Source organism: Zalophus californianus, chromosome 16 (genome assembly GCF_009762305.2).
Source record: "Zalophus californianus isolate mZalCal1 chromosome 16, mZalCal1.pri.v2, whole genome shotgun sequence".
NCBI lineage: Eukaryota > Metazoa > Chordata > Mammalia > Carnivora > Otariidae > Zalophus > Zalophus californianus.
In genome coordinates this window covers 44,981,488-45,259,077 of record NC_045610.1, presented here as the reverse complement: position 1 = coordinate 45,259,077, position 277,590 = coordinate 44,981,488, and the positions used below count along the sequence as shown (strand labels likewise).

The window sequence follows — 277,590 nt, the reverse complement described above, 5'->3', positions numbered from 1 at the left end:
CAACATTCTCTAAGCTACTGTATGTTGAAGGCTCTTTATTACAGTAGCTCAGCTTCACTTACATTCTGTATCCAGGCTCTAGCACTTCCTGGCTGTTCTGGAACCTCTCTGAGCCTCAGTTTACACCCTCTGCAAAATATGAATAATAATATCAACCTTATGAGTTATTGAAAGGATTAAATAAAATATAAAGACCTGGCTCCGAGTAGGGGTTCAACAGATCTTAGTTCCTTGACCTGCTACCCTCTTTGGTGCCCATGGTTTGAAGGTGAACTTCATTTCTGCCCCCTAAGAATTCTGTCTGTTCGGGGAAAGCAGGTCACAATCTGACATGCCAGTGAAAGTTGCCAAAAGCTCTAGATACTTGTTTTGCTCTTAAACCAAAGCACGCTCCATTTCCCCATCCCCACCTCCTACTGCAAATGAATACAGTTTTCTTTTATTTGGAGACTGGTACAGCTGTTAGTGTCCTTCTCAACTCCAATGAGCCAATCTTGGAGGTACTTTAAAATAACAGTCACTCCAGGTGGGGAACCCTCCAGCTGGGCTGGAGTTTGAGGAAACCGGCTTAAGTGGCCGCCCACAGCTCAAGGGGTTGCACACAAGCACTTCATACCAAGGTCAGTAATTACAGTTTCTACTTGGTTCCACTTAGTGCCAGCTGTGGAGTCGGGCTGCCTCTCCCCCCTGCTGGTGGAGGGTAGGTCGGTTAGTTCAAAAGCATGTCTTGATCATCTGCTGAATGTCGACTACTGTGTCAAGGAGCTGGGGAGGAAAGAAGAGGAGGAGGCACAATAAGAAACAGACCAAGAAATGCCACCATCAGCAACACTTTGTAGAACCCAGCTGGAAGCCAAGAAATAACCATGTTTAAAGGCTCAGGGATGCCAAGGGCCCTGCATCAAACCCATTTGACACCTAGCAGATCACCCACAAAGGAAATTGTTAAATATACAGATTTCCAGGTCAACCTGGGACCACAGAAGCAGATTCCCCAGGGTGAGGACCCAGAATACTGATCTTTAGCAAGCTCCTTGGGGTGATTCTGGAGGTGCCCACCTGACATTGGTCTGAGGATAGATGTTGAGAAAACACTACACTAAGTGGATATGTGGAAGGACTTTGAGGCCCACAGATCTCAGTTCAAATTCTGGGTCCAGGGCACAAAAAAGACCAAACATAAAAGAAAAAATTGATTAAGTCGAACCCTATCAAAATAAAAATCTTCTGCTATTCAAGAGATACTACTGTGTGGGGCGCCTGGGTGGCTCAGTCAGTTAAGCGTCCGACTCTTGATTTTGGCTCAGGTCATGATCTCAGTGTGGTGAGATCAAGTCTTGCATTGGCTCTGTGGTGGGCGTGAAGCCTCCTTGGGATTCTCCGTCTTCCTCTCCCTCTGCCCCTCCCTCCACTCGAGGTCTCTCTCTCTCAAATAAATCTTTAAAAAGAGAGAGATACTACTGTGAAAATGAAGAGACAAGCAACTGACTGAGAGAAAATATCAGCAAAGCATACATTGTATCTAATAAAGGACTGGTATCCAGAATATAAAAAGAACTCTCGAAACTCAATAACAAGCCAATAAAAAACAAACCCAATAAACAACCCATTTTTTTTTAACTGGATAAAAAAAATTGAACAAACATTCACCAAATAAGAAATACAAACAGCAAATCAGCACATGAGAAGTTACTTGACATTAGGAAAAGCAAATTAAAACCACAAGATACCACCAGATGTTGATTAGGATGGCTTCAATCAAACCCTAGGTGTAATGATTACTGTTTGTAAAAGCTCTGGCAAAGTGCTTGACCACCCCATGCCCTAGTTTACACAGTTTTAAGATGGGCATAATACCCACCCTGTGGGGTTATTGTCAAAATTTTATGAAATAATGTAAAAAAAATTTTATGAAATAATGTATCTAGTAGGGCTTGTAGTAAATACTAAGTACATTTAGTTCCCTTCCATTGCCCCTTTTTTCCTTATACCAGAGATCTGAATCATCTATTCAATTTTTTATTCTTAATTTCTGCACAATCTAAAGCCTAATTATCTTGTTCCATTTTATAGGAAAACAGGCTGATAGGCCCACTGACAGCTGGGGGAAAGAACCGCAAAGGCGCACGTGATGGGGTACTCACATCCATTCATTCACCTGTTCAGCCCCGTTTCCTGAGCACCTGATGCCTTCAGGCACTGTCCTAGAATCTAAGGGAAAGTGGAGACTCCAGGAGCTCAAGGAGCTCTCGTTCCCATGGGGGACAAAGAAGGATTCTACTGACCAAGGCTCACCCAGTTGCAAGTAACAGAACCCCAGTTCACACCAGCTTTGTGACATTGACTACCTCTTTTGATGGGAAAGCTCCAGGCTCCCAGCGCTGGGGAAAAACAGAAACCGGAGCTTCTGGAGCTCACACTAGGGACTCAAAACGCCAAGACTCTCCCCAGACCTTTCTTGTCCCTGCTTGTCTCTCTTCCTTTCATGGCAGCCTCGCTCTCCCCACAGCCACAGCCTTCTCCACGGCCCAAGCACTTGAACCTGGCAACCTTAGCAGCTCCTGCAAAAGAGAGCTTCCCTTTCTCCCACGGAAGGATTTTGATTGGCCTGCTTGGGTGACACGCCTGTCTTTTGGACCAATTACCTTTGCCAAGTTAGGTAGTCACGTGCTATCTTGCGCTTGTCTTCCGCAGAAAGCAGAGTCAGCGACAACTTCCATGCAGGTAATTCTCATTCAGGAGATGATTGCAGGAAGCAGGCATGAGGAGAGTAAAATGGGGTGCTGAGAAAGCCAGTGAAGGGTGAGTTATTGAGCTGGTTAGCGCCAGAGGCCGTGTGGAGTACACCGCAGGATTGACCCCTGGACTGGAGGCTGAAGCACTTCTCACCCTACCCCTTGTCCCCCAGTGGTTAAGGATTGCCCCTCCCCTCCCCTTCCAGGCTGTCCCAGTACAAGGGCTGAGCCAGCTTCCAGGACTTCACGGCCAGGTGCTGCTTGCAGTGGATGGAGCTGTCCAACGCTACTGTGTGTGAATTGGAAGTGGTCCAAGGGGATGAGATGGGAGACACAAGGGCATCTGCTTCTGTGCCAGGAGAGCAAAGTCTGATCAGTAAAGAAGGGTGTGAGAAGGTTTTGGGGCTAAACCCAATCAGCAGCCCCCACAATCTGGCATACCTCTCCATCCATAGTTATAATACAGCAAATAGGATGGTAATGCAAGGTACCCAGGAGGGGAGCTCTGTGGGGGTGCACGAAGACTCACAGATTGCTCCCCCAGAGCTGCTGCCGAAGCCAGGATCAGCAGGGCCCAGAACTGGCTCAAAGCACCCCATCCCCACGTGCCTCTTCTCTCACCTCCCCTGTTTATTATATTCTCAACTTCAGCAACCAGGCTGGGCAGGGATGCCACACTGCTCCAGCTCCCGGACCCTGAGCAGTGATGACAGAAAATCCATTCTGGACCTGCTCTTCCCATTCCTGCACAAGGGAATTGGGGGAAAAAACATATCCCAGCCAAATATTGAACCTTTCTTCTTTCTACTTTGCCAGTGCCTCCCAGGAGGGGAGATAAAGTTCTCCACTATTGCTAAGAGAAGCAGACACACAGAACATGAAGCAAGAATCCAGAGCTGCCTTCAGCCTGGTCCAAAAGGCCAGGGTGAGCTGTTTCTGGGTGACTTGAACCCATGCACACAGGGATGGACCTTAAAAGGATGGGATCTAGGAAGGAGGGGGTGCTGCTTACCTGGCCCACCTTACTGGGCTCCAGACTCTTGGCTTTTAAGTCAGGTAAGGCCCATCTGGCTCAGGTACCCATAATATCTAGAAATGTTCTTGAATTGGACTTCATGAAAAGGACAAAGAATTGATGTTTTTTGTTTTTTGCTTTTTTTAAAAAAGATTTTATTTATTTATTTGACAGAGAGAGATACAGCGAGAGAGGGAACACATGCAGAGGGAGTGGGAGAGGGAGAAGCAGGCTTCCCGCTGAGTGGGGAGCCCGATGCGGGGCTTAATCCCAGGACCCTGGGATCATGACCTGAGCCGAAGGCAGATGCTTAATGACTGAGCCACCCAGGAACCCCAAGAATTGATGTTTTAAATGATGGAACTCTTCCAGGCTTAGAAAGAGAGGTCAATACAATTAATTACGCAGAAAATATTTTGATTTTCATTATTGGCCAATACTTACATAGCATCAACTCTGTGCCAGGCCCTCTTCTAAGGGCTTATTTAATCATTACAATTTTATGAGGTAGAAACGATTATTATCTCCATTTTATAAATGAGGAAACTAAGTTCCAGCAAGGTTAAGAAACTTGCCTGAGGGTGCACAGCTAGAATATGGCAGAGCTCATTGACAGTACCCTACACTGCCTCTCAAGTGTAATTAACAACCATAGCAGCTGGTAAGAAACGTATGGTCAGGATTGGCTGAGAAGATACTCTGGTTGACATAAAATCTGTTCTGTATTTTGCAGACTTTGGACCTTGAGCAGCCGATACTCTGGTTGACATACAATCTGTTCTGTATTTTGCAGACTTTGGACCTTCTCTGGGGGCCCCATGCTGTTGCCACTGTACAAGAGATTTGGCATTGTCTCCAGTTCTTTGTTGTTATTTGCATATTGTCCCATCCTCTATAGCTGCTCAAAGTTCACCTGAGCACCAGTTCTTTCTCAAGAGTGTTCCTGAGAGGTTGGTGCACTCTGGGATATATTCTGCAGAATGCCAGATCTGATGGATGAGGGGCAGTGGCCCCCTTCTGGGTACACTGGTGCAACTCTCCCACCTGGGAGCTCTGTGATTGCACGGCCCACACGATGCTGCGTGACCATCCTCCCTCCAGCAGTAAGTGAGTGTGGGAGGGGACAATTCTGCTTCTTTGGGCAGCAGGAGCAACTTCCTGATTGAAACAGATCCTCCACTGGACAGAAATGTGAATGTCTTGACCCTTCCTGAGTAGCATCATTAATCACCCCCAGCTTCCACATCCCAGCAGTGTTCATGTTTAACCTCATTTCTTAGCCAAGAGCCAATGGTTTCCACACCTGGTGAGGAGTGCCATCAGTCAGAAAAGCAGGGAGGTGGGGGTGTCTCAGAAGACCTCTGGAGCCTTCGTAACTACATAGCAGCAGCCAGGTGGTTGTGGTCCAAACGGGCTAAGGAAAGGAAGCAGGCTGGGTAAGGGGGTAGTACTATGAAGGAGCAGTTTGCAGACACCCCCTCCAGAACCTTTTCTGAGCCTTGGCCCCATAAAGAGTAGGGAAGAAGAGGGGAAGGAGGGAGACCCCAAAGAGCTGTGCAGCAGCAGTGGTCCTGACTGGTCCTTCCCATCCAAGAGGCCAGGATATTCTAGAACTACTGAGCCTGCCCAGGGAGGGTTCTGAGATTTGATTATGCCTCCAGTGTAAGCACCTACTGTCTACATCTGTCTCCAAACCAGAACAACACAGTCTGGTTGGGAGATGGGATATGCATACAACATAAGAGCTGAGGACTTAGGGGAGGGTTATCTGGAGGGGCTGCAGGGAAGAAGTAAGCCTGAAAAGAAATAACACACCTTGGGGCACCTGGGTAGCTCAGTCGGTTAAGCATCTGCCTTCAGCTCCGGTCATAATCCCAAGCTCCTGGGATCAAGTCCCACATCGGGCTCCTAGCTCATCGGGGAGTCTGCTTCTCCCTCTGCCTCTGCCCCTCCTCCACTCATGCATTCTCGCTCTCTCGCTCTCTCTCAAATAAATAAATAAAATCTTAAAAAAAAGAAAAAAGGAAATGACACATCTTGACTGGCCATGAGGATGGCAAACACATTCCAGACAGGAAAAAAAAAACCCCACTCATTCATTCATTCATTCATTCATTCCACAAGCAATTATTGGTCTGCTACTATGGTCAAGCACTGTTTTAGGCCCTCAGAATACAAAAGCTAACAAAATGTGACCTCTCTCCTGAGCAGGGCTGGGTCTAGGGTGAGGCAAGGAAGGCACCTAGAGGTCACAAAGGACCAAACTCACTCACTCTCAGGGGGCCAGCCCTGCACTGGCACGATTCTGAGAGTGAGTGCCTCCTTACATGTTGCCCCTTTGGCACCTCACCCCAGTCCTTGCTTCTGAGGGGCTCGTAGTCTCTGAGGAGCAAAGTACTGAAGGTGAAAAGCCATGACCTCCTTGGTGTGGCATCAAAGCCCTCAGGATTTGGCCCCACCTACCATTTGAGGATCACCTCTTGCTCTTTCTCCCTTAAACCCTTGCCCAACCAAACCATGTTCATTCTTCTGGAGATAGTGTGTACCTTCACAGCTCCATCCCTCACCTGGAACTCCTTCCCCCTCCCCAGGCCCTCTGCCTGGCAAAGTCCTGCCCATCCATCAAGACTCAGATCAAGCAGCACCTGCTCCTGGGTTCACTCTTAGTCACCAGGACTGTCACTGGCAACCCTGTTGCCCTGGGCAAGGACAAAGATTGACTGGGTTGTGTCCGATATGGCTAGGCTATTGTTAAATAGGTACTTGGAAGCTTCCTATTTTAAATAATCGTTCTTCCTACCAGGTGTCTTGTTGCGTAGGAGGAATGTCCTATCATCAGGTAAATGTAGCAACATGTTTTGTTACAAAATCTAAAATCATTTTCCCCCAAATGTTATACTCTCTGTATTTGGCTGGTCTGGAACAAAACCCTGGCGGTCCGAGGTCCCACTCTGCCAATCACTTCCCTCCAGAAGATGAGAGTTTCCCTCTGTGAGCTCCAAGGCCCCCCTGCACATTCTGCCTTAGGACAAGCCCCTCCGACCCGCACAGCCAGCTTCCCAAGGGCAGGGGCTGTCCCTGTTCATCTCTAGATCTCCGGCACGTAGCACAGGGCCTGGAACACAGTCAGAGTGGTGACTGAGCTGACCGGATGTGCTGGGGGTCAGGGGTGGCATCAAGGGGAGCATTGACTCAGACAGAGCACAAAATAAGAGGTAATCGAGGCGTGGGCAGGTGCCACTCCAGGCAAAGAGAGCTAGGCCATGTGTGTGAGTCAGCTGGAGTGAGGGGAGGAAAGGATGACAGGCCCCTAAACTCTCCCCTCCTTCAGAGCAAAGTCAAGTGCCTCTGGCAGGCAGAAGGGTCCACGAGGAGTCCTGGGCACACCCATGGGGCTGGATCCAGATCCAGGTCCTGTGCTCAGATGAGAATCTCCTCACCGCATGCCAACAGATGCCTCATCGAAGAGAGAAATTGCAGAGAAATTACAACCCCTTGTTGTGACTTCTCCCACAGAACTAAAAACAGCACATCAGTCCCACGCTCTCTATCCAGATGGATTCTGCAGCCTCTCTACCCCGAGGGAGATGGAGGATGGAGCGGACACCAGCCTGGGAGGGGGCTCATGGGGGAGGACAAACCTCGAAGCTCAGAGAGTGAGAGGCACCCCGGGCCGGGTTTGTAGCCCCGGAGGCGAATCACACGGTGTGCTCCCCATACCACTCCCACGACACCCCGACCCCAGGGGGAGCCACAGAAGCACCAGGGGACAGGGGTCCTTCTGCCCCTTCATCATGCTGGAGAAGGTCAGGCATGAGCAGCTTAGGGTACATCACTACCAGCTGAAGAGCCAGCACCTGGGAAAAGATCTCTGAGCCCCGAGAAAGAATCATCCTAATCATTCCTCCACCTCAGAGCAAATGGAAGCACAGCCCAGAAGGCTGAGTTGAAGGGATACTGCCTCCCTCCTTTGGAGAAGCCCAGGACGGAGAAAGCACTTCAGCCTCCAAGCTCCCCTCCAGGCCCCGGTAGCCCTCACCTCCAGCAGCCCTTCCTGCAAAAGCATGAAAATGTGAGCAATTCTCTCAGCAGGGCGATTTCCCTTGGCCCCTTTGCTATCTTTGGAACTGTACTGCGGGGTTTTTCTTCACTGAATGTGCTTCCCGAGTCCCAGCTCAGTGGACATAAGGGGGTTTGGAGAGGAGGCTGTGCCCATGGGTTGTCCCTTCCCTCAACAGGATCAGTTGATGATGGGGGAAGGGGACCAACCGAGTTTTTTCCACCCCCACTGGGGACAGTGAGAAGCATGTGGCCAGGCTAAAGGGTGAAGGGCTCCCTTGGGATCACCCCCCCAACATATATATATATTCATGGGCTTTTCCATTTATTTTTTTAAAGATTTTATTTATTTATTTGTCAGAGAGAGAGCGCACATGCGCACACAAGCTGGGGGAGCACAAGCAGGGGGAGCAGCAGGCAGAGGGAGAAGCAGGCTCCCCGCTGAGCAAGGAGCCCAATGCGGGGCTCCATCCCAAGACCTGGGATCCTGACCTGAGCTGAAGGCAGACACTTCACTGACTGAGCCACCCAGGCATCCTGGGTTTTTCTACTTTAAAAAACTCACCATGAAAAGTATCTATTTGGTCCCTGTATAATTATGCCCCTTCCCCTTAGCACTTAGGATCAGTGGTTAAAAATGGGTGTTCTAGGGCGCCTGGGTGGCTCAGTCGGTGAAGCGTCTGCCTTCGGCTCAGGTCATGATCCCAGGGTCCTGGGATGGAGCCCTGCATCGGGCTCCTTGCTCAGTGGGGAGTCTGCTTCTCCATCTGCCTCACCCCCTCCTCCCCCTACCCCCATTCACGCTCCTGCATGCGCGCGCGCGCTCTCTCTCTCTCTCTCCAAAATAAATAAATAAAATATTTTTTTCAAAAAAGCGGGTGTTTGGGGCGCCTGGGTGGCTCAGTCGTTAAGTGTCTGCCTTCGGCTTGGGTCATGATCCCAGGGTCCTGGGATCGGGCCCCGCGTCGGGCTCCCTGCTCAGCGGGAAGCCTGCTTCTCCTTCTCCCACACCCCCTGCTTGTGTTCCCTCTCTCGTGTTCTCTTTCTCTGTCAACTAAATAAAATAAAATCTTTAAAAATAATAAAAAAATAAAAAATAAAAAGCGGGTGTTCTAGTGTCAGCCTGTCTAGTTGTCTAGCTCCCCTACTTCCTGATCCAGCTGTATGACCTTGAGCAAGTTACTTTACCTCTCAGAGCCTCAAGTTTCCTCACTTGTAAAAGATGCTAATTGTACATCTTGGTGTAAGTGTTCAATAACTTGTAGCTTCAGTGACTGTCAATCTATGGTGGGCACAGAGACGTGCTGCCCAGATCCCCCTTCAAGAAAGGACTCACTGTCCAGCTGTGAGGGGTGGGGAGTGTGGGGAAGGCTCAGCACACAGTCTCCGGTCTTCAGCTCCTTTAGGGTCTCTCAGCTGCAGAGAGCCTCTTGGCCCCAGGGCAGCCTTCCCCAGATGACTGAGCAAGGAGGGGCCACAAAGGTCCCACCGCCTTGCCCGGATACAGAGCTGACAGGCCCTTCTTGCTCCAGCAACCCCTGGGAGTTGGCTGAGCCTTTGTTGGGCCTCCCAGTTCCACTTTCCCCTCTTCCCAATCCTGTTTTTTCTCCCTTCCTTTCACATGTGTTGATCCCCAGTAAACTGTCTCAGCCTCCACTTCCAGGGAATCCAGCCTATGGAACATGATTCATTATTTTGGACCCATGCAACCAGTGCAACAAGCCCTGGGTCCAGACTTGGCCACTGTTTCCAGTTTCCCTGAGTCACTCCAGGAGGCCCAGGATGTCTGCAGACCACAGTGGTGGAGCAGTGGGGACCAAGGCAATGCCAATGCTTGGTCAGAACTCAGGAAGGTCATGACCTGCCCCAGTAATGGCCATCCTATGCCAGACCTACCAGCTGCTCACTACGGTTCAATGGGACCCTCCCTCCCTCCCTTCCTCCCCCTCTTCCTTCTTTCCCTCCTTCCTTGCCCAGCTTACAGTTAGTTAGCTTACAGTCTAACCTGAAAACAACTCAATTTGGCATGATAAGCATTCATCTAGAGAATAGCATTGATCACAAAGGGGCACCCAGAGGATCACGAGAGGCTTTCTGGAGAAGAAGAGGTCTTTGTTGAGTCCTATAGGACAAGGTAGAAGTTGGGCAGCCAAAGGGGGTGGAAGGAGAAGTTCTAGGGAAAGGGGAAGCTCCTATCAGCCTGGACCAGGTATCCATGCACTTGCTGGGATGCTGGGGGCAATTGCCAGTTTCCTTGAAAGAAATTTTGCTTCCTGAGGACTCAAGTTCAAAGAGTCAGCAGAAGAGCCTGTAGACATGGCCCCCTCTCAGTTAACAACCAATCTGGTTCCCAAAGATGGTTGTTACATTGACCTTTGAGCTCGTCTTCTCCAGCTCATAACCCACCTCTTTCCCTCATTCCCCGTAGGTCCCACGCACCAGCCCCGTCATCGCTCTCACCCTCTAACCTTTCCCTTTCCACATGCCCGCCTCAGCAAATGCCCCTTCCAGCTCAGAAGCAGGTGACAGGGGTCAGGACATGCCACCCCTAAATTATGGCATCTTGACATAGTGAATATTTTAAGCTGAAGGAGTTTGAGAAAGTCTGAAAAAACAGCGTGAACAGGAGGCTCTCTCTGAACCCTTCTCCCCTGAAGCAGGTCATAAGACCCTCTCATGACTGGTGTCCTCCCTATACCCAGAAGAAAGGAGCATTCTATCTTCCAAGAAGGAGGAAGACTGAGAAGGAACTGAACCAAGAGACCTTGCTAAGTTTCTCCCAGTTTACTACCCTTGTTCATGCTCTTTGACATATTCTGTTTCCACACACTGTCCACTCTTCATGAAACCTCACGTGAAAACACTCAGGTGGAACGTTCCCCCATGTCTTTATTTCCTGATGGCTCCACTGTCGTGTAAAATGTAGGTTAAATTAATTTGTAAGGTTTTCTGTTATCCTGTCAGTTTCATTGGCAGAGCTAGCCAGGGACCCCAAGAGGGTCAAGGAAGATGTTTCCTCCCCTGCATAGGCCAGTGGGGTCCAACGGGGGCCAATGTTCTGGAGCCTCTGAAAAGCTTCCCCTCCCCGCATGCACTGAGGTCCCAGCTCCTCTCCTGGCTTGTGGGGGCTTGCTCTCCTGCAAAGTTGGCCATGCAGCAAATGGCTATAAACACAGTGTGATTTTCCCCCCACAGAATCCATGATAAAATCAGACTGTTTGGGCGCCTGGGTGGCTCAGTTGTTTAAGCGGCTGCCTTCGGCTCAGTTCATGATCCTGGAGTCCCAGGATCGAGTCCCACATCAGGCTCCCTGCTCAGCAGGGAGTCTGTCTCCCTCTGACCCTCTTCCCTCTCGTGCTCTCTATCTCTCATTCTCTCTCTCAAATAAATAAATAAAATCTTAAAAAAAAAGAATCCTTTAAAAAAAATCAAGACTTTTTTCCAAGGGTGGCAGAGAAAACCTTACCAAGTTGGCTTTTTAATGGTCACATATGGTGGTATCCTGGCAGCTTTCTGGGAAACGGGGAATATGGCCACCACCTGGTGATTCACCTCTCCCCTCCTTAATCCAGATTCATTCCTCCCTTTCCACCTTTTTGAACACAGCTTTATTACAGTATAATTTACATACCATACGACTCACCTATTTAAATGATATAATTCAAGGGCTTTTAGTATATTCACAGAGTTGTGTACCCATCACCACAATCGATTTTAGAACATTTTTATTACCCCCAAAAGAAACCCTACACCTCTTAGTTGTCAACCTCCCAAACTCCCCAACCCCATCAGCCTTGGGCTACTACTAATCTACTTTCTGCCTTTACAGATTTGCCTATTCTGGACTTTGTATGTAACCTTCCTCCTTCATGGGCCATTATCTACATCATCACTATTATTTCTAGAATGTTTACAGATTATAAAGTCCTTTCCTATATATTATCATGATAGATGGGTTGTAAAAAAAATAAAAATAAAGAGATAAAAATACTGGCCCAATTCTTCCTTACTCCCTTTGTTATGCAACTTGGTGGTGCCCGCCCATGTGAGCATGGCGTCTCGTCTCACCATACCCCTTGATGCTGGCCTCGGCCACACTGCTGGCTTCAACCAATGCGATGCCAGCCAACAGGAAGGAAGCAGAGTCGGGAACAAATTCTGTGTGTTTCTGCTTCCTCTCCTGCTCCCGAGAACACACCCATCACCCCATCGCCCGCCACCAGCCCTGTAGAGTAGCCAGCCTACGCCACAGAGAACCAAATTTGTGAGCTGAAGAAATGTTTATTGTGATATAACTACTGAGGTTTTGTGGTTGTTACGAGAGCATTATGGTGGCAATAAATAACAATTATCTCATTTGCTTTTTTACCACAATCCTGTGAGATTGGTAGAGCAGGAAAGATCTAAAATTAAGAGACAAAAATAGGGAAGAGGGAGGAAACTAGTGTGTATTGAACACCTACTCTGAGCCAAGTCCTGGGCTTGGAATTTCCCATATACTAACATCTGGCTGACCCTTACAACAACCCTGTGAGACTGTTGTGTTATAGGGAGGAATATTTCAGCTGCAGGTAACAGCGTACTTGCTAATGTCTTAGGGATTAAGATCTGTCAGTATCTCAGATAAGAAGTCCGGAGGGATAGGCAATCCAGGGTTGATGAAGCAGCTCAGTAAAGTCATCTAGGATCCAGTCTTTTTTCTATTTTTCTCCTCCAACATCCTTGATATGTTAGCTTTGCTTTCTCAGTCTTCACACCTTATGGTTTTAGGATGGCTGCCACAGCTCCAAGCATCACATCCTCACCCAACCTCATCTATGGCAGGAAGATGACAGCAGGACTTCTTGGCATATGAGGGGGAAAAAATTCTTCCCAGAAGTCATTGGTTAAAATTGGGCCGTAAGTCCACTCCTAAACCAAGCAATAACAAAAAGAAAATGACATGACCATGCTTAGATTAGACCAACTGTAATTTATCCACTGAGATTGCTAGAAGGGCCCTTCTCTGAGAATGTGTTATCCAAACAAAATCTAAGGAGAAAGGAGAGATGAGCTTTTAGACAGGCAACAAACAACGACATCCACAGTTGTTATTCCTACTTTACAGATCATGAAACTGAGGCTTGGGAATTCAAATAAGTTGCCAAGGTCATCCAACTAAAAATTGGTAGAGTTGAGATTCGACCCCAGCTCTGGAAGGTTGAGAGCCTTTCTAGTACACTGTAAGGGCCCTTGAGCAAATTTATGCAACTAAGAAGTGCCAGAGCAGGGCTAGAACTTGAGTCTCCTGGGTGGGAGCTTTTTCCTCACTGCAGGCCGCCTGTTCCCCGCCCCGCCCCCCCCCCCACCTGGGCACTCTCTTCGCACACACAATCCTGCCACACCACTCCCTTCCTCCTTCCCTTTGAGTGTTTCCGGTGCCTCTGGAGTAGCCGTGGTTCCACAATTTATGGCATATCACAGGAGGTGCTCCCACCCCGTAATATATTACAGCCTGAGACCCAGGCATGGCTTCAGGGTCTATAAAATGACTTAGAGACCTGCCTCCCTCTCACTGTAAATCTAAGCCTGTGCATCACATTTCCTGGAACGAGGATATGTGTCCCTGAGCCTGGTAACAGACAGCGCCCATCTACCCACCTGAACCCCCTGCCTCCTTCTCCCCAAGAGAAATGGCCTCAGCTCCTCCAGTTCAACAAATTTTACTCTCTTAACTACCTCCCTTCTGGCTCTCACAGAAGCATGTCCCTTTTCTGCTCAGATGTTCCAGTATGCCAAGCTGATTATGCCCACTGGTTGCCCCATACCAACTCAGTCATGGGAGATCAACTTGATATCCAGAAAAGACCCTCACAGGGGGGTCCCACTTGATCCCTGCTCTCATGCCTCCCCTGGGCCTGCAAGTTTGCTGGCGTTTCCCAAAGACCTATCACAGGGACTGTGAAATGGGTTCCTTCTCCTTCACAGATGACCTTCCCTTAGTGGAAAACACACATACACATACCTGAAAGGCTCTTGGTATCCCCTCAAACCTCCTTCTTCCACGCCAGGGAGCCCCATCTGCTTGGCCCAGAGACACCCTCCAGGACAGGTCAGTGACTGGAACAGTGGCCAACATGCCTGGCCTGCCATCCCCCACCCCTGTCCTGAAAGAAACACATGTTCCTGAGCACTGAGTTTCAGAAACTCGAGGAAAAACTCAAGGCTGAGGTCACACGTGGGCTGGGACTTAAAAAAGATGTAGAGGTCAAAGAACCACAGAATCCAAACCATAAAACCAGGGCAGAAAAAATCTTCAAGATCCTCGAGGCTAGTGATTTTTAGCAGCAGGACTTTTGTCTTCCAAATGAGTTGTTGACATCAAATCTCAAGATATAAAGTAAATACAGCTGAAGCCACTCCAATGAAGCAGAGGTGGTAGACTTGGAGTATCCCTTGACCCTCAGCAGAACCCTGTGGAACTCAGGTTGAAAACCATTGCTATAGTCAAGTCTTTAGTTTTACCAATGGGGAATCGAGGCCTCCAAAAAGCAAGTGATTTGTCATGCAAAATGGGCAGCCAAGCTGGAGCTGAGATGCCAGAAACTGTTCGCCAAATCCTGAGGCCAAGGGTTGGCCATGATCTCCATGCTAGAGCCTGGGGAGAGGACAGCAGGGGAGGGGAGGAGGAGCTGATGGGAGCTGGGAGGACTGTGCAAGTGGCTGGTTACCTTGGACAGAGCTTCGGTGGAAGATTCTGGGGTCTGGTTGAGAAGCCCTCCACCCCAGGCTTGCGTTCTTTCTCCCCCACACCAGGCCTTGGGGAAGTATTCCCATGGCAATCCTTCACCACACTCAAATCTTGTCAGGCATTTAATGCACTGAATAAAATATCAATCCCTCACCGAGAACAGCTTCAAAGTGGAAAGTTGATTGAAGCTGACCAAAGGCTACCCTGGGACCCAGCAAAAGGCCATCTTGTTTCCAGAGTCAGAACAGGGGACATTCATGCTCCAGATGGGGCTGGACGGCGGGGCCAGAACTGAGGAAGCAGGGCAATCATTTCCCTTCCACCCTTGCCCATCCCACAGCCCAGTCTAAGAAGATCTGGGGGAAGCGAAGTTTGAAGCATAAGTGAGGTGAGGGGAGCTATTGTTTTATGCAAATGAGGAAGGGAAGGAACACAGCAGGGACCGCGGAAGGCAAAATGTAGGAAGTGGTACCTTCAAGCTATGGTCCTCACAGTGGTTCCAAGAAGGTAGCATCAGCACCAGCTAGGAATTTACTAGAAATGCAAATTCTAGAGCCTCACCCCAGACCCAGTGAATCAGAAGCTCTGGGGGATGGGGCCCAGTGATCCATGTTTTACCTGCCTGCTGGGCGGGGAGTGGCGGGGGGGGCTCTTGGCCTGCGCTTGGGTTGGAGAACCGCTGTCTGAGCACCTGTTCCTGTGGCTGCACTTGGGCTGAGGAGAGGGGAGAGGGGAGAGGGGAGGAGGGAAGAGGGGAGGGTGAGCTAGAGGTGTTTGAGAGCAGAGTCTAAAGAGAACAGCTGGGGGCGGCCCCCAGGGGGGACTGCTATCAGAGAGGAAAAAGAATCCGGTTTCCAAAAGAACAAATGTTGGCCAGGAGGTGGAGAAAATGGAACCCTTGTGCTTTGCAGGTAAGGATGTAAAATGGCGCGGCCTCTGTGGAAAACAGTTTGGCAACTACTCAGGAAGCTGAACATAGAGCTACCCTTTGACTTAGCAGTCCCACCCCCAGGGGGTCCTCCCAAAGGAAGCGAGGGGGGCTGCAGGTCGGTGAGAGCTTGGCTCCTCACCGTGCTGCAGTGACACTTCTAAGTCGACACGACACCCTGACCGGGTCTCCCGCACCCCGCAAGGCCTGAACTAGAGCCCTGGAGAGGCCTGGGCCTCCCACCTCAGGGGCTTGACCTGACGGGAAACCAGGCAGCCTGGGTCACTGAGAAAAATGACCGCCCAGAGGAGAATGGCCTGGATGTGAATCCTGGGGAGCACATGGACACACCCAGCTTATCACCGGTCTGACCCTGACCCAGAGGACCCCCACCCAAGATCATGAGGGCAATAAATGGCGGCTAAGCCTGGCCTCCTGACTGGATTCATCCGACACCTCTGAGGGTGTACCGGAGCCTTTTCTATGGTCTAGAAAAGCAAGTCCCTTGTTTGAAGGGCTTCTTTCCTCCTCTGCAAAATGAGGAGCTGAACTGGGGGGTTCTCCAAGGTCCCTCCTGGCTCTGACCTAGGATGTTGAGTACAGCTGTGCCTTATGGGGGTTAAGGGTGGGAAGGCTTGAGTGAGAAGGGGGGGTAGGGCAGGAATGAACTGGGACGGAGGGTGGCAGCAGCCCCATGGTGAGGGGGTTGTGAGATCTCCTCCACTAGCCTGGTCAAGTGATCCAGTGAGTTAATGCACAAACATCAGGTGGGGCCCGGCGCGTAGGAAGCTCTCGGTCATTGGTGACAACGATTGTTACTGTGATCGTCGGCAGCCCCGATTTATAAACAGTCCTCTCACTTTGTACCATCGAATCCAAAATTGCTGAGTCATTGAATCTGCACACTGCTGGACCATCAAATGTGAGTCTCCCAAGCCTTAGCACAGAAGCATTGCTGAGTCGGCACAAAGTACCTTCCTGAGCCACGCCTCTACCCCCGATGCTCTTGCTGCCCCTAGATCTTTCCAAAAGCCAAATCCCACTTTAAGGTCCAATCCATGGACATGCTATGTGAACATGATTTCCTTGGACTCTCAACAATTCTCTGAATGATTCTTAATGTATTTTAAAAGGGAAACGAGGTTCTCAGAGGTCGCACGGCCTGGACACACACCCTCATGTCTCTGACCCTCTGGCCCATGCCACACACCTTCTGGGTGGCTTTCCAGCTTCCGGACTGAGCAAACCTTTCCTCCCGCAGTGCGGCCCAGCCCTTTCTTTTACATTTCCTATAGCACAGACCGCATGGTATTGTCATTTCTTTCTTTCTTTTTATTTTTAAGATTTTATTTTTAAGTAATCTCTATACCCAATGTGGGGCTCAAACTTACAACCCCGAGATCAAGAGTCGCACATTCCACTGACTGAGCCAGGCGGGGTCATTTCTCTGGGCACCTCGTCTCCTGGACTGGGAATCTGACAGGGGCAGACAAGAACTATGTCCAGGGGGCGCCTAGGGGGCTCAGTCGGTTAAGCGTCCGACTCTTGATTTCGGCTCAGGTCGTCATCTCAGGGTCCTGGGATCAAGCCCAGCACAGGGCTCACTGCTCAGCAGGGAGTCTGCTTGAGCATTCTCTCCCCCTCTGCCCCTACCCCTGCTCTCTCACTCTCTCAAATAAATAAATCTTAAAAAAAAAAAAAAAAAAAGAACCATGTCTAATCTTCCTCAAGTCCCCAGCAGCCAGCACTCACCTCGGGCGCCAAACAGGGCTTTTGAATGAGTCCATCTGAAGAAAACTCTGGCTACTTGCCAGGGAGCATGACTTCCACAGGGACAGACCTCCTCAAGGAAAATGCATTCCAAGGTTCCAGGCGTCCCCGTCCTGTAGGTAGCTAGCTCTAAACGCTAAAGCTGGCAGTGGCCTGCATTCCCCACTCTGCCAGTGATCCTTCCTTCACCTTCTCCTGCCGCCAGCAGAGTCTAGAGTGAAGATTATCCAGTTCGCCTCTTAAGCAGAACCCACTGGACATTGGAGGAGAGCTCAGGCCCCTCTTCCCAGAAGAAATTCCAAGCCCAGCCACATGAAATTTTTCCACCCACATGAAATTTTGCGGATCAGTGGGTTTGGCATCTCCTGAAGTCCACCGAAGAAGCCCCTGTGGGCTTTTAGACCCCACTAGAAGACCGGCTAGGTTTGGGAAGGAACTAGTGTCAACAGCAGAATGCAGGGCCCCGGAGTTTCCGGGTACAAACCGGGATCCCAGGGAGCCCTGGCGGGGGAGCCCCAACCAGTCCTCCCAGACCTTCTCTTCCCTGATGCTTCCCCGACCTCTTCTTCAGCCCAGGTTCTCTGGCTGAGAAACCCTGCATTCTCCCAACAGCGCGCTGGGACGGAGCTTTCTCTAACGTGAGTTGTTTTGCATCTGCTTCATTAGAAAGCTTTTTAAAATGCTGTTTTCGGTACAGTGCGTCTTGATGCAAAAATTTTCAGACAAATCACTTTAAGCACTTTAAGCAGGTTGGTTGTCTTTATTCCTTCCCCCTAGGCTCGCCAGGTCTCCATGCAAACCGTGCAAGAACATCATAAACCATAAAGCAGATTTGGGACTTCCAAGGGCCTGGACCCGCTAGATTATCTCCGTGCCACCTGACTGGCTGGGACCCCTGTCCAGCCCCTGTGCAGCTGGACCAGAGGACAGACTCTGAGACGTCAGTGTCCCTTCCCCAAGCCTCGCCCCAGATCCTTGCTGACCTTGACCATGGTGACAAAATTTGTCCTGCCCAGGGGTTATTTTCCCAGTTTACAGAAGAGGAAAAAGAGGCCCAGGGAGATGAAGGTGACCTGCAAGGGTCACCCAGCGAACCTGTGGCCTGGTCTCCTGAGAGGGCTTCAGAATTCACTCTTAGTTTGACTTTCTGCTGTTTGCAAATTCTAAGAGAAGACAAGCTGTTGCAGGGACCTAGTAGTGTTGGTCTGGAGTTTTCCAGACACTGCAGTTTGATCAGCTCGAAAAGGCCCAGACAGTGCCAGGGACAATCGTGGGGACAGGGCTGACAGCTGGGCTCCAGACCAAGTGTCGTAGCCCAGACTGCTGACTCTTCACAGTGACACTGGACTCCAGGCTCCAGCCCCTCCAGAGGAGTGATGTGTCTGCCGGAGGGGCTGTGGGACACAGCTGAGGACACAGCTGAGCCTTCTGTTCCACAGCAGGTCGGAGGTCTCTGCAGTTTCTGCAGGAACATTTCCTTTTCAAAGAAAGAGAGCAGCAAGGATTTCTCCCCTGCAAACAGGGGCCTGACGTCCACAGACGACTCCCTGTGTCCTCAGGTCACACGTAGCCCTGTTCTGTGCCCATTCTCCTCCTCCTCCTTTGCCCTGAGGCTGCCGGCATGGACTTAGGAGCTCCTGGGGACAGGACCGATGTCTCTGGGGCTGGTCTCCAGCTCAGCCCTGCAACCTAGGTGGGTGATGAAGGGCCCAGCCCAGTGCCTGGCATGTGGTGGGCATTCAACAATTTTTGCTGAGTGAAAAAGTAGGAGAAAATCGTGAGGGTGAACCAGAATTTGGAAGAGCGAGTCTGTTGGGGAATATACTTTGGGATCTATTAGCTCCAAAGGAGCAATGGGTTTGTCCCGGCTGGAGGAGGGTTTATTGGGAAACTAGTAAGTTTACGCTTGAGGCTTTCCACCTGCAAGGGCCCCTTCCAAGCTCTGTACCTAATTTTGAATTATAGAAGGTACCTATTTTTCTTATAGAAGGCACCCAAAGTAGTGTAAGCTTCAGGCTTCACAAAACCTGGACCCACCCCTGGTCCTGGTGGTCCTGCTTTATAAACCCTAAGGCCTGCATATTTGAGAATAGAATCCCAGAATTAGGTAGGATCTCAAAAGATTATCCAGTTCACCTCTTAAGCAGATAGATCCATCAATTTCCAGAAACATTTTTCCTAAGGATCTGTAAGGATAGATGCCACCTCTCACTTGCCCATTCTGATGTTAGACTCCCTTAAAGTGAAGAAATTTCTCTTTATGTCTGACGGCGGTCTCCTACTTTAATTGAACGCTATTACCTCTTGGTCAGGCATTATGGACACACAGACCATATCTCCCCTCCCTCTAAGAATATTGGCAACCCCCCTCAGAAAGCCTGGTAGACAGATGGCGGAGACAATGCAACACCATTACTTAAGAGCGCACAAGAAGACCACATTTCCCATCCTCCCTTGCAGGTAACCTGGAACCACGGGACAGATTTCTGGCCAATGGATATGGGTAGAAGATATAAATCACTTCCAGTCTGGGCCCTCAAAAGCATGATCTTCCAATTCTCTGTCCCCTTCTGCAGAACCTTGGAAGGCCATGCGTCCCACACAGTATAGCAAACAGATAGATGTAGCATGGGTCCCGAGGCCACCTCTTGGGTGGGTGGGGGGGCTACCAAGCAGCGAGAAGATGGTGAAGTGAGAGAGGAATGAACCTTTACTGTGTTAAGACATATCAGTATTTATCCATTACAGTAGTATTGCCTCACCTACCCTGATTAATACAGGCTTAGTCTCTCACACTCCTCCTCCCTCTCAAGTTTTAGGATGACTGTTCTACGGCAACATGGTAGTTCATACAAATGCAAAATAGGACAGAGCAGCATGACGTATCAGGACAAAAATCACTTTTAAGGAAAATGAATTCCACTGAATAACTAAACCATCCCTGAGCCTCTCTGCCCAGTTAAACAGCACCAACACCTTCAAACTTACCCTGGATCCAAGGTCCATCCCTTTGATCATCATTTCTCAAGATTTCCTTCAGTTTTCCACCTTTTCTTTCAAAGAACCAGTGACCCAGATTAGAAAGATCACTCTGATAAGAAGAGAATCTATAACATATTTAGTATAGAATACAGGAGACCTCCTCTTGTTTCTCCTTATGTCTACGGTTGCAAAAACATCTAAAAAAACAAAGCTTGAAAGGCCTTTAATCCCACATCTCAGGTAAAGCCTGACAAATTGAGCACATGGATTTATCACTGTTTCTTTCCGAAATGCCACTGAAATGTGAGTTAAGGAATTAAAAAGATGTCTGAGCCCACAAGAATGAAAAGAATGAGAGAGAGAAAAAAAAAAAACCTAGCAGAAGACAAAAGATGTCAACAGATTTTTGGAAGATGGAAAGCAGGTGGAAGAATTATCAGAGCTGAGAAATCTGAATACCATGTGCCTACACAGGGGGATGCTAACGAAAACAGAGCCAATTCAAGCTGCAGATTCTTGGCAAGACACAGGTATGGCAGGAGCCAGGGACTGCTAAAGAAAAGGATGAGTCGTAGAACTGGAAACCTGGCAGGTTCTGCCCAACTGGAAACCAAGGGGTCGGTAAAAAGACACCCCGAATTCCCTCCCCCATTCAGTACAGCCAAGTGACCGCCTTTCCGCTCCCCCAGCAGGAGGAAAAATTGAGGGTCTAAACCGCCATCAGCAGGAACGGTAGAAGAGGGAGGCTCCAGAGGGAAAACAGGAGGCTGACATGAAAGTTGATCTGCAAATGGTTGTACCCCCGGTCCCCCGCACCATGCATCTCCAAGGATATTGGCAACCAGGTCAACACTATCCCACTCCACTCATCCACCTCAATCCCAGAAAGGTTGGTAGATTCTTTTCTAGAGAAATTGAACGGCCCCTAAAAAAGACTCACTGCTACTGGCTTTTGAGGAAGCTCAAAGAGAGGGTCCTAATATAACTCCTAGGGTGAAGTTCATCGATTGACAAATGACGCCCATGCACACACAGTATCCAGATGGCTTTTTAATGTCTTACTCTTAAATATTAGTGAACTGCAAAGGATAACCAAGAACTTGAGGAAAGTCTCCAACATGAAAGGCAGAAACTGAGACCAGCTGACCAACAACCAAAGGGAGGAGCTTGAAAACATCAAAGAAACAGGCATTAATACCTTCAGAGAGATGAGAGAAGATATTTCGCCTATGAAACTAGAATAAAAGAATATACAAAAAGGAATAATCCAAATTGGATTGTGGTAATGGTTGCACATCTCCGTAGATTTACTAAAAATCATTGAATCACACTTAAAATGTTATGATATATAAATTGTACCCCCTCAAAATCCTGTTTTTAAAAGGGAATAATCAGGGGGTAAAAAGGAGCAAACCCTTGGATACTGAAAATCTGATAGCAGAAGGGTGCCTCTCTGGCTCAGTCAGTAGAGCATGCCACTCTTGATCTCAGGGTCCTGAGTTCAAGCCCCTGGTTGGGTATAGATCTTACTTTTTTAAAAAGAAGAAAGAAAATATGATAGCAGAAATAAAGTAGCCAATAGGAGTTTTTGAAAGATAGGGTCAAGGAAATCTTTGAGAAAGTAGAAAAAAAAATAAAGGTATGGAAAAGAGGAGAGAGAAAAAATAAGGAGCATAAAAGATCCACCTAGGAGGCCCAACAGAAGAAATACAGGATAGAGACCTTAAGTATCCGCTCAGAACCTCCCAGGCCCCCGTGACGCTCCATTACTCCTTTGACTCTGGAAGGGAGTCCAGAGTCAAAGGAGTAATACAAAAATACTTTCCAGACCTGAAGGACCTACATGTCCAGATTTTTTTTTTTAAGATTTTATTTATTTATTTGAGAGAGAGAGAATGAGAGAGAGAGAGCACGAGAGGGAAGAGGGTCAGAGGGAGAAGCACACTCCCCGCCGAGCAGGGAGCCCGATGCGGGACTCGATCCCGGGACTCCAGGATCATGACCTGAGCCGAAGGCAGTCGCTTAACCAACTGAGCCACCCAGGCGCCCTACATTTCCAGATTTTAAAAACCCATTGAGGAGCTCCTAGGTGGCTCAGTTGGTTAAGAAACTGACTCCTGCTCAGGTCTTGACCTCAGGGTCGTGAGATCAAGCCCCACGTTGGGCTCTGCGCTCAGTGGGGAGTCTGCTAGAGATGCTCTCTCTCCCTCTGCCCCTCCCCTTGTTCATGCTCTAAATAAGTAGATAGATAGATAGATAAAATATTTTTAAAAATTAAAAGCCCATTGAAAATAAATAAAAATAAAAGCCCACCGAGTACCCACATCAATGAATGAATGAATAAATGAATAAAGGTCCACACTGATTTTGTGGTAGTGTGTATGAAGATAAAAGAAGATCTTAGAGGGGCGCCTGGGTGGCTCAGTCGTTAAGCGTCTGCCTTCGGCTCAGGTCATGATCCCAAGGTCCTGGGATCGAGCCCCACATCGGGCTCCCTGCTCAGCGGGAAGCCTGCTTCTCCCTCTCCCACTCCCCCTGCTTGTGTTCCCTCTCTGGCTGTGTCTCTCTCTGCCAAATAAATAAAAATAAAATCTTTAAAAAAAAAAGAAGACTTAGACGTTTTCAGAAGGAGAAAAACATATTTAAAAAAAAGATCAATACTAAGAATGGCACGAGACATCTCATTAGGAGCTTCTCATTCTAGAAGTCAGAAAACAAGAGAAATGTGTTCAAAATTGCCCCCTTTAACTGGTAAAAACAATAACAAAACACAAACACAAATCATTAAAAAGCAACTCTTGGAGGAGCGTGTGTGCGTACGTGTGTGCGTGTGTGTGTGTGTGTGTGTTTCCACCATCTCTTCGGGCTCGCTCTCTCTAGCTCCCTCTCTCTCGGCCCTTCACTCCCATGTCACCAGTTCTGCATCCTCCCATCTTCTTTTCTGTTCCCCTTCCCCTTCTTCTTCTCTCTGCCCTGCTGTCTCTCTTCCTCAACTGCCCATCACACAGGGTGGAAGAAACTTGTTTTTTCTTTTTTTTTTTTAAAGATTTTATTTATTTGACAGAGAGAGACACAGCGAGAGAGGGAACACAAGCAGGGGGAGTGGGAGAGGGAGAAGCAGGCTTCCGGCCAAGCAGGGAGCCCAGTGCAGGGGCTCGATCCCATCATGACCTGAGCCGAAGGCAGACGCTTAATGACTGAGCCCCCCAGGTGCCCCGAAACTTGTTTTTTCTAATTACTTCCTTCATTTGTTAAAGTCATTTTACCTTCTCTCTTCTCTGTTTCAAAAGCAGACATGCGGAACACTCAATGTTTCTGCATTACAAAACTGAAATGAAACTGCTCTTTTTGTTGTTTCCCCCTGTGGTCCGTGAGGCATCTGCCTGGATGTCTTCCCCGGGGGGGGTCCTGCCTCACTTCTGCCTCCAGTGGGTGCCGTTCACCATTTGTGGGTCATCTCAGACGGGACCAAGAGGCTCAACTGGTTCTGAGCTCAAACTCCTCACGTACATTTAAAGACAATTCCAAACTGATGTCTCCTAGTTCGTTAGGCTTAGATTTGGTCCTCAACAGGAAAAGGCCGCCTCGTTCTAGATCTGTCTATCCAGCTGGCTTTCTAAACCTCTCCCTAAGGCAGGATGTTGCTGCAGGCCAGACACCAAGGAGGGATTGGATCCTGCTCAGCATCAAGACCCGTGTGTAGAGGTGGATGGTGACAGCAACCACAATCCCCTCCTCAGCACATATTCGTTAGGCGCCAACTACGTGCTCAGCCCTAGGATGCAGAGAAAGCTGAGGCCTGGCCTTCCGCCTCAAGAACTCACTGTCTGTGACAGGGGGACAGCACCCAAACAAATACCGTGACCACTGTGGTAGGAAAAGGAGGTGCAAAGCATCAGAGCAGCTCAGAGAACAACGGGATTCCTTTGGGCCTGGTGTCCTGAAGGAGGCTTCCCAGAGGACATGCCCCAGGAACTGAGCCTTGGAGGATATGTGAGACATTGTCAGATGGAGGAGGCCTGAGGTAGGGGAGGGCAGGTCGGGCAAAGAGAATGTCCTGTGCAAAGGCACTGAGGCGCGTAAGAACATTTCTGCGTGACTCTGGGAGATGTGACATGACTGGCGGGGGGGAGGGGAGACCCTAACTATCCCCTCAGAACCTCCCAGGCCCCCATGACACTGTCTGGGGAGAGACAGCAGTGTCTGGTCCTGCACAATGCCGTGGTGTCCTTTGAGTGACAGGTCTGTCATTAGCAGGGCAGAAGCACACTGTCCGCAGATGAGGAGCTCTGGGATTTGACAGCCGGGCTGTCACCCAGCAGCCCGACTCTTAGCTCTGCTGTCCGCCCCCCATCTCAGGAAGGAAGGTCCCCTCCCCCAGGGTCACCAGCTCTCCCTGGAGGCTGAGGGCAATGGCAGCCCTGTCAAGTCTGTGGGGGCCTGAGAGACCGGATGGACATCACAGTGTGGGCCAGTGGCGGCCGTGACAAGGTGGGGCCTGGGAGAGTCCTGTCGGGGCTCACTCTGTATTCCATCACTATGCGCCCCTCATCTCTCCTCCCCACAGCCTGCCATGTCTGCTCAGTGGATGAGCAAGGGAAGAGCGAAGGGAGAGAGAGAGAGGCAGAGAGGCGGGGAGACAGAGATGGATGGAGTGTAAAAGGAGAGAGAAGGTTGAGGTGTCAGGGCGCCTAGGGCACCAGGCACAGCTGTGCAGCTCATGCCTGCGGGGCGCACGTTACATACCCAGGCCCAGCTGCGACCTGACACACATTAACTCGATGGACGCTCCGGACTCATTTCGCAGTTGAGGAAACTGAGGCACAGCGGGGTTTAGCAACTTGCCAAGGTCACACAGCTCACGCGTGCGTTCTGGCCTCAGAGCCCGCCCTTCTAACTGTGCAGTGTAACAAATACCGTAATCATGGTAGGGAGGCGTCTTCATGGGACACAGAGGAGGTTGTGCCCCAGGGGGACGGGATCACTGACAAGAAGAGAGGGACCGTTTCACTCCTCTCATGATTTGTGACTGGCTCAGTGCACGCTCTGGCCCTCTGGACTCTCTGCTGGCTTCCAGGAGGCTAGATCCCACGCTCACTGGCCGCTGCAGTATGCGGGCCTCAACGTTGCTGATCAGGGCTGGGCGCTCTCCAGGAGGTCTTGGCCTCCACTGGCAGTTGTAGTCAAAGGAGTCTGGCTCTCCAAGCCCCAGCCATCACCTCTTTTTGTTGCGAAAACAGCTGGCCAGATGGTTGTCTCGCTTTGCCTGGCTCCCTGACGGCATGGCTGCCCCAGGGGTCAGCAGAACGAGGGTGGGTCCCCACTGTAGCTCTCCAGGGTCACCAAGAAACCTTCCTCACCACTCTCACTTTGCTCCCATAGTCGGGCCTCCTCACTTGCTGTCTGTGTCCTCTCTCTGGTCGGATACCCCCCCACCTCATCACCTCTGCTCCTCACTGAATACTAATCACCATAATTTGAATCTCACCGTGTGCCAGGCGCCCTGCCAAGCCTGTGGCATGACTCATCTCACTTAGTCTTTGCTATTGCGTCCTAAACGAGAGGTATCATCCTCTGCACTGTGCAGGCAGGGAAGGAGGCTCTAGGCATTCCCCCATAACGAGCCCCTGGTCACAGAAACGCTGGGTGGTGAGAGGAGAATCCCACCAGGCTGGAGCCAAGCCCACCCTTTGGCCCAGGCCTTTGTCTTCTGAGCACCACTAGGGGGTCCTGGCACCTTCTCGCTTTCACTGGCTTAGATCCTTTCTCAGATTGCCTCGCTTCATCTCCAATGGGAAACAAAGTCAGAACAAGGCCGTTTCCAAAAGCAGAGCTGGTGGCCCCCATCAGAAGATAGATGGAGCCGGCGGTGGGGCAGGCATCTTAAGTGTTAAGATGCCCCAAAGGGATTGAAGGGGCTACAGACATACCACCTGCTGCAGTGGTTCGCAGGAGTCAAAGGGCACGACCAAGCAGGCAAGACGCGCCACTCCATCCACTGGGGCGGGCAGAAAAGGAACAGAGGATCACTGGTTAAACAGGGAACTGACCCTAGGAGAAGCCAAATGTGACACTGGGGCACCTGTTGTTGGGGCACACACCCAGGACTTACATGAAGTAGAAACCCAGGCTGGGCCCCCCTCCCCCATGGCCCCAGCCTCTCAGGTGTAGTCCCACCTTCCAGGGTCCTCTCAGGAGCATTCTCCGGGCCCCAGTGCTATCCGCAGGACAGCCCTGTGTCAATGCGGAGGCCGCTGGGGCTGGTCCTGAGAGCTCTTGTCATCTGTTTGCTGTCATCCACCTTCCAGTGATGATTGCGGGTGACAAAACCAGCACTTGTACATACAGTTCTTCAAAGCTAAGGGAAGCCAAGGAGGCGCCACCCCCTTCCAGCAACCTTCCGAATGATTCTGGTGAATACTATCATACCCATTTTATAGATGGAGAAGCTGAGCTTCGGAAAGCTAGCATCACCTAACCTGTTGGCAGGGGAGCCAGGCGGGATTCCAGCTCAGGCCCTTTGACAAAAATCTCTGTCATCTACAGCTGTCTCTTCCATCTGAGAAGAGAAGCAGCATGGGGGGTGGAAGATAAAGCAAACTCTACTGGCTGAAGGGGTCAGAGAAGCCGGATTTGTGACTTGGTTCTGTCTCACCAGCCCTCAGAAAGGAACCTCTGCCAGCCAAACCCCACCCAGCCCAGCCGAGGGGAGCAAGCACCCCCAGACAGACAGCTCATCCTCCCAGGCCCGTCAACAGATTAATACACAGAGAATTGAGCTGTTTCATCAAAAGGGATTGTCGAGGGGGTGAAGTAGATTTATTTCACGTCTCAATAACGGGCAAGATAACGGAGAACGTTATATTTTACTCCGTTCAGTGCCCAACTCAGCAGCAAGCCTTGTCAGCCAGGGCTTGGAGGCTGAGGCTATCTGCCCTAATGAGAAGATACTCAAGTTGTTTAAATTCAGCAATTTTTCTGAGATTGGAAACCTATGGTTTCCTGAGCCATGTCTTGTTAATTAGCCACCCAAATTCTTTTTTAAAAAATCTGAATAGCTTTATTAAATGACTTGTGAATTGGGCAACACCCCACCTAGCAAGTAGAGACGCTCTTGGCCATCTAAATTCTTGAGCTTGTGTTTAAGTATCATTGCTGCAAAACACAGCAACCCAATCAGGTTTTCATTGATGGTGAACGTTTCATTAGCCGTGTGTGGAGGATTCACTCAGGAGTAGTTCACAGTGTGTTTATTTATTCCTGGGACAGCCTTCTTCTGCCGCCCAACTTAAATCCCCCATGGGTTTGTTCCAAGAGTAGCAGATAAGTGCAACCATATCCCGAGCTACTTGCAATATTATCCCGATGGAAGCCTGATTAGAAGGGAGATCTCTCTAGCGGGTGGAGGCTTCCTCTCCCTACACGCAGAGCACAGTCGATTCAGCTGTTCTAGATAAATTGTTACTTGATTATCTGTAACACAGTTCTTTTTAATTGACCAATTTTGCATATTGATGGTCCCTAATTAGTAACCAAGTATTTATTAACTGCATGCTTATCCCTGAGATGTTTGCTTTGGGTTGGGGAGCCTTAAAAGAGAAATATTTGTTCCTTTGGGGTGTTAATCTCTTCTGGGGTCTTTAGTCACATGAACAAGTAATATATATTTTACAATCTTTGTGTGCAAAACGCTTGCATGGAAACCCACGCATCTGAGCATGGATACGTGATGGAGAATTTCTAGGGTCAGTTAAGGAAGAAATGCAAATGATGGTGTTCTGGGATTCTTCCGTACGCTACCCAGCCAGAAAAGCGTAAGACAGCACTTTGATGTCATTCATTAACTCACCAAATATTTGTGGAACACCTACCCAGTGCTAGGCCCTAGGAAGATTCTGCAAAAATTCAGTCCTTTATCTCAAAATTGACAGCACGGTGGGAAGGCTTTATCTTTTTTCTTTTTTCTTTTTTAATGCAAATCACAGAACGGAACAGAGGCAAAATCCAGGAGTGGTGAGGAAATGTGGCTCTCCAGGGAATTAGGTAGAAAGGCTCATTCCACTTGAAAGTAGAGCGTCTTGTTACGTCTTGCTTGTTGCCAGTCTTCCTCCTCAGCAGGCTGAGGAAGTAGGGGAGACAGCCACTCCTTTGGACTCATTTCTGACCCTTATGGTTAAAAAGAGAAATGAGGGGCGTCTGGGTGGCTCGGTCGGTTAAGCAGCTGCCTTCGGGTCAGGTCATGATCCCAGGGTCCTGAGATCGAGCCCCACGTCGGGGGTCCCTGCTCCACGCGGAGTCTGCTTCTCCCTCTCCTTTTGCCTCTCCCCCTTCTTGTGCTCTCTCTTGCTATCTCTGCCACTGTCTCTGTCAAATAAATAAGTAAAATCTTAAAAAGAATAAAAAATAAAAAGAGAAAAAGAGAAATGATAGGGGCACCTGGGTAGCTCAGTTGGTTAAGTGTTCGACTCTTGGTTTTGGCTCAGGTCATTGATCTCAGGATCATGGGATTGAGCCCTGCGTCAGGCTCCGCACTCAGCACAGAGTCTGCTTCTTCCTCTCCCTCTGCTCCTCCCCCTGCTCACGCACACACTCTCTCTCTCTCAAAAATAAAATCTTCAAGAGAAAAATGATGGTGTATTGGGTTTCTTCAGAGAAACAGAAACAGGACATAGAGTGATGCATAAGGGGAGATTTATTATGGGGATTAGCTTACATAGAAGCTGAGATATGCTATTATATGCTGTTGTAAGATGGAGAAGAGGAAAGCTGATGACATAATTCAGTCTGAGGCCAAAGGAGATCAGCCCTGTGTAAGTCCCAGTGTCCAAGGACCAAGAACCAGGAGCTCTGATTCTGGTGTCCAAGGACAGGAGAGATGGATGTTGAAGCTCAATAAGGAAAAGAGAGGAGATGACTGGGTGGCTCAGTTGGTTAAGCATCTGCCTTCAGCTCAGGTTGTGGTCCTGGGGTCCTGGGGTCAAGTCACGCATTGGGCTCCTTGCTCAGCAAGGAGCCTGCTTCTCCCTCTCCCTCTGCCTGCCCCTCCCCCTGCTTGTGCGTGCTCTCTAATAAATAAATGAACTCTTAAAAAAAAAGAAAAAGAATAATTAGGAAAAAAAAAAAAACAAGGAAACGAGAGAATTTGCCCTTCTCCACTTTTTTGTTCTATTCTGGCCCTCAGTGGATTGGATGATGCCAGCCCAACATTGGTGAGGATGAACTTTTACTCAGTCTACTGAGTCAAATGCTAACTTCTTCTGGAAACACCCTCACAGATAGACTCAGAAATACTGTTTTTGCGGCTATCTGGGTATCCCTTAGCCCAGGTTAGTGAACACATACAATGAACCCTCGCAAATGGGGTCACACTGTTACAGCCTCCCTCTGGAATGACTTTCTTCTCTTCACTTCCTGCCATGCCAAGCTTCCTAGACTTTAACCTCTGGACTCCTTCCCACTGCACTTCTAGGGCCAGCCCACCTCTCCATCTTCTGCATCTTTCCCTAGTTAAATGTAAGCAGCCATCAGTTAGGCTGAGTCAGGACCTTGCGTCAGCCATCCAGCCCCAGGGACCGCACCCCTCCTTCAGGTCTTGGAAGGCAAGACTCCTCAGAGGCAGGGCCCACCCAATCAGGAGGAAGGGACGAGCAGCAGCTTTTAAAGAAATCCAAGTGGCTGCGCTGGGAGCCCAGGGCTAAACTCAGATTTTAAGAGGACATGAATGAGAAACACTGAAGGACAGATTATAAGAATGGATGGTTTTGGAAATGTCTACTAATTAAACAAATATGTGTAAGACAGTGTGGCGACTGGAACATGGTAAGTATCTAAGAAACATTAGGTGGTGTTATTATTATTGAATACCAGAATGAGGGCTTGTGATAAAAGTGACATGTAACGAAGGCAGCCTTTAAAAGCTAAATTTTTCCAAGCAAGAACAACAGGGAAGAGATGTTCAAGGCCCATGACATGATATTAATAAAAGATATTAATAAAAGACTGGGGAAAAGCTAAAGGCTCCTTTCTCCCTATTTCCTTCCATTTCCTGCATTAAAGAGAATAATCTTCAAGCTGGAAAGGTGAACAAACATGATTATGGGGTAATTGGGACCCAAGATAGATGAGGCTCAAGGAGAGCCCTGCTGCTGTACATGGGCTCAGCTCTCCTGATCCCAACTAAATATATCTGAGAACTTTCTGGTGTGACTGCAGAACCCCTACTGGTAAATACTGAGAAATCAGGAAGCTACAAGGAGTGGGGGGAAATTGGAGATAGGGAAATATTGCCCACATAGGAGAAAGTGGATTCCAGAAATTACAGATTGGCATGTCTGATGCTGACCTGTAGACAGCTAGGTTTTGAGTCCTTATAGAAGATGGCAGGTGTTACTAATGGCCAAAATACTCACTGGTCAAATTCACCTCATTTCCCATGTTGATAGACTAGTACATGGAGACACTGCTATGCATCCTGTATACTTACTTTTGGCAAAGCACCTGACAGAATCTTTGAGGATTCCTGGTGAGCAAGATGAAGAAATAAGGCTAGATTTAAAATATAAGGCTGAGAGGTTGGTATTTTTATCCAGCGGGTTACGTGTCTGTCTTTGGCTCAGGTCCTGATCCCAGGGTCGTGGGATCAAGCCCTGGGCTCCCTGATCAGCGGGGAGCCTGTTTCTCCCTCTTCCTCTGCCCCTCCCACTCCCCTGCTTGTGCTCTCTCTCGAATAAATAAAATCTTTAAAAAAGAAAAAGAAAAAAAAGGATAAGGGCAAGTGATAGATTTCAACTTTCTGAAGATTTGAGAGTTATCCCAAACTAGAATGGGCTGCTTTATGAGGTACTGAGCTCCCTGGCACTGAAAGCATTCAAGCAGAGGCTGGACAGCCATCAGCCAGGCTTTCTACTCGAACATGATACTCTCCCCTCTTCTCAAAGTGCCTACAGCACTGCTGAGACCTACTAATTCGGCACCCTCATTGCTATTGGTTTCATGATTATAAATTTCACATCGCTTTCTTGAGGTGTAATTTACCTACCATACAATTCACCTATTTTGAAAGCAATCTGAAGGTTCTTAGTATAATGCGTACAGCTGTGCAGCCATCAACACAATCCAGTTTTAGAACATTGTAGTTTTTGCTTCCCAAAGAACATTGTAAGCGTCCAAGGTAGGTCCAGGTCTCCCTGGCTGCTGTCTCCGCTGACCTAACACTGCATCTCACATCCCCACGCCCTGGCTCTTCCCCTCGTCCAGCACTCATTCCCTTTCCTGTCAGCTGACACGGTTCTGCACCTGCTGCTGCGACCCTGGGCTCTGGGCCCTCCCCAGTTGTCCCCACGGTGCACTTTTGCTTCCTTCTCTCCCCATGTGCCAAGCTCTGGAGGCCAGTGTGTGGTCTTCTGCAGAGTCTGAGGTGGCGGTGTGTTCTGGAAGTACATGGGTCCCAGTGCCCCAGATCGACATTTGCATCATGGCCACGTGGCCTCCAGAAAGTCATTATATCTTCTGGAACCCTGGTTTCTCCCTTTGCAAAGCAGATGCAATACATGTGCCTTGGAGCGGGGGGGGGGGGGGGGGGGGGGGGATGACGTAAGTAAAGTGCCTAGAACGTCTCCAGGATGCTCGGTAGATAGCAGTGACCACTGCTTCACAGTTACCATCAGCCTGCTGCCACCTTTATTATCGGCACTCACGAGTCCCCTGCTCTGGGTGCCCATTTGCCTTTCTCTTCCAGGCATATCCCTGGCTGCGTCCGTTTTTTTTTTTTTAGGATTTCACTCACCCATCGGTCAGAGACAGAGAGAGAGCACGAGAAGGGGGAGCAGCAAGCAGAGCGAGAGGGAGAAGCAGGCTCCCCACTGAGCAGGGAGCCCGATGCAGGACTTGATCCCAGGACCCTGGGACCATGACCCGAGCTGAAGGCAGACGCCCAACTGACCGAGCCACCCAGGCGTCCCTGCAGTCCTTGTTTTCTGGGTTACTCCCGGTGTCCAGGCAAGATGGATTCCGCTGCACCCCCAAGGCCCACCCCTGCCAGGGCTGCGGGTAGCTCAGTGGGACGAAGCAGCAGCACCACCTAGTGATGATGAGCCACAGCAAGTTATTTATTGGCCAAGTTAGTAGCTGGTCTGACTGCACACTTGAAGTTCAGCGGTCCATCCAATGCTCGTGTGTGAGGCTTGTGCATGCACGGCGCCATCCTTCCCATGCCATGCGTTAGAATAAAAGATGAAAAAATGAAAATCAAAACATTAGTTCTTCGCATGATGCTCCTAGAGACCACAGGGTGTGACAAAGCAATTTAAAAAGCATCTCTGACAAGTCTAGAGACAGAAAGACCAGTGATTAGTGGTTGCCTAGAACGGGGGGCGTCTGAGAGGGATGAGGGGTGAATACTAAATGGTACGGGGTTTCTTTTCAGGATAAGAAAGATGTTCTAAGGGCGCCTGGGTGGCTCAGTTGGTTAAGCAACTGCCTTCGGCTCAGGTCATGATCCTGGAGTCCCGGGATCGAGTCCCACATCGGGCTCCCCGCTCGGCGGGGAGTCTGCTTCTCCCTCTAACCCTCCTCCCGCTCATGCTCCCTGTCTCTCATTCTCTCTCTCGCAAATAAAATCTTAAAAAAAAATAAAAAATTAAGGGCGCCTGGGTGGCTCAGATGGTTGGGCGTCTGCCTTCGGCTCGGGTCGTGATCCTGGGGTCCTGGGATCGAGCCCCACATCGGGCTCCCTGCTAGGTGGGGAGCCTGCTTCTCCCTCTGCCTCTGCCTCTCTCTCTCGCTCTCTGACTCTCATGAATAAATAAATAAAACATTTAAAAAAAATAAAAAAATTAAAAATTAAAAAAATTAAAAAAGATGTTTTAAAATTGTGGTAATGGTCGCACAGATCTGCGTATACTAAAAACCACTGATTGTAACCTTTTAAATGGGTGAACTGTAGAGTATGTGAATTGTATCTCTACAAAGCTGCTACCTTTTTTGGTGAGGTGAATATCAAAATTTTCAAAGGGAAAAAAATTTCATCTCCACAGTGCATCAGATTTTGTGTGTACCGTTTGACAACCTCCATCAGATCTGTGGGCAAAGGTCTCCAGTCACTTCTAAGTGTCCTACCTCACTTCACTGGAAACTTCAACCCTCCTGTGCTAAGCAACTCACATGGAAATATTCCCAGCTCTGCTAAGACATTATTTAAAATAGATCTAACTACAGGACCCACAGTCTATAGAACTGACTCACAGAACCCCTACATTACCCCATATTGTTGGTATTCACACAGAGCTGTTGTATCCCAGGTCAGCCTGGGAACTTCCATTTCCAGGAGGAAATGGAGGGTCAGAGGTTGAGTAGCCCAACCGAATCCAACTAGTGAATGGGCAGAGCTTTAATTTCAGCTTCGGACTTTGATTCCAGGTTCAGAGCTCTTACCATTCTATAGGGTGACCACACAACCCACTTTCTGCCATGTCCCACGTAAGTATTGGTGGCACCCCATTCCCTCTCAAGATAATAAACGCCATGGTCCCTAAGGGGCAGTCTTTCCCTGGGGTTCTGCCTCATCTGTACCTCAGACTGATGCCTCTGGCCGGAGCGTGGTCAGGCCAACAGCACCTCAGCACTTCCTAAAGCTCCCCCTAGCTCCCCAGACCCCTCACCAGCCCAGAACAGGCAAATCCAAAGAAACAGAATGTAGATTAGTGGTTGCCAGGGGGCTGGGGGAAGGGAAGAATGGGGAATGGATGCTAATGGATCCAGGGTTTCTTTTGGGATTGTTGAAAATTAGTGGTTGTGGTTGCATATACTAGAAACCACAGAACTTTAACATACATAAATATTTAAAAAAGGAAGAGGAACAGGTGAGGGTAGGATACAGCAATGTGCTTGTTGAACAAGCGTCCTGGCTGGTCTCATTAGCATTCTCCAGGGTTAGAAAAGGACAGAGCACTCAGCAGGATTAGGAAGTAAATAGAGCAAGAGAGAGATTAAATGTAGCCCCCTACCCCCACCATCCCACTTCCCTTCTCCTATAAATAATGTTCATCAGTTTGCGGCCGGCACTGCTGTTCACACTTAGACATCAAGATATTCCCAGGGAAACCCCAGAGCAAGGTGTGCAAAGGTCGAGACACTGAATCTGTACAACCCTATTAGGCAGGTATTACTATCCCCATTTAACATTAAGCAGACTGAGGCTCAGAGATACAGAAGCTAAGAGTAAATGGCCTGAGGCCAGCAGCTAGTAAGGGACACGGCTGGGGTGTCAACATGGCATTCAGGGACCTAAGTCCAAAGTTACTACACTGAGGTGGCCCCACTTACCCCCAATCAGCAGCCCTAAATCCTAGAAGACCACAGCTGAATGCGCCAGGAAAACTGTCAGTGAGAAGTATTGGTAAAGGCATAAAGTAAGTCTGCCAAGATGGAGGGGAGGGGCGCCTGGGGGGCTCAGTCGTTAGGCGTCTGCCTTCGGCTCAGGTCATGGTCCCAGGGTCCTGGGATCGAGCCCCGCATTGGGCTCCCTGCCCCGTGGGAAGCCTGCTTCTCCCTCTCCCACTCCCCCTGCTTGTGTTCCTGCTGTCGCTCTCTGTCAAATAAATAAAATCCTTTAAAAAAAAAAAAGATGGAGGGGAAAAGGAATTCTAAAATCATTCAAGACATTGAGAAGCACATGGCTGTCCTCTCCTCCTTCCAAAGCAAGTTCTTTATTGTCCAACCAATCAACAATTGTTTAATGAGGCCTAGCACTGTACTAGGTACACTGTACTAACCATAAATACAAAAGTGTAAGACACAGTCCCTGCCAATTTGAGGCATACAACCTAAATATTTCTCAGGAATTACTCCATGGTTAAAAACTAAATCTGGACTTGGATGCCAGTATTGCAATGAACATTCTTTCAAGTCAATATTTTAAAGAAAAACATTACACCCCACATGTATCATGGTATGAAACTTTTTCCTAGTAATATCAACTTCATTATCAATAAACAAGGTTTACTTTTGTTAAAATTCACCTTACATTCCCCTCCTCTGTAATTTGAATAAACATTTTTCTTGAAAAAGGAATTTTCAAAGGTGAAGTAGGGGAAGCACGTAGGTACACATTTGGCCAACAGCTGTTTGCGCAAACGAGCTCTAGGCTACCGTGTGAAACCGAGCTCATCCCCAGGCCTTTCTGTGAATATTTTGAAGACAACATAAAGCACGTCTCCACATAGGACATTATTGCCACCCAGAAAAGGGAGTCAGCACCGTGGAGAGCAGTCAGGATTAGACATTTTTCATAGCAAAATTTAGCACCAACTCAGGGGCAATAACAGGGGTTGCCGGGAATTTCATCTCCAAAATGAACCTCTCGATCCTCTCTCACTCTCAGAACTCAGTGTGTGGTTCTGGGAACAGAAACTAACCAAAACCGTAAGTCAAATGGAGACAACTGAACTTGGTGACGATTCCATCCCAGGAGTGAACCTCCTGCTTCGAGCATAGAACATTCAGCACAGAGCAGAGAAGTGGGAGCAGCAGTCTCAGGAGCCTGAAACCCGAGGTGGTGATACAAGGACACAAACACGACCTTCACCTCCCTTCCGACCCTCAGCTCGCTTCCGTAACCCGGCCCTTCACTTGACTGTGTGGCCCCAGTGAAGAGCCTTGGCCTCACACTGGGTTACTTACCCCAAATGGTCTCCATTTAGCTTATAAGAGGCAAACAGGGGAAGGAACTAGCATGAGGGAAGGCCTGGATGATTTTCTAGTGTCAACGGAGTCTTGATACTCTAATGAAAAAGATCTCGAGTTCCTTTAAATAAAGCACATTAAACCAGGAAGAACATAACTTAAGGGAAAAGTTCAAAGCTGAACTTCAACCCTGCGGCAAGCAGGTGCCTTTTTTTCTTGAGGATCGTTTGCTTTAAAGCACTGAAAAGTGAGTTGCTAGCTCCGGCAGTGATGGGGAAGAATGACAGGCCCTTCCTCTTTTACAAAAGGCCACCAAAGTCCAACAGGACCCCAGGCAGGCAGCCACCAGACCCAGGACGGCACAGCTCCACTCGGGCCCCATGCCAGCTCTCCTCCTCCCGCCCACCCCCAGAGCCTCTAGGAAGGTCGTGCGCTAGGAAAGCCCTATGGACCCCTCCATCACCTCCTAAGCTGACCCTTAATCCTGAAATGGAAGGTAGCATTTTAAAATGTAACACTGGTTTTTCTTCAAATGTAAGCCTGGTTTTCTTCTAGCACGTCTAAGGCACGGTGTGAGAACGCTGCTCCCACTCCCAGCCACACACCCATCCTCGGCTCCTCACACGCACACACGCACACAGAAGAGGCCAGCTGACTTTGCCACAATGCACAGGGAATGGAGCGCTTCCGATCACTTCTGCGTTTTGAGCTGGTTGGAGAGCCAGTCCAGGCCTTCGTAAAGCCCATCTCCACTGGTGGCACAAGTGGCCTGAATGTACCAGTTTCTCTGGCGGAGGGAATGTAAGCCGAGCTTGTCTGTTATTTCTGCTGCGTTCATGGCATTGGGAAGATCCTTGAAAAAGCAAATTCAAAAAAAAAAAAAGTCAGTTTATAATGATGCATTTGTGTAATGAAATATGCTCTTCTCCCAAAACTTTAGTCACAGTCTTAGCTCAGCTGATCCTCAATTTCTCTCTCTCCCTCTGACCTCCCAATTCCACATCGGGAAAACCCACTGGCTCTGCCATCAAAACAGACGCAGGATCTGACCACTTCTTGCCACCTCCACAGCTACCCACCCGATCCCACCACCATTTCTAACTTGGGGTACTGACAAAACTTCTGAACTGGTCTCCTTGCTCCTGTGCTTGTTCCCCTCAGGTCTATGCTCAAGCCAGTGAAAGTCAGAGCAAGTCATTCTTTCAAAACCCTGTAGCGGATCCATCTCTCTCAGGGGAAGAACTGGAGTCCTCCCAGTGGTCTGCAAGGCCTTCAGGACCCGAGCTCCCAGGACCCCTCCCTAATTGTCCTGCTTCATCTTTTCAAATGCAGCACTCACCACACGTTACTGTATTATAAAACTGACTTATTTGCTATGTTGATGACTTATTATTTGTCTCCAACTAGAACGCAAGCTTTACAAGAGCAGGAATTTCTATCTTGTCCTCTGATAAATTCCAAGTTCCTAGAACCGTGCCTGGCACACACTAAGGTAGATCTAGAGATATTGATATGGAATGACATCAAAATATGCTAAGTGAAAAAGCAGGTGGATCTCCAGAACGTAAATATGAATACAATCATATAACTGCTTACACAGAGAAAGTTGTCTCTCTGAAAAAAGAAGAAATTTAACATTATTTTACCCTGAAGAGCGAGGCAAGAATATTTCACTTGGTATTCTAAACTGCCGCCAGATTTACACCATGAGCATGTTCTGCTTTTATAATTAAAAAGAACAAGTGTCATTATCTTTTTGAAAGTCCATTATGTTCACGAGTGAAATTCAGGACTGGCATCGAACCTAACAGTAGGGTAAAGACTGAGCGAATGACGGTCCAGCCACCCATTTAAAATCATGTTTACAGGGGCGCCTGGGTAGCTCATTCGGTCCCGATCAGCTTAGGTCTTGATCTCAAAACAGGGTCATGAGTTCAAGCCCTGCATTTGGCTCATGCTGGGTGTGGAGCCTATTTAAAATATAATTAAAATAAAATAAAATAAAATAAAATAAAATAAAATAAAATAAAATAAAATAAAAAATAAATAAAATAAAATAAAATAAAATAAAATAATAAAATAATAAAATAAAATAAAATATAAAATAAAACAAAACAAAATAAAATAAAATAAAATAAAATAAAATAAAATAAAATAAAATAAAATATAAAACAAAATCATGTTTACAAAGAGCTGGAGGGCAAGAGAAAATGCCTTCGATAAATCTGAAGTGACAAAACAGGATGCAGCCCTGTCAGAAGAGCATGAGCTCAATCGCATAACGAATGTATTCATGAAGGAAAACACATCACTACCTGATTGAAATCATCTCAGGCCTGGTACATTCCACGATGCTACCTTCTTTTCCAAGCTTCATTCCTCTTTGAATCCCAAGACGGGACAGCTCTACACTTGGCCTTCCTCCCACTCTTCCTTTACTGCTTTACACTACATTTATGTAAAAGCCCCTTCTCTTCCTTGACAATAGACCCTATATGATGCAACCATCTCTGCCCTCGCTGTCCCCCCACCCCCCCGGCCCTCTGTTCCAGCTGTGCTGGCTGCCGTGCTTTTCCTAGCCCCACTCGGCTCCCTTCCTGCTGGCCTTCAGGTCTGCTCCGATGTCATCTTATCATGGAGGCATTCTGGCCCTTTCCCACATCCAGCCTGCCCCCTTCCTCTGCTTACCTTCTTCTACCACACTTCCAGCAGACACATTACATATTACTTACTTGACTGACTCTCCTGCCACTAGAATGGAAACTCCATGAACACAGGGATTTTTGTCTGTCTTGCTGCTCACTGCTATGTCACCAATACCTAAAACAATGCCTGGATCTTAGCAGATGCTCAATTCATATTTGTTGAGTGAATGAACAGAAGACATAAGCTAAAAAGGAGGTGGAGGGGGGTGCTTGGCTGGCTTAGTCGGTAGGACATGCTACTCTTGATCTCGGGGTTGTGAGTTCAAGCCCCACGTTGGGCCTAGAACTTACTTAAAAAAAAAAAAAAAAAAGGAGGTGGAGGGAAAGGTTATGGTAGGGGCTAGAGAGAGGGAGGCAGACATCTAATTTAAATATCTGTATTTTTAAGTGAACGTCTGGCAGCAATTTCGGTCCCAGTACTCAGAAAGCCAATAATATACCTGTTTATTTACAAACACCAATAAGACTGCATCTCTGAGCTCATCTTCTGCTAACATTCTCGTTAATTCTTCTCGGGCTTCATTGACTCGCTCTCTATCATTACTGTCGACCACAAAAATCAGACCTGGAAAGAAATCACAAGCATGTTGGTGATCCGAATCTGGAAAGGGCAAGAGGTTTCTGCATCCTTACAGCTTCTCCCGACTTACGCGTATGGTTTCACTGAAAGCAATCAGCTGAGGAAGGACATGTACTCTCCAGAGTTAAGAGAGCCTGCCGCGCACACAGTGCACCAGCTTATCTTCAGAAGCATCCAGGCCTTCCCCAGGTTCATGCTTAATCACTTCACTTCTACATCCTGTTTACATAACGAAGTCCCAATAAAAACCAGGGACATCAAAGTTCAGATAAGCATCCCTGGTTGGCAACACCCTGCAGAAGTCATGCATCAGGGTGCTGGAGGTGGTGCGTCCTGATGCCACAGGGAAAGGACAATGTTCTGGGAACCCCCCCACATTTTCAGCAGGTGTCTGAAGGGAGGGAGTCTTGTGCCCCTAACCTGTGAAGTCTGGCCCAACTCCAGGAAGCTGGTGTCAGGAAAGCTTTGCAGAACCCCATACTAGACAGCATCGGAGAAATCCCCAGGAAGCAAGAGTCTAAGCCAAGCCAGCTGCCCCCCTGCACAGAAATGGCTGCTATCACACTGGCTGGAGGGAGCGGTGGGGCAAGACGATCTCCAGAGCATTCCACAGGGGGAAATCCAACATACACACAAATACAGAACAAGGAAGACCCTCTCAGCAGTAGTCCCTGAGGCAATAATGATAGTAAGAATCTGGTGGTTAGCTGACAATAAGCCCTCTGTGCGACAAAAATGTGAAGCAGCTGCCAGAACTAATGTGCTCCTAGGCTGTATCAAGAGCAGTGATGGCAGCTCAGTTTCTAGGACATGAGCAAGAAAAGGCCTTTTCTCCATCATCCGACAATCAGAACACCCTGTGACTATTCCGTGGTCGCTGCTAGACCCCACACTCTAAAACACAGGCGAACTGGTAGGATTCAAAGAATGACTAGGATGGCCAAGGAACGAGATACCATGTCAGACGAAAAAGAACTGATATACTGGGGATATGTTATCGAGAGAAAAGACCCATTGGAAGGACTGACAGCTGTCTTTACATATCTAAAGAGCTATGCCATAAAGAGAGGTTCAACTTGTTTTATGTAGCTCTAATTGTACATTTACGCATTTCCCTAGCATTTCCCTACCTGCCGTCTGCCCCAGGGCTGACTGGTCACCCTCCCACTTCCTGGTGGGTTCAGCCAATAGGAAGAGCCCTGGCTGTACATTCGTATACTTTTCTATCTTTTGGAATTTTGAACCATATATATGTATGGCCATTTAACGAATTAAAATAACTGAACCTACAATCAAGGAGAAAAATCCTTCCATGTGAGAACTGGAAATGGACCATTTTATGCACTCTATATATCAACTAAGAAATCATATAAGCAGTTCAAATTTCAATCTATACAAGTGAGCCTAAGTGAACACACAGTTAAGTGTCTTAATGGAGAGCTAAAAGCTACCATTAAGTCTGTCATACTCAATACTGATGAAAAAATTTTAAATTAAGAAAGACCGCTTGACCTTTGAGAAGCTGGCAGGAGAAACAGGGGCAGCATCCAAGGCTACTTCTGGCTGAGATGTCTGAACCCACCACAGACAGCAAATCCATTCTTCAAACAGTCCCCATTTGCTAGTTTCAAAAAGAGTCTAACTGGCCCACCCCAGGGCCCTAAATCATAGCCAGGTGGCCGCCATCACAGCAAGTTACTGAAGTTCCATAAAATTGGGCTTGGTACGAATAGAAGACTGAAAACAAAAAGGCATTTCAACTTGGTGACTGAATGTGACTCTACATCGAGCAGGCAAAAGGACTCCTACCAGAGAATGAGGAAGTAAAACCTCTCAGAATTTGGGTTTGGTGATGGTTAATTCTCTGTGTCAACTTGACTGGGGCCACGGGGTGCCCAGACGTTTGGTCTAACGTTATTCTGGATGTGTCTGTGAGGGTGTTTCTAGCTGAAGTTAATAACATTTAAATCAGTAGACTGAGTAAAGCAGACTGTCTCTCCCAGCGTGGCGGGGGGGTGCTCTCCCATCCACTGAATGCCTGAAAAGAGCATAAGAGGAGTGAAGTCTCTGCCTGACCATCCTGGAGCTGGTCTTCTGCCCTTGGACTGGATCTTCCACCTTTGGCTCTCCCGGTTCCCCTGCTTGCCAAATGTAGATCCTGGGACTGCTCAGGCTCTGTAACCATGTGAGCCAATTCCTCATAATTAATCTGATAAACATATATATGTCTGTATATATATCTATCTATCTCTATCTCCATCCATCCTATTGGTTCTGTTTCCTCTGGAGAACCCAGACTAATGAAGGCTTCTGAGTGTCTACCTTCCAACCACAGAACTAAGCATTTTACAAAATCAGTCTCATTTAAGCCAAATGATCCAACACAGCAGGTACTACCTCCATTTTATAGATAAGGAAACAGAGAGAAAAGACAAACTTTCCCAAGGTTTCATAGCAGAGCTGTGGTTCAAACCCACGCTTTCTCATTTTATTAAGTAATAAGTAACTGCAACAGTCTGGCCAAAATGGCAAGTGCCAAGCCAAAATAAACAAACCCTCCGGGTATCTAAAGTACTATCTGCAGTGGACTGAAACACAAAGATAGAAAAATCTAAGAGTCATTATGGAAGTTGCTAGGGTATCAAGCTGTTCGTCTGAAGATCAATAAAAGGAAAGAATTAAGCACTTTTTCAGCCTTTGTTATATACACTGTATTTCAGAGAAACCAAGAATTTGAAGGAATTCTTTGTTTAGAAGAATTTCAGCTAACAAATACAGATGAAATGACAAGATCTAGAAAAATCACCGTTCTGTACCTCTGATGAAATAACAGATCTAGGTAATAGTGTTCCATGAATGCTAAAATCAGTACGTGAAAGGGAACTTTGTTTTGGGAGAATTAGGCTGATACCATCTGAACCCACTCAGCATCCCTAAAAGTGTGACGGCCAAACTTCTGTGTTAGGATGTGATACAAAAGGAATCCTTAGCACCACTTGTGAGGTATTCTTGCCGCCAAAATGAACCATAATCAAGCCTCTAGAACTACCATTTTACAAGATATCCCAAGACAAACAAGTAATACCACAGTAATCAGCGAAATCCAGAATGTGGGACAAACACCTAACAAAAACAATGGCACAGAAACAAAGTGTTGGGAGAGGATCTGTTGTAGACTGAGAGACTAAAGGGACAACAAAGAAATGCAATGTGTGAACTTTGGTTCCCGATGCAGACAAATCCAATGTGGAAAAGACATATTTGATACAACTGGAGAAACTCAATTAAGGACTGGGTACTTGGCATGAAAGAATTAATATTAATTTGGGGGGTGTGATAATGGCATGGAGATTATGTGCAGAAAAAAAGGCTTTATCAGTTTGAAATGAAAACTGAAGGATATAGATGTATGAGCAAAAGGCCTCATTTATCATGTCTGGGATTTGTTAGAACATACTCTGGGCAAAACGGTGGTAACTGTGGAAGCTGGGCTACGGGCACAAGGGGGTTCGTTATGTATCCTCTCTCTTTTTATTTGTTTTGAATTTTCTAACAAAAGTTTAAAAAAAAAGATAAATGCACTATTTTGAGGAAAAATCATCAAATCCAGAGACAAGAACCACAAACCGAACAAAGCGCTGAAACAATGATCTAAAATGTAAAGGGCCAGCTGGCGTGGGCACTGGGTCTGACGAGACAACCGAACACAAGTCTTCACTAGGAAATGCATGCGATGCAAACACCACCAGTTGTGGAATCTTCAAAATTAAGACTCCAAATAAGTTCTAAAGCAAGCGTGGAGACGCCATCTGGTTATGATTCTACAAGAAAATCAGGGTACAAAAACTAGGTGAACAGTTTATGGATATTTTGAGAGGCAATATTCTATAAGGTAGCATCGATCCAACACAAAATCCATGGAAAAAAACCTCAAGTAGATTGACGGGGGAGTGGACCCATTAAAACCCCACTTTTAAGAAACCAGTGATAAGGGGACGCCTGGGAGGCTCAGTCAGTTAAGCGTCTGCCTTCAGCTCAGGTCATGATCCCAGGGTCCTGGGATCAAGTCCCACATCAGGCTCCTTGCTCAGCAGGGACCCTGCTTCTCCCTCTGCCGGCTGTTCTCCCTGCTTATGCTCACTCTATCTGACAAATAAATAAAATATGTTTTAAAAAATAATAATAATAGATAAATAAAAACCCAGAAACTAGTGATAAGGAAATAAGGTAATGATCTGGTATACACGTGTTGATTCATGCACTTCTAGAATAGCAGGGCAGCAGGGAGGGACCGTGGCCACACAAGATGCTGGTATGTGGGGTTCCAGCCATGCTTGTTCATCCCTTTCTCACCAGTGGCATGATTTTTAGATATTCTCAATGAGTTTAAAAGAGTTTACTGAACTCAAATTCTCCAAAACCTGGTACTTAGTCTGAGGCACATACAGCTCTCCATTAACCAAAAGATAAAATTCATCAGGATAGCCATTTTTTAACTAGTCTGCATTAAGAGCAGTTTTCTATGTAGGGCATTAATGCCCAAGTACTTTTTCTAGGAAGGCAGGGACCATTTTCCAAAAAGAAACCTCCCCAGTAAGTGTAAGTGGGTCATCAGAAGAGAAGGAATGACTGACAGTCCAAATAAAGCAGAACACAAAGTTCTGCTTCAAGCATCCATCTTTAGACACATTTAATACAAATGGGTCCGAGGCCATAGACTGGACAATCTTTACCTTGGGTGTTCTGGAAATAATGTCGCCACAAAGGTCTGATTTTGTCCTGGCCACCAACATCCCAGACCGTGAAGCTGATATTTTTATATTCTACTGTTTCCACATTGAAGCCTAAATTGGGAAGATGAAGAAAATTTTTAATGAAGGCTTGTTGAACAATTCAAATGAATTTCAGCTAATATTTGGACGCTACTTTTAATTTACAAAGCAACTTGATAGTCAAAGATCTTTAGCTCACAGGGGGCACCTGGCTGGCTCAGACTCATCAAGAGTTGCATCTCAACTCATTGAGATGCAACTCTTGATCTCGGGGTCTTGAGTTCAAGCCCCACATTGCACTTACTTAAAAAAGAAAAAGAAAAAAAGATCTATAGCTTACAAAAAGACTCTATTAGTCAGCTCTGCTGTTCCATTCATCAGCACCCGTGTCTCCAACCTTCTCTACTCTCTCCAACTTCACACGTCCCCTCTTTCTCCCAGCAGATCTTACAGCGTACTTCAGAGCAAACAGAAGCCATTAATGAGACTGACTCCCACCTCCCACCACACAGCGTAGAAACCGACCCATACTTTTTTCTCTCCCTCTTAGAAGAGAAGGGGGCATCTATCCAATGCCGATTCCATCCACCCATACAGTCTGGAACTCTCCGAAGTCTCCAACCTGTTCTTCTCAGCATGCTTAAGTCTTTACATCTTTCAAAAAAGCCCTTCCTTGACTCCACATCTTCCACCTGCTATCACCCTCTATTTTCCCTATCAGAGCCAAACTTCTCTAAGAAGCTTAGTTACATTCACTGCACCCACTGTGTCACCTCTCACCCAAGAACACCTTCTGCTTCACCATGTTACATAGCTGGCCTTACCAAGGTGAGCAACGATCACCATGTCAATAAATCCAACAGATGCTCTTCAGTTCTTGCATAATTTGATTTTATATCTGACACTACTGCTCACTCCCTTCTTGAAACTCTTCCCTGGTTTCCCATTTTCATTGTATTTCTATGGCTGAACCTTCTTGGTCTACTCAGTGAGCTCAACCACATTTGATTGATCCTTAAGTGATGGAGTTCCTATGATTCTGTCCTGCCCCATTCATTCTCCTCTTTCCACAGCCCCAAGAGGTAATCTCATTCACTCATGGGGCTTCATTACCACCTTTCTGCTAACAACTCTCAAATTTACATTATCCCATCCCAGATCTCCTAAGCTTCAGGCTCATAATCTAACCTCTATCCAACATCTTTGATTAGATGTCTGAAAGGCTCCAATGAGGCATTATGTCAAAACTGAACATAAGATCCCCACCCCTCTAGGGATGCCTGGGTGGCTCAGTTGGTTGAATGCCTGACTCTTGATCTCAGCTCAGGTTTTGATCTCAGGGTCATGGGTTCAAGCCCCCCATTTTGCTCCAAGCAGGGAAAGGAGCTACTTAAAAACAAACAAACAAAGATCCCCGCCCCTCTAAGCTGCTCCTCTCTAGTTGCTCCTGTACTGACTTCATCCCACAAGCTGGGAATCTGGGCAGCAACCCTGACACTCCCAACACTCTCACCCCTAAACATCTCATTTTCAAATCTTATCAATTCAACCTCCTAAATATCTAATAGTCACCCGAACCCAAGAGACAGTAGCCTCAATTACTGAAGCGACCTAACTAATCTATCTGCAGCTACTCGTCCTCTCTCCGTCCACTTACCATTTTCCAGCCAAAACTCTCAAAACACATTATGTGGCCATATCACTTCCCTACACATTTATGCTTGACTGAAATATTTAAAATAGGGGAAAAAAACTAATCTCTCCTTGGCTTCCCACACCCAAATCCCAAACGTGACCGTCAAGGTCCACCACAACCTGGGCCTGCTCACTTTCCATATCTCACTTTGAGTCATGCCTTGTTTTAGTGAGGGGCACTCACTACGTTGCAGCAATCTCAATTCTTGCTAAATAAATGTATAAATTCAATGCCATTCTAATCCTAAAGTGATGAGGGAAGGGAGGTAGGGTAGGAAATTAGCAAAATGATCTTAAATGTAACCTGGAAAAATAAGCAAGTAAACATAACCAGGAACTCTCTGAAAACAGATAAATTATTTTTAAAGATATTATCAAAACTCAGTTAATACGTGAAATAATTAAGTTCAAATGACTACAACAGGGAGTTGCCCAGAAAAACACACACACCCCCATGAAAACTTAGTATATGATAAAGAAGGCATTTATTTTTTTTTTAAAGATTTTATTTATTTGACAGAGAGAGACACAGCGAGAGAGGGAACACAAGCAGGGGGAGGGGGAGAGGGAGAAGCAGGCTTCCCCGCGGAGCAGGGAGCCCGATGCGGGGCTCGATCCCAGGACCCCGGGACGATGACCTGAGCCGAAGGCAGACACCCAACGCCTGAGCCACCCAGGCGCCCCGATAAAGAAGGCATTTAATATCAGCATGGATGGGGCACCTGGGTGGCTCAGTCAGAAGAGCATGCGACTCTTTATCTCGGGGTCTTGGGTTCAAGCTCTACGTTAAGTGTAAAGATTACTTAAATAAATAAAAAACTTGGGGCGCCTGGGTGGCTCAGTCGTTAAGCGTCTGCCTTCGGCTCAGGTCATGTAGGATCGAGCCCCGCATCGGGCTCCCCGCTCCGCGTGGGAAGCCTGCTTCTCCCTCTCCCACTCCCCCTGCTTGTGTTCCCTCTCTCGCTGTGTCTCTCTCTGTCAAATCAATAAATCAATAAAATCTTTAAAAAATAAATAACTTTAAAAAATTTTTTTAAATAAAATTAAATTAAGTACAATTAAAAAGTCAGCTCCTCAATCACACCAGCCACATTTCAAGTGTTCAACAGCCACTTGTGGCTACAGCTACCATCCTGGACCAGCATGGACACAGAACACTTCTATCACTGCAGAACGTTCTATCGTACAACACTGGCCTACTCATTTGAAAAATATAAATCCCTACCTTACTCATAACAGAAAAATAAACCTCAAATAAATAAAATATTTCAATGTTTTTTAAAATAAAAATAACACAGAAATACTGGTGAATACTTTTATGACCTTGGAGTGAGGAAGACCTATCTAAAAGTGATACCAAAGCTAAAAAAAAAAAATTTGGGGGGCGCCTGGGTGGCTCAGTTGGTTAAGCGACTGCCTTCGGCTCAGGTCATGATCCTGGAGTCCCGGATCGAGCCCTGCATCGGGCTCCCTGCTCAGCAGGGAGTCTGCTTCTCCCTCTGACCCTCTTCCCTCTCATGCTCTCTATCTCTCTCTCTCTCAAATAAATAAAATCTTTAAAAAAAAAAAAATTTGGTGGGGTGCCTGGGTGCCTCAGTCAGTTAAAGTCAGTTAAGCATCTGCCTTTGGTTCAGGTCCTGACCTCAGGCTCATGGGCTTGAGCGCTGCATCAGGCTCCACACTTATCAGGGAGACTGTTAGTCCCTCTACCCCTCCACCCCCCACTTGTACATTCTCTCTCTCTCAAATAAATAAAATCTTAAAAAAAAAATTGGTAAATTTGACTACATAAAATTCTATATGGCAAAACACAGAAAAAAATGAGGTTGAAAGACAATTGACTAGAAAACTAACACATGACAAGAGTTGTTTCTGACCCATGATGTCCTTCTTCAAATTGTTAAGAGACATATAAACATGCCAACAAAAAGAAAAAGAACAGTAGAACCAAATTAAAATCAAGTCATAGACTGGAGTGCCTGGCTGGCTCAGTTGGTAGAGCACTCGACTCTTAATCTCAGGGTTGTGAGTTCAAGCCCCACATTGGGCATGGAGATTACTTAAAAAATAAATAAGGGCCACCCAGCGTGAGTTCAAGACCCACACTGGGCATGGAGACTACTTAAAAAATAAATAAATAAGGGGCACCCGTGTGGTTCAGTTGGTTAAGCGTCCGACTCTTGATTTCTGCTCAGGTCGTGATCTCAGGGTTGTGGGATTAAGCCTCACACCGGGCTCTGTGCTCAGAGGGGAGTCTGCTTAAGATTCTCTCTCCCCCTTTCGCTACTCCTCCCCTGTCATGAGCACACATGCTCTCTCTCAAATAAATAAGTAAAAGCTTAAAAACTAAATAAATAAAATTGAGTACAGAACAAATACAAATGGCCAACGGATGTTTGAATATATTCACTTACAGTAAAAGAAATCCCAATAAAAATCAGTGTTTTTTTTCCCTCCCCATCAGATTGGCAAATTCCCTGGAGATGAACACTTTTTAATAGTTGGTGACACAACCTTTTTGGAGAGAAGTTTGGCAATGTGTACCCACATTTTAAATGTACATAAGGGTTTTTTTTTAAGTAAATTCTGTGCCCAACGTGGGGCTTGAATTTACGACCCCGAGATCAAGAGTGACATGCTCTACGGACTGAGCCAGCCATGTGCCCCTAAGTGTACATTAGGTTTTTCTGTTTTGGTTTGGTTTATTTACTTATTTCTCAGAGAGAGAGAGAGAACAAGCAGGGGGATCGGCAGGCAGAGGGAGAAGCAGGCTCCCCGCTGAGCAGGGAGCCCGACGTGGGACTTAATCCCAGGACCCCAGGATCACGACCCGAGCGGAAGGCAGACGCTTAACCAACTGAGCCACCCAGGCATCCCTAAATGTACATTACTTTTAACAATTCTTCCTCCAGAAATTACTACAAGGAGTAAAGTTTGTGTTTGCAAAAAAAGAACCACTGTAAATAACTGAAACAACTGTCAATGGAAATTCATTAAAAATACAGTCATATAATGGAATACTATCCAGTTATTAAAATTTGATGTTGATGTTAATCTGTATCAGTTGTTATTTAAGCCCCGAAACTTAGGGACTTAGAATAATGAACCCAACAATTCTGTGGGTTTCTTGGGCTTCCCCCTGTAGTCACATCCAGCTATGGAGTCCCCTGAGCAGTGGACTGGCCCATCTCTCTCCAGGTGGTCTTTTCATTTTTGAGCATCCTCTTAGGGTGGTGGCAATGTTCCAAAAGTACAAGCCTCAAGGCACAAGCACTTATTCATTCAATCTTTGAATTACATTTACTGATGTTCCCTTGGCCAAAGCAAGCCATGTGGGCAAGCTCAGCAACACTGTAGAAGGGGATTGCACATGAGGGTGGACACTGAGGGGGATGATGCACTGGGGGCCATTAGTTTCACAATCTACAAGACTGGTATCCCATTCATTCACCAAATATTTACTGGACAGCTACTATGTGCCAGGCATTCTGCCAGGGGCTTGAGAACAATGGTGAAAATGACAGACATGGTTCCTGCCCTTATCTACACACCACTGGAAGGAAGAGAAGTGGGCAAGCAATGGCAAATGTGTTGAGAATTATTAAGAAGTTCCGGTTACTATGGAAACTTTTAACAGGGGAAAACCAGTCCAGGCTATCAGGAAAGGTGTCCCTGATAAATAACGTTTAAACTGAGACCAAAAGAATGAGCTGGTGTTAGCCACATAAAAGGGGAGGAAGTTAAGGAAAAAGGCAGGAAAGCATTCCACAGAGAGGAAATAATGTAGAAAGAGATCCAAACATACTGTTTAATGCAAAGTTTGAAAACAGAATGCATACGATTTTACAAAGATATTCACCAAAATCTTAACAGTAGTGTTTTTTAACACTTGTTTATGTTTTGCTGTATGTCTAACATTATGGAAGCATGAGTAATTTTTATAATTGGAGAAAACCAAGCAATTATGCTATTTTCATTTTGGACTAATAACATTTTTTAAATTGTGGGTGTGAACGTTTTCTCCAGCTGGTTTCCTCCTTCTCCAAATGTTGCAATCTCTGAAACTACTGCCCAAGTTGGAAGTTGATCATTTGGTTCCTGTGACTAATCCAACATTCTGAACACTACTGACTTCACATGTCATCCCATGGGGCCTATTCTCACTCAGGAGTTTGGATCTAGAGGCAGTTTTTAAGGCAAAGATTAAGTCCTATCAAACCTGCCTTTGCGAAATCCTCAAATGGCCCACAAAACACAGTGCTGGTTCGCAGGAATAACTCCACTGCCAGGTTCTCCTCTAGCACTAGAACAAAGCAGATTCTTCAGCTGGACACCAACTCAAGTAATTGGCTTGAGCCAGAGTGAAGGAAATCACACTGCATCTTTAAACCCTAGGAACATACTTCCTGTGGACATGCTTCCACTTAGAAAGGCCAGCTGGAAGGAAGATGGGCTGAAGAGGCAACAGCAGATTCCCAGCTCCCATCTCAGGCTTAGGCTGGGACACACACTAATTGAGTGGAATAGAGGGCATAACTGCCCTCCCTGGTTGTCTGTTTAAGCTTTTATTTTTAAGTAATCTCTACACCCGAAGTGGGGCTCAAACTCAAAACCCCGAGATCAAGAGTCGCAAGCTCTGGGGCACCTAGGCGGCTCAGTCAGTTAAGCATCGGAATCTTGGTTTCAGCTCAGGTCATGATCTTGGGGTCCTGAGATGCCCCACGTTAGGCTCCACGCTCAGTGTGAAGTTGGCTTGGGTTTCTCTCCCTTTCCCTCTGCTCTTCCCCCACAAAGCTAGCTCACTCTCGCTCTCTCTCTAGAATAAATAAATCTTAAAAAAAAGTCGCAAGCACTACCAACTGAGCCAGCCAGGGACCCCTGCGCCCTCCCTGTTTTAATCATTATCTTTCTTTTTTGCAAGCAGATAAGGTTAATTGTGCTTATCCTAAATGTGTCCCTCTGATTGCCCCATAAACCTAGCAATGGTCCTAGAGATGCCAGGGAGCAATTAGGAAATTCTGTATTACCTAGTTTGGGCCTCAAAAAGTTTACACTCTTGGGGCAGACAAGGTTTTCAGAAAGAGATATTCAATAATATAAAAGGCATGTAAATGTGTAACATACTAACTTGTAAACTGGTCTCGTCACAGGCCGTGAACATACCTATTGTAGGGATGGTAGTCACAATCTCTCCCAGTTTCAATTTATACAAGATGGTGGTTTTTCCAGCTGCATCCAAACCCACCATAAGAATCCGCATCTCTTTTTTCCCAAATAGACTTTTAAACAGTTTTTCAAAAACGTTCCCCATTGTGACTGAATTCTGTTACCTGAATGAAAAGAAAGGCAAGTCAAGTAATTGTTCTTCACAGAGATATAGAAACACCATACATAAACAAAAGGTTCTATTAGAGGTGACTCCTAGTAAAAAATTTAAACAATTTTAAGTATAATTCGGCCAAGAAAGAGTAGTGTGTCTTGTTTTCAAGGGAAATTCAACTAAGCCTTTTGATGCTTTGCCAGAAAATTCTTTTCCACTGCAGCATCCAAGTGGGTAAGTGGAAACACAGTCTCAATGCTACCACTATGGCAGCAGGCTTTAGTCAGTCTAAGTATGGAAGCAGTGCCAAGACAAATACACCTAAACTCTCTTGAAATGAGAACTAATGAAGCAGAGAACCAGTTTATTTAACGGGATGTGAAGCGAAGTCCTTGAGGCAGGTTAAATATCAGTATCTCTTTAGAAATTTAGTTGTTGCCTTTGGCTAGCAAACAGTATCAACACCCAGAAAAGAACCTAAAACAATTTCGGAGGGGAGGAAATACAGCATTGTGACACCACACTGCTAACAGAGAAACTGACTAGGGCAAGAGTTGAGGAGATCCCATAGCATCCAGTGTTGACCATCACCTGACTCTCAACCAATTTCTGTTAACTTTTTATTGAAATGTAATTTCCATACAGATAAAAACACACATGATAACCAAACAGTTCAATGAAATGTCATGAACCAATCAAAATGATGATTACCAGCAACCCAGATCTCCTTGTCTCCCATCCCAGTCATTACCTCCCAAAAGTCACTATATTGACCTCTAACAGCATAAGTGTTCAATATTTTAAAGAAAGGCAATAGTAACCGGCGCCTGGGTGGCTCAGTTGGTTAAGCGACTGCCTTCGACTCAGGTCATGATCCTGGAGTCCCAGGATCGAGTCCCGCATCAGGCTCCCTGCTCAGCGGGTCCCCCTCTCACGTGCTCTCTCTCATTCTCTCTCTCTCAAATAAATAAAATCTTTAAAAAAAAAAAAGGCAATAGTAAAGACAGACTAGCTTTGCAGAAATTTATTCTACAGTCTTTTAACACATCAGCCTATTTGAAGTGTGAGCCTGACATTCTAAAGACTTAAAAGTAGTCCTATGCCTGCACCTCTAACCAAGCTCCTGAAAGTCTACAAAGATTCTTCAAAAATAAAAAAAAGTCCTTGTTCCAAAGACTATGATTTTCCTTTCAAACTGCTAACCAGGGGTGCCTGAGTGGCTCAGTCGGTTATGTGCCAGACTCTTGATTTCAGCTCAGGTCATGATCTCAGGGTGGTGAGATCCAGCCTGTCATTGGGCTCTGCACTGGGCGTAGAGCCTGCTTAAGATTCCCTCTCCCCCTCCCCAAAATAAGTAAATAAAATAAACTGCTAGCCAAAGAAAAACTTTACTGCCTGGCAGAACAGAGGGAAAATGCAACAAGGACAGCCAACCTCTCATTCATCTGGACCCTAGTGATCTCAAAGGGGAGGTCACGAAATTCCAGAGGCCCCACATCTAAAATTCAACGGTTTCCCACGGTGGCTTAACATGGATGACGTCCAAGCATACACCATTCCATTCTACGACCAGAGAAAAGCAGAGCATTTGTCCCGTATATAAATGAAGTAAAAGTGAACTGCTACAACCAAAGAATGATGAATGTTTTAACCATTCAAAGTAGGTCGGCATGTAAAGTATATAAACGTCCGGAGCACTGCAGCAGTCAAAATCTTTTTGGGCAACAAAACTCGAGATGCCTTGTCTTTGTTTCCGAAAAAAGACAAAGCGCATAGATGAGAAAAACTATAAGGAACGTCCTAGAAGTGGAGGGGGGAATACTTCCCACTTAAGATGTCCTTTGAGGCCAATACTCCTGCTCGATTCCCCCTCCCAACTATACACAGTATATCACCGAGGTTTTTCCCTGCTGCTTCTCTTTTCCTCTTCTTCCCACTTATCTGCCAGAGGTGCCCAAATCCCGCTGAGCCTGTAGAGACCCTCTGGGGAAAAACGTCCCCGACCCTGGCGCCTCTTCGGCCCGCTCACTCTTCCCTGCCACAAGCACCAGCTATCCATCAGGGAGGAAAGGCGGCGAGACCCCCAGGGCACTAACGGGAGCGGGTGGCCAAGGGGGCGTGCGCGGCGGGCGAGCGGGCACGCGCGCCGGCTCCTCGGGAAGAGCCCGGAACGCCTTTTCTGCCCACCCGCCAAGCCGCTCCCCCTCGAGGTATCGGCCCTCGAGAGAGAGCGGAGGACCACGGGTGCACGCGCCAAGCTTCCCTGGACTCCCGACAGCGCCGGCCCCACAGAGGGTGAAGAAGAGGCAGGGGAGCCCAACCCCTTTCCGCAGGCCAACCGCCACTCTCTGGTTTCCCGCTCGCTGATGGTGCGGAAATCCAGCCAGGCCTTAAGTGCTGCCGCCCCTTCTCCCCAGCCCGCGACTCACCTGCCGCCGCACTAAGCACGGTTACCCACACCACTGCCTTTCGGATTTCGGCTCCCTCTGCAAAATGGCGACTGGCGCGGAGGCGGGAACCACAACCAACCAATCACCCACCGCCTCTTGGAGCTTTCGTACCAATGACCTCGAAGTTCCGTGAGTGACGACATGTCTGGCCAATGCAAAGGACAATTAGAGCCTGGTCGGAGGAGGCCCGCCCCTCGCGACCTAGGCGACGGCACGAAGCTCTGAAAATGCCGGGTTCATCTTCCAATGACAGCTCCCCGCGTCCCGGTGAGACACTTCCCATAACGCCCCGCCCCAATGCCGTACGCGACCAATCAGAAAAGTCAAAGGATTTCCGATTTGCTCCGCCAATCAACTCGGAAAAATCCCGGGGATTGACCAAATCCCGGGAGCTTTCGAACCAACCGGGTGGGGGCATATGGGCGGGGCCGAGTTCCTAGTGCTACTTAAGGAAATTTGCCGAGGTTGAGCTAAAAGTAGAAACTAGTTTGGGGCGGTGACCTGCGTGGGAAATACCCAGACGTTGACACAGAAGTTAGGCTTAAGGAAAGTTCTTACTCAGTCTGAAGCTAAATTGCAGCCCTGCCTTTTAGAGGCAGATTTTCAACAGTTGAGTAAGATACTAGCCACCTGCACTGTTCAGATGTCACAGTATCACAGCCCTCTGGATAACTCAGACCCCTTAAACTCGGTTAGCCAACTTGGTTAGGTTTAAAAAGGTAACCAACTCCTGTAAATAGTACTTGACATAATCAGAAAAATGAACACCGATTGAACACACCATGTGCCATGAACTATGTCAAAGACTTTACCTGCATGACCATAATGCCTTGTGAGTTAGAAACTATAATTTCCATTCTACAAAGAGGGAAAGTAAGCCGAACAGAGATAAAAGCTTAGGTCTTAATCTCTTTACCACATATTTTCTTTCCCAGTCACAGTGATTGTATATATGACAGTAAATATATAAGAGGTTTTTCTATGTGACTCCTTAAAAAATATTTTTCTGACTATAAAAAATTACACAAAGTCACTTTTTTAAAAAAAGATTTTATTTATGGGCGCCTGGGTGGCTCAGATGGTTGAGCGTCTGCCTTCGGCTCAGGTCGTGATCCCAGAGTCCTGGCATCGAGTCTCGCATCGGCCTCCCTGCTCCTTGGGAGCCTTCTTCTCCCTCTGCCTCTCTCTCTCTCTCTCCCCCACCGTCTCTCATGAATAAATAAATAAAATCTTTAAAAAAAAAGATTTTATTTATTTGAGGGAGAAAGAGAGAACGATCAGGAGGAGCTTCAGAGGGAAAAGGAGAAGCAGGCTCCCTGCTAAGCAGGGAGCAAGAGGTGGGACTCTATCCCAGGATTCCAGGGATGACCTGAGCTGAAGGCAGACGCTTAACGACTGAGCCACCGAGGTGCCCCTATAAAGTCACTTCTTAAAATACATGAAAAATGGCATTCCTCACCAGAGTGTGGACGAAAAAGAGGAGGGGGAAGAGAAAAAAAAATCACCCGTCATTCTATCATTTAGAGGCAATCACTGTTACAGTTCGGACTGTGAATACATAAAATTTTGGGTTTTTTCCAGTAAACATTTTAATTTGAGCTTTTTCCACATTACTTAGCATTTAAACATTTCTGAAAGCTGTGTGATATTCCATTATATGGATATACCCTGATTTATTTAATCATTTTCATGGAGTTCAACATTTAGATTGTTTTTAAGTTTTTCTATATGAATAATGTTGCAGTGAACTTTTTTTTTCCCCAGCATTCCTGGCTATTTTTTTTCCTCAGGAAAAACCCCAGAAGTGGACTCACCACCACCAAATTATTTTCTGAGTAGACTATGCAAATGTATATTCCCATCCCAAAATGTACATTTTCCCATTCACTTGGTAATGTACATTTGTACATTTCCCATTGCCAAGTGAAAACTGCTTACTTCATCATTTGGTAAGCTCTTTTTAATGTATTTTGTTTGCTAATTTGATAACCAAGAGAAAAAAGTATCTCATGTTGGTTTCATTTTAATTTCTTTGATTACTTGTTTGTCCCCAACAGTTTACTAGTATTTTTATTTCATCCACTACAAATGATCTATTCATGTCTTTCTGCTGACTTCCAAGTCAAAGATGCAAAACTGTTTTGCCTGTAATTATGAAGGCTGTTTAAATGGATTCATCATAACCTGAAAAAAGGATGAAATAGCAAGGAAAAGATTTTTCCTACCACTGTTTGTACCCTACAGAAGGAATGTTGGAGCTGATAATAATGGGGCTTTATCCCTCCACCTCGATGACCTGAGAATGTGCATTATTTTCCCAAGATCTGCATCATGATGCCTATGAATGAAACAAAGTCCCTGCCCACATGGCACTCAATTGTTAAAGGATTACAACCATATATAGATACACATATTCACACAGAGACATGTTTATATATACATATATACACACACATTTATGTTTTATATGTTTATATGTATGTTTTATACATACGTTTCATATGTATGTTTTTTAAGATGTTATTTTTTTAAGTAATCTCTACACCCACCATGGGGTTCGAACTCACAACCCCAAGATCAAGAGTCACATGCTCTTCCAACTGAGCCAGCCAGGCACCCATCATATATTTTTTAATAATAATATGCATGGGGAATGTATGGGAGAGGGGCTAGAAGAAAACAGGTCTAACTTACTAATGATTGTATTCAGGAGACAGAGTTGTGATTTTTTTTTCTTTAAGTGATTGAGAGAAAATACTAATTTCATAATGCAAAACTCACTTTTTAAAAAAAAACCAAAACCCACAATTAGGAAGAAGATTTAATTGAAATCATGGTAACTGTTCAGGGAAGTTTTATTAAGCTCAATTGTGGTGACTCGATAAATGAATTGCTTATGGTGATGTTGATGGAGTGGGGTTTTTTTCCTTAATAGAAAACATCTCTTGGGGTGCCTGAGTGGCTGTCGGTTAGGCATCCAACTCTTGGTTTCAGCTTAGGTCATCATCTCAGGGTCATGGGAGGAAACCCCGAGTCTCAGGCTCCTCACTCAGCAGGGAGTCAGCTGAAGATTCTCTCTCTCCCTCTCCCTCTGCCTCTCCCCACCGCCATGCACGCTCATATGCTCTCTCAAATAAATAAATAAATCTTAAAAAAAAGAGAGAGAAAAGAAAACATTTCTTGTCAATATAATGTTATTTGTACAGCATGGCAAGTAGAAAGTGCTCTGGGGAGAAACAGAGATCATTTAACCCTGAGAAACATCTCATTTGGAGATAGCTTTCTTTCTCTGAGTTAGACTTTAAAATCAGCTAATAGGGTTACTAGTATTATAGTACTCTTGGTAGTGGTAATTAGTATCTGTGTAACTGCTGCATCAGGTACTGACTGTGTTAGGTACTGTATGGTAATCATCTCATCTAATTCTCACATGAAAACATTTAAGTTTAGAGTGTCTAAGCATCACACAGTATACCCATACCACCCTCCCCCAAGTAAACTTATCCTTCTATTCTTTTTTTTTTTTAACTTAAGTTATATCTATGCCCAACATGGGGCCTGAACTCATGACCCCAAGATCAAGAATCGCATGCTCTACCGACTGAGCCAGCCAGGCACCCCTTTATCCCTCTATCCTGGTCACACTTCTGCTCAAGAGATGTCTTCTTCTCTAGGAGCCCTACTCTACATGTTCCTTGCCCTGGAAAAAGCCCTCCAGAAACCGTAGACACAACGTTCACTTTTTCTCAGAAGCCCTCCTGAGAACTATCGCAGATAACGAGTATTGTCATGACCAGTGAGCTGTGGTTTGTGGGCCTTTAGTGTCTTAAGATTTCAGGCAACTCAGCCTTTCCCAGGAGACTCTGACTTCCTTTTCACAAGATGCATAAAAGCTCATCAGACCAGTATCTGAATATTCCTTTCCAAAGAACTGCAAGCAGCTCTCTGGACCCACAATGTTAATATGCAGGGTTAGGCAGCCTGGCAAGCGCTTTGGGACTTGCACTAAAGGATCATCTGGTTTCCATAGCAACATTCATTCCTTTCCACGGAGGATTCTATCATCTCTCCTGCCCACTCAGACTTTGCAGAATGAATTGATTTTTGTGACTATAGGTGTTTGTCCTTGATCTTCCAAAGAGAAAAGACATATTCATCAAAACAAAAAACACAAAAACACCAACAATAAAAAACCTGACTGCAGCTAAAATGCTGCATTGCATCAGCCTGTCTTCCTTTCTTTAAAAAATTCCATACCCTTTCTCCATTTTGCTCCCTTCCCTAGCCTTATCCACTGTTTTGGGAAAATAGTTTTCTCCAACAGAAAACAAACAGATGGCGACTCCATTTTCCTAAAACTGGCTACCATGGGGCTGTAAAATGAGGTTTTGAACAAGGCTCCCTTAAGCCTGGGCTTAGGGCATGGGTGGCTGACCTGTGAGTTATGATTGGAGGGGCAAAGTAAGGATCATTATCCACATAAAGCTCCCTAGACAGATGTCACAATCTCTGAAATTCCACCAGTAGCAATTTGTTTCTTTAGGTTATGCGTTGCTCTTCCCAGCAATATTCTCTTAAATTGCATATTCTTCTGGGAAGTGTAATATATGAGGTTGCTAATGCTCAAAGAACTTGGGAAAGAGAGGAGGGGTTGCAGAGCGAAGGGTGTAAAAGGGGCTCTGGAGACCACTTTTATCTGCTCCACAATGACATCTTCTCCAAGAGGGGCGGTGCCGGTCCTTGTCACTCACATACACAGGACCACTGGAGGATGATTTCCAACATTTACAATGCAGTGGTGAATTCACTGCGTAGACCTGTTCCCTGAAACACCTGCATGCAGTCTTGCTGGAAGATGTTTGAAACCCACACCGCGAAGTGACTAAAACACCTCTCTGTTCCCAGCACCATTTGTTTAACCTAGAGTTTCCACAGACAAAAGGTAGTTTTCCTCTGGGTAAGGTGGCAAGAACCAAAAAGCTGTATTGCTTTGTTAAATAAACTAGACGACACTGGTTCAGTTTACGTGGGTTACTGTTGCCTTCACTCTTCAAAACACAGAAGAAATTTTTCCCCCAGTTAAATTCTTACCCAACTGTTACAAGCAAAATACCTCTGTAACCGGAAAGTTATTCAGCCCCATTCCAATGGAGCTCTTACTGATGTTTAGTGGGCCATAATTTGAACATAGAATTATATCCATGCAGTCTTCAAGTCTTTGAATCAGGCCTCCAGCTACAAATGTTGGTTACCCATCAGGGAGGAACAGGTGATTTTAAGTTTTACCTATGTAGAAGCCTGGAATCACTTTGTTGTCACTGACAGGAAGTTGAATGTATTAGACAGCGTTCTCCAGAGAAGCAGAATCAATAGGGTGTATTGTATAAATATCTGTATAAAATAAAAAGATTTATTTAAGGAATTAGCTCTTGCAATTGTGGAGGCGTCCAAAAATTTGATGAGGCAGGCTGGCAAGCTGGAGAGTCAAGAAAGATTTAGGGGTGCCTGGGTGGCTCAGTCATTAAGTGTCTGCCTTTGGCTCAGGTCATGATCCCAGGGTCCTGGGATCAAGCCCCGCATCAGGCTCCCTGCTCAGCGGGAAGCCTGCTTCTCCCTCTCCCACGCCCCCTGCTTGTGTTCCCTCTCTCACTCTCTCTCTGTCAAATAAATAAAAATCTTAAAAAAAAAAAAGATTTGCAGTTCCAATCCAAAGGCAGTGTGCTAGGAAACCAGGAAGATGTGATTTTGCAGATGAAGTCAGAAGGCAGTCTGCTGGAAAATTTCCTGTTGCTTCCAAGAGATCAGCCTTTTATTTAATTCAGGCCTTCAACTGATTAGATGAGGCCCACCCACATTATGGAGAGCATCTACTGGACTCAAAATCCATGGATTTTTTTTAATTTTTAAAAAAAAATTATTTTAATTTATTTATTTGACACAGAGAGACACAGCGAGAGAGGGAACAGAAGCACGGGGAGTGGGAGAGGGAGAAGCAGGCTTCCTGCTCTGATTGATGCGGGGCGCGATCCCAGGACCCCGGGATCATGACCTGAGCCGAACGCAGACGCTTAACGACTGAGCCACCAGGCGCCCCAAAATCCATGGATTTAAATGTAAATCTCTTTTTTAAAATTTTATTTTATTATGTTATGTTATTTTTTTTATTTATTTATTTTTATTTATTTATTTGAGAGAGAGAGAATGAGAGATAGAGAGCACGAGAGGGAAGAGGGTCAGAGGGAGAAGCAGACTCCCCGCCGAGCAGGGAGCCCAATGCGGGACTCGATCCCGGGACTCCAGGATCATGACCTGAGCTGAAGGCAGTCGCTTAACCAACTGAGCCACCCAGGCGCCCTTATTATGTTATGTTAATCACCATACATTACATCATTTGTTTTTGATATAGTGTTCCATGATTCATTGTTTGCATATAACACCCAGTGCTCCATGCAGTACGTGCCCTCTTTAATACCCATCACCAGGCTAACCCATCCCCCACCCTCCTCTGCTCTAGAACCCTCAGTTTGTTTCTCAGAGTCCATAGTCTCTCATGGTTCGTCTCCCCCTCCGATTACCCCCCCTTCATTTTTCCCTTCCTACTATCTTCTTCTTCTTCTTCTTTTTTTTTTTTAACATATAATGTATTATTTGTTTCAGAGGTACAGGTCTGGGATTCATCAGTAAATCTCGTCTAAAAATATCCTCATGGAAACATCCAGCATAATGTTTGACCAAGGATCTGGGCACTGTGACCCAGCCAAATTGACACATAAAATTAACCATCACACTGGGTCACACAGTGGCCGTGTTAACAAGAACTGATCTTAATCAAACCCTTACCACCACCACCCCCATTCCTCACTGTTATTTATCCTAGATACTGCTATATCTAACTCATTATTATGTCATGATCTTTTGTCCTTTCATTCAAGGTATCTAATACCCCTTTCCTCTCTGTCTCTATCCTTAGTCTCACCTCATCCACCTCCTGCCTCGCTAAAAAGCCTTGCAGCCCTTAGAAAATATGTTAGTCATTTACACGTCAGGATAAATTTAGGGTCGCCTGGCTGGCTCATTCAGTGGGGCTTGTGACTCTTGATCTTGGGGTTGTGAGTTTGAGCCCCATGTTGGGCATCGAGATTATTTTTTTATTTTTATTTTTTTTTAAAGATTTTTATTTATTTATTTGAGAGAGAGAGCACATGAGAGGGGGGAGGGTCAGAGGGAGAAGCAGACTCCCTGCTGAGCAGGGAGCCCAATGCGGGACTCGATCCAGGTACTCCAGGATCATGACCTGAGCCGAAGGCAGTCGCTTAACCAACTGAGCCACCCAGGCGCCCTCGAGATTACTTTAAAAGAATAGGGTAAATCTAAATCATTGTTAGCTGTCTTACCTACTTTCTCATTGCAAAAGAAAAGCATATTAAAAAGATTTCAGGATCAATGAAGAGCTGAGGGAGGTATTTTTTTGAGGAAGGGAAAGTAAAAGAAATTGACAAACAAATGAAGACAAAGAGGGACAGCCAGATTTTGGAGAATATGGAAACCAGATAAACTCCAGGGGTCTAGATAATTCATGGTCTTTTCAAGGTGTCACCATTGCAGTAAGTCAGCTCCCACTGTTTTTTATCTTCCTCAGGATAGTCAAGGTTGCACTTGCTTGGGAGAGAACCATCTCATTAATCGAGCTTGGGTTCTGTGCTCCCTCCTGGGCCAGGGGATGGCAGGGCACCTTGTCCGACAGTTTCCAAGCTGCATGAGCTGGAGGAACTGTGGCCAGAAAAAGGGGTGAGGATTTGGGGTAGCAAACTATTTATTCTCTATCGACCATCACTATCACTGTAAGAATTGCTCAAAGGTAATGCAGAAACAGCTCCACTATTTCTAAGATAACCTTGAATATCAGAGTAAGGCACAGATGGGAGGCACAGACACTGTGACAGCCTGGACCAATGTCTCAGAATCCTTCTGCTCCAGATGGATACTAAGCACCTTAAGGACAAGAGCTCATGTACACCTAGTTTTTTGGTAAATAGACCTGTAGGACTGTGTACGTGATGCTACTGAATTTATGCCACTTGTGAGATGCTACAAAGGTTGGCTTATCATGGGAATATGCGCTCTAAACAGACACATTGGAACCTCTCCAGCAAGCCTATCTTTCCTGGGTGGTAAGGAAGATTAGACATTTTCCCTTGCAATCTATTTTACCTAGTAAAAAATCAGTGGTGTAAATATATTCGCATTATTCTCTGCCCTAGAAAATAATGTCAGGTCATTGGACTGAGAACCAATATCATCTTCTGGATCTGTTTGGTAAATCTCTTTGATTTACAGATTCAAATTCAAAGTATCAAAAAAAATGTAAGACACAACCATTAAGCTCACCTAATTATACCTCTCACTTTGCGAACAAGGAACAAGGAAACCGGGGCTCATAGAGGTTGAGATAGGGCAAATGAGTAGGCAGAGCAAGAAAAGGGACAAGAACCTACACCTCCAGGCTCCCCAATTCATTCTCATTGTTTCGTAGCTTTTGCAAGTTAATAGATCAGAGTTCAATTAGTTGTTTTCCTGATAAACTCCGATCCACTGATTTAGTTAACATCTGATTTGTCCAATAAAGCAATGTGGTTCTCAGGCACAGCGTTAAGAGTTTATAAAACTGGCCTGATTTTGTTTCTTCTGTCCCTGGCCCGCCTTCAGGTCACTTACTGATTTTTATTCTCAATCTTAAACTGCTAAGCATGTCCAGCTCTTCTAATTTTTTCCTTTGCTCATGTTGGAAAAACTAGTTTTTCCTAATCAGCTGTGACAAATGAAAGTTAAAAAATCCTGTTGTTTCTCCTTGTCTTGTGTAAATACGGAGAGAAATATAAGCAATCAGGGTCAGGGGCAATAAAAGCATGGGGGAATCTGCTAAGCAGAATCTCTCTTCTTGCAGGGTGCTGCTGTTGTTATTACTTTTTCTAATTATTATTATCCTCTATTCTGAGACTCCAGTGAGGAAATGGTATAGTAGAAACATCGAGGTAAAAAACGGAACGAATTTTGGGCATATTTCATTCAAATTCCGCCGTGTTGTCTAAACTGAAACAATACTGGGTAATTATACGGTTAAAAACATTACCTTTATAAATAAATACTTAATAATGAAATAAAAAATATAGAAAATAAAGGTATAGCAAGAATCACAATTCACTTTTAAATTTGAAGAAAATACTGAGTTTTCCAGGCTACCTATAAGCAAAATATACATGCCAACGTTGGTAATTTCCAGGAGCTAGGTACAAGCTTGCCTACAGAAAAAAGCCTGAATTCACACAGAACCTGATTTCAGAACCAACTTTGGGCAGGCCAGTTGCCGCGCCGGGTGCTCTTAGGCACATTTTCGCATTTCAGTGAGTCTGGAAGCAGAACGTTAAAAAGGCTGAGAGAGGCCATTACTGGGCAAGCAGCAGCGGGCAAAGAGAAGCAGGGCTAAGGGATTAAAACATCAAAAGCCTTGCTACAAAGTCCGGCGCAACCCGCCAGCTGTGACAAGACTCGCAAAAGAAGCCCTTAAGAGAGTTGCCGGCGGACAGGAACTCTGCAAAAATAGAGTCACAGCACCCGCAGCTCCCGCTCAAAATGGCGCCGCTACCCTCCCCCGCCCCACGGCGGCCGCGCGCGCGGCCTCACGGCGGCTACACGCCTGCGCGAGGGCGGGCGGCGGGCGCGCGCGCGCGGTGGGGGCGGGCTCTACTAAGCGCCCAGCTGCAGCCGCGAAGCCGGACGTGTCTGCGAAGATGGCGGGTCGGGTGAGTGCCGGCCCCGAACCTGCGGCTCGAGGCGGGGGCGCCCGGCTCGTGGGCACCCTGAGGTCCCGACGGCCCCAGGGGAGGGGGGTTGAGTCTGAGCAGATGGAGGGGTTGGAGGGCGGCAAGCCAGAGAAGGGCTTGAGGGTAAGAAGGGGGAGCGGTGGCAGGGGATTAGCTTTCCTCAGAAACTCCATCCCCCTAAGGAAGCTCGAGGGGAGGTGACCCCCTCACTACCATGGGTCTCCTGGGTCTCCTTTAATTCTCCCTTTCCATCCTTTGGGGCTTGTTACCCGCGTCCCCCAAGCCAGTCGCAGGACTGTGGCGGTCCCAGCCCCGTTGGACGGACTCTGGGGGTTTCTCCGCACCCCCTTGCTAGGGCTTATTAGGTGCAGCCGTTGGGATAACTGCGGGGGATCCGTCTGCTGCGTTGGGGGCGAGGGCTGTGGGAAGGATCATTAGGAACCCATCTGAGTGGAAGGTCTTGTGAAAGGAGGAGGAGGTGCAAATGACTTTTAGTGTTAAACCCCAGCCACCCTGGGGGACCTGTCACTGTCGGAACAGGCAGGAATGTCTTCACCTTGGAGTGGGGATGCATTTGGGGTGTCGCGTTTTGTTTTTATGAATGACAGTCGCTTTGAATGCAGCAGGATATGTTATAGTTTCAGGGTTTTAAATTTTACTTCCTCCTTTAGCCTCTTAAGATCGCGGTGTAGTATGGGTTTGGCAAGGGGAGATAGGGCTGGTTCTGTGCTGTACTGCAGTGTGCATTGAGCTAAAAGCTCTCTGAGGGATGGATCCTGCCCAGAGATTACACTGGTCATAAACCTGGGGACATTAACTGCGTCACTAGGGGATAAGGATGTGCTTGACTGATTTATTTATACTGGAATCTTTGAACAAGTTTGCATAGATTTACGCACGCATGCAAATGTCCTATCTAAAAGAAATTGTAAGTCGTGAGATGATGGAGTGAGAAGAGACCTTAAAGGTCATTTAATTTGACCTCTTTCTCTTCCTTTTCCCCATAGCCTCTCCTTTTATTTATGGCTACTCCCTCTACCCATGCTTTAGATTCTCTTTTTTTCCACCCAAGGAATCCCCACTCCTGTGCATTCCCCTGTTCCCTCTCAACATACTTAAGCTTCTCCCACCTTAAGACAAACCCTCCCTCCACCCCCACAGTTGTCTCCTTTCTCTTCCCATTTTTCAGCCAGATATTTTGATAGAGTTGTGTACATTTATCGTGTTTCATTTGCCTACCACCTACTTACCCCTCAGCCCACTGCGGTCTGATTTCTGGCCCTATCAGTCCACTGAAACGTGCTCCTAAACTTATTAACATTTTTCATTCTTTGATTGGATGTCTCCACAGCATTTGACATTGTTGACCATAGCCTCCTTCATGGAAAACACTCTTCCCATGGCTTCTGGGCAGCCTTACTCCTACCTCTCTTTTGCAGACTCACCCTCCTCTCCCCTGTTATTCAATGCAGATATTCCTCAAGGCTCTCTTCTCCATTTTCTCTTTGGGCAATCTCTTCTAAGCCTACAGCTTCAACTACCATCTATATGCCAGTGATTCTCAGTATTTGACTCCCAGTCCAGATCGATCCTTTAGGTTCCAGATCAATATATCAAACTGCCTATTAAAAATCAAGGCACCTCAAACTCTACAGTTTACATCCAAGCCCATGATCTTAGCCCACCTAATTAGTACTTTCCCTGTTTTCTGTTTCAGTGAATGGCATCACCATCCATAGGCTGGAGATCAGTGGGGGGGGGTGGGGAGGTGGTGGTGGTGGTGGTCATGTTCATGGTCATCCTTTATTTTTCTCTCTCACCACATCCTCTGCCCCCCAGTAAAATTCATCACTGAGTTCTGTTCCACCCACCCCCACCCCTTCCCTAAAAGGGTATTATTAGGGCCGAAGAATCTGGCTTGGGCATTACTGCCTTTTTTTTTTTTTTTTTTGAGATTTTATTTATTCATTTGACAGAGAGAGACACAGTGAGAGAGGGAACACAAGCAGGGGGAGTAGAAGAGGGAGAAGCAGGTTTTCTGCAGAGCAGGGAGCCCGATGATCCCAGGACCCTGGGATCACACCTGAGCCGAAGGCCGACGCTTAACTACTGAGCCACCCAGGTGTCCCGGGCATTGCTGCTTTAAACTATACCCAAATAACCCACTGGACTACTGGTCATGTGGGTTCTGTCATTTTAATATCCTAAAAATCTCTTCAGTCTCTCCGCCTCTCTGCATCCTCGTTTCCACCTCATTTCCCCAAACTACCATCATTTGTGGTTTGGACTACTTCAGGAAGCTCACTAGAGGTCTCTTTACAGCGTTTTCCACATTGCTTGTTTCCTCCCCTGCCTGTTGCTACTTAAACCCCTACCTCAATAGCATCAGGTTACTTTTGGGAGATCAATCCAAACTGGGCCTTTAAGGCCCTTTGTGGTTCTACTCCTGCTTTTCTCTCCTCACTGCCTTACTCTCTCTGCTCAGGTTATATAAACCATTCAGTTTCTTGAACTTTAGTAGTTTCTCTTACCACAAGGTCTTTGCATGTACTGTTTCCTTTCTTTGTGATGTTCTGTTCCCAACCATTTACCTCCTACTCATAGATCACTCATCTACTCAAGGGAAGCCTGTTCTGATCCCACACAAGTCATGATCCTTTGTTATATGCTCTTGAAGAACTAACTGTATTCCTTTCTTTAGAGATTTATCTGTTTGTCATTTTAAATTTATTGGTGTGGTTATTTGCCTTTACCATTTATCTTCCACTTTGAAAGAAGAGACCATGTTAGTTTTTTATTCATTATCATCACCTGTGCTTTGCACACTGCCTTGGACCTAGGTGCTCAATACATTTTTGTTTAAAATGAAACTAATCTAATCTCTGCTTGAATACTCTAGCAGTAGAGGGTGCATCACCACTAAAGCTAGCCCATTTTAGTGTCATGTTAGAAAGGTCTTTTTTATATGGAGTTCCATATAATTTTTAGCTGTTTAGAGCTACATAGAACTAAACATAATCCCTTTCCCATATGATAGTTCCTCATATATTTGTTTTTTTTTTTTTTTTTAGTTCCTCATATATTTGAAGACAGGTTACACATTCGCTCAGATTTTCTCTTTTGCAAGTTAAACATCCCCAATTCCTCAAATATTCTGTATTCCAAACCCTTCATCACTTAGGTTACCTTCCTTTGGAAACGCTGTTTTGCCAGTGTTTCCTCTAAAATGTTCCCCAAGTGGAACACAGTGATTAGTGAAGAATATGCTGAACTCTTATTCTCTTGAGCTAGACACTACCATTATTAATACAGGGTGTTTGCTTTTTTTCTGCAGTAAATCACACTCTTGGCTCATAATGAGCTTGCAGTCAATTAAAACTCTCATATTCTTTTAAAATTGGCTCCCCCATGCCATTCTATGTATTGTGCAATTGTTTTATTGAACCTAAGTATAAAACCTTACATTTATCCCCTTTACAATTTTTTTTTTTTTTTTTTTTTTAAGGTCAGGGCCTGTTTACTACTTGTTCAGGGTCTTGATTCTCCATTCTTTCATGTTATGCAACATAGTAGCTCTGTCTGCCAATTTTGTTTTCACCTGTAGGTTTAAAATCATGACTTCTGTGTCTACATTCAAGTCATTGATAAAAAGAAGAATAAGATAGGTCGGAAATAGCCCTTGAACATGCTGTTAGAGACCTTCCTCTAGACTGATACACATCACTATACTTTGGGTACCATTACTTAAATACAAACATATTTCATTTAACCCTGACAAAACCACCCTGCAAGCTAGGCAGTATTAATATTGTTTTTCTCAGAGATTGGGGCTCGTTAATTTGCCGGGTTCACAACTAACAAGAAGCAGGGTCAGAATATGAATTCAGCTCAGTTTGCTACAATTACCTCCTTCACCAACTTAGTTGCAAGGGTCTAGAGAAGAGTAGATTTACCTTATCTAGAACTTTTGGAGGTTGCTGCCAAAGTTTAATTTTCAAAAACTACCTTCTGTCTTTTGGAAAATCTGAACACCTTTGCCCATCCCTGATTGTCTTATTTCTTCCGATAACCATAATTTCCTAGTAACTACTTATTGTTGTTTAACAAATAGAGTTAGCCTTGTTGTGATGCTTTTAAAATGAGTTCTGAATTTCCTTTTTGTGGGAGAAAAGCTATTTTGAATTATTACTGCTTTTGGTTAGTTTAATTTTGGCATTCTGATATCTTGTAAATGGTATTTATATTCACTATGTAATTGAAGGGTTTTTTATTTCACTGTATCATTATATCACATGTATCACTGGTAGCATTAGTAACCTGTCTGTATGTCCTTTGCTTTTTCTGGGCAAAAGATAGCATCATGTTTAGTTCATCTGGGAAATTGGCTGAAGAATAAAATGTGTGATATTATTCAGTAAATAGCATGTAGGTCATCAGAACTTGATTAATCCCTAAAATATCCTGAAACTCCTAATCTGAAAAGCAAAGAACCTGAAAGAAAATAATTTTTGTCATTATCTTCTTTAGTGTATCTACTATATGAGAAAAAAAATATGGAATTGTAAGTTGGATACGTTTTATAATAAATGATGAATCGATTTAAACGTACTTGATTCCCTTTGGCCTTTCCAAAGATTGAATTAAAGTGTTCTTGGCTGTCTTAAATTTTTGCTGGTAATAAAGCAGATTCTATAGTTCTAATTCTTATTACTTATACTTAATACAGACTCTTATTTATAAATGAACTCCCCATGCAGATGGCTCCCACTGCCCCAGGCCTCCACACTGTCTACCAGAACTCTTATGCTACAGCTTCTCTGGAATCACAGAATCAGTAGAGGAAAGAAAGAATCTGAAATACAGCCTTAAATGTTTAGGAGAGCTGACTCTAAGTATAGAGGCTCCTTAGTAAAGCTGCTCTATTTGGAATTGCTTTCTTGGCCCCTACTACCACCACCACCACCTGGTTACTGAAAAGAAAAGAAAGGCTTTCCACATTGCCTGAACTTTTTTGTACTCTGTCTTTTTAAAATTGCCAGAAATTTCACTTGCTGGGGACTCAGCAGTGCCTTTCTGAAAATACACACAGAAATACCAGTAAAGCCAATGGATCACTTTCTTCATAAGTTCTTACACCTCCTTGAGGTAATCTGTTGTGAAGGAATGGGGTAAGATGATGTTAAATAGGAATCTAAGCAAGAGAACTCTCTTAGGAGTTGAATGAGGTAAAGAAAGATGTTAGATGATCCTAGAGTCCTGGGATCGAGCCCCGCATTGGGCTTCCTACTCAGCAGGGAGTCTGCTTCTCTTTCTCTCTATCTCTCTCTCTCTCTCCCCCCCTCCCTCCCTCTGCCCCTCCCCACCACTCATTCTCTCTCTCTCTCTCACATAAATAAAATGTTAAAAAAATTTAAAAAAGGTAAAATTTACCTCATCTCATGTTTTGATGACGCAGGCTAGTATATTTAGTATCAGGTAGTATATTGATGAACTTGTAGCCTAGTCTAGAAACTTAGAAGTTTATGTATGTATGTATGTGTTTTTAAAGATTTTGTTTATTTTAGAGAGAGCGTGAGTGGGGAGGGACAGAGAGGGAGGGAGAAGGAGAGGGAGAGAGAGAATCTGAAGCAGACTCCTGCTTAGCACGGAGCCCAACGTGGGGCTCTGTCCTACGACCCCGAGATCATGACCTGAGCTGAAACCAAGCGTCTCAAATGCCTGAGGCACCCATGCGCCCCAAGAAACCTAGCCATTTATAACATTTTGTGGGTGTATGACATCTTTACCAAATAATCATTCTTCAGGTAGTTTTGGAACAAGTTCTGAATTGGGGATCCTTATGTGCAATACCACGAGTCCAAACAATACAGAATGTTTTGTAGTCTTGTTTCATAAAGTCAGAGTTCTGCTATCCAAAGCATACCAACTTTCTGCAATCTTTTATGCAGTAGTCATTGTTTGTGCATGTTACTTTAGTGGAGATTTTTAAAAAGTGTCTTCAAATGCAATATGTTTTAGAAACTAAAGTTGAACTCTTTATAGTACTATTAAATAGCTTCTTTTTGAAACAAAAGGAACTTAGGCTTAAAATGGATGTATTTTTTCAAGTATTTAAGACAAGGTGCAAAGGAATAAGGTGAAAGTATACTATTGGGGACGCCTGGGTAGCTCATTCAGCTAAGTGTCTGCCTTTGGCTTGGGTCATGATCCCAGGGTCTTGGGATCGAGTTCCACATGAGTCTTCTTGCTCAGTAGGGAGCCTGCTTCTCCTTCTGCCTGCTGCCCCCCCTGCTTGTGCTCTCTCTCTGACAAATAAATAAAGTCTTGGGGGGAAAAAAAGAAAGTATATTATTGTACTGTTGAAAATTCTTGAATTGGCAGAACAGTGAACCCTTGGAAACACCTGCATTAGCAATATACTAGACACTTGCTATAGTGCAGTTCTTAAGGGTCCATACTCTGGGTATGGTATCTTAGGTAAGAATCTCTTAAGGAGATTCTCTCTCACAATTCAGTATTAATACCCCTGAATGGGCTCTGAGGCCTACGTTATGTTGTCTTCAGTTTCCTAGTGATTTAATCTCATAATTTCCAACTTATTTTTTATGATGGAAACTATTCCTTGCTTGACTCTAAGTATTTCTAGAAGCTCTATGCATTTAAACAAGTATAATTTATACATACTTTAAGAGATTTCAAGCATAGGGCACCTGGCTAGCTCACTCAGATGAGCATGCAACTTTTGATCTTGGGGTTGTGAGTTGGAGTCTCACGTTGAGTATAGAGATTACTTAAAAAAAAATCTTAAAAAAGATTTCAAGCATGTTGAAAAGTACAGCAAATAGCATAAAATATATCCATATGCTCACCACCCAGATTTAAATGTTAACATATTGTGATATTTGTTTCAGAACTTTAATTTTTAGAAATAAAACTTTACAGACCCAATTGAATCTCTTTTGTCTCTCCTTTTGATTTCACTAACCTTTCCTAGAAATAACCACTATTCTAAAGTTGATATAGATCCTTTCTGTTCACATTTACCTATGTTTGTGCCCATAAGTAATATATTGTTTTGTGTTTTAAAAATATATATAATGATGTCATACTGGTATTTCTGTCTGCAAACTGCAGTTTTTTAAATTTAAAATGACATTTGGAATTTAGTCACGTTGATATATCGAGAGCCAGTTAATTCTGTTTACTGTGTAGTATCCTATTTTGTGACTATACCACAATTATCTGTGTTCTTATCTGAGGATAATTTAAATGGCTTCCAGTTTTATTTTTTATGGAGTACACATTCCTCTATATGTCTTCTTATATACACATGTAAGAGTTTGTTTAGGATATGTCTATATACATGTCTTAGACATGTATGCTATGTAGAATTGCTACATAGAATTGCTGGGTGCTAAGTTACCCTTTGTCTTTACCTAGTTATACCAGTTTGCACTCTTGCTAGCATTATATGAGTGTGTGTTACTCATGTCCTTTCTAGCACTTAACATTGCAGACAGTTTTTACAATATGATAGGTGTAAACAATCTTATTGTTTAAATTTGCATTTTTGGGGCACCTGGGTGGTTCAGGTGGCTAAGTGTCTGCCTTTGGCTCAGATCATGATCTCAGGGCCATGGAATCCACCCCCCCCCCATTGGGCTCCTGGCTCAGCGGGGAGCCTGCTTCTCCCTCTCCCTCTGCCCCTCCCCTGCCTTGTGCTTTCTCTCTAATAAATGAATAAATAAGTAAATAAAATCTTTAGAAAAAATAAATTTGCATTTTCTTCCTATTACTAGTGAGATGAGCAATTTTCATATTGGTCATTGGGCTATCCTCTTCTCTGAATCACCTTTGTATAAACTTTGCCTCTTTTTACCTTTTAGCTGTTAGTATTTTTTTAAAAAAATTGATTTGTAGAGGGGCGACTGCATGGCTCAGTCGTTAAGCGTCTGCCTTAGGCTCAGGTCATGATCCCAGGGTCCTGGGATCCAGCCCCACATCAGGCTCCTTGCTTGGCCAGAAACCTGCTTCTCCCTCTCCGACTCCCCTTCCTTGTGTTTCTTCTCTCGCTGTGTCTCTCTCTGTCAAATAAATAAAATCTTTAAAAAGAATTGATTTGTAGAGTTTTCCTTTTGGGGGGAGTAAGGTATGCTTTGGAATCTAATTCTTATTTAGTTGTAAATAGCTTCTTCCAGACAGTGGTGATCTTTTCATATTTATAGAGTTTTTGATTTAAATTTTATTATAGCTATGATTACCCATTTTTTACCTTTGTGATTACTGTGTTTGTGTGCTTTAAGAGAAATCTTGTTTTTAAAGGTTTATTTATTTTAGAGAGGGAGAGAGAGCAGGGGAGGGGCAGAGGGAGAGGGAGAGAGAGAATCCTGAAGCTGACTTCCCATTAAGCATAGAGCCTCACTCAGGGCTCAATCCCAGGACCCTGAGATCATGACCCGAGCCACAACCAAGAGTTAGCTGCCCAACTGACTGAGCCACCCAGGTGCCCTAAAAGAAATCTTTCCCTACCTTCAAGTCAAAAAGATTTTCATCTTAAAGGTTTAAAATTTTGGTTTTTATAATTTGGTGTTTAATTCATCTGGAATTTATTTTTGTGTTTGGTGTGAATTGGGAAGCTAATTTTATCTTTTCCATATGTATAGCCAGTTGTCCCAATATCATTTATTGAATCCTTTTTTCCACTGATTTTTAATGCTATCTCTGTTTTATAACCACCGTAAGTCTGGACTATTGTGGTTCATATTCTGTTTGCCTATATGTACACCAATGCCACTGTTTTAATTAAAATAGCTTTAATATTAAATGTATATCATGTTATATGTTTTATAATTTATTATTTGATGTTATATATATTGTATGATAGCTTTAAAATTATTCTTGCTATATGTTTAAATTATTCTTGTCCCTTCATTTTTCTTTATTTGGCATTTCCATATGAAAGTAATCATTCCTCTCTTAAAAAAATATCTTTATCTTTAAATTTAAATTTATCTTTATTGGGGTCCTGGCTGGCTTAGTCAGTAGAGCATGCGACTCAATCTCAGGGTCATGAGTTCAAGCACCATGTTGAGTGTAGAGATTACTTAAAAATAAAAAATCTTTAGGAAAAATTATCTTTATTGCTACTGATTTTGACCTACATTTTTTCTTTGTTTTACAAGAGCAGATAAAAGATAATTTCAATAAAATTCAGCTGAATTACTCTATAAAGCTGATTTTCTTTTCCTTTTTTTGATGTTAAGCCAAAAAATACTAATAATTTATCACAACTTTGTGCTCTATAGATTTGAAACCAAATGAATTAGCATCAGCTGTTTGTGAGTAATGCAGGGTATTTTGGTTCTTTGCTAAATTCAGAATGAAGTGCTAAAGTTCTCACGTGTTCTGCACTAGCCATATAGATATTTGATAATGGAGAAAATGGGAAAATTATTAAAGTAAGAAATAAGTTGTCATTTTTGAAATCCAACATTCACTTATTTTTAAAATCCCTAAATAATAAAAGAATATTTTAGGGTTTTGCTGGTGGATTTTTAAATACTGTAAAGTGTTTTTAGTGTTATCTGCATATGAACACTTTCTTACTTGATTGACAAGCAATGAAAATAGCAATTATCGATAATTCTGGGTCTTCCAAAGAACATCAATGTGGGGGAATTAAAAAAATTTAGTTATCCTAGTTGCTTGTCTCCTAGAGAATAATATTGACAACATTTTGTGAGATGATAGAAGACGTGGTTCTCACTGTTTGGAACAGAGCCTGGTGTGGAGGTATTACACAGTGAATGATTGTTGAGTGAATGGATGAACATTTATTTCTAAATACCTTAATAAATTATCATTTTGGACATGTAGTTTGAATTTTAATGTTACATTCTCTGCCCAGCTATTGAATACTATACTGATGTTTATTCTGTTGTTCAGATTATTAATAACGTGGCATAGATCTAACTTTAAACAGCTGCTGGATTTCATGCTAGTCTTTTTTCTCCATGTGCCAATACTGAGTCTGATTATTGTTTTTTATATATAAAGCCTCCCAATCAATTTACTACTTATCAAGCATCAAAATAAACTTACTTGTATTTATCAAATTAAATGATGAAATGGCCTAAGGGCATTATTGAATCCGCTTTCCTACCTTTCTGTTGTAAAAAGAAAGGAACCTATAGGTATTTCTGTTTTTATGAAGTTTATTTCTCCTTACTTAATACAGTGATTCTCAAAGTGGAATCTGCAGACCAGCTAATCAGTATCACCTGAGAATTTGCTAGAAATGCAAATTCTCAGGCCCTACCCCAGGCCGATTAAATTAGAAACTCTGGTGGTGGGGCCTTGCAATCTCCTTTAACACATTCTCCAAGTGATTCTGATGTATGCAAGTTAAGAAGCTTTGACTTGGTATATTGTGCTTTCCAATTTAGTTCCTTAACAAATTGCTGAGGATATTTTTCCCATTTTTCTTTCCAAATGTATATTCAACCTTGTTATTTCGAGATTTCAGGATTATTGTCTTTTCTTCCCTTTAATACCTTGAACTGTATCCAATTTTCAAACATTAAGGAAAGCATAGTTATTTCCTGCAATACAGTGAATTTGGTATTCTAAGTGATCTTCCTATAGAAACAATTTAAACTGCTAGGTAGCATAGTAACTGTAGTTAAAAATGATAAATTGTATACTTGAAATTTGCTGAGAGTAGATCTAAAGTGTTCTTACCACACACAGAGAAAATGGTAGCAATGTGAGGTGCTGGATATGTTAATTAGCTTGATTGTGGTTATCATTACACAAAGTATACTTATATCAAAACACCACATTGTACATGTTAGGCAAAATTCCCTAAAGCTGAACATGTATGTGTATGCCATGACCCAACAATTCTGCTGGAGGCTGTGTGTTGGGGGGGTGTATATCCAATAGACATGCATACATATATTATTCAAAAAACATGTACAAACATGCTAATAGCAGCAGTATTCATAATTAAAAACTGGAGACAACTCATGGATAAATAATGGTGGCATATTCATATAGTTATATGCTATAAAAAGCAACGAAAATGAATAAACTAGTGCTGCAGGCAACAGTATGGATGAGTTTCACAGTCATAACATTGGGGGATAGAAGTTAGACGCAAAATTATACATGCTGTTTATATAAAGTTTCAAAAATAGGCAAAACTGTGATTATTTCTGGTGATAGAAACAAGATAATGGTTATCTGTAGTTGGGGGTGAAGGGCTAGTTAACTAGAGGGGGAAGTATGGGAGGCGGCTGGTAGTGTTCTCTTTCTTGAACTCAGTGTGTTCAGTTTTTAGAAATTCATTGAGCCAAACACTTTAACATATGTACTTTTCTGTAGGTATGTTTTTCTTCAATAAAAGTTTATTTAAAGAAATGGTAGTTCTTTTTCTTAAACTGAGGTGAGGCTCTAGGCCTTCTATTTTTGTTCTGATTACTTCTCCAAAGATTCTTCTCTTCCTCTTCACCCTTCAAAAGAACATAGGTGCTAAACTTTCATCAGGATGTTGGGAATTAAAAAGAGAGGTTCACAAACAATTGTTTTCGTTTCTTTAACATTTAGAGATAACTTTTTAGAGTGAGAGCACGAAGTTACTGAATAAGGATATCTTAAACTAAATGGTATTTTACAGTTTTGAAAACACCTTCACAGATCTTTTCTTGTTAGATTCTTAGAGCAACCTTGAGTTGGCACTCTGTAAATTCAGTTCAACAAGCAAAATTCAACAAAATCCACAGCTAACATTATACTTACTGGTGAAAACTGAAAGCTTTCCCTTTTAGCATCAGGAACAAGATAAGGATGCCTGCTCTTGCTACTTATATTCAGTGCGACATTGGAGGTTCTAGGTAGGCAGTTAAGTAAGATAAAAAAAAAAGTTTGGAAAGAAATAAAATTCAATTTGCAAATGCCATGAGCTTATATATAGAAAACCCTAAAAAATTTACAAAAAATGAATCTAGCAAAGTTGCAGGATACAAGAGCATTACACAAAAATCAGTTGCATTTCTATAACCTAGCAATGAACAATCTGAACATGAAATTGAGAAAACAATTCCATTTACAATAACATCAAAAAGAATAAAATACTTCTGAATAAGTTCAAAGAAGTACAAGACTTGTATACTAAAAACTACAAAACATGTTGAAAGAAAGATCTAAGTAAATGGGAAGACATCTTGTGTTCATGGATTGGAAGACTTAATATTATTAATATTGCAATACTCCCCAAATTGATCTCTAAATTCAGTGTGATCCCTATCAAAATTCCAACTGCCTTTTTTCCAGAAATGGATAAGCTGCTCCTAAAATTCATATGGAGTTGCAAAGCCATTGAATCCACAACAATTGGAAAAAGTAGTACAAAGTTGAAGGACACACACCTGATTTCAAAACTTACTACAAAGTTACAATAATCGAGATGATGTGATGGTGGTGTAAGGATAGTCTTATAAACCAGTGCAATAGAATTGAAAGTCCAGAAGTAAACACATACATTCATGGTCAGTTGATTTTTAACAAGCATGCCAAGACCATTCAATGGGGAAAGAATAGTCTTTTTAGCAAATGATGCTGGGACAGCTGGATATCTTCATGCAAAAGAATGAATGTGGACCCCTCCTTCACACCACATACAAGAAATTAACTCAGAATGGATCAAAGATCTAAATCTATAAAATTCTTAGGAGGAAACATTGGTAAAAATCTGCACGACTTTGGGTTAAACAGTGATTTTCTTTTAGATATGAGAAAAGCACAAAAAAATAGATAAGTTGGACTTCATCAAAATTTAAAACTTTTATGCATCAAAGACCACTATCAATAAAGTGAAAAGACAACCCACAGAATGGGAGAGAATATTTGCAAATCATATATCTGATAAGGGTCTAGTATCCAGAATATATAAAGAACTCTTGCAACTCAACATTAAAAGACAACTCAATTTAAAAACAAGCAATGGATGGGCGCCTGGGTGGCTCAGATGGTTAAGCGTCTGCCTTCGGCTCAGGTCATGATCCCGGAGTCCTGGGATCGAGTCCCGCATCGAGCTCCCTGCTCCTTGGGAGCCTGCTTCTCCCTCTGCCTCTCTCTCGCTCTCTCTCTCTGTGTCTCTCACGAATAAATAAATAAAATCTTTAAAAAAAAAAAAAAGCAATGGAAAAATAAAAATCGGCAAAGGATTTGAATAGACATCTCTCCTAACCAGATGTGCGAATGACCAGTTAAGCATGTGAAGAGATGCTCAACATCATAGTCATTAGGGAAATGCCAATTAAAACCACAATGAGGGGCGCCTGGGTGGCTCAGTCGATTTAAGTGTCTGACTCTTCATCTCAGCTCAGTTGTTGATCTCAGGGTGGTGAGTTCAAGCCCTGCATTAGGCTCCACCCCCAGCATTAAGAAAAATAAACCACAATGAGGTACCACTTCACACCCATTAGGTTGGTTATAGTTAAGAAATTGGAACCCTTGTTCTCTGCTGGTGGGAACGTAAAATGGTGCAGTCATTGTGGAAAACAGTTTGGCAGTTCTTCAAAAAGTTAAACAGAATGACTCAGCTGTTCTCCTAGGTATATAACCAAGTGAATTGAAAGTAATGTTTATACATAAACTTGTTACATGGATGTTCATAGCATTATTCATAATAGCCAAAAAGTGGAAGAAATAACCCAGTGTCTATCAGCTGATGAATAAACAAATGTGGTCTATTCATACAGTGTGAATGATCTGTCACATGCTACAGCATAGAAAATCTTGAAGACATTACGCTAAGTCAAAGAAGACAGTCACACAAAGATGACAGATTTTATGATTCTGTTTATATGAAATGTCCAGAATAGGCAAATCTATAGAGACAGTTAAACTAGTGGTTATCAGAAGGTGAAGGGAGGGGAGAATTGGGACTAACTACTAATAAGTACTGGGTTTCTTTTTGGAGTTTGCTGGAAATGTTTTGGAAATGTTAGTGGTGATTGCACAACATAGTGAATATAGTAAAAACCACTGAAGTGTACACTTTAAAATGATGAATTGTATGTTGTATGAAATTGTCTTAGTCTCTTTGGGCTGCTATAATAAAATGCGAGAGACTGAGTAACTTTAAATAACAGAAATTTATTTCTCACAGTTGTGGAGGCTAGAAGTCCAAGATCAGGGTGCCACCATGACTGAAGTTAACAGTGGAATGTTGTGATCCTTGCAGGTGATGAAATGAAACTATATTACGTGCTTGAATTATATTGGAGGTACCTATAGGATGAAAATGTGCAATCTTCATGTTATTCATCTTAAAATTAGAATTTTGTTCTCTTCTAAATGTGCAGTATTCAGAATGAATCGTATTAAAAAAATCATTTAGAAGTAATGTTCTTGTGTTGTGAGAAATAAAAGCAGTAGCTAGAGTGAGGCAGATAAAGTTGGCCTTTAAAGAACACAGGGGTTAGGGACATTGACTCCCTGTGCAATTGAAATTCCACTTGGAATTTCTGACTCCCCAAAATCTTAACTACGAATAGTCTATTACCAGAAGCCTTACTGATAAATGGTTGAATAACACTTATTATGTATGCTGTACGTACTATATACTGTATTCTTTTTTTTTATTTTTATTAGAGAGAATGAGAGAGAGAGAGAGCACATGGAGGGGGCGGTCAGAGGGCGAAGCTGACTTCCCTGCCAAGCAGGGAGCCCGATGTGGGACTCGATCCAGGGACTCCAGGATTGTGACCTGAGCTGAAGGCAGTTGCTTAACCAACTGAGCCACCCAGGCGCCCTATACTGTATTCTTAATAATGAATTAAACTAGAGAAAAAAATGTAACAAAATCATAAGGGGGGGCACCTGGTTCATTCAGTTGGTAGTACATGTGACTCTAGATCATGGGGTTGTGAGTTTGAGCCCCATGTTGGGCATAGAGTTTACTTGATTTAAAATATATATACGTGTGTGTGTGTCTGTGTATATAAAGAAAGAAAATCATAAGGAAGAGAAAATACATTTATAATACTGTAATGTATTTATAAAAAAACTGCATAGAATTTGAGGTCAAATCCATGTAGTTCAAGGGATCAACTGTAATGTTAGATTTTGGTAATAAAAAATTGTGGGCTGTGATGCTTGCAGGTATGTAAAGCTCTTAAAACAGTGCCTGACTCATAATAAAACTCCCCAAACATATTAGCTGTTATTATTAACACTCCTCCCTCACCACCACCAAATGGGTAGTCTATTGTATCAACATCATTATTGAATAGTTTCCCCCATTGATTGTCAGTCTTGTATATTAAGTTCTCCTATATATCTAATCCTATTTCTGGGTTGGTGGTTCTACTCCCTGAACTGTTTGTTTTTGTACCAGTACCATCTTTTAATTACTGTATATAGCATGTTTTGATGCCTAGTAGGGCCAGTTTCCCTCATTCTTCCTAAAAGTTTTCTTGGTTACTTTAACAAATTTAAAAAATTCCCTCCCATTTCCTCTACTGTATTTTACTTGGCAGGTTGCAGTTTAGATTGAATTTATTAATGACCCATTGGGATTCTGCTTATAATTACATTACATTTATAGGTTAATTTGGAGTTTATGATACCCTTACAATATTGAGTCACTGCATACAATAACATATTTCTCTCTACATTTATATGGATATTCTTTTATGTATTTCCATTGGTTTTCTTTATGAGGGTCTTAATGCATTTTTGCTAAACTTTTTTCTAGTACTTTAAGCATTTTTTGTTTCTGTTGTACTGGGAATCTGTTGTCTATTTCCTATTTATAGCAGTTTTTGATTTTATGTATTTATCTGCTTAGATAGGCATTAATTTTCTTCAACTTTGTAGATATATTTTTCCAAAAATTTTAAAATTCAACAAATACTTATTGAATCCCTATCATGTGCTAGATAATATTCCAGGTACTTCTCCAAATTTTTAAGTAATTTATTTTAAGGCATTGATGAACTTTCCCAGATTAATGCAGCCTTGGAGAGGAAATTATTTATTCACAGTGCCAAGGACTCAACTGACTATGATTTAGTGCTCATTTTGATGCTGTCATTGGTTAACCTGCCCAATGTAAATAAGTCTTTAACTCTTTGTATAATTATCAAATGGTTCTGTGTTTCAGACCATATTTTATAGCTTCTTACTGAGTTTGCTAGACGTGCTTTTTCTTTATTTACAAAAATCCTTGTCACACCATTATCAAAATTAGATTTAACCAACATGATTTAATTATGAAAAAAACACACACAAAGTTGAGACAGTGTCTTGTATGTCATGAATAATGACAATGGCCTTTATTAAGCATGTCCTTTGTGTTATTTTCCTAATGTGTATGGTCATAACTATCTGTACAGAAGCAGACAGAGGTCTAAAATGAAATGCCATCAATTAACTTAAAGATTTATTTATTTTAGAGAGAGGGTGGGGGGAAGGGGAGAGGGAGAGAGAATCTCAAGTAGACTCACCACTGAGCATGGAGCCTGATGTGGGGCTTGATCTCATGACCCTGCGACCATGACCTAAGCCAAAATCAGGAGTTGGACGCTTAACTGACTGAGCCACCCAGGCACCCCACCATCAATTAACTTTAAAAAACAAAAATTTTAATTTGCATCAAAAACTAATGATGTATGGTGATTAACATAACAATAAAAAATTTTAAAAAATTTTAATTTGGTAAAATTGGAAAATGCAGAAAAAAAGATGAAAAGAAATCATCTGTAGTTCCATTATCCAGTTACAATTGTTTTTTACATTTTGGTGTGTTTCCATTTGGTTGATTTGCTATTCTTTTATTTTTTTTATTTTATTATTTTTTTGATTTGCTATTTTTTTTAAAAATCAAGCTATAAAGTAAAACTTCACGTATATTTTTTTATGTTCCTGTGATGTAAACCCCTCAATATATTATGAGGAGTTTGATGGTTATATGATATTTAATTAGGTGGTTATGTTGTAGTTTACATATCCTTTACTTGGAAATAGTATTTTTAGGTTGCTTCTAATTCATCACTGTTAAAATAATGCTGTAGAGAACAATTTTGTGCATAGAAGTTTTCCATATTTAAAATTATTTCCCTGGGTGCCTGGCTGGCTTATTTAGAAGAGGGAGTGACTCTTAATCTCGGGGTTGTGAGTCTGAGCCCTATGTTGGGTGGAGAGATTACTTAAAATAAATAAATAAACTTAAAAAATTAAAGAAAAATTATCTCCATAAGAGAAGTGTTATTTATTGTAAAAATAATTTTAGAATTGTGAAAAGTGAAAGTGTTTCCCTTATGCCTTCTTGTTTCTCCTCAGTGGTAGCTACTGTTAATTTAGTGCGTATCTTGTTTATTAAAAAAAAGCTTACCCTACACACAGTTTTGTAACTTAAAAAAAAGTTTAGCACTATATTGTGGACATTTTCCCTTGTCAGTGACACACAGAGGTCCCTTGACCTTTGAAATGGCTGCATAGTTGAGATTCTTTTAGCCACACCTCTATTTCTGGCATTTATTTAGGCTTAGGCATCTGTGTTTTTTTGTTTGTTGTTGTTGTTGTTTTTGCTATTACTGAATATCTTTAGGATAGTTATAATAATAGCTAAGATTCATTGAGTATTTACTCTGCATCAGTAAATGAGGATTATCTCATTTAGTTCTTATTGTTGTGTATGTATGGGTGGGTGCACATTTCTTCCTATTTCCTCCCTTTTCCATCCCTGCCTGTAGGGAGGGTAGAACTTTAGCTCAAACTTTGTTGCCTCTTAAGGGAAGAATTATTACAGGGAAAAAAAATCCTTACTCTTCTCAGGAGGAAGAATCACCAATCTAACAGTCCGTATGGGACATTTGTACCAGAAGGACTTGCAGGTTTTATCCTTCATCTTTCACTTCCTATGCCCAGGACTTGGGGGCAGCACCCTGGGACTGGCCTTTTAGAGGAAGGTCTGACCATTCTCTTAGTTCTGTATGTTCCTACATCTGGGATGAGGACTGTTTGGGGAGTGAACGGAGTCTGTTCTGCAGGCCTAATTATCTCTCTCTACCAGGTAGGAGTATGGATGTATCAAGGTCTAGGTCTATGTTAATATAGGGATAAGGGCCCCATTTTGAACTGTACCAAAACTCTATTTTCTAGTTTTAGCATTTATCCTATCTTTACTATGGAAATTATTAGGTTGTACAGCCATTGAAAAATCAGAGCATAGTCTCTCAACTTTATTGAGGTATAACCATACAGTAAAATGCAGTCAAGATGTAAAACACTTATGGGGCGCCTGGGTGGCTCAGTTGGTTAAGTGTCTTCCTTCAGCTCGGGTCATGATCCCAGGGTCCTGGGATTGAGCCTGGCATCGGGCTCCCTCCTCAGTGGGGAGTCTGCTTCTCCCTCTCCCTCTATCCCTCCCCCATGCTTGCGAGCACTCTCTCTCTCAAATGAATAAATAAAATCAAGAGTTTATTTGAGAGTGAGCGAGAGTGAACACACAAGCAGGGGCAGGGGGAGTGGAAGAGGGAGAAGCAGCAGGCTCCCCACCAAGCAGGGAGCCCGATGTGGGGCTCAATCCCAGAACTCTGGGATCATGACCTGAGCTGAAGGAAGATGCTTAACCAACTGAGCCACGCAGGCATCCCTGAGTATTTAAAATCTTTTTTTTTTTAAAGATTTTATTTATTTATTTGACAGAGAGAGACAGTGAGAGAGGGAACACAAGCAGGGGGGAGTGGGAAAGGGTCACGACCTGAGCTACGCAGGCACCCCTTGAGTAATTAAAATCTTAAAAAAAAACATATAAAACACTTCTGTCATCTCAAAAAATTACTTCATACTTCTTTGCTGTCCTTTTCACTCAGGCAAGCACTGACTGACCTTTTGTTGTTGCTCTAGATTACTTTTGCCTCTTCTAGAATTTCATCTGAATATGAGATGAATTTTACATAATATCTGGTCAACTCTTATTTTGCATTTGGCTTCTTTTACTCATTATTATGTTAAGTTTACTCATGTTGTTGAAGGTATCTGTAGTTTGTTTTTAATTGCTGGGTAGTATTCCATTGTATGGCTGTACCACAATTTGTTTATCCATTCATGTGTTGGTAGGCACTTGTGTGTCTTTCCAATTTTTGGCTATTATGAATAAAGCTCCTGTGAACATCTGTGTACAAGTGTGGCTATGTTTTCATTTTTCTTGAATAAAAAGCTAGGCATAGACATGCTGGGTCCCATTTAACTTAATAAAAAACTGTATTATGTCTTTGCCAGTATTTAATGTTGTTGGCCTTTTGCATTTTTCTGTGGGGTCCCTCCCCCCCCAAAAAAGATGAAAATGAGAACTTGCTTTTTTTCTTTTTCAGTATAAATCTGTAAAGGAATTTAAGGCCCTAAGGGATGTCAGGAGGTTCATTTATGTGAATAGTTATTGGTCTGAAATGGATAAGGTGGACGTATCCCTACAGGCTCTTTGAGAGATAACTTGAGGATGTTTAACTTATTTTTACTCCATCACTTCTAAGCTCACGTAACTTCAAAAATTTAACAGAAATTATTACAGGAGTTTATAGCACAAAGTAAGATTCCATAGGCCTGAAGACAGGTATCACTGATGGCCTTTCTCACACCATTCTAGACTAGCCCTGTCCAGTGGAACTTTCCACAGTGATGGCTACTAGCCACATGTGGCACTTGATAGGTGGCTAGTGCAACTGAATGGAATTTTTAATTTTAATTTTAATAGCCATATCTGTCTAGTGGTTTCTTTTTTGAACAGTGCAGTTCTAAAATGTTATTTTTTTTTTAGCAAAAATTGTCTGACAAATCGTTGAGTGAGACTTGTCAGTGGAGCTGGCTCTGGGCAAGTTCATGTTGTCCGTCCTACTTCCCTTTCCTGTGGGGGTCTGTGTGTCTCCAGAGAGATGTAACCAAGGCCTCAAGCACCGCAGAGGAAGAACCAGTGCATTCATGAGTGTTGCAGTTAGTTAGGGTAGGGGCAGTTATTTGGTAATGAGCTCTTCTAGTTAGGTACTACACTCTGTTTTTTTCTATTTATTTTACCCTTCTAAATTCTTTGGTAAATGATAAAGCATATATCTAATTAATCCAGTTCTTAAAGTGGACCTTTCGGTGGAAGTATGCTATTTAAATTCGAAAACTGTATAACATTGCCCAGAGGAGACCTGGTTAAATCCTTCCTTTTTTTTTTTTTTTTTTTGATGAAGAGAAGCAAATTCTCTTTTTGCGCTTCAGAGGCTTTTAAGTAATGATATAATTACCTCTACTGAAGTTTCCATTAAAGATTTGTTGAGATTTTTGTTCTTTTGAGTAGCAGTGAGTTAATAATTTTTTACATTTCAAGTTAGTAGTGAAAATATTTTACAGCCTTTAGATGGTTAAATGTTCTAGATCTCAGATAACCGAACCTATTTAAAATTGCCTATCAGTGTAGTATTTTCATTTCATAATAGCTGCATGGCTGTAGTGGCTGAGTTTTTATTATTGTTTCCTAGAGGCAAGGTCAATGTTAGAAAAATTGTGGAATTTTCCCTTGGCATTACTGTGGTAAGTAAACAGCTACTATTTATAGGAATTTATATTGAATTTAATTTGATGAGAAAATGAGATACCCTGCTTGGCTTTCATAAAAACACAGATGCTTCTAGATTCCAGTAGGGAGGCCTTTTGCTCATAGCATCTGTTTTTGGTTGGCTAGCCAGATGACTTCTACAGAGTTTTTTACTTTTTTTTGAAGGACATTACCTCTTTGGCAATTTTTTTTTTGAGGATGTAGAAAAGTATTACAAATAATGTCCTGTGTCAGACAGACTGGACGGTGATACCCGCCCGCCCCCCTCCCCCCGCAGTCACCACTGCCTCTAGTTATTCGTGCCTCTGTGTAATCCCTTCTACTTGAGTATATGGGACATGCAGCTTGCTTCTAACCAATAGATTTTGGGAAAGGCAGTGCAGTGTCATTTCCATAATTACATCATGTTACATAACACTCCAGCTTGCTAGTGGACTCAACCTACTGACTTTCCTTGATGGCTTGATGAACTAAGTGGCTATATTGGGAATGCCATGTAGCAAAGAATTGAGAATATTCTTAAGGAACTGAGGATGTTTTACAGCAAGAAGCCTGGACATTCAGTCTCACAATAGCAGTGAAATAAATTCTGCTAACAATCCTAGTGATCATTGAAGCAAGCCTCCAGATGAGAGTGCAGTCCAGCTGACTTCTTGATTATGGCCTTGTGAGACTTTAGACAACCCAGATGGGCCATGCCTAGGCTCCTGAGCCACAGAAACTGTAAGATTATAAATGTGAGGACGCTACCTCTTTGACAACTAAACAAGTTTATAAATGAAAAGGTTAACTAAGCATTTTGTAAATTTTTTTATTACTTTGACTATATCAGTTTTGTGCAATTTTGAACTATTAGGTAATTTAAATCACTTCATATCACTTCCTAAGTAACCTTGAAATGTCCTTTGTGTACATGTCCTTTGAACTGTTTATTCTGCAGTTAGATTTGTATTGATCCATAAGTTTATTTATTTAGCAGATGTTTGATGAGCACTCACTGTGTACCAAGCTCTGTACTAGTCCTGAGGAACCACACATGTAAGCAAGATACAGTCAGAGTCCTTGAGAAGCTTACTGTCTTTTATGCCATGCACACATGTAAACAGACAGTAAAAATACAGTCAGGTGCTTTCTTGCATCAGTTTAGTGGGGAGGGAAAGGTCTAGAAAGGTCTTGTAGAAAAAGTAATGTCTGAGCTGAGAATTGTTGAAATGAGTAGGAGTTAGCTAAGCAAGAGACTTAGCATTAGTGGAGAGTGAAGTATGTACAAGGAAGAAGCTTGTAGATGAGAGAGACCCCAGGATGGGCAGGAAACTAAAAAAGTTTGGTACACTTTTGTCAGATGGCTAGTCAGACTGACCATGGGCAAAAATACTGTCTTATTCATAAAGCAAACTTATGACCCAGACTTTATTCATCTCATGTTCTAAATAAGTGATTTCTAAACCTTTTATGAATCCCATAAGTTAAACATGTTTTGTTCATGTATCTCCAATATGTATACATATTTATTTATAAGTGACATACTAATTATTTATGTAATAAATCATTTACAAAAGTGTTAAAAAGGATGAACTGAAGATGTAAAACATTCTTATTTTTATTTTATTAAAAAATACAAAGAGCAAAGTGCTACTTCATTATTCTTTAAAAATTTTGGCTTAATATTTTATGATATACCTATTTAGAGGTCTGTTTTCTAAATGCAGTTAATTTTGATACTTGGATTATCTGCAAATCCTTCTGGTGCACATAGCCTACTTTAGGGACCACTCCTCTAAACAACTGGGATAACTGTATTGAAACTAGCCTTTTAGTTAAAAGCAAAGCAAAAAGTAATTTATTTTGCTTTATACATTTGTATTTGGAAGGCAAATTTAAGAAGAATCAGCTTTGGCTTGAGATTTAAAGAATGCGCACTTTAGTCATAAACTACATGCCATGACTACAAGGGTTATATTTCACTAACTAGGAAACCCTAGAGAATGGTGGAAGGGTTATTGGTTAAGTACGTTATATGAAGGAATGCTTTGCTAGTAGCTGTTGATCAAAAAGATTAATTGCTGCTTTGAAAAAAGTATACCCTCTAATTATCTTTGTTTGGAGATATTTGGAAGATGGTCTTTCTTAATCCTTAGGAGATGTGGCTCAGGCCACTTGGGATCTCTTATAAAAATATTTTTTCATGATACACTTTATTAAACTTACTGAATTTACTTCATTGCATTTGAATGAGTCAAAATTCTTTTCTTCAGAAAAGATGGAAAACCAAATCAAATAAGCTTGAGTGAAAAAAAGAATTTATTGGTTCATAACCAGTGTTCAGTACTTGTCTCAAGGGCTTTAACTTGGTTGTCAGATCTGTATTTGAAGGTGTCTATTTGTCTGTGTCTCTGTTACCTTTGCTTTCTCTATGATAGTTTCACTCTCTTTTAGAGCAGAAAGTCGTCCTCCATGCAGTGGTGAGGCAAGGAAGAGTGTCCTTCTTCTTCTTTTTTTTTTTTTAATGAATTAGAACAATAGAAATTTATTCTCTCACAGTTCTGGAGACTAGAATTCCAAAGACAAGGTGTCAGCAGGGCCATCCTTCCTCCTCAAAGTCTAGGGGAGAATTCTCCTGTTAGCTTCCACCTTCTGGTGGATCTTGATGTTCCTAGGCTGGTGGTAACATCCCCCCCCCCCCACTGCAATCTCTGTATTTGGCCTTTTTCCGTGTGTCTTTCCTCTGTGTCTGTGTCTCAATTCTCTCTCTCTTTTCTGTAATGAAGACACTAGTCATTGAATTTAGGGCCCAGATTAAATCCAGCATGATTTCATCTAGAGATTCTTTTTTTTTTTTAATTTTATTATGTTAGTCACCATACAGTACATCTTTAGTTTTTGATGAGGTGATCCACGATCCATTGTTTTCATGTAACACCCAGTGATCCATGCAGCATGTGCCCTCCTTAATACCCATCGCTGGGCTAACCAATCCCCCCTCCCCCCTCCCCTCTAAAACCCTGTTTGTTTGTCCGAGTTCACAGTCTCTCATGCATGGTTCATCTCTCCCTCCGATTCCCCCCCCCATTTTTCCCTTCCTTCTCCTAGTGTCCTCCATGCTGTTCCTTATGTTCCACAAATAAGTGAAACCATAGGATAACTGACTTTCTCTGCTTGACTTACTTCAATTAGCATCATCTCCTCCAGTCCCATCCATGTTGATGTAAAAGTTGGGTATTCATCCTTTCTGATGGCTCAGTAATATTCCATTGTACATATGGACCACATCTTCTTTATCCATTCATCTGTTGAAGGGCATCTCGGCTCTTTCCAGTTTGGCTATTGCGGACATTGCTGCTATGAACATTGGGGTGCATATGACCCTTCTTTTCACTACATCTGTGTCTTTGGGGTAAATACCCAGGAGTGCAATTGCTGGGTCATAGGGTAGCTCTATTTTTAAATTTTTGAGGCACCTCCACACTGTTTCCCAAAGTGGCTGTACCAACTTGCATTCCCACCAACAGTGTAAGAGGGTTCCCCTTTCTCCACAACCTCTCCAACATTTGTTGTTTCCTTCCCTGTCCATTTTTGCCATTCTAACTGGTATAAGGTGGTATCTCAATGTGGTTTTGATTTGAATTTCCCTGATGGCTAATGATGATGAACATTTTTTCATGTGTCTGTTAGCCATTTGTATGTCGTCTTCAGAGAAGTGTCTTTTCATATCTTCTGCCCACTTTTTGACTTGATTATTTGTTATTTGGGTGTTGAGATTGAGAAGTTCTTTATAGATCTTGGATACCAGCCCTTTATCTGTAGTGTCATTTGCAAATATCTTCTCCCATTCTGTGGGTTGCCTCTTTGTTTTGTTGACTGTCTCCTTTGCTGTGCAGAAGCTTTTTATCTTGATGAAGTCCCAAAAGTTCATTTTTGCTTTTGTTTCACTAGCTTTTGGAGATGTATCTTGAAAGGAGTTGCTGTGGTCGATGTCAAAGAGAACATCCTATGTTCTCCTCTAGGATTTTGATGGATTCCTGTCTCACATTGAGGTCTTTCATCCACTTTGAGTTTATCTTTGTGAATGGTGTTAGAGAATGGTCGAGTTTCATTCTTCTGCATGTGGCTGTCCAATTTTCCCAGCACCATTTATTGAAGAGACTGTCTTTTTTCCATTGCATGTTTTTTTCTGCTTTGTCAAAGGTTATTTGACCATAGAATTGAGGGTCCATATCTGGGTTCTCAGTTCTGTTCCATTGGTCTGTATGTCTGTTTTTGTGCCAATACCATGCTGTCTTGGTGATCACAGCTTTGTAATATAGCTTGAAATCGGGCAACATGATGCCCCCAGCTTTGTTTTTCTTTTTCAACATTTCCTTGGCGATTTGGGGTCTTTTATGATCCCATACAAATTTTAGGATTGTTTGTTCCAGCACTTTGAAAAATGTCATTGGGATTTTGATCGGGATGGCATTGAAGGTATAGATTGCTCTGGGTAGCATAGACATTTTAACAATGTTTATTCTTCCGATTCATGAGCATGGAATATTTTTCCATCTTTTTGTGTCTTCTTCAATTTCTGTCATGAGTGTTCTGTAGTTCCTAGTGTATAGATCCTTTACCTCTTTGGTTAGGTTTATTCCGAGGTATCTTACGGTTTTTGGTGCTATTGTAAATGGGATCGTTTCTCTAATTTTTCTTTCTACAGTTGCGTTGTTAGCGTATAAGAAAGCAACTGATTAAGTCGGAGGGGGAGACGAACCATGAGAGACGATGGACTCTGAAAAACAAACTGAGGTTTCTAGAGGGGAGGGGGTGGGGGGATGGGTTAGCCTGGTGATGGGTATTAAAGAGGGCACGTTCTGCATGGAGCGCTGGGTGTTATGCACAAACAATGAATCATGGAACACTACATCAAAAACTAATGATGTAATGTATGGTGATTAACATAACAATAAAAAATTTTAAAAAGGAACTGATTTCTGTGCATTGATTTTGTATCCTGCCACATTACTGAATTGCTGTATGAGTTCTAGTAATTTGGGGGTGGAGTTTTTTGGGTTTCCCACATAAAGTATCATGTCGTCTGCGAAAAGAGAGCGTTTGACTTCTTCTTTGCCAGTTTGAATACCTTTTATTTCTTTTTGTTGTCTGATTGCTGTTGCTAGGACTTCTAGTACTATGTTGAACAATAGTGGCGAGAGTGGGCATCCTTGACGTGTTCCTGATCTTAAGGGTAAGGCTCTCAGCTTTTCCCCATTGAGGGTGATATTCTCCGTGGGTTTCATAGATGGATTTTATGAACTTGAGGAATGTTCCCTCTATCCCTATACTCTGAAGAGTTTTAATCAGGAAGGGATGTTGTATTTTGTCAAATGCTTTTTCTGCATCAATTGAGAGGACCGTATGGTTCTTCTCCCTCCTCTTATTAATGTGTTCTATCACACTGATTTGCAAATGTTGAACCACCCTTGCATCCTGGGGATAAATCCCACTTGGTCGTGGTGGATGATCCTTTTAATGTATTGTTGGATCCTATTAGCTAGGATTTTGTTGAGGATTTTGGAATCCATATTCATTAGGGATATCGGTCTGAAATTCTCCTTTTTGATGGGGTCTTTGCCTGGTTTGGGGATTAAGGTAATGCTGGCCTCATAGAATAAGTTTGGAAGTTTTCCTTCTGTTTCTATTTTTTGAAACAGCTTCAGTAGAATAGGTATTATTTCTTTGAATGTTTGGTAGAATTCCCCAGGGAATCCATTAGGCCCTGGACTCTTGTTTTTTGGGGAGGTTTTTGATCACTGCTTCAATCTTGTTACTGGTTATTGGCCTATTCAGGTTGTCAGTTTCTTCCTGTTTCAGTCTTGGCAGCTTATAGGTTTCCAGGAAGGCCTCCATTTCATCCAGATTGCTCAGTGTATTGGCATATAGTTGTTGATAATAATTTCTAATAATTGTTCCTATTTCCTTGGTGTTAGTCGTGATCTCTCCCCTTTCATTCATAATTTTATTAATTTGGGTCCTTTCTCTTTTCTTTTGGATAAGTCTGGCCAGTGGTTTATTGATCTTATTAATTCTTTCAAAGAACCAGCTTCTAGTTTCGTTGATCTGATCTACTGTGTTTCTGGTTTCTAATTCATTGATCTCTGCTTTAATTTTATTTATCTTATGCGTGGCTTAGGCATCGTTTGTTGCTTTTTCTCTAGTTCTTTAAGGTGTAGAGTTAGTTGGTGAATTCGGGATTTTTCTATTTTTTCGAGTGAGGCTTGGATGGCTATGTATTTCCCCCTTAGGACCGCCTTTGCAGTATCCCATAGGTTTTGGACCGATGTGTTTTCGTTCTCATTGATTTCCATGAATTGTTTAAGTTCTTTGATTTCCTGGTTGACCCAAACATTCTTGAGCAGAGTGGTCTTTAGCTTCCAAGTGTTTGAATTTCTGCCAAATTTTTTCTTGTGACTGAGTTTCAGTTTTAAAGCATTGTGGTCTGAGAATATGCAGGGAATAATCTCAATCTTTTGGTATCGGTTGAGACCTGATTTGTGACCCAGTATGTGGTCTATTCTGGAGAAAGTTCCGTGTGTGCTCGAGAAGAATGAGTATTCTGTTGTTTTAGGGTGGAATGTTCTATAAATACCTATGAGGTCCATCTGATCCAGTGTATCATTCAAAGCTCTTGTTTCCTTGTTGATTTTCTGCTTAGATGATCGTCCATTGCTGAGAGTGGAGTATTGAGGTCTCCTACAATTAATGTATTGTTATCAATATGACCCTTTATTTTGGTTCACAGTTGGCTTATGTAGATGGCTGCTCCCATGTTGGGGGCATAGATATTTACAATTGTTAGATCTTCTTGTTGGATAGACCCTTTAAGAATGATATAGTGTCCTTCTGTGTCTCTAATTACAGACTTTAGTTTAAAATCTAATTTGTCTGATATAAGAATTGCTACCCCAGCTTTCTTTTGAGGTCTGCTGGCATGGAAGATGGATCTCCATCCCTTCACTTTCAGTCTGGATGTATCTTTAGGTTCCAAATGAGTCTCTTGTAGGCAGTGTATGGATGGGTCCCATCTTTTTATCCAGTCTGCAACCCTGTGCCGTTTCATGGGAGCATTTAGGCCGTTCACGTTGAGAGTGATTATTGAAAGATATGAATTAATTGTCATCATGTTTCCTGTGAGGACGTTGTTTTTATAGATTGTCCCTGTAAATTTCTGTTGTATATCACTCTTGGGGTCTTTCTCCTTTTATAGAACCCCCCTTAATATTTCTTGCAGGGCCAGCTTAGTAGTAACATATTCTTTCAGTTTCTGCCGGTCGTGGAAGCTCTACGTCTCTCCATCCATTCTAAATGAAAGCCTTGCTGGATAAAGTATTCTTGGCTGCATGTTCTTCTCATTTAGTACCCTGAATATGTCTTGCCAGGCCTTTCTGGCTTGCCAGGAATCTGTGGATAGGTCTGATATTATTCTGATGTTTCTCCCTCTGTACGTAGGGGAAGAGTGTCTTTCTTCTAGTACATGTCTGTATAAAATCCCACGGATGAAATAGAATCTGTGGTTGCCCATGTGCTGTGATTGGCAGGCCCATGAAAGCATATGGAATGGGGAAGGAACAGTTTCCCAAAGGAAGGGTTTGCTGTTACCACAGAGGAAGGAATGCAGGGAATCAAAAACAATAGGTATTTACTACAGGTGATGAGGAATAGAGGACAGGAGGCATAAACTATTCTTTAAGGTTATAAAAGGTGACTTAGGGGTGTCTGGGTGCTCAGTTGGTTGGGCATCTGCTTTCAGCTCAGGTCATCATCCCAGGGTCCTGGGATCGAACCCCACGTCGGGCTCCCTGCTCAGCGGGGAGCCTACTTCTCCCTCTCTCTCTGCCTCCTGCTCCGCTCCCCCTGCTTGTGCTCTCTCTTGAATAAATAAATTTTAAAAAAATCTTTTAAAAGATGACTTAATTTTATTTTCTTAATCATTGATTTTTATAGAGTATGCAAGCTGCAAGATGTCCTACAGATGAATTATCTTTAACCAACTGTGCAGTTGTGAATGAAAAGGATTTCCAGCCTGGCCAGTGAGTATCTAACTTTGTTTTCTCCTAACCTGCCAAGTGGTATTTTAGAAACTTCTAGGGAGCTCTTATATTTTAGGAAACTTGAGAATAATTTTTTAATTCCTCTTGCTGAGTTGGAAAATGGAAGAGATGAGAGTTATGTATTTTAGTCTTTACTATGTTAAACTTTGATTAATAGGTTTTAAAAATCATACATAGCTTTTTATGTATAACTTTTATTTTCATCAACTTTCTTAGCAGAACTAAACATACGGGTTATATAAATCATACATAGCATAGTCATTAGGATTTTGGTTCTGTGGTGAGATTGTCTGAGTTTGGATTTTGGCTCTGTCAGTTACAAATTGGGTGACCATGGATAAGTTTTATCTACCATCTCTGTGCCTCTATGTCCTAATCTGTGAAATGGGGATGATGATAATGTCTTCCTCAGGGTAGTTCGGCAGATTGACTTATATAAATAAAGCATTTAGAACAGTGCCTTGCACATTAATAAGTCCTCAATAATTATTAGCTATTTCTTTAAAGATTTTATTTATTTATTTATATGAGAGAGAGAGCAAAAGTGAGGGGTGGGTAGAGGGAGAGGGACAAGCAAACCCACCCTGAGCAGGGAGCCCGACTCGGGGCTCGATCCCAGAACCCTGAGATCATGACCTGAGCTGAAGGCAGCTGCTTAACTGACTGAGCCACCCAGGCGCCCCAATAAATATTAGCTATTTTGATAACTATTACTATGATAATCTAAAGGACATGAAAATTGGAAGATGCACAACAAAGTATAAGTATTTACTTATAAGTATTGTTTTGTTGTCATTTATTTTAACCGAGTCACATCACCCACTGCCAGAATTTCTAAAAGCCCTACTACCAAGCTCAGTGCCACCCATATGTTTCTGAGGCTGATAGAGGTAAGGAGATAAAGTCGTCCCACCAGAAGGCAGACTGGGGAAATAAGGAACAATAAGGCAGAATTTTAACTGAGCCTTAAAAAAAAAACCAAAAAACTGTAAAATCCAGGAGTTTTACAAAGTTAGAATTACTAATTATCTGTAGTTTTCAGCTTTAGAATAAGGGGCTGTACTACATGATTGCAGTAATATTGTTTCTTGTCCTAAAAATTCTTTGATACTAAGTTGAACACAGAACTTTCTATGTATAAACTGGGACATAGATAATCAGTGTAAGAATTTGTTTATGGAAATCTCTTATATTTGTCAAATGTTCACCATACTCATGATGGAGTTACTTGAAATATAGCAGATATAAGGAACATGTGTTGTGACAAAATGATGTATATAGAAACATTAACCATTAATATTTAAAAAGTCATAGCTTTTTTTTTAAGATTTTATTTATTTATTTGAGAGAGAGAGAATGAGAGATAGGGAGCACAAGAGGGAAGAGGGTCAGAGGGAGAAGCAGACTCCCTGCTGAGCAGGGAGCCCGATGCGGGACTCGATCCCAGGACTCCAGGATCATGACCTGAGCTGAAGGCAGTCGCTTAACCAACTGAGCCACCCAGGCGCCCCAAAAGTCATAGCATTTTAAAAATAGTATTTTAAAAAGATTTTTTTTATTTATTTGAGAGAGAGAGTGAGCTAGTGAGAGAGAACATGAGTAGGGGGAGGAGCAGAGGGAGAGGGAGAAGCAGACTCCCGGTGAGCAGGGAGCCCAACTTGGGGCTTGCTCCCAGGACCCCAGGTTCATGACCTGAGCCGAAGGCAGATGCTTAACTGACTAAGTCACCCAGGAGCCCCTCTAAAAGACGATTTTAAAACAGATAGTGCTGTTGCAAAATAGAGTTTGAAGCTTTTATCACACACACAGTCCATGGCAATTTCTCGTTGTAGGAGATTATCATGAGATGACTATATTTTATCTATCATGGGTAACTTCTGAGCAGAATGAATTAGCACAAAATACTTTGAAATAATAAATATTGATATCTATATGAAAGCTGATGTGTTTTGTGACAATTTTTTATTTTTACCATCTTTTTAATTTTATAGGTTGTTACTGTTTCAACTATTGTGAGAGCCTACAGAGATTTAATGAATAGTACTAAAACTAACTTTTTTTGGACTGTTGTATCCTGGTTCTTCCATCTTTGGTTCTCCTCCCTTTATTCTATTTAAGGTGTGAAATAATTCCCAGGAGAGGAAATTCATCTAATTTTTACTTAATATCTAGGACTCTAAATCATTGTCTTCAGTTTTATGTAAACTGGAAATGTAATGGTGTTGCTATTTTGACTGGTATGTACTCTCTTGAACTTGATCCTGATTTTCCTTGATATGTGCTTGGCCCAAGGTTATGCCTGGAGAACATTTTGAATTGCTGACAGTTTTGAGAAATGAAATTTGTGGTTCTGTTCCTTCAGGACTCTCAAATACTCTGCCATGTTTCCACCTGGTACTCATCAAGCATCATTTGTTGGAAATGAACACATGCAGTGGAATTGATGTTTTTTATTTCCTTTGACATGGAGCCCTAACTATGTTTCTGTCTTTCAGGCATGTGATTGTGAGGACCTCTCCCAACCACAGGTACACATTTACATTGAGGACCCATCCGTCGGTGGTTCCAGGGAGCATTGCGTTCAGCTTACCTCAGGTAACTTAGATGCTAATTTATTCTCTTCCATTCTTTTTTTTTTTTAAGATTTTATTTATTTGACAGAGAGAGATAGCGAGAGAAGGAACACAAGCAGGGGGAGTGGGAGAGGGAGAAGCAGGCTTCCCGCGGAGCAGGGAGCCCGATCCGGGGCTCGATCCCAGGACCCCGGGATCACGACCTGAGCCGAAGGCAGACGCTTAATGACTGAGCCACCCAGCCACCCCTGTTCTCTTCCATTCTTGAAAGTCCTAGAAAAATCAATTCATATAAAGCAAACCTCATCCTGGAACTGAATTGATTCATGTGGAAGAAAAACATCTAGGTATTTATATAAGGAATTTAAAGATACATTCTTTTTTTTCTTAAAGGGAGGTGGGACAGAGGGAAAGCACCCCTAAAGATACATTCTTAATTATGAGTTTTACTATGTTTGCCTTTTATTGCTTTGATTTTTTTCCTAATTTTTAAAAAAATTCTGTGGTAATATCAGTTAGCTATCAGATAAAGTCTCAAGTTATTTTAATGTTAACTCATAGGGTAACAGAAAATATATAAAAATAACATTTATAGGGGCTCCTGGGTGGCTCAGTCAGTTGAGCGTCTGCCTTCAGCTCAGGTCATGATCCCAGGATCCTGGGATCAAGTCCTGCATCAGACTCCCTGCTCGGTGGGGAGCCTGCTTCTCCCTCTCCCTCTGCCTGCTGCTTTCCCTGCTTGTGCTCGCTCGCTCTGTCAAATAAAAAAATAAAATCTTAAAAAATAAATTTATAAAATTGACATCTAACAATAGTGATTTTTTTTTAAAGTGCAATGATGTCACGCTAATGAATATGATACGAATAGTTGCTGTCTCATATTACAATGTAACTTGCTGGGCTTCCTAAAGAGTAGAAGGATTATGATTACATTTATGACTGTTGATGGATTCTGTGGCGGGAAAACTGCCTTGCACTGTTGCAGGCACCCAATACATACTTGAGGAGCACTGCAAGTACCAGTCTGCATCCTTTACTCCCTTATCATCTTACTTGTGCTACTTATCCCACAGTCCTCAGCAATGTAATGCAACCCCTACCTTCTGGTATGCTAATAAGCATTGATTTACTCCCCTGGAGGTTGAAGGAAAGAGATCAAACACTCTTCAGGGATCTATTGAAGGTCTCTTGAAGCCCTCAAAAATTATGGGAGATCTTTACTCACAATTCTCCTTTTCTCTATTTGGATGCCTCTTGATTATGAGGACTACTATTCTAGGTACTCTTGCATGTATTAGCTCATTTAATTCTCAAAACAACCCGTGCTCGCTTCGGCAGCACATATACTAATTCTCAAAACAACCCCATATGATAGATACTATTACTGTCATCCTTTGGGTCTGTCTTTGGAATTGAAGTACAGAACCTCATTGTGGCTGCTTTGTGACCCAAAGTCTGGACTTACCCATAATGCTGCTAAATTTCTCATTGGCCAGAAGTGAGATGGGATATTACAGAAGAGGGCATGAAGGGCAGAGAGGAGGGAGAAGCATCCTGTGCTGAAAGAGCTACAGGGGAAAGCAGGTGTTGCACATATTCACAGTGCAGCCTCTTCACCATCCACCTGCAAATCCGCACTGCTTGATGAGTAGACAAAATGTGGATTTTCAGCCAAAAATTATTTTTCCCACTGTTCTTTGAAGTGTTATCAGTAGTGACTAATTTTGAATCCATACCAAGCCAGTCCTAAAATCCTGCCTAAACACAGTCTGGCCTGCCTCCATATATTCTTGCCGTTGTAACCAGTCTGGATCTGGGAGAAGCTAAAGTCTAGTTGCAAATGCCTGAAAATCCTTTGGCTAGTACAAAGAGTAATCAGGACCATCTAACAATTGGAATCGCTGCTTGGGTTTCAAGCTAGATTAGTTGACCAGCTTTAATTTAGTTTTCATGAATTGAGTGTCTTTCTTTTTGAGATATTATAGCAAACAATATAAGTAACCATAGTACATTTAGAACACCGAAATATTATCTGATACTATGAAGGCCTTCAGGAGCAATATACTGTGCAAAGAAGCATCCTACTCAATGATACCAGTTTTATTGTACAAAGGCAAGCTTTGTATGTTTTCAGTTAGATGTTCAGATATAAACTATAGCATATAAGTATGTTTCCTAGGGATGCCTGGGTGGCTCAGTCAGTTAAGCAGCTGCCTTTGGCTCAGGATGTGATCCCAGGTTCTTGGGATCAAGCCCCACATCAGGCTGTCTACTCAGTGGGAGCCTGCTTCTCCCTCTCCCTGCTCCTCCCCCTGCTTGTGCTCTCTTTCTGTCAAATAAATAAATAAAATCTCTAAATAAATAAATAAATATGTTTCCTAGGGCCACTGTACAAAGTACCACAGAGTGGGTGGCTTAAATTTATTCTCTTACAGTTTGGGAGTCTAGAAGTCTGAAATCAAGGTGTCAACAGGGCCATACTCTGTCCGAAGGCCTTAGAGAAAAATCTGTTCCATGCTTAGCTTCTGGTGTTGCCAACAACCCTTGATGTTCTTTGATTGGGAGATGTGTCACTTCAGTCTCTGCCAACACCATCACATGACTTTCTCCCCATGTGTCTGTCTCTTTTCTTCTTGTAAGCACACTGGGGTCATATTGGCTTATGCCTACCCTAATTTGATAATGACCTCATCTTACCTTGATTGCATCTGCAAAGACCCTATTTCCAGATACGGTTGTATTCCCATGTGCCAGGGGCTGAGACTGCAACATGTATTTTTGTGGAACACAGTTCAACACACAACATTAAACCACATTTTGATCTTTGAATGTGTTCCTGTTACAAAAATTCATAGAAATCCCTCTTTTCCTCATTTCTCTAATTTTGATTGATTTGATTTTAAGTTTTTTTTTTTTCTTTTATTTTACAGCGAAAATGGGCTGGACTTTCTATTGGGCAAGAAATAGAAGGTAGGTATGTTTTTTAGCTGCCTGATGCAGATTTTCTTTATGAGTTTCTTATGGTTGTGGATATCTGTAAAATTTTCTATTACTGGTTGTCAGGCCATTAAACATTGATCCTATTTAAGTTACTGGTTAGATATATGAGAATGGAAAAGTAAATAGTTATGGTATTTACTTCTTGACTTGCTATTCTGCCTGAAAATTGCAACCTAATGGGGGAAAGAATATCCACTTATTCATAGCTCACAGAAAAGTGTACAGGGTAAATAAGTGCACAGATATTACCACTGGGAGCTCTGCGTGAAAGTGCTAAGATAGAACAGGAGTGAATGAATTGATTGGAGACTGGAAAGTCAGCCAGAGAAATCTTCTTAGGCACTGGAGTTTTGAGCATGATTATGAAGTAGGGGGAAAGCATTACATAGTGGAGATAAGGAAGAAAGACTCTTAAGATGAGAAATAATATCAATAAAAGGCATTCATATGGGAGCAAGCAAATCATAGGCAGTGCTCAGGAAGTATGTTTGCGTGATTGAAAGGATTTACCTGAATGAGTTCTATTAAATGATGGGAGTATGCAGTTAGTGGAGGGCCTAAAAGTATATACTGGAAAGTTTGGATTTTATTCAAAGACAGTTGAAAGCTCCTGAGAATTTCTGAATTGAGCCCATCAAAATCCTGACTTTAGAAAAGATTCTGATGTCGGGTGCCTGGGTGGCTCCGTTGGTTAAGCGACTGCCTTCGGCTCAGGTCATGATCCTGGAGTCCCGGGATCGAGTCCCACATCAGGCTCCCTGCTCAGCAGGGAGTCTGCTTCTCCCTCTGACCCTCTTCCCTCTCGTGCTCTCTATCTCTCATTCTCTCTCTCTCAAATAAATAAAATCTTAAAAAAAAAGATTCTGGTGTCAGTGTGGAGGATAGTGAGGAAAGGGGAGAATTCAGGAGTTAAGGAAAATAGCTTCGTGATCATTTGACTTGCCTAGACTTAAGTTGAATAGGACTTTGGGAAATTATGGCTATGGAAAACTTCTAAAAGTCTAAGATGTATTGGGGGCGCCTTGGTGGCACAGTTGGTTAAGTGTCTGGCTCTTGGTTTCGGCTCAGGTCGTGATCTCTGGGTCATGAGATCGAGCCTGCCTTGGGCTCTGCTCTCAGTGTGGAGTTTGCTTGAGATTCTCTTTCTTCCTCTGCCCCTCCCACTTGGGCTCTCTCTCTCTCTCAAATAAATAAATCTTAAAAAGTTTATGTTGAAGAGAAATAATTGGTATTACTTGGTGATTCCATTTTACTGTATACTGAGATGTGTTTTCTTCTGTGTTTGTTTGGAAAGATAAATTATTTAAGGGAAGGGTAGCAGTATTTAAGCAAATGCTATACTTTTTTAAAATTTTTATTTTGAAGATTTATTTATTTATTTTAGAAAAAGCACATGCATGCATGCAAGCAGGAGAGGGGCAGAGGGAGGAGAGAGAAAAGCCTCAAGCGGACTCCCCACTGAGTGGGGAGCCTGATGTGGGGCTCAGTCTCATGACCCTGAGATCATGACCTGAGCCAAAACCAAGTGTCCAGTGCTTAACCAACTGAGCCACCAGGCACCCCAAATGTGCTTTTTTTAATGAAGTGTGTATCAAGTCACCATAGTTGACTTGGGAAGGGCATGGAAAGCAGCTTCTGACTTCAGGAGGAAAAAAAGACTAGGCTACTTGTGGATCATAAGCCAAGAAGCTGATAAGCAAAAACTGGCATTGTCTCTTAGGCACTGTGGCAAATTGAGAAAATGGGGTATGAATCTTCTTGTCAGATAATTTCCTGTCAATTTCATGGGTACAGCAGGAGAAGGAAAGAAGAAGCAAGTATAATTAAGTCAGGTTTTTTTCTGCTTGCTTTTCTTTTTTAAAAATATTTTAAAGATTTATTTGAGAGAGTGTGCATGAGTGGGGGGAGGGACAAAGGGAGAGAATCTTCAGGCAGACTCCTCTATGAGCTCAGAGCCCCACCCAGGGCTCAATGCCGTGACCCTGAGATCATGACCTAAGCTGAAATCAAGAGTTGGATGCTCCATCGACTGAGCCACCCAGGCGCCCCTTTCTGCTTGCTTTTAAAACCTAAAAAATTTCTTATTTATGAAAAGTTTGCAAAAATAAGAGAATCCCTATATTACTACTTTTACCCAGATTCACCGATTATCATATTTTTAAAATTCATTCTCTCTCTACACACATGCCTGCATACACACATTTTTTTTCTGAACCACTTGAGATTAAGTTGCAGATATCATTCCTCTTTACATCTAATACTTTATTATGTATTTCCTGAGAACAAAGATGTGCTCTTACAGTAATTGAATTCAGGAAATGAAACATTAATATAATTAAACATTGAAACTTTAATCTGTAGTCCATAATTCAGTTTTGATAATTGTCCCAGTTATTTCCTTTACAGCCCTTTTCCCCCTTCAGTATTAGGATCCAGTTCAGGACTGTGTATTGTACTTAGTCATTTCTCTAATCTTCAGCTTTTTTGTTTTCCTTTCATGACGGTGATCTTTTTGTCATATAAAAAAATAAAATCTTAAAAAAAAAAAGGGGCGCCTGGGTGGCTCAGTCGTTAAGCGTCTGCCTTGGATTGAGCCCCACATTGGGCTTCCTGCTCCGCGGGAAGCCTGCTTCTCCCTCTCCCTCTCCCCCTGCTTGTGTTCCCTCTCTCGCTGTGTCTCTCTCTGTCAAATAAATAAATAAAATCTTAAAAAAAAAAAATGACAGAACAGTTTCTGAAAAGGTCAAGTAAGGAAAAAAAACTTTTTGAAGAAAACATAAGATGGGGAGTTGTTTGGTCAAAGGGTACAAAGTGTCAGTTATAAGTTCTGGAGGTCGAATGTACAGCATGATGACTATTGTTAACAATATTGCATTGTATACCGAAATTTTGAAAAGAGGGTAGATCTCAAGCGTTTTCATCTCACATGTGCACGTGCGCGCACACACACACACACACACACACACATACACACAGAATGTGCCCTGAGAAGGAGGTATATTCTCTGTTATCAGGGTGTAGTGTTTGCTGTATATCCGGAAGCTCTGCTTTACTGATTATGCCGCTTAGAACTTCTATATTCTTACTTATTTATTGTTGGCCACTTGCCCTGTTTTGTACTGGGAGTGGTGTGTTAAAATCTTAGTGTTTTCCTGTTTTTCCTTGCATTTCCTGTAGTTTTATTTTACATAGTAGTTTCTGTGTTATCTGGTATGTAGATATTCATAACTGTTATATTTTTAATGTGAATTGTGGCTACTAGCATCATAAAGTGTGCTTCTTTATCTTGTTTAATGTGTTGTAAATTATACTTTGATGTCAGGATCACAGACCTTGCTTTCTTACTGTTTTTAATTTCTCAGTATTTCTTTGCCCATCTCTTTACTTTAGCCTTTCTTATCTCTGTGTTTTAGGTGTGTCTGTGGCATACAGTACAGAATTGGGGTTTGCTTTATGAGCCAATCTGAAATCTTCTAATAGGTGTGTTAGGCCCGTTCATGTTATTGATATGACTGATATATTTGATCTCACTTCTGTTATTTCACATTTTAGTTGTGTTTCTCTTTTTGGCATGTTGTCTTTGCTATTTTTGAATTTTTATTTTGGTATTTAGGAGTGTTTATATTTTTGTTTTAATTACTTTTGCATTTATATGTCTCATAGTCCCCTTAGGCCCCTCCTTTTTTTCCTTACTTGACCTTTTCAGAAACTGTTCTGTCATTTTTTTTTTTTTAAGATTTTATTTATTTATTTGACAGAGAGAGACACAGCGAGAGAGGGAACACAAGCAGGGGGAGAGGGAGAGGGAGAAGCAGGCTTCCCGCGGAGCAGGGAGCCCGATGTGGGGCTCGATCCCAGGGCCCTGGGACCATGACCCGAGCCAAAGGCAGACGCTTAACGACTGAGCCACCCAGGCGCCCCTGACTTTTTTTTTTTTAAGATTTTATTTTTTTATATGACAGAAGGACACAGCGAGAGAGGGAACACAAGCGGGGGGAGTGGCAGAGGGAGAAGCAGGCTTCCCGCGGAGCAGGGAGCCCGATGTGGGGCTTGATCCCAGGACCCTGGGACCATGACCTGAGCTGAAGGTAGAGGCTCAACGACTGAGCCCCCCAGGCACCCCTGTGCTGTCAGTTTTAAGTGATATTCTTTGACTTTCATCTGTTGCCTGTATGACATTTCATGATCATTTTCTATTTCCCCCTTTCTCCTTCTACTTTTTTTTTAAAGATTTTTTTAAAAAAAGGTTTTGTTTATTATAGAGAGATAGAGAGCATGAGCCAGGAGGAGGGGCAGAGGGAGAGAGAGAATTTCAAGCAGCTCTGCACTGAGCATGGAGCCCGACCCGGCTTCGATCTCACGACCCTGAGATCATGACCTGAGCCAAAATCAAGAGTCAGATGCTTAACCAACTGAGCCACCCAGGAGCCCCCTCTTTGTTCTTTAAAAAATTTTTTTTAATCTTATTTTTGTAATCTGGTTATTTTCCTCTTCTTTCACTGCCTCTTACTAAATATTAATTTGAATCTACTCTCCCATGGGCACTTTGTAATTTATTATTTTTATCTTTTTCTTCAGTTTCCTCCCTGAGTTTCATAAACTCTAATTGCATTCTTTTGTCTATTTGTGTTCTTACATTTTAATCTTCTGATTATAGATGTTTTGTTATGTCTACATACTTGTTTGAGGATATTTAATTCGGTTTAAAGTGTTATATATATTTTTTTCTAGTTCATGGTTGATTTTTTGGGGGGAAGACACTTTATCAGCTGAAATGCTCTGGTATTTTGACATACGTTATGTTTTCTTTTTATAGTAAATTTGTTGTTATTTTTTTCAATTTTTGTGGGTTTTTTTTTTTTTTTTAGTTAGAAGGAACTTAAATATTGGGGTTATCTTTAGGTGGCTTTTTTTTTTCCTTTGTGGAAATAGGATGAGGGCTAAAATTTTCTGATTGGGCATGAAAATAAAGGAAATTACTTTAGATCTGGGTAGTTGGTGGAGAGAGTTGCATAATTAGTGCTTTCCACACTTGCCTGGGAGAAACACCTGGAGAGTTTGTTTAAAAAAAAAAAAAAGGATTCCCAGACCCTTTCCTTGCGAAGTCTGATTCATGAATCTGTGTTTTTAACACTCCCTGTTAAGTGATTCCTCAGCCACATTTTGGGAAACACTGACATAAGTGATTCCCTTAACTCTAACTCCCTCACCTGAAGCCTGGTGAGAAGCTGAGGCAGGGAAGGAGTTCAGCACCAGAGTGAAGTAGGTCAGTGCATGAAACCAGGATTCCTTATTTACAGACATTGGCAGAAATAAAAATGTATGCTTATTAAATCTAGTGAGAAAATAGGTGTGTTTGTAGTGTAGGTTTCTTCTTCAAAGTTATTTTTCTAAATATAGTTAAGACTGCCTGAATTTAACCTTTAATGTAGATAAATTCTATCGTGAAAAGGTATGAAAATTCAAGATTATAAATCTTGATGAGTTGAGAAATGTGTTTTGTGACAAATTATGTTTAAAGCATTCTTCTGCTACCAGAAATGGTTGTCTTGATTGTAAAGTCAGTTCTTTAAAAGGCGAATCAAACGGGCACCTGCTGGCTCAGTTAGTAGAGCATGTGACTCTTGATCTTGGGCTTGTGGGTTTGAGCCCCATGTTGGGTGTAGAGATTACTTTAAAAAAATAAAATTTTTTTAAGTGAATCAAACAGACGTAATGAGCAAAATTATAAAACTAAGTGATTGGGTGGGACTAAGGTGCATATAGCTTGTGGCAAGGAAGAATTTGGGGGCCTGAGTGATGTGGATGATGTGGCCATAAAGGAAGAAAGCTGGTTCAGTGTAAGTAGCAATGTGGGCACAGATCGGATAGGATGTGTGGTATGAAGGGGAGCGCTAATTCAAAGATTCTGAAACAGGAGTTCTGTCTGTAAGGTGAGAATTTTTTTTAGTCAAGTCAGTGAGTGTGAAGGAATCTTCTAGAAGAATCATTTACATATTTAAGTATTACGGACTGATGTCCAGTTAACACATTTTTGACCATTATAGTGTATGCCTTTCATTGTGATGTCTTTTTATTCAGAGCACTGCCTATAACATTCTTTGCTTATAAAAATAATTTTTATTAGTCTTTGGCATTAAATTTCTATTAATCATAAAATAAGAAAACATTCTCAACCTTATAGCCCTTCTTTGCTCCTGTATGAAACCTTCAGGGCCTCTGTCCGTTTGGGACTGACAGTGGTGCTGACCATGGTGCTGACCATGGTACTGACAGTGGTGCTGTCCATGGTACTGACTGCAGGATTTGTAATTGTAACAGCTTGGTCTTTTCTGTTAGGAAAACTGACCTCAAATTAAAGCACATTTGAAAACTATAGTCAGTAATAATGGTATTTTAATACACATATTCAAATTTCTTGATATATAGATGACACACACATGTATATACACACATAGGTGTATGTGTATATGTGAATACACACATGCATAAATACACATGACATTATAGAATTGGTTTTGAGTCTTTAATGCACAGAATGGTATCATACTTATGAATCTTTCCACAGCACAGTTTTTTACTCAATATTATATTTTAATAGCCCATCCGTCTTTTATACATTTAAATTATACACATTTTATACATCTAAATTATACATATACATACAATTAATTTATAATTATACAGTTAAATATACATCAAGTTTTAATTTTAATTGCTGTAGAGTATCCCATATTCTGAATATGCCACATTTTTTTCATCATTCCCCTACTGATCAGTGTTTTTTCAATGTTCAACTGTTACAAATAATGCTGCAAGGAATCTCTCTATAGATCTCTTTTTAGATAAATGTTCAGGAGTCTTTTTGATACAAACACCTGGAAATGGAATTGCTGAACCAACTTATTCATTTTTATATTAATATTTCATTCTGTACTTATCTTCACTATATGAGGAAACAATTAGGCTCTCTTGCTTATGAAAATTACTTAATGTGTAAACCTGTACTTTCTGGAAAATGTTAAGAAAGAACAAAACACCCAGAAGTGGAGGCAGGAAAGTCTTTTGAAACTTTCAGCTGAGATTTGAACTTACTCTTTGATCTTCAGTGAATTTTCTATTGAAAATGTTTATCTTTATGTGTCCCCCTTTACAGTGGCAAACCAAAATATTAAAATGTGATTATACAAGCAATTTCATTCAGAGAATTTATAGAAAATCTTCAGACATAACTCAACTGGCTAGACTATAAGAAGTGAGTTTAGAACAGAATTTAAGGTATGGAAGAAACGTGAAGGTTTATGTAGTTCCATCTTCTTATTTTACAGATGTGACAAAGGCACAGAGAGCTAGATGATTTACTTAGATTCTTGTACTTAACTAACAGAATCTTTTTTTTAAAGATTTTATTTATTTGAGAGAGAGAGACAAAGATAGTGGCAGAGAGCATGAGTGAGCACAAGTGAGCACAAGCCAGGAGGAGAAGGAGAAGCAAGCTCCCCACTGAGTAGGGAGCCCAATGTGGTGCTGGATCATGACCTGAGCCGAAGGCAGCTGCTTAACTGACTGAGCCACCCAGGTGCCCCCTAACAGAATCTTTTGAAACACAGACTCCAACTCCAAAGTTCCTTTGTCTTGCCTCCTTTGTTACTAGCATGGAGATTTGGTTTTTTGCTGTTACATGCTGTTCATATAAAGATGAGTTAAAAACATGGTCCTTGCCTTCTTTTACATGTTGTACATGAAGTACCCACTCTTGAGAGTACTTACTTCCTGGCTATAGTGGTGCTCAGTAAATATTTTTGTAGTATTAAAAAAGAAATGTCAAACTCTAAGTTGCTCTGGAGCAAACCCGCTTAGTAAATTTTGTTTCTCGAGTTTTTTTTTTTTTGTCCTACACATACTAACTTGCTAGGGCAAAAGAGTCCACACACTTCTCACGTTAGCTCTTGCTTGTGTCAAACAAAAATCTTGTTTGAAAGCAGCATGCTATGCCAACTCCACTGGCACTTCCTAGGCTGTCATTTTGTCCTCTGTTAAATGAGAAGGAGGAAGATGTAGAGACCGTGTGGGAAGGGTTGTGATTTCCCATAAGTGTCAGGTGAGGGTAAAGGTAGAGGGAGAGTGCTGGTCAGTATGTCCTAATTAATTCAGAGGGGAGCAAAATCTCCAGTGGTTTTATTATTTTCTTTAATCTGTGCCTGTGTGTCCCTCCGGTGACAGCCATGGAAAGCCCCCTTTTGGTCAAGTTCTGTTAGGCTTCATTTATGTGCAACTTCTAGTTACTCGAAATGCAGTAAGTATTTGGTGTCTTTGAGATTTTAAAAATGCTTCTTCTTTTTTCCCCTAGTATCCTTATATACATTTGACAAGGCCAAACAGTGCATTGGCACAATGACCATTGAGATTGATTTCCTGCAGAAAAAGAGCATTGACTCCAACCCTTACGATACTGACAAGATGGCAGCAGAATTCATTCAGCAGTTCAACAACCAGGCATTCTCAGTGGGACAGCAGGTGGTTTTGAATTTTCTTTCATTCCTCCCACTTAATGGGCGTTCCAGTCTCTGTAGTTGTCCAAAATTAATTCTACTTTTTAGAAATTGCAAGGAGCTTCACATATGGACTGATATATCCAGTTGAGTGATAAAAAGTGATGGAGATGTGTTTACTGAACTTCTAAGTCCAGTCAGAAAAATTCTAAAGTAGCTCTTAAGTTACAGTGTCATATTTAATTACAGCAGCTCTTTACCCTGTAAATTTGGGAAGACTGCAAACTTATATGTCTCAGATTTCTTACTTTTCTTGTTGTGGGACATTTGTTTTGTCTGTGGATCATTTACTGATATATTTCTGTAGAAAAGTAATTCTTAACTCTTTTGGTTATAAACTAACCTGAGAATCTTAAGACAAATATGTATATATATTTGCAGGTTTTTCATGGAACATCTGAAGCCCGGATTTTCTATCCTTAAAAGTGATATTGCTGATCTTGCCTTTTTTTGGACTTCAGTTAATATATTGTTAACCTCCTACGAAGAAATTCTGTTCTTTTAAAATTTTACTTAAAAAGCTGTGTGAGTTCATAAATTGCTGCTTGTTTGAACGCATAAATAATCATTGCTCTTTTGACCTCACCATTATATTTGTCTCCATTTTTGTGACTTTCCTTAATTATTCTAATTCTTTCCTCCTGTCATTCATAGCTCCATAGCAGTAGTTCTCAAAGTGTGGTCCAGAGACTTCTGGGGGTCCCTGTGGCTCTTTCAGGGGGTTTGTGAAGTCAAACTTATTTTCATAGTAATACCAAGATGTTACGTCTCTTTTCTCTTATTCCCTCATGAATGTACGGTGGAGTTTTGCAGACTTTGTGATGTGTGCTAGCTCATCAGCACACTGACTGTTAAAGCAGACATGAGGGTCCAGCTTTCTTCCATTAAGCAAGACATTAAGGAGATTTGCAAAAATGTGACAGTGCCACAGTTCCCACTTATGTTTTTTATTTTGGGAATTGGTGGGTTTTTTTTTTATAAATTAAAAATATGTCATTTATGTTCACACAGTGAATTTATTGTCATTTTTATATTAATAAATACATTTTTAAGTTTCTTGTTCTAATTTTTACTATGGTGAATACCAATGGATATAATCCATTTAAACAAAGGCTCTTCAGGGATTCTCAAAAATTTTTAGGCATATAAAGGGATCCTGAGACCAAAAAGTTTGTGAGTCGCTGCTTATGGCATTCTGATAGTGACTTACCTAGACTGTCCTTGCAGACTCTTATCTGGGTAAGTGTGTGGAACAGTCAGGGAGAGAAGTGGTAGAAAGAACTAGCTCTTGGAATAAAGGAGTGTCACTTCTTTGGATTCTCTCATCTAAGTGAAATGGCATAAATCTGGAAGAACAAGACCAGGGATCTGGATAATCCATACATTATGATAATCAAGCTTTCACAAGTGAAACTGAATCACTGATAGACAGAAAAAGGTTATAGTGCACTTATTATTTATTTTTCAGAGTATTAGAATTAGAATGAACCTCAGAGGTTGTCTTTTTTTCCTCAGAGGTTATCTTGTCTAACTTCCTCATTTTGCAAATGAGTAGTTTTTAAATTCAGAGAAGGTAAATGACGTGCCAATGGCTACACAGCAGGGCCATAGCTGAGACAAGAACCCATTAGTTAATTGAACAGTTAATTAATTAAACAAATATTTACTGGATAACCTAGTATATTTCAGCTACTATTTTAGTCCCAGCAGATCAGCAGTGAACAAAATACACACATTTCCTATTCTTACAGAGCTTACTCCCTAGTTGGGGAAGATAGAAACAAAGTAAGAACTGCCACGCACTGTTAAGTACTTTGATGTAGGTAAAATGGTGTACTAGAGACCCAGCGTGGTACTGCTTGAGATTAGAGGGTCCGGGGAGGCTCCCCAAGATGACAGTCCTCTGATCATTTGTTGACCCCCTGTCCATTGCTTTTTGAGCTGTGCTGTATTCCCTCTGGATCCCGACACTTTTTGATGAATAATTATGCTCAAATTGCTTACCTAAACGTCACTGTTTTTGCCTTTTCCTTTAGCATTACTACTTTAATAGAAGATGCTTTGGTATTTGTAATCATTTAAAACCCAGTAGCATGCAGAGGTCTATAAACCCATGAGAGAAAAATCCTCCATAATACAGAGAAGAAATAAATATCTTACCCCAAATCACTGTTCTTCGTATTGATTCCCATTTGTAGTGTTCAGTAGTGGCAGGACTGGCAGTCAGCTTTGCCTGCCGTAGTTACTGTAGCAGGTAGAAGAGGGCCTTGGCTGTAGAAGGCACTCAGTAAACACTTGGTGAATGAGTCTGCATTCAAAAGCTGTCTGTGCACTTGTATGGCAGGGATTTGTATTGGTGGTGGAAAGGCATGAATCTTCGAGTTGTGGACCCAGGACCCCAGCTCGAGTCCTCGCACTCTCGTTTACTATGACTCTGGCTTCTGTTGCTTAGGCCCTCCCTGGGTCTCAGCTCCCTTACTAGTAAAACTGAGGAAGACTCTCTGTTTCCGAGAGAGTTCATGAGCATTAAGTATAGGACCTCCTGGAGTGTTTGGCACATGAAGATGCTCAATAAATGTTAATTCCCTTTTCCTCTCATTGCCTGTGTGAGTAGTTTGCCTGTGGAGCAGAGTTGAGAGGGATGTACAGGAGAAAGCTGCCTTCCCTGCATTTGGAAAACACTGGTGATGATGTGAGAATCCAGCCATTATATCAGGAAGTGATTTTTCTCCTCTTATCTCTTTTCTACGTAGCTTGTGTTTAGCTTCAACGAAAAACTTTTTGGTTTGCTGGTAAAGGACATCGAAGCCATGGATCCTAGCATCCTGAAGGGAGAACCCGCGACAGGTAAAAGACAGAAGGTATGTTTTATTTCTAATAGTCACTGTGATGTGAGTTGTGCAGATTAATATAACATTCCTAGCCATTCTCTTGCTCAGTGTTTTCTTTCATATTATGTACTCTTTCTTATTTGCAGACTTAATAGTAATTTGAAATTTGTATGTACTCGTAATCCTGGTTGAATGCAGATGATATTTATTGCACACAAATAATAATAAGTCAGGCATTATCAAAGGATACATGCATTGAAATTAAATAGAAATAGTAGAAGGTAGGACAAAAATAAATGTAACTTAGATGATAATTTGGAAGATTTGCTTTGCTTGAAGAGACTTTACTTCCCCCTTCATTTTTGGCCTTGCTTTGGGAAGTCCAGAAGTTCACTATTAGGCTAACTACTAATTATTGTCTTTCTATACAGATTGAAGTAGGACTGGTTGTTGGAAACAGTCAAGTTGCATTTGAAAAAGCAGAAAATTCATCACTTAATCTTATTGGTAAGATTTGCAATTTTTAGAAAAGTCTGAATGAAGTGGGACTATCTCTGTTATCGTACGTGACTCAACTACCGTGATTTTCAAATCTGGCAGGAGAATAAGGGCACCTCTGTTGAGAAGGCTTATCACATAATCACACAGTATTTCATCACCGTCTGATGTGCTGATACAGAGAAAAAGTTTAGGGCACCTGGTGGATCAGTCAGTTAATCATTTGCCTTCAGCTCAGGTCATGATCCCTGGGCCCTGGGATTGAGCCCCATATCGGGCTCCCTGCTCAGTGGGGAGCCTGCTTCTCCCTCTCCCTCTGCCTGCTGCTCCCCCTGCTTGTGCTCTCTCTCTCTTTGTCAAATAAATAAATAAATAAATAAATAAAAATCTTTAAAGAAAAAAAAATTTAACGCCTGGTAGGTGGCTCAGTTGTTAAGCGTCTGCCTCCGGCTCAGGTCATGATCCCAAGGTCCTGGGATCGGGCCCCGCATCGGGGTCCCTGCTCGGCAGGAAGCCTGCTTCTCCCTCTCTCACTCCCCCTGCTTGTGTTCCCTCTCTCTCGCTGTCTTTCTGTCAAATAAATAAAATCTTCAGGAAAAAAAAAAAAGCCTAAAACCTTCACTAGATCATCATTGTCCAGTAGAAACAGAATGTGGGCCATGTGTAATTTTTAATTTCATAATGGTGACAGTAATCAGGAAAAAATACAGAATAAAATTGATGTTTAAACTTTTTTTATAAGGATTTTATTTATTTGAGCGAGGAAGTGAGCGAGTGAGAGAGCACACGAGCAGGGACAGCGGGAGAGGGAGAAGCAGACTCGCCTGCTGAGCAGGGAGCCCGATGCGGAATTCGATCCCAGGACCCTGGGATTATGACCTGAGCTAAAGGCAGATGCTTAGCTGAAGGTAGACGCTTAGCCGATTGAGCCACCCAGTCGCCCCTAATTTTTAAACTTTTAATTTTGAGATAAGTTCAGGTTTATGGAAGATTTGCAAAAATAGTTCAGAGAGGTCCTGTATGTTTCACCAATTTCCTCGGTGTTATATCCCAAATAATCATAGTACAGTTACCCAAACTAAGTTAACATGGTTACATTGCTACTAACAACTACAGATTTTATTTGTGTTTCACTAATTTTTTCATTATGTCCTTTCTGTTCTAGGGTGTGATTCACAATCTCACACTGCATTTAGTTGTTTAGTTTCCATAGTCTTCTCTGGTCTCTGACAGTTCCTCAAGCTTCCACTATCTTTATACGCCTGGGTGCATAACGTGTCTATATGCACGTTGGGAACTGGTCAGTTATTTGTAGACTGCCCCTCACTTGGTGGTGTTTTAAGTGTGATACTAACATCACTTCTATTAGTGATTAAGGTAAATGGTGAATGTGCAGGTAAAGAAAGTCTTCGCAACAGATTCACAGCTCAGTCCTACTCTTTTATGTTAGATAATGCAGATTGGACTCTAAGAAAAGTAACTCACCAGAATGATGATGTCATTAACTGTATAGTAATTCTGATTTGGGGTGATTTTCACTATGCTGATGTCTTTCCCAGTAGAAAGTAGAGGATTTTCATTGGTTGCACAGCATTATTTCCAAGGTTATTTACCTTCAAATATGTGACCTTTTTTCTTGATCTATAAATTATCATTTCCTCCTTACTGTTTTTTCTTAATTTTACAATAAAGTATTTGTTTCATAAAATACAGAAACATTCACTCAAAAACAACTCACACACTCTAAAATTTTAAAATTTGATTCTATTTTCATAATGTTTTATAATTTGTTTGTTGCCTAACATATTTCAAACCTCTTAATACACTCAACAATATAATTTTTAATGACTATATATGTTTTTATGGATGTAGGATTTATCAGAATCTCCTGTTACTGATCCATTTCTGAAGTGATTTCTTTGTGTTTTATACACCTTTCATAAACCTTTTGTTAAGGTATCTTAAGGGAGTTGCATGACTTTCATACAATGTGGATATTTCTAAGTAATTCATGCAAAGGTGTGATTGATGGGCTTTTTTCCACTGATCAATAAAATTGTGTATTGATTTAGCCTGCCGTAAATTTGGCCACAAGAGGGCAGTAGAGTGTAATAAATATATTTTTGATTCCTTTATAAAGGTAATGAGTCCTCAAAACCCTAACCCATAAAATCACCATCTAGGATAAACTTTTTCTAATGTGACCTGTTAGTCTCTAATTTAAAAAAAAGATACCATTTTCTTTTTTGTTTACAGTAGAGTGAACTAAGGTACTTTTATTGTTTTTGAAATGGCTAATGTGGTTCTCTTGAGTTTCTTTAGGTGGCACTATGACATTTAAGTTAGATAATTTTTATTTGTGAAAAGTAGAAAACGTGAATTTTGAAATCATTAAGACTTTAGGATGATTTTAGACTTTTGTGTGCAAGTGGGGTAAAAAACAAATAAGACATCAGACTTACTCAGTGCATCCTCTCAGGCTAAAGGGTTATATACACAGTTTATAAACTTAATCTAGATAAATATATGTATTTTTAAATACACTTGCTTCAGGAGCCTTGAGGGATTGCTAGATTTCAGTTGCATTTCTAGCAACTAGTGTTGTCTTCATCAGATGTACACAATGTGTTTCCTCTCATCAGCCCAAGTTAGTTAACTTTGTTAGGATTAGAGGTTAATAAGACCAGGCTCCATGGATTGATCACAAATGGACTACCACGTGAGTTTAGACATTTCTGAAATGTTCTACTGGCCCTAAATGGGTCCAGACAAAGTAGTTAACATAGCAAAACTCATTCTTCTTATTAGAAAATCAGCTAAGAGCATGTTCATGTTTGCATAGGGTAGCTTCTCTAGCTTCTCTATTCATTAAAAATGCCCAGTGATTTCTGTCTTTTTTCACCCAGTAATGAAGTTCTTGTTTCACATTTGATTACCTTTGTTTGACATAGGCAAAGCTAAAACCAAGGAAAATCGCCAATCTATCATCAATCCTGACTGGAACTTTGAAAAAATGGGAATAGGAGGTCTGGACAAGGAATTTTCAGATATTTTCCGACGAGCATTTGCGTCCCGAGTATTTCCTCCAGAGATTGTGGAGCAGATGGGTGAGTTTAAAAAGGAAAATTTGATAAAAATCTTGTTAAAAAAAAAAAAAAGAATGCAATGAAATGAAATCTTTTTTAAAATAATGTTCTGAAATTATTTTTCAGACCTGCCAGTATATTTTTGTTTTAACTTTTTCTTTTAAAAAAATGTTCTAAAATTTTTTTTAAGTATTAGAATTTTTAAAATTACATTTTAGTTTTATAGGGAAAATAGAAATATTTGGGGTTACTTTATCTTATTATTTATTAATTTAAGTATGTGTATGGACATTTTTAGAAATTTCATTTTATTTATTTCTTTATGAATCTTTTTCTCTAGGGCATATTTAGGAATTTCACCTGACTCTAAAGATCCACTGTAGGTCTAAGATTTACCCTGCTGAATCATCATTACCTACTAGACTGTGGGCATTGTTCTTATGTTAGCTACCGCTTCTTTTTATTGTGCTGTTGCATTACCCAATTAGTACATCTTCATACCTAGTAAATGGATTCTTGGCATGTTTTTCAATTAGATAAGTTTGATCCAAAAAGACAAATGCAGGATATACATGGGAGTTTCCATATTGCATATAAAGAAATGTGCTATTCATTTATCATTTCCTTCTTGAAGGTTTATTTAATTTATCTGTGTGTGAAGTGGCTTTATTTGCCCTAGTGGAAATGCTGTCATGACTGTTTTCATATCCATATCATAGGTTGAATTGGAATGTGAGCAATAGAATATCTGAGAAAGGAATTTATAACATAATAGCTTCTGGCAGACTATTAGTATAAAAACAGTATCTAAAAAAAACCTGAAGGAATATGAATATATTACTCCCTTCACCTCCATCATTCTTTATCTTTACATTGCTACTGGCAGATAAAAGTATGGTGGGGAAAAGAACTGCTTTCTAGGCACTAAGTGCTTGGTTCTATTAGCCTCCTATTGTTGGTAGCCTTTCTGCCTGGCCGTTCACTCTGATAAATTACAGGCATAGCACACACCTGTTCTCTGGGTAAAGGTCGAGTTTGGAGTTGGATTAAGAGAAAATGACAGAGACCCTCATCACCTGAGTTTTATACACCTTGAGATGGCAATAACATACTTTTTTTATCTGAACGATAACAAAGGCCAAGTCCATAAAAAACAGAATTTTAATTTGGAACATAGTAAAAAATGTGGTAATTCACTATCTTGGTAATGTGTATTTTGAAGCAGAGTAAGTCCGTAAAGCTTTTTGATTAAGACATGGAAATTTTATTTGCATATATTTTGGGTATCAGGAGAGATAAAAGGATGATTTTAAATGTTCTGTTATTCTTATGGCATATTTTTTACTCGTTTTCAAGGCTGAGCTCAGTGCAGAAACAGTCTAATGATTCTGTTTCTTTGAACATTTATATTATCCGGCCAACAAGTAGAAAAACAATGGCTTCTGTAATAAGCTATATTTTTAATTATATTATAAATATTTTCTCACAGTTTTTGGAAGCTATCAAGGATTCAGTTATTCAGATATGTGTTTCCTGTTTGTGCATTATCCAAACCCTGCTCATGAGGGCCTCTGTCTGCGGTTGGGCAGATAATACAAAAGGAGCAAAACTCATATTGGTTGATTTGTGACTTTGCCAGCTGTTGGAGAGTTTGGAATTAAATCAAAACAGATTTGGAATTTTTGAGTGAATTTAATCTGTGTTTCTGCAATCCATATTGAAATCAGTTAAATTATAATCATTTTCTTTTTGTTATTGTGAACATGTGTTTTGACTAAGAATCATGGATTTCAATTTTGTTTGTGAGGGCTACTATCCAGAACCTTTTTTGTGGATTTATTTTTCTAATATTTTTACATTAATTGGATAAAAAATGAGTTCTGTTCTTAAAAAAATTTTTTTTTCTCTTTATGGCTTTTTGCCAGCAGGATGCATGTTATCAATTTGATTTAAAAGAGAAAAAGTATAAAACTATCTTTGCTTTTGAGCTAAATTGAAAGACATTATTTTCTTTATTCTGAATGAAGATTGTCAGTGTCCTAAAGCTCATTTTTATGGTAAAATGGCTGAGAAATAATTCTCTTGCTATGCATATGTCATTCCGCATTTTCCATTAGAGTCTTCTTTTTTCTTTTGAGTTTTGGGGGAATTACGTAGTGGAATACCTTATTGCAGTCCAAGAACAGTGTGGTTATAAAATTCTCATTAGGCTTTGGTAAAGGTATATAAAAGTATAGATTGCTATATTTGGATAGAATATAAAAACAACCCTGTACAAGTTCTTTTTATTATACCCTGTGTTCTTTTACCCTGATAGGTGGGAACAAAATTGTCTGATTTTTTTTCCTCTCTCTTTATTAACTAAATAGCTAAACTTCTATGGTTTGGGGATCCGATTGGACACTGGGTCTGATTGTTTCAGTCAGTTAAAATGGAAAAAAATAGTGATTAGAAAAGAATAATTTATGTAGGTTATGGGGCTGTTTTGTTTTGTTTTAAGCAGAGAACCTTTTTTACTTTTGGCTTGAGACCAAATCATTGTTTACCATGAAGTCTAGAGTTATGTCTACTTTGTAAGTAGGAATCCTAACTAAATGGATCTTTTTGCCTATATATCAAAGTTGCAGGTTCACAGAGTGATAGATTTAGAATTCTCTTCTCTCATTGTGTTTATGAGTGATAATTTTGCTTCTAGGTAAGACAGTTCTTTCCTTTTGCTTGTAAAACTTCATGTTCCTTTCCACGATTGTGGATGTAGTTTGGAAATGTGCAGAATGTTGTGGTGAGGTATATGAAGACCAAAGGGCTAACCAGAGGCACACAGTGATGCAGGAACATTCGAGGTCAGGTGAGGTCAAACACATGCAGTAAATGTCCTAGGAGCACGTTCTGAGTCCCATGGTGGAGGTATGGGCATCACAAAGTGGAGTGTGAAAGTCTCGGTGAATAAACTCAGAAGCTGATTGCTGTCCTTGAGCACAGTCAGGTGTCTGTTGAATATATACTTGTGTTCAGACATTTACCACACTTACTCCTTTGCACGTGGTTTTGTGGAGAGTGTTGCGGATAATTGATTGAGTCCCTCAGTTCTTGTTGTGGCTCTTTTGTTGGCAAAGATAGAGATTCTGTAAAGAATCTTCATTTTTCAGCATCCCTGGCAATTACCCCTAAGTTGTAAATGCCAGGGCAAAAAAACCCACCAAAAATCCTCTTCAAAGGACAGTGGAATGATTGTTAAAGAATTAGCATCTCTTAAAGTAGTTTTAGGACTAGGTTTACGTGTAGCCAAGGAAAGGGGCTTTGGCAGAAGTTACCCATTTTAGAGCTGGAAGGAAAAGGGTGTGCAGACTGAGAGGGCCTCCAGCCTCACGCTGCCTTTTGGTGCCTCTATACCTCTCAGAGATCCAGGCCACCTAGCAGGGAGGAGAGCCTCCCTGTGCCCCCCTTCTTTGAAACGACTGTTCTTTTTGGTCCCCTTTCTCCATGCCTCCCTCTCTAAGCCCATTTTCAATCTGTATTTTTAAGATTTCTTTTGAAATTCTAGAGGAAAGCAACTCTTCTGATACCATAAGTGAAACTGCAGTTACTCTATGGAGTAGAGCACCGAGAAGATAAGGAGCCTCTCAATCATATGCAGACATCTTTCACAAGCTAAAAACAGTGCAAATAAAATACGGTGGAAGAAAGGGCACTGAGGTTTTGTATGCGCCATATTTGGGAGAGAGGGAGTTCTTGCTCAGATTAACATAAACACTGACACTCTTAAGATGCATTTTCACACCCCCACTCATGAGGAGAGATTGCAATTTAAATGGGGGTTAAGACATCTAGCCGAACTCCAGGGCTCTGTAAAAGGAACCCTAAGGCTAAAGAGCTTATCTGAAATTTGAAAAAAAGAAAAAAAAAATGAAGCTTTCTGACATTCATCTTTTTTCCTTGTATTAGTCATAACTTGCTTTTCAGCTATATTTTAGGTTTTGAATGCCAACCTGACATCTGTTCAAGTCTGCCTGTAATTTATTAGGAAAGGAAAAGAAAGCAGTTGCTCACTAGTTAGAGATGCAAAACTTCCCCCTTCTGCTTTTCCACCAAATACTTATAGATGATACTTGAATATGAAGAAGTAATAATTTACTAATTTACTAATTCCGACTTCGTATTGGGAAATTTGTAAAGTTTTTTTTTTTAATTAGAAGAAGAAATGGCTTATGGCCATGTGATTTCCAAAAATCTCTAGAACAAGATTTAGAGCTAAAGCACACACCGTAAAAAAATACTATAGGTGCTTTTTTTATAAGTTGAAATTTTTAACCTTGAATTAATTCTTGCATTGGTTTTAATTTTTTTTAAAGATTTTATTTATTTATTTGACAGAGACACAGCAAGAGAAGGAACACAAGCAGGGGGAGTGGGAGAGGGAGAAGCAGGCTCCCCGCTGAGCAGGGAGCCCAATGCGGGGCTCGATCCCACGATCCTGGGATCATGACCTGAGCCAAAGGCAGACGCTTAATGACTGAGCCCCCAGGCACCCCTGGTTTTAATTTTTTAAATAAAATTTACTTACATTTGAATAGAAATAATGTAGCTATGCTCATATCTCAGAGTCAAACCATACATAAATTCAGTCAGCATTTTTTATTAATAGATAAACTTTTAGAAATAAATCTTTACGAAGGCAGAACTGCCTATAGAGTCTAAGCTAATGGATTAGATTTACTGGCAACTACAGGTGAGTTACGGATCAGTAATTGGGTCACTGGTCTGAGTTTGAAACTATATGTCCAGCAGTAAGGAAATAATAAACTATGCTACATGCTCTTACCCTTGCTATGGAATACAGTGAAGCGGGTCTTAAAATGATACAGTTGTATCATTTTAATGTATAGAGCTGTTTTAATAAGAAATATATATAAAACTGAAAGTTAAGTGCATTACAGAAGTCTCTCTGAACACACATTCAGTTGAAAAAATATTATGTGAAAGGGGAGTTAGGATGGGAAATACAGGGAGATTTTTGTTCTTTTACTCTCTGTGCTTCTACATCTGAATGTTTTACTGTGATCTTATATTTCTACTTGTGTAGTTAAGAAAACAACCAAAAGGTAATATCACAGGCTCTTTATCTTTTGTGGTGGCTTCACTATCAGCACAACAAGGGAACGCAGGAACAGATGTGTCCCACGTCCTTCATGAGGTTTCTGTGGAGGAGAAGAGTACAGGGGTAATGGGGCCCCCCAGGGCTTTGATGGCAGCCCCTGACAGAGGGGAGTCAGAGACACCTGTCCTTTTCCACTGAAAAGGTAAAACCAGTTTCCTGATATGTAACAAACTACTTCCTCCTGTTACTTTTTTGCATTATGCTAATGGGTATAAGTAGTTTGTACTTCCTGCAAACCATGAGAACATTTGCATCCAGGCCTTTACTCAGCTGTGGAAGCCCAAGAGGGTAGAGAGTGGGACGCAGAGTTTCTGATGTGTGAGGAACTGTGCTTGAATTTGCTCAGTCCCCCTCACACCTTTCCACTGAGGAATCTAGCTCCCGTGACTCCTGACATAAAGTGGTGGTGTTTCTTCCCCTTTTACTCCCATATTTAGATTGGTGATGATGTTGATGACAGTGGTAGCCAATACTCCTGTAGTGCCAGGTGCTGTTCTAAATGCCTTACATATATTAACTTACTTAATTCTCACCACAACCTTGTCAGGTAGATAGTATATCATTCGCATATTATGGAGAAGGAAACGGAGTCTCGAAAGGTTAAGTAACTTAGAGCTAGTAAGTGGTGGAGTCGGATTTGAACCCAGGCAGTTTGGCCTCAGAGGCCATACCCTTAACATTTACATTGTTTTTCTCTCATGAAAGCCTATCCTATAAAACTGCTAAAATGGGCCTTCTCAGCCCCACTTCTTGGGGCTTCTGAGGCGGTCTTTGAGAGAGGTAGAGGCAAGGGTTTTTCAACTGTGGCATCATAGACATTTTTGGGCCCGATCATTATTTGGTGTGAGGCGCTGGCTGTCCTGTACATTGTAGGATGTTTAGCAGCATCTTTGGCCTCTACATCCTAGGTGCCAGTGGCACTCCCTCCCTACCCCTAGTGGTGAGAATCAAAAATTCTCCAGACATTGCCAAAATGGCCCTTGTGGAGGGGGGGGGGGTGCAAAATCACCCTTGGTGATCTAGTTACAAGCCCCTGGCTTCTCTTTACAGATGCAGAAGCTATGGCCCAAGGTTACTAAGCAAGTCACAGGCAGAACTAGGACTAGAACTTGGTTCTCCTGATTCAGGAACCCTTGAAGGAGGAGAAGGAAGTGACTTACTAAGTTTGTCCAGCTAGTAAGTGGCCGAGCTGGGGTTGGAAGTAGGATGTCTGGTTCCAGAGTCCGAGTTCTCAGCTGCCTCTCCAGGTACTGGAGAGATGGAGCCAAGAATCAAGGAATCAAGGAAGCCCTGAAGTTTAGGTCAAAGAATATTTTATGATGAGTAAATAAGTGCCACTTTTGCCTTTCTCCCTTAATTAATTCTCAAAGAAATTTACAAAGCTTTCCATATAGAAAGGTTCTGAGAACTTAGACATGACAGGTTAGGAGGGTGGGACGGAAGAGAGGAGTTACTAGAAACCCTGAAGGTCTGTAGGTCTGGCCTCACCCCCCCCCCACCTTTGCCCCATATGCAGGTATAAGTAAGTGTTCAGAAAATACACTGCAGAAATCAGACTTCTGCATTTAGGTATTTAGGCAAGACAACTTTCTAAACTGTTTAAACTTTTCCAACCTCTCTGTCTCTTCTAATGAGTTAAACCACCTCCTCCTCCATATTCCTCTCTTCATCCTCCCTGCTTCTCTTCCTCTCCTCCCCCATCCCCTTTCCTCTTCCCCTTCTTTTTGAGATTAGTGGCATTAGTGGCACAAAATCTCAGATTTTTGTGACGGCAGGAGGAATACATTGACTAGGAATATAAAGATCTCTTTATCTGTTTGGGTTTTACAGTTTGAGCAGAGAAACTGTCCCAATTGAGATTTTTCAATTTTCTTATTTCTGGCAGATTTTCTGGGACTTAAATGTGGCAAAAATCAGTGGACTTCTCTTGGCCTGGAGAAAAAGTATAAGTGCTCAATGTATGAGAATGAATGAACTCTCTATAACACTAAGGTTTTATAAATAAACAATCTTTCTAGGAACTGGATATATTAGAATTGTCATGAGCTCAAAGACATGAAGCATTGGTTGTAGGACTGCAGCGTCTAATACGTAATAAGTCTAGTCCACTTTCTTCATGTGTTTTTTGGTACCTATGGTAGCATTAATACAGGAAGGAAGTGATTGCTATGAGTGTGTCCAGAAGCTTTGTCTTAAGTGAACTGTCAACTTAGAGATGGAACATAAATGCTAAAATCAAATAATCATTTAGAAGTTAAGCACCATAACCTAACAAGTGATATCAAAAGTCAGTATATGATAAAGTGCCAAATGAATGGTATAGATGAAAAGTCCTATTGCAGTTTTAAGAGAGAATCCCTGAAGTCTTCATGGAGGCAGAGCTTGAATAAGGCCTTGAATGATGAATGATTTTGGATAGGAGGAGAGAGGATGGTCGTCCATGCCCTGGGAAGAGTGACAGACTCAGCAAGGTATAGAATTCACAGCTTAGACCAGTCTAGCAGACCTGTTGTTGGAAGAAGCAGAAAATTAGATTTAGAAGTTAGGTTGGGGTTGTATGTGGAAAGCTATGAATGAGGAGATGAGGACTTCTTTTTTTTTTGTAAATACTAAACCTATTTGACCTTCAAGACAGACTCAGGTGCTTCTTCTATGCTTCCTCTATACCTTCTATATACTTAGAATGTAGCTCTCTTCTTAATATACTATAATTATTCATTTGCATCACACTCATAAGGGGGAGTTTCTCAACCTCAGCATTTTTGACATTTTAGGGTGGATAATTCTTTGCTGGGGGGAAAGGGCTGGTCCTGTTTGTGGTAGGCTGTTTAGCAGCATCTCTGGCCTCTATCGACTCAATGCCAGTAGTTCCCCGCCTCTTTCCCCCTGTGTAGTGATCAAAAGTATTTCACCTGAATGGCAAAATTGCCCTGCATTGAGAACCACTGCTCTAAGACCTTTTTTTTTTCCTTGCTCTAAGACCTTTGAAGGCACAATTGTAGTGTCTTTTTACCCATGTGTTATCAACATCAGGGCTGTTTGGAGTGCGGTCTACAGACCATTGCTGGACCGTGAACCATTGTTACCAGTCCATGATGAGATAAATATTGAAACTGAGAGTAAGAATTTAGAAACTTTTTTAGCAATTTAACATTAACACAATGTTTTTTATTGTATTTTATAAGAATATCGATTAGAAACTTTTAAGAAAAAAAACTGGACCTTAGCATAGATAGTTTGAGAAGTATTGCCCTATGTAAATATTTGCTAAATGAATGACATTTTTTTTAAGATTTTTATTTTTATTTTTATTTATTTGACAGAGAGAGAGCGAGAGCAGGAACACAAGCAGGGGGAGTGGGAGAGGGAGAAGCAGGCTTCCCACAGAGCAGGGAGCCGACGTGGGGCTTGATCCCAGGACCCTGGGATCATGACCTGAGCCGAAGGCAGATGCTCAATGACTGAGCCACCCAGGTGCCCCAATGAATGACATTTTTATTTTATTTTATTTTTTAAATTTTATTTATTTATTTAACTGACACAGAGAGAGAGAGAGAGACAGCTAGAGAAAGAACACAAGCAGGAGGAGTGGGAGAAGGAGAAACAGGCTTCCCGCCAAGCAGGGAGCCCGATGCGGGGCTCGATCCCAAGACCCTGGGATCATGACCTGAGCTGAAGGCAGCTGCTTAACCAGCTGAGCCACCCAGGTGCCCCTGAATGACATTTTTAAAAAAGATTTTGTTTTTAAGTAATCTCTACACCCAACGTGGGACTCGAACTCACAACCCCAAGATCAAGAGTTGCATGCTTCACCAACTGAGCCAGCCAGGCCAGGCGCCCCTAAATGAATGAAATTTCTGAACAAATAATTATAATGAGGAGTCCCTGGAGAATTTTAGCAGTGGGATAAGACAAAGTGAATGTTTTAGGATAGTTAATATGGTTATTCTGTGTGAAAAGGATTGCTCTAGAGAAGAGCCTGGGAGACCAGTAGATTCTTCATTTGTGTGGTCCTTAGAACCTGGATTGGAATGGTGGCAGTGGGGATGGAAAGGGAAGAAAAGACGCAAAAAAGGTTACAGAGATGAAATTGGCAGAATTTGGTGATTACTTATTGTGGGTGACAGAGTTGGCGGTGAGAAGTCAGGTCTCACTGAGAAAATGTTAGAAATGAGAGGACCAGGAGGACCTACTTTGGGGGGAGTGGAGATGTCATTGCACATATTTTCGTTACCACAAAGAGAAACTAGAACCTGAGTTGAAGATAGGAAGAATTACTGATATTTCTGTTTAGTGAAGTCTAGCTTCAATCTCTGCATGTTTGAGAAGCACTCTGTTGACCACTCTTTCTTGAAATATCCTTTTTACTTGGTTTCTCTCACTCCAAGGGTTTCTGATTTTCCTTCTACCTCTGGCTGTCTGTTTTGGGGGTGTGTGTGTGTGTGTGTGTGTGTCCTTTAAAATGCTGGAGTTCTTCAGGAGTCTGTCTTAGATCTCCTCTTTTCCTCATTCTGAGGTTGTTCTCCATAAAATTGATCACATTGATTTCCATAGCTGCAGTTATGCCATCAACTCTCAAATATGCGTGTTTTGTCTCCGTCTCAGTTTAAAGTTCTGGATTTTTATCAGCATAACCTGTTGTCTATCTCATGATCACACAGATAAGTTCAAAATTAAATTCGTTCACCTGCTCCCTCCATCCTCCCTAAACATGCTCCTACTCCTGTTTCCTGTCTTAGGTAATGCTCTAGCCGAAAATTTGGGCACCTTCTTTAACTCTCCTCTCTTCCTCCCCTCCACTTCCCACATGGTCACAGAACAGACCATCAGTTCTACAGTCTCCTCACTCTTTCAGATCTGTCTAGTCTCTCCATCTCCCCCTCCCCTGGGCCCCTGCCACTGCCTTGTCAGGATCCCTTGCCTGCGTTGCTCCCTGGGCCTTTAGCCTTGCCCTTCTCCAGTCCATTCTTTACACTATAACTGAAGTGATTTTTATAAAAAGACAAGTCTGATCCTGTCACTCCACTGGTTAAAACTCTCAGTTAAAACTCTCAGTAGCTCTCAGCTTCCTCCATGGTTTATAAGCCCTATGTGTTCTGGCCCCTGACAAACTTCCCCTCTTCCCGAAGCCTGTGCCCCTCGCCCATGCTCTGGGTTCCAGCCAACCTGTCCTACTTCAGTTCCTCTAATGGCTCATGCTACTGTCTGTTACCTCTGTGCCCCCGGGCACATTTCACCGTCTTTTTTCCCACTCCTGTTCACCCTCACTATCAAGCACTCCATAGGGGTAGTTGGTTGGTATGATTCTGTTGCCTGAGATACTCTTATAGCTCTGTTGGAGGCAAAAATCTTTAATCCATTGCCTTTAGTCAAATGTTTATAGATCTGTTTCCTTATCTTAAACTTTTGTTGCTGTTGAAGATAGTTAACGCCTTAGATTATCCTCTTATAATGTTCGGTAATTGCCCATTTTGAACAGTGTTTGTTGATAAGGTAGTCAAGGGGACACTTAGAAATATTTTTTATTTGTGAACTCATACTTTGGCTGATTTATGTTTACTTTTTATCACATTCCATCAGAGAGGAGGTGATAAATGCTCTACCACTTCTATAAATCTTGTCAGTTTCTTATATGTGAATACTGATTTAGAAAAATGACTATCTGGATAGGATATTGGAGGAAGGGAGGTGGAAGAAAGAATTAGTGATAATGTTAGCAAAAAGCTGCATGGAACTTAATACACAATTATTTAGGAGAGTACTTCTACTGGGACTCTAAAAAGAGACTTTTTCATATGACTTAATACTTGGAGCAGTACACCTTTGATAGTATGTTTATAATTTTAAAAAAACCTGCAAGAAACGTGGGTTTTGCTTTTTTGTTTTTTAAATAACACGATGTTCTTTCAGGTTTTTCAAAGAAGTTAGAGTAGACCGCAGTAAATCTCTTCCATATACCATTTTCCTAATTGTGTAAAATTTGACATTGGAAGTTACTGTAGATAATGTATTCAGTACTCAAAGATTTCCTGTACTTGAGGTTTTGAGTTCTTCATTAACACCTCAGGCTCTTAACACGGTATCTTTTCTCTGGGCAAGTGATAGTTTGAGTTTTGTTCCTATTCCAGAGTGACTGAAAACTGATATATAAAGATACATAAATCTGTAGCTTGAACTTCTCTACCATTTATACATGTATTTACTCGAACTTATCCACAATGACATAATTTTTTTGGAAGTGCTTTGATTTTTAAAAAATCTACCTAGAATCCTGTTATGAGGGAGAAAACTTAGCAAGACTTAAGAGCCTTTTGATAATGAATGGTTACTACAGGATAAACCTATAATTAGGATGCTGCCAAGCCACACATTAGATATATTCAGTTAAATCTCAGATATATGTAGGCGAATTATCCAGACTGCTGACTATTAGTGCATTCCAGGGACATTTCTCTGCTGATGCACAACTGCTTTTTTGCCTGATGCTTTTCCTGTGTTACTGAACTTTTTCTACAAAACTTCTCTTGATTCTTTTTGCTTTTCTGTCTGCCACCTGATTACTTGGCTTCTTCCGTAAACTCCTCATTTAGACAACCAGTTGTGGCTGTGATGAGCTTAGACCAAGGGAGATAGGGAAGACATGCTTCACTTGAGTTACAGATTCTCTGTAATCTCTTCTTTCTCTGGTTGGAGAAGGTTGCCCATATGTGATAATAAATGACAGAACTCAGCTGTTCAAAATTCAGATTTATCTTATAAGTAGTGATGGCTCCAGGTGGGACACTGTGTCCACACGAGGAGAGAAAGATGATAGTTTTTTACCATAGACAAAAGATTGAATCCTTTTCTTCATTTTATATAAAAATGAATTTTTAAAAAGTTGAATTGGTTGAACTTGTAGTTGAATAATTCTGTTTTTGACAACTCATATAAGAATTTGAAGGAAAAGATCATTTAGAAGGATAGCTAGAAACAGAATAAAAGACATTATATTTATTACCTTAATTATCCAATCCATTCTCAGACACTGTTTTGCCCCTTTTGCTTGTAGCCCCTCTGCTTTCTGCACTCAGTTGCTGCTGTCAAGGTATGACATTTGCTCAAAAGGATTGTCACCCGTTTTGTATTATAATACTCCTCTCTGTGAGATAACCACAAGTAGACAGTATATCCGTAAATATAGTAGATTTAAGTCCGTTAAGGTAGCTATATATTTGAATCAGAATTAGACCAGGTTAGAGTAGGAGACCTTAGAAATTAACTAGTCTAAAATTTTCCAAATTTACCTAAACTTACTTAAGCATATGTACATAAAGATAATGTTCCAAGGAAATACCAGTTTTGAGAAACACTGATTTTTGTTCATGTCATTCTTATTTTGTAGATGAGGACATTGGGGCCCCAGAAGAGTAAGCAGCTTATTTAAGCTAAAGGAAGAGGGGGCTAGAATCCAAGTTGCCTTACTCCCAGCCTGGTACCCTTTCGGTTTCTTGATTCAGCCACTGAAAATGTTTGATTTATTACTGGGTTTTTTTATTCCAGATTTCACAACTTGGATGTGAAGCCATACTTCCTGTTCTCTAGGATAAGCTTCATTATTTTTTGGAGTCTGAATTTGATTCAGAAAGCCCCATCCTGCCTTAAGATCACTTCAGGTTTTCTAGTGGGCCTGGAGGTTCCAGAGATAGTACTTTTCCTTTTTTTTAAATCTACTCATCACCTTTCCAGCTTTGATAGGGTCTTTTAGATCTCTCAGATCTAAGATTTCTGTTAACAAAAATACTTTTATTAATTTTTTAAATTATAGAAGTACATGTTTATTATTTTAAAAATACACATGAGTAAAAAGATAATCACTCAGTATAAAAGAAAAACACCTGAAAACTGTTATTAATATCTGGAGTATATCATTTTACTAGTTTTTGCTTTGCATATGTATACACACACATACACACACACACATATATATGTATATATATATATGTACATATGTATGGAGGGGGACAAAAATGTGTTTTCCTGTTTTGTAATCTCTTCTCCTCCACTCAGTAATGTAAAGTTTTTCTTAAATATTCTACAATTTATTTTATAGAATGAAAATGCCATAGCTTATTTAATCAGTCCACTACAGTTAGACGTATAAATTGTATTTACCTTTTCACTATTATACACTATGTTGTGACAACAACCCTTGAAACTAAATGTTTTGCATGTCCATATTTATTTAGGATAAATTCCTGGAAGTGGAATTTGGGAATCAAAGAGCATTCCCAAGTGTAAACCCTTTCTTCATGCACTGCCAAATTTAGACTTCCTTCTTAAAAAGTCAAATGTTATAGATGAAGTCAATCACTAAATAGGTTCTCTGGAAGAGAGAGAAATATAGGAACTCTAACGGTTTACTGGTTACTGATGGACAAGGTTTCTAGAGTGTTGGAGCCTAGTCTTAGATTTGTCATTGACTGTGTGACTTGTTAGTGTAGTTTCCTCGTTAGTACAAAGGGGAAGATAGACTAGATATAGAAATGTTTCTGGAGCTACTACCATGGGAACACCTCATTTTAGTGAGATATGAAATCTGTACATAGACTCTGGCAGGGAAGCTCATCCTTCAAGTTGCAGCTTGATTACCTTCTCTGGAAGATCCCTCACACACGTATCTTGCCAGGAGAAGGAATTTTTTTTTTCTCTTTGGCTTCTCATAGCCCTTTATCTATTTTGTTACTGTACAGTTATGTCTTTGATTTTTAATACTGAGCTCCTTATGACAAAGGCCATCTTACTCATCTCCTTAAAGAACTCGGCTTAGCATATTTTGGGGTATGTAATGGATACTCAGTAAATATCTATGGGAGTTGAGAGTGATATGTAGGTCTCCATGTCCCCAGCCTATGAAATCAAAGAGCCTAGCCCCCTACTGAGACTTGTCTTTTCCCACTCTGAAGAGCTTCACCATGTTTCTTCAGTTTTGGGGTGTTATTCCAAAATGTCTCTCCTTCTGATGCTACTTCTATTTAGTAACACAATGGTTCTCCATCTTTGGGGTCTATCAAAATTTGGGGGAGCTTTAAAAAAAAAAACCCAGAAGCAGATTTCCACGTTCTCCCTCAGGTCCACTGAATCTGAGCCTCAGGCAAAGCTGACTATGCAGTGCCACCAGTGGCTGAGCTGTCCCTGTAGTGCTCCCTTGGCACTGGGCAGATTGGTGTTCAAGTTCCGGCTTTCTTGTTTTGCTGTGTCTCCAGGGGAAAGTCTTTTTACTGCCTCAAGCCTCAGTGCCTCATCTGCCATAAGAAAAGTAAAAATAATACGTAGCTCACAGGGCTTTTTAAATGGTTACAGAAGAGAACATATGAAAGCACTTAGGACAGTGCTTTCAGTAGCTGCACTTCTAGCCTCCATCTGTCCTTTCTTGGGTTCTGTATGCATTAATTATTTATTCATTTCTTTTGCAAAAACATTTATGTTTTTCCAACTCTTAGAAGTGAATATGCTCAAAGTGGAGGTTTAATAATTCCATTTCCGAAAGGTAATATTTCATGTGAACTTATTCATGCCTTTCGTCCAAGCATTTAGTGGTGATTCTTAGATTACCTTTACTGTGTGTAACATGGCTCTATCTCCAGAAGCTTTCACCATCTCTCATTAGAATTCTTACTGAGGGGCCCCTGGGTGGCTCAGTCAGTAAAGTGTCCAACTCTTGATTTCAGCTCAGGTCTTGATCTCAGAGTTGTGAATTCAAGCCCCACATGGGGCTCCAAGCTGGGTGTGGAGTCTACTTAAAAAAAAAAAAAAAAAGAATTCTTACTGAAATGAATTCTTGAAATGTTCAAAACTTTGTTACATTTATTAAACATGTTTTCTCATCCCACAAATAGTTATCTCTTCCTAGTTACCTTTATTTTCTAGGTGCATGGAGTTATGCTTTCTTCCCTTTTTGCTTTGCTTCACATGCATTTTTTTTTAAGTGCAGTTTTAGGCCCACAGCAAAAGGGAGGGGAAGATAAAGAGATTTCCTATATATCTCCGTCCCCATATATGCATAGCCTCCCCCATCATCAATATCTCCTACCAAATACTATCGTTGTTATCATTGAACCTACACTGACGCATCATAATCACCTATGGCCCATAGTTTACGTTACTGTTTACCCTTTGTATTGTATATTCTGTGGCTTTGGACAAATGTATAATGACATGTATCCATTATTGTGGTATCACATATCATATGTGGTATTGTGGTATCATTGCTCTACAAATCCTCTGTGCCCTCCCTCCCCCCATCCCTGGCAATCACTGATCTTTTTACTGTCTCTGTAGTTTTGCCTTTTCCAGAATATTATATTGTTGGGATCATACAGTATGTAGCCTTTTCAGATTGGCTTCTTTCACTTAGCAATATGCATTTAAAGTTCCTCCGTGTCTTGTCATGGCTTGATAGCTCATTTCTTTTTAGTGCTGAATTGTATTCCATTGTCTGGGTGCACCACAGCTTATTTATCCATTCACCTACTAGAGGGCATCTTGGTTGCTTCCAAGTTTGGGCAATTATGAATTATGAATAAAGCTCTTATGAACATCTGTGTACAGGTTTTACTGTGGGCATAAGTTTTCAACTATTTGGTTAAGTACCACGGAGTGCAATTGCTATATCATATAGAAAGGAGTATTGTAAGAAACTGTCTTCCAAAATGGCTGTGCCATATTGCATTTCCACTAACAATAAATGAGAGTTCCTGTGCTCCATATCCTCATCAGCATTTGCTGTTGTCAGTCTTAGGGATTTGGGCCATTTTAATAGGTGTGTAGTGGTATCTTGTTGCTTTAATTTGCATTTCCCTGATGACATATGATGTAGGGCATCTTTTCATATGCTTATTTGCCATCTGTATATCCTGTTTGGTGAAGTGTCTCTTAAGGTCTTTGGCCCATTTTTAAATTGGGTTATTTTTTTATTTTTGAGTTTTAAGAGTTCTTGCTATATTTTGGTTCTTCATCACATGTCTTTTGCAAATATTTTCTCCCAGTCTGTGGCTTGTCTTCCCATTCTCTTGACATAGTCTTTCACAGAGCAGTTTTTAGTTTTAACAAACTCCAGCTTATCAATTATTTCTCTCATGGATCACACCTTTGGTGTTGTATCTAAAAAACCATCTCTATACCCAACATCATCTAGGTTTTTTTCCCTACGTTGTCTTTTAGGAGCTTTATGGTTTTGCGTTTTACATGTAAGTCTGGGATCCATTTTGCATTAGTTTTTTGTGAGGGGTGGGAGGTCTGTGTCTTGATTCCTTTTTTTTCCTTTTTTTTCCACAGGTGTATGTCCAGTTCACCATTTGTTGAAAAAACCATCTTTGCTTCATTGTATTTGCCTTTGCCCTTTTGTCAAAAATCAGTTGGCTGTATTTGTGTGTGCATGCATTTTTCAAATCCATTATTGAAAACTCCTAATTTTTTTCTGCTTCATTTTTTGGATCATTCCTTTTTTATTACAGCTTCAGTAAATTATACTTGAACTATAAACAGTATCCTCCTTATTATCTTCCTAGCCTTCAGTCTCTTTTTTTCCTTCCTGTCCTGGAATATTTATTTCAAAGCTCATTCTCTTTGCAAAACTAGGTGGCTCTGTCAGAGAATATCAAGAGAATTACAGAATCTCAGCATTGCAAGGGATCTTAAATGTCATTTAGTTCATACACTTTTGTTTGCATTTTCTCTCCATTTTTGCTAAATAACTTGTCGAGTTCCTTAGTCTAAGCTTAGATTCCTGCAGTGACAGGGGAATCATTCTCTTTGAATGTTACATTCCATTTTTTCGACAACCGTACATGGAAGTCTTCCTTCTGTTAAGGTGAGATGTACATCCTTGTAGCTCTACAAGCTCTAGTTCTCCCCACTAAAACTATATAGAACAAGGATGCTTCTCCTTCACTATGAAAGCCCTTAGGGCATATGAAGAGAACTGTTCTGTCCAGACCTAAAGTCCTGCAGGATTCATCTTTTTCCTAAGCTACATCTCCCAGCTGGGTTGGTTCCTCCAGCCAGTCCTTTTGTAATTTATTTTCAGCCCATTACCATCCTATTCACATTCCTCTGAACTTTAACATTTGTTTATATTCTCCTTAAGTTGTGAAACCCAGAAATCAGTGATGTCCTGCAAGTGTCTTCCCTGTTCTAAAATAGGCCAGAACTCTCCATCCTTTGTTCAAAACCTCAGTCTTTTAGTACGCGCTAGAATTGCATTAACATTTTTGACATCCACATTCTATCTTGGATTCTATCTCACGTTGAATTACTGTTGAGTAAAACCCCCAAATCATCTCTCACAAAACCATACCTCCCCCAGCTGTACTTAATCTAAAATACAGAAATCTTACATTTATTCTTTTTTTTTTAAAGATTTTATTTATTTATTTGAGAGAGAGAGAACGAGAGATAGAGAGCACAAGAGGGAAGAGGGTCAGAGGGAGAAGCAGGGAGAAGCTCCCTGCCGAGCAGGGAGCCCGATGTGGGACTCGATCCTAGGACACCAGGATCATGACCTGAGCCGAAGGCAGTCGCTTAACCAACTGAGCCACCCAGGTGTCCCAGAAATCTTACATTTATTCTTGATAACTTATCTTGTTAGAATAGTTCTTTGCTGTTCTACAGCTACAACTTGTCAAGGAATAAGAAATGTGTCCTTCTCAGCTTACGATTTAATTCAGGCCATGGAATGTATACACTAAATAAAGTAAAACTCTCAGAACTCTTAGAAAATGACTTAATGTCAGTTGTAAGTATGAATGGTTCTCAGTGTCCTTTGGCCTGCTTTAGACTCACCTGAGTCAGGGGTTGGGGGGTGCTTATTAACTGGTCACCTTCCTCAGCTCCACTCTGGACTTAATGAATTCAAATTTCTAGGAGTGATGCCTGAGAATCTGCATTTTAACAGGCCCCATTGAACATTGGAGCATGTGAAAGTTTGATGACTGCTACCCGAAGTGTTGGAGAATAGAACCAAAGATGCGATGCGAATGAGGTAGCATTGACACAGTCAGATGTGACAGGCTTAGGTGGCATTACTTAAGGAGGTGATTTCTGAGGAGCAGAAGGACATGAACTTGATAGAGTGAGTAGAAGTTCCAGGTGTAGGAAAGAAAGAATAAGTTGTCTGCCAGAGAAGATAAGATATTTGCTAGTCTGCAGCAGACGCCTTGTAGAGCAGCAAGTAAAATAAGTAGAGGGAAAAAGAAGAAAGGGAAAACTGTAAAATTCTGAAACTAATAAGAACACATGCTGCCAGATGGCAGCAAGGCAGGACCTGCCATAGTAGACGCATGATCTTTGTCATCAAGAATTCATGAAATACCAGGCCACACCCTAGAAGGGAGTGTAAAAGGGTGGGGGTGTCAGCAGAGATTAGTTTGGAGAATTGCTACATATACCCCATCTTTGGTTCTAGGCTATCTAATGAGAAGATCTATATTAAATCTCAGTTGACTAATTTGGATATAGACCAGTCAGGTGGTAGACATCACACAGCTGCTTGGCGCTCAGGGCGGAGGCCTTTTTCACTTTATCGTAACGGAACTCAAAGTGTTCTTGAGAATATTTTAAAGTTGGCGGGGCACAGCAAGTCTCTGCTAGACAGAATGATACCTGTGGATGATCAGAGACCTGACTGCCCAAATGGGGTCAGGAGTGAGTTTTTAGTCTTGAATGTGCCCTTTCCTTAAATATTTGATAAATGCACAGCTCAGCAAATTGCAGATGATAGCCTGTGTTAGATGCTGACTGACAGTCTTTGAAAGGGACAAACAAACAAAAAGGGCGATGGAAGTGATGCTCCAAGTCCTCACTGCGTGGCTAGAAAATTCAAAACTGTTTCTTTAAGTAATCATATCATACTACTGAAATGATGAGTTGGATGGAAGTGAGAACATACTCATTATTCTAGGAGAAGTTGGGATTATGCAACTTTAAAACAAAAGATCATATATTAATATCAACTTTGATTATATTTCTGCAAGTGCATGCACTGTTTAAAAATAAGCATTCAAATCTGGTTTATACAACTGCAGAGAGAAGCTTGCAAGACTTGTGAATATGTCCTGACTTGCCACTAGTCTGTTGATAGTCTCCCTCTTAGGCAAACATGGCAAATCTGTCTGCATTTGAACTGGAAGCTACTTGGACTTCCCCTTTAAACATCAGCTGTCATTCAAAACCCACTTCACACTTTCTCTCTTTACAGATCATGTTGCCCACAAAATGAACTAAACACTCCTTAACCCTGATGCTAATTTGACAGAGATCACTTCTAATATATTATCATTCTGTTCACTCTTGTGTAAAATCAATGGGTTGTTGTTGTTTTTTTATATTTATGTATAATTTTTCTTCTTTCAGATACCTGAAAGTTGACAGTTTTTCCTCAGTGTAGCTTGCTTCTGATATCATCTCAGGAAAACAAAGAAAATTCACTGCTTTTTAAAATAAAAGAGCCTAGCAAACATACTTGTCACTTTTTTGGGATAATGTTTTATAAGATTATAAACAGCAAACATTACTGTTTATTCATTTTAGTGCAGTGGTAAGGCTATATATTTTCCATTGAGCTATTTTAAGAAGAGATTACAATTAGCATATTAGATATCTTTTATTTTCATGTATCATTTTCATGAGAGGGGTGGGTAAGCCTTATAATGGATGGGGTCCTCTACAATTTAGACTTTCAGATCAGAAATCATTTCAGGTTATTTGTAGCACACACCTTAAAGCCTCTTCGACTTGTCCCCACCAAAATTTGTATGATTATAATCACTGGGTATCAATACCTGGGGCTCAAATAATATTCCAAGTTTTATACATTGCTGGAGAATTAACTGCTAATTCAGCTGAGAGAGTAAGAAGTGAGGTGGGAAGGCATATCATACCTCAAATGAAGAGGCAAAGGGTAGGCTGTGGTCGTCTAGCATGGCAAATGCGCTTTTGGATGAAGTACCCAGAAATAACCTCAGTTCCTCCCAAGTAGCACCAAGTCATTCCAGGTGAGTGCCAGCAGAGCAGGGTGTGTGCTCCCTGAGAGGGAAGTGGCAGCTAGGGACTATGACAGTGGTTACATTGGGGAGACACTTTGGGGAACTTTGGAGAAGAAACATACAGTAGAACAAGAGGTGGAGGAGAGAGCAGGACGTATACACATGGAACTGATAATCATAGTAGCCTGGTTTATGTTAATGAGTTATGTGTTGACCTTAAATGAGCTTGGAAAACTTGAGGCGTAGGTATGAACGGACTCTGCCTGAGGCATAAGAGAAGCAGGTGGGATTGACTTTGATAGTAATCCAATCCACCTGGAAGACAGAAGCTCAAGTGATGTCATAGGGGGGCTGAAGCCATGGAGAATCCTGATTTACTGAAGCCCTTGTGAAATCTTTGTGAAATTGCTGTGGTCCACCTCATTTACTACTGTGCTCATTTGGAGTTTGAGGTCCATCAGAATGTGTACTATCACTTGCAGTGTTCAAGTGACAGTAGTGTCTGATAAGTTAAGGGGCCACAGTTGTCAGTCTCAGAAGGAATTTCATAAGCAAAATAGTCACTTATTTTCAAGCTTTACAGTCACCTAGCAGTGATGTAATTCTCACAGAACAGTTAGGAGTCTGGTTGCATTTCATTGCTCATCTCCAACAAGATGGTTAAGTATAAGCTAATATTAATTAATAACCAATATTTATGAGCTCTTACTATATATGTCAGCAAGTCTGCTAAGGGTTTTGGGTGCGTTATATTTAATCCTCATACTAACTTTCTGAGGTAGTTGCTGTTATCTCTAGCTAGCAAACTGAAGAGCCGAGATTTGAAACCAGGCAAGCTGAGTCTGGAGCTTGCACTTTTGACAATGTATATAAAATGGAATTCGTTTAACATAAAGACTGTCTTTTATTCTGAGATTACATCCACTCTACCTTTTGAGAGGAAGATATATCTCTTTTTATGAAACGGTGTTAGGAGATGTCAGGTTTGATTTTGTTATTTAAGAAATCTTTACTTTGCAAAATAAAAACTAAGCAACCCTATGACATCACTTCTCCGCTGTTAAAAAAAAAAGTACTTTTTCTAATTTGTGAAAACAAGGTCTGAAAACCACTGCTCAGAAAAGTGAGACTGTTAGTAATTTTTAATGTTCTCTAGAGATTTTTCATTCAAATTATTTCCTAATGCATTTAATCTGATCAGTCCTCATCCATCTGGCACCTGACCACAAATCATATGTTCATCCTGTGGACAGATACCTATTGTGAAACATAATTAAAATGCAGTCTGTGGTTCATATTCTAGGGTGTCATTAAAAACTCTTTATGACAAATGGTCTGGAATGAGGTACAAGCCAGCCTTATACCAAACGCTTTACTGAATGTGGTCTTACAGTGAGGTTCCAGTGTCTCGTGAACTTAAATCCTTAGGAAACGATGGCATTATCATTGGCTCTGTTTATTTCTTGGGCATTTTATATTGTTCATACCTTTGGTAGTAGCTATTATATAATAATAGGGTTAATAAACGTGAACACTTTTCCTTGTCAGTAACATTTGGAGAACAGAATGAGAGCAAGAGTAGCCCCACTGGAGAAGAATGAACAGGGGAGCCAGATAAGAAGCTGCCCGACTGACTTGCTCTTCCTGGTGTGATCTCTAGTGTGTTCTGTTTCTCTCTCTGTTATTCTGGACTTGGGTGTCCTTGCTGGTGATTTGTTCAACAATCTATCTTCACAGTTCTTTGCTTCCTCATTTTCAGGAAACTTTCCTTCATTCCATCTCAGCCACCCCCTCTTTGGTCATACCCCGGGCTTCACTGTTACCAGTAACCACCCCTTCGGGGATCTCAGTGTTAAGTATCCTGCCTCCCATTTGTCCCGCGGTAGCTTTGCCCTCACTCCAGCTCTAGCAGCTTAGATCCCACAGGACCCACCAGTTAATTTACTCTGTCACTTCCCAACCTTTTTCATCTCTCTTCCCTCTTTACCCAGCTTCGAGTCTGTGGTCTATCACGTTTATCCTCCTCAAATACAACGTAAATGGCCTTGCTTCTTATCTTCTGTGTGTGTCACAGCCCTGGGTATGTCTCCGCTACCTGCCTACTCTGGATCAGTACCCAGACTATTGAATATGGCTTAAGAAGAGCACAAAGCATGGTGTCTGATCTCAATTTAAATTTAAGAAGCACATCTCAGGTGGGCCCTCAGTGTTTCTTGGAATCAGTATTTCCTGCTATTCCTTCTGTATTTCCCTAGTCTAGCCACTGTCCTTCTCTCGAAGAGGACTAGTTCCTCTTTTCCGTTCTCCTCGGACCTCCGGCACCACCTCTTCCAGTCCCTCCGCAACAGCTGCTGGTGCCCTGGAATCATGATTTCATTGAGAAAATAGAAGTAGTCAGAAGAGAACTGCCTCTTCTTCCCCACCACCAAATGTAGCATTTGTTGAGTGAGTGAAAGAATATGCTATCACAGAACTTTTATTTATTCCTATATTCAAATGTAATTAGCAACTTAAATTCCAAAACTGTATATAAATCCTCTTTTTGGCCATTTTAGTTTATGCTTTTCCCAACCACCATCCTTTACGTTACTATAACCAAGAGTTATGTTTGTGCCTTAACCAAATAAAAAGTAGGTATTTTTAGGAAGTTGATTATTATTTTTTTAGATTATTTATTTATTTATTTGAGAGAGAGAGAATGAGAGACAGAGAGCACGAGAGGGAAGAGGGTCAGAGGGAGAAGCAGACTTCCCGCTGAGCAGGGTGCCCGATGCGGGACTTGATCTCGGGACTCCAGGATCATGACCTGAGCCGAAGGCAGTCGCCCAACCAACTGAGCCACCCAGGCACCCTAGGAAGTTGATTATTAACAGGAGCAGTTAGTAAGATAAGCACTTAAGTAATTGAATACAGGAAATTAAGAGAAGAAATCCTTTGGAACTATGTTTGATTATGCTGTTAAACCACGATAGTTCTAACTTATGTAAATGATAGAGGAAGGAGAAAAGATGCGAATGATGTAGAAATGAAGATAAAGCTTCAAACTTTGTGGATGAGAACAAGTGATGTGATAGTTTTACCCTCACACTTTAGGAAAATTAGATAATAGAATTTAGTTACAAGTATGTTGACTTTAAATTTATGCTGTTATTTACCTCATGTTGCTCCACTTAAAGATTCAGTTTTGAAAAAAATAAAGGGGTTAAAACCAAAAAAGTCAAGATTCTTATGCCAGCTTTAATGAAATTTGTATTTATGGAGTTGAGTAAGAGTCTACACCTTACAGGGGCGCCTGGGTGGCTCAGTTGGTTAAGCATCTGCCTTTGGCTCAGGTCATGATCCCAGGGTACTGGGATTGAGCCCCACGTTGGGCTCCCTGCTCAGCGGGGAATCTGCTTCTCCCTCTGACCCTCCTCCATGCTTGCGTGTGCGCATGTGCGTGCACTCTCTCTCTCTCAAATAAATAAATAGAATCTTAAAAAAAAAAAAAGTCTGCACCTCACCTAACACTGTAAGTAGCTTAGATAATCACAACAAAGAGGAGAGTCCCTCAGTGACCTGAGTTCCATATGCTGAGTTCACTTAATGGCATCTGTCTGCTCAGGCATGAGTTCCCACACATTTTCCCGGTTCCCCATGTTCTTTCCAAATCTTTACCATGCTTCCCAGGATCATCACCTTGTCCCTCATTTTGTAGATGACCTAGCTCCTGCTTCACATAGTAAGTAGAGCACAGCAGGCAAAACCTCAGCTCACTTCCTCATCCCCTTTTCCCTAACTAATCTCTAATCTCAGAAGAAGAGGTTTCCTTGCAAGATACCTCTTGAAATCCCTCCTTTGTATTGCCAGAGTTTCCCAAATTGTGATCTCTGTTTGTTCCTGCTTATATTACTTAGCTTCCTTCTCCTACCTCAACCCAAAATGATCTGACCCTGACCCAAGACCTTATGGCCCAGATCAGCATGAACTTCCTGGTTTTTAAATCTAGTGTTCTCTTTCCAGGCCCCATCCTCTATGTCTGCAGCATTTGTCCCCATTATCACAACACCTCTGCTTAAAACTTCTTGTGGCTTTTCATGTGCCCAGAGCAGGCATTCAAAAACGTGGAACCAATGGTTTTGCTATCTTTTTTGAGATTTCAGTCTGTATTTTTTTTTTAAGATTTTATTTATTTATTTGAGAGAGACAGAGTACAAGCTGGGGAAGGAACAGAGGGGAGAGGGAGAAGCAGACTCCCCGCTGAGCAGGGAGCCTGATTCGGGACTTGATCCCAGGACCCTGAGATCATGACCTGAGCTGAAGACAGACACTTAACTGACTGAGCCACCCAGGCACCCCTCAACCTGCATTTTTTAAGGGATGTTACTACTTGAATCTTAAAGGCCTTATAGCCAAAAACAGTTATGATTTCCTCTAATCTCCTCTTGCTAACTTCTTAGTTATGTTCTAGGGTTTCATCATTTTACCATGTGCCCAGGCTACATACCTTTTGGGTCAACCTTGACTACTCCTCTTTCTTTTATTTTCCTTTGGTCTCTGAGCTCTGATGAATATCTCCCAAATCTTCCTTTCTTTTCCTACTACAATTTCTTAGGACTATTGCCTCTTTCCATTTCTGGTCTCTTGTCTGGATTATTTCTGTAGTACATTCAGGGGTTTTAAATTTGGATTCCATGAATAGGCCTCAGAGGATCTAAGAATACCATCAAAACTGCATGCAATTTTTTTGTACATGTGCATTTTTCAGGACAGGTCCATTGGATGATTCCATGGGAAAGAATGTAAGAGATAGAATGAGAGAATATGACAATTTAAATGAGTCAGTTCCACTGATTTCTCTTCTTTCCATGCCTGCTCTAAGTTCTGAGTAGTGAGGCACGTAGGACATCAAGAAAGAACAAGTGACAGCAGTCAGTTCAGCTTGGCAGTCAGGACAGGTCAGAGGCTTTCCAGCATCAGAGCCATGTCTTAATGTCCCGCAGAAGCTCAGGAGAAAGCTGGGGCATCTGTAGGGAGGTGTCCTCCTAAGGCCTCTGGACCCATTTGTTCATATGCTTCCAGAGGACTTGGAGGGAAATGAAAGTTTAATTGGCAAAAATCCCGAGCCAGCCAGTGAGGCAGTGTCCCCAGAAAAAGGTTAAAAATATTCCTCCAACTACACTTTTACCCTCTCATCTTTGTTCTCTAGTCCTTCCTCCACTCTACCACCAGAGTTAGTTTTTAGACGTATATCTCATTGTGCACTCTCCCTGAATAAAATCCTCAGGGTTTTTATAAAACAAATTAAAAACTCCTGGGCATGGTGTCAAGGCCTTCCATAGTTGTCAAGGCCTTCCATAGTTGGGAGTCTCCAGGCACTCCTCTCCCCTCCCCTCCAAGACTGTAGCCACAACAGGTTACTACTGGCTGTTTTGAAAGGACAGCTTCTATGTCCATACCTCTATGCCTTTGATCATGCTAGTTTCCCTCGTTAGGTGCCATTTCCTCTCCTGTGCCCAATCATGAACCTCCTGCTATCTGTCCTTCAAGGCCTACACTAAATATTATTTCTTCCTGTGTCCATTCCTAATTTTCTGCCATCACCCTAGGAGAAGTCAGTCTCTCATGGCCAGGTTCCAAAAATATTTCATATATATCTCTGATAATGTCATATTATATTGTAGATAACCTATTTTTATTTCTGTCTTTCCTACTAAACCAGAAATGCCCTGCAGGTAGGGACTGCCTTTTTCATGTTTGTATCCCTAACACCTAGTTTCATGTCTAGTCCAAACAGGAGCTTAATACACTTTTGTTGAATGGAATTACTTACGAAGAGTTTTTATGACTCATTTAAAATTAGAGACCAATGCTTATTTAATAAGTCAGAATAGGCTATAATAATAGTAGTAATAACAAAGTCCCATTTCCACTGCTTATTCAAGTAACTGCTTCCTTTTTGGAAGTGGATTTTGAAAATCTTCACATGTCAATGTATATTTTTGATGTGCTTTCTTGAGATCCTGAAAGAATTATAGTTCTAATGCAGAACTAGAGCTTCTATGACATTCCTGTTGGTGTCATATTGAGTAGATTCTGTCATTTCAGAGATCTGTATGAAATACAGTAAGTTCCATGGATATGCATTTTATCTCTTTCAGACTTCATGGTAATATTCTGTGAATTGTTTATAAAGTCTGAGTTCATTTAATTCAAACCACATTAAATTGAGCATTTTCCACAGATGAAAACAGAATTACGGAGTTAAGACTCTAGTACAGACAGTCTCCAACTTACGATGGTTTGACTTAATGATTTTTTGAGTTTATGATGGTGTGAAAGTGATATGCGTTCAGTAGAAACCATATTTCAAATTTTGAATTTTGGTCTTCCTGGGCTAGAGAGCACAGTATTCTCTCATAATTCTGGGCAGCGGCACCCACCGCTCCCAGTTGGCCGTGCCATCACAAGGGTTGTCTTCAACTTACAATGGGTTTATCAGGAAGTAACCTCATCATAAGTTGAGGAGGGTCTATGTTATATATTATGCAGTTTCTTCTGCTAAATTTGCAAAGTCCCAGTCACTGTAAATATGTTTTTTAGGTATTTAAATAAGTTCAGTTACGAAAATAAACACTTCCATAAATGAAGAGCTTCAAATAATTTTTTTAAATCTTATTTTTTTAAAAGATTTTATTTATTTGTCAGAGAGAGTAAGAGAGGGAGCACAAGCAGGGGGAGCGGCAGGCAAAGGGAGAGGGAGAAGCAGGCACCCCACAGAGCAAGGAGCCTGATACGGGACTTGATCCCAGGACGCTGGAATCATGACCAGAGCCAAAGGCAGACGCTTAACCAACTAAGCCACCCAGTCGTCCCTCAAATAATTTTTTTAAATGGTCTTCTCTCCCTCATTTTCTTTTGAGTTTTGTAGGAAAGGAATCAACTACAATTTACTTATTTAGCCATTTACTGAGTACATATTATATGCTAGACATTATGGTGGATGTTTGCAATTCCAGCTTGATGAGATAGCACCTGCCCTTGAATAGTTAGTTCATGGTCTAATGGAGAAGGTATATAAACAAATAATTGCAACTTAAACCTTGGGGAAAAGGAAAGAAACTCCTTTGAGAAGCCGTGGTGAGGTTGAGAATGGATGTGTCTGCAGATGAATTTGTGGTTAGAGAAGCAATGAGCTAAAGGGATTTCATACTTGATAGTCTTTTTTTTTTTTTTTAATATGTGAAGTAGGAATCTAGATCTTTTCTATGAATTAAACGGATGGGGTAGGGGCGCCTGGGTGGCTCGATTGGTTAAGTGCTGCCTTCGGCTCAGGTCATGATCTTAGAGTCCTGGGATCGAGCCCCGCATCAGGCTTCTTGATCAGTGGGGAATTCACTTCTTCCTCTCCCTCTGCTATCTCCCTTACTTGTCTCTCTGGCTCGCTCTCTCTCTCTCTCTCTCTCTCTCTCTCTCTCTCTCTGTCAAATAAATAAATAAAATCTAAAAAAAATAAATGCATGGGGTAGCACTTGAGAAGAGAAGAACAGTGAAGATCTGGATAATTAATGCAGAGAATAGGAGGTAGACTGACAGAAACCAGTAAAGGGTGGCATGCAATATCGAGAAGCAGTGAGCGTGGAACTGAAATTGGCTAATAGGAAATTGTGAGAGTATCAGTCAGGACAGTGGTGTAATTTTCTCTGGTTATGCTCTGTGGCCAACATGTAGGTGCAGTAAAGCCATTCTGTGGCCAGGCCTGTAGGTGCAGTAAAGCCATTCTGTGGGCCAGGCCTGATGGGTAGAACGGAAGTGTAAGAAGGCTAGGGAATTGAAAGAGAGTATAGCTTAATGTAGAAGGAAGTACCATTAGGAGGAAGTTGATAAACTTGGATAAAGTTAAGAAATTAGAGGATGAGGATAAGGCCTAGTACTTTGTAGGTCCTCAGCAAGTCTTCATTTTCTCCTTTTTGGCTCCCCTTTCCTGTGCCTTGTTTTACCACCACCATGACCACCTGCCTCTGCTGTGGTTTATATGAATAGTTTCAAGTCATGATGGTAGCAGTTGGCTCAGATTAGCAGCCAGGTTCCAAAGTCTTCATCAAAAGTGCCCCAGTGGTTTGGATGCTGGCAGTGCCTCATGGTGTTGGCCTCTAGGAGAAGCTCAGGGCTTACCCCCTTATCTCAGTACGCCTTGTGCTCCAAGAGTGGATCAAGGGCAAAGACATTTTATTGGCCATGGTTCTCAGGACAGGAATTTACTCTGTGATGAGAAGGGTTAAGACTCTAAGCCTTCAAGGGTTTCCACTAAGTTCCCCTTGTCTCTACAAATCTAACCATAAGCACATATCTCATTACTTTCAAGGATTTAAAAGGGAGTCTTTTTTTGATATACAGAAGCAGTGACCATACTGGCAACCCAAAGGGTCTTCCTACTCAGAATCTAAAATATCTAGTAGAGTTGGTTGTACCTTGTGATTTCTTTTATGTGAGTTATTAAATGTATTGTCATAATTTTTTTCGAAGAAACAGTTTTTAAGGCTTTCATTCCAAATGAGGACAAACTATTATACATGGAAACACTATATTTCATTTCCAGAAATTTTCTTTTTCACCTGTACTTTTTGAGTGTAACACCTAAATCTAATAAATCATTATTTCACAGAATGCTTTTTTTTTTGGTGTAGTATAAGGAAAAAACTCATAAGAAAAGAGTCATGCATCCTAAGTGTGAAACTGCAAGAAAAGTGAGAATTCCTAGAGTTAGTAAACTGAAACCACAGGTCATCGGAATCTTAGAAATGAAGTAAATGCTCGTGAAGAGTTGGCTAAAGAAATCCTGGGGAGTCTAAATCACCAGTCTTGCTTTTTCCCTGTTGTTACTGATACCTTTTAAGGCATTTAGCAATGCTTGCCTGGAAAAGAATTGAATACTGTTCTTCTGAAACTTCATCTTCATCTGGGTGGTGCTGACACAAGCGTGTGCCTCCCTTGGCATTAGTCACATGAAGTAGGACATTCAACTTTATCCACTAAGTTGTAACATCCATCTGGATCCTTCTGGATTGCTCTATACCAGCCAGCTCAAAACATGTTTGCCCGTTCTTCAAGGGCTTGTGTTGACAGGTAGACCTGTAATTTCTATGACTAAGATATGGTTTCCATAGCCTACCATATCATAATAGATTTTTGTTGAGTTAAATTTGCCTAAAAGCAGATCTCTTTTATTCTTTGTAAAGTAAAAACTAATGGAAAATAAGTAATACTTCCTAATTAGGTATTTAGGTCAGAGAGACATCTTCAGAGTTAAAAGTTGTAAATGATAGTTCGAATATACTTTTCCAAAGACCTTTAATTGGCAGCTTTCACACTCAAATATTGGTAACTTGTGTAGGAATTTTTTCTGGATTTTCTATTTAAAAAAAGAGTTTTAGGGGCACCTGGCTGGCTCAGTCAGTAGAGCATGTGACTCTTGGTCTCCAGGTCATGAGTTCAAACCCCATGTTGGGTGTGGAGCCTACTTAAAAAAAAAAAAAAAAAAAAAAAGCTTTACAATGTCCACAATAGCCAAACTCTGGAAAGAGCCAAGATGTCTATCGACAGATGAAGGGATAAAGAAGATGTGGTATATAAACACAATGGAATATTATGCAGTCATCAAAAGGAATGAGATCTTGCCATTTGCCACAACGTGGATGGAACTGGAGGGTGTTATGCTGAGTGAAATAAGTCAATCAGAGAAAGACATGTATCATATGACCTCAGTGATATGAGGAATTCTTAATCTCAGGAAACAAACTGAAGGTTGCTGAAGTGGTGGGGGGTGGGAGGGATGGGGTGGCTGGGTGATAGACATTGGGGAGGGTATGTGCTATGGTGAGCGCTGTGAATTGTGCAAGACTGTTGAGTCACAGATCTGTACTTCTGAAACAAATAATGCAACATATGTTAAGAAAAAAGAAAAAGAAGAAGATAGGAGGGGAAGAATGAAGGGGAGTAAGTTGGAGGCGGAGACGAACCATGAGAGACGATGGACTCTGAAAAATAAACTGAGGGTTCTAGAGGGGAGGAGGGTAGGGGGATGGGTTAGCCTGGTGATGGGTATTAAAAAGGGCACATTCTGCATGGAGCACTGGGTGTTATGCACAAACAATGAATCATGGAACACTACATCAAAAACTAATGATGTAATGTATGGTGATCAACATAATAAAATAAAAAAAAATAAAAATAAAAAAACAAAAACAACAAACAAACAAAAATAAAGTTTATGTAAATTCAATCACAAAAAAAAAGCTTTAGTTCATTCTTGTTCTGCTCATGGCACTTGGATATTATATATTAATGACATGACTATAGTTTTCCTAACATGCATATGAAGAAGAAAGAAAATTTTCCTTTAGATGGAAATTTTCCTTGGATTTTAGTTGTTATAAGACTGTTTTCTTTTCCTTTTTAGGTTGCAAACATGTTAAAGGCATCCTGTTATATGGGCCCCCAGGTTGTGGTAAGACTCTCTTGGCTCGACAGATTGGCAAGATGTTGAATGCAAGGGAGCCCAAAGTGGTCAATGGGCCAGAAATCCTTAACAAATATGTGGGAGAATCAGAGGCTAACATTCGTAAACTCTTTGCTGATGCTGAAGAGGAGCAAAGGAGGGTAATGTTAATATAAGTATAATTCAGTAAAAGTTTGTTTTCATTTATACAATGAATGAAACCCAAAGCTATGGTGGAAAACTTTGTTACTGTGATCCATGTTTTGAAAAACATGCAGGTAAATTTTATTTAGTACTGAATTATATCACTGAACCAGGGATTATGGGGAATTTACATGATGTGAACAGATGTCATTACCCACACGTCCATAATACAAAGATAGATGATTGTATAAGCCCAAACTTTGCAAAAACAGATCATGAATTTATTTCTGGGTGTCACTTTTATTCCACATGACTTTCAGAGACTTGAACTCATTTGTCCTTTGGAAAAAGGGGAAATTAAATTTGTAAAATGACTTATAGAATTACCTGTATGTAAGTTTCATGAGCAGAAAGCTAGCTTACTTACCACGGAGTCTCCTCAGTTGTAGAGTGACAGGTATGAGTTGTTAGGTCTCAAAGGAAAGTTTGATGTGGGTCTGAGAAAAAAATTAATTAAAAGTCAAACCAGAGTTTACTAATTGTTATGGTTAATTTTATGTGTCAGTTTGGGCCTCAGGGTGCCCACACATTTGGTTAAACATTATTCTGGGTGTGTTTGTGAGGATATTTCTGCACGAGATTACTATTTGCATTGGTAGACTGAGTAAAGCAATTGCCCTCCCTAATATGGGTGGGCCCCATTCAATCAGTTGAAAGTCTGACTAGAACAAAAGGGCTACTCCTCCCCTGACTAAGGGAATTTCCTACTGCCTGACTGCTTTTATCTGGGCCATCAGTTCTTCCCTGCCTTTACACTCAGACTGAAACTGCAGCCCGTCTTGTGTCTCCAGCTTGCCAACTGCAGATATGGGGACTTGTCAAGCCCCATAATTGGGTTACCCAACTCCTTATAATTAATCTTTCTGTAGATAGATATAGATTTAGATCTATAAGGTGTGTGTGTGTGTGTGTGTGTGTGTGTGTGTGTGTGTGTGTGTGTATTTTCAGGTATCCAATAGGATGGATCTATAGATCCATCTTATTATATTTCTTTGGAAAACCTTCATACTAACCCTCATACATACTAACTAACTAATACTAACATATTTATTTCATTGACAAAAGTTTAAAAACAATGCCATAGGATTTCTGCTTCTAGCAATACAGTAGACTAGGTAACCTGAAAACCTGTCTTCCATAAACACCTTCAAATGCTGGGTAAACTATAACTAAAATCATTTTAAATTCATAATTTAGTTCTCAAGAAAGAAAAGGAGAGCTCCAGAAATGAAAAGAAAACTCTGAAAATTAGACTGGTAAAGATAAGAGCTGTGGCTTTTGGTTTTGGTAATGTATGAGTTTGGGTTTTAGTACTCACTAGCAGGCACTTGAACCCACTTAAGATGTGGACTAGGAACTGGAACCTTCAAAGGGGTTGTGTCCTCACTGAAAAGAATGGTCTAGAAATTGTCTGCTCACCAGCACAAAGAAATAACAAAAACATTTAACCACCTGTCTGAGTTCTGCAGTGGGAGCTATAGAATCTCTCATGGGAATTCTGAACTATGGATTCTTAACTCATGCTTAGAATTTGAAAATACACACACATACACACACACACACACCACCACCACCACCACCACTACCACCACTCCTGACCTTTGTGGTCAGGGGCCCCCATGCTGAGAAATTGATTTAAAAATGAATCCTGGACTAATGATAGCATGGGGTTGATAGTTATTAGCAAACCCCTGGGGAGGAGGAGAATGGAGGCCCAGAAACAAAGGTCCTGGTGTGTAGGGTCACCATTCCTTTGGAGATATTAGCCATTTCTGGAGGGAACTGCTAAACAGCTGTGCAGCCCTTTTGACAGGCCAGTGGGAGTAAGGGGCCAGAGGTTAAAATGCATGGCTCATGAAGAGAGGACACCTGATGAACATGCCTCAGTTTGAGTTGGGACTCTGGAAGGCTGCACAATAGAAGCAGGGGTTAATCAGAAGTAGACATGCTCTCACAGAGGCCAGCTTTGAATCACATCTAATTTCTCTAAAATTAAATTGAAGGTTCCTAAATGACTAGTGCCCCTCAGCATCCAGCAGAATTATAGATCCTTCCTGGAGGAAGGTAGTATCATGCAAGGCCACAAATTATTTCTATAGTTTGCAAATGAGATGCCTGGTTGTAGTCAAAAGCAGTCAGGTATACAAAGACATAGGCAACTTGAAGAAAGAGAAACAAAAGTGATAGAAATTGGGCCTCCAGATAGTGGAATTCTCAGATAAAGACTTAAAATAACTACACTTACCACATTCAAAGGGAAATAAGATTGAGAATTTTGGCCGAGCAGTGAAAAATGAAAAACAAAATCAAATGGAAATTCTGGGAATGAGAAATTCAGCAACTGAAATTAACTCAGGTAGATGGGTTTAAACAGCAGATTAGACACATCTGAAGAGAGAATTAGTGCACTGAAAGATGTTAGACAAAAATAACCAGAGACAAAGGATGAAAGCAATGAAAAGTGATAGGAAATACCAACACAGATGATGATGGAAACCAGAAATCCATTGAATGCTATTTCTAAGAAGCTGAAAGAGAAGAACTGTTAAGTTAGAACTTTGTATCCGGTAAATGGATAAATTGTCATGTAAATATACAGTGAAATATTACACAGTAATAAGAAATAAATGGACTATGCACAAACAATCATGGAACACTTCATCAAAAACTAATGATGTAATATATGGCGATTAACATAACAATAAAAAATAAAAAATACTTGAAAAAAAAGAAAGAAAGAAATGGACTATGGTTATACATAGCTGTGAATCTTACAAATAAATGTTGAGCAAAAGAAACCAGGCAAGAAAGAATACGTACTGTATGATTCCATTTATATAAGGTTCAACTAAAATATAAGGTTCAATGATACATGCTTAGGTGGTAAACCATAAAGAAGAGTGAGAAGTAGTTTCCATAAAAAATCAGATTGGGGTTGCCTATGGGGAATAATGGGGAGGGATATTGGGGAAGAGTTGTGAGGACATGCGTCCACGATGCTGGCACTGTTTTATTTCTTGTTATGTTATATGGATGTTCATTTTATGACAGTTCCTTGAAACATGCATTCATATTTTGTGAACTTCCCCTCTCTGTATGCTGTAGTTCACCATAAAAAAAGTTTAAAAGAAATAAACTTAATAATCACTGCATGGGACAACAATAATAGTCATCAATATGGGTTTTTGGTTTTTTTTTTTAAGGATAGAACTAAAATATGGAACAAAACATAGGGGAAGTGGATTAAGTCTATGTAAGATCTTTGTATTATTTGGGAAGAAGATAATACTGTTAATTAACATCAAACTTTAAGTTAAGTCTGTTTGTGAAAATTGTGTATAACTTTCATGCTTTTCCAAAGCATGAGGAGGAGCTGGGAAAGGAATAAAACTCATATTCTTTAGAAGGCAAGATTCAAAGAAAATGTGAAGATATTGAAAATGTAACTTTAAAAAAAATTTCACTTATATCAACAGTCAAAATGATAAGGTACCTAGAATTAAATCTTAACAGGAAAATTAAGGGAGAAAATTATAAACATTTTTGAGAATCTTTTTTTCAAGAGCTAATAAATGATAAACCATGTTTATGTGTGGGAATACTGACAATGTCATAAAATGACAGTTCTGCCCATATTAATTTATAAATTTATGCTTTTCCAATCAAGTCTAATGGGACTTTTTTGGAATTTGACAACTTGATTTTTTTTTTTTTGGATACTTGAAGAGCCATGAAAATTTTGGAAAATTATGAAGACTTATTTCATATCATGATTTACTGGAAAGCTGTAGTAATTGAGACCATTATATATTCTTGCATAAACAGACCAAGGAAACAGAATAGAACACAGGAGGAACTTGCTATGTGAAGAGTGACAATGCAAATCAAAGGAGAAAGAATATTCCATGAATCAGGATGAGATCATCAGCTTTCTGTTTCATAAAAATAAAATACAGTCATTATCATATCATACAGAATTACAAAATAGATTTACAAAAAACTAAAACTAAAATTTACCAGAGAAAACATTTTTAGAAGAAATGTAGGCAAAAAGCCTTAAGAATTGAGGCTAGAGAAGAATTTCTTTTAAAGGGGGGGAGGGGTATTTATTTATTTATTTATTTTTAAAAGATTTTATTTATTTATTTGACACAGAGAGAGAGAGAGAGCGCACAAGCAGGGGAACTGCAGGCAGAGGGAGAAGCAAGCTCCCTGCAGAGCAGGGAGCCCGATGTGGAGCTTGATCCCAGGACCCTGGGATCATGACCTGAGCCGAAGGCAGATGCTTAACCCACTGAACCACCCAGGTGCCCTATTTGTTTATTTATTTATTTATTTACTTACTCACTCACTCACTCACTCACTCACTGTCACCCAAGCACCCCAAGAAGAATTTCTTTGTTAAGATAAAGTATTTAAATCCATAAAAAAAAAATGTTAATTTGGTTACATTAATATAATATGAAGAAAATTCTCTCTGTCAGATTACACACAATTACAGATGTCTCGAACTGGAGAGGATATTTGCACTGCATATAATCCACAAAGAATTGACGTTTTATAAATTCTCTGTAATAACTCCTTTATAATAAGTACAAAAAAGACAAACCACAATTAAAAATAACAACTAGCAGGGGCACCTGGGTGTCTGTCAGTTGAGTGTCTGACTTGGTTTTGGCTCAGATCATGGTCTCAGGTCTCTGTCCTCAGCCACATTGGTTCTAAAAGGCATGGGCCCTGGTGGATTGGTACAGGTCCAGTAATCACAAGTCCAGTAACTCTTCGGACAGTCCCAGAACCAATTTAGTTTTACTGTTCATCCCTATTACTACAATATTTTCGCCTTCTAAAATCTTTTTTTAATTTTTTTTTAAGATTTTATTTATTTATTCGACAGATGGAGAGAGCACAAGCAGGCAGAGTGGCAGGCAGAGGGAGAGGGAGAAGCAGGCTCTGCTGAGCAGGGAGCCGGACGTGGGGCTTGACCCCAGGACCCTGGGACCATGACCTGAGCCAAAGGCAGACGCTTAACGACTGAGCCACCCAGGCGCCCTCTCTTTCAAAAATCTTAACACTGAGTGTACCAAGAAAAATTGTCACCACCATTTAGTATCTGGGTTGAAAGTTATTTTTAAGTTATTTTACAAATAATTTACAAATGTAAGATATTTTACAAATAATTTACAAATGTAAGAATAAAAGGGAGTGAAAGACTATTATGTATTTAATAAGAACTTAAATAATGCAGATATCTATATATCTATCCCCATCCAAATGGGCAGGAGCTTCTGAATGTAACTAATGGCTCATCAGCTGTCATGCATGAACTTCTGCATACTGATTCTAAGTTTTATTTTCTTTTATTTTTTTAAAGATTTTATTTTTTATTTATTTGTTAGAGAGAGAGAGAACACAAGCAGGGAGAGTGGCAGGCAGGGGGAGAAGTGGGCTCCTTGTTCAGCGAGGACTCTGTCCCAGGACCCTGGGATCATGACCTGACCTGAAGGCAGACACTTAACTGACTGAGCCACCCAGGTGTCCCTGATTCTAAGTTTTAAATACACCCTTAATGGAGTCTAGCTTGTCATCACTTCTGGTTCTTTTTGTACTTGCATTGTCAAGACACAATACTTGAAGAATTTTTTTTTTTTTAAAACATTATTTTGTTGAGGAGAGGATGGCCACCAGATACTCCATAATTGCAAAACATTTTCATTTTTAGATTTGTATACACCTTTTAGAATGGTCAAATTTTTTAATATCTATATCACCTATTTCTTATCATCATCTCTATAATACCTGTCTTCAGCATCTGTCTACTTAGAAACCATATCAAGGAAATTTTGATGCCTAATGAAATAAAAGAAAGAATACTGTCATATGTCTTTTAGAAAAATGAGATGGTCTAGTTTCTTGTCACAAAATATTGCACAATGAAGATTTTTGTTGAATAACTAGATGAAAATGCCACTTTTTTGTCCTTAGAAATATATTATTCGCTCATTCTTTATTTTTAATTTGAGAGAGAGAGGGAGTGGCGGCAAGGTAGGGGCAGAGGGAGAGAGAGGGAGAAACTCAAGCAGACTCCCCACTGAGTGTGGAGCCTGCCACAGAGCTTGATCCCACAACCCTGAGATTAGACTTGAGCTGAAACCAAGAGTCAGTGCTCAACTGACTGCACCACCCAGGCACCCCTCACTTGAGTTGGAGAAAATATATGCAGGATAACATCATCTGAGGTCATAGGCTGAGATTTTACTTATAATCATCAATTTCACCATCTTCATTAGAGTCTCAAGTGCTGCTATATCACTCTGCATTAATTTTTGGATTAGATGTAATAAGTGAAATATTTTCCTCTGTTGGTTGTCTTTTCTTTGCCATTATGGCCAGTGGGGCGGGGGTCTGAATTTCCAACTGTGTTCAGTTAAAACTAAAACCAGGCAACAAAGATGGTGGATGGCGTCTCCAGACTTCTTTTATACCTTCTTGAAAGATGTAATTTTTTGGGCAACACAGTAAGAAAACTGAAGGATGATATCATAGCAGTCTTGATTTCACTATTGCATTATCCCTCTGAGCAATTCCATCATTCTTTCATTTTCTTATTATTTTAATCTTTTTTAGGATACTTAGGAATAATTGATGAGTAATGATGGTGTAATTTCTAGAGTGTTGAAATAGCATAATAAATCTTAGATTTATAAAAAGGTCCAGTGGACTCACATGGTAATTGCAAGATAGAATGAGTTTTATTCTATTCTGGTTTTTTTTAGAGATTTTATTTATTCATGAGAGACAGAGAGAGGGGCAGAGGCAGAGGGAGAAGCAGGCTCCCCGCTCCACAGGGACTCGGTCCGAGGACCTTGGGATCATGACCTGAGCTGAAGGCAGATGCTTAACCAACTGGAGCCACCTAGGTGCCCTATTTATTCTATTTTTTTAAAAATATATTTTCCATTTTCTTCTGTGGAAGACTTCTAATTTAAAAAGTCATGAAATATCAATATAAATCATTAAAATTGTTCAACAAAAAAACTTAAAAATGGAAATGGTGTCTAATGACCCTGATGGTATACTGAGGATTAAACACTAGGTGCCGGTGAGTCAAAATGTCCCCCTTTTAAAGAGGCATTTTATAAAAATCTGTTGTGATAGTTTCCACATGGCTGCATAGGTATCTTTGGTGCTGTTTTTAAACTTGCAGACAGTTTAAATATGACACTGCTAATGATACAACTGAGTTGACAAAGAATTTCTAGATAGATGTTAATCTAGCCAGGTTTTTCAGTTACACCTTGTCTCAATTCTTACGTCCAGGAATGGCTTGGTATACTCAGCTAATGACCCCATGGAGGGTAGATGTGTTACATAATAAAGAAGAGCATCACCTCTGTGATTCTGGACAGTCCAGGCTGACAGATATGAACACTTGCATATAGGTCAAACTAGTTAAATATAGAACAGCCGTTATGGAAGGCAGTTGCCAGGGGCTCAACAGCATCAGCTCTGTTTCTGTGGGGGAAGACTTTGCAGATGGTAAGAGCAGAGCTAGAGGCCAGTGAATTAAAGAGGATTGCATGGTGGAAATTTAAACTCTTTGGTAAAGGGTTTATTGATGAGTCAGCTATATTAATCTGTGAAGACGAATCTTGACATCTTCCTTACCTGACTCCTAATTTATTGCAAGAACTTACCTTTATTTAAGTAACACACCTGTAAAAATTGGTGTGGTTGTACTGACTAGGTTGGGGGAAGGCACCTGATGACAGGTCACAAGATTAGTAAGGTTCTGAAAAGGTCAGAATTGTACTGATTATGTTTAAGACAGATTGTTCCTGTGGGTCTACAGTGTTCCTATTGTGTCTGGCTTCCCATCCACACAGATGATTTTTGAGGTCAGACTGAGAAGGAAGTCATGATTCCAGTGGCAACATAAGGCACAATGACAACAAAATTCATACATTTTAGCAGCTTTTTGTTTCATGCTAAATTGGCAGACAACCTTGAATAAAAGTGTCTTATAAAATAATGTAGAGGGGCACCTGGGTGGCTCAGATGGCTGTGTCTGCCTTCGGCTTGGGTCATGATCTTTAGGTCCTACGATTGAGCCCCATGTCAGGCTCCCAGCTCAGCAGGGAGTCTTCTTCTCCCTCTCCCTCTGCCTCTCCTCCTGCTTGTGCTCTCTCTGTCTCTCTCTCTTAAATGAATAAATAAATTCTTTAAAAATAAAATAAATAAAATAACGTAAAATCTCAGGGCACCTGGGTGACTCAGTCGGTTAAGCGTCTGCCTTCGGCTCATGATCTCATGGTCCTGGGATCAAGCCCCACATCGGGCTCCTTGCTGGGTGGGGAGTCTGCTTCTGCCCCTCCCCCCACTCATGCACTTGCGGCTCTCTCTCAAATAAATAAATAAAGTCTTTAAGAAAAAAAACTCTACACGTGTTAAAACTCACAAAACTACATACCAAAATTCAGTTTTACTTCATAATAAATTTTTAAAAACATAAAATATAGTATTTATATTCTATTATTCATATTTGGATTATTGTTCACTCTTTAATGCAGTTCTCTGCAAAATGATAGTCATGTGTTCCTCAAGGTTTCTGAAATTTAACTAGGGTTTTTTTCCCCGAACTACTTACAGATTGTTTTCCTTCCATCAGTGTTTTAAAAACTAAGTTCAAATCTGAAAAAAAAATAATTTTCTCAATATAGTCATATTTATTGAACAGATGTCTGATGATAAATGATAGCTTGGTTGCTTAAAAAAAAGTTTCAATACCAAAAGCTATCATCTTTCCAACTGTAGAAAAGACTGAGGATAAGGAATTGGAACTATACCTTCAGTTTTGCCAAACACTTCTGTATGGTAGGGTATTAATTCTTGGAAATTTTGTGACTGAAAAACAGATTCTACATTATTTTTTTTAAAGATCTTATTTATTAATTTGAGACAGAGAGAGAGAACAAACTGGGGTGGCGCAGAGGGAGAGATAGGGAAAGAAGCAGACTCGCCTCTAAGCAGGAAGCCTGATGTGGGGCTACATCCCAGGACCCAGAGATCATGACCTGAGCCAAAGGCAGACACTTAACCAACTGAGCCACCCAGGTGCCCCATAAAATAGTCAAAATTGTTATAACAAAGAATAATGTGTGGAGGGAGCAAGCTTACCCAACCTACTGCTGTAGTAGAATAGGCTGGTAATAATATAAAAATATAAAGCCTGATAGAAATGACATCTCAATCAATGAAGAGAAAAGATTATTTAGTCTACAATATTGGATCAGTTAATTGTTTGAATAAGAATTATTTGGATTCTTATTTCACATGTACCATTTACAAAACTGAAACTCCAGATAGATTGAAAAATTATATGTAAAGTAAAGATTTAAAAGAAGAAAATATAGGTGACTATCAGGTCTACAGTAGGGAAGGATTTTAAGGGTAAAATTAATTTTAAAAATCATAAAATTAAAAATGGGTAATTTTGGCAACTTACATAGTAAAAAAAAAAGTAAAGGTCCTTCTAGATTCAAAAATATACCATAAATAAAAGATAAGCGGCAAGCTGGGATAAAATATTTATAACAAATGAATAATACCCTTAATATATAAAGAATTTTTCTATAAATCAATAAGAAACACTATTAAATCTCAAAAATGTGCATAGGATATGTACAAATAATAAAAGGAAAATTACAAATGATTTTAAAACATGATTTTAGAAAGTACCATCTTCTTCAGTAATCAGACAAATGTCAGTTAAAAACAATTGAAAAATACCATTGTTTGATTATCAAGTTGGGAATTACTTTTTAGATTTTTCTAATATTCATTACTTGTGAGGATATACCAAGGTAGTCACTGTCATATACCTTGGTGGGATTATAAAATGATAAAATCTTTCTGGAAAAGTAGTTGACAACCTATTTCAAGGGCCTTAAAATACTCAACACACCTTTTAAAGTAACAATTTGCATTCAGGAAGTAATCATATCTATTGTCAAGGAGTTAAGTACAAAAATGTTTATCATGGGGCACCTGGCTGGCTCAATCAGTAGAGCATGTGACTCTTGATCTCTGAGTCGTGAATTCAAGCCCCATGTTGGGTATAGAGATTACTTAAAAATAAAAACCTTTTTTTTTTTTAAAAATTTTATTTATTTATTTGACAGAGAAAGACACAGAGAGGGAACACAAACAGGGGGAGTGAGAGAGGGAGAAGCAGGCTTCCCGCTGATCAGGGAGCCCGATGCGGGGCTCGATCCCAGGACCCTGGGATCATGACCTGAGCCGAAGGCAGACGCTTACCTGACTGAGTCACCCAGGCGCCCCATAAAAGTCCCAACTCTTAAAAAAAAAAAAAAAAAGATTCTATCCATACCAGAGGTTTAATGAATACCAATTGTATCTAATCCTGAATCTCATTATGCCCATTATTTATATTATCCATATGTAAGTTAATGTTCATTTTCACCTGTTTTGTTAATCCCTGATTTTGTTTGTTTAAAAAAAGAAAAAATTTATGGAGCGCACTTCCTTCTTTGGTTCCTATAAGAGACTTAAGTACTTGAATATAAATTGTTAGAAGGTCCATGTTAACCTAATGAATTATTAGCATTTGAAAATATTTGCATCTATTAAAAGTTTACAATATGCAAACTATTTTCTTTTTTTTTCTTTTTTTTTTTTTAAAAGGATGTTGCAGTCTTTTTTTTTTTAATGATTTTATTTATTTATTCATGAGCGACAGAGGTGGGGAGAGAGAGAGAGAGAGAGAGAGAGAGAAGCAGAGGGAGAAGCAGGCTCCCAAGGAGCAGGGAGCCCGATGCGGAACTCGATCCCAGGACCCTGGGATCATGACCTGAGCTGAAGGCAGACGCTCAACCATCTGAGCCACCCAGGCGCCCTCAAACTATTTTCTTATAATGACTCTGTATTCAACAAACTCAAATCACTATGCAGAAGAAATAGTACCCCCTTGACTATTCTTTCTATAAACTATGTCTCTTGTTCTCACTTTACTGTTAGAAAAAGTACTTTGTTTTCGTGTGATGTAACCAAATGTGAATCATGTTCACCTCCTTCCGTCATCTGCCCACTTCCCAATCGACCTCTGGGTAGAGTTACTGCTTAGTTATATAATATGACAGACGTTAAGCTTGCTGCAACTGTTCTCTCACCAAAATTCAGGGAAAATGGGAGGGAGTTGCCATTCACTGACTTAAGACAGACATCTGATAATTATGAGTTCTTTTCAGTAGTGAGAAGAAATGCATGTCATGAACAGGTTGTTATTTGATGGACTATTCACATTCATTAATATATAATGTACATTTTTGTTTTATGGCTATTAAATATGAGGTTCTGGAAGACTTTTCAGTTTGCAGAATTCTGAGAATGCAGTTCTAATACCTTTGAAGGGTAGAAGCCATGAGTACACCTGCTGTATTTATTAGTCAAAATGGAGCAAAATCAATCTGTGACAGCTTTGTTTTGCTTTCTTTGACTAGTTTGTTTAGTAATATATTCAAATTATGACCTTTACTATAATTTCTTCCTTCAACAGCTTGGTGCTAACAGTGGTTTGCACATAATCATCTTTGATGAAATTGATGCCATCTGCAAGCAGAGAGGGAGCATGGCTGGTAGCACAGGAGTTCATGACACTGTCGTCAACCAGTTGCTGTCCAAAATTGATGGGGTAGAGCAACTGAACAACATCTTAGTCATTGGTATGTTTGCTTTGAAAAAAAAAATTCTATGATTTCAAAAAGACACATAGGTTCTGAATTAAGATCTGTGTAGGTTGTAGTTAATACTGTGTTGCCCATGTTTCCAAATTAGAATCAGGTGATATTGAAGAATCTTCAGTACCTATTTTAATGTCTGGCCTTAATAGGACAAATAAAAGATGGGTTTTAGTGACTCATGGGTGTATGCTCATAGCTCAAAGATGGAAAAGGCAGCATAGTGTAATGCAGGGGTTTTCAAATTGCATCCTGTAGGCCTCTAGGGGCCCTCAGAGGTGCCTCAGGGTCTGTGAGTGAGCTTCAGATCGTGTAATCCCAATTATAACTTCTTCTTTTAACTGTTTCAGGTACTGAGGTTCTTTTAAGATGACTTTAAAAAACAAAACAAAACTTTTGGTATTTATGAAGGTTAAAAACCATTGGCCTACAAAAAAGGAGAGAGACTTTGGGGTTGGACAGATCATGTTCACATTGTCCCTCTCTCACTTGGACAGGCTACTTAGCCTCTCTGAACCGTACCTTCTCTTTTTAAATATTTGAAGTTTTCATTACATTTATATTCCATTGGCAGTATAGTGAAATACTAAAGCAGAGTCTTCAGGTATTTCCATTAGAACAGATCAAGAACAAATGATATTTTTATTTGAGAATAATTGGTTTTCTATTTGACCTTTATAAAATATCTTTTTTTTTTTAAAGATTTTATTTATTTATTTGACAGAGAGAGACACAGCGAGAGAGGGAACACAAGCAGGGGGAGTGGGAGAGGGAGAAGCAGGCTCCCCGCGGAGCAGGGAGCCCGATGTGGGGCTCAATCCCAGGACCCCGGGATCATGACCTGAGCCAAAGGCAGACGGTCAACCAGCTGAGCCACCCAGGCACCCCTAAAATATCTTAACTTGTTTGAGAAATTACTATTCTTACCTATACTGAAGGGACATTTTATCTTATTTTTTAACTTTTGTTGTTTTGTTTTGAAATCTGTGCTCAGGAATGACCAACAGACCAGATCTGATAGATGAGGCTCTCCTTCGACCTGGAAGACTGGAAGTTAAAATGGAGATAGGTAAGCAGATCTGTCACTGGTTGGGGGAGGGGTGTGTGTTTAGAGTTCATTAGTAAGAGCAGAGTCCTATAACTTAACATTGGTTAGAAAAGTTGTGTATCATGAGGAGCACATGTTTACCTGCTTAAGTACCTATAAGAAAAGCATTAGGATTATAATAATTTCTATTTTATTTTCAATTTTACCAGGCTTACCAGATGAGAAAGGTCGACTACAGATCCTTCACATCCACACTGCAAGGATGAGAGGGCATCAGTTACTCTCTGCTGACGTAGATATTAAAGAACTGGCTGTGGAGACCAAGAATTTCAGCGGTGCTGAACTGGAGGGGCTGGTGCGGGCGGCACAGTCCACTGCTATGAACCGACACATCAAGGTCAGGAAAATCAGCTAACACATTAGGATTCTGCAGCTTTATAAATACTGTGTCAGTGTTCTTTCCCTTTCCTTTCAAATGTGCCAAGGGCTGTGGTAGTGCTGACTTTTGACAGAGAAGAGACATGGTGAAAGGAATGGGAATTGTCAGCTGCCAAAGCTTCAGAGTGGCAGGAAGTAGATGATGCTGGCACCTGTCCCATGGTAACCACTAACACATCTGCCTCGGGTTGCTGCCATCTGATACAAACATGTGAAGATGAAGAGTATGAAGAATTTAGTTTTTAATCTTTGTACTGTGTAGAATTGTAACATGTCATAGGAAGTTGGGTTTTCTATGATGCTAGAATTATGGGGGCTGCTTCATTCAGCACATACACTGAATACCTGCTGTTTTCTGAGTATTAAACTGGAGACACAAAGATGATAAACCACGACCTGTCCTCTCAAGGAATTCAGAGTCAGGCGGATGGACATGTTTGTAAATTAGTACAATAATGTTACTGATACTATGGTAGGAAGACATACCAGGGTACTTTTATGTTGATAAAGTGCTTTTGAGTCTTTACCATCCCTTCTCCTCTTCAGGGATAGATGGATGACTTCCAGATTTATGTCTCATCTCTTGAAAGCTTCTTTCTCCCACTTTCAGATTTACACAAAATACCTCTACCTCGATGTTTTATCAGGTCTCAAATTTAATATTCCCAAACCAAATTCACTGTCTTTTTTTTTTTTTTAACTGCTTTCCTTCCTGTTCCTATTTTCCTGTTTATCCCAATTTCCCAGGCTTAAAACTTCAGGAATATCTTTAATTCCTGCCACTCTGCTCTGTCCTATATCAAGACATTCGCCAAATTTTGTCACTTCTATCTTGGCAGTGTCCTTCAGTTTCTACCCACCTTCTGTTTTATTAGTCTTCCTGTTTCATACTATTTTACCCTACAGAAACTTCAGAACAAAGTACAGGCTTCTTAGCCTGATCCTTAAGGTCCTCTAGATCTGACCCTAAACTGGCCTTTCCAAATGTGTTCCCAATTATTCTCCATACTTTAGCCAAACCGAAATACTCATTGGTCATCAGACATTAATTTATTTTTTCACTTACCTGGTTTTGCGGAAGTCTTTACCCTCTATGTTTACTTATCTTTTTAATACCTAGTTCGTATGCCACCACTTTTCTTCAAACCTTTTCTGATTGTCTCCTTTAAGAAGGATGTATTGTCTTCCTTCTTGAAATAGTAATGTATCACTATGGTACTTTTGGTTCACTTTGGTTCACAGTAGATTTATTCAGCACCCACTCTATGCCAGACACTGTGCAGGCAGCTAATGCTACACCTGAAAGAAGTAAACTGCCTACCCTGAGCAGCCCATGGTTTAATCTCCACATTCAGTAACAGAAAGGACAGGAGACGTAAGGAAGTGAAAGGGTGTCAGATGTGGTCAACTCGTGGTGTGAGAGGATGTTTCACAGAGACATTTCTGGGTGAATGTGTCTCTTGGTGGGTTAGGACATTTTAGGTAGAAGGCAAAGGAACAGAGACACAAAATAGCATGGTGTGTTAGGGTAATTCAGTATCGCTTCAGCATAAAAGGTAGGGGAGGGGAGGTAGAGAGAGACATTGTGGGGAAAAAGTCAGGAGACTAAAGCAGGGAGTGGAGCACAAAGAGCCTTTTATATTGTGCTAAGAAGTATGGACTTTTTTCCTGTGAGTAGTGCTAAGCCATTGAAGAGTTTTAAGAATAGCAGCAACATAGTGTTAAAACATAAGCTCACTCTGGCAGCTGTGTCGAGTGGAGTTTTGAGGTGAGTGGAGTTGGCAACATCCTATCACTGATTCTAACCTGAGGACTGTGGCCCATGAGCCATATCCAGTTCACCACCAATTTTTATAAATAAAATTTTGGGGGAACATGCCCAGTTATGTATGTGTTGTCAGTGACTGCTTTCATGCTCCAGTGGTAGAGTTGAGTATTTGCAACAAGGACTGTATGGCCCCACAAAGCCTAAAATATTTACTATCTCATTATTTACAGAAAAAGTTTGTCAACCCCTGTTCTAGACTTTAAGTCCATTTCTTATTCATGTCTGAAAATCCCACAGTGCCCCAAATAGGTCTAAATACTGAGAACGTAGCAGGTGTTTGGTAAGTTTCTAAAATTAGTAAACTTATATATGTATTCTGAATCAAGCTCTACCCATAAGTCATAATTTCCCTACATAATAGAAGTGACTTTGTTCTAGCTCAGGAATGCCAAAGGTCAGGATAGTGTGGAAATAACAGTATTGGTTCCTTTATAGAATGGATCTATCCATCCATCTGTTCATTCTTTCATCCTTTCTCCTTGCCATAAGAAATGTCTTAGAAGTGATGGGGACTTCAAGAAAAGTTGTGTAAATGATGTGAGGATTGTTCCCCACCATACCGATCTTTCATCTCAGACCACATCAGTGCATCTTGGTATAACCCACAGTGACTGGTGTATTATCAAAGTTTTCATATGCAGTGGCCTCTGGATTTTTCTCTTAGTCACTTGTCATTTTTACCACAATAGTCCTATCTCAAAATGTCATTCTAAGCCATTCTGTCACTAAGAAACATACTTTCTTCAAGTATATATTGGGTTTATCTACACACAAAGCAATGAGTAATGGTGGAGAGATCACAGATTTTATAGTCAGAAGATGTGGCTATGCATTAAACTTCTTTCACTTTTTTATTTTTTTTTATTTAAGATTTTAAAAATTTATTTATTAGAGAGAGAGAGCGAGAGACAGCAAGAGTCCCAGGGGTGGGGGAGAGAAGGAGGCTCCTTGCCATCAGAGGCCCGACACGGGGTTCGATCCCAGGACCCTGGGATCATGACCTGAGCTGAAGGCAGATGCTTAACTGACTGAGCCACTCAGGCACCCCTGGCTTTTTATTTCTGTCAAGGGGAAATAACTACTTACCTCATCAGGTTTTTGTGAAAATCAAATCACTTCCAAACTATATAAAATGTTAATTGTTTACATTTTTTGCTATTATTGGCTAATTTGAGAACCATATATATCTTTTACAATGCCTGAGTTTCTGAATTTGTTGACTATTTGCAGTTATAATTTTTTCCATTGTAAGTGTTAGTTACCACCATACAGAATATGTTATCCTTCAGATTTGCAAGTAAGAAGTAGTGCAAATAGTTGATATTCTTGCCTTCACTTTTCCCATGTGGTTACTTTTAAACTTAAGATAGTGCATATTGACTTGTGATCAATATCTTTTATACCAAAGAGCTTTTAATTTTTTTTCAGTATCTATGGAATATCTAATACAGGGGACTATTTAGGCACTTCAGGGAAGAGAAAGATTTAAAGGACACTAACCCTAGCCCCCAAGGAGAAATAATGTGAACATTTATTTTCTTTTCTATGTTTTTAAAAATCTGTGTTGTCAAAGGTCTTGAAACACTGTTTTCCCATCAAGACTCCTCAGCTGAACAAAAGGCATAAAGTTGTAATATTTCCATTGTTGTAGATGTTCATAGCTTTACTAGTAGTGAATGATGAGTAAGTATTTAATTTGAAGCTTATGATCTGAAGTTGATATACAATTTTAAAACATCCACAGCATTCAACTGTTTGTTCTAATGTCCTGTCTTGGTATTATAAAAAGCCCTAATTGGTTTTATTTTGCATCCTTTTCAAAAGATTTAGGCTTAAATAAAGTCAGGTAGACTCAACTAAACAAGTTTTCCCTGTTAGACTTTTTTTTTTTTCAAGTTTTCTGAAACGAGGAGAAAATCTGGTCATAAACACCTGATGTTCATGTCATTTGTACATGAACCCATGTTTGTGGTCAACTGAAATTCATATGACATTTGGTTGTTTTTTTCTTGAAAGGAATTTCTGCTTCAGGTAGAAAATATTCATAACCCGAATTTCTTCTGCTCTAATCGGGTCTAAGGAAGTAAATTGAGGACATGCACACACATACAACACTCTACCTGAATCAAAGCTCTGACTTATGCTTGCAGAATTTCAATAAAATAATTTCTTGTTTTCTGTAGAATTTTGATTGATTAAGGTCATTCTACCCTTAATTTAAGAGGAATGATAAGAACTTTGAAAGGTCAGATTTAAAAGGTTATGAAATTTAAGGGTGACCACTTGATATTTGCTAGTGTTGAAATACAAGTTTATTAGTTTCTGCAGGTATAAGCTGAAAGATGTTGCCTCTTCTATATTGATTAGCTGTTATAAATAAAATTGCAGGAAAAAATCACAGTAATTCAGACAAACAAGAATAGGTTTTCTGAATGAATAAAAATTCAGAATTCTAGAATATTTTAAAATTAGATTTTACTAATTTTGATAAAATAGTAAAAGTTAGCTAAGAGAAGTCCTTAGAAACCTTAATGAATAGGCAGGAATAATTTATAATTAGAATATTGATTGTTTACAATTAGGTAACTTCTAAAATTCCTGGCGTGCCTAACAACTTGTTCTAAAATAACTCTCCCCCAGGGGCGCCTGGGTGGCTCAGTCGTTAAGCGTCTGCCTTCGGCTCAGGTCATGGTCCCAGGGTCCTGGGATTGAGCCCCACATCGAGCCCCACGTCGGGCTCCCTGCTCCGTGGGAAGCCTGCTTCTCCCTCTCGCACTCCCCCTGCTTGTGTTCCCTCTCTTGCTGTGTCTCTCTCTGTCAAATAAATAAAATCTTTAAAAAAATAAAAAAATAAAATAAAATAACTCTCCCCCAGCTTTTCACTTTTTAATTCATTGGGTAAGTCCTTTATTAATAGTAAAAAGACGAGTTTCACACGGCTTCAGTTCTGAAATCTATCATATTTTTTGGCAAACGTCAAAGGTTAAGATTTTCCTCTCATATTGCTATATGTTTCTATCATTTGAGTTCACTTTCACCAGCAGAGGAAATCAAAACACAAAACATCATAGTAGAAACTCAGGGCTATATACAGAGGAGACATTGGGAATGAGGCTGGAGGTCGGAGGCTTCATTGGGGTTTTAACATGATTCTGTCAGAGCTCCTTCTTACTTTGACCTGAGAGTTGACATCTTGTAGAATCCTTGAAGATGTGTCAAAAAGTTTTAATCAGAGTTAAAATCTTTATATAAGAATACCTAGGAAGGAAATCTTCTATCTATCCTTTAGTTAAATTATCCTACCCTTATTTTAAGAAAACTTCGAGGCTTGTATAAGGATAAAGTGAGATAATGGGTATGATGAAATGAGATAATGTATATGAACATGCTTTATAAACTATTAAGCACTGGGGTGACTGGGTGGCTCAGTCAGTTCAGCATCTGCCTTTGGCTCAGGTCGTGATCCCAGGGTCCTGGGACTGAGCCCCGTGTTGGGCTCCCTGCTTAGCAGGGAGCCTGCTTCTCCTTCTCCCTCCATCCCTCCATCAAACCCCCGCCTGGCTCATGCTTGCTTTCTCTTGCTCTCAAATAAATACATAAAATCTTTAAAAAATTAAAAATAAATAAAAATAAACTATAAAGCACTCTAGGGATTTGTATATTATGAACTGAGCATAGAGGTGCTTGTTTCTTGTAACACCATTTCCTTTCTTTAACTTAGAAGTGTCAAATTAATGTGGTTAATATTTTTTTAAGGTTTTATTTATTTGAGAGAGCACGAGTGAGAGAAGGAGCAGAGTGGGAGGGAGAGGGAAAGAGAATCTCTCAAGCAGAACCGGAGCCTGATGTGGGGCTCGATCCCATGATCCCAAGATCATGACCCAAGCCAAAACCAAGAGTCGGATGCTCAACCGACTGATCCACCCAGATGCCCCAAATGCGGTTAATATTTATCAAATGCCTAATATGTGCCGATGAAAACCCTATTAATAATTTAAATGCTAATTGTTCTCTGTATTTAAGTAGAATCTATTATTATATCTATTTAGATATTATTTGTTACTCTCTTTTTAAAATTATAGAAGTCATGTATGAATATATTCTCTCTGTAGAAGACTCAAGGATGCCCAGTGTTAGAGGGAAAAGTGAGAAACGCTGTCTACAGTACCCCTTCTCTTTCCCTCTCCAGAGGTAGCCAACATTTGGGTTATATCTGTATAGTCTGTTTTCCTTAGATTTACATTCATATATGTATGTGCTTTAAAAAAAATCAATGGAATTATACTGCAGTTTATATTTTTCACTTGACAGTAGATCTTGGATAGCTTTCCATGTCAGTATATACAAGTCTTCATTATTTTGGACAAATGCATAGTATTCTAGAATATTATAACATAATTTATTTATTTATTTTTTAAGATTTTATTTATTTGATAGAGCGAGACACAGCGAGAGAAGGAACACAAGCAGGGAGAGTGGGAGAGGGAGAAACAGGCTTCCTGCCGAGCAGGGAGCCCGATGCGGGGCTCGGTCCCAGGACCCTGGGATCATGACCTGAGCCAAAGGCAGACGCTTAACGACTGAGCCACCCAGGTGCCCCTATTATAACATAATTTAAAATGTAAGATCCATGAGAGCAGGAACTTTGTTAGTTTTATATTCTGATAGGAGTCTGGTGCCTGGAACAGTAAATAATACTGTTGTGAAAGTGCTTGCCTATCCCTCCCCAAGTGCATGTGAGAATCATTTCCTAGGGGAGATAGCTGGATGTATTTTTGAAGACTACATTAAGTTACATTATCTTCTAGTTTCTAGTGTTGCTGGTGAGAGATATGCCAGTTTTATTCTGGTTTCTGTGCAGGTAACCTGTTTTTGTCTCCCAAAAGGGTTCAAGGACTTCCTCTTCACCTGTAGTGTTCTGATAGTTTCCAACAGTGTGTCTAGACAGATGTGGGGTTTTGCACTCATCCTGATCAGCACTCATTGAATCTTTTAAACTGCAAAGACACTCCTTTTTTCAGCTGCGGAAAACATTTTTTCTTCTGTCTTATTCTTTTTTCTCTATCATTCTTTCTCTTCCTTCCTTCTGAGACTCCTCTTGGGTCAGTGTTAAGTTTCTGGATATATCTTCCATGCTTTAAAGCAACCTTTCTCTTTCACTTTTTCATTTCATGGGATTTGGGGCAGGAAGGGAGATAAATAAATATGTTCTGTTTGCCATCTTGATCCAGTTTCCTGACATAGTTCCTTTTATCCCATAAGGCTGACTTTTTACAAAATGTCTGTCATTTCATTTGTCTCGACAATCTGTTCCTAAAGGAACATGAGTCATATTTTATAATAATCAATGGAAGGTTGATATTGCTTAATATACTTTTGTTTTACAGTCAGATTTTTTTGGAAGATACCCTCTTTAAAAAAGGTAGTGCCATTTAAAAATTAGACTCACTTGCCTTGTGCTATTGGGAGTGAGCCCAGTCACATTAAAAAATGTGTTGGTATCTCAATCACTCATCAGGTCCAGGCAGCTCCAAGTGCTGGTAAAGGCCTTGATGCTTCTCCAGATGTCTGTTCTAAGTGTTAGCTCCAGGTGCAGCAAGCAGAATATTTGGAGCTAGCACATAGATTCTCAACCACCGAGTATGACTACAAATCAAAGTTGTAGGACATTGGTCTTCTAGTATAATGGTTCACAAACCTACTTGAGCATCAGAATCACCTGTGGCACTTTATGAAAATATAAATGTATGGGCCCTCTGTTGGACCTGTCAAATCAAAATCCTGAAGGGAGTGGGGCTGGGCTTCTGCATAACTTTAAAGGCTCTAGAGGTTATGCTGGTATGCAGCTAAGGACGAGAACCACTGTTCTTGGAGACCCTCTGTGTGTATTTTCTCCTCCTCGTGCCTTATTTGGAAAAAAAAAAAAAGCTATCCAGCATTCTTTGGTACAGATTTGTCATAATTTACTTAACTGGTACCCTCTTGCTAGACATTTATTTTGCTTCTAATTTTCTATTATTACAAATTACTCTAATAGATATCCTGATATCTGTAACTTTGCATACATTTGTGGATATATTCATGAGATAAATTCCAAGAAGTGGAATTGTTCAGGCAAAGGTTATGTGTGTTTGTGAATTTGAGAGAGATGTTTTTCGTCTGTGAAAAGATGCCTTTTAAGTCTTCAGGCATTATGTTCTTAGACTGGAAATATTCTTACATCTTGGAAGTCCTTACATTTTGTTTTCATTTCTAATTAGGCCAGTACTAAGGTGGAAGTGGACATGGAGAAAGCAGAGAGCCTGCAGGTGACAAGAGGAGACTTCCTTGCTTCTTTGGAGAATGATATTAAACCAGTGAGTATGGGTATTGAGTGATTCTAGAGAAAAGTAAATGCCATTTTGCTCAATATTCTGTAAGGTTATATCATACATACTTTTAAAAATCAGGAAATCTCAGTATTGGAAGTGTCCAGTATGAGAAACATTTTCACATTAATGCTGGTGGCTGGGTAATTAATCAGTACTTAATTGAAATTATTTCTCATAATAGGGAGATTGCCATCTCATAACACTTGGTATTGTCAGACTTAATTTTTGCCATTCATTTTATCTTTTGCTGCTGTCATCTGTAATAGTTACCAAAAATACTAGAGCCCAGCCTAACTGCTTTATGCCAGGAGTTCTTTAATGACAAATAATTTGGCTACCAGGAAGGGGAAACTAAGATAACTTAGTTAAGTAATTAATAACTTACTTTTATTTATTGCATGGGTCTGGGGGATAAAACAGAAAGTAAAATGACAGAATATGTAAGGAAGACTGCTACATATGGTTAGACTTGGAGTGGGGGGGGGTCACTGTTTCCTGGTTCAGGTATCTTGCTCCTGCTGTTGTGAGGATTGGAGTACACACTTGGAATCATTAAAGACAAAAGCCAGCCAGTCTACATATTTCCTACAGTAGCCATCCAACCAGTGCTTCCTAGACTCCTTTATAACTTTTTACAGGGCCATTCAGTTCCCATATCCAGAACAGGGAATGATAACTTTCTTCTGTATTCAGGGATCAAAAGACTAGTGTGTGCAAGGACGAGAGGGTGGTCTGCAAAGTGATTTGGTGGCAAAGTAACAGAGTAATGAGACCACTGTATATTGTTAAGAGACAGTATTACAGAGAATGATTTTCTGTGAGGCACAAGTTCTAATGTAAAAATCATTCCATATGTTGGGTAATGAAAAATTGACTTTTTGAGGGATGTGATAATTTTTTAAAATTTGAAATTCTCAACATGTGTGACCCTTAGATTACATTGGGTTCTGTTTTCTTACTCATTTCTTCAGTTGTTAACCTTATGAAAATGCAATTGCTAACACACTTGTTAACCTTATGAAAACGCAGTGCTAACATTACTGACTTCTCTTGGCAGCTGGTTTGATGGGAGTTACAATGTGAAAGTAGAAGTTGAAAATGAAGAGGGATGTGATTGAAGCTCTAATATATAGCAAGCACACATAAGATTATTATATACAGTAATTGCTTTTATTTCCTTTTTCTCCTACTTCAGTCTTTCAGTATAGCTGCTCCTTTCTACCTCATTCTAAATCTCATATTTACAGACCTAGGCATACCTTGCTGCCATTTAACTTATGTCCCCTGCTACCAAGCTGATGTGGACAAGATCTTCTCATTACCATTTCATTTTCCATCTTAATCCGAGACACCTACCGTCAGTGTGAAGATAGTATCTCTGTCTGCTGAGCCAATTGCTTCTAAGTCCATAACCTCTTCTTCTCTTTGTTCTTAACAGAAGGCCACAACCAATGTACTCCTTACAGAAACAAGCACATTGAAACTACCCTTTCTCAGGGATCACAAGGGCTGGGGCTCTTGTAGAATCTGACCCGAGAGTCTATGTTTTACTCCATTAAGTCCCCCAAAGTAACTCCCCCACCACTGGGTAAAAGGTTAAATGAGAAATTATAAAATAATGTGTTTTTTGTTTTTGCTTTTTAAGCTTTTTACATTAATAGGGGATATTGCTCAACACTTTTAGTGTGTTGAAATTATTACTCATCTTTTGTACCTTTAAGTATTTTAGTTTGTATACTAACACTCAAAATGCTTTAAATTATCCTTTTCCTCCATAGGCATTTGGCACAAACCAAGAGGATTATGCAAGTTACATTATGAATGGTATTATCAAATGGGGTGATCCAGTTACACGAGTTCTAGAAGATGGGGAGCTGCTGGTTCAGCAGACTAAAAATAGTGACCGCACACCACTGGTTAGCGTCCTTTTGGAAGGTAAAGAATGAGGAGACGGCATTAAAAGTAAAAAAAAAAAAAAAAAAAAAAAACTTTTGCAAAGTTATTTAGCACATTCCAGAAAAATGAATTATTTTCCGTTCTAAATCTATTCATGATCTAAAAATAGTAATCCAGTCTATGTGTAAATATTGTGCATAAATTAAAATTTTCTTGGGATAGAATGTTACTGATGAATGATAGCAACTAGTTTTCTTGTGGGATTGTATCTAAATTTCTGTTACTTAATAGACTGTATGCTACCACAGAGTACTTGAGTTAATTATAAATAAATATCCACTGAGTGCTATGTTATATAATAGACTGATAGCACATAGTGCTTGATTCAATTAAATAAGTATTCATTTAGTAAAATGTTTTAGGCATTGAACCGGTTGCTGGGGATACAAAGACATTCACAGAGTTCAGTCTGGTCATGAAGAAAAGACACGTAAACAAATTCTTAACTACAGTATATATGTGTAAAGGTGTATGTGAATGCCAGTCATTTTGCCCAGGGATGATCAAAGAAAGCTAAAGGCGGTGTTTAATTTTAGACTTTGAAGGATTAGTTACGATTTTACCAAGTAGACGGAAAGGCAGGGACATTCTATTCACTAGTTACTTGTTTACAGTTACGATTAGTACAACAGAAAGGTTTGGTGAGTCCACATGACAGAGGAATCTTAACTCCTTCCAAAGTCTGCGAGTGAGGGCCTCCTGAACACATTAAGCCAAGACCTGAGGATGAGGAGAAGCTGGCCCAGCAAAGTAATTGGGGAAGATTTCTAGCTAGAGGGACCGGCATGTGAAAAAGGCCTGGGCGAGAAGGGGATTGAAACAGAAAGGGACATTGGCTAGACATGAAACTGAAGAAGTAGACAGGACCCAGTTCTTACATAGCCTTGTAGACCATATTAAAGATTCAGTCTCTGTCTGGAGGGGCAATGGAAGCCATTTGTAGGGTTTTAAGCAGTGAAGTGACATGATAAGATTTGTATTTTCAAAACATCATGACTGCTTTGTGGTAGAGAATAGATTGGAGGGTCAGAAAAGATACAGGAGAAACCAGTGGTTAGAAGCAGCTGCATTAATGCATCTTTTTTTTTTTTAAGATTTTATTTATTTGAGAGAGAGAGAGAGAGCATGAGAGGGGGTAGGGTCAGAGGGAGAAGCAGACTCCCTGCTGAGCAGGGAGCCTGATGTGGGACACGATCCCAGGACCCTGGGATCATGACCTGAGCTGAAGGCAGACGCTTAACCGACTGAGCCACCCAGGCGCCCAAGTGGACCATTTTGAGAAATATGTAGGAGAAAGAATAAAAGAGACTTCATTATTATTATTAATTATTAATCATAATTAAGCCAACATTCTTTGGACTGTTATTTGCTAGTCACTCTATTGGCACTTTACACTTATTATCTTATTTAAACCCCACTTCAATCCTCTGAGGGCAGATGCTTCTGTTAGGTCTATTTGGTAGATGGGGAAGCTAAACTTAGAAATATTAAGTAACTAGATTGAATATGGGGAAGAGTTATCAAATACAATCGCCAGGTTTCTACTATACACGACCTGGTAAATGGTGCTGTTTACTGAAATTGGGAACACTAGTGGAGAAGCACATTTCAGGAAGAAAGATTATGAGTTCAGTTTTGGATATGTTGAGTTTGAGGTTCCTATAGGATAATTGAATTGGAAATGTTGAGCAGCCCATTGGATATGTGCGCAGAAGAGAGGTCTGGCTGGCAGTAACATTATCATGAGTGTCTGTATATATAGACTGTTGTTGAAGCCGTGGAAGTTGGGTGAGGTTACTTACAGAAGGGGTGTAAGTTGAAAAGAAGAAGGAGCCTACAAGTGATCTCTGAGGTATGTCAACATTTAAAAACCAAGTAGATCAGGAAGAGTTGATAAAGGAGACTGAGCAAGAGGTGAGAGGGAGAGAAAGAGAAGGAGCTATCACAGAAGCCAAGGAAATCCATTGTATCAAATATTCCTGAGAAGCCAACAGATAGAGTGTCTGTTGGATTTGGTGACATGGAGGTCAGTGGTGACCCAGAAGGGAGCCTGTTCCATGTAATGGCAGTGGAAGCCAGAGGGTTGGTTTGAGGATGGAGGGAAAATGAAAAGTGAAGGTGGCCAGCATAGATAATTATTTAGAGAAGTTTCATTTTGAAGGGAGAAGGAGTGCTGTTGAGGGGTGTGAACCCAGAAAGAGTTTTTTGCTTTATTAAACTGTTAGGTAGACTAAAGCATGCTGAGATGCTGTTGGACAGACCATAGGGAAGAGCGAGAGATAGAACAAATGGGGAAGAGGATTCAGTCAGTGTCGGGTTCCTGAGAAGATGGGAAGGAGGAATTGGTTGGTTTATGGATGGAAGAGAAGGGAAAGAGGAGATGTCCAAATACAGATAAGTTTATAGATTGGGTTGCCTTTATGAGAAGGCCTAACTAAATCTTTAAAATTTTAGCTTTTTAAGTCACATTTGCTTCAAAAAGGCATTTTTTTCCCTGCCCCCCAGTGTCATCTCCTAAGAAGATCATATTTTTTTATTAGACATGTGATTTGATGGAACTAATAATAGGAGTATGGATATGCATTTGAATGCATTCTTTTTTTTTTTAAGAAACAAAACCCTTGCATTTTATATATTTAGCCAGAAGTTTGAAAGATTAAGACTGTGAGAAAGAAAGAAGGAATGTATTTCATCATACCTTTCAGAAATGCTAATCAGTTCATTAAGTTTAGTTGCTAATAAATAAGAGAAAACATGTCTGCTATGAAATTGTGTCAGGAAATGTTAATGAGCAACTAGTTGAGACCTCAGTACATTGTGGATAAACGTTTAAACTTGTTTCATTCCCCTTTGCTTAGGTTGGCTTTTTTCCCCTGACGTGTTCCTATCTTTATGCAGGCCCTCCTCATAGTGGGAAGACTGCTTTAGCAGCGAAGATTGCAGAGGAATCCAACTTCCCCTTCATCAAGATCTGTTCTCCTGATAAAATGATTGGCTTTTCTGAGACAGCCAAGTGTCAGGCCATGAAGAAGGTATCAAGATTTTTACTTTCATTTTAATCTCCTATCTCTTAGATACGTGTGTGTACACATGTACCTGTATATCTATCTTTGTACATGTATATATGTAAAAGCCATAGCAACTGTGTTCTCCTCAAGTGGAACTAAATTATCAGCAGAATTTGGGGGGAAACAATCATTGTTTTAGGTAGATTTAACTTTGTACTGCATTCTTATTAGCATTTTTTTATCTTCCAAATTATGTGTGTTTTTTTTTTTAAAGATTTGAGAGAGAGCAAATGAGTGGGGGGAGGGGCAGAAGCAGACTCCCCACTGAACAGGGAACCCGATTTGGGGCTTGATCCCAGGACCCTGAGGTCATGACCTGAGCCAAAGGCAGATGCTTAACCAACTGAGCCACCCAGGTGCCCCCAAATTATGTTTTAATACATATTAGTTAATTTTCATTTCTTAAGTTTGTATTGACTTGATTGAAAGAAAGATCAAGTTAAAAGTATTTGAGTAGAGGGGCACTTGGGTGGCTCAGTCAGTTAAGCATCCCACTCTTGATTTCTGCTGAGGTCATGATCTCAGCGTCCTGGGATTGAACCCTGTGTTGGGCTCTGCACTCAGCGCAGAGTCTGCTTGTACCTCTCCCTTTGCTCACTTTCTCTCTCTCTCTCTCTCTCTGTCCCTCTAAAATAAATAAATCTTTTTTTTTTTAAGTATTTGAGTAGAGTGGAGCAAATGCATTTAGGATTTTTTTTTTTAATCAGTGTAGTTTGGGGTCAGTTAGGTTGACTGTGTAGTTTGGAAAAGAACAGAGGTATATCTTTGGAAAGATATTCTCAAAACCCCTACAAAGGGATGATGGTCTTTTAGGACAATCAGAGTTTGCTTGTCAACTTAACACAGCCCTCATCCTTCTTCCTTTCTCTAAGTGCCATTTGTCACCTTAATGCAGCTACTTTGAACCCTCAGTGAAAGTTAGAGCAACATAGAATAGAATCCTAGAGCTGAAAGGACTCTAAGACCATCTGGTCCATCTCTCTTACATTCAAGCAGGTGCCATGTATGGCTTCTAGGATAGTAAGTGGCTACTCTTTAAAAACAGCAAAAGTCGCTGATGAAGATGTAATGACTGTTTCATGTCACTTGGTAGCCTGTGTTCCCAGATATTCTGATTTGGTATACTCCCAGGCAGTGAAGAAGTTATTTTTTTATATTTAGTTGAAGTATTTCTTTTACTTAAATCCGATTTTTCATGCTTGATCTTTCATAGATGTGAACTGACTGTTAAAGAGATGTGGGAAAATCAGAATCCGAGAAAAGAGCTTTGAGAATTGGGGTGCTGCCTAATAAAGACAGTTCTGGAATTCTTTAACCTTGCTCCTAGGCCCCCACTTTATAAAGATAGAGGATACAGTTACTTTAGGTTTTTTTAAGGGAAAAGACTGAAGAGGAAAGATAATATTTTAAAATAAGCCAACTCTAAAAAAATGTAAGTTTGAGAAGTTAGCTTCTTGTTTGTGCAGATGGCAGAAGATTGTTCGAGTAGCATACTTGAAATGGATGGAGGGGGCAGAGCTTGAACCAGGATTCTTGTCCTGTACACTGTACCATGAAGACAAATATTCTTTGGGGCGCCTGGGTGGCTCAGTTGGTTAAGCATCTGCCTTTGGCTCAGGTCATGATCCCAGGGTCCTGTGGCGGGCTCCCTGCCCAGTGGGGAGTCTGCTTATCCCTCTCTCTCTCTCCCTCTGCCCCTCCCCCCGCTTGTACTCTCTCTTACTCGCGCTCTCTCAAAATAAATAAAATATTTTTAAAAAGATAAATATTCTGTATAAAAGCCTTTGAAGTTGAGTGTGAAAGAGAGGAAAATGTTGCCAGACAGAAAAAGAACTTAAATATCATAGTCCGTTTATCTGTGTCTGAGGTGAAACCAGTAGTATCTCTCCTTCTGGGGAAAATCTAGACAGAATCACTAGAACCAGTAACTTCCTTAATGTAGGTGGGGGTGGCTTTTCTTTGTTTTTGTTTTTTTTTCCCCTCTGAGGGAACCTAAACTTCCCCTGGTGAAACTTTAAATAATAGCCCTTGGAATCTGTGGCCATTGAATGTAGCATTTAATTGAACAGCTAATTCTGTTCGCATTTCCCTAACTCCCATCTATTCCTTGTACTTGTTCAAAAGTAGTAGTCTCCCTTGCAGATGGTAAATTACTGCATTGCTTTTCACCAGCTGCCAGCTTCTACCTCAGATGTCCTCTGAGATGTGGGTGGAATGGTCCTAGTTTTTCTATAAAGTTTTAAAAAAAGCACTTTAGGCTCCTACAGATCAAAGCTGCTTTGTAAGTGTGAGATATTATCATTTTTATTATTTTAATCTCTTGCAAATTGACTTGAGGGGGGAAGGTAATGTGTGCTGGGTTTAGAGGCTTAAATGGTTAAATTAATGGCTTAATAACTTATGATTTAATCTTTAAATTGTTAAAGCCTTTCAAGGTAGAGTTTTAGATGAGTGGAAGGCTAAGGAATAGAAAAATAAGTGTCTATACAAGCTTATTCAAAATTGTTTCGATTCATGATTCACTGTCTGGATCATCCATGTACCCTTAAAGTTACAAAAATTATTTCCATGTCACCAGTATAATAAATTCATATTAGACTTTTTGGTTTTCTCGGGGAAAAAAAATGTCATTCCCTGTAACTAAGTACAGGAACAGAAAAAAGAATGAGGCATAGGTGTCTTAGAAATATATTAGAAATATTGCAAAATCTTTCCCTGCAAGTAGTTTTCACATTGTTGCCTAATGATAGGTTGACAAAAGCCTGCGGGCTCAAACCAGTCTAAAGGTGCTAAGTCTTCCAGGCTGCTTTTGAAAATGAAAATGCCATTCCTCAGTACTTCTAGCCTACCTCCCACTGCTGTTCTCTTCCCTTCATTTTTAGTGTTAGGATAGGAAGATATTTTCTTTCTTTCTTTTTTTCAGAGCACAAATAATCTATAATTTTTTATCAATTCTGGAAAGACATTTCTTTCCTTTTACGTGCTGCTACTCCTCAAAGATGCAGCTTTTCTAATCACAAAAATAATTTAGAAAATATAGAAAAGAGCACAGAAGAATAAAAAAAGGACTCCATATTTGTCCTTCAGGTTTCTTCTATACTCAGACACACACACACATTGTTTATTGGGGATCACATTGGACATACTGTTTTAAACATGCTTTTTTTCACTTAATATATTATGGCTTTTTTTTTTCAGTGTCGTTAAAATGTATTTCAGTATTACGTTAATAGCTGTATAGAATTCGTTTGAACATTCCCCTTTTGCTGAACATTTAGTTTGTTTCCACGTTTTTTCACAATTAAAAATAATATTCTATAGAACCACCAAACTAGGGAAATCACTACTCCCCATTTTCTTACTAGATTTTTCTGAGAGTAGCATCATATTTTAATGGCTGAGAACTTGGGCTTAGGTTTCAAGTAGATCTGCCTTTGAATCCCAGCTCCACCACACTTACTAGGCCTTATAGTCACTTAACCTATAAGCCTCTGTTTTGTCGCCTATGAAATGAAGATAATATTCAGAATTAAGTGAGATGATAATCTGTGTAGAGTATCATGCAGTGCCTTGGGATATCATATGTGCTCAGTAAAGTGTAGTGGTTATTTTTACATATCATTAATACTGTATATACATTTCCGGTTATTTCCTTAGGATAAATTCTCAGAATTGGGATTGCTAAAATAAAAACATTAATATTTTGAAGATTTTTGATAAATATTGGTATCAAAACTCTTATGTAAAAATACTGCTGATTTATAAAGTCCACCTCTTCAAAAAGTTGTACCGATTTACACTCGCAGCCCCATCATGTGAGTGTCCATTGCCTTGGACTCTCACCCATACTTGATGTTATTAAAATTTTTTTTTGCCAGGGCACCCAGCTGGCTCAGTTGGTGGAGCATGTGCCTCTTGATCTCAGGGTTGTGGGTTCAAGCTCCATGTTGGGTGTAGAGATTACTTGAAAATAAAGTCTTTAACAATTAATTAATTAAAATCTTTTTTACCAATTTGAGAGGTAAAAGATTAGCTTTTAAAATTATTTCTTCAGCTACATTTTAATGACTAAGTGCTCAAGTTAAAAGATTTTTTAAGTGTTTTGTAATGGCAATAGTTGGTGAAACTCAGAAATATTATAATTTCATATAATTTAACACACTAATTTTTGTTAAAGAGAGGTGGTCTGATTCGTTGATTCATAGAACATCTTTATATACCATTTTATTATTTAAACCAAGAGGTAAGAGTTTTTGTTAGTAGAGGGTCATTCGGCTTGCTTTAATGAGTATCTTAGATTTAATTACAACTAATTGTAATTAAGCTATTGCTTCTTGTTCACATATGGATGGTGCTAAAATACATGAAAGTGGTTTATTTTCAATTAATTTAAATTTTACCTTGTACTTCTCTTAGTTTGCTTAATAAATCCTTTCTCCATGGATAAACTCAGCACTGCCATTATCCTCACATTGGGGGGTGGGGTGGGCGGAGATACCATATGTTCCATTAAGATGTTTGAAGTGTTTACAGATCATCTTCTCCCCCATTTTATGTTTGTTTCCCAACTCCATTCTATTTTTAATCTATTTTACTGGTTCTATTAGTGCCATTAAATGAACAAAAGAACAAAACAATAGAGTTTGATTTTAACTAGTTACCTAATCTTGATGCTTTCTGAGTACACAATCAGTACAGAGATGAAATAGAACAATCCGATGTGACTAAGTTGAACAAAATTAAGTAGGAATATCAGTGATTTATAACACTACTCATTAATAACATAATATAGTCTTGTTTTTAAAGGACTGAAAATTATTGGAAGAAATTTTCCTTTCCACTAGCTTTGCAGGAAGGAAATAATCTTCTTTGAATATCCTCCTGTAAATCCCACTGCAAATTGTAGTCTGTACAGAACAGAATCATGGTGCCTAATCCTCCTCTTTTCATGGTTTAGTCCATACAAAGAGCAGAGCTGGAAATTGGATCTTTTGACAGCAGTTACTAAGCAACAGAATTTGGATGTTTTTGGTTAACATCCTAATATATCATGTAGCTGATTTGTCGAAGTTTGTGCCTGTATTAACTAAGAGAGGTGAACGCTCCAGAAGTGCCCATGGGGTTCCCATGGGGCTGGGGGTAGGCGCGTGTTGTTTTGTTTAATACACATTGTCTTTTGGCGTTTGTATCTCTTTGGCACACAGAGGAGGATGGTGCAGCCTTTAGTGGAACTTGCAGACTTTGTGACTTTTTATATTATTAAGAATACCCCACTCTGTGGTTTGTGTTATGTGAAAAATGTAAGAATTTTTCCTGAAAAGCAGGGAGAACAAATGAGGGATTTTAAGGTCATTCCAAGAAGCTTTAGTGCTTTGCCAAAAGTTTAGGTCCACTTCCTGAGGCAGTTTCATTAGAAGACAGCTAATGTTTGCTTGGTCTACTCCCAAGTTATTTTTAGAAACTAGAGATTATTACTGATAGCACCGATTTGAATTTGCTCATTTACGTTTTTATATGCTACCAAATATGATTAGGGTATGCTTTCAACTAATTGCTGACAGATTTACTGCATTAGGGATTTTCTAAGTCATCAGATTCCTACTGTCATCAGATTCCTAACTAGGTATTTCACGCCAGCCCCTCCAGAATTGAGATGAACTCTTTCAGCCTCAGAAGAACCAGTCAAATTGGCTTCACTTACCTCAGAGCACTAACGAGTTTATAGAAAATGGAGGACGGAATCCACTTAGAACACGCTTTGCTGTGGTTTGTGATTCTGAAAGGCTGGGATTAACATGGAGATAATGCTGGCGTGTTCCCATTTGTATTCATGTAGACTCCAGAATCGGCAGCTGCTGCCCCTCCCCTGCACACAGGTGGCTCCTAGCTTGTCTGTAGATTCCAGGAGTGGGCTCTGTGCCTAGAGAGCTTGCAGTGGCCTTGAGGACCGTATTCAGACCTGCCCCAACCCCTGTGTGGCAGGAGCCCCGTGCCTCTCTTTCCTCCCTGCTTGCATGGTGCATCCAGCATGTTCTTGCCTTCAGCCCAGGCTCCTCACATTTTAGTTTGTCTTTTATCACCTAGTACCTGCCTTTGCACACAAAAGAGGTGGTACCAGAGAGCAGAAATAGACTGTGGGATTCTGTGTTTTCTAGAGATCCTATTCATGTTCTAGAATAGACCTCTCATTATGTCCATGTTGATGGGAGGCCACTCTTTCACACACTTTTTCTTTCTTCAGTTCTTCAGATTCTTTTTCTTTAGCCTTCTCTTTCAGATTTCTCACTGGACTGTAAGACTACATGTATTGATAATTTTACCTGCCCTGCAGGAAATGTCCTGATAAAACTAGGATGACCAGACACATTCCAATTTGCTTTGAGCAGTCCTGGTTTTTACCTGTTATTCCAGCATTATTAACAGCGCCCCCCCTTTCATATGTCCTGGTTTGCATGATAACTATCTGATCCCCAGCTGATAACCTCTCCAACAAGAAAAGGCTTAAGTGTCATACATTTATCTTACTAAATGAGAGGATCTGAATTTAAATTGATTTTTAAAGAGTCTTTGGCATACATCCACTAGCTCCAGCTTCAGCCCACCTGCCTAAGTGTCGTTTGGCGTCACTTGACCTGGAGCAGGCACTGTATCTGCCAGGTGCTGTTAGTAGGGGCAGGTTTGGCACTTCGGTTATAGTGGGCAGTTTGTACAGTTTTATTTTTTTCTGCATCTTTCTCTCTGGTACTTTGCCTCCTTTTTGGGTTTATCTACCTAAAGTTGTGGTAGAACTTCCCAGCTCACCATGTAAATCTCTCACTTATATTTTCACCTGGCAGCTAATTGAATGTACTTGCCACACCAATCTGAGTGTCTTCTTAGGGAACGTTGGGCTGGGGTCTGGGCCAGGGAGTGAGGAGTGGAAGGGGCTGAGGAGCCTAGGCCGAAAACAAGGATCCAGAGGAAGAATGGTGACCTTACATTACACTAGTGACTAGGTGTAAGGTAAAGAATTATGTGTGTAAGAAGTGAAAGGGGTGTGTGTATTTAAATTAGAGCAGAATTGCTACCCAAAGGAGTTTCAGTTGACCTGTCAACTGAAACTGGTCAAGTTACAACTGGAATTGCACAGTCTTTGTCATGGTTAGTAGGTTGTTAAGAGAGTTAGCCCTGAGTGCTCCTCTCCTCATGATAGTAATTAGTACATTAAGAGCTGTCTGTAAAAAAAAAAAAAAAAAAAAAACAACCTACATTAAATGACTGCCATAGGTACTTTTCTTCTCAAATCTTATAGGTAAATCATGCAGTCAGCTATGAAGTGATTTATGATGCTTCATGAACACAGTATCTGAGATAAATTGGTGAGACAGTGTACAGTTTATCATCAGTTTTGACCCCAGCAAACTGAGTTCCTGTAGCGATGTAAGCTCTATACTCTCCTTGAGAAGGGAGAAGGGCTGACTCGGGAAAAATGGAGTACTGCAAATAGCCAGTCCACCATCCCGGGCCTCTGTGGCTCTAATCCACCCTAGTACAGCCTGACAGATGGAATTACATGCTTGCATCAGAGCCTTTAGTAGAATTCTGAGAAATGATTTGAAGAGCAAACATTATTTTCAGTGACTCCTTAACATCACCGGAATTTATAGGATACCACATTGACTGCTATCTTGGTCCAGTCTTCAAAAAAAAAAACATAGCCAAGAACCACTGTGAAACTACTTCTAAACTTTTCTCCTGTCTTGGATTCACCAACTCAAAGCTTGATCATTATGTATCAAGAGGCTGAAATAAATGTCCTGTTTTTCTTCTCTTTTTTGTCGGGGGGGGCGGTAGGTGATACGGAGAGAGGTAAAGGGCTTCTCTTTCCCTGCTCTTTACATGTACCTATGATCCATCCCCAAACCAGTTTCTCTTCTGTCCTCTATTTCAGTAGCCAAACCAGAAAGGACCCTGAACTCTAGGTTCTTCCTCATTACCACACCCATTCATCACCAAGTCCTTTCAGTTCTGCCTCCTAAATATCTCTAGAATCCATCCATTTATCAGAACACCCATTCCCCTTCCCACCTCCAGACCACATTATCTTTCACCGGGGGTTCTACAGTATTAAACAATGATTACTTCCCTCTGATGCTTTTCTGTATATCAGCAAGAAAAATGTTTCTGTATCATAAACCTGACATGGTGGTCCATTGTTTAAAATCCTTTAGTGGCTTTTTATTGCCTTTATAATAAATTTTCAGCTGGTATGAAATTTGTAAGACCATCCAGGCTCTTTTGTCACCTCTTCTGCTTCATCTCTCACCTACCATTCCCCGTGCATAACACACTAACACCTCTTCATTTTAATTCTTATTGACTATATGTCAGTTCCTACAGTGCTCCTGAATTTTCTCGCTCTGAGCCTCCTAATATTCAGTGCACTCTGCTTGAACCACTTTCTTCCCCATTTTCCACTGATTGTTTATCCTTCGGATCTCAGCTTAAATGCCACGTCCTAAATTTAGGATACCAGTGTTGACTCCATAATCCTCCATGTTGGTTAGGATAGGCTAAGTTTTGCTGCAATAATGAGCAACCCCCAAATCTCAGTGGCTTAACATAACAAAGTTTATTTCTTGCTCATACTACATGTCCATCATGGCTCAGAGAAGGAGCTCTGCTCATTGTAGCTTCTCAGAGACTCAAACTTACACATAATAGAAGCTCCCTCTCACATGTGAGATCATGATAGCCAAAGCAGGATAAAGGGAATATGGTGAACCATGCAGTAGCTCTAAAGCTCCTTTTAGAAAATGGTGTATATTCAGTCATATTTCATTAGCTGAAGCAAGCCCCATAGTCATCCCTGCCTTGAGAGGGGGTGGGGAACTACAATCCTACCACATGCTAGAAAGAAAACCAGCATATGTGTGGGTATCCCCAACAACTGCCATAGCTCTTTTGTGTATACTACCATCTCATCTTGTATTTACTCCAGCATAGTAGTGTCATGCTTTATTATGGTTACCTGTGACCTGTTTCCCCTACTCCAAGCTTTGGAAAGGTATGATCATATTTGTCTCATTCATTATTCTCTCCATTGCCTTCATTGATGCTTGATGCATAATGGCAATTCGAAAATATTTGTAACACTCCGAGATTTGGTACTTAGCCTGTTATTCTTCTACCTCTGCCATTTCTCCTTGAGGTCTCTTCCCCTCTCATGGTTTCAGCGTCACTGCCAGAAGGTGAGCTCCATACCCTGACTTCAGTCATATGTCTCCAACTACTCACTCGATATTTCTGCTTGAATATAAAATGCATATTTATGGGGAACCTGGGTGGCTCAGTCGGTTAAGCATCTGCCTCGGGCTCAGGTCATGATCCCAGGGTCCTGGGATCGAGCTTCGCATCGGGCTCCCTGCTCAGTGGAGAGTCTGCTTCTTCCTCTCCCTCTACCCCTTCCCTCTGCTCATGCACTCGCTCTCTGTCTCTCAAATAAATAAAATCTTTAAAAAACAAAATAAAATAAAATGCATATTTATTCTTGCAGTCAATATTTATTGATTACTTTCTGGTAAGGCATTATATTAAATGGTATGAGGATACAGAGATAATTAAGATAGTACTTGCCTTCAGAGTGCTTATATTCTAGTATAATACAAGGAAGAATGTAATGAATCCTTAATATGTACACAGTATACAAAATGCTGTACCAGAGCAGAACAGAGACAAGTGATCTATGGCAAGATGGAGTTAGGACTTGTGTTGTTTCAACCACTGAATTCACTGGGCAAGTATAAATACTGTTCTGTGCTGGGTCCTCGAGATGACATGAATCAAGTTTTTATCCACCTCACAATCCAATGGGGAGACAGGTAGCTGAGGATGAAAGGGTAAATGGGATTTTAACACAATATGGGAGAGTGACTGAGGGGTAAAGGGGATGGTGCAAAGGAAAGCAACAGAGGCTTTCTTTCATATAGGCGTACAGGAGACATTTATTAAGCACCAGTGCAGTGTCAGACATTGAATACATAATACTGAGGACACAATCCCTACCTTAAAGAACTGATAGTGTGTTGGGAGAAACTTACCATCTGGATTGCCAACATGAGTTGATTTGTTTTGCCATGTTTTTGTTTTGCATCTTTGAGGGTGACCTCTGAGCATAAAAAAGACCATGTATAGCTAATTTAAGGTTTAAAAAATGAAAAGTCAACATATTAAAATTTTGTAATTTAAAACCAAAGAAAACAAACTTTAAAAAAGTCCAGTTACATCTCTTATTCTATTTGTAGGTCTAGTGAAATTTAGCAGTTGCTTAAAAGGGGACTTTTACAGCTTAATTAAATTTCTGTAAATATTTTAAACTATATTTACACATTTAAAATGTTTTATTTTCTCTTTGAAGTACTTCAGTTGTTTGTCTAACAAAACACTGAGTTTCAAAGTAACTATAATTATATGTGTTTAGTAATAAATTAAAATACAACTAATAATATAAATATGGTGAATCTTAGATTATCTTTACCATTTGTAAAGCTATTAAATTTATCTTTTACCTTCCAACGTAAAAGTTTATCAAAATGAATTATTCAGTGGCATATTTAAATTGAACTAGTAAGGCTAATTATTAATCTTGACGGTAAATTTTCTTAATTGTTACAAACACTTTCGAGACCAACTATACACAAGTTGTCTTTAAATTTAATATGAAAAATATTAATACTGAAGACGTGATTTACTTTATTTCTGTGCCTAATACTTAATTATCTCTGGTTAAAAGATAACCACAAAGGAATATTACGCCACCCCAAGCAAGATGGGTGGAGGGGTGGTTACCATCTTGGTGCATTGAGGTTATTTATCAACCAGGGAGACTGGGCTGGGATGCAGAAATTAATTCTTACCCTTGACATCCATGGGGTGCCCTGAACCCCAGTTATAGTCCCTAGAATATGAACCCCCATATTTATGAAAAGGCTGGTCTCAAGGCTGTGGGCACTTACGTCCAACTTATACATAAATTAAATCTTCTGTCTGGCTTGAGATTGCTACATCCTTGTCAGGGTATAATAGCTTCCTTTACTGCTTGCTTTAATTTGCATTTCTTTCACTGTCTTAAGACAGTGTACTATTATCTTTTGTCTGGTTCTAAAGGTACATCTATCTAATTCTTTATAACCAACTAATTCTTCTGTGAATATTTTGACCATTATGGTCTGATTTGAGTGAACAAGATTCTGTTCTCTCAGTGTTGTTCCTGCTTAACAGGGCCACAATTCTCACCAATAATAGAATGACATTCAGTTTTATTCTGCCCATCCCTTGTGGCTCCATCTAGCTCTTGAGTCACAACACTGAAGTCACGCTCCTGACATAGGAGAGACCATTGTGATACACTTGATGGGATTTGTCAGTTGATTCTGACCAGCTGCTCCTCAGCATGCCCAGGTGTGACACATCCAGCTCATGGGGCTGAAAACAGCATTACCCTTCTCCTTGCTCAGCCATGATCCAGTTGTGTCATCTTGAGCAAGTCATTTAACTGTTTGGGCCTCAATTTCCTCATTTTTAAGTTTTAAGAACTCTTAGTTTTAAAATCCTATTATCTGTTAAATTCTAATGTAGGAGAGTCTGAAATACTGGTGTTTTACTATGTTTTGTGTAGGCATTACTCAAGAATTAACTTAAAAAATTACTAAATTAAATTTAAAAATTAACTAAAAAAAAGAATTAACTAAATTTTATCTTCTTGGAAATTTCGGAGAGGAGTGAGATAATAAATCGTTTTACTTTCTTCCAGATCTTTGATGATGCGTACAAATCCCAGCTTAGTTGTGTCGTTGTGGATGACATTGAAAGACTGCTTGGTAAGTCATAACTTCTGCCATTGTACTATCTTTGCCACATTACACTAATGTCTCACAAATTGCAAGAGAAAAATAACGGGTATTTATAAACTATAGGGCAATAAAAATACTTTTCTTTGTCTTACAAGGAATTATGTTATCTGTTACATCTGAAGTCAGTGATGGTATTCATGTTAAATATGCCTTATGACTGTAACTCCATCATAAACTGCTTTCCCGTCAGGGCCCATACCTCATATTATTTTGTTTCTTCCACAGAGTTCTCTGCCCATAGTAAATGATTAGTAGTTTCCATTGATGGATATATTTGCTATTTAGTACCTCTGAGCTTGCCTGTAGCCCAGAATTTCCACTTAGGAACTTTGACAGAACTACGGGAAGAAGGGCCTATGAATGGAGTGAAATAACACTTGGGAGAAGCTGCAAGTTCTCTTGTACCTCAGTCTCTATTTTATAAGAACGAGTCCCTGTTATAATGCATTTATTCCAGATTTACCTAATTTTTGCAATGAAATCAAATGTGCCTGTTTTATAAGAACAGAGGCTGTGTTCCCTTCCTTACTTATCCCATTGAGTAATTGTGCAGACAAAAATGGGATAACAGTGTTGAAAACATTCTGAAATGTTTACAGGTGCTGTACAGTTAAAAAATTTTTTAAAAATATTGATTAACCATCTCTTAGGCTAAAATGCACTGCTACAGGGGCACCTGGGTGGCTCAGTCATTAAGCATCTGCCTTCGGCTCAGGTCATGATCCCAGGGTACTGGGATCGAGCCCCACATCGGGCTCCCTGCTCCATGGGAAGCCTGCTTCTCCTTCTCCCACTCCCCCTGCTTGTGTTCTCTCTCTCACTGTGTCTCTCTCTGTCAAATAAATAAATCTTTAAAAAAATAAAATAAATAAAATAAAATGCACTGCTACCCAACACACTTTGTACCCAGGATACAAAGATGAATAATAAGAGAGTCCCTGTATGCAACTCATAAGGTGTAATATTCCAGTAAATACCTGAAAAATGTTGTTACTTACATTTTTTTTTCACTGCAAAAATTAGATAAATCTGGAATAAATGCATTGTAATAGTGACTCGGGATGCTGTGATAACTGTATTGAAATTGAACCCACATGGTGACTTCATAAACTTCTGAAAATACCTGAGTAATCCCTTCTTAAGCTATCCAAAATGGTGTAGTAATGACTTCAGGTTAACTGTTCTTACCACATTTTCCTCGTGATTTTCAGACTTGCTTTAGGTCCTCTGTTATTTATTTTCTTGTTTCTTAAGGCAATGTTTGTTATAAAGCAAAGACGTACTTATATGTAATAAGGTGTATCTGAGGTCTTCTTAATGTGATAGTTTTATCTAGTGACCTGGGGTTTTTGGTCTGCTATTTTTGATACATTTCAGCCTAGTTTATAGGATTATTTCTTTAAAAGCTTTTAAGCACAAACTCATAGCTCTGTGTAAATTCCTTTATCTAAACACAATTGAGATGTGTGGTCATAGCAACACTACTATGTCAGGAATGTGTGCCCTCTGAGTATATTTTCACTTGTATGAATAGTTATTATCTGTACTTGTTTGTTCATTTATTCGACAAGTAAGCTGAGCCCTTACTACTGTGCTAGAATTATTAGGGTCTCAGAAAAAATAAGTAACATGCTGTTGTTGTAACACATTGGTAAAAATTATTGCGAAGTAGAATGTGCTATGTGTTCTGGATATTCAGAAAAGGGAAAGATCACTTTTGACTTCAGAGGGCTGGTGCGTAAAGGTAGTTCTAAGCATAAGGCAAGGGTGCATGTATATGCAGTATGCAGAGAAAGCTGAGGAGGGGCATTTGTGCTGAATCTTGAAGAATTAGTAGAAGTTTAACAGAAAATTTTAGGAAGTTCTCTGTTCTTCACCATCTAAGGACCAGTCTTAGTGACCCTACCATCATTTCAGTTATATTGAAGTACCTTACGTACATTATTAATTGCCATTTCCCCCCTACTCATTTTCTAGTATATTTTGTTGCCTGTGAGCTTACTGTATTACCATAGTTTGCAGTAATTTCTTGGAAATGCTTGGTAAATACACCTGGGTTTTTTTCTTCCTTAAAAAAACAAAAACAACTGTCTCTGAATATTAGACAAAGATACATGCAAACAATGAATCATGGAACACTACATCAAAAACTAATGATGTAATGTATGGTGATTAACATAATAAAATAAAATTTTTTAAAAAAGATGTCTACCTGAACTCAAAATGGATATTTAGAAGCTTTTAAAAAAAATTTACGGATGAGAGTTCTTACATAATCTTTTAAGCTTTTAAGTTATTGCAGATACTATTTTTCTAATTATCATTAGTTGCATGACAGTTACTTAGGACTATGTTTACTCTTGATGCAGAAAAATCTGAATGTTTGGAATATGTGCAGATGTGTATCGAATCCCTAAAACATAGCAATGTTTCTCTTCCAGATTATGTCCCTATTGGCCCTCGATTTTCTAATCTGGTATTACAGGCTCTTCTTGTGCTTCTCAAAAAGGCACCTCCTCAGGTAAAAATAGCATAAGAAACATTTTCACAGAATTTTTCCAGTTATATTGCATATAATGGTGCAAATAAGCTGCTAAATAAGCAAGCAATCATAAACATAAAATTCTGTTGTTGAGGGGCTTTGGAAAAGTCATCTAGTCTGGCCTTCTGTTTTAAGGTAAATGATTTTTTTAACAGAGAAGTTTCCTTTCTGAATATCCCAAAACCCTAGTTTTGATTAATGTTCTGTTTTTGTTGTTTTGTAAATTCCCCAGACTATTTCACATCCCTAGCCACCTTCATCTCCCATGAGAGATCATTATATTCATGTAGAAGGGATTGAATATACATTCCCATTTGTTTCATTTGTCATTTGATAGATTTTTCCTAAGAAATTATATTTGGGGATATTTATTTCCTCTAGGCAGATTTTTTTCTTTTCTTTTTAAAAAATGTTTACAGTTAAGCTTGAATTATTTCTGTTGTGTCATGTGGCACTTTTGAGGAGGGAGTTCATAGCCAGGATCTTTGTTCATGTGGTTGTATTTTTACTGATGTGGCTACTGGAGACTGGTGCTTTTGGTAACTTAACACATTTAAAAGTAATCTGTGAGGGTTGGTTAAATATGTTAATTATGTAGAGGCTGCCAGAGCATGTTTAGCTATGACACAAGACAAATTCTCTTGATTGATTTTGTGTGCTGTAACCTTTGAGAAATGCCAAAGACAGATACAAAGGGGTAACTTGAAAAACATCTTAATGTCTGTGGGAATCTTGTATTTGAAGTTAGAGATATTAACTAGGCTGTATGGAAAATATTTCATGTTAAGTTGGTGAATCTGCTTTTTAATTTAACAGTTAAAATTGTGTGCGTGTGTGTTAGAACTAAAAGTGATGGGTCTTGATTTTCTAGGATATTTTTGGTTTTTTGTATTTCTAGAATAGTGAAAAGAAACCTAAGGTACAACAACCTTGAAAATTTACTATATATATATATATATATATATATGCACTGTAAGAATTTTGTAATCATTTTTCCATAAACCATCATTCCCAGTAATTGGAGTTTTAGCTCATCCTACATAGGCTCAAGTTAGAAAAGGGAGTATTTATTTTTCCTTTCTCTGATTCCTTCAATAAATATGTAAGTAGATAAATCTAAAATTGCTGGAAAAGGGACACCTGGTTGGCTCAGTCAGTTAAACATCCAACTCTTGATTTTGGCTCAGGTCATGATCCAGGGTCCTGGGATCAAGCCCTGTGCCCGGCTCCCTGCTCAGTGGGAAGTCTACTTGTCTCCCTCTCCCTCTGCTCACACAGGCACACTCTCTCTCTCTCTCTCTCTCTCTCTCAAATAAATAAATAAAATCTTTATAAATAAAGTTGTTCGAAAAAGTAAATAACCCCAATATCCGTATATATCACATACCAAAAAATCCTTTCCTATGAAATAGCATTTTGAAAATTATTAGATTGGGAGACTTTCTCCAGGCATTTAAATTTATATCTTATTCAGGGGCGCCTGGGTGGCTCAGTTGGTTAAGCAGGTCATGACCCCAGGGTCCTGGAATCAAGTTCCGCTTTGGGCTCATTGCTCAGCAGGGAGCCTCCTACTTCCTCTACTCCTCCCCCCTGCTCGTGCTCTCTCTCTCTCTCTCAAATAAATTAATTAAGTCTTTAAAAATACATATATATCTTGGGACGCCTGGGTGGCTCAGTCGGTTGGGCGTCTGCCTTCGGCTCAGGTCATAATCCCAGTGCCCTGGGATCGAGTCCCGCATCAGGCTCCTTGCTCGGCGGGGAGCCTACTTCTCCCTCTGTCTGCAGCTCCCCCTGCTTGTACCCTTGCTCACTCTCTCTCTCTCGCCGCGTGCTCTCTCTAACAAATAAATAAAATCTTTAAAAAAAAAAATAAAAAAATATATCTTATTCAATCTTTAGCTAAAAAGAATTTATGCTAGAAGTCATTTGGGAGAAGGAAGAATAATTTTTCAATGATATTTTTCAAACTGTCCTTTACATTGTTAAATACATTTATTTAAACAGAGAGACATTCCCTGATTGAGAATTATTTGTAATCCAAAATAGATCCTGATAGAAATAAATAAAGCATATTAAAAAGACTTGCAGCATTTTGATTAAAGACTTAGAAATAACTTTCCATTTTGTAAAAATGTAAAATTCTTGAGGAAAGGAACATTATCTAATGTTTTTTAAATCTCACGGCGTCTGGCAGAAGTCTGTACTTCATGAATAACCTATTCAATAAAAATATAGATAACATACTTCTAAAGATATTTTTTGAGTGCTCATTTTGGTGGGCTTAACTATTTTGTATTGTTGTAATTTATATTTGGCAAGGTATGATTAAAGTGAAAACATTCAAAAGTAAATAAATTTCAAATGGCCAACGAGCACATGAAAAGATACTCAACATCACTGGCTATCAGGGAAATGCAAATCAAAGCCACAGTGAGATACCACTTCATACCCACCAGGGAGGCTATAACCAAAAAGTCAGATAATAACGTGTTGCTGTGCCTATGGAGAAATTGAAACCCTTATACACTGCTGGTAGGCACATAAAAATTGTGCAGCCTTTGGGAAATAACCTAGCAGTTCCTCAAAAGGTTAGAGATAAAGTTACAATATGACCCAACAATTTAGGTATATACCCCCAAAGAAATGAAAGTATATGTCCACACAGAAGCTTGTAGATGTGTTCAAAGCAGCATTATTCATAATAGCCAAAAAGTGGACACAACCCAGAAGTTCCCAAATAAACCATGGCATATCCATACAATGGAATATCATTCGGCAATAAAAAGAAATGAAGTCCTGTTACATGCTGCAACATGGATGAACCGTGAAAACATGCTAAGTGAAAGAAGCCAATCACAAAAGATCACAGATTGGTTCCATTTGTATGAAAGGCCCAGAACTGGCAAATCTGTGAAACAGAATCTAGTAGATTCATCGTTGCCTAGGACTTGGAGGGGTGGATAGGGAGAATGAGGGGTGACTGCTAATGGGTATGGGGTTTCTTTTTGGGGTGTTTCACATGTTCAAAAATTGATCATGGTGATAGTTGCACATTCTGAGAATATACTAAAAACCATTGAATTGTACACTGTAAATCAGTGAATTGTGTGTTCTATGACTTATATCTCAATAAAGCAGTACTTTAAAGAAGAAAGTGATTGCAGAAGCTACTTAATTGATGAAAGGAGGGTTATAGGGAGAGCTAGAAGCAAGGAGTGAGCATCCCAGGTACATGGCCCAACTTGGGAGGAGTCCTAGAAACAGGGATTGGATCATTAAAAAGGGATGTGGAATGCACTTTCTAAGGACTGAAAAGGAAGGGTATAGGAATATGTAAGAAGTCAAAGATAGATCTGGTTGCCTTAGTGATTGGAAATGGCAGGGATTCTCTTTTAAGGATTACCAGCCTGTCATTAATCAGAATTTGGTGACTCTGACCTGGCCTGCTATGTAAGTGCATCAGTGGCCGGAGAAGTTAATGTTTCAAATATCTCTAGTTGGCGTACATTTGACAAGATGAAAATATGCTTTCTGTGTACCACCTTGCTTTTTAAATTAGTGTGTATTCTCTCAGAAGAACAAGGGAAAATTTTCAGGCTGATCCACTGTCAAGAATATTTGTCTTTCTAAAGTGGAAGCATTCAATTCACCAAACCATTATCCATGTTAGGTTTTTCAGATGTTTTCAATTAAATATTAAAAATGTATGAATCTGAGTGTTGTAGAGCCACATAGGACGGTAGAAAACTATTATTTTTATCACTGTCCAGAAAACAGAAGTTGAAGGCATTTTTCTTTAAAAAGAGGAATTGTGCATGTATACAATATAGTAATCATATCAGCCACAGAATCCTTAATATTGTATTTGTTGTAATTCCAGCTTTCACACAGAAAAATTATGTGTGCATGTGTGCACATGCTCAAATAAAAGAATCCCTTCAGGGGCACTATGTTGTTATGTATCAAGATATTCTCTTTTCTCCTCCTCCCCTCCCCCACACCCCTCCCTCGTTGTAAATTGGCTTATTAAAACTGGTTCACAAGCCTTCTTTTTTCCCCTTTGTGATTGCTTTGGTCTTGGATTTTCAGTGTAGGACTAAAAATTCAAGTCAGATTTCAGTTACTAGGATAATTTTCTTTGAATTTTAAATTTTTCTAAGTAAATGCATAGATTTTTAATGAACCCGGTATTCAGTGGGTTTGCTTTAAATTTAGCTGGAGAGTTAATTTCATGATTGATTTATTAGCCCTTTGAAAGTATAAAAAGTGGTATCTGTAGTTCATGAAGACTGAAAAACATCATCACATTTTGTTTAGCATCTTTTTAAAACCAATTAAAAGCTTTTCTAAAATGGATTGAACAGGAGAAAATAAAACATGTTCCCTAGGTCTTTATTTCAATCAAGTTGCCCTGTGTTGTGCAGGAGAAGAGATCGAGGGGGGGTAGAACACTGAAAAGGGCTGTCCCAGCAGGGAGCCCCGCGGGAGAAAAGGGCTGCTCTGAGAACTCCCGGCCGCGGCTCCGAAAGCCCCCAGCCTGCTTCATCTACATGCAGAGTCACACAAGGCATGGGGGTGCTCACCGGCACCACAGAGGTTTCACATGTGCTTCCCTGCTGATTCCTGTGAAAAGCTAACAATTGGCTCGGAGGGTAAAAGACCACTGCAGTTCACCCTCCCCGAGCTGGATGTACAATTTGTCCAGTGTTAGGAAATGTCCGGCTTAGCAGTGAGAGGCTTGAAGACACCCCTCCTTCCAGTGAGATTCCTAAAGCCGGCTCTTTTACTCAGTGACACTGGGGCTCTTTTCAGGTTTTGCAGATTTATGGAAGTTGAGGGGAATGTGCTTTTCAATGACAGGAGGATGAAAGCCTTAGTCTTAATGTCAAGGAAGAAGCGGTAGGAAAGCCGTAAGGCCAGGTAAATCCTCCCGCAACCTGCAGCACCGACGGCTTTATTATTTTTCTCAGAAAGCTCTTCTGGCACCTTCTTTTTTTCTTTTTTTGGGAGACAAGATAAAGTGCCCGCAAAGGAACTCCTCAAGCTCTAAAATGACATGACTTCCCAGTTTCCTCAACAAGTGCGGGAGTAGTTAGTTAAACCCATTAACCTGACTGCTTCAGTGCTAGGTTTACTTGACGCTTCGGGGAATCAGATTGGAAGACTGCATCTGTAGCTACCAGATTGGCCTTGTCACTTATGAAGAACCATTCCTCTTTGAGTTCAGTGTAATAGTATATAGAAAACGGTAGCGTCTGTTGAGGTACTCGGGTAAATGGCTGCCACCACTCTCAGCATAGTCCCCCCCGCCCCACGTGCCACCCAGCCTTCCCCAGGGCTGACGAGAACTGCTATCTTTGTCTACCTGGAACTCCTTTGCAGCATACCAGTTGGAAAACTCTTTGGAAACTGTAAACTCTTACAAGAGAAGACCACTCTGAATTCATAGCAGTATTACTGAAGTAGAATTCAGACCTAGCGGTTGTTAGAGTTTTTGTTAAAGTAAACATTATTGAAAAAAACAACTTCCTTGCTGCTCTGGCACCTAGGAATATTCCCTAATAAGAAAGAAATAGGGTTTAGAGCCAGCATTGGCATCACGTACCAATAAAAAACTATAGTGAGCTGCCAGTGGGAACTCGGGCAGGTCTGTTTGTCCCGTGGATTTTAACATCACCAGTTTCTAGACAAGATTGCTCTTCATGTAATCCTGACACGACATCTGAGTACAGTCTTATTCGGAGATGTTATTAGGAAGTCTTGGTAATATTAAGCAACTCTTCAGCCTTTGGGTTGCTTCAGCGAAAGAAGCAGATAATGGAAGAGACTCCAAATCATGCAGGCCTAAACATGAGTATCTCCCCATCTATCTGTTCAAAATTAACTCTGGCTAATAACTACAATATGACTCAATAAGATGTATAACCACTTTAGGAAAGAGGTGTAGTCATTTTGCCAGACACATTAATCGTAATCACTGATGTGATGGCTTGTGCATTGCACTGCTTTGTTGAAGAAAAGTTGTATGATGGTTGACAATTCAGTGGCCCAGTTTTTCCATTTATGAAGTCAGTGACATTCTCTATACTTCGCTTAGTATAGTAGGTTGTCTCAGAAAGTTCTATGTAAATTGAATATATTATATATATTTACATTCTACATATATATTGAGTATTATATATATTTACATTCTACATATACACATTCTATATATATATACACACATATATACTAGTGAAAGAAATTTAGTGAGTCCTTTTATAAAATATTGCTACAGATACCTGCTGAAATAAACCGTTTTCAGGGGCACCTGGCTGGTTCAGTCAGTAGAGTATGTGAGTCTTGATCTCCGGGTTGTGAGTTCAAGCCCCACGTTGGGTGTGGAACCTACTTAAAAAATAAATCAAGTAAATAAATAAAAACAGACACACATTTAAAAAAAAAAACATACTTTCAAAATAGGGTTTTTGTTTGGTTTGGTAGAGCACATCTATAATAGGTATTAATGAATACAAAAAATTGTAAGACATGTATACACCATTTTCAGCTAACTCAAAATTAAATATCTGAAGTTTAATCATCGGTGAACTGCTAATGGTACTGAGACACAATATTCTCTCCCTGCCAGAATGTCTTCATTTAGCATTATTGCCATAAATATGTTATTGTGACATGACGTCAGTGTTAGAAAAGTGTTGATTTTAGTACCATAATATTCCTCAGCGCCATGAATCTTGTGAGGAAGCCCCTCTGCAGAAGTTGCTCTTTGTATTGGGGTCAGAAAACCTGAGTTTGAGTTGTAGCTTAGTCAACTTTGAACTAGTCCCTTAATATCTTTGTGTCTTTCTTCATCTGTAAAATGGAGGTAATTCTCCCTGCCATACCTGCCCCATTGATGGCCAACGAAGATAATGTATCGTGAGGTCCTCTATAAACCTGCGGACTACACAGGTAGAAGGTACTGATGCTTTATTGTGAAGAGCATGGAGTTACTGAAAAGGAGGAACCTGCCATTGTCCACAGAGCATGCCATCTGTAAAGGATTGATTTATAGAGTCTTATCCTAACATCTTCGAAAAGAGAATGGATGTTCTCTTGATTGGAATATTCCCATTGCTTGGGGCCAAGGGTTGACCATCTCAGATTCTGTTTGTTCCTGTTTTGTGGCTGTTTCAAAGTTCTTAGAGGGTCTAGTATTTCATTAAGACTATTATATGAAACTAGAAATGTATTTTCCAGTTTGTTTGTTTGTTTGTTTTTAAAGAGGTGCCTTTAGATAGTCCACAGAATCTTTTTAGCCTGTAAGACAGGAAAACTAAAACATGCAACTGCTATATATAGCAGATCATCAGAAAGTGAGCTGGAGTTCCAGCCTGGAGTGCCCAGATACAGCTTCCCTCATTCGCAGTACTGGGAAAACATAAGTATGCCCTGCTTCCCTCTCTCCCATGTGCTGGAATTTAGAAGCTTCCTAAGTACTCGGGTCTGAGAATTAGAGATCCCTATTATAAATGAAGAATGAATTAGACACAGGAGGTTCAGGGCTCAACAGGGTAAGGATTTGAGGGAGGAACAGGGCTTCTGGCCATTGTCAGATCCCTGAGGACACTACCTGTTACATTTATCTTCAGCCTCCAAGGACTGACCCACCTACTTGCGTTTCCCCTGAAGCCACCTGTTGCTTGTGACTGAAGCTCCCCTTTTCTCCTAACTTAGGGTGGACCAGAGTAGTGTCTCACAGCTTCTCTCCTGCCTTCTTGTCCCTGAAACAAGTATACAGATCTTTGGAGATTTCCTAGGGCTTTATACTGCATGGCATAACAGCTGTTGGGTAAGAAGAGCCAGTAAGAGGAATCTTACAAAAGGTCCGGAACAGTCCGTCAATATTCCTCATAGTTATTGGGATGTAGGTGGAACGAGGTCTTGATCTTTTTAAGTCACTGCTTGGTCTATAGCCACATCTTCGTATTGACAACTTTCCTTGCCCCTCACGTTGGGGAGGCTTCAGACAATCTGAGTGGCCCCGCCTTTTCTTTCCTTTTTTTTTTTTTTAAACCATTTAGGCTATGCGGATGATAATATTTACTACGAATGGGTATTTTGAAGATGGTGGGTCTTAACTACACATAGAACTAGCATTGGCGGTGTAACTAAGAGCACAGGGGTTCGAATTCAAAGACTTGAATTTGAATTCAGCCACTTCTGAGCCTCAATTTTCACTTTTCTAGAATAAGAACAATAGTAATATTGAAGTTGATGTGAGAATTAAATAAAATAAGTATTTATTTTAGTTCTCTGCAAATGGCAAAGCACAACTCAGTTATTAGTTTATTATTCACTTCAAAGAAAACTCTGTCGTCTTTCCTTACACAAAAAATATATAAAACGAACAAAGCAAACAACGCATATCAAAGGAGCTCAGCTCCACGTGGCTGCTGCTGGAGAAACCAGCCCTAGAAATCCGGAAGAAAGAGCATAGCAGCTTTCTCTGCCAGCCATCTTGCTCTTTGCAGCCCCTGTCTGCCTTAGCCAGCCCTGGAGCAAGCGGAAGAAGGGGGCCAGTTTCCAGAATAAGAGGGGCAATAATGGGAAGGGAAGACAGGGAGAAGTTAACCAGTCAGATGGAAAACTCTGACCACCCAGCCAGTGACCCACTGTCTATATAAACTGAGTCTGTGTCAGAAACTGCCTGCGTAACTGTCAAGTCACCTTTCACTTAATCCTGAGTTGCTCTCCGAGTGTGATTTCAGTCAAAGAAAAAAGAACTGGGGGTGAGGGGGTGTAAGGCCAAAATTGTTCCTTTTGGTTGCCTTTATGTCAGTGGCCCCCCAGCTTTTTGAATGCGTACCCCTACCAGTAAAAAAAAGCATATGAGCTTATCTTCCCAACGTTTTAATACATCTGTTATTCTATAAGATGATGTTCATTTTAAAACATACACAAAAAATTTTTTTGAAGAATGCAATCAAAAATAAAAGGAAGTTCTATTATTTCTCTATCTTGAAGGCACCTGCTGTACCCTAGATGGCAGGATTATAGGTGATTATTTTCTGCTTTATTGCTTCCTATATTTTATAAATTTTCAACAGTAAGCATTTATTACTTTATAATCAGGAAAAAAAACTTAATGTGTATACCATTGTTTTCATTTTTAACTAGCAGCATATAACTGTCAAAATTCTTTAATTCCAATCTTTCCAACTGATTTGCTATTTGCCTAACGGTTAAATGAATGTACCTTTGTCTCTAAGCTTGTCTATGTGTAATTTTTTTTTTAACCTTGTTTTTTCTTGTAAGGCTGATTTAATTTAAGGTCTGGTCTGTAAGACGCCCTGTGGTCCTGAGAGGAGAAGTGTGAAAGTGTCTCATGCCTCTCCCAGTTGTCCTTGGAGACCCACCTGGCATTCCGCTCAGTGTTGTGCTTCCAGTAGGAACTCTTGATGCTGGAATGGCAGTCTGACCAAGGTTGACGAAGATAGATGGTGACAATTGTATTAAGTTCCATGGAAGGGCAATGGGAAGGTTTTTTTTCCCCATCCAGAAATAATTTCTTTTGACATGCAAGTTTGAAATATGACTTTATAGAGTATATGCTTTCCCTGGGATGTGCACTTAATAAGCATTTTGTTCCACACTGTAGAAATAAGGGATGAATGAGACACTGTACCTGCCCTCAAAGAGCTTATAATCCAGGACCACCTGATCAGTTGTGCAATTGGTGAACAAGGTGTGTACAAAGTCAGTGACCATTGAGAGTTAACATTCAGCCCACACCCTGCTCACCAAGCCATCCACCCTGGTGGGGGGCTGCATCTGCTCTGAGTGGGGTTGCTGGATTTGGTAGATACAAATAAAAGACACCCAGTTAAATTTGAATTCTAGAAAGATATCAAATAATTTTTGGTATATCTCGTGTAGTGTTTGGGGCATACTTGGGGCTTTATCTGGCAACCTTAGCCCTGAGAGTTGCTCCTACAAGGTACTGGGACTTTGGGGGTGGGGCAGAGAAGCTGCACGCTTCTTTCTAGTTCATCCACCAAGGAAGGGTTTTGTTTTTTGTATCCCTGTCACAATCCAGTGACAGAGATGTGTAAACATGATGTATCTAGTTTTATAAGTTGTGTGGGTTCCAGTGGAATATAAAGGAAAGCACAGTCCATTTTACTGAGAAAATCTGCAAATGTTCCACAAATAGTTCTTGATCTTGGTCTTGAAAGATGAGTAGAAGGGTGGTTTATCAGGGCCATGCTGCCACGCTAAGGAATTCCAGCTCTGAAGCAATGAGGAGAGACGGTGAAGGGTGCGTCTATGCCAGAATTAGCAAATTTTTATTTACACACTAACTGATATTTGGAAATGTAAGGATATGTTTTGTGTATAATTACTTATCTCAGGCTTCATGTGGCATATTCAGTTTCCCTGGAGACAAGAATAGGAATTCATAAGAAATCAAAAGCTTTATTTTTTTTCAGATGATGAAAGCTTAACCTCTTTAAATATCTATTGTTGTTATACTTTAGCCTTTTTCAAGAGGAAAAAATTGCTGTATGCATTTTTGGTGTCTGAACTGTGTTAAAGAATAAGGATCATCATTACAAATCATAATCACATGGGTCAGTACTATCATGGGTAACAGCAGGAACTGTTGGAATGTATACAACTCTGTCCAGGTAGTCATGAAATCGGCCCAGTGTGCCCTGTTTTGTTTTGTTTTAGTTTTTTTTGTACCTTTTCTTGTTCTTAAGTTTTGCTATTAGCTGTGACTTGCAAAATCCCATTGAATTGTGTTAGCCTACCTGCCTCTGATGGTTCCCACTTTGCTAATTTGCTGCTTCTGGTCAGCTGTGAACTAAAAAAGGCAACCACCGGGACTCATGAGTTGTTTATAAAGTAAGAATAACCAGGTCACAAGAGCTGGAGGAGCTTTCCTACGAACAGGGCCACATTATGACTTACATGGGCCCTTTCTTCCATTAAAAAAATTTCAGAATTTTATTTTCCAACTGTTGGTATTTCAAACATTTTTTAGGGGTGCCTGTGTGACTCTTGATCTTAGGGTTGTAAGTTTGAGCCCCACGTTGGGTGTAGAGTTAAACATAAAATATTTAGGGGTGCCTGGGTGGCTCAGTCAGTTGAGTATCCGACTTAATTCGGCTCAGGTCATGATCTCAAGGTCATGAGATCAAGCCCCGAGTCAGGCTCTGCACTGGGCATGGAACCTGCTTGATTCTCTCCCTCCCTCTGTCCCTCCCCCACCTAAAAAAAATAAAAAATGAAATAAAATCTTTAAAAACAACAAGAAGACATTTTTTTGACCTGAAAGTTCTTTGTTTTCTTCTGATTTTAAAAGAAAAGAGAGGGGCACCTGGGTGGCTCAGTCAGTTAAGCGTCCAGCTCTTGATGATTGGCTCAGGTCTTGATCTCCTGGTTGTGAGTTCGAGCCCGCGTTGGGCTCCACACTGGGCATGGAGCCTACTTAAAAAAAAAAAAAAAGAATATTTTTGTGGGCCCTTCCAAGTTTTATGGTCCCTGGCCACTGTGCCCACGTGCCTAGTGGATAGGGTGACACTAGCAGTGAGTAAAGTCACTTGAATCTCACTTTATTTTGTTTTGTTTTGGTCCTAGAAGTTAGAGGATTTTTGCTTATTTCTTGGTTCTGTGTTCTGGATAGCTGAATTGTTCAGCAGATTGGCCTCCAGTTAAGTGAGGGCATGTTGATCCGTGTTCGAAAAGGTTGGGGCCTGCAGGAGTACATGGAGTTGTGTCGGGTTAAGTGAGGGCAGAGTGTGGAGAGAAGGCAAGTTCTGAAATATCTTGGACATAAGAGACCATCGCAGACTGCTAGAAAACTCTGGAAAGCGTTTCAATAAAGAGGAAGGCTGTGAATAAAAGTCACAGAGGTAGAAATTAAATGAGAAGGAAGAAGAAAATTGACCTGAATAGAGCACAGATATCATTGTGGGGCGCATCAAACTAAACATCGAGAGAGGGAGGGAAACTTCCTGTGGTTGCAAGACTGAGGAGTTTGGATCTGCTAATGAATCAGTGGTCATCTTAGTTCAGTTTCTAATGAGAACTATTCCTTTAGGCATTAAGAATACTGTGGCATGTTCAGTACAGCTTTATTTTCTTAATTTAAACTTTTCTCCTAAGAGCTCAGAGATCATAATTCCTAGGTGATGTGTCTCCCTGACTCATAACTAAGAGATCAGCCATTGCTGATATGAGTTAAAAATTGCACAGATGAGAACAATGGACAGGAAAGCATAACGGAAATATCTAAGAGGCCTGAACTCTAACTTCAGCTCCCTGCCTGGATATAAAAGCTGCAGACAGGTCACTTCACCTCTCATCCCAGGTTTCTCATCTATAAAATAACCAGGGGAGGATTAGGTCATCTTTAGACGAGGTCATCTTCAAGAGCTACTCAAGTATAAAATCTGATGATTCAGTGTGTTTTTCACAAATTGATACTAAAATATTCTGTAATATCGTAAAGTGGTCTGCTCTTGCCTATAGTAATTATTTTAAATTATTTGGGGTGAAGTTTCTCATTTCATATCCAATCTGCATCGTGAATTCCCCTCTTTATTGTCCTCTGCCCTGCTAACAGCACCATGGGGATGGTTACAAAGACAGACTAAGAATTTGCTTCAGGGGAAAATCTAATGGAGAGTTTAAGTGTAGTTGTCTGCCTAGTTGTAGCATGATTTATTTGAAACATCCTTCCTTTGGTATTCAATTTAAACATTTAACCACACACACAAAAAAGTTACCAGACATTTGAGCATGAGAAATCAGAAATGCATGCAGAATATGCAAAGAGGCCCCAACCTCTCCTTTTACTGTCCTGGCTCCTGGTTGTTTTTAATGGTAGTCAATTTTCTCCCTTGTTTTGGGGAAACTTAAGAGTTGTAGGAGATGCTTAATAATACTTGTTATTTCACTAGCTTGACTTAATGGCTTCTAATGAATCTCCTCTTTTCCCTGTTAGAGAGGTCTGTATTATCCAATCAATAGCTTAACTATCAGTTGATTAACTAAAAGAAATGGATGACAGCCTTATGGTATCCACTGACATTGTAAATGAAGCATACATGCCATTCATTCTAGATTATTTTCTTGAAAACTTGTTATAGGATTCCCCATTTGGGGCTCCGAGGTATAGACTCTGAAATGGTAGATAGTTATTTTCCTGTTGAACTCTTGGTATAGCGTGCATTTTTCCAGGGCCAGAACAGAGAATGTAACAAGGAAGGAGTGATCCGCACCCTCGAAGCCTACAATGAGATCACCATTCATTCATTCAACACAGATGTATTCACTTCCCAGTATGTACAAGGCACAATGCTAGCCCTGGACATATCAAGAGACCCAAACAGACAAAAATCCTGTCCTCCTGAAGGAAGACCAGCAATAAATACAATAAATAAGTAAAGACAGTAAATGAGTAAAGTATTTCGCATGTTAAAAGGTGACCCATATTGGGGGGGGAGCGGGATAAAGGGAGCTGAAGAAGGGGAGTCTGCAGTTTTAAATGGCGGAGCATGGGGGCCTGTGTGGGCCTGTACAAGAGTTAACACTGAAGCAACCCCATGACGTCAGAGAATCACACGGATGTATAAGGGAAGAGCATTCTAGGTGGAGGGAGCACTGGAGTATCTTCTGTGAGCCAGGCATGCTGTGCTAACAACCACCAGGACGGAGATGAATAAAACGTGGCTCCTACCCGCAGGGAGTTGACAGGCTAGGAACAGATTCAGACTTGCAAATAAGGGCAATGATAAAGTTGTATAAGAACTATGGTGGGTAGGATATTTTTTTAAAAAGTCTCTGTGTTGAATAATACAAACTAAGTAAAAATATGTGAAATTCTTCCCATTTTGTGAATAAAGCTAGGATAAGTGGGAGAGTAAAGCATGGTTTACTGGGAATGCTTCTTCACACCCCTGCCCTGAACTGACCTCTCCCTTAGAAACCTCTTGCTGAGGCCACTCACTCTCACCCTCTGCCATGACTCCTAAAGGCGATGGTTGATCTTTAGTTCAGACCTCATCTGGGCCTCACTGGAACCCTAGTCAAGCTGAAGATTGGAGCTCTCCTCTTCCCATGAGAGTGAGTCTTGGGAGAATGCACTCTCTGTGCATCATTTGTTGTCAGTACCCTGTGTTGGGAGGAGAGGGATTTGCGGACACCCCACTGCTCGTCCACCCAACCTAACCCTGACCTAACCGTAACGTTAGGGAGTCCTGACATCCTACACAGAGAATGCTTTTTCAGGTTCCTTCAAGACCACTCATTTAAGCTTGTACGTCCTTTCATTCTCGCCTCCTCCGAAAGACTTCCCTTCACCAATCTTCTTCCCCCCCCCCCCCGCCCTCACCACTCTACTTTGACAGGTAGGTAGGATTTTTATCCCATTTGTGTGACTGAGGAGGAGACGGGTACTCAGAAGTGAAATCTACCCCCAATCACACAGCTGTGAATGACGGAGCCTGTCCTTTTGCTACTGCACCAAGCCACCTATCCATCAGAGGACTTGCCTCTCCTCCCTTGCTGTCTGCCAGCCCTGGACTTGCCTTAAAAAGGATGTCATGTGTGTGAGGTCTTGGGGGGGAAGGTGCAGATCCTTCCTGGGCATGCTGACTTGGAGAGCCACACATCATTAGTGCCCCAGCTTTCCACTGGCCCTTAGACCGTCCTGCCTGGAGCTGCTGGATCCTCTTTCTCTTCCTCATTCTTCTGCCTCCTCAAGAATCTTCTTTAGTTTCCTGTTGCTTTTTATATCAAATCTCCTTCCTTAGTTAAGCATTCTGAGTCTTCCTTTCAGTGGCTGCCCACTCCCCTCTCTCTAGAAAGGCTTCGTTTTCAGCCCTGAGCACTCCGGCTCAGCTGCCTCCACCACCCACATAGGATTGAGTAGCGTTAGAGACCCGTCCCTTCTCCAGGGCCTCCTCTGTGTCTGTGACTCTACAGCACTACGGGAATCTTCCTAGATGCCCCCACTCCGATGAAACTGTTCCCTTATGCTCTGTCCCCTCTGCCATGATTAGTTTGTGTTTCCTGATGTGTTACTTGGTACTGGTCCCTGAATGTGTATGTGCTCTTCCCAACTAAATTATGATCACTTTGAGGGCACAAACCAAATCTCATAATTCCGTAAATACCTAAACAGAGTAAATTCTCAGTAATGATCTGAACAACTAGTCTTTTACATACTGGGTTTATAAATTCTTAATATTCTGAAATTTTTCTCTCTCAGAAAAAGCCTCAGATTCTAACCATCAGAAAATAAAGTTTAAGGCCCCGACACACAGCAGTTTTGAGTTTCACTTTTAAACTCACTTCTTAATCCATTTCAGGGTTCCCAATTGTTCCCAGTTAATTCTTCTTACCGAGGGTGTATTACACTTGCTCAGCATTGAATGATATGGAAAGAATGGCCTTTCTTTACTGCATAACTGACTTTACTTTTGTTCACAGGTTAAAATCAGCCCTTCCATTTCACTGCAGTATTATATTGGTGGCATTTCTATTTAAGAAAAAAAGCTTTCTTCCACATGAACTTTTGTTACAAATCAGTTTATTGGGGCCAATCAATGGGCAGGACCTATGAAAGGGTGTGGATTATCTGGTTAGTCCTTTGTGTGGCAAAAGGCTTAGATACTGCTTAGTACTTTGTTCATTCTTCATCATGTAAAGAAGTGTTTTTTTGAAGGATCAACACCTGACTGAGCCCTGCCTTTTTCATGGAAATGTTTTCACCTGAGTTGCTTCTTATGGTACCAAGAATTAGTTAACTAATACTTATTTAACCTTGGAACAATGTTTATCATAATCCGATTGGCAGATAGTCATTTTATTTAGGCCCGTTTCTTTATTGTATCAGGAACTAGCAAAAGTATTCTGGGAACAATTTTTTTTATCCTTCAAATAAGTTACCAGTCTACTTTTTTTCTTTCCATCAAGGGGCATGTTTCCATGCTGTAGACTTAAGACTAGTAGCCACACATTAATGAGTTGGATTTCCCCTCTTGGGTTGAACTCTACTTTTATTTTTAAAGGCGGCTTTCCTGTTACATGCTGCTGGCAGCTTTTCATCCAAACTGTTCTCCAGTATGATTTACTACATTAACACACTCAGAGTTGTTTTTTTCATGATAAAACTTCCTCATGAGCATTACCACTAATTAATAGACAAAATGACCCAGCACAATTTAATTATTTGGTAATGATTTTCGGTGTTTTCTTAAAGATGAGGCTTTACAAGTCAAGGCCTGAACTTGTCTGGGTCATGACCTCTCTGCAGTGTTTGCAGTCTTGTTAAACAAGAAGTAAAGCAAAACATAAATTAGTGTTTCCATTATAAGTTGCTCTGCATTTCCCAGTCTTTCAACACTCCAAGGAGCATAGTCATGGTTAGTGTAAGAGAAAGTTTCACTTGGAAAATGGCAATTCCAGCTTTCTGGAGTGAGTAAGAAGCTTCTTCCTCAGTGCCGTTCTTCTAGGGCCAATGTGTGGCCCTCCTTGAGAGAAGGCAAGATGAGGGAGTTTGAATTATGGGCTGTAGAACGTAAGGAGAGAGAACAGTTGCCTTTCGTTGTAATAAGCCTCTGTGGCCTTTAGCATCTGTTAGCCTTCAGGGATGTGTTCCTAAGTTTACAGATGGAATTTAGTGCTGAATGTTAAAGCACCACTCTTCTGTGACAGTAGAAATGTGTATGTCTTTGTGTGTTTGTAAGTACCCCAACTCCCCGGTTTTTGTTTTTATTATTTGGCCCTCAGACTTATGTATTTCTGCTCCTTTTGGCTTGGAATATCCTTCCCCTTCATCTTCCTAATCAGCCTACTCATTCCTTAAGGCTCAGTTCCAGAGAAAGAGCAGATGTTTCTCTGCCACCTGTTCCCTCCCTCTACCGCGACGTCCTGTGCATAATACCTCCCACCTCTCCATAATATATTGTCATCATCTCTCTCTCTTTTTTTTAAGATTTTATTTATTTGACAGAGAGAGAGCAGGAGGGCACAAGCAGGGGAAGCGGCAGAGGAAGAAGGAGAAGCAGGCCCCTGGCTGAGCACGGAGCCCGACGCGGGGCTCGATCCCAGGACCCTGGGATCATGACCTGAGCCGAAGGCAGACGCTTAACTGACTGAGCCACCCAGGATCCCCTATTTTCTCATTTTAACATCCTGAGTTTCTAAGATTCATGAATAGGTTTAATGATTGTTTTAAAGGCTTATCTGTGGAGTAAGTGTGTACCATAAATTTAGTGACATAGTTTAAAATGCATTCCTCTTCCATTTTCCAAGTAAACTTTTTTTTTTTTTAAAGATTTTATTTGACAGAAAGACACAGCGAGAGAGGGAACACAAACAGGGGGAGTGGGAGAAGGAGAAGCAGGCTTCCCGCGGAGCAGGGAGCCCGATGCAGGGCTCGATCCCAGGACCCTGGGATCATGACCTGAGCTGAAGGCAGACGCTTAACGACTGAGCCACCCAGGCGTCCCCCAAGTAAACATTTTTTTAAATATGTTTTTCTTCATCAAGAAAAGCAGTATACAGTTTTGGATTCTGGATCTGGCTTCCATTCCTGGATCCACCATATATTAGTTGTTTGACCTTCAACAAATTACTTGTATCTGTGAGATTCAATAGCTTCATCAGTAAAGTAGAGATAATACAAGTACTTAATTCTCAGGATTATATGAACATGAAATGAGACGTTGATCTCAGGAGATGCCACTCTGCAAATAGGAGTAAATGGGAGTCTCCATATTGAATGGTGAGCTACCCAGATCCCTTCCGCCATCTAATCCCAGTATGCTGGAAACTAGGCTTTATAGCCTTCAGGAAGAAGATTGGAAGATTCTTCTCTGGGAAAAATGTACACACCCTGACCTTTGAAGGACCCCCAATAATCAGCCAAGTCTTATCTGATCATCCTGTAGTGAAGCCCTTAGACTCAGAGCTTCCAGTCACTAGTTTAACTCTTAAATCTGAATAGTCATCCAGCAATCACCAGATACTTGAGGGAAAGCTCCAGTGAACAAATAGGAAAAAAGGAACTCTGGGGAGACAGGACAAAGCAGAGAACAGAAGAAATCATTATAAAATCTGTAATAGTCACACAAATCTAAAATAAGGTATCATATCCATTAAGTACAATAAAAAAAAGCATTCAAGAAACGAGAAAGAGCTCTTAGAAATGAAAATATATTCTAGAAAGAACTTAATATAAAGGCTGGAAGATAATGTTGATCCTAACCCAAAAAGTATTTGAAAGAGAAAGGTAAAAACCAGGAGTAAAAAAAAGAAAGAAAGAAAAAAAAGACAAATAGAAAAATCAAAGAAATAATCCAAGATATTTCCTAAAACTGAATCATTTTTCAGTTTGGAAAGGAACCATCTAGCACCAGCAGAAGGAGTAAAGAAAGATTTATCTCAAAGTATGTGATTTTAAAATTATAGAATATAAAGGTAAGGAAAAGGTCCTTTAAAATTAAAAAAAAAGTAGAAGCAAAAAGTCAAAATCAGAATAGTATCAGTCTTCTAGCCAGCAGCACTGAAAATTAAAAGACAATAGAGTAATGCCTTCAAAATTCTGGAGGGGAAAATTATTTTTAGCCTTGTTCTCTGTGCCTAGCTGAACTCTCAAGTATAGAGTGGACAATATTAATGGTGGAATAAAAGCATTTCCAGACATTCAAAGTCTTTATATTTTTACCTCCTGTGCACCCTGTCTCAGGAAGTTATTGAAGTAGGTGCACCATGAAAAAGAGGGAATAAATGAAGACCAGGATGTAGGGGATCTAAGAGAGAAGAAAGTTCTAGAACTGCAGCTGTGCAGCAGCAATCCATTCAGACTCTTTGAGGAATAGAGGACTCCAGGAGGGGATGTCTTAAACAAACAAACAGACTTTAAAATTCCCTGACATGTTTGAAGGGTATTGAAAGGATATTCATGGTTGTGTTTGGGGATGAACTTGTAATAGGTACCTGGTAACTAAGCAGAGGGTGAAAATGACAGTTATTAACTCTAATAAATATAAAATGTTTCCTAGGAAAGGAAATGTAATAGTATACTACATGGCTTAGCTGTCAATCATACTTATATAATCATGGTAAATACTGAATATAGCTTTATTCAAAGACTATGAAATAACCACATTGGAAGGACAAGAAAAGGGGCACATGGCGGGGGTATGTGAAAAAATTAATATTAAATCTCCATCTTCAGTAATAAGTGGTCAGTAAATAATATTTAAAGCTGAAAACAAAAATCTAAAAATGGTGTAACCTTATTATGTAAAGAAAAGGAGGTAAATACAAGAAGAAAAGCTAAGAGTTTAAAATGATTGCCTTTGGAGAGAGGCAATCAGGAATGGTGGCATAGGCCTGCTATAGTTTTTAAACATTTTTTGTGTTTTTGGGTTAAAAATAAAATGGAAAATTTAAAATACTAAATGACACAGTTATGTAAAGCATTTGTCACCATGTCTTTTACAGGTAAGTGTTGCAGAAATGTAAACAATTTTTGTTACCCTACTCCTTTGAAAAAAAAAAAGATTTACGTATTTTAGAAAGAGTGCGAGTGGAGGGGCAGAGGGAGAGGGACTCTCAAGCAAGCTCCCTGCTGAGTGAGCAGCCTAATGCAGGGCTCGATGTGAGGCTCGGCACCAGGACCCTGAGATCATGACCTGAGCTGAAACCAAGAGTCAGACACTTAACAGACTACGCCCCCCAGGCGCCCCTACTCTACTCCTTAAAAGCATTATAAATCTTTGCTAAGTGGGTGATACAGACTTCCCGTTCATTCATTTCCTTTTTTCCAGTCCCCACCATACGTACACCATGTTGGCCATGAGAAATGAATTAGAGCATATACTTCAGTATCTTTTTATTTGGTTTGTATGTCTCCCTGACTTACTCATCCATTATTTTATTGACGTGAATGACAAGAAGGAGCTGTTGCCTTTCTGAATCCTGTTCTTGATACTTTTCTTTAGATTTTCATGCGGAAAATTCTGAATTTCTTTTCTTTTGCCTAACCATTTGCATTTCTGCAATTAAATAAATGGACATTGTTCAAGCTTACTCTAGGTTCCTAACCAGTCTTATCCTGCATTTTAACACATTTTCTCCCTGTGATCAGGGCCGCAAGCTTCTTATCATTGGGACCACTAGCCGCAAAGATGTCCTTCAGGAGATGGAGATGCTGAATGCTTTCAGCACCACCATCCACGTGCCTAACATTGCTACAGGAGAGCAGCTGTTGGAGGCTCTGGAGGTGAAAATGAGTCAATGGATTGCTAAGTGTCTATTAGAAAGGAGTCGGGGCTGGGAATAATGCTAAGGGGGCGCAGCAGACATTGCACCCGGTGCCTAGTTTCTGTGCTAACCTAGAATAGGGCACCTGGGATATACCTTCAGTCGTTTCAGGAATTCGAGGAAGAGATGAATGTCAGTGAAAGTGAATGAATTTCCCATTCCTTGGTGTAGGCAGCCTGCCAGGAATGAATTACTCTGTGCCCACCAGGAGTGATGCATACAAATTACATGGGCCAGAAACTTGGAATGGGGGAAGGAGAGGGCAGAGTGGTAGAGTAATCAATATGTAGAAAATTCGGTCATTCGTAATAGCTTTCTGCTCATTTACTTGCATTTAATAAATTGGAACGGTGATTAAAACCTTAGAGACTGCAAAAATGCTACGGAAGTAAAAGAAACTGCTTTATTAACAACCTCATAATATGGAAATGTTTTCTTTAAATCTTTTGAGGATGACAAAGTTTAGATTTTTTAAAAACTATAACCTTCATTAAACTTTTGATTAATATCAATGTACACAAATGACTTGGTGAGATCTGAGAAAAATGTTATGTAATGATTTGTTTGGCAGTGGTAAAAGCTTCTTAAAATCCTCAAGACCCATGCAGTTGGGGCATACTCCCAACAAAATAGAAATTATCTATATGATAAATGTCTCCAGATTAATTATGTGAGCAGCTCTTGTGCTGAGGTTGGGTAAAGAATTAAATTTAGTCTCTGCTTTGACACATGCTAAAAATTTTTAACTGATTATTTATTGTGGGTTGAAGTTTTCTTTCCCCCCCACCCCCAGCAAACATATCTCTAAATTATAATGGTGATCTCTAGGAAAACAGGATTTAGGATACCAGTTTTCACTTTCATTAATTGTACCTAATGGGTTTAAGAAGGTCAGGTTGGATTTTAAAATAGGAGAAAGTCCTGTCAACTTGAACCAGTCAGATAGTTCTTACTACTGTTCTTTTAAGGATAAATGTGAGCATTAACTAATGTTGATGCACTTACTATAAAAGTGTTTTTGTCATTTTTATTGTTTTTGTAGCTTTTGGGCAACTTCAGAGATAAGGAACGTACCACAATTTCACAGCAAGTCAAAGGGAAGAAGGTCTGGATAGGCATCAAGAAGTTACTAATGTTGATTGAGATGTCGCTCCAGGTAAGATGTTGCATTCTCCATAGGATTCAGACACAGGAGCTTCATGACATACCAAGGTTCTATATTTCCTTTGCTAAGGTTTTGTTTTGTTTTAAAGACTTTAAGTAATCTCTGCACCCATCGTGGGGCTTGAACCCACAACCCCGAGATCAAGAGTCGCCTGTTCCACTGACTGAGCCAGCCAGGCACCCCTCCTCTGCTAAGGTTTTAATTAGTTTGTTATAATTCTCTTATTTCTGAACTCAAGTTGCTATTAGTAGCCTGCTTCTGAGACCAAACAATAACTTATTAGTACTTTTCTTTCTCACTTCTTAAAATTCAGAAATAGAAAAAAAGATTATAAAGTTACTTTCAATTTTAATTTAGGGAGTGATTAGATCTTAGAACTAGAAAGGACTTCAAAGAGGCAATTGTTCTCCTGTCGTCACCCCCTGCCCCCATTTTAGAGATGAGGATACTGAGTGTCCCTCAGGTGCTCAGTGGGTTATCCAGGATCACATAGCCAATTATTGATGGAAGGAAGATGGCGTTGTTTATCCGAGGTCCGGAAGCTGCTCTGTATTACACCAAAAGGGGCCTGGGAGACTGTTTTTAAGGGACCAGTTAATTGAATTGTACAGAGTAGACTTAGGCTCTCTATATTTTCCCCTGGCTGGGCTCCTAGAAATTTCATGCAAACTACTGTAGGGTTAAAGTATCCAGGATCACAGAGAATACCGAGCCCTAGGCCAGTGCCTGGGCAAAGACAGATGAAATTTCTTTGGGACTTTCTCACGTCTACTGGCAACTTACCTTTCCTCCTTTGGGAACTCTACCCCTCCACATGTCCATCCTGTCTTTCTATCCTTATCTGACACACTGGTTAGATAATAAATGTATTCCTGCCAAGTTCTGTGAGTTCAGGGACCTTGGCTGTCACTCACTGTTGGAATCCACAGTCCCTGGAACAGAACTGGACACACAGTAGGGCACTCAGTGAACTGTAGTCAGATGGGTCCATCCATTGTGGATGGTCATTGGTGGACAGACTGGCCTCGCTGTTGGCATTATGTGTCGCTGCTCAGTCCTGCCATCCCGGCCCCGTGAGCAGTGGGTAGTAGAAGTGAAGTTTCACGGTTATACCTGAAATAGGCTCTTGGACCAATAACAAATGGAGAACACGAAGTGAATGCTTTTTATCTTTGCTGGAACATTTATTTTTAAAACAAAATTGTGGCTTTCAGAAACCTAAGTTGAATGTATTGAACATTCAGCCGGACTGAAATTTATTTTCCACAATGAATGTAAACTGAAGTTGCAGACTAATCACTTTGCTTAGGATTATCCTTGGTAAAGGTACATATACAGATGTATTAGCTCTTTCCTTGGGAAAAGATAAATCTGTCAAGATAGTCAGCTCTACTCTTCATTTTTTTGGTTTCAGCATAATTTTTTTTCAATAATTGCATAGAAGAAACTATGTGGGCTTTTCACTCCAGTCCCTACCCCTTCTTCCTTTGATGCCTGCAGGTCAGTGATCAACTTAATGCCTCTCATGTATGTGGGGCAGAAAGTGAGAGTGGGGCACTCAGGCCTAATCTTCAGCGACTGACATTTCATAGGCCTCTGAGTTTGAACCCCTTCTTGTCAAATGGATTTCGTGCAGCTGAGTGAATTCTCTTTAGATCTGCCTGAGAGAGACTGAGCCTAAGTGGAGAGGCATGTAGTTGAGCAAAATATAAGTCATGTTACCTCTCTGTTCACTATACACGATTCTGTTAAAACTTGCTCAGTGCTGAGGATCTGCTCTGACTGGATGTCACCTGAGGGAATAAAGTCATTTATCTAGATTACTTTTTTCCTCCCTTTCTCTTGACTTTTAATTCCATAGCTACAGGCAAGTCAGTAAGTCGTTGCTCACACATATTAAATATATTTAATGGGCAAAGACCTGCAAGTACTGACTACAGCTGAGCTCCAGCCAGTTCCATTTTTTTTAAAAGAACTTGACAATTGATTCATATGTAATTCTATTCCCAAAGAGGGAAAATGTTTCTTTTGTTAGCTCTTCACACTTTTTCTTAGTCCTTTGTAGTCTGACCTCTTAACTTTGATACATTTGAAACTTCTGTTCAATGTTTTTTTGGGATAGAAGAGAAGAAATCTTAAAAAAAAAAAAAAAAAATGTGGTGGTGGGGGGAATCCGAGTGCACATTTACCCACAGCTGCACTGACATTTGAAAGCTCTCCCTGGAGGGCAGGGAGTTCCCTCTTGGGAAACAGACTCCTGCCCTGGAACATTTTTTAAAAGTTAGGTATGTTTCTTACAATAAAAATTCATCTTAAGGAATTAAAGATGTTTTTAATGATCATTTTTTAGATAACATCTCTGGTGGACCAATGAGAACAAAATATAATTAAATTAGTATAAACATGAATATAAAGGAAAATGAATAGAGAAAATTAGTAATATCCTAAACTTGGCCTCTGAACCAAAATTCCCCTATCTTCTCCTAGACTTAGGATGCTTTTTTTTTTTTTTTTGACGATTTTATTTTTAAGTAATCTCTACACCCAGTGTGGGGCTCAAACCCACAACCCCGAGATCAAGAATCACATGCTCCACTGCCTGAGCCAGTCAGGCTCCCCTATCCTGATGCTTTTCTGTCACAGGAGATCCAGATTATCCAGGGGCCATGTTAGGGGAGTCAGCCCCACTCTTCATTTTTTTACTTTCAGCACCATTTTTTTCATTAATTGCAAAGAAGAAACTGCATGGAAGACCAAGGCTAAGAAAAGCGAATATGTTGATCATGAAGTGTTAATAAGCTACTTTTTGGTCATTTAATCAACCTCAACTGGTGTAAGTTTGGTCTCACTTTTATATGTTGGATGAGTCCTATGACTTGGATGCCCTTCAAACCCCCGTGAATAGCCATCGTCTGGTCTCACATGTGTCCTCGCAGACGTGCTTCTTCCTTACACAGCACTAGCTGAGGGGGCATTCGCCTTGAGGTACCTGGGAATGACCAGCTGGGTCACTTGGAACCTCGTGCACAGTGATTCTCTGTGCTAGGAAGTCCTGTTCACTCCTTTTGAATGATGTAATCTGCTTTGCTGTGTATCAGAATACTGGTCAGGGAGCAGGTAACGTATTTCTGTGACTCAGCAGAGCACTGGTGGAAGTATGAAACCGAGCATTTCCTTGGCACTAAGTGCATAGTTAGAAGGTACCATTAACCTGTGTTCTTTATTTCTTCTGATGTATTTAGATGGATCCTGAATACCGTGTGAGAAAATTCTTGGCCCTCTTAGGAGAAGAAGGAGCGTAAGTACACACAGCACTTAAGACCACCAGCCAGACTTACCACACTCTGTTAAATCCCAGTACCTGTTCTAAGCGTTGCTGTACAGTGCATATACACTTGAATTCTCAGCTTTTCTTGGACAACTTTGTTTCCATTTATTAGCATTCTTCACTGTGTTGTAGGTCTGAGAGACCAAGCAAGGAAATTGGTTGTACTGTTGGTTTGCTCTCCTTGTCCTGCTTCGCAAAACTTCCTTGTCACAATGCAGGAAAAAACTCGATGGTACATATTTATTGGAAGCTGCTTTTAAATGCATGGGGCTATGACCATTTTCTTTTTTGAAATGCTTATCTAATAGCAAATGCATAGTAAAAAATGTAGAAAAACCATTAAGAAGCTTTTAGTGATTTTGTGGTAAATGGTTTTTTGCAGACCCTCATCTGCTTCTTTTTGTTTTGGGTGTTTCTTTTTCAGTAGCCCCCTGGACTTTGAAAATGGACTCTTTGCACACACACAGTGACCAAGGGAAGTGACCAAGGTGAAGACGGCCTGGGATCTTCACTCAACTTAACTCAAGATCCTAGACAAAGTGAAATGTTCCCTACCTTCAACGTGTGCTCACTGCATGATTAGTGCAATAAAACTCCCTTCCTTGTGCTTACTCAGATACTCTGTTTTGTGGAAGGTACAGATTTGCTCTAGAATGCTATGCTTACCTCTCTGTGCAAGCTAGGATGATTTCTTCTTCCTCAGTCTTGAAGTGTGGGAGATACACTGCCCTTGTGAACACTACACATTTTAAGCTCCCTACCACCATCACCACCCAAAAACTCTCAATAAATGTAATGATGTTGCAAGACAACACTTGGCCTGTTAGAAGGAAGACTTTTTAGATGTAAACCAGGAGCAGTGACTTAGCGGTATGAGTTCAGAGGGATTATATCTTACAGCCCCTCTCCGCTAACACTAAAGGTACTTGGGTATTTGGTTAAAGGTTCTCCCAGAAAACTGGTGGTTATCTTTGCCTGAAGAAACAGGACTTTGAATTTCTAAGATGCTGTTCTCAGTCATTTTCAGAGATGTTTCCAAGCTGCAGTCGGAGATCTTTCTTAATAGAAAGTGCAACTATTACTGTGTTGGCCGTGGCATCCCCTCAGTGTTACTCATTTGCTCCGTGGCAGGAGATGTGCTGGCCACCACCACGTGGTAGCTGTTGTTAACGACTTGGGAAAGACCTGTATGGAAAAAGCCTACACCCCTAAACAGAAAGGAGTCATTAAATGAAGTCATTTATAAATCTCTCTGCACTAATTAGTGTCCAACTCTAAATGGGACAGTTCTTTATATTAAAGGCTTCTTCTTAGTTTCACCATTTGTCGTTTTCCTCATCTTAATGACTTAGAATTTATTCTTCCTTTATTTTAAACCCTCTGTGCTATCTAGCATTGAAATAAAACACTATTCTCCAGAAGAAACTGTTTTCTAGCCCTCATCCTGAGTCTTTTAACATCCATTCCAGTATGTTTTAACACACCTCCTTTCCCCTCCACATGCTCTTTCCAAAGGGAAGGAGAACCGGTGGTTAGTCTTATACGTGAGTCAGAAGGAATGAATCAGGTCATCATATCTGTGATGAGACTTACGGAGCAAGTCAACTGTCTCCACCCCCACCACCTTCCCCCCCCACCTCCCCGTGGCTTCAAATGCAGGGATGAGCAGTCAGCAGCCACCTGAAGGTGCTTCACGCCGCCCATGAGGCTTGTGGCTACAGTGGCACTTGGGTGTAGCTGTCATTTGTCCCTGTGGTAGAAGGCAAATTATCTCCAGATCCTGCCATCTGTATCTGTATATTTTTGGTTGACTTCTGTGTCATATCTACTTCATTTTGGGTTTTCATCCCTAGCTTATTTTGTGGCTTTTTAAAGTGGATTTTGTATTGTGTAATTCTGTGATCCCTGATGGCCAGTACCCCAGGTCCCCTATCTGTTGCGCAGCTTGCCTCTTTTCTCCTCCCAGGAAAGCAACACACACTGTATTAAGTTATGGCTCTCGTTAAATGAGGTTCATGTCTTTTGTGTTTTGTCCAAAACTATATTGAAAAATATATATTGTTTCTTGCAAATGAAGGAATGCAATAAAGAGTATCTATACTCAAAAACATTCTGTGGACCATGTTTTGTACAAAACGACACACATAACTGATAGGAATGTGTGAAGAGGAGGGGGCTCAGAAAAGCCCCTCCTTGTTTTGTTATAACTAGCCTAAGGCGATGGAGGATTTTTATTTAAAAGTCTCTGGTTTTCATTATTTAGGAAGTACAGTCACTTGAAAAGAGAAATTTCAAGAGTTAATGCACAACAAGAACCTTCATGCTTATTTACTTATTTCCACCTTATTAAAAAACTGAAGCAGACCAAAGCCATAAATGGGTTAGTAATAATCCAGAAAGGAAAATTGTTTCTCAATTAGCATTACTCCTTTGAAATGTACAAACCAAGGGATTCAGACACTCTCAGTGAGATTTCTTCACATGTTTCATTTTGGAATCCTTTTTTGCATTTTTCTGAGCTGTTGGATCTCTTAGCCTAAAAGCCTGATGCTTAGAGTGGGGTGAGGTTAGGAGGAAAGGCAGCTCAGAGAATCAGCAAGGCTCAGTGCAAAGAGGTCAGCTCCCTGGGAGTTGTCCACACCTAGGAGGACCCCGAGGCCACCCGGGTCCCTGCACAACCTTGGGAAGGTAGGGTCTTGAAGCTATCCCAGTGCTCTTCGAAGCTGCCCTGGGCAGAGAGTGAGCGAGCATATGACGACATCACAAGCCTAGTGACAAAGCAAAGGAGGCCAGCCAGCCAGTTGCTGCTTTAGATTTCTTCATAAATGGATGCACCGTGAACAGGCTAGTTTTTGTCAGCAGATAGAATTAAAACCTCAGAAAAGGAGGTTATCTCATCCTACATGTATTTGTACGTCTTCACTGAAATACCTTCAAAACTATATAACAGAGGGGACGCCTGGGTGGCTCTGTCGGTTGAACATCTGCCTTCAGCTCAGGTCACGATCTCAGGGTCCTGGGATTGAGCCCTGCATCGGGCTCCCTGCTCAAGTGGGGAGTCTGCTTCTCCCCCTCCCTCTGCCCCTCCCCCTGCTCAGTCTCTCTCTCTCTCTCCCTCAAATAAAATCCTTAAATATATATATATATACAGAAAAACTATAATGGTGGCTAAAATCTGAAACATGGTTTGCTTTAAGGCTGTCTTTTCATGTCCTAAAACTTACAGTGAACTGCCTCTGCTTTAAGTTTCAGCAGCAAGTCATAGAGTAGATTCGAGTGTGTAATAATCAAATCCTGGTAAACAGACTTGTTGAAGCACTGAGTCAGCGATAACCAACCAACCCGGCCCAAGCACAGAAGGCCAAAGCAAGATTTCCTGTTCCTTGCCTGGCCACTTGATTCATAAGCCTCTTCAAAGAAGACACCAGGGAAGGTGTGGATGAAAGTTCAAAAAAGCATGTAAATTTCAGAAGTTATTGCAAAATGATCTAAAGTTTCTCCTCTGCTGGCAAGCAGTGCTGAGACTGGGCCCTGGAGCAGAGCCCACAGAGGGCGTGTGCTGTGCGGACATTCAGGCATGACGATGCTCTACCGAGTATCTGTGATGGGCAAGAATCTCAAGCCGTGTAGACACAGCATTTGCAAGGAGGACTTGAGTTTGAATTTTCCCCCGCATACAGTCTCTCCACACAACTGACTTCGTCACACTCTCTTGGGAGTATCAGATTATCGGTAAGGTAATTCTTTGCCTCCTCAAGAGTTCTCTGTCAAGCTAGGAAAAATGACAGCATCACCACCATCATTTTGCCACATTAACTTCCCTTGTGTGTGTGTCGATCAGCCACAGCTTACATGTCCGTCCATATACCCAGGGCCGGCATGGATGGACCACCGGATCACTGGATCCCATCACTGGATCCACCTAGGATCACCTCCCCGTCATCCCTCCCCCTGCTTTTCTCTGCCTTTCCTTTGCCTTTTATTTGTCCCCCCACCCCCAGCCTTTCTCCCCTGCTTTTTTCATAAATTACCGCCTTGAAAGAGATCTTCCCACTATATTGTCTCTTTTCTTTCTTTTGGATCTTTTTTTTTTAAAACTTCCTCTTATTTTTAGATGTTTATTAGTATTTATACTTATGGAGAAATTGAATGTTCAAGCACTGCAATAAACTGTGTTCTCTTTAATCACAGAATATGATTAATCATAGAAAGGATTACAAATGGCCTTGGTAAGTATGAATAGGGACCATTTAAATGTTTGGCAATCTTACAGGTTTAAAAAAAAAAAAAGATTTCTGTCTGCGCTCCACGTCCAGTTCCTTGCGTGGCCCAGCACAACCATTTTTGTGGCTTACGCTTTTCAGGGACTAAGCAACGACACATCACGGGCACAATAAAGTTCAAGAACTTCTAGTGGCCATTCCTAATTTCAGGTTAGAGGTCTGAATGGAGCACAAGGGCAGCCCATCGCCAGTGCACAAGGCAGACTGCTTTGTTTTTATGTTGTTTTCGTCTCTGCAAGGAGATGAATAAGATTTGCTTCTAATAAAAGTAAATCAGGAGAAAGAGAAAAGGAAAGCATTTTAGCTACGCTACACAAACTGAAGGTGACGTTTTATGGGTATGTCTGAAGACCAAAGGATTGTCTGTTGTCATAAAACCGAATTATTGCCCCTCATCGTCGAGAGCATTGCTTGTGAGCTTCAGGTGAGTCCTTTTGAAGCAGCAGTCCAAGGAGAACATGCCCTTCCCAGAGCGTGCCCACTGCTGGGTCCTCTCTGCCCAGCCTCCAACTTCAGATGACACCTGTTCCAGGCCACCCAGAGGCCAGGCCAAACCATTTCTTCTTCCCGACCAACCTACCCCCCCCCGCCCCCCATAGCTGCGCTAGCTGGAGGGGAAGCCATTTCCAGTCAGGTTTCATTTTCAATAGAGCAAATCCTATTTTCCCAATAAATGGAGTTGCAAACATGGGTGAGGAAAGGATTAACCAACCCCGTGGGCTGCTGGCCTTGAGCCACATCTTTTGAGTGTCTGTGATACTCATTTGTGCAGTGAAGTACTAGAGTCTATGAAAGGAATTACAGCACAAACCGCTTACTTCCAAACCTAGGAATTATTGGTCAGATGTTGACTTAGAACAAGGTAAGCCTGTAAGAAAGTCCTACAGTAGATGAGACCCGATGTCCCTGATGTCTGAGATGATCCTGCTTAGAGAACAGAGGGAATGGCTTTACTTTGGGCCACTCGATTAAGGGTGCAAGTTCAGGCCACCACCTTCAGAAATTGGATATTCTTGACCTCCTGAGCATTAATCTGGAAACTCCACACATGGTACAATGTATCCATTTTAAGTTTGTTTACCTTCTCTTTAATGACTTAACAGAAAAAAACTGCATGATGAAATATATTTTCTCCAAATATATATATATTTATATAATATATAATCTTAGTTAACTCAAAGGTATATACATTGTATAATAAATAATATTTATAAAAAGAGACTTTTTGAATATAAAATCAAAAAGATCAACAACTTCTACAACTTTTTACAAAACTTTGGATACAGCAGATCGGTAGGAAATTTCTGTTGGATACTATTACCTGACTACGGCGAGAATAATTACAATGCGCTCAGTGTACTATTATTAAATAATTACTTGTCGGCTACTTGAATACGCCCCAGAAACATGACTTTATCACTTTTAATATAGAATACATAGATATGAAAAGACTGTTCTGAAAATTTGTATCCATTCTGCTGAAATAATTCTCACATAAAGCAAGCATTATCCGGTTGACATGATTGAAACTTTTCAGTCTAAGGTGAGATGGGGAGGGGCATTTCGGACTCTCTGGAGAGGGGGGTGGGATGTGTATCTTTAGCCGGGCTCGTTGCCAGCAGAATCAAGAGTGCGGGCATGGCTTCTGGATGGTCTTGGCAAGCCTGCCTGAGCAAGCAGGAAGATCACTTGCCCCGGTAGCTGAGGTCAGTGTGAGGCAGACCAAAGAGCGAAGGGAGTAAAGGAAGAAACAACCTTGTTCTCGTCTCTACCCCAGCCGCCTCACTTCTTGCTGATTCTCCCTAGGACAGAGCTGTGGCCTTGGCTCGTGCCGTCCGATCCGCTGGCCTCCGTTCAGGACCCTCGAGAGGACCCGCATGGAGCAAGGGGAGCTCAGCTGGGTGAGGCTGCTTGTCCCCCTTCGAACACCTCCTCCTGATCCTTGGGAACCGCGTGGACTGGCGTGCTCTCTGCGCACAGGTGAGGCCGGCAGGTGTGTGTTAAAGAATGCTGCATTTCTCTTTCACCCGAACAGGCCAAAGCAGGGCAAGGAGGCTGGAAGGTGTGTCTTTATCGGAGCGGAAACGAAGGAACCATTTTTATCCTCCCTAGCTACAAGTCACCAAGTTGGAACTTCAGGAATCGACCACTGCTCTCTCTCTGACCCTTTGTCTGATTTCTACTGAGGTAACCTGAACTCCAAACTGCTCTACCTGAAGTTGTTTTCGTGGGGAATCGGCAGGTGAGCAGGGCCAGGAGGGACTGAAGGGCCCCTTCTAAAGATACCACTTCTCTCTTTAGGAAACCACTGGAGCTGCAGAAGGCTCACCACCCCTAAACATAACCTATTTACATCGTTTCGTCCTCTTAAAAAACAAAAACAAAAACAAGCCCAAACACCCCGCACTGCGTTCCTGGTAGACACCACAGAAGGACCACAGAGACTGGGAGCTCTGACTGCAGTTCCTAAGAGCCTCTGGCGCAGAACAGGCTGACGGAGGAAACGGGGCTGAGAAGAACACACAGCCGCTCTTCAAACAGCTTCCCAGGCCGCCTGGCGCTCCCGGTTCTTCAAAACCCCCAATCTTAGTCCCACAATCGCCTTGGCACTCCCTCCCACTGGATCCTAGCTACACCTATGGCTTTTGTCCGAACGTGGAAGTCTATCAGATTTGAGCAGGAGGAGACCAAGAAAAAGAGACTGCAGGGGTCTGCCTTACTTCCTAACTCCCACCTCACAGGCATCTTGGCATGTCACCAGAAGAAGCGTCTGGAAACAATCCTGCCCATGCTGAGTTCTTCACCACCAGGCAGAGAGCTCACGGCAGCCCAGCCTGTCCTGTCGGAGTAGAATTTTTTTTTTCCATTTTTATTTTCTTTAACATGTGCAAAGATAAGCCTGGGGTCTGTTCCTATCAGACCCTAGAGAACTAAAAAGAAAGCCCCTTCTTTAAAAACCACACACCATCCAGAGCAGGGTGAGAAACTTAAGAGAGAGGGCGAGGGAGGCCTCCCCGGCAGCGGGCGGCTCGGGTCCAGGTCATTTACCGCACGGGCGTCTGGCAACAGTCCGGGTTCCTTGCTGCCTGGTGCTGAGCGCTGAGCCCGGCTCCAGGTCCTGCTTCCCATGGGACTTCGGTGAATCTGCCCAGCCACACACTTCACCTGTTCCCAGTGCCCTTTGGAAAACAAAGAGGAAGAATCGGACACGTAATTCCCTTCTCAGAGGAATCGCCCGTTGGGGTGCCGTGATCAGAGGCTGTGGACGGGAGAGCTCGACGTTTCTCGTGTCCTTGGGGGCAATGGGGAACCCAAGTCGCTTTCCCGTACCCCCCTCCTCTGCTTTGGGGTCTGCCGCTGAGGAAGGGTGCGTGATTTAAACAGGAACAGGAGGGCTTTAGCAACCACACACTGGGATCCACACCCTACCTGCCCCACCTTCTAGCTGGGAGCTTGGGCAGCAGGAAGGCCAGTGGTGGGCAGCTGCCCCCAGGCAGGAGTCCCCCTAGTAGACTGAAGGACCCTCCGGTCCAGGGTCCCGTTCCCCACGAGACTAGACGCGGGCACTGTGCTTTTCTGTCGCACCAGCGGTTTGGTAATGAGCTGTCCACACAGGAGCACAGCTATTTAATGAACCATGAATAATTCCTTCTCAGGGGAGAACCAATATGTACCTCTTACTCATTTGTGTATTGACATCTCACCGAGGATTTGAGGCCCACAGTGCTTTCAAGGGCATTCCCGATCAACTTTCCATTCCCCAGGGGGCGGACAGGGCCAGTGGAAGACTATTTTACAGGGGCAGAAACCGAGCCTCAGCAAGATTAAAGGGACATGTCCAAGGTTTTGTGGCAAGTTAGTGACAGATCCAGCACTTGCGGCCAGCCAGGCCCCCTGACTCTTGTCCAGAGAGAGCCCTTTCCAGCTTACTATGCTCGCAACATCTGAGTAACAAGAAATGCACCTGGTATTTGCAGGGTAGGCAATTGGTCGTCAGCCTGAGACACGGGACAGAAGCTACAGGCAATGGAAAAGATGTTTTCCCCACCAGGGAAGGACCAGGAATCTCTGGTCTTCCTGTGGCATAAAGCCACTGAGACTGGGGCTCCCCACCCAGTGTGTGGAGGGCATATGTCCCTGCCATCCTGTCTCGAAGGTTCCTATCTTGCCTGCAGTGTCAGTGTCGATGAAAGGTGGTGGTGGGGGGGGGGGTGCTAACCAGTCAGGTCTCAGCCAATCTTGGGCCTGTGGCTCGAGACCACGCAGCACGCCTGAGGAATGTCCCTCTGGTAGGTCAGCTCTGCTCAGCCTGGGAATCTCTACTACTTCCTTGGACCACGAGCCAGGCCCAGCACTGGGGCTCTTGGTGTATACAGCCTCTGGTCCACACAACAACCCCCCCCCCCAATTCACAAATGAGGGAACCGGGGCACAGAGAGGCTCCACAGCTTGCCCCAAATTGAGCAAGTTGAGAATTTGTCCAAAGGGTACCACATTGAGAGAGAGTCCTACACTTGTCCCAGAGTAAGGGCTCCAGAGCGACCAGAGGGGAGGGTCTCGAGGGCACTGGTCTACCTAGACATGGCATTTTGAATCCATACCTGTGTAGCACCTTCTGTAAGATTGGAGAAAACACCATTCTACTTCAGAAATGGGAGAAAAGAGCGCTGAAGATGTATTAATGCCTCTTAGGATCAGTACAATTACAGGGGTGGCAGGCAGGGGATTTTTCTGGACACTGAGGGTCGAACCAGCACCTCCTTCCCTGCTTGGCTGATGGCTTATCTTGGTGGCCCACCTGGTGAGGGGAGGTGCTGGAACACTGCTGGGGTCCGACTCGGTGACACCCCAGAGTCCCCCAGAGCCACTGTTGTTGGAGCCTCTGCAGGACCCGTCTGGAAGCTTTCTGGAGGCAGAAAGTGTCCTGGGCTCAGTGTCCCTCCCTACCCTAGCAATGGATCTGCTGTTAGTGTTCTGAAGTTCTGATTTCCCCTCGGCTCCCCCTCAGAATGGCCAGAGCTATGTCCTGCTTGGGGCACCATGTTGCCTTGGCCACAGTGGGCATGCTACAATGAGCCTGTGAGCTCTTTCGTGTTCACAGACTTTTCTACCACTGTGAGAAGCAGGAAACGAAACTTGCCCACGCGATGACACCATCTCACTACGGGATGACACCCTCATGTCACGGCTCTCTGATGGCAGTTATCACTCCCTATTAGTATCAGATTCAGACAAGCATTCGCCGCTGGTAGCTCACTGGGGCCTCATAAAACTCCTGTTAGGCTCCCACCATCACCGTACGGATGAGGAAACTGGACCTGGGGCTTCCAGGCTGACCTGGCACCACCTCTCTCCACCGGCCACACTGCGCCCGTTCAGACACCAAGAAAGCGGTGCTGCCTGCTGCCTTTCCGGACCCCGTCCCTGGCAGCTCATAGCTTGGGCTACACCGAGGGGCCTCCCAGATGGACTCACGCAGAGCCCTCCCCATGATGTGGGTTCCTCCACACCTCAGAGAGGCCCCAGGCCCCTCCCCCAGGCCCACACAGTGTAGATGGGTGCCACCAGCTCGGAGGTGCCCTCTGTGGAGCTGCGTCACCCAGTGGGGCGCTCTCCCCTGCACTGTCCCGGGGCGATGATTCAGGCAGGTAAGTTCTTCGCAATGAACCAAGCACTGTCCCCAGAGCACCTCTGGGGAAGATGATAGATAAGGAGGCAGATCTATAAAAACTCTCTTGTCTGGGGCCCCCCGGCTGGCAGGTGATGGCAGCTGGACCAGGGCTCGCGCCTCTATATACTAGGCTCCTTCTCAGGGCAGAGAAAAGGGAGAGCGGCCATAGTGGCCTCAGACCTTCCAGCCCCAAGACTCTAGGACCACCTTACATCAGTCCTGACCTATGCAGGGGACCGATGGCTCCAAGGGCCAGGCACTGTGTCTCCCACGCAGGCCACCTCTGGGAAGCTTGGGAACATAATCCACCAGCCTTTGATCCCTTGATTACTCACCACCATCACTCTGAACTTGAATCCCTCCTCCTCCCCATCCCCTTCCATAAACGCGGTGAGAGTGGCCCCGCTCCACCCAAGCTTCAGATCTGTCAGGATATGGGCTTATACACCGCTTCCCCCACCCACCTCCTCAAGGTCAGTAGGATTTATGCTTGTGCAAAAACCTGCCCTCAAAGTTCAAGGTGGATGCAAAATGACTCTGCCCCAGGGGTAAAAGAGGATCTTTGGCCTACTATTTCAACTATTTTACCCCCCTTGTTTTATGGTAAGAAAACTGAGGCCCATGGAAGTGAAAGAACAGGAAATTGGGGACTTCACGGAACAGGGCAAAGTTGGGACCAGAAGTCAGGTGTCCTGGCTTCCAGCCCCACAGTGTCCTTCCTCTGGCTCCCCAGATCCTCAGCAATGATAGCCAGTGGCCATGCAAACATCTGACCTGGCTCATAATTTACTAACTTGTATACAAATATTAATCAGTTGCTGGCAGTCTTGCGTGCACACACTTGGCTGGTATCTGTGCTTTGTGTAGTCCACCCAAAGCTGCCCAGGGACCATTCCCACTGCAGCTGGGGAAATCCTGGCTTCCTATTTTGGGCCGTGTGTCTTGGACAGCTCAGAAAGAGAAGTGGGTTGGTCAAGAACAGGAGCCGGGCAAAGCCAGGTCCCTGTCCCAAGGCCCTGCAGCCGCCCCCGGCCCGCCACCCTACCTGGCTCCCTACTTGCAGGTGTGCACATCGTAGATGCGGATGCACTCCTGGCAGCTCACGTAGCAGCACCAGTGGAAGATGCAGTGGCATTTCTCCTTCCGCTTCTCCGTCCTCGTGTTGTGGCCGCGGCCACAGCACAGCAGGTCGCAGCCATCGATGCCGTGGGAAGTGACATTGCAAGTCCGGTCCCTGGTGCCAAAGGAGCCCGTCTCGGGGTTGGGCTCGCAGAAGTTGGGGGAGTTCTCGTAGTAGACTAGGTCCCTCTCGGTGGGCGGCTTGAACAGCGCATACTTGGCGCGGAGGGTCTCCACCCAGCCGCGGGATTCGCGGTGCTTCTCCACCACCATCTCCGAGGCACTGTCGTACTTGTCCTTGAGAAAGTCGCCGATAGCGCGGAAGTCGGGTTGGGCCCACCAGCAGGTCTTGACCTCACAGCTGCCCGACAGCCCATGGCACTTGCATTTGAGGTGCATGTGGTCCAGGATGGTCTGGGGAAGAGGAGAAGCAGCTGGCCCCCAGCACGAACCCACCTAGGCCCTCCCGCTCTGCCCCCCCCCCCCGCCCGCCCCATCCCTGGAGCCTTCCTCTACTCCTACTGGGGGTCAGGAAGAGAAGGGATTGGGGGCTGAGGTGTGGACCTAAAGACTGATGACCATTGTTTCCCTCCCCTTCACAGCCCAAGCATTGGCAGAAATCAGCCATTTCTCAAAGCTGTAGGAGATAGGGAGGGTGATCCCCGTTTAACAGATGGGGAAGCTGAGACCAGGAGCTTAAGTGACTCGCCGTAGGTCAAACAACCAGAGGAAGCCGTGGAGGCTGAATTCAAAGTCAGGCCCACCAGTCTTCGCGGCCCTGTCCAGGGCAGCCCAAGTGCACTGGATGGGCTGGCGGGTACCTGCTCCATGGGGCCCCTCACTCCCGAGCTGACGCATCCCCAGGCGGGCGCAGATGGGGAACAGCCCCAGGAGAATGGGTGAACAGAAGGGGTGATTGTGGGGTGTGGGTGGGGGCCAAGCTCCGCCAAGGGGAAAGAGGAGAGCAGGGAGCCCGGGATGCACAAGGGCCACCAGAAGGGCAGGGTGGGGCGGGGGCGAGGCCAGCCGGGAGGGACGGTCCCCGAAGGGGTACCGGGCGGGGTCGGGCGAGGGCGGCCGCAGCTCACCGTCCGGCCCGCCTCGTTGTTGTGCTTGTTCATGGCCGAGCGCGCGTCCGGCCTGTTCTCGCGCGCGTCCGCGAACTCCCGGGACACGAGCACCCCGAAGTCGGCGTCCTCGCTGCAGCCGCCCCACTTCCAGCCTTCGCCAGGTGGCCCCTTGTGGTGCGAGTCGCAGCCGCAGATGGTGGAGGTGCCCTCGGCACAGGAGCGCGTGACGGCGAAGGCCACGCCAGCAGAGGCGATGGCGTGCACGAAGGCCGACTCGCGGGTGGCTGCGGGGAGGGCATGGCTCAGGCCGGGTCCTGGGGCGCAGCCGCCCTGCCTCGACCTCCCCAGCCGGGAAGAAGGGCTCGCCAGCCCTGAGAAAGAGGGAGGAACCAAGGTGCCCTTCCGACCCCCTTTGGCCCAGCCTCTGAGGTATCCCCACTTTACAGATGAGCAAACTGAGGCCCGGGGCAGCTAACTGATTAACCCAGGGCCTCAACACCTGGTACAGGACAGAGCCGAGCAGTTAGAAGCAGGGGCAGAAACTGTAGCTCTGGCAGGTTGCTGAAGAGATGTGGTCGTCCTGCTCTGTCCTGGCCCCGGGCCCCCTACCCTCCATCTGCCCGAGCTCCAGATACTGCAGCACAGGCGTGAGCCCTCCCACCGCTGAGAGAGCCTGAGGCCTGAGGGAGGGAAGCCTGGGAACCTACTGCCTAAACTACCCAAGTCCACCCCATCCCCCACCTAGATGCACTTGGGCAGACCCCTTCCTTTTCTGAGTCTCAGTTACCCTCTTTGTAAAACGGGTATGACTTCCCTCTGCCACCAGAGTTCCTGACCAGGAGGGCAGTGGCCCGAGTCCCAAACCCCCTCCCTGCCACCACGGGGAGGATCGGAACACAGGGCAGAATCCCCTGAAGGAAAAGGAGAACTTCTCAGGGGTGTCCCCCAACCTCATGATCCTGATAACCACGTTTGAGCGCTCAGTATGCACCAGATTCTGCCCTTCCTATTCTTGATCTCATTTAATCCTCTTAGCTAGGAGGCAGAAAGTCTTAATTTAGGCCCATTTTACAGATGCAGACACTGAGGATTAGAAGGCCAAGGCCTGGGTGACCTGCAGTGCAACCACCTCTCTCCGGGACAGGCGAGGAACCTAGAGCGAGGAACCTAGAGCGGCAGGTGACCTGCCCAAGGCCACGCAGGCCGGCCTAGAAGCCGGGGCTCCCATCCCGAGCACTGAGAGAGATCGCGGCCCGGCACCCAAGCGGGAAGCCTGAGAGCCTCGTGGGCCGCCTGCGGAGGAGCTGCCCGTCCCGCTTCCACGGACAGCGCCGCCGGCGCACCGAGCCCGCGGGCGGCCAAGGCCCCGCCCCCCCCCCTCCCGGCCCCCTCTCCTCGTCTGCGTTCCGGCTCCCGCCCTCCCCTGGGCGCCCGGGGGCGGTGGCGCCGAGGGCCAGCGCCTCGCTTCCGGCCGGGCCAGCGGCCTCTCGCGGCGGCGGCGGCGCCCGGGCCCCGGGCCGCGCTCGGTTCCCAGCCCCGGGGACGCGGGGGCGGCGGGGGCGGCGGGGGCGGGGCGGGGATTAGCCTGGGAGCGGCGCTGACAGCCCCGCTGTGCCGGTCCCCGTCCGGCGGGGCCCGCTGGGCCGCTCAATCCGCCTTTGTTCGCGCGGTGTCACACCGCATTACCCGCATAATGCGGCCGCCGGGCCCGGGCCGCCGGGCCGGTCGCCACCGCGTAGCAACGGGCGGCTCCCGCGGCCGGGCCGCGCCCCCGGCCCCGGCGCCGGCCCGCGAAATCCCCATTGAAGCGGCGCCCCCCGCCCCCGCGCCGCGCCGAATGGCCAGAGGGCGTGTGAATGGCGCGGCGGCCGCAGCGGGCGCGGGGCCGGGCCGCGCGGTGGGGGGGCGGCGCTCGGGCCCCTTTCAAGCCGCCTAAGCCCCTCCGGGCCGCCCGCGCCGCCCCGCCCGCGGAACGCGATCCCGGGCTCGCCTGCGCCCCACCGTCGCGGCCCGTTGCCTTCCGGCCGCTGACCGCCGCGGCCCCCTCCCCCCCCCACCCCGCCCCACGGGTGCCGCGCGAGTCCCCCGCCTGCCGCCGCCCGGCCTCCGGGCCGGCCAACCGTGGGGAGCGGGGCCCGGCCTCCGCGGACGGTGCGCGCCCCTGGCAGGGCGCCCCCGCCGCAGCCGCAGCCGCCTCCCTGGCTCTCAAAGCATGTGTGTTGGGGGGGGGCGTGTGCAGAGATTAACGCGCGGCTGCCCGCGCGGCGTGGGTGGGGACTCGCCGAAGCCCGCGTGCCGGCGTGGAGCCTTCTTCTCGGACCTTCCTCGGCTTCATCAAATTCCTAGAGTTTCTGACATATTACCCAGCTCCCCACCCCTGCCCAACACAGAACCGCCCTCTTGCAATTTAGAGATGAAGGCAGGTACCAGAAAACGTTTAACACAGACGTGCATGGGTAATAGGCTCAAAGGCCCGATTTTCATTGCCAAATGTCCCAAGCGGGGAAGAGCAATCAGAAGGCGAGTCTTGCTTTTGGGGAGCGCGTCTAGACGCCAGGCTGTTTGATTAAGCGCTACCTGGCCCGAGGTGGGGCACCGGAAGGCGGTGAGACTGACACACCGGGCAAGATCAGGTTTGAAATGCAAACCGCCGCCACTTGGCCCCAATTAGAGGCCAAACCTTTTATGTAAACAAGGAATAATTAGCTTTGGTAATAGAAGCGTAAACAGAATCATCATCCATTGATTCGCTAATTGCTCTTCTGTCCCTTGACAATGGCCTGTAGGTCAGACAGTCCCAGCATACCTGAGGCCCAGGTAAAGGGGGACCGCACACTAATATGTAGGGGGCCAGTGCCCCCCATCGCCCACACCCCCCCTTCATCAGATCCACCTGGCTCTCAGATCCCTTTTCCTTCTGGCTATAAATACAGTTCTTGTAAAAGAAGGGAGGGCCAGGCTCACCAGTTTGGGTGGCAAAACCCCAGGGGGTGGTCGGGAGGATTCAAGTTGCTGCGGAAAGGGACTGGTGGCTCCCAGGAGACCAGCTGGGGTCATTAAATTCCAGGACACGGCTATTCCTCAGAGGTGTCCATCTTCAGCCCAGAACTCTCCAGCCCCGAAGTCCCCTTCTTGGGAGCAGTGGCCCCCCTCATCCCTCTCCCCTGGTCATGCTTGAGGTCAAGTTGTGTGAATGCCATTCATTTCAGGCACTAGCCGGTTAGACTGGCAGGTTGCAGGAGGGCGGGAAAGTTACCCGGAGGCCGGCTCACCCTCTAGCCCCTCCACAGTCTGGGCAGATCCAGCGTGCAGGGGTATGGGGGTCAGCAGAATCTTCTCAATGCAATGCCACCAGCACCTGACAGTTTCCTCAGCTCCAGAATTTTCTATGTGGGAGGGACCTATAGGTGGTGATGCTCTCCACCCCGCCCCCCCCCAAAAGCAAGATTTGCATAGCACTTAACACAGTGTTGGGAAAATGTCACAAATGTCCACAACAAAGCCTGCCCCCCTCCACTGCGCAAGCTGGGAGGGGGGGTGGGGAGGAAGGCCATGGCCTCCTGTCCTGCCCTAGGATCTCAGGATACAGAGCATCTCCAGGCTGCTCAGCCCCCAGCAGCAAGCACCTGGGAAGGTGTGGCGGCCATGGTGACAGTCTGGGTTGGTCCAGAGAGGGAGCTGACCCACTTTTGTGGAGGCTGCAGGTCCTGACCAGCTTTACGGCCCTCTCCTGGGGACCCCAGGCTGGGAGCTGAGGCTCCCCGAGGGGGAGGAGTCACTGTGTCCTCAGGCCCTCCCCCCACCCACTACCTGGCCCAGAGACAGTACCTTTGTCCAGGACGGGCCCGAAGATGGCCAGGCTGTCGTCTATGGTGGTGCAGTTCCAGCGGCGGCCCCGGAACTGGTGCTGGCACTCCTGGATGCCCAGTTTCACGCCCTCGGCCACGCTGGGCATGATTTCGATGTAATTCCGGCAGAAGCGCAGTTGCTTGGGGACCAGGCCTGGGATGGAGCCGCAGAGCAGGGGCTGTGAGCCCAGGGATGTGTACTGCTGGCCCAGGGCCAGGGACCTGCGGGCAGACAGAGGGTGGTGGCACATGGCCCATCAGGGGCCTTTTTTCTTCCTCGTGAGCCCTCTGGGGTAGGTGGAGCCATGCAGGGCCCGTGGGTCAGCCTGAGCCCAGAGCCTCGAGCAGCCCGGCACCTGAGTGCGTTCCCTGCCCTCAGCAATACGCTGCCCCTTGAAGGGCAGACCTCTGGGTCCAGCCAGTCATGGTGGCATGTCGGACGTGAGCGTGGGGACCCACAGAAACCTCTTGCGGGGGCACTTGGGGGCCATGCAATACCATGAAAAAAACCCCTGGACTGGAAAGGTGGATTTGGGGGGCCCAGGTTAAGTCCCTCCTAGGCTCTGGGCCAGTTGCCCTGATGGGCCCTGAAGCAGTTGGGCTGGACAATCTTCTAGGGAGTCTAAGTGTCCGGGGTCACACAGAGACTCCAGTGACCCATGGGAAATAACCCAAACCTAAAGCGAGGGAGGCGGCAGGAGTTGGCTTGACCCCAGTCCCATCTCAGATGAAGTAGAGAAGCAGAGAAGCCCCAGTCCCAGCGGGGAACTCGTATGTACACGTGTGCCTGAGGTTTGCGCGCACGCGCACACACACACTGCCCATGGCAGTGTCCCTGAGCCTCCTCCCCAGGACGCTGCCTGCCCAGCCAATAGCCCCCCAGCGCCTCCTCGGGGAACTGGTGGCTTCTACTAGGCCCTACGTCTTTTGTCCTCCAGGCCCTCCATGACCATCTTGGCAGCTTCCTAGAAGTTTCTAGAGTGCCGTCTTCCCTCTCACCAGAGACTGGAGCTTGGCTTTGTGTCAATGACAAGTGTAGCTCAGTGTCAGGAGGGAGAAGATCCCAGCTCATACTCTCCCAGCCAACACTCATGACCTTAGTCAAGTCACCTTACTCTTCTAACCCTCATTTCTCAATCAATCTCCTGTCAACCTCTCAGCTTTTATAAAGAGTCAACAGAAGGGAAGGTCTTGTGGGGAGCGAGGAACAAGAGTTTAAAATACTAGAAAGCCAAGGTGCTGTTCTTCCCCTCTCTCCCCCAGGACAAGAACAGCAGGGATGACATTTTGCGGGAGGAACTGAGAAAATGATCTGTGGGTCTCAGCGGACTCGAAGGCCAGTAGCAATCAGCCTTGTGATCAGGGACAGTGTGAGCTGGAAGAAGGGTTGCATGGGGGTCCATCTCCTCCCCCTTCACATCCAGCACTGACCCAAGGCTCCATCCAGTCTGGCAGTGACCTCAGTCGAGTCCCCCACACAAAATCATGACAGAAGCCTTGGGAAGAGGGACCAGAAGACCCCAAATGCAGATCGGGAAAACACACACACGTGCACACACACACGTGCAGGCTTCCTGGACTAGACATAGGACTGAACTAAACGTCTGCCACTTGTCAGCTCTTATTCCGCGCCGGCTGCTTTACCTGTGGCATTTCTGATCACTTCTCCAAGGTTGGAGAACATCACTACCCCCCACATGAGGAAGCCGAGGTTTAGGAAGTAAGTTAGCTTGCTCAAGGCTTTTTGATGCCAGGCCTGTGGCAGAGCACAGCATGCTCACCGGCCTGAGCCTTTTCCTTGGGTTTGCTTCGTGGAATCCTTATTCCAACGGTATGACACAGAAGGGCCTTTACAGTGGCCCTGTTTTTGGGTGGCGCAGCCTTGTATACTGAGCACCCAGCCCAGACCACAGAGCTGCTAAGGAGTTGCTCATTGGATCCCAGGCCATCTGACTCCAGAGCCTGGGGGCCAAACCACTGTGCCACCTGCCTTCTGGGCAATGCCCGCTTGGGGCCTGAGGCAGGGGGCTGGCGTGAGGGGCTGGCCGTAGGCCTGGCCCATCTGTGCCCTGAGCCTCACCGCGGATCCCATGAGTGGAACAGAGTGGGTCAGCCCAGAGCTCCCTGATGGGCACATGGCACGCAGCCCCTGATGGGGCCCTGCAGCCTGTTCTCCCCTGCTCCCACCCTGGTTACGGTTATAAACAGCTTATCACGAGAATAATGATATTCAAATATCTATCACTGATTATATGCAGTTCTAAGCACTCATGTCTCTTGCCTTGTGTAATCCTCGTTGCAGCAAGTCTATGAGGTAGGAACTTCATTTATCATCATTATCCCATTTCCTAGACTAGGAAACTGAGGCCAGGAAGCTAAGTAACCCGCCCCAGTCTGCAGGACTGCACAGTGCCAGAGTTGAGCCTCCCTCCCTGTTCAGGCTGCCTCCCCATGGGCTCTTTTCTTTTTTTTTAAGATTTGTAATTATTTATTTGAGAGAAAGAGAGCACAGGTGGGGAGGAGAGGGAGAAGTAGACTCCCCACTGAGCAGGGAGCCTGACATGGGGCTCGGTCTCAAGACCCTGGGATCATGACCTGAGCCGAAGGCAGATGCTCAACCGACTGAGCCCCCCAGGCGTCCCTCCCCACGTGCTCTTAACCCGCACCTGCAGCCCTGCCCTGCCCTGCCCTGCCCGCCGCCCCAGCAGCTCTACAATCCCTGCAGCGGGAGCCGGGCCCAGGGCTCGGGGTGGAGAGAGTGCAGCGCCAAGCGAGCGGGCGGCGCAGGAGCAAGGCTCCCCTGGGAAGAAGCCCAGGCCTTCCCCACTTCCTCCTCTGACATTTAGGACCTGAAGCCCCAGATGAAGAGAACAATTGGAGAGGGGAGCTGAGACCCAGTAGGGGGGCTTCTGCCACCCCCGGAACCACACCTTGATTTGGTCTGAATGGGGTGGTGATTCCTGGCCACCTCCCCATGCCCTGGTCTGGCCCTGCCTGTCCCAGAGCAGCATGGGAAGATCTGGCAGCCACTTCCCAGCCTCAGAGTCCCTCCCCTTTGGCCAGAGCCCGTCTCCCCAGTGTCCCCATCACAGGCACCTTGGTCCATGCCCGGGTCCGGAGGTGTGGACTGCCCCTGTGGTGGCCACGCTTGCCATCAGCTTGGCCACCTGCCCCCACGACACACTCTGATCTGGGCCAGTCTGCCCCACAGTCACTTCTGGCACCAGGGACGCTGGCCTATGTTCCCATGTCACCCCCCCATTATTGGTCTGCTCACCAGCCAAGGCCCCGAGTGCCCCAAGGCTCCAGCCTCCTTTTGCCCAGAGATGGGCATCCTCCATCACTTTCCTCCTTCCTAGCTCTCTCCTAGCCCCTCAGCAGGCCCAGGCCCCCTCAAGCTAAGCTGAGTCCCGGACTAGAATTAGAACCTATGAGAGGAGCCCTAAGAGAATGCGAAGCCCGTTTACACAGATGAAAAAGCGAACGGCCCAAAGAGAGAGGTGGCTTGCCCACGGCTGCACAGCCAGAACCGCGGAGCCTGGCCGGGCCGCTCACCACAGCAGAGAAGGGACGCCGAGGAGTGGGGATGCCCCCGCTGGCTCTTCATTTCCACTTGGTGACACCGCTTCCCGTCCCCACCCTCCAAAGGGGCTCCCGCTCCCTGGTTTCACCAGCTCCCTTGCCCGGGGTCCAAGGTGGGCCTCCGCAGCCCGGCAGAACCCCCGAGCCCTGGGCACCGGCCTGCCGCAGAGGTCAGAGTTGCTCCTCAAACTTCCCCCAGCAGGGAGAGGCCTCGTTCCCTGCCCCGCCTCTGAAGGACACCAAGTCCTTCCTGCTGGACGACTGTGGTCTCTCCGCCAGCCCAAGCACATTCTGTCTTGCCCTCCGCGGTCACGTGCAATGCCAGCCGTCACGACGGCACCCGTTTCTTCCGCACGTCTGTGCCCGGCACGTCACATACATCACCTCATTAGATCTTCACAACAGCTCCGGGGGGGGGGGGCGGGTGGTGGTGGGCATTGCCGCCCCCATTTTACAGAGGGGGAAACCGAGGCTGAGAGAAGCTGGGCAAGTTACACAGGGAAGTGGCTGAGCTAGAATTCCACGCTGGTTTTGTCGGACTCCGAGTATGACGCCCTCTGAAAACAACTCTGCGCCGCAGAGATGATGAGCTTTTTTTTTTTTCTTTCAAAGATTTTTTTTTATTTATTTGAGAGAGAGCGAGAGAGCAGGAACAGGAGCAGAGGGAGAAGCGGGCTCCCCACTACGGGGCTCGATCCCAGGACCCCGAGATCATGACCTGAGCCGAAGGCAGATGCTTCACTGACTGAGCCCCCCAGGCGCCCCCAGAAATGATGAGTTCTTTCCCTTCTGGCCAAACCCGGGCTCCTCCCTGCTGCCCAGGGGCCAACCCAGTGTGTACCCCAGAGCCAGGCTGCCCGGTGCAGACCCAGCTCTGCTGTTTCCTAACTACTGATCTCAAACAATTCACTCAGCCTTTCCCTGCCTCAGTTTCCTCACCTGTAAAATAGACATAAGAGGAAGGAATGATAAAAAGCACCAAGCACATAGGAAGCCCTGTATTTAGGGGCTGTCCCCAGCACTTTGTCCCCTGTCCTGTCAGCAAACTCCTGCCTCCTGCCCTCCCATTCCTGACTTGATAGAACACGTCAGAATTTCCAGAACCCCTTCCCATCCATTACTGGGAAGGATGCCTTGGATCAGAGCAAAGTCGGCCCCTTCCCTGGCAGCTCAGTCCTAACTGAGGTGGCTGGATGCGGACATTTGTGACCTGGCTCAGTGTTAAAGGTAACCCAAAGGGCAAGGGCAGGGGGACATTACCAGAATGCTCCATTCAAGGGTTTCAGCTCAGATCTGGACATCCTGCTGGTCATGGGCAAGTCCCCCTGGGGATGGGGGCGATGGGCTGGGGATGGGGCTAATGATGCCTTGGCCATGGGATTGATTGCTGCGGGATAGCTGCCCTCCCCCACACGTGGCCTGGCACCCCTGACCCCGAGCCTCCTCCCCACACAGTGCTCAGGACTGAAATTCCACCGCCACAGATGCATCAATTTCACCCACAGCTCCTTGTCCCCACTATGAAGCGCATGCTCCCCTGGGGGGGGGGGGTCACACAGTGAGCCTCATTCTCCTTCATTCTTCCTCCCAGAGTACAAGGAGCTCGGGGTGCTCTGCCCGCCCGCCACCTCTCACCCCTCCACACCTCTGTGCAGACTAAGCCCCCTCTGCCCGGAGAGCCTGTCTGCTGCCAGCCCCGGGCAAACATCTTACCCTGTCCTCAAGACAGGACTCCTGGAGGGCGCCTGGGTGGCTCAGATGGTTAAGTCTTTGCTTAAGTCTTGACTCAGGTCATCATCCCAGGGTCCAGGAATCGAGCCCCGCCTCAGGCTCCTTGCCCAACGGGAGGGAGCTGCTTCTCCCTCCCTCCGTCTGCCCCTCTCTCCACCTATCCCTCTGCTCGCTCTTGCTCTCAAAAAAAAAAAAAAAAAAAAATCTTAAAAAAAAAAAAAAGGACTCCTGGGTCGCCTCCTTTCTAAAGACTTCCACGGACTCCCAGACAGAAGTAACCTCTCCTGCCTCTGTGTCTTTCCTGCATCCTAGTCAAACCTTCTTATCTCCACGTGCTGGACTCATTTGTTTCCAGTTTGGTCTGGCTGTGGGAGTGCGAGTTCCCTGAGGATAGAGGGTGCGCCTCCTCCCGTTTCCCCAACACTTTGCTCCACACCAGACACACACACACACACGCGCGGGCACAGTCGGTCTACTGAAAGGCCAGGCACGTGATAGGTAGGAATGAAGGAACCACTCCTTCCCCAAAAGGCCAGTCTGATCCCCCCTGTCTTGCAGCTCCTTAGCCTCACTCCCCAGGAATGCAGGCATCCGGAGGCTTCGCCTCCACACAGGACAAGACTCCTCGGTTCCGCTGAGGAAGTCCCTACGGTTAGGACCTCAGACAACAGCCAGGCTCCCAAGGGAGGTAGGGACCCCGCCTGGCACCGGCAGCTGGTGAGGGGGAGGGCGAAGGGCACCGCCAGGCCTTCCCAGCTGGGCAGGGGCTATTTATACCCAGCTCCTGGCCTGGCCCTGCCCGAGGGCCCTGCCACCCTACCCTGAGGACAGCTCATCCTCCACCCCAACCACCCACTGCCCAGCTGGGCTGAGGACAGACACAGACAGCCGGGCAGATGGGCAGCAGGGGCCAGCAAGCAACAGGCTGCTCGTGGGGCCCTCGATGTTGACCTCTCAGAGTGAAATTCCCTCCCCAAGGAGGCCGGGCTTCAGTATGTGCACGGCCTTGGGGGACTCCCGCTGCTCCCTGGTTCTTGGCCTCCCCCCTCCCCTGCCCCGACAACACCTCTGTCTCCAGAGGGCCGGAGGTGGGCTCGCGCCGCGAGCTAGGGCAGAGGTAAAACGTCTAACCGCAGAATGCAGGCCAGCCTAGATGCTAACTTGACTTAAACATCTATCACAACGGCGGGACACTAACAGGTGTCCTGTGTAAGGTGTCCCGGTGGGTGACGCTGGCACTGTCGACCCCCAGGTTCTGCCACCCCCCCCCCCCAAGCATAATAGGATTTTAGAGACGGAGGGGCCTCGGGAGGCATCCAGTTCCAGGTGTTTTGTATGTGTTAGCCATTTTTTCCCAGATGGAATCATACACAACCCCCACCCCACCATACATAAAACCAAGAAAAAGAGGGGCCCGTTCCTCTTTTAAAGCCACACAGAGAATTACCACATGATCCAGAAATTCCAGTCCCAGCTACGTGCCCAGGAGAGGTGAAAGCAGGCGCGCAAAGAGACGCCGGGCCGTCGGTGTCATGATGGCCATCTTCACCACAGCCAACAGGTGGGCACCCCAAGTGTCCATCCGATGCATGCACAACAGAATGTGGCCTATCCATGGAATGAAGGAATGAAGGAAGGAATGAAGTTCGGACACCAGCTACGACATGGATGAACCTTGACAACGTGATGCTGAGTGAAAAAAGCCAGTCGGGAAGGGACACCTATTGTAGGACCCCCCTTACGTGAGGCACCCAGAATAGGCAAATTGCTCGTGACAGAAAGTAGAGTAGAGGTTACCAGAGGCTGGGGAATGGGAGGGAAGGTAGTGCTTTGTGAGTATAGTTCCTGCCCCCACCACGGCCGCTCTGCAGGATGGAACCTGAGAACCACAGGTCTAGTCTAATCCCTTCCTTCTCCAGTTGGGACGACTGAGGCTTGGAGAGGGTCCCAAGCTACACAGTCACATATAGAAGATGGGCGGGGACACAGCCGCAGGAAAGTCTCCCCTTCTCCTCCTTCCGGTCTCAGGTGGGCTCCATGGCCAAACCTCCCCTACTTGTGCCTTTCTTGGAGTCAGGAAGGTCCTCACCTTGCCCCAGGGCAAGCCTCAGTATCTCTGCCAGCCCCAGACAGGGCACCCGCCATGGGTGTTGAGAGGGAGGGAAGGAGACAGAAACCACTTGCCCGGCGGTCATCTGTGTCTCTCTCTCCTCCAGAGTGACCACCATGTTTCCAGAAGCCCTACAATAATCCAGGGCTTGCTGGCTCCTGGGCAGTACTAGACAGGTGCCCTCCCTGCTCCTGGGTCCAGTGGGGCCCCACCCTGGCCTGGGCTTCTCTCCAGAAGGAGAAGGGAAGCCTTGAAAATGGACAGGAAGTCCAAGAGCCAAGTGCTGGTTTGGGAACATAAGGCAGGCTACTACCTTTCCATCGAGGTCAAGAGGCCCTTCAGGGCTGACGGACAGCATGAGGGGAGGCTGATGAGTTCAGTGGCCCATACGGAGTGGGGCAGGCCAGGGACGGACGCATCCAACTCCTGGAATGACATGAGCTATAACCCAGAATGGCAAGGCCATCCCTGCTCCTGATGTGGGAGGCCCCGGTGAGGACGCTCCGCTCACCCTGGTGCCTTGGCCGGGAGCTTGTGACAGAGCAAGACAGACCTAACTCAAGGTTCACAAGTCACATCTCTCCTGGCCCAGCCACTGATCCTCCCTGGAGCATGTGTGGACCCCATGGGTGCTGAGCATGAATTCAACCCCGCACCCATCTCAGTGCAGGTCAAGGCTAGGGAGTCACTTCTGAGTGCAAAGGGGCTCCTGAGCTCCCTCCATCCGCAGAGCAGGCCTAGAGACACCACAAGGGATGCCTTTCATCAAGGAGGGGCCATCTGGTTCTCGTGGGCCTCCAGCAGCCTCGGAAGCACCCTCGTTTACGTATAGGACGGGAAGGGGATGGGGAGGGTAGAAAGGGTCCATGCACTGAGCTGGGACCCGGAATCAATGAAGAAACAACTATAAGGGCTTCTGAGCTCATGGAGGCCCAGGCCTCCCGCTGGGCTCCCCAAGTTGACTTAGTCCCAGCCAGCCAGGCAGCCGAGGGCCCCGGGAGGGCAATGGCAATGAGGAATGGATGGAGGTGCCCACCCGGGGGAGAGCAGGTTAAAGTCTTCCTTTGGTAAACAGATTCATTCCCCGCCTAGTCACTCAACAGGCATTTGAGCGATGACTTGGAATCAGGCAGAGTGCCAGGTGCTGGGGACACGGAGAGGCCTTAGCCACACCCACGGAGCGCCCAGACCAGGACACATCTGTCAGTTACGGAGCCACAGCATTTTTCCAGCACCTACTAGGTCTGGGTGCCGGGGGTGCCGCCAACAAGGGACAGAGCGTCCCAAGGCCCTTGTAACCGACAACCCAAGTTACCACCACGCCAGAGAGCGCACGGTCGGGGCCGAGAGCTGCAGGAAGGCAGAGGCGAGAGGGTCCCAGCCAGTGGTGATCGTGAAGGCATGGCTGGGGCTCCCTCGGGAGGCGCTGGGGTGGCAGGGAAGCCCCAGGCACAAGGGGGGAGATGGAACTGCAGCTGTTCTAGCCCCCGCTGGAGCCCAGAAGCTGTACAAAGGAGCCAGGAGGAGAAAGGGGCCCTGAGTGCCAAGCTTTATCCAGGCAACCTGGGCAGCCACTAGAGGCTCCTGAACTGGGCTTTGGAAATATTAGTCTATTAGACAAAATCTAACTGCAAAATGGGGCCCTGGGGGGTGGGCACTAGTGACCCACGGCTGGGAAAGGGAGGCTGGTGTGACAGTTGATGCTAAGGAGAGCGTCAGGCTTGGCTGCACGTTACAACCCCTGGGGGGCACGTTTCTTGGGTCTGGGGTGAACCCCTTGTGTGGCTGGGGCTGGGTACCACCCGTCTGGGCTAGCAGGGCCTGTGGCAGCAGGTCTCAGGAGAGAGGCATTAGGAGCAGAGAGGAAGCGGTGAATAAGGATGGTCACAGGGGCCACAGGAAGAAGGAGGAGAGCATGACGGAGGTTTTAAGCCAGGATGATCAGGAAGATGGATATGATGTCAACAAAGAAAGGGAACTTAAGAGGTGAAGCAGGTTTGGGAACAAAGACAGTTTGTGGGGCCGATGAGACCTCCAGGCACCTGAGTCCAGATAGTGCTGAGAAAGAGCCTGGAGATTCAGATTTGGGGATCCGTGGTGGACCTAATAGTTGAATGACACTTGAGGCCTCCCCGGTGGGCACACAGTAAAGGGTGAGACAACCTGGGAGCCTCATGGTGTGGGTGCTGGACGCCATGTGCCAAGGGAGGAGCCCCAGGAATGCGGGGCACTTCTGGGAGGGAGGGCACCAGCACGGGGGTGGGGACATCATATCAGACGGACCTCACACTTCAGGCCAGGAAATGGGGAGGGCTGTCCCAAAACCCCGCAGGAGGCAGCTCAGTTGGGCCTCACTCAGCCAACATAGGCACCAAGCGCCCACGGCCGGCTTCTGTTTCCCGGTATATCTGATGAGGTCCTCGCGGAGGCGCGGCGAACGTACTTGGACTGAGTGGGTCACCACACCCTTCCTTTGCTCTGGTCTTTCCCGCTTCCACTCTTGTCCCCACCCTCGTCCCTGGGTGAGAGGTCTGAACACACACTAAACCATCAAGCCATCCCATCCGCACCCCCTCATCCTCCGATGGGGCCCCTCCCTGTGCACATGGGGGGCACCTCCCAGCCTTGCCCCTTCTCCTCCTACCTGGGAGCCACAAAGGTAGCCCTTCCCTCTCACCCTGGGGCACCCTTTGGTTGGCTCAGCTGAAATCTGGGCCTTTGGACTTCGGTCAGCCTTTTCTGGACCTAGCACCCTGTAGTGTGCGCCCAAGGTCACCGCAAGTGTGGCGGGAACAGGAAGATGGGAGACTGGGAGTGAACGTGAGGGAAAGTGCGTATTCCAGGCCAACTGTCTACACCACTACAGATGGGAAACCTACACATCCTCCAAACACGAAGCCAAAGTAAAGAGCCATCCCCCCCCCCCCCCCACTGGGCAGCACTGAGGACTCGCCACGAGAGCCCAAGAAGGCTCTGCCTCCCTTCCTCTCTCTCCCCAAACTCTCCAACACAACTTGCTGGCCCTACTGGCCAAGTGGTCACGTCTACATTCGGTGAGTGACTTTGACCACTGCCGTCTGCCTGCCGCCTTCTAGAGGTCCCCTTGCAGGGCCAAGTGGGGCCCTCCGAGGAGGTGCGCTGAGACCGCCTGAGAGCTCAGAGGGGCCACAGCTCTGGGTGAGCGTGGAAGGAAGAGAAGGGGTGGGTGGTGGACACTCCAAGCCAAGGGATCAAAGACTGAGTCCCCGTCAGAGGGGGGAGGCGGAGGTGCTGGCCCCGAGCTCCATCCGCCATCCCGTCCCGGAGCCCTGTGGGATGTTTCTCTGGGGAGAAGAGGGCGGGTGGGAGGGGAAGGCGGGCCAGCCTCAGCTGGAATGTTACAGCTTCTGTTCTCCAAAGCAGCTCCCGGAGCGCCTGGCCTGTGGCTCCCGGCTGATCTGATAAGATGTGACAAGGCGGCCTGAAAAATGTTGAAACCTGTAAAATGTTTAAACCTGTTTTTTGGTTGTGTTGTGAGCACGAGGGTTTTATTTATTTATTTTTTTTCCCCTCAATTTCATAGGAAAGTGGAGTTGATCAGAGTGGAGACGGGGAGGAAGGTGGGAGAAAGGGAGGGTCCCCTTCAGCCAAATTGAGAGGCAGGGCTCAGAGCAGGATGGTCAGACCTGGGGAGGCGGAAAGGTGCGTGAGAAATGGGAAGATGAAGGGAGGAAGGGCCTGACGGCAGTTGGGGGGTAGCAGGGGAGAAGGCGAGGGGAATGGAGGCGGGGAGCTGGTGGCCTGTTGGCAGCTCCAGCGCGGGTCTCCTCGGGGCTGTGTCCTCCCTCAGCACCCCGAGGGGACGCAGTGAGCTGAGGGTACCCTCCTTCAGGCAGGTACCGGCCCAGGAAGACTCGCCGTGGGGCACCGAGGTGCCTAAGCCCAGGTGGGTATCCAGAGAGAAGTGAAAGGGGTCCAGGCCCACGGCCTCGCCCCTAGACTCCCCGAGGTTCTCCCGAAAGTCACCAAGACCACAGGCAGACGAATGCTCACGGGGCACCAGAGGGGGAAGCCGCTCCCAGGTCCACTTGCTTTGCGGAGCAGTTCAGGGCTCACGGCTGAGCCCTGATGATCCCATACTTGTTCGGTGGCAATCCTGCTCCTTCCCAGGTGAAGCTGCAGCCCAACCTCTGCTCTCAGACACACAAGGGGTTGCCATGCTCTCTGCAGATGAGGTGACTGAGGCCCAAAGACGTTAAATGACTAGCCTAGGGTCACAACACCCCCGCCTACCAGTTTTGGGTGGCCCTCTGAAAGTTCCCTCAGTGGGTCCTGTCTTTCCCACCGGAGAGACAAAGCATTCCAGAAACCATGGTGGGACCAGGGGTCTCTGGGTGCTCACTGGTACAAGGTAGATGCTTAATAAAGGCCTGCTGAATAAAAGTGTCTGCCCGAGGAGGTTCTCCTGCTGGTTCTTTGGCTAGTTGGGGGAAGTGGGGAGGGGCACAAGATGCCCGAGGAAGGCTTCAGAAGCATTCTGTAAAGAGCCACACACGTTCATTCTTCTGTTACGCACGGACGGTACCAGGCCGTAGAATGTTGAAGCTGGGTGGGGTCTTGGGCTAATTCATTAGTCCACTCCCTCAGGGGAAACTAAGGCCCAGAGACGCAGGGTGACTTGTTCAGGGTTCCTCCACTGGTTGGAGGTAGCGCAGGGCTCATCCCAGGCCCTGTGACCCTAACCAGACCTCGGTCTCCCTCACACTGTGCAGGCCCTTCTCAAAGCCCCCCGTCCAAGGGCGGGGGCTTCGCTCAGTACACGGGCACCCCGTGCCTGGCGTGCGTAAGCCGTAGGCTCCATCTTCCTCAGAGGTCCCCGCCCTGGAGCACGACAGACATCCCCACAGGTGCCCGCGGGAATAGCACAGCGTGAGGGTGGAAACCTCCATCTTCAAAGGGGTCACCTTTGAGCTGGGCCTTGCAGATGAGTTCAGCTTGGACACCCGTGACTCCCGGATCTTGGCCATTTGTTTCTTCTGCCTCCCCTTCCACCAACCAGAAGTCTGATTTAAACTTTTCCTGAACCACGTTTGCACCTCTAGCGCATTTCAGCCCGGGGACACTTCTCCCCTTCCCCTCTCCTCCAGTCCCTGAGTTATATAAGGCAGGGGTCAGCCTCCCATTTTCCAGATGGGGAAATGAGGGCCCTACAGGGTTAGGTTGCTTGTTCTGAGGAGCCACCATGTCTGCTGGTCCCCAGGCCAGGATTTTTCTGGGTTCGCACACTCCTTTACCCTTCAAGCCAGTTCCAGTAAAAGACAAGACAGAGCCTGCCTAGCCCTCTTGTTCACTTTGGACTTCTATTCAGCCATCAGGGTTTGATTTTAAAACCCCCTTCTTAATGGTCCAGTTTGAACTGCTCCCTCTGGATATTTCCCAGTTCTTATATATACCCGAGGGGAGCCTTAAACACAACCCACTGAATTGTCCATTGACTCTGTTTCTCCACTAAAACCGAGTTTTTTGAGAGGATGAATTACTTCACTCATTTTTGTACGAAGGGCAGAGTGTCTGGTTCCCCCCAGGCACCCGGAGCGCTCCACCTGACTAGCCCAGACATTCTCCTCACCTCCTCAGCTCCGGCAGGCCACCAGCAGGCCAAGCTGAGGGCAGGGGGTGGCCCTACTGGCTCTCTGGGCCTTATTACGCAGCTGCGGTCTCTACCATCCAGAAATCCTTTGTTTGACTCCTAGGAAGAGGCCCAGGAGGGACCACGGAAAGGAGAACCACTTGGCTGGGAATTCCTCCTCACAGCAGCCCTCCTTGCTCCTCTGCAAGCCATGGGCTTGGTGTGTATCTTCATTCAACAAACATGTATGCCGGGCCAAGACCTGTGCCGGGTGCTGGGAGCACGGAGAAGTGGTGGGGGGCACCTCTGGTCTTGCAAGAACTCCCAGCTGAGCCAGGGAGCTGCCCCCGGAAGCCCCACGCTCCTCCCCTGCTGGGGCCCAGATGCCCACCCACCCTGCCTCACCCCCGATAGCACTGATCACACACTGGCGAAGGCTGGGCTCTCGAGGTCTTCACCACCTTCCAGAGGACGGGGGACAAACTTTTATCAGCTGGCTGCGGCTAGTCTGGGGTACAGACCGTGGCACTACGGCGCCCAGATTGCTGGCGGTGGTTTTGAAAAATACAGACACCTGGGACCCACAGCCAGCCCTGCTGAATCAGACTTTCTGGGGAGGAGTCCAGAAAACTGGATCATTAAAAACCTCCCCCAGAGCGTGACAAGAGCGCGGTATGAAATGATGCAACGTGAGGTACCTGGCCTCCCGTAGGAAGTTCTCTGGTCAAAGAGGTTTAACCTGAATCTCCCCAGGCTTTGAGAACTGTCAGCTGCCAGGAAGCACGAAGGACAGAGGAACAAACCAAATGACACGACGGGGAAGCAACTAGACGAATTAAGAATGTGGGACAGTACACAGAGCTACAGGACTAAACTTCCCAGAAGCTCCTGTCATTTTAAAAAAGCGTGTGTGCTGGGGGGGGGGGGTTGCTTGAGATTAAAATAAACTTAAAGAGACATAACAATCAAATAATTGGAGCCTAGTTTGAAAATCCTAGCCACGAAGGCATTGTGAGGATAACTGGGGAAGTCCGAATCATTAGGAATCATGATTAGGGACGTTTGGGCGACTCAGTCGGTTAAGCGTCTGCCTGGGATGGAGCCCCACGACGGGCTCCCTGCTCAGCAGAGAGCCTGCTTCTCGCTCTGTCCCTCACCCTACTCATGCTCTCTCTCTCGCTCTCAAATAAATAAATGAAATTTTTTTTAAAAAGGATTCATTAATTTTGTTAAGTGGGATAATGGTATATGGTCATAGGGGTTATCCTTATATTTTGGAAATACAACGGTGAAAAAGAGTCATGATGACTATCCATACTTTGAAATGGTGCAGCAGAACAAACCAAGCCAAACTGGGGGCGGAGGTAGTTGGGGGGGGGGGCGGTAAGGGGTAGGGCAACTATGGCAAAATGTGACTAGGAGGTGTGCATATGTGTGCTCCTTGTACTATTTTTTTCTGTTTTTCGGATTCACAATTTTCTTTTCTTTTTTTTTAATTTTTTTAATTTTTAATTTTTTATTTATTTGAGAGAGAGAGAGAATGAGAGCACGAGAGGGAAGAGGGTCAGAGGGAGAAGCAGACCCCCCGCTGAGCAGGGAGCCCGACGCCGGACTGGGTCCCGGGACTCCAGGATCATGACCTGAGCCGAAGGCAGTCGCTTAACCAACTGAGCCACCCAGGCGCCCCGGATTCACAATTTTCATAATAAAACTTGGAAGGAACAATAACAATAAAAACTCCCACCACATCGGGACTTCTGGCCACAACTGCACAGGGCACAGGGCTGGGCGGGGCGTTGCCGGCGGCGGCGGGGGGGGGGGGGGGGGGGCGGGGGGGGGGGCGGGCGGGTAGACAGGGGCCTGGGATGGGGGCGGTGCTGCGCAGCCACTGGGCTCTGGGGTGGGGGGGGGGCGCCACTCGCTCCTTGGCGTTCAAGGTGGGTATTTCCACCTCATTCCCAGGAGCGCGTCCTGGGCGCCGGGTCCTCCCACGGCTCCGAGCACGCGCAGGTGGAACAGCCCTGCGCTGCACCTGGACTTGCCCACTCCGTTTAGGGAGGCTCTACGCAAGTTCAAAGCGGTGGCTGCCCCTCCCTCTCGTCCCATTCCCCATCTGCAGGCGAAGCAGCCAGAGCGAGCCTCAGCATCTTCCTCTGCGCCCCCCCAAACCCACCAGCCCTGAGTGCTGCCGCCAGGTCCTTACGCTCCCTCCCTCTGGGCTTTCTGCTCAAGGGCTCCTTGCCGCAGGCGTTAGCCTGGGTTTTGCAAACATCTATTCAGCACCTGTTAAGAGCTGTATTTCGGGGGCCACCACAGACCTCTGCAGGACCTCTTTAAACGTTCCAGCACTCAGAGGGGTGGGTCACTGCTTCTCAACCCTGGCTGCGTGTCAGATGGCCCCGGGGGGTGCTGACAGCGGCTGGTGCCTGGGCCCCACCGCCAGAGAAACAGATTGAACAGGTCCGGGTGCCCCCGCTCCTCTGTGCCATCCCACGCGAAGGGGAAGAGGCAGGGTGCAGACTGTCCTAGGTCACAGACAAGGCTCAGAGCCCGCCCAGGGTGGTGGTGGGAAGGGGTGCTCCCCCTCCCTCCCTGCTATCCATCCTCAGGGGCCCCACCTCTTGCTCCCAGAATTAGTCCCTTCTTTCCAGCCACAGGTGTTGCCTGCCTTCCTCTAGTGAAAGGAGCCCTCCCTCAACCTCCCTCTCCTGGGCTCTCAACCAATCTCCTCTTCACAGCGAAGGGGGCAAACCTTATTTGGCCCAGCAGCAGCACCTCAGTCAAAAGTGTTTGGGTGGGCCTGGCCACTGACACACACACACACACTTGGGTCTAAACCACTGGCCGGCCGGCCACCACGCTCAGATTTTATGTACCTTACAAAACACACGCTATAATGTACGCGGCAAAAAGACAAGATACGAAGTCTATTTGAAGAGAAATCACTTCCCCCTACAGCCTAATGCTTTTATCTGGTGACCCCCTTCCAAGCTTTCGGTCCCCCTGTCCTCTGGTGTCTCCTGCTCTCACTTCCCCTCCTTCCTGATTCTCGACTTACTTTTCTCCGCCTTGCCGTGGTGTGAATGGTGTGAGCCAGGCGAACCTCCTCTGCAGAGGTGCAGGACACCAACAAACACTCCTGGGGTTCAAGGTCCTAAGGCCTTCTCCCAGCGGGGGTCCATGCCTTCCTGGGTTCATGCCCACAGCTATATAGTCTAGGACTTCGAGTTCCCCACTCATCTCTCCCTGGAAATGCTTTTTCTCGACAAGTCCATGGGTAGAGGTCTTACTCCCCTCCTCTGGGTCTGTCCTCACCTCCTGCCGCCGCGTCACCCCTGCTCACTGCCTACACCCTGCCATCCCCCCAGACCACGCGCAACCCCACGCAAGTGCCGGCGCCACGGGAAATTTCGGTATTCTCAGTCTGCTGTTCTAGTCACATTCGTGACAAAAGTAGGAATTTCTTCCAGGAAGAAACACGCGTAAGGCAGAAAAGATAAAATCACACATCACACTCACACACATGCACACACATGCACACACTCACACACACATAGCAAACATGTAAAGTAAAAAAAAAGGTCTCTACAAATAGGATGTGTGTGTGTAACGTGCCTTCGGCATGCGTGGAAAATGTCAAAGCATCATTTCATCAAAAATGAAATAAATGAAATAAAGGGGGATGCCTTATCCCGGTGTATACCCAATGGTAGAAAGAGAATGCAGGGTGTATTTATTGGGGTCGAGAGTGCCTAATGAGGTCATGAGGAAATAATTTACTGAATTCTGTAAGTAAGGTAGTGAGGCAACCAAATTTACCCTGGCGCTCCGCGTGGTGATGAGGATGAATAATGACAGCTCACGTTTATGGAGCCCGGCTCGTGCCAGGAGCCACGGAAAAACACGTTACGTGGAATATATCTTTTCATTTGCCAAAGAACTCTCTGAGGTTATAATTTTCCCCCTTTGACAGGTGACAAACACGGGTTCAGAGACGCTGAGCACGCTTGTCTGGGGTCGCACCACTAGGAAATGGTGCCACCAAGATGCCTAATAAAGCAGTGAAGGGGACACATTTCTTGGGACAGAGTCTGCAGGGAGCTGGAAGAGGAGGGGAAGGAAAGACTCAGGTCGAGCCGGCCACTCAGGCTACTCTCGGGATTTACAGGGCTGTAAACTTAAACGCGGAGGCCTCTGCCTATTGATCTTTTTCCTTTTGAATGTTGTCATGGATCTTCCACACTCGAGGTCTACTTGTCTGTATCCCGGAAAGGGCTAGCCTGACACTCAAAGCGTTCCCCCCCCTCCCCCGCCGTGGGGAGGAGACCTCTATCTGAGGGCTGGAGGGATGTGTGTGTGAGACGGGACATATGAATTCAGGACCTCTCCCAGGAGGCATCCAAGAGGGCTCAGGGTAGATGACACACGTTCCAGCACCTTCCAGTTTGCAAAGCATTTTCCCCACACAAGGAACTTGGTTAATTCTCTCAAGAGTCCTGAGAGAAACACACGGTCTCCACTTGACAAATAAGGAAGCTGAGCCTCAGACAGGGGACCAGTGAGTGAAGGTAGGTTTGACCAAATGCTGTGCTGTTGCTAGTCTGCTACTCTTGTCTAGATCCCACCCTCTGGTGACAACCAGATCATTCGAGCAGAATGCATTTATTTGGCACCCACTGTGTGCTCTACACTCAACTGGGCACAGGACACCATCATGGCCCTTAACCCAGAGGAGGGTACAATCTAATGAGTAGGCCACATGCACAAGAGCAGAGGACGTGAGCAAGGAGACCAGCCGGCTTACAAATCGTTCTGGTGGAGATGGGGGGCCAAGTGAAGGAGAGGACACGGGGTGGCACTGGGGGACAGGTAATCCCCAGGACTTCAGAGGGGTATGCTCCGAGGTGGATTTTGATGCCCTGAGAGAGAAGGATGAGGAACGGCACTTTTGGGACGTTGGTGTGACTCAAAAACACCAAAACCCAAGGAGCAAAGAGGGAAGGAGTCAGGGCCTGAGGTCCCAGCTGATGAGTTTAGATCCTGTAGGCAGTGAAGTGGGGACCGGGGCTGTTCCCCCCGAAAGAAGCGTGTCAGAGCTGGAAGGAATTTGGGGGGGGGTCTGTCTGGCACAAAACAGAGGCCCAGAGGAGGCAGTAAGACCCAGTGTTCACACCCTCCGGCTCTGTAGCCCCAGTTTGGGAGTTCAGCTGGGATCCCATGGGGCTGAGGAGCCAAAGAACTCAACCAACCACAGGTAGGGGTTCTTCCACGTCTTCACAGAATTCTGGTTCTCTTCTGTTCACAGAACACACTGTGCCACCATGGAGAAGAGAAACATCCAAATTTAACACCTTACCCGATTCTCAACACTAGTCAAGCTTTTGATAGACCCATCAGTCCATAGATTCCTGGGAATTCCCTCATCTTTCCAGGCTGGAAAATTCGCAGCCCCCCTTCTCTCAGTCTCTCTGCCAGCCTTGCCGGCTGCTCCCACTCATGGGTGCCTTTGCCTCATGACAGTTGATGGGAAATCTCTCTATTTACCTCACCCCCATCCCTCTGAGCCGCCATTTTGGTCCTCGTGGCCTCTCCTCAGGGGCTGAGAGAGTAGCTGCTCCTCTGCCTGGAATGCAGCCCCCAACCTTCTCTTCTCCAAGATGAACAGCCTGTGGCGTGTGCATCTTAAACCTCCTACAGTCACGTCCCCGAATTGGCCCTTCCCTCAAGCCCCCCACATCTCACTTCTGTGGTATGGCCAGACCAGGGACGATGCTGGAATAAAGCCCTGGCCACCGTGGAGAAAAGAGGACCGTCAACCCCCTGACTCCTGGGGCCCTCCTCTTAAGTGGAGAAGAATGGAGTCAGCCTACAGGGCCTGAGAAGGCCAGCTGGCGCGTGTGGAAAGGGATTCCAGCATGTTCACCTCAGAAAGTCCGGGATGCCCCCCCCGCCCCAAGTCTGATGCCCTCTTATAACCATCTGTTTCACCTGGATAACCTGCTCGGATAAAAGCGACCACAGATGTCCCGCCTGCAAATATTTCCTGGGCTCACACAGGGCCCCGGGCACAGTGCCATGGGCGGCGATACCAAGCCGACTTCCAGGCTCTCTGCCGGTTCTGCAGCGTTGCTGATTCACAGGTGATTTTTCTCCTGTGCATTCGCAGAGTCCTGCCTCAATAGCTCTGTGTTCCTGGGTCTACCACGAAGGTGATGGCAATCCCCAGGCCTCTCCAAGAACTCATTCTCACCCACTTATACTCTGTCTTGGGTACACCATGCACTTAAAATCCCCCCATACGGTGCCATGGATTGCCACCTTTGGGGGAAGGACAGAGGATAAAAAAGCTGATCAGGTGCTCAGTGGGGTCACTGTAGGTGAGGAGGGAGAGGAGCTGCCCAGTCTCCGGGTCCGCTTGGGAGGACTCCACTTCCTGATTGGAAAACTATAACTGTCCACTCCTTCAAAGAGACTGGAGGGAGGAGTTGTTGAGACAATGTGGGTAAATCGGTCTCATGACTGTCCCTGGCACAAGGAACGGTGGTCCCTCTTGTTACGAGTGCCAGCAGTGGCCAACCCGTTCTCCGCGCCAGGCATGTCTCATGTGCTTCCCGCGTATGATTAACTCACCAAGTCCCCTAACAACCTTGTAAGGAAGGTACTACGATCATCACCCCCCTTTGGATAGGGAGACTGAAGGTGCGGAGATTACCCGGGTAGTTACAGACGCATTTACCCTGGCTCCAGAGCCTGCAGGCTTAACCACAGTGTTCTAGATCCCTCGGGAAGGAGTCAGAGGAGAGACGCCATTCAGGAACCAGGGACTGTGTACCCACTTATGGGAATATGGAGAGGTGAGCGTGACGTGGTCCCTGCAAGACAGATGCCTGAGAAGAAAATCACCGGCGCCTAATGAGGGACAGTGATTCACTCCACTGTGGAGAGGGTCTGACGCAGCCCCAGGGTACCAGGGCCAGGCCATTTTCAACTGCTTCCCAGAAGAGGGGATCTAAGTGGATGACCAAACGAATGACTGATTTTCATTCATTCATTCATTCATTCATTCATGAAAGTGTGTATTCATTCCATTCAAGCCCCTCTGCAACAGGATGCTCGGGACTGAACTAGTTCACAAAGGATGATTTTTAAAAGTCAGAGGAGGGGGCGCCTGGCTGGCTCAGTCGGAAGAATGTGCGACGCTTAATCTTGGCGCCGTGAGTTTGAGCCCCACGTCGGGTATAGAGATTACTAAAATAAATAAATAAAAAAACTTTAAAATGAAATAAAAAATCAAAAGTCAGAGGAATCACAGCCTGACTGCTGAGAATAAGACCACAAGGACACAGTGACCTATGAAAGGAGCGGGAGAATCCTCTAGATCACATTTTCCAAATAGGTAATGGCTGTTATTGGGGGAGGAAGGGCTGCCAAGTTAAATACTTTGGGGACACAAACCAAACAAATGAAGACCAGGGTCATCCCTGCAGGGCTGCCCTTGCTAATATGCTAATGAATGTTAATACGCTGACGAGCACCATAAACACCAAGAGGCTGGAAGTAGCAGGCGGCACTTCTCAAACTCCATTGACCCCAGAAGCCCTACTCAGCAGGATTATTTGGGACTGGTGTAAGAAGCGCATCCACCCACCTACCAAGTCCTGCTCTGGCCCCAGTGCGCGCAGGAGAGCCAGGAGCAACGCAGGTAGGCTGGGAAAGTGCCCAGGAAGATGACAGTTCTGAGCTGGATTTTGAAAACTCCTGGGAAGGTTATGGGCAGGTGAAGGAGGGATGGGAAAGAGTTTTCCAGTCGGGGAAGGGATCCTAAGACCCCTTTATCTTTATAGTAAAAGCCCAAGGAAGTGAGGAGTCTCCCTGGGGGGTGGGGAGGGAGGGTGGGCAAGGCCAAGCTTGTGAGGACAGAGATTCCAGAAGGACACAGCTGCCCCATCTGGTTTCCCAGGCGTGCTGAGGAGCTCACAGCGTTTCTTTCAGAAGGAAGGAACCCCAGCATTTGGATCAAGATTTAGGGGAAAGGGTCACCTTCTGGTCTTCCCTGATGTGGCACCTGGGAGATGTTACTGCTGTTGCTCAGGCAGGAGAGGGCCGGGGAGACATGCACCCTTGGTCTGGGGAGGGGGGCTGCCGGGGTGGGACTCCCTGGGAGGAGTGGCATTGTTTCTGGAAAGTGGGCAGGGGTCCACAGCCCAGGAGGGTGCATCTGAGGAGCAGAAAGGAGGAGAGGTGGTGCAGATGGAGAGGTGAGGCAGAGAAGAAAAGTTTTCATCAGCCAGTTTGCCCCCGTCACCAAATGCTAGGGATGCCCTCTGGCCCTTAGGCAAAGAATGTGAGGAGTGTGAAGGACTGAAAGCCAAAGTCGAGGATTTCCACCAGACACCCCAGCCATGGGCCATATGTTCTTCCAAATGCACGTCTTATGTGTCGACATGAACACCTGGGTCCCTGCCCTGCCTCCGCTTCGCCCAGCACTCGGACCTTAAAAACAGCCCCATCTCTGCAAATGAAGACCACAGATCCCATTTTGTAGCTGCCAGATTGAGAAAGATGAAGTCAGTCGATTCCAAGTGTCAGCGAAGGTGTAGAGCAGAGATGAGAGTGGAAATGGGCACCACTTAACTTTGAAAAGCTTGGGGTCAACTCGCAAAGGGGAATGTTCACACACCCTGCAATAGGCACACCCAGGAGCTCCTGTCCCCCGTGTGCGCCCTGAGACACTGGTACATCGGCAGGAGCTGGAGTTGGCAAGTGTGGTACATTCGCTCGATTGGCTATTACACAGCTGTGAGAATGAAAGAGCTCCAGTAATACCCAACAACATAGCTTGAAATTTAGAAACATAATGTAGAGGGAGCAAAGACCACATTCAGCGTAACACCATTTTTATAATGGTTAAAAATAAGCAAAATAAAATTTATATTGTCTAGGCATTCTTAGCTGGGAAAACTGTATTTTATTTTATTTAGATTTACTTAGAGAGAGAGAGAGAAAGAGAGAGAGACACTGAAAGGGCAAGCATCTAAGCCATTAACTAGGGCCCTATGAAACCTACACAGACCAGTCCTTGGAACCCCAGTAAAAACAGACAGCTTCCACATTTGATTTATCCTTCCCTTCCAAAGAGCTGGAGGCCTTTGTGAGTATTTTGGCTGAATAGCGCACCAGGACATCACCCACTTCTTTCTTCAAACAGGATAATTAGTTGGGACCAAACAACATAAAGCATATGGTTTTCCCTGAGTGTGGCCTTTTCTGTTTTGGAAGGAAATCAGATCTTTTTGTTGTACAAATCCTGGCCTGGGATAATTTTATAACCCTTGCTACATTGGAATGACCTTCAGAACATCCTTGACTTACTCGGTACTCACCTTTAACTCAGTTCCTGTGTGTTGTTTCATTTCATCCTCAAGGGACGCCTGGGTGGCTCAGTCAGATAAGCCTCTGTTCAGGTCATGATTCCAGGGTCCTGGGATCGAGCCCCACATTGGGCTCCCTATTCAGCAGGGAGTCTGCTTCTCCCTCTCCCTCTGCTCCTCCCCGCCCCCACCCCCCCGCCGACTCATGCTCTCTCTCTCAAATAAATAAAATATCTAAAAAAAAAAAAAAAAACTGCCCTGAGATCAGAATTTTTACCCCCATTTTTCAGATGAACAAACTGAGATTCAGATATTTTTAAGAAACTACCCAAAGTTCCAGAACTATTAAGTAGCACATCTGAGATTCACACTACGGCAGATCTGACCCCTCTTTCTGGAACACTAGGCTGCCCTTCAGCACAGAGACTTAGAAGCTCAGAGCTGGACCCTCTGAGGCATCACACAGTGAGGGAAAACCCTGTCCCAGAGAGTGGGAACCAGCTGAGCCTGGATGTGCGGTTCCTTGGGAAGGAGCCTGGTTCATCAGCCAACCCACCACCATAATTACCAGTTGTGCTCTTGCGTTATTCAGGGCGATATGTAAGGCTCACTGGAGAGATGAGGCCATCTAAGGGGACTCCTGCTCTCAAAGGGCTGACTCTCTAGTTGGGAAGGCTGGACAGATGCACATGAAGAGCTAACAAAGAACCCAAGAAGATACGTGACAAGTGCCCGCAGCTCTTCCCAGGAGGACCTCATGGAGGCTATAAGCATCCGGCTGGGGCTGAAAGACTTCTCAGCAGTGTCCCTTCATCCCATGACTCGTCTTAAAGGCCCCTCTGTGTGCCCCCCGCTATGCTTGGAGACGTGGATACAAAGCTGACCAGGGACTGGTCCTGCCCGAAGGGGGCTCCCGGGCTAGTCCATGAAAGCGCTCCCACCGGAAGGGGCTGAGCAGGGGCCGGTGCCCAGGGAAGGCTACACAGAGAACATGTCACCTGAACTGGGCCTCAAAGACCACACACAAGTTTATAGGGGTCATTCCAAGGGAAGGCAAGGGCAAGCACAGAGGTCTGGAGATAGGAGGTAGTCAAAGAACAACAGAGACCATAAAACAAGATTAAGGACAGCAACATGTGTGGACACCAGAGCCTATAAGAAGTCTCACACCTGTTATGTCCTTTACTCCTTAGAGTGGCCCGTGTCTTACAGAGAAAACGGAGACTCGGAGAGTTCGGGTCATCCAGGTACCAAAGGCAGAACCATCCAGAGCCCAGGACTGCTGTTTCCCAAGCCCCCGCTCTTCCCCATGCAGGGAAGAGTAGGTCCTGGGGAGGAGGCGGGAGTAGGCCACAAGCTAGGGCGGGGAGTTGGGGCAGGGCTGGGCTGCACAGGGCATCACGGGCCACGCCAGGGAGGAGGGAACCGCAGAGCTGCCCCACTGCATGTCTTCTAATCGGGCCATTTAAAAATGACAAATCCCACCACACAGGGAGGAACTTTGAGGCCGAGGATGGGCAAGACAATGTTCCAGCTTAACAAGCAGGGACTTGAAGGTGCGAGGTGACCCCAGCCCGTGAAGGAGCTAGAAGCGTAGGTAACCTGCTAAGGGAGAGATGGAAGACACGGCAAAGTCGGAGAAAGCAAGCCTTCTTCCAGATTCGGTGCTGGTGTGGCCCTGGGCGAGCCCCGTTTCCTGCCCAAGTGCTGGGGCCCAGCTGGGGCGTTCACAGGGCCTGGGTGAGAAGACAAGCAGAGACTCATCTACCACTGCCCGACGCGTAAAGGTTTCCGGGCAGGGTAACAAACTTAAACAGGGTATGTCCCAGTCAACCCAGGGAGCTATACACTTTGATCTTAGGTACTTTCTTATATGTATGCTTCAATAATAAATTAAAAAGTCATTCTCTCTTCCTTGCTCACCCCCTGAGAGGCTGGGTTCTCCACAGAGGTTTATGCTAGAAAAGTGATATCGGAGTGGGGCGGGGGGCGCCTGGCTGGCTCAGTGGGAAAAGCGTACAACTCTTGATCTCGGGGTTGTGAGTTCAAGCCCCACGTTGGGTGTAGAGATTACCCAGTCTCCTGTATGCCTTTAACCACCTCACTCTCCCTCTTCTGATGATCTCTCTCTCCAGCTTCTCTAGGTCCTTTTGCAAGTGCAAAAAATAAGTAATTTTTTTAAAGATTTTATTTATTTATTTGAGAGAGAGAATGAGATAGAGAGAGAGAGCATGAGAGGGGGGAGGGTCAGAGGGAGAAGCAGACTCCCCGCCGAGCAGGGAGCCCGATGTGGGACTCGATCCCAGGACTCCAGGATCACGACCTGAGCCGAAGGTAGTCGCTTAACCAACTGAGCCACCCAGGCACCCTTAAATAAGTAATTTTTTAAAAAAGAAAGAACAGTGACAAGGGGAGAGCCAGCCCCCAGCCTGCTGTCTGCCCATCCCTGTTCCATCCCATACTGGACACCCCAATGGAACCTCCAGGCTCCATCCACAACCCCTGCAAATGACCGCCCCTGACTACCTCTTGGGCCCAGGGGCACCCACACCGGCAGCATGACCCGCCCTGACGGGATAAAACCCAGACAGAGGTCTGCACAGCCCAGAAGCAGGCTCACAGCCATTTGGGCAAGAAACTCCAGGGGCTTGAGGACCCAGAGCATAGGCTGAGGCCTGGGGAGTGTGCGCTCTGGGTGGGTATGACCGCTGGGACCCTGGACCCAATGCCCTGCAGCCTTAAGACCCGCAGAGTGGAGCCCTCTAAGTGGAAGGGTCTGGCAGGACCCCTGCTCCCTGGTCTCAAAGCAGTTCTGTGGGTCACGGCACTTGCAAAAGGACCTAGAGAAGCTGGAGAGAGAGATCATCAGAAGAGGGAGAGTGAGGTGGTTAAAGGCATGCAGGAGACTGGGTCATCAGGGGAGGATGGTTCTGGAGAAGGGAAGACTCAGGGAGAAATGTACCCCTGAACTGGAGGTGAACTGGAAATCCACAGTGAAGCTCATGTCCCCAAGAGGACAAACCAGAGAGTCTGGGCTTGGACTGAGTCAGGAAAGACTGCAGTCAGACCTAAGAAGGAACTTCCCGGCCGACAGGATGTACTGTGGTGTCACTGGCAGGCCTGGCTTCGGGCAGTTTGGGCTGTGGTGGCCCCTCCTGGGCTGGCCAACTGTGCGGCGTTGGGCAAGGCAGCGCCTCTCTTGGGGCCTCAGTTTCCTCAACTGTGGAACGGGGATAACAGGAGTATCTTCATCCTGAGGTCGTTGTGGGGGCTGGGATGAGTTAAAGTGCTTGCTGTGTTTCCTCAGCACACACCAGACACGATGAAGTATCGGCTGGCCATGACCTGTTCCCCCCCCCCCCCCCCCCCCCCACTCCACCGCTACTCGCTTCCCAGCTCCTTACTTAGCCTCTGGCAGCCTCGATTTTCTCACGGACAAAACAGGGATGAAGGTGCTAGACTCATGGGGCTGCTTTAGCTGCAAGGACGGTGCCGACGTCCCTGACTCCCTCCTTACTGACCGCTGAGGTAGGTCCAGAATCTCTCCTCCCTGCCGAAGCTTCAGTCAAGACAGAGGACCACCAGCCTGTGGCCAGGCATTCTCTTTTCTAAACTGAAGGGCTGAGTAGGGTGGTCTCCAGAGGTGCTGCTCCAGGGCAGAAGCAGAGGAGGTGAGGAGCTGAGGACACCTTGTTGGCAGATGGGTGAGGTCTGTCCCTCCTTGGAGCTCTATCGATGGCTGGGGGCTTGGCACCTTCCAGGCCAAGCCAGTGCCCCCCTACGGTATTGCCAATGGGAAAGGCCTGGCTGGCAGTGAGAGTACCCTGGTGCTCATCCCCACATGACCTTGGGCCTCCCTCTGCTCTACCTTCCCACTGTGCCTTATAGTGACAGCAGTGCTCGCAATGTTTGCTGAGGAGTGGGAGCATCCCAGCTGCCGAGACAAGGTAGATGCTCTGAGGGCATTCTGTCACCTGCGGAATGGCGGCCATGGCACCGGCTGGCTCCCAGCACAAGGGAAGGGGGGAAGAACCAGATGTGAAGGGAGCCAGAGAAAGGGTAAACTGCAAATATTGGCCGGAAACGAGAGCTTCCCAAGAGGAAGGTTATGTACCAACTTCAAGTTTCAAATGAAGCAGATCACAGACAGAAGAAAAGATGGTGGCTTACCCAAAGACAAGGCTTTAGTAGACTTGGGATGGAGGGGGAGCAGATGTAAAGAAATAGAAACTGATTGGAATTCTAGCAACCCAGCTCCCTGATAAAGCAAGATTTTTTTTAAAAAGATTTTATTTATTTATTTGACAGAGAGAGACAACAAGAGAGGGAACATAAGCAGGGGGAGCAGGAGAGGGGGAGGCAGGCTTCCCGCTGAGCAGGGAGCCCGATGCGGGGCTCGATCTCAGGACCCTGGGATCATGACCTGAGCTGAAGGCAGACGCTTAACGACTGAGCCACCCAGGTACCCCATAAACCAACATTCAAAAAAAAATTTATGTGTGCCTTGCTTCTTTCCAGAAAGGATTTGACCGCCAAGATATATTCCAAAGACAACAAGTGTTTATTGAGCATCGACTCTGTACTTGCCAGGCAGAGAGAATACAGTGGTGGGCAAGATAGTGCCTGCCCTCAAGGAGCTTATAATACAAAACACATGGGATTAAATAATAACATGAAAACAGAAAATCAGGATCAAGGTGAAGGAGAAGACAAATATGCCAAGTCAAGATCAACAGAGGTGCCAGGACAGAACTTCAAGTTTGACGCTGGGTTTCCTAACAGCCAGGGCGTAAAGGGAAACCTACTTTATCTGAAAAGGAGAGATGCTCGTTCTCAGGGAGGAATAAAGCTGAATATTGAATGGTAAAGAACCGGTAAAAAAAAAAAAAAAGAAAAAAAAAGGATCAGCTGTCTCAGGTACACTAACTCCAGAATGGATTTGGGTGAGAAAGATCCAGTCTGGTTGCTTTCTGGTACGGCGTGATAGGTATTGTGTATGATATGATAGCTCTTGTGAAGGAGCAGAAGGGACTAAATAGGACAAAACTTAGAGCTGGAAGTAATGCAAGAGGCCCCTTACCCCACCTCCTTCCTGTTTCACGGGTGAGAACACACGGATTTGCCCAGGACGCTGCGCCCGTCCAAGGGGCAACATCCTAGTCACGTGACCTCTGCTGCTGGCATCCGACTAGCCCAGCTTGAGGACGTGTGGAAAGTTCTCCAGGGACTTGCATCTATCCCCGAATAAGGGACCTCCCAGAGTTTCAGAAATAGTATCAATAAACCCAAAGCAGCAGCTTGCAAGTTGAAGGTCACATGTACTCTTGCCTCAAAGCCATCCTTTGGGGAATAAGGCAGAACATGAATAAGTACATGCTTGCCCCAAATAAGAAGTCCACTTCTGAGCCTGAATGGTGGTGGAAAGATAAAGCTTTGGGCCCACCAGGATGTGGATTCAGAGTACAGCATGTGTGACCTGAATCCTCATCTGCAGAATGGGGTGAGGTTGGTTTTAGAAGCCCACGACATGTGTATAGGGACCAGTACAGAGAGACCACCAACAAACACACTCACCTAATCCTGGGTGGAGAAACAAGTCTCACTAAATGGGAGTTTAAAACTAAAGACTTAGGCTCTCAAGTATAGTGTGAGCTGGCGAGCATGGTGGGGCGGGGGCGGGGGGTGGCAGAATACAGAGGGGAAATGTTTGCAAATGGAGCTGGGATGGAAAATCAAAACCCAGGGGAACTGAGACTCGAGGGACGAGGCTCAGACAGCAGCCTGCTCAGGCCTGGGCTCCCATCCTCCTGAGAACCCTCCACAGTTCAGGGCTGTCAGCCAACGTGGCCTGAGCCAAGGGGACCTGAGCTGAGCAGGGCAGGCTGACCGCTGGTCCAGGGGAACCAGGTCCGGCACCTTTCAAAGTTGGGCAGAAACAACGTGTTCGGAGCCTCGCGTTACGCCGGGGGTGGGGTAGGGTTTGTATCTATTCTGTCTGCTCACGACACCTGTGCCTTTACACGTGTGTCACATACAGCACAGCGTTGTGTACTTACTGACCTCTGCTTTATGCTGGGCACTGGCGGGGATTGGGGGTGGGGCGCAGAGGGGAGTTACAAGGGACTAAAACCCTGGTTCTCCCTTTTGGGGGCATCTGTAGTCTAGGAGGAAAATAAGACACCCAAAGCCCATGGTAGAAGGCAGTGAGAACGTATGGCATGTCGGCTAGTGGGGGAAAGGAAGAGGGAGTGATGACATATTCCCTGCTTAGGGGGCATGGCTTTGGAAATCTAGAAGGGCTTCCCAAAGGAAGAGGACTTTGATCTGGGTCCGAGGCAAAGTGGAATTTCAACAGTTGAACGCGGGAAAGGGAGAGAGGAGGTGGTGAGGTGCTCCATGAGCAGCCCCAGAGGAATTGGGAGGTTCTTGGGGGTTTCTGAAAGTACTACTGAACAGGTGGGTAGAGGCCCAGTCCTAGGGAGCCTCGGTGCCAGACAAGAAGAAGTGGGGAGCCACGGGAGATTTTAGAGCCGGGGAGAGGCTCTCAGAAATCCCAGTTAGGAAGATAAGTGGTGAGGAGCTGGACGGGAGGCAGGATGCTTGGTCGCACGCACTGCCACAAGCCCCTATGTGCATTCCCAATGGCCCTGCGAGGAGAGATTGGTTCGTCTTGCTGGCCTGGCTGGCTCTGGCAGATAAGTGGGGACTCTGTGCCCAGGGGCAGATTTCACACAAGGGCCCTCCGAAGAGACTGGGTGCTTGGTCCTGTTGCTCCCATCCCGCTGACCACCCCCAACACACATATGCAGGTGCACGTGCGCGCGCGCACGCACACACACACGCACGCACGCACGCACACGCACACACCCAGTCCTCCCTGGTTTTCCAACCTAGCTTGAGTGAATGGTCTGCCAGTTTGCAAGTCCTTGTATAGGCAATTAGGATTTTCTGATGACCACAGGCCTCGGAAAAGCCCCTTCCAGCTCCCGGCCCTTTACCCTTACCCCACCTCACCTCCACCCACACCGCCTTCCTTGTGTGTCCCTCCTTAGAAACCCTGCTCTGTGCCTGGCTGAGCGCAGGTCAGGCCTCTGGTCTCTGCATTAGGTCGGGAGGGCTCCCATGCCGTGGGCTGTGCACTGTGAACATGGGCATGTCCTGTGGCCGCGTGGCCTCAACCTCTGCCCCTCCCTTGGGTGCTCCCCACTGAGCCCCATGATGCCCCTGTCAGCCCATTCCTTCCTCCTCTGCTGAAAAGACCAGCTCCTCAAGCTCAGAGGCTCAGAGAGTCCTGCTGGGTCCATGCTTAGCACCCTCTGACCAGGGGACGACTCCTATTCCTCTTTTCTGGTAGGACCAGCAACGACGCTAACTTCTCTGGAAAGAACACACCGCTTCTCAACCCGCCTCATCAAGATGATTGCTTCTCAAGCTCTGGACAGCCCTGCAGCTGAGCAGGGCAAGTGACGGCATCATCATCACCCACGCTGCAGATGAGAAAACCGAGGCCTGGGAAGTGGTGAGACTCATCCAGGACCTCACAGCTGTTTGAGGACAAAGCTTTGTGTTCGGCACTCCCCACCCTGCCCCGAGGTCAGCTCTCGGTGACCGCCCCCCTCTACCAGGCAGCTAGTCCAAATCGCTGGGTGACCAGAAGCCAGGATCGAAATCTCAGAGCTGGAAGTCCAAGGCCAGCCACTTGCCCGAGTCCCCTTTTATTGAGGTCCCAAACAGTGAAGGGACTTGCCTAATGTCACACCCCAAGTAGGGGCAGAGCCAGGGCTCAGGACCCCTAACTCACTGGCCAGAAACCTCCCGCCACCCCACACCGCCCCCTCTTGTCTCCCAGCACACCTCTGCGTCTCCATCCTTCCTCTGGATGTTTGGGTGTGCCTGACATTTCTGGAATTCACTCCACACACATAATGAGGCCATTTTGAGAAGGCCCGCCTCAGGGGGAACCAGAGAGCTGTCTAGTGTCCCCATCCTGACCCCTGCCAACCCCTCCCGGCTGTACACGCCAAGCTGCAAACAGATAAATAGACTCTATTGGCCTAGGCTACCCTCCCCCCCGCCCCCCACACACCTTTCTAGCCTCCAGAACTAGTGGCGGGGTTTTGGGTTTCAAAGCCGCCATGAGACTACACGGGAACCAAGCAGCAGCCGAGAGATGTCAGGTTGCCACATGGGTCAGCGTTCACAGAGGGGATCCAGATGTCACCACAGCAAGTAACTGAACAGAGTGGGGTTGCTTGTCAACAGTGCAGAAGTGATTTTGTAGCTTAAGCAGGTGAATTGAGGGGACTCTCTGAGACACTGGTTTAACCCGAGGATAGGAAAGTTCCTCTCCCTCTGATACAAGCCTGCCCCTGCCCCTGGAGAACCCTCTGGATCTAAGGCAGCCCTTGTGCCGGCATCACACAGGCTGTCTGGCACTAAAGAACTGGGTTTCAACCTCCGAGCACAGAACCTGGTCCCTAGTCCCCAGCCCGTGGCCCACTGAGAACCAAACATAAAAGCAACATACTTGAAGGAAGGATCCAGAAGCAGTGGTAGGATAGGACGCTGAAGGGCAAGTGTGGAGTTGCCACCTCCAGGAAGATTCTAGAAAGCCTTTTCCCAGGGTGGGTTATGGATTCACCTGCCCAGAAGCAGAGAAGAGAGGTACCCATCCTCCTTCCAGGCGGTCCTGCTTCCCAGCCCCCTCTGTAGGCCAGACTCCCCTGGAGGAGTCCCAGGAGGTAGAACTCTGGTCTCTTCCCTTCTTCTCCACCTCCTCCAGCCCCCACCGCTCTTCCTGCTCTCCTGGCCTAGTCTCTCGTTGAGGAGAGGGAATTCCTTCTTCTGGCAGCAGGAGAAAGAGTGACCGTACTTGGAGTGTGGGCAGTGATGGGGACAGGCCTGGAGGGGGAGGGGGGTAAAAGTCGATCCCATGCCGCCGCACCGCTCATACCTCCCCCCCAAGAATGTAATTAAGCAGCAGGCCTCTGCCAGGAGCCAAGCTTTCTGCCTTCCGTCTATAAATCACCTTCTGAATCATCTCTCGGCTCCTGGAGGAGCAACTTCTGTGCTCGGGCTGGTCCAGGCGGCCCCAGGGCCACGCCCCCTCTGCGCCTGCCTCCCCCCACCCCTCCCAGGCCCAGCCCCAGGTGGCTCCAGGTCCCAGCTGGAAATGGCAGTGGCCGCAAGAGCCTCACAAACTGTGGGGTGGGAAGAGGGTTAGGGCGGGCTCCAGTGCCCTCCCGCCCTACCCTTCCTGGGCAAGCAGAGAGCCGAGGGTACGTTTACCTGGCCTAATTCCGTCAAGTTAAGAATAAAGCTACAGTCAGGGCACCTGACTGGCTCAGTAGGAAGAGCGAGCGTTGGACTCTTGATCTTGGGATGGTGAGTTCGAGCCCCATGTTGGGTGTAGCAATTACTAAAAAAATAAATAAACAAATAAACTTAAAAACAAGAATAAAGCTACAGGCTCATGGTCACCAGTGCCAAGGATAATGGGGCAAGCTGGCCTCAGAAGACAAGAAAGCAGGGCCAGGTGAGCCAACCCGGGAGGGCTTCTTGGAAGAGGCAAGTTTTTTTTTTTTTTAAAGATTTTATTTATTTATTTGACAGAAAGACAGCGAGAGAGGGAACCCAAGCAGGGGGAGCGAGACAGGGAGAAGCAGGCTCTCCGCCGAGCAGGGAGCCCGATGCGGGGCTCGATCCCAGGACCCCGGGACCATGACCTGAGCTGAAGGCAGACGCTTAACGGCTGAGCCACCCAGGCGCCCCAAGAGGCAAGTTTTGATCTAGGACTTAAAGGGGTCAAAATCGCTTGCAGACAGGAGGTGTGAGTAACTAACATTCACCTAGTGGTTTCCGTAAGCTGGGCATTGTTCTAAGAGCTTTATATGCATCGTTCATTGAACCTTCTCTACAACCCTATGAGCAGAAGCGATCACTATTCTCATTTTAGAAACGGAGAAACTGAGGTTCAGGGAGGTTAACTTGCCCTAGGTTATCCAGGTAGTATGTGAAAGAGCCAGATGTGAATGTGAGCCTGGCTGCTGGTTTGGGGGGCAGTGTGGCCCGGGGTGCACGCAGGCTGGCCTGGCAGCAGTGGGCAGCCAGCTCTGGGGCTGAGGGCGGGTGGGGCCGTTGGAAGTCAGGGGCTAGGCTGCCTGAGCCAGGCCCTGAATGTCTGAGTGGGCAGCGGCGGGGTGGGGTGTGGGGAGGGCAGGGGGGGAGAGTGGCACCCGGGCCGCCCCTTCGCAGCACTGTATCAGTCCCTGTCATAGCCCTGGGAACTCCAAGGGGTAGAAGGGATCCCACTCTCCCCAGAAAAGTCAGTTAGCTCCATCCTCCTCTGAGAAAACTCACCTCTCTTGCCCTGACCCCAAGCTCCTTGTCTCCCACGCAGACCTATTCAAAGTCTAGAGAAAACCCTAAGGTCATAGCTCCTTCCCCCTACTTCGTGTCCAGATCACCTTCTCAACTGGCCACACTATCTTCTCAATTTTTGGTCTGTCCAAGTCCCATTCAGGTCTTTTTAACATTCAGTTCTGTAGTGAGCCGACTTAGAGATGCTCGCTTGGCTGAGTCTACTCTTTGGGGACTTCCACCTAGCCCCCCCTCCCCGTCTGCCTCAGTTTCTCCACCGTCATCAGTTACTGAGCATGCACCCAGATAGCAGAGTGTGGGGGCTGCTGGGGGCTGGCTGGGTTTGTCACTGGGAAAGCTGTGGGGAGGGAGAGTGTCCACTAAAGAACTTGGCACCTGACTCTTTTGACCCACCCCCCACTCCCAGAAGGTCTTCCTACTAGCCAGAACTCAGACCCAGGGCCCTCAAGATCCCTGGGGTGTGAGTGATGCTCAGAGCCCAGACTCCACCCATCACTCACCTCTTGGCCCCAGAGCTGTTGAAAAATGTTCTGAGATTCGGGGAGAACTTTCCCTGACTGCTGCCCCTTCCCCCATGCCTTTTCCCCTATGCTAAAGCAGGTTCTTCCAAGAAAATAACTCAGCTCCAGGCTCCTGGTAGTATTATAACATTTGACCTGTTTTTGTGTTTGTTTTAAACAAAATGTGGTCCCATAATAAGAATACAAACAGATCCGCCACCAAATTTGCTTCCCTTGGACAGCAAGCCCCACCCACAATGGGGGTGGGGTGGGCAGGAGGGTTGTTAACTCACTTCCAAGAGACCTGGATTAATTTCCACCACCCCCCAAAATCCCCCCAGGGAAAGGCCTGCCCTGGAAGGGAGACCACCCGGTTCAAGCCTGGCCATCCGATCTGCCCATCTGTCTGTCTGTCTGTCTGTCTGTGGGATCAACAGCCTCCAGCCAGCTCAGCTCCTCGCCAGCCCCAGCCCCAGCCCCAGCCAGCTGTAATTCCTGCCTGTTACAAGTGTTAACACCTGGCCTGGGGCCTTCCTCCCCCGCAGTCTCCAGGTGCCTCCTTGGGCCCAGCCCACTGACCCCCACGGGGTTTGACTGAACATGTTCACAAGCCTCTGAAAGGCGGGTGGAGGTGGGAGTGAGTGGGGGAGGCAGCATGACATCTGACAGAGAGGGAAACTGAGGCAGCGCTTGGGGCAGCCGCTGGAGTGGGGGAATGGGTCCCAGGGTGGTGGAAAGAGAACTCAGGTGTCTTATTTCCCAGCTCACTGCCCTTGACTTCTGCAGAACACTTTCACCCAAGCTGTGAGGCAGGACAGGCTGGGGAAGCTCGAGCGTTAAGAGGAAGCAGAGCCCCAAGTGGGTGGGTCACACAGAGGCAGGGTGGGCTCCCGACCCCCAGCGTAGGCCCCTTCCATCGGGGCCTCTGTCTCTGGAATGTAGCAGGCCCTAGGATGGGCCCTAATAAGGGAGTTCTTTTTTCCCCCAAGAAGGAGAAGAAAGACAAGTTCCTCCAGCAGGCGCTAACTGGGACTGACGAGAATTACAGAAATCAGTGCGGCTGTCACGGCTTCCTGTCCCCACTCTACCCCTACCTGGCTGGGAATGCCTGGAGCCCATCTCTTCCTTCCCTGAGCCTCCATCTGAGGCCCTAATGGCTCTACTTTCTGGGCTGCCTTCTCTCGGGGCTGGGGCCCGAGCAGCACCGGCCCCTGGGGGTTGAAGGGGCCTCTCTTGAGAGGTGGCAGGGACAGCAATCCCAGCTAAACCACTGCCCCTGTAAATCCCTCCTGGGGAATGTGTGAGCTGGGTGGGCTAAAGAGGGCAGGCTGTGCTGGGCTCCAGTGCTGAAAGAGCTGGAATCTGACCGACTGCCCTCAAGGCAGAGCGGGAACAGGAATCCGAGGCCTGTCCACTCTACCATCCCGTCCCAGGCCCAGCCCCAGCTCTAAGAAGGTGCCTTCCCTTCCACCCCAGCTCCAAGACCAAAGACAAACGGCCTAAGAGGGGAGGGATGCTGACCGCTGTCCTCAGGCAGACAGGATGAGCTCATGCCAAGAAGGGCTCTGTCCCCTGCCCCGACACTGCCCCAGCCCGGGACCCTAGGTCAGCCGGGCCCTTCGCAGTTTCCTTGTTAGACCTTTGTCTCCTGCTGGACTGCCCCTCCAGGACCACGGACGCCCACCAAGCACCCAAGCTCAGGATGTCACTCACACCCGTAAGTGAGAGGTCTGTAAACGTATCCACAACCCTGGGCCCCACCAGTCACTGGCACTTGAGGACAGGGTCCCAGGCGGACCCAGACACAGCCTCACACTCCTACTTACAAGCACAATCAGGTCATGGCCATGAGCACTGATATCCATGCACAAAGACAGCTGTGGGGCTTTCCCCTGACACCGTCACGAAGGCATGCGCGCACACGCATGCACACACGCGCGTGCGCGCGCACAGACACACACACACACACACACCACTCGCATGCCCAGTCATGAACAGTCATGCATAGTGTCACAAGCACACACAGGGGCTGACCTTTACGTGGGCATAGACACTTCTAGACTTCCTCTGCCTCACACACACATACACACACATCCTAGCATCAGCCACTTGCTGACACTGTGTATAGAGACGCAGCACACCCTGTCACAGCCACGGATCCCCCATCTCACGTGAGTTTACATCCATGGTGGCCCAGGTGCAGGCACGGACTCTTCCACATGCAGAAACACACTCGTGTACGGTTGACATCTCTTATGATCACAGACCTAGAACACACACACACACACACACACATACACACACACACACCCCTCTTCCCGGCTCAGACAAAGCAGCATCCCTGTCTCCCCCCGCCCCCCGCCAGCCCCCAAACAAGCCATGTGTCCAGCATTGGACACATCGATGTCCTGGCTTTCCAGGTTTTTCCAACATCTTGCTATCTAGATGCTCCCCAACACACCATTACACACCAGACTCCCACCCCACCCCCCACAACCCTTCCCCACAGACACTGCCCCCCCCCCGGGAAGTGCCCTCCTCCAGTTAATAGGGTAGGGGACCTGGCCTCTTCGTCACCCCTGCAGCCTGTGGGGCTCCAAGCCTTCTCTCCATACCCTCCCCCACCAGTCCCCATGAAGGTAAAGAACAGCATGGCCTTGGCCCAGGGATGGAAAGAGGGTCAGAAAGGGCTGGAAAGGCAGCGGTCTTCCCCCAACAGGCAGAGCCCCCGACCTGGAATCTCGGTCTGCCCCAGCCACCCCTTGGACTTCTTTATGTACCGGAGGCCCCAGGCCAGCCCAAAGCCGCGGGAAGGGTGGGCTGGGCAGAAGAAAGACTTTCCCTTGGGTGTATGTCCTGGGAGCAACTCTCAGTACCCTCTGCACACAGACCCTTGGCCATGCCTTGCTCCTGCCCCCCTCCTGGCCCCCAAACAACTGGAGGCAGACTCAGGGTGTGGCCCCGGAACCATGCTGGCTCTGCTCCCCCTAGCTTGGCCTGGGGAGGGGGTGGCGAGTCAGGGAAAGGGGGACGCGCAGGGGGCACCGCGCCCTGGTGGCCTTCCTCTCTGACTTTCAGCTCAGGGGCCACAGGCCCTCTTCTTACTCACGGAACCCAAATTCTTCCTTCTCACCTCCCACCCCCCGGGCCGAGGCTCTCCTACGTCCAGGAGGGTAAGATTCTTTAATTAAAGTTTTCCGGAATGCAGGGGGCTGGAGACTGAGGACAGGCGGGGTATAATTTAGAGAACTGGTTTCAGTGTGTCTTTCCCCTCTGGCCTCTGGGACCTGCCGGGGGGCAGTGGGGCTGCTTGGAAAACAAGGGGACTCCCTGGAACCGGGGCTCCCAAAGGGCTGTTTATTCCTCGGTCAGTCCCCCCCATACACGCACACCCCCCCAAACACCGCGCCTGGTTTCAGCCTTATTTACTAAAAATGTCTTTTGTATCCGCATTTCTCGGGGACAGAATTCTCCTTTCCCTCTCTCCCTTTCTCCTCGGTCCTCGGTTTTCCAAAAGGAACGAATTTGACATGGAGAATTGGGTTTTTGGTTAAAGAACAAACCCACCCCCTCCCAAACAACTACATTTTCAAAGAGCCCCCCTTTTGCCAGGATGGACAAACAAGAAATGAATAAAATCTGAATTCAATGGCATCTCGGATCAGCAAATACCATATTCACTTCTGAGGCTCAAGATTAATCTAGAGCAGAGTGGGGAGAATCTGATGAAATCCACCCACCCCCCGCCCGCTCCCCTGCCCCAGGGGTCCCTGAAGCCATTGGGGTCTGAAATATGAAGGCAAAAGGGGGTTATTGTGGGGGAAATCTCTTGATGGAGGCGCCGGCGGAGATGGGGGTGGCAATGAAGAAACAGGATGATTTTGCCCATGAAGACCCCAAAATGGAGAAGAGGAGTGGCTGGGCCCCAGGGACAGCTCTGGATTTCCAGAAACCCAACTGCAAGCAAATGGAGGGTCTTCGGGCCCCCCAGATGGGGACGGGTAGAGGGTGAGGATTTAAGAATCAGAGACCATCCGAGCCGGGAAAAGTCCTCCAGCCTCTGCAGCGAGTAGCAGGGAAAATGGTGATTATCAGAAAAGCCAGGAGTTGGATTCTGAAGGCGACACCAGCAGAAAATCCAGGAGGGGTGGGCGAGTGGGGGGCTGGAGGGAGCCAAGGAGAAAGGAGCTGCAGCCCACCCCCCGCCGGCGCCCCCCACCTCCCCGGAACTCGGCGGAGAAATCGGGCCGCGGGCAGACAAGAGGCGAGTCTTACCACCAAATTGGGTAGCCGGCGAGGACCCTGGTGCCACAGAGCAGGAGGCCGAGGAGCAGCCCGAGCAGGTGGGGCTCCATTAGAAGCGGCGCCGAGGAGGAAGTTTGCCCGCGACCATGAAGAGGGGGAGCGACGCCCCCAATAGTTGGAACAAAGTCCACTTGAGATTGGAAATGACTTTCGGGCTTGTCAGAAGCGCACCTCCACCCGCAGCCGCCCCCCTCCCGAGCCCAGCGCGGAGCAGCCGGGTTTGAGGATGTCAGCGAGCAGCCAATCAGCGCCCGCGGCCTAAGGTAAGAGATGAGTCTGTAGTTCAGCCTGTCAATCACGCGCCCCTCCCGCCCGGCCCACGAGTCGGGCTCCGGGAAGGGCATCGCCCAGCAAACTTGGGCAAAGCCCGCGCCCCGGACACAGTGGGAACTTGGGGGGGGGTGGCACGTTGGACCCTCTGCTGGCCCGGGACCGCTGCGGCGCCCCCCCCCCCGCCCCCGCCAGCCAGGTTGAAGAAGCTGGGGCTTTGACGGGGGCGTTCACGTGGTGCCGGGTTGGCGTGGGCATTGATGGGTGGCTCCTTGTCTCTCGGGGGACCGTGACCCCTTTGGACTTGGGCGCGTGAGAAATCGAGAGTAGAAAGCACACGGATGTTTCCAGAAGCCTCGCTCGGGCAGGACAGGATCCGAGGGTCTCGGAGGGGGGTTGGGAAATGCAACCCCTCCCAGCCTCCAGCCTCCGGAGCCGGCGAGCCTGCCAGCCACTCGACCCCGGCGGCGGGAGGTCGCTTCCCGGGTGTCCGAGAGGCGCGCAGAAGGGTCCGCTGAGGCTCGAAGGTCTGGCTGCGGGCGGCGCCGGGGGACCGAGCTGAGTGTCATTTGAGTCTTTTGTCAGGGATCAGATCGGTATCGGGACCTCCTGCTGCCTTTGCATTTCCTGCAACTGACACCAGCGGCCAGTTGCATTTCCTGCTCGCGGAGCCAGGTCACTTTCTCCTCCACGAGGGGTTCAGGCCCGGCCTCCAGCTCGGGTCAGAAGCAGTGCCCGCAGTCCCATTTGGATGTTATGGATGAACCGTTTGGGGCCAGTGAAACGCAGCAGCCCCAGCAGGGCGCAGCTGGGGTCCTTGGAAGACTGTGCTGCCCGCCAGGGCACCCTCCCCCCCCCCCAACTCTCTGCCTGAGCTCCCACCTGGGGTTCGGTGATAACGGGTCCTTTCCCTGGGTGGAAGCCAAATGTATACAACACCCCCACCCCCCACCACAGGAGAAAAGTCCCACCACAGCCCCCTGGGGTCTTTCTGTCCTCTCCCTCTCCAGACGCCAGAGAATTAGGTCTCAGCCCTGAGTGGTGCTGGGATGGAGGCCACTCTTGGGGGACTTGCCCCCTGTCACCTGTCACCCCTCTTCCGGGCCACCCACGGCCCCAGAGGCACCTGGGACCCTGGAGCAGCCCTGGGACTGGGGTGAAGAAAGCAAGGCCAGTGATGGGGGGCAAGGGCCGCTGCTCAGGGGACGGCGGCAGAAGGGGCAGCAAAGAAACAGCCCCCAAGTCCCTCAGAGGCCTGGAATGGCGGGCCACCTCTCTGCCAGGTGGGGGGCACGGCCGGAGGAAGTCCGGGCCAGGGGCCAGACATTCCTGGCCTTTGATCTGGGCCACCCGTGCCCACAGCTCGAACCTGCTGCCCCTGCCCATCCTGAGAGCCCTCTCCCTACACGGCTGCTGTGGGCGCGGGGAGCTCGGGGAACTGGCCCCGGGGCACCAAGGGTCGGGAGAGCCGCCTGGGCTTGTCATGGCTCCTGCCGCGTTCCTAGCCGGGTGCTCGGCTGGAGGGGTGGGGTGGGGTGGGGGGAGAGATGAAAGAGAGGAGGGAAGAGGGGAACAGGGAGAAACAGAGTGAAGGAGAGAGAGAGAGAAAGAGAGAGAGAGAGAGAGAGAAACTGAGAGACATCAATACAGAGAGAAGAGGGCGGGAGACTAGCAGGGGGAGCCGGAGGAGAGAGAAGGGGAAGGAGGAAGGAGGGAGGCTGAGAGGGGCAGGATGAGCAAGACGGAAAAAAGCCCCAACCTGCCCCAGAACAATGGGGATGGAGGCTGCAGAAGTGGGGATCCTTTAGAGAGGACCCTGCGATCAGCTAATTCTGGGGTGCCTTGTTTCTGGAAAGAGGGTCACAGTGGGTTTGCCATAATCATTGCCTGTGGCGCCACGGGGTCCCAGCACTAGGGGAAGAGAGCCCTCCACACACCCCACACGGCCTGCTAGGTCCTCCCCTGTGTTCTGTCCTGCCTAACGGGGACTCTCCCCTGGTTTTCTGATCAGAGGTGCCTGCTGGATCTCACCTTCTGCCTGGCAGTTTGGGAGGCTCCAGAGCCCATAATTGTCATTCTGAGAGCTGAGCAGGTCTACCTGCCCTGGCCACCGAGACACCATTGTGGAGTCAGTGTGGCCAGGAGGCAGGAGCTGGACTAGATGACCTCTTGGGGTCACTTATGGGCTCTCAGAGTCCATAGGTGCCAGCCCCGGGAGGTGGGGGCAAAAGATCCCCGAGGCTGTGGGTGGGCTGAGGGTCGGCTGAGACATGCCCAGCCAGTAGCCCTGGGCAGCCTAGGCAAGACTGGTCATTCTCTGCAGGGCCATTTGTACCCAATGCCTCCTCCAGGCAGCCTGGGAGCACCCGCAGACCCAGGTCAGGAGCTTGAGGCAGGCAAGGGAAGAGAGGCCGAGAAACAAGTGGGTGGGAGGAGAGAATCCTGGACTTCTGTTGGCCGCACAGCCTGGGGAAGTGAAGGAGGGGAGGCCTGGCGGGGAGGTGTGGGAACCCACTAGTGGCCCTGCATGGCGCCCTGGAGAATGGAAGCTGGCGTAGGGATTTCCCCCCACTTGAAATCTCCCCAGAGGAGGGGATTCCTGAGCCCTTTCCCCTCCTCTGCCAGGTGTCCTTCCTTCAACACAGGCTTAATTTCCTTCCTCCCGCCCCCCCCAGTGCTGCCGGTGGAACACAGAAATGGTCCCTACCCGGGAGGGGGACGACGCCCCTGTGCCACGTGTCACAAACGGAAACACCGCCTCTCTAATAGGCACCCCGAACCTCAGGGTGGGTTGCAGTGGATGGCCGAAAGGGTTAAATTCACTCCAAGGTCAGCCAGGCTGGCTGAGGTGGCGGCGTCGGTGCGGTGGACCCCGAGGCCTCCGCCCTGAATGGGAGGGTGGCCTCTAGAAAGAGGGCCAAGAAGGGGGTAGGGCCGGGGGGGTGCTGGGGGATGAGGGCTGGCACGTGGGAAGCCCTTGGTGTTGTGTGTGTGAATATCGGGGAGCTGGGCGCTGCCGGGTGACGGCCCGGCCCCACCCCACCCCCACCTCTCTCGCTGCCCTGAGGTTCCTTTTGATGTGCGCTCCCCCGGAGCACGGCACGCCGTGGGCAGCTGTGTATTCCGCGCCGCTCGCCGGCCCGCCTGCGGAGCACCGCGTTGACAAAGACGACAGCGGCCAGGCCCCCGCCCGCCCGCAGGGGGCTACCCGTCTGTCGCCAGGAGGGAGGAGGAAATCTCCGATCGAGCGCCGTGCTATTCATTTTTGCTTGGAACGTGCCCGAAAGCTGCTCGGGGCCCAGAAACCTGGCGCCCAGGACCGGCCTGGGGAGGGTGAAGAGAGGGGAATGCTGCAGGGTGGGGAAGCAGCAGGTGTCCCCATCCAGAGGGCCTAAGAGAACAAGGGGAGCGGCACGAGGGGGCGCGTGGGGACCCCACAGTCTCTCACTGAAGAGAGGGGCTTTTAACTTTCTCCTAGGAGCTATAGGAGCCTCAGAACGGTTCAAGCGAGCTCCTTGGAGGACACTAGAAGGCTGGACAACCAGAGAGGACAGCCTGGAAGCAGGCAGGCCGTAGACTGGGTGGTGGGCCCAAGAATTCACCAAACAAGATTTCTTTAAACTGCCCAGCGCAGAGGTAGCGTCCTGGCAGTGCCAGAAGCCTGCCCCGGGTAAGCACCATAGGTGGGCCACAAACGTCAATGGAACGCACAAAGGCACCCAGAGCCGGCCAGCCTCTCCGTCGTCCGGCCCTGGCGCGCCCCCTGGCGGCGGTGCTGATAACAAGGCAGGAAGTCGGCCGGCGAGGAAGGGGGCCCCGCCCGGCCCCGCACCCGCACCCGCGCCCCGCGGGGCCCAGAGCCCGAGACTTTGTTGGTGAGCTGCCCGGATCTTTGGGGATCCAGGTTAAGTAGGCGTCCTCGTGAGCGAATGCCCTTAATCTACTTCGCAATCCCTGAGCTTAGCTGAGGATAAGGTGTGCGTGGCTTCGGGCTCCCTCTCCTCCCCACCCAGGTGGCTCCCTTGGGAGGGCGGGCGGGTCCCAGATGCAAGACGCGGGCGGGCCGAGGTGATGTGAGGTCTCCTAGGCACCGCCTGGCGGGAACCCTGCGGCTGCCTCCGCTTTGGGTCGAGATATGCGAGGTTGCAAACGGCAGAGTGATGTCACCGAGTCCTTCCCAGCCTGGCCCACCCGCACCCCGAGATCACAGGTGCCACCTGTGGGAACGTGAGGGCTTTTCCCTACCGCAGGAATTCCTCTGGTGCTGGTCATCTCCGGTTCCCCAAGGGCATTTTGGAAAGCGATTTGGGGCCAGAGTCCTTGGGAAGGGGAGGGAGCAACAGGAAGAATGAAGGGCACCCCTGGCCAGCTGCCGGTTATCACGGTGCCTCCTCTCTATTCTGTGGGAGGTGGAGATAATTCTATCTCATAGGGAGCTGTCAGCGTTAAATGAGAAACGTGCTGACAGAATGCCAGACCGCGGCCGCAATAATAAATATTGGGTTTCTTTCTTGGGTCGCTCCTTGTGCCCCAGTCAGCTTCAGCTAAGCAGGCCCCCCTCGGGCACCCGAGAGCTTCCTCCAGAAGGGTTTATCCAGGAAAAACTTGTCTGATGTTCCAACTTAAACCTACCTCAAAATCTCCTTTCCAGAAAGATCCCCCTTACCACTAGCTGCTCCCCGACCCTTGGCCTCCCTCTTGGCCTCCTGTTCCACTTTATTTTCCCGCACAGCCCTTAACACTGACCTTGTGTTACATATATTGAATGTCAAATACGTCTCTTCAGTGGCTCACTTAGTGTCTATTTCTTACTCTAAAATCAAAGCTCTGTGGGACTACCTAAAGCCCCAACGCCCAGAGCAGGGCCTGGCACATAGGGAGGCCCCATATAAACATTGTTGGTGACTGGCTGAGAGAGGGAGGGAGGGGGGAGGCAGGGGCTGAAGCCTCAGATGGGAGGACCCCTCTTTCATGTCTGGGTTCCTCATGGCCCTTCAGGGTCCCCATGGTGAATAGACCTTGGTCCTTAGAGCTCGCTCCCCCTACCCCAGCTCCCCGGCTCTGTCCTGCCACTCCTGCTTCCCTTTCAGAGGACGGTGGCACTGCCCCCGGGCGGGGTGAGATCAGGGGTTGGCAGCTTGCTGGCACCTGGGGCTTGGCGGCCCTCATGCTGCCCTTCCCCACGCTGTCAGCGCCCCCTCTCTGTCACTGTTCCCCTCCTTCTTCCCTTTCTTCCTCCTCTTCAGCTTTCCTCCAGCCCCTTTATGCTGCCTTGGGCCTCAGAAGCCAGCCCGGAGCCCCCACCCAGATGGGCCTGGTCCCCCGGGGGAAGTGATGGTGCCCAGAGAAGCAGAGCCAGACCTTGGCTGGCATGGTTTTTCTTGGTATGGACTATGGCTCCCAGTTTCCTTTAAAACCAAGATAAGAGGGGCGCCTGGGTGGCTCAGTCGTTAAGCGTCTGCCTTCGGCTCAGGTCGTGATCTCAGGGTCCTGGGATCGAGCCCCGCACCGGGCTCCCTGCTCCGCAGGGAAGCCTGCTTCTCCCTCTCCTACTCCCCCTGCTTGTGTTCCTGCTCTCGCTATGTCTCTCTGTCAAATAAATAGATAAAATCTTTAAAAAAAAAAATAAAACCAAGATAAGAACCATGAAGTTTCTTTCCATCTCAGGGGTCTTTTGGGGAAGACTTCCGTGGGGCACATTAGGGAGACGGGACAGAACAAGCCTGATATTATTCTTGGAGACAGTGGGGAAATTTCTGGTCAAGTCCTGGTTTGGACCCTCCAGAGCTCTGCAGCTAATTAGCTTCCCCACAGACCAGTGCAGCCAGCAGCGGCTGTTGCTGGAACCTCAGGATGGGCCCAGCCGTTGGCCCCTGGGTCCTGGGAGCCTAGACACATGGCTAGAGACCCATTGGGCTGGCCCTGGGGTCAGAGCTCCTCACCAGCAGGAGCCTAGGAGCAGGTGGCTGGGACAGGTGTGTAGGCAGGTCCTTGGGCAGACCAGGTGCCCCTGTCAGGCATTGCCCCTCACCTGACAGAGTCCATCTCCTTGGCTCCTTCTCCTTGGCTTCTGGGTAAGACCCGAATGGGGTTTCATATGTATGGTGGGGAGACCCTCTATTTCAGTGCTTGTCTTAGAGCCCAGATCTCTTGCCACCGCCATCACCCAATGAAAACCAGCTGTGTGTCCTACTGTGTGACACTGAGCACATTACCTACCCTCTCCAAGCCTGTTTCCTCACGGGCAAAATGGGGATAATAACCCTGCCTCGGACGGCTGTTGCCTATTCAGTGGAGTGATGTGTGCAGTGTCTGAAATGGCACCTGGACGTGTGAAGAGCTCAGTAAGTGGCCCTTCTCTACTTTTATGACAGTCCACTGCTCTTCCTTGAGCCTCTCCAGGGTAAAGTCTTCTATGCTGGTGGTCCCTTCCACCAGGCTGAAAGAGACCCCCAGTCTGTTCTGGTATCTACTCCTCCCCCACTCAGCGATCAATCCTGATTGGTCTAAGCCGGTCCTGGACTCATTCCCCCTTACCAGGAATTGGTTTAGAGGTAGGCATGTAACCCAGCTTTGGCCAATGAGACATGAGGGGAGGTCTGCTGGAGGGTGCAAAAGGACTTCTGGGGAAAGGGTTTTGGGGCTCTTAAAATGAGACTAAGAAATGTTCCTTTTTCCTGCTTTTGGATATTGTGTCTGGATGGGATGCCTGGAGCTGCAGCAGCCATTCTGTGACCATGAGGGAAACTGCTTGAGGATGAGCTTAAGTAGTGGAGGAAGAACATGGCAAAGAGAGAGAAAGGAGCTGGGTCTCTGACACCACTGCTGAGACATTAGCCAACCCCCGTGGAGTCCTGCTTCGGAATTTCTTGGTATGTGAAAGAGTACATTTTCCTTGTTGTTTAGGCCACTCCAGGCTGTTGACTTGCAACCACAGTCCTCCTAAGTGACATCTGTCCCTCCTGCCCATAGTGTCTGGTATGGTGCAGTTAGATTAAGACTCACAATTGAGTTGCTTTAATTTATGGGCTGGTTAGGTTTCTTTTTCTTGGTTTGGGGGTTTAGTCTGGATGGGGGTGAAGTTGCAATTGCTCCTGGAGCTGGGGACTCGCTCTGAGACGACTTGGAGGGAGAAGGGAGCAACAAGAGATGGTGTAGGAGTGAGATGAGGCTTAAAATTAATCCAGAATACACTTCCATCTCGTGCTGCCTTTTCCGTTTTCCTTAAGAAACTGCAGCTTGATGGCTAATGGATACAAGCGTATTTTGGGGTTGATGGAAAGGTTTTGAAATGAGAAGGTGGTGATGGTTGCACAACTTACTGAATATACTACAAGCCACAGAATGGTACACTTTAAAATGGCAACTTTTATGGTGTGTGAATTGTATCTCCATTTTTAAAAAAAGAGGGACAAAAACTGGAGCTCAGCTGCCTTCCTCCCACACTCTCTCCACATGTTATCACAGCCCTCCGTTCATGGCCTCCTCAGGCTCCCAGAGAAGCCCCCTCCCACACATCCACACAGCTTCCCGAGGTTGTGCTCTCTGGGGCTGGTGGAAGGCTCCTCTGGGGACTGGGGTGGGGGTGGGGCTGCGTTCTTCCTGCACGCCCCCCCCTCCCATTTTCAGGCCTCTGGGCATCAGCTTCACCCTTTTATCTGCAGGGCCAGGATCTCCAAGTTAGGTCTCTCCCCACTGGCCAGCCAGCCTCGGGTTGCGTTGCAGGGAGGGAGGCATGGGCTTTGGGATCAGAGGGAGGCATTTCAAATCCTGGCCCCACCACTGCTTTGCTGTGACTTTAGGCAAGTTATTTGGACCTCCATGTGCCTGTTTTCTTATCTCTCAAATGGGTATGCTAATTCCACGCCTCCCAGGGGTTAAATGGAATAATTTACCCAGAGAGCCTGGGGCACATGGAAGACCACAAATGCTGGTGCCCTAAGTCTTATTATAAACTTGTGACCACCCCCTCAAAGGGCAACATCTTGATCAGACTGTTTAATGATTGAGGGCCAGTGGTGATGGTGATGATGTTCCCAGAGCTCCTTTGGTGGGCCCAAAAGTCTTCCCCCCATTCTTCTCACCTACCCCTCCCTGGGCCCTCCCCAGGTCCCCTCTGCCTTTTGCTCTGCACATCAAGGAGGGTGTTAAGATGAGAAATCATTTTCTGAACCCCAAATCAGAGAACATGGTATAACCAAAATATTTTTCATTTAATTTCATTTTATTATTATTTTTTTTCTGCTCCAGAATTTAAGAAAGTCTGAAATATAGTTTGGCCAAAGGTTGGAATTTGGAGAGTGTTTCCATCGCTAATGGTAATGTTCCTCAGAAGCTGGAGAGGACCATGGATGCCCCACGAGATGAAGCATGGTTTTTAATAACTTTGAATCACACAATGAGAAAGCTAATTTTCTCACCTTCCTTATTCCATTCTCCGTCACTCCTTTTGAGTATTGTCAAGGAGAAAGTCTGTTTGGTGCTAATACGACACTAAGATTCCTTTTCTAATAAAGAGAGAAGGCCACACATTCAGAGCCTTTGGGGGGCCATAGTATCTGGTTAGAATGAAATCACATTGTTGAACATCACCATCATCTAACATTCCCTCTTTAATCTTTGTTCTTTATTAAGAACAAAGCAAATCAATTTAAAGACAAGTGTTAAGAAAATAGCAGCTCAGGTACTGTGGGGCAGAAGCAGCATGGAAATGCCCGGAGTCTGGAAAGCACCGGATCACGGTGCCAGCCTGTGTGGTCAGGGCATCTTCTTGGTGGCCTGCACCTGCTGGTTGGCCGGGGATCCTGACGGTGAGCCAGGCTGGAGCTGGTAGAAGTTGAGAAGCCTCCGAGTTGGATCTGGAAGCCACACTGGCCAAGAGCTGAGACTCACTCCCAGCATCATCCCTACCTTGAGGTATCAGATAGGAAACGTGGGGCCACCCATCCAGCCTTGTGAATGTGTTAGATGACAGGGTGGCCCAGCACCAGGCCTCTGTGACGCAGACACTCGTGGTGGAGGGAGGGATGGAGGAAGAAGATCAGCTGTCTCCCAGTTGTCCAAAGGGGCTGGGGGAGAAGGTCTGGGGCCACCCCTCCAGTCCAGGCTGGACAGAAGCTTTTTACGTGGAGGAGGCACAGAGCTTTGGGGTAGGCAAGTCAGAGCTCGGGAGGTACACTGGCCTCAGGGAGCCCCCTGATTCCCCAATGTAAGGAGCGTCAAGAGCCCACAGAAGAGGGAGAGCAGAAACCGGGGTTCCAGCCCCACCACCCACCCCCACCCCCTGACTGCCTGTGTGTTCCCAGGCAAAGCACTTACCCTCTCTGGGTCTCAGTGTCCCTCTAGACTGAGGAGTCCTGGTCCTGACACTTACAGTGGATGATCCGCCTATCCCATGACCTCCGTGCCCACCACCCCTGGTGCTCCTGCCCCTTCCAGGGCAGCCCGGGACACTGGGCCAGAGCTAGCTGTGGGCCTCTGGCTGGGGCCGTCCCAGCCTTCAGCGGAGGCTTGTGCTTCTAGGTGAGGGGCTCTTGGTGTCCAGCCCTGTGAGGCCCTGGCCGGGCTGGGCAGTGCCCGGTGCCACTACTGGCAGGCTTAGGGCACTGACAGAAGACACTGGGGGGCTGAAGCCGAGCAGGGGGGAGAGAAGGAAGAGGGGCGTGCAGGGCGAGGGAGGGGTGGTTCTGGTGGCTGCCCCTCGTGACCGTGCGGAAGGTTGCCAAATTGTGTTTAAGCCTTGGTTCCAGAACACAAAGCCTCGTCTCTGGGGGCTTGACCCCTTGGAGCCCCCACCCCCAGGCCCGGCTGGCTGAGCTGCCCCAGAAGGGCCTGGTTGTTGGCTGCGAAGTGGCTGGGAGGGAAGTTTTAATGAGACACAACACAAGACACAGGGGGGAAAGGAAAAAGGGGGGTGGTGGAGGAGAGAAGGGAGGTGGGGGGGGGGAAGAAAGACCTCCTGCCAGGCCGGTTGCCAGGAGACCGCTAGGCAGCCAGAATCAGCCCTGCTCTTTTCACAGTTGCCTTTAAGCACCGAGAGAAAGCCCTGGCCATAAAGGGGGACATGTGTTGCTGGGTGTGTAAGGCTAGCCTCTGCAGTTAGGGGAGCCCCTGGCCCCCGCCCCCTGCCGCTGCATGGAGAGAGCCCCTCTCGCCCCCCAGCCCTGCCCCCCGCTACTGGGGGTCATGGATGAGCGAGACTGGGCTGCGGAGCAATGGAAAAGGGCTCGCTCGGGGAAGGCGGTGGCCCCGGCCACCAAAAGGCCACAGCCACCTCTGGGGTGAAACTCACCAGCCAGGGGCTCCGGGAAGCTGGCAGGGGCCGGCAGCGGCGGGGAGGCCAGGCTGAGGCAGTGGGGCGTGGCTGCCGAAGAGTATTCTGTTGGCTCTGGGTGGGCCGTGGGGGGCTTGGGGGCGTCTCGACGCCGAAGAAGCCTCAATGGGGCACTTAGGTGGGTGGACTGGGGAGTCAGCAAGTCCCCTGATCTGCACTCTGGCCCCCTGGTGCTTGTCTCAGACCCCATGAGGGATCTGCAGGGATCCCAAGGCTGGGTGGGCCCTAGCCGCCCAGTGGGTGGCTGCGTCTATTTCCACCGGAAGTCCGCCACACGACCACGGAGTGAACAGGAGGTGAGGGCTGTTGGCAACACCAGGGCTCCAGTGTCCAAGATGCTGGCCGTCCATCGAGAGCCATCAGCCGCGGTGGGGGGGGGGGGTGCGGGAGGGGACAGTGCACTCAGGACAGGGGCTGCCAGTAAGCCAGGCTAGGGCACCCACCACCACTGTGTGTGGAAGCTGGGCTGGGGCCCCAGTGGATTGGATTCCTCGCCGGGTGACCTCCCTGGTGTAAGGGCTCCTTCCACACGGCGTGCTCCTGCTCCACCGGAAACAGCCTATGATTTCTGTTGCTTCATGTCGCAGTCCAATTGGAGAGAGCGCAAGTTTTCTCCCGATCCTCTGGCATGCCACCCGGCCCTGGGTTCTAGGGCTAGCAGCATTGGCAGCCCCGTGCGCGGCGTCTGAGCTTGGGCCTCGGCTTCCCCGCTGGGCGTCTGGCTTCTGTGGGCGCCTGAAGGGCAGCACTGGAGGCTCCCCTGAGCTGGCCAGCCAGCTTTTGTTCAGGGCCCCAGGCCCCCCCACCCTGGCTGTCCTACGCCAGGTCCCGGGGCGCGAGGGAGGGCGGTGTGTGCCACACAGCTCAGCAGAGGCGGGCTCTGGACAAGACACATCACTGCACCTTCTCAGAAATCTCCCACCCTGCCTATACGTGCACCTTGAGGTGGCTTCCGCACGTGGTGGCGCCCGGGAAGCCGGGACCCCCGCAGGAAGGAGGAGGTGAGACTGCCCACAGACACTGTCCATCCTGGGCTCCTGCTGGAGACCCTTGGTTTTCCTCGCACTTGCCTCTTGCACGTTGTCCCTGCCTGAGTGTGTGTGTAGTTACTAGTTCTCAAGTCTTTCCTGTCCCCATCTGGGCCAGGCCCCACGCCAGGTGTCAAGGCTCACCTCCAGAAGGGCCAAATCTCCATGAGGTGATAACCAAAAGGGCAAGTTCTCCAGCTCTCAGAGCGGGGAGGGGGAGGGGCTGGCTGGCGGGGGACTGGTGCTGACTGAGGGCCTCTGGGAAAGATGGCAGGGGGTGGACAGACGGGCTGGGCGGAAATGCAGAGGAGGGAGCTGGTGAGTTCTGCCAGGCCCTCTGAGGTCTTCTTGGGCTTCACAATAAGAGGCTCAACACGCCTTTTGTGCAAAAGCCCATCTCCCTGGCTTGTCACTGACTTTTCATCCCCAGAAAGGCCAAGGGCTCAAGGAAGCAAACACACCTGGCAGGCTCAGCCCTGTACCTAAGACTGGGCACGGACGGGTTTAGCCCTTCCTCCCTGGCCCTCCCTCTCCCGTCGCACCCCTCCCCCATCCAGACAGCCCAATTTTAACCTGGAAGGAAGGTCTCCTGCTCTGCTCACCACTCAACATCCTGTTATTCTCTCATACTCCTTGCCAGACCCTCCCAAGGCTCCCTCCCTACTCCACACACTCGCACTTTTAGTCTGTGTTTCCTGCTTCCCTGACTTGTGGGGAGAGAGTCCCTGGAAGCCCACTGGACTCCAGAAACATCCCTCAAAACAGCCATCCATGAACCCACCTCCCAACGTTCCTCCCCCAGATAGTACCAACTCCCCAGGTTGGCCCCTCTTCTCCCTTATTCTTCTTGTGAGGCAGGGCCCTGAGTTAATCTCTTGAGTCCACACTCATCTCCTCCAGGAAGCCCTCCCTGACTTACAGTCCCCTTTGTGCCTTCTGGTTCCTCATCAGTCTAGTGATTCCTGACCCCGAGGGGCCCTCAGCAGTCACCAAGATTTGTCCCCAAAGCTCAGGGCTGGTGGTTAGGTGTGTTGAGGGAGAGTGGGGCTGGGGAGGACACTCTCCTAATGCAATGTAAGAAGACACTGATGGAGGAAAAGGAGGAGGGTCTAGGGCCTCTCTTCCCCCTTCACTCTCCACTCTATACCTAGCCCCTTGACCATAAGGTTGAACCTTCCCTGGACCACAGTCCTTCCCTAAAATGGCCCTGGGAGAGAGTGTAGCAGAGACGCGGCCCTTCTCTTTGGGACAGGACTCTTCCTGTGGGACCCCTTAGAGGTGAGTTCCCACCTCTGGGAGCCCCCCAGGCCTCAAAGGTGTCTTGTGCACAGGCCCAGAGGAGGGGCCTGTGTGGATGGTCAGGGTCACAGTGACACCTGCTGGGGCATCTAGGAACAGCAGCTGTGGAGACGTTGACAATGGGGGGGGGGTTGAGTAATTAATAACACCTTACCACAGATCCTGAAATTCCCCTTAGATATTTAGATATTAAACTCTTATCCCTTTTTCCCAGGGGAGAAGCGCAAGAAGGTGTGGAGGGAACTGGGGCATTGGAATTCCGACTGGGGTTCCTAGGGAGAGCCAGGTCCCCAAGGACGAGTTGCCCTCAGAACTGGTGGTGGTTTTTGTTTGTTTGTTTGTTTGTTTTTTAAAGATTTTATTTATTTGACAGAGAGAGACACAGCGAGAGAGGGAACACAAGCAGTGGGAGTGGGAGAGGGAGAAGCAGGCTTCCCGCGGAGCAGGGAGCCCAATGCGGGGCTTGATCCTAGGAACCTGGATCATGACCTGAGCCGAAGGCAGATGCTTAACGACTGAGCCACCCAGGTGCCCCGAACTGGTGGTGTTTTTTGAACTTCATTCAGAGTCTGGTTTCTAGGGATGCACCCAGAAGGCAGTCTGAGATTGTTCTTTGCATTTGTATGTGAAATGGAGTTTTTAAGGGCCAAGAAACAAGTACACCCTCTTGTGTTTTATTGCACTGAGAAGAGGAAGAAAAATGTGTGATACTGCAAATGGCAATGATTAAAAACAATCCAGGTGATCACTGTAATGTCAATTTCTGAAGAAATTGGCAGGAATAAATAAGGTACTGAAATGAATGAGCACAGTGCATGACAGAGCCAGTGCTCAATATATTGGGGGCAATCTGCTGATAGAATGAAAGCCACGGGGGCGAGAGCCATCAGCCTCGCCAGCGAGCCGGGCAACTGCCCAGAGCTGAAGGGGGCGATCCTGCTTGGAAGCCACCAGCTGACAGTGTCCTAGTGCACAGGTGTGCTGCTCAGCAATTCCCTGGAATAAATAAAAAGCCAGGCGTGTGAAGAAAGAAATGCAGGATGAGGATTTCAGTTTATAAAATAATCCTTCGCTTCAGGAAGAGCTCAGTACAGGACTCTTGCAAGTGTTTCCTGTGTCGCTTACTTGAGGGGCTTCAGTATGATCAGATTCTGCCCAGCTACCCAGGTAGCCACGTGCTAAGGTTCCTGGGGCAGAGTTTGGAGTATAAGTGGGAGACTATAGGGAGGGGGGCTGATGTGGGGAACTCGGTGGCATCCTGCCCTGATTGTGTTGCACTGCATTTATTTCCCTAGCTCATCCGCACTCAAGTCCCATGTCAGGGCACGGCATGGCTCTCGCTTCACAGCTAAGGGTCTCGTGGCCCAGGAAGGCTGTGAGACCTAGCTGAGGTCACAGCCCTGGGAAGTGCTGGACCTGAGATGTGAACTCTGGAGCCCAGGAGGGAGAGGGGATTCTTCCAAAGGGCTGAGACTGGGTACGCAGGAAGGTGGTGGTGTTCCCACTGGGAATGTGCATGGGGGAAGGTTTGGAAGACTCGGCAATGGTCAGCAAGACTCAGCTTCCCACTCATGGGGCAGAGGAATGACTTGGTATATGCCTTTGGTGCTGCCATGCACAGCTACACAGGTTGGACACTGCAAAAGAGAAGCCCATATAGGAATGCCCCATTGGCATCACAGGCATATTTGCTCAGACCATTTTTTGATAGTGGGAAGTAAAAAGCCTGGAGGAGGACATATGTGTTTCTAAATCACTCGGAGGGGCTGTGTGTGTGGGCAGTGCCCTGCCAGCCAGCCTTTTCCACAGGCACACTCATCTTCCTGGAGACCTCCACCCGAGGGGGTGAGCAGTTGTTGGGGCAACTCCAGGCCATAGGCTGGGAGTGGAGAAACCGTGTGCATTTTCTACCCAAACAGTCATCAGAGGGGTGGCAGGGAGCAAACGCCTTCACTGTGCCACCGGTCCTGCCATTTCCTCTCAGAGCTATCTGGCTAAAGATTCAGGCTTTTGCTTTCCTTGCTGG

At 44.5% G+C, this 277,590-nt stretch overlaps 3 protein-coding genes across 6 annotated transcripts; 1 reads left to right on the top strand and 2 right to left on the bottom strand.

Moving 5' to 3' along the window:
* Window positions 1-34,904: 34,904 nt before the first annotated feature.
* On the bottom strand, window positions 34,905-53,537 carry ARL17A (ADP ribosylation factor like GTPase 17A). Its single transcript, XM_027625140.1, has 5 exons — window positions 53,402-53,537; window positions 50,816-50,982; window positions 43,919-44,029; window positions 39,046-39,170; window positions 34,905-36,753 (listed from the first exon to the last, which is right to left on the bottom strand). The coding sequence occupies exons 2-5, from the start codon at window positions 50,961-50,963 to the stop codon at window positions 36,592-36,594; spliced, it is 546 nt and encodes a 181-aa protein (XP_027480941.1). The 5' UTR covers window positions 50,964-50,982; window positions 53,402-53,537; the 3' UTR covers window positions 34,905-36,591.
* Window positions 53,538-53,546: 9 nt separating this feature from the next.
* Window positions 53,547-211,177, top strand: NSF (N-ethylmaleimide sensitive factor, vesicle fusing ATPase). Of its 4 annotated transcripts, none has more exons than XM_027625136.2 (21): window positions 53,547-53,689; window positions 91,829-91,914; window positions 94,431-94,530; window positions 97,439-97,478; window positions 105,859-106,025; window positions 108,814-108,921; window positions 109,323-109,398; window positions 112,341-112,496; window positions 143,095-143,294; window positions 154,913-155,078; window positions 156,088-156,162; window positions 156,351-156,538; window positions 164,668-164,763; window positions 166,557-166,713; window positions 169,633-169,766; window positions 181,594-181,660; window positions 184,135-184,214; window positions 204,388-204,522; window positions 205,606-205,719; window positions 208,971-209,026; window positions 209,481-209,934. In XM_027625136.2, the coding sequence occupies exons 1-21, from the start codon at window positions 53,669-53,671 to the stop codon at window positions 209,524-209,526; spliced, it is 2,268 nt and encodes a 755-aa protein (XP_027480937.2). In that variant the 5' UTR covers window positions 53,547-53,668; the 3' UTR covers window positions 209,527-209,934. The 4 variants fall into 4 exon arrangements, with proteins under 4 accessions (XP_027480937.2, XP_027480938.2, XP_027480936.2 ...); XM_027625137.2 differs by lacking the exon at window positions 53,547-53,689 and adding an exon at window positions 63,128-63,222; XM_027625135.2 differs by lacking the exon at window positions 53,547-53,689 and adding an exon at window positions 68,335-68,388 and having other exon boundaries at window positions 209,481-211,177.
* Window positions 211,178-214,491: 3,314 nt separating this feature from the next.
* WNT3 (Wnt family member 3) lies at window positions 214,492-262,728 on the bottom strand. The gene is made up of 5 exons (XM_027624555.1): window positions 262,605-262,728; window positions 225,028-225,269; window positions 221,218-221,483; window positions 220,056-220,543; window positions 214,492-216,518 (listed from the first exon to the last, which is right to left on the bottom strand). Exons 1-4 carry the CDS (start codon window positions 262,682-262,684, stop codon window positions 220,064-220,066), a joined length of 1,068 nt encoding a protein of 355 aa, XP_027480356.1. The 5' UTR covers window positions 262,685-262,728; the 3' UTR covers window positions 214,492-216,518; window positions 220,056-220,063.
* Window positions 262,729-277,590: the final 14,862 nt, after the last annotated feature.

Coding starts and splice junctions, on each gene's coding strand:
- ARL17A (XM_027625140.1), bottom strand. CDS start 50,963: ATGGGGAACGTTTTTGAAAAACTGTTTAAAAGTCTATTTGGGAAAAAA. Junction 44,030..50,815: donor GACTACCATCCCTACAATAG/GTATGTTCACGG, acceptor TTCCCAATTTAG/GCTTCAATGTGGAAACAGTA. Junction 36,754..39,045: donor TGGTGTTTGTAAATAAACAG/GTATATTATTGG, acceptor TGCTTTTTCAAG/GATCTTCCCAATGCCATGAA.
- NSF (XM_027625135.2), top strand. CDS start 68,350: ATGGATCACTTTCTTCATAAGTTCTTACACCTCCTTGAG. Junction 112,497..143,094: donor AGAGATTGTGGAGCAGATGG/GTGAGTTTAAAA, acceptor TTTCCTTTTTAG/GTTGCAAACATGTTAAAGGC. Junction 155,079..156,087: donor GAACAACATCTTAGTCATTG/GTATGTTTGCTT, acceptor ATCTGTGCTCAG/GAATGACCAACAGACCAGAT.
- WNT3 (XM_027624555.1), bottom strand. CDS start 262,684: ATGGAGCCCCACCTGCTCGGGCTGCTCCTCGGCCTCCTGCTCTGTGGC. Junction 225,270..262,604: donor GCCGGCTACCCAATTTGGTG/GTAAGACTCGCC, acceptor GTCTGCCCGCAG/GTCCCTGGCCCTGGGCCAGC. Junction 221,484..225,027: donor CGGGCCCGTCCTGGACAAAG/GTACTGTCTCTG, acceptor CCCTCCCCGCAG/CCACCCGCGAGTCGGCCTTC.